General features: G+C 38.2%; 1 protein-coding gene across 6 annotated transcripts; it reads left to right on the top strand.

The window, feature by feature from the left end:
• Positions 1-109905: 109905 nt before the first annotated feature.
• Positions 109906-258834, top strand: LOC149208643 (coenzyme Q biosynthesis Coq4 family protein / ubiquinone biosynthesis Coq4 family protein). 6 transcript variants are annotated; one of them, XM_089396146.1, is made up of 5 exons: positions 109907-110597; positions 137369-137520; positions 186412-186732; positions 257787-258312; positions 258466-258834. In XM_089396146.1, exons 3-4 carry the CDS (start codon positions 186541-186543, stop codon positions 258303-258305), a joined length of 711 nt encoding a protein of 236 aa, XP_089252272.1. In that variant the 5' UTR covers positions 109907-110597; positions 137369-137520; positions 186412-186540; the 3' UTR covers positions 258306-258312; positions 258466-258834. The 6 variants fall into 6 exon arrangements, with proteins under 6 accessions (XP_089252268.1, XP_089252272.1, XP_089252269.1 ...); XM_089396143.1 differs by lacking the exon at positions 137369-137520 and adding an exon at positions 111344-111443; XM_089396144.1 differs by lacking the exons at positions 109907-110597; positions 137369-137520 and adding exons at positions 110716-111066; positions 111344-111443.
• The last annotated feature ends 29524 nt before the right edge of the window (positions 258835-288358 follow it).

Here is a 288358-nt window from a genome sequence, read left to right as displayed (position 1 = left end):
AGTTTTACCATATACTGGGTAAATTAAATAAGTTTGTTATTTTAGCAGAAAAGCTAAATTTGGAGGTTGATGAGTGATACTCCAAAGGAAAACTGAGAAGAACTTCCACCCGAACTTGAAGGAATAGTTTCTCATTTCGAACGATTATCTTTAACACCTGCAACCAGCCCACCAGAAATAATGTTGAAATATGGCTCATGCTTCTTCGAATCTGCAAAGATACACCTAAGCTAGTAGGTGGAAAAACTCAATCTAGAAAAATAAGACTTTTTGGAGGCCTCAATTTAGATTCACCTATGCTCTCCGGTATAAAATTCTAGTCGAAGAGACTCTTTCATGGATTGGAAACACATTGGTTACCCATGTTAAGTGATCCAGGAGGATCTCATCAGATTAGTTGCACAGGTTCATCGTCAGTGTTCAGTGTCGTTGTCAGCATTCAGTGTTGTGAGTTTTGACAGTGTTGTTTATGCTTCAGGTTGTTCAGTTGATATGGTTTTGTACCTAGCTGTCGACATGTGTTTGTTGTCAGTGATGCTAGGATTTGGTTGACGACATGTGTTTGTCGTTCACCTCACAGGATTTTGGTTGTCGACATGAGGTTGTCATCCACTTTTTAGGAGTTAGTGTCGACGTGGGTTTTGTCGTCCATTTACAAGGTTTGGTTGTTGTCACCATGTGGGTGAATGTCACTTTGTGACAAATGATTATAAACAGGTTTGATGAACTCTATGTATTAAAACCCTAAGTCTACATCTAATCCAAACCTAATCATAAACCCTAACCTAATCCTAAAACCTAAATCCATACACATTGACCTACCCTAAGCTCTAACCCTATCGAACCTCTTTACAATACAAAACCATGTATTAAAAATACATTTCCTAAGTCTAAAACCCATATAAAAAACTCTCAGCCATGTTAAAACAATATAAAACATTAGAAATACATTCCAACAATCCCTAACTGCTAGACTGACCACGCAGGGTTCTAAACCGCAGAGTGTACATGTGAGCGGAGACAGTGTTAACCGTCGCATCAAGTTCTAAATCGTCAGATGTAACGGCGTCGGAACCACGAGGGGTTAAGGTGCATGTGAGCAGGTAAGCGGGTAGAGTTTCAGTTAACCGCTGATTTGGGAAACCGCATAGGTTGTAACATATGAACGGGTCGGAGTTCAGTGCAGAGTTCACCGTAACCACAAACTAGAACCGCCAGAGCACAATCGAGCCTTAACCACACGGGAGTCAGTTGACATGTGAACAACAATGTTTAACCACCAGAGTATTGATCACCAGAATCGCCGAGGAAGATCGCGGAGGTGGCAGTTGGTGGTTAGACCGCTGCCTATTCACATGGGCGGTCAACCTCCTCCACCCGGTCAGTAAGCCACCAACGGCTATGGCTTTATCCAAAGTCTATTTATGGGTTTTATATTGTTTAATATGAAGCTGTTAATTTGAGGAACATGGCTAATGACCTTAAGTGTAATTTCATGGTTAGACCAAAACCTCAAACCCTTCAATTCAGTAAATTCATGCCATGTTTAGTCCAAAGGAGTTCACATGTACCTGCAAGCCTATAAGAGGTAGTTTTTGTTCATTGAACAGGGGGAGAGTGATTTTGGTTTTTGTATGCAGATTCTGGAGGTTATAGGCATTTTTTGTTTTCAGTGTAATAGGAGCATCCAGAGTCAGAATTGGGAACCGTGACAGGAATTAGAAAGCTGGTTCAGAGAGATTCCTTTTAATAGTGATCAAAAGTGCCTATGTGCACATTCAGTCTGGTCTATTCTTTGTGTAATCGAACTCCTTGGTTTCAATCCTAATAAAGCGGTCGCCCATCTTGAAAGCGGACCTGGAGACGTAGTCCATTAGGGACGAACTCCATGATCAACTTTGTTGTCTGGTATCGTTGTGTATTTGTTGTTTTCAATACTATTTTTCATCATAATTATGTTTAATCAGCTGTCGTAAAGTCTTTCTTCTCAAGTAGTTTCCTCGATTTCCGCACTTTCAGTTAACAATCAATTCAATAATAGCTAATCAATTCTACATCAGTTTTAACATATGATCATTTTAGATCATATAATTTGGTATCAGAGCAGGTTGTGTTTGTAGAATTTTCCATTGAATGTTAACCAGGTCAAAGTCGCAACGAGGAGAAGGAATCCTTGAGCAGATTGATCCAGAGATTAGAAAGCGACGATTCATTCATAAGTCGACCATGATAGGATCTGATGTAGGTGAAAACACTGAAACTAAGATGATTGATGAACAGTTTCAGCAAGCATTCTTTATTATGCAGCAGATGTTGGGAGAACTCTACGAAGACAAGAAGGCGAGAGATGCAGCTTCTTCTTCAAAGACATTGAAGAAGGACAAAGGTAAAGGCAAGGCTGATAAACCACCTTCACCTCCATCATCTCCATCATCTCCATCATCATCTTCTTCTTCTTCTTATTCCAATGCAGAATTTGAAACAGAAAAGAAACCTAAGAAAACATCTCTATTAAAACTTGATGTAAAATTTGAGTTACCTATTTATGATGGCGAAATGAATCCTGAAAAGATAGATAACTGCATTAAGCAGTTAGAAGTGTATTGTCATATTCAGAACATTTCTGATGATAAAATGAAAATTCAATTAGCTACACTTAGAATGGGGGGAACAGCTTTAATCTGGTGGGAAAGTAAAACTCAAATAGATGTAAAGCGAAAAGGAAAAGTCATCTCTTCATGGTCTAAGTTTCTAAAATCTCTTAGGAAACAATTCTATCCTTTAGGATACATGCAACAAATTGTTATTGGTTGGCAACATCTGAGGCAAGGTAAAGGGCAGAGTGTTCAGGAGTTCATAAAGAAAGCATTGGCGCTTGGTATTTCATTGGATACATGTGAAACTTTGTTAAAATACATCGGCAGTTTACATTCATATTTGCAGCATACTTTATTGATGTTTAATCCTGATGATTTTGATGAAGCATGTGTTCAAGCCATACATATTGAATCAGGTGGCAGACCATTCAAGTTTTCATCGCAGTCATCCAAAGAGTTGGAAATCAAAAATTCCAATGACATTAAAGGGAAGAACAATTCGAAGAGAAAGAAATCAACGATAGCTCAGAAGGAAAGACCTGGTTCTCATTGCCAGAGAATCGGTCATGGTGAATCGAAGTGTTGGAAACTTCATCCAAAACTTAAGCCCAAAAATTTCCTCAACGAGAAGGATGAAAAGAAGGCAATTGCAGCAGTCCAACAAGATCTAGGTTCAGATTCAAGTGATGAAAGGAGGATAATTGTTATGGTTACAACAGGTAAAACTTTTGACATTGGTTCAAGTTCGAAAACTATTGCATCTTCATCAAACATAAATCCTTCAAATGAGGATAAAAGAGTTGAATTGATTAACATAAGGATAACCCCTAAACATACAAAGATAGATACAATGTTTGACAGTGGATCACAGGCCAATTTAATCTTTGCATATTTAGTTAAGAATTTGGGTATGGAAACACGGAATCATCCAGGACCTTACCCATTAGGATGGATAAATAAATCAACTCAGATAAAAGTCACCAAACAATGTCGATTAAGATTTTCCATTACAACTAATTACATTGATGAAGTAGAATTAGATGTGATTCTAGTAGACATATGTGGAGTTGTCTTAGTAAGTCCTTATCTTTATGGTCATGATGCAATATTTTACAAGAGAGAACATAAATATCACCTTAAGAAAGATGGGGTTGAATTTATTATTAGGGCACATTAAAGTAAAAATCATTTGAATTTTGTTGCTAATCAGATGAAGCGATTAATAAGTTAAAATAAAAGATTTGTAATCATGTGTGTAAAGGAACAACTTAACAATGATGTTTGTTCAGGTTATGAGTGTCAGCTTAAAGATAGTTTGATCAAAGAGATAGAAACTATTCCAGTTCTATGTAAAACCAAACATATTACTCATAAGTAGGGAATACAACATGAATTACAATTTGTGCCTAAAGCTCCTCTTCCTAATGTCAAAATGAATCAATTCAGTCCAAGTTTGGAAATTAACAGTTACAGGGATACAAGTCAGTATTGGGGAAAGTCGGTGTTCAATTTCTCTTGTATTGTGTCACCATTTCATGTTTCAAACTGTTTGGAAACCTCTTTTCAAGAGGAGAGGAAACCTATTTGTTTTCATATCAAAGCCTTTTCTAAAGCAGTTTCAAAGTATCTAAGGGAAACTTATGCATCAGGGGAAAGTGCTAATCAATGGAAACATCATTTAATGAATAAGGAAAAATTGATTCAAACAAATTAATAGCTAATTCAATACTTTCAAAGACAAACTAAGTTGCAGCAATTTTCATCTTACATTTTGATGGGTTTATGGCAACAAGTTCACTTAGTAATGTTTGACAGTGGATCATAGGCCAATTTAATCTCTGAATATTTAGTTAAGAATTTGGGTGTGGAAACACAGAATCATCCAAGACCTTACCCATTAGGATGGCTAAATAAATCAACTCGGATAAAAGTCACCAAACAGTGTCGATTAAGATTTGCTATTACAACTAATTACATTGATGAAGTGGAATTAGATGTGGTTCCAGTAGACATATGTGGAGTTGTCTTAGGAATTCCTTATCTTTATGATCATGATGCAGTATTTTATAGGAGAGAACATAAATATCACCTTAAGAAAGATGGGGTTGAATTTATTTTTAGGGCACATCAAAGTAAAAATCATTTGAATATTGTTGCTAATGAGATGAAGCAATTAATAAGTTCAAATGAAATATTTGTAATCATGTGTGTAAAGGAACAACATAACAATGATGTTTGTTCAGGTTATGAGTGTCAGCTTAAAGATAGTTTGATCAAAGAGATAGAAACTATTCCAGTTCTATGTAAAACCAAACATCTTACTCATAAGCATGGAATACAACATGAATTACAGTTTGTGCCAAAAGCTCCTCTTCCTAATGTCAGAATGAATCAATTCAGTCCAAGTTTGGAAATTAACAGTTACATGGATACAGGTCAGTATTGGGGAAAGTCAGTGTTCAATTCTCTTGTATTGTGTCACCATTTCATGTTTTGAACAGTCTGGAAACCTCTTTTCAAGGGGAGAGGAAACCTATTTGTTTTCATATCAAAGCCTTTTCTAAAGCAGTGTCAAAGTATCTAAGGGAAACTTATGCATCAGGGGAAAGTGCTAATCAATGGAAAAAAAAAAATTAATGAATAAGGAAAAAGTGATTCAAACAAATCAATAGTTAATTCAATACTTTCAAAGACAAACTAAGTTGCAGCAATTTTCATCTTACAGTTTGATGGGTTTATGGCAGCAAGTTCACTTAGTAATCATGAAGCAGGAAAGTATGTCAACTCAAGTAGTTGGTTTGATGTCAAAAGAATCTTTGATTGTCTCTGTCATTCCAAAAAATAGATTGTTAATACATGTCAATGGTATTGAACAATATACTATAGAGACTGTTTTCAAAGATGATTATGAATCACTAACTCATGTTTCTTCATGGAAAGAAATCAATTTCCATGTTCATAACAGGTTGTTTGACCATCGTCGCAAGTTGTTCATACTGCAGATGGATGGAATAGGTCACCGACTCAAAAAGTGCCATGGTCAACATCATTAGGGTCATCACTTATAGGTGATTGATCGAATGTATTGGTACATCATCGGGTCAAGGTGGAAAGTGAGGGATTTCTACCCTCATCGACTATTTGTTTAGTCAAACTTTTATGGTCCAAAATATTTCAAGTGGAGAGGATTGATCCAAGAGCATCTCGTCAAATTAGTTGCACAGGTTCAATGTCAGTGTTCAGTGTCATTATCAACATTCAATGTCGTCAGTTTCGACAGTTTTGTTTATGCTTCAGGTTGTTCAATTGATATGGTTTTGTACCTGGCTGTCGACATGTGTTTGTTTTCAGTTCTGCCAGGATTTGGTCGATGACATGTGTTTATGATTTGCCTCGCAGGATTTTGGTTGTCGACATGAGGTTGTCATCCACTTTGTAGGATTTGGTGTCGATGTGGGTTTTGTCGTCCCTTTACAAGGTTTGGTTGTTGTCACCATGTGGGTGAATGTCACTTTGTGATAAATGATTGTAAATGGGTTTGATGAACTCTGTGTATTAAAACCCTAAGTCTACATCTAATCCAAACCTAATCCTAAATCCTAACCTAATCCTAAAACCTAAATCCATACACATTGACCTAAACCCTAAGCTCTAACCATATCTAACCTCTTTACAACACAAAACTATGTATTAAAAATACATTTCCTAAGTCTAAAACCCATATAACAAACTCTCGACCATGTTAAAACAATATAAAACATTGCAAATACATTCCAACAGTCCCTAATCGCCAGACTGACCGCACGAGGTTCTAAACTGAAGAGTGTACATGTGAACGAAGACATCGTTAACCGTCGCATCAAGTTCTAAACTATCAGATGTAACGGTGTCGGAATCGCGAGGGGTTAAGGTGCATGTGAACAGGTAAGCAAGTAGAGTTTCAGTTAACCGCCGGTTTGGGAAACTACATGGGTTATAACATGTGAATGAGGCCAGAGTTCACCGTAACCACAAATCGGAACCGCTAGAGCACCGTCGAGCCTTAACCGCGTGAGAGTTAATTGACATGTGAACAACAATGTTTAACCGCCATAGTATTGATCACCGGAATTGCCAGGGAAGACCGCGGAGGTGGTAGTTGGTGGTTAGACCGCCGCCTATTCACATGGGCAGTGAACCTCCTTCGCCCGGTCAGTAAGCCGCCAGCGGCTATGGCTTTATCCAAAGACTATTTGTGGGTTTTATATTGTTTAATATGCAGTTGTTAATTCGAGGACCATGGCTAATGACCCTAAGTGTCATTTCATGGTTATACTGAAACCTCAAACTCTTCAATTCAATAAATTCATGCCATGTTTAGTCCAAAGGAGTTCACATGTACCTACAGGCCTATAAGAGGTAGTTTTTGTTCATTGAACAGGGGGAGAGTGATTTTGGTTTTTGTATGCAGATTCTGGAGGTTATAAGCAGTTTTTGTTTTCAGTGTAATAGGAGCATCCAGAGTCGGAATTGGGAACCATGACAGGCGTTGGAAAGCTAGTTCAGAGAGATTACTTTTGACAGTGATTATAAGTGCCTACGTGCACATTCAATTTGGTATATTCTTTGTGTAATTGAACTCTTTGGTTTCAATCCTAATAAAGTGGTCGCCCATCTTGAAAGCGGACTCGAAGATGTAGTCCATCAGGGACGAACTCCATAATTAACTTTGTTGTGTGGTATCACTGTGTATTTTATGTTTTCATTACTGTTTTGCATCTTACTTATGTTTAATCAATTGTCGTAAAGTATTTCTTCTCAAGCAGTTTCTTCGATTTCCGCACTTTTAGTTAACAATCAATTCAATTATGGCTAATCAATTGTACATCAGTTTTAACATATGATCATTTCAGATCATTAAGGTATCCAAAGTCACTACAATATTGGAAACACATATTATGCTAGAATTTGTCTCTAAATGAATTTCTTATGATCCCTACTAGATTCGACATGTGTTAGCTTATGGGACTCTAAATGGGTCCAAACCTTGGACGATGATATATACCCTTCAAATTCCACAAGTGAAATGAAAAAAACCACCTATCTAGGCATTTACCACTAAAAAAATCTAAAGGTTTGACCAAAGTTGAAGAAAATAAGGATAGTGAATAGTTTGTCAAAGTTCTACGAAAAAGGAAAGCAAGCAACAAAAATTCAAAGGTGTCATCAAGAAGCATAATCGAAGATCAACAACTGTCAAATTTTGATAAAGAAATTAGATAAAGAGGATATGGCATTTAGGAACCAAGCGAGGGAAGAATCTATGAGATAGGTGTCAAACAAAAATCTAGTAAGACCACTCATGTAAAACCAAAAAAGAGGAAAATTAAGACTAGTCAAATAGAGGTAATATAATGGGATAATCCAATAGAGAAACTAGAAATGGAAATAGAGGGGGGAAAGGATTGAGACTCGGCCATATAAAATTTGGAGCCTTTAGAAGACACATAGATGCTTGAATTTGACACAATATCACTAATAGAATGATATGGAAGAAAAATCTAACCAACTTAATAGAAGCCAAGCTAAAAAGGTTCAAAAAGAAAACTTCAGAAAGAGAAATGAATCTACCCTTAACCTACCAAAACTAAGGGCAAGTGAAAACTATAGGAATCAAAGAAACCTCTCTAAAAAGCAACAATAGCGGGGGTTGTCTCCCCTCTGGGACACCCTCATTATGTCGAGTGCAACATACAATGCATGGGGATAGTTATGAAAATAATATAACACATACCCAAAATTCTCCCACTTATTGTTTTCTTTGCACGAGGGAGTTGCAAGAGTACATGATTAATAATCCAAGCCAATGATTCCCATGATTTCTCTACACCAAGATAACTTATTAATGCCCATATATTTTGTTAATGAATCTATAACATTCTTAAAGCTTCCACCTTCACCAGCAACACCTTATTTTCTTCAACCATATCTCTCACAAAGTGATATTGAACATCAATATGATTTGTCTTAGAATTTCCGGTTGGGTTCTTATCTAGGAATATCACACTCTACCTGTCATAATCTATCCTCACGTCTTGTTGTGCTGCCCAATACCTAAATTTAATATTTGCAAACATATTACTTCCTTGTTTGCATGATTGGTTGCTATGTATTTAACTTTTGTAGTTGACAATGCCATTATAGACTGTCTCTTACTTATACAATAGATTGCTTCCCCAAATAGTTTAAACACATACTCAATTGTAGATATTTTATGACCTAGATATCCAACCCATTATGCATCAAAAAACCATGTATGTTAAATAGTTTATTTGTTAGGGTCCAACCCTAACCCCTTTATTTATGTAATAATCCCAATGGGTCAAGTCAGAGTCATAGTTAGTTAAATAGTCAATAAATCCCACATTAATAATTGTAAGTGGTTGACCCGCATTAGAGAAAAAGGACCACAGATATTTGTAAATAGGCCATAGTTAATAAATAATGTGGTTAACGTGTGTTATGTAAGGGACCACTAGTAGTTAGGGTTTTGGATGTCATTTAGCTATAAATAGTCTTATTTAGTAAGGGAAATGTCATCGACTCTTATTGTAATTGAGCTCTGTTCTGTTGGAGGTTGCCCCCTCAAAAAGGCAAGTGAACATTGAATCTACTTTTGAATAATAAAATACCTTGCAGTTTTCTCATTTCACATGATAATTTTGTGTTTTGAGCTATATTTCTTCGTATGGGGAGGCATGCATGTAGGAACTACAAGAAGTGGTCACACTTGTTGGACTCCCTTGTAACCCCTGTGGGTACCCCTTTGAGTAGTAGTGCATTAGAGAGAACCGCACACAAATTACACTTCCACGTACCCTTGGGTATATCGGAAGCCCCGTAGGATCACCTGAAACCTAACCTTAGATAAGTCGTCGGTCGTCTTGCTGCTACAATACACTGAGAACAGCACTGGGGGAGATTACTCACACATATAATAGGGTAGTTGGGTAGTACGGCTAAGAGTACGATCGATCCTCCTTATTTAGCACCCTCAAAGATTAGGCTGAGTACTATTGTTGGAGCCCTACGTATATTGTGATCTGTAGCACCTCACACTCCTTTGTGCCCAAATTTCTCTCCACTATTTGTAGATCGCCCTCTACCTTATCTTCCAGATCAAATCTAGCAGTTGGGGTTCCGTCGACGTCGTAAAACTCAAATTCAGTAGTTGGGGTTTTCAAAGTGCATATCAGACTCTTTGTGCAATGATATTTTTGGCCACCATAGTCCAGATCATGTTGTTGCAACACATTCGGCAGTACCAAGAACTTGGGGTTTCTTTTACTACAGTTTAGGCCTGATTTTTGCAATACATTGGGCAGTATCAAGCTTTCTGTAATTCGGCCACTACAGTATTGATCAGTGGGGAGTAAAAATCCTTTCGGAGTAAAAAAAATAAAAATAAAAATAAAAGAATAGTTTGAGACTCTCCTAGGACACTTGCAAAAGGTTTAGCCCATAAGATTCAGGACAACGAACTGGTCACAGTGGTACCATTCACTTGTAAGCCCCCAATTTTTCGGTGGTCCCAAAATTTTTCCCGACGTGGCTTCAAGTGACCCACGCCATTAGACTCCCGAGCTTTCCCTCTTTCCAAGCAGACTACTCTTAAGTAAGCTCAAAAAATTTACCAGGGTTGGTGTATGCTAGGTACCAGATCTCAAGTTATGGTTGTGGAAAAGGTAGTCGAGAGGGTCAACCACCTTGAGAAAAAAATTGAGGCATTCGAGGAGAATATTAACAAACATATCTCACAACTAGCATCCCTTATAAAAACATCTCATAGGGAGGAGCCTAGTGTTGATGCACACATAGAAGGATAATCTATCCATCACATTCACTTACATGGAAATCACCACTCCTTCAACCACCGGACACCCAAGCTAGACATGTACAAATTTGATGGCTCTAACCCTGCAGTATGGATAGCACAAATGGAATAGTATTTCTCCCTTAATGATATCTATGAAGATGGAACTAAAATACATGTGGGAGTCCTTTACCTGGACCAAGAGAGATGGAAGTGGTGGCAGTGGCATCAGAAATGGTATCCATGGAGAGCAACTTGGAACATGTTCTCAAAAGCCATATGTCATCACTTTGACTAGGAATCTAATTTTTTGGGTCATCTCACTAAGCTCTGGAAAATAGGTATAATAAAGGACTACATTGTAGCCTTTGAACAATTTTCCATCAAAACTGACGGTCTAGGAGACAAATTCTACTTGGAATGTTTCATTAGTGGCCTAAAAGAAGTCATTCAAGCCCATGTCTGGATGCACCACCCAGCTACTTGGTTGGACGCATGCCGCAAGGCCTTAGATATGGAAATCGCATTATATGGCTATTCTAATCGTCCAAATTTCATCGCCAAGGCACGTCCCACCCAAACACTTAATGTTCAAAAGGTTTCATCGGTAGAAATGGTTGAAAGAAGGAAACAAGGACTATGCTACTACTGTGATGACAAGTACTCCCCTAGACATAAATGCAAGGAACCAAAATTATTTCAAATTGATGCTACTGATAATAGCTTAGCAGATGAAGCTCCATCCCTTGAGGTGCTCGAGGAAGAAGCGGGGAAACACAAATAGACAATGATCTCACAGCTACGCACGATGAGATGGTTATATCACTACATGCCTTGGTTGGCATTTCTTCGCCTTAGACTCTCAAAATCTGAGGCTTTATTAAACATCGGTCAGTAGTAGTATTGATTGATAATGGCAATGCTCATAAATTTATCCATAAGAAATTCGAATAAGTTGTTCATTTCTTTTTACGGGCAGTATTTAATTTCCAAGTCCTTATCATGAATGGGGGTACCATGAAATGTGAAGGCTGCTGTGAAATATTAAGCTTCAGATGGGAGACTACTACCTAAAAACCCACATGTTTGTCATTGAAATGGGTGGTTGTGACATTGTCCTGAGAGTTGAATGGATTTTCACACTAGGCCCTATCATAATGGATTTCTAGGAGTTATATATGAGCTTTAGGTAGAATGACAACATTCATACACTAAGGGGACTCCAGGTAGGTGCTCCTGCTATCATCAGCTCGCATCGAATGGAGAAGCCTTTAAAAAAGGGCCATCATCGAGTAGTCACCCAATTTAATGCCATCCATGCCATTGAATCTACTAATCCTCATATTCATCCTGAGATGCAACATGTATTAGATCACCACCAGTGGGTCTTTGACAAACCTAAAGAGCTTCCACCCTCTCGGAGTGAACATGATCATAGCATCCCTTTAGTCCCGGGTGCCCAGCCGCCTAATGCCTGCCCATATCAATATCCTTTTGCCCAAAAGAATGAAATTGAAAAAATCATCAAGGAACTCCTCAAAATCGATGTTATTTGTCCCAGCATCAACCCTTATACATCTCCAGTGGTCGTGGTTCTAAAGAAATATGGAGAATGGCACATGTGTCTGGACTTTTGGGCCCTTAACAAGCTCACTATCAAGGACAAGTTTCCTATTATGGTTGTTGATGATCTTCTTGATGAACTGCATGGTGCAAAATTATTTACCAAGCTAGACCTCCACTTGAGCTATCACTAAATACGCATGAAGGAAGTAGACATTCCCAAGACTGCCTTCCAAAATCATGAGGGCCATTATTAATTCATGGACATGCCATTTGATCTGTGTAATGTTCCATCTACTTTTCAAAGCCTCATGAACCACCTTCTGAAACCATATCTCCAAAAATTTGTCTTGGTCTTCTTTGATGACATTCTCATCTACAACATAACAAGGGACAAACATCTTCAGCATGTAGACCAAATATTGCAACTGCTTCGAGATCACAAATTATTTGTCAATTTTTCCAAGTCCTCTTTTGGCATGGAAGAAGTTGAGTATTTGGGACACATTGTAGGTCGTGAAGGAGTGAGGGTTGATCTAAAAAATATTCAAGAAATGCAAGATTGGCCCCAACCAAAAAACCTTGAAGAGTTTGAGGGGATTCTTGGGTCTCTCTGGCTACTATCGCAATTTTTCCACAATTATGGATGCACTGCTAGATCCCTCACTAATCTTCTCAAGAAAAATTCATTTCTTTGGAGTGATATAGCTCAGCAAGCCTTCTTGGCTCTCAAACATGTCATGTGCTCCACTCCCATATTGGCCCTACCCGACTTCACCAAATCTTTTGTGATTGAATGTGATGCTTCAGGTATAGGTATTGGCGTTGTATTAATGCAGGAAGGTAGACCATTGGATTTCACCAGTCAACAACTCAGTGGAAAACATCTAGGTCAATCTACTTATGAGAAAGAAATGATGGCCATCTTACATGCAATATACACCTGGCATCCATACTTGTTGGGGAAATGTTTCCAAATCCGCATTCGCCATCACAACCTAAAATATTTTCTAGAGCAATGTCTATCGTCGCCACAGCAAAATAAATGGTTTCCAAAATGTTGGGATATGATTATGAGATAATTTACAAGAAGGGGCATGACAATGTAGTGGTTGATGCTTTATCGCACCAATTTGAGGATGAGAGCACCCTTCTATCAATCTCTCTACCCATACCAGATTGGATTGAAGAGGCCTGTAAGGAATGGTTCTCCTGCCCCTCTCTTTCCCAACTCATTAATAACTTAATATAAGATAATAATTCCTTGGCAGACTACTCTTGGAAGGATGAGATTCTTCACTACAAGGATCAAGTAGTGATATCCCCGGCCTCCACCCTCAAAACCCACATCTTGGATGAGTTGCACTCATCTCCAATTGCAGGAAATTCAGACTTTTAGAAGACTTATGCTCGCGCACGTCATTCTTTCTTTTGGACTGGCATGAAAAATAAAATTCTTACTTTTGTAGTTGAATGTGATGTGTGCCAATGCAACAAATGGGAAACATTCAAGTTATCGGGAACCTTACAACCATTGTCACTCCCTGATTCTATCTGGATAGATGTTTCCATGGATTTCATCATTGGTCTCTCAAAGTCAGGCAACAAATCAATCATCATGGTGGTTGTTGACATACTTTCTAAATAGGTTCATTCTTGCACTCTACCATGCCCATTTACCCCCACTTTTGTGGCTCAATTTTTCTTGGACCACATCTTCAAACTGCATGGCATGCTGACTTCCGTTGTGTCTAATTGCGACCCCACTTTCACCAGAAAATTTTGGAAGGAACTTTTCAAGCTACAGGTCACGCAACTCCAACTAAGTACCACCTATCATCCCCAAAGCGATAGTCAAACAGAAGCAGTCAACAAATTTTTGGAGACTTATCTGAGATGCTTCACTTCAGACAAGCAACGTCAATGGGTACAGTGGCTACCTTTAGCTAAATGGTGGTATAATACTAACTATCATGAAGCCACCAAGATGACTCCATATGAGGCAGTGTATGGTCAACTCCCACCTTCACTTGTTTCTTATATCCCTGGATGTTCTAAAGTATAGGCAGTTGATCAAATCCTATATAAATTTGCTGCTATGATCACTCATCTCAAAGATAATCTACATCAAGCTCAGAACTGAATGAAGAAACACGATGATCAACATTGTTCCAAGTGCTCATTTCAAGAAGGGGATTAGGTATTCCTGCGACTCCAACCATATAAGAAAACATCTCTCAAAGAAAAGGGTTTCTAGAAACTAACACCAAAATTCTATGGGCCTTATCAGATACTTCAGTACATAGGAGAAATCGCCTACAAACTAGCCTTGCCACCTACTTCAAAAATTCATACAGTCTTCCATGTATCATGCCTCAAGAAAGTGGCGGTGAACAATTGCACAGTTCAAACAAGTCTACCCAAAATTGATGAGGAAGGCTCACTTTGGCACTAACCAAAACAGGCCCTCGATACTCATGAAAGACATCTCCATGGCCACACGATCAAGGAAATCCTCATCAAGTGGAAAGACACCTCTCCAAAAGATGCAACCTGGGAACCGACCAATATTCTTCAGTAGTTTCTGCAGCTTCATCCTTAAGGACAAGGCTGCTTTTGATGGGGGAGGGCATGTTAGGGTCCAACCCTAACCCCTTTATTTATGTAATAAGCCAATGGGCCGATTTAGAGTCATAGTTAGTTAGAGAGTCAATAAATCCCACATTAATAATTATAAGTGGTTGACCTGCATTAGCGAAAAGGGACCACAGTTAGTTGTAAACGGGCCATAGTTAATAAATAAAGTGGTTAACCCATGTTATGTAAGGGACCACTAGTAGTTAGGGTTTTGGATGTCATTTAGCTATAAATAGTCTTAGTTCGTAAGGGAAAGATCATCGAATCTTGTTGTAATTGAGCCCTGCTCTGTTGGAGGTTCCCCCTCGAAGAGGCAAGTGAACATTGAATTTTCTTCTGAATCATAAAATACCTTGCAATTTTTCCCATTTCACGTGATAATTATGTGTTTTGGGCTATATTTCTTCGTATTTTTGGTATTATGGATTTCTCGCAGGACAAGAGTATACCATTATCTAACCCTGATATTACTTGGTAGCATTATCCAAACTAGTAGTTCCATGAAAATACTTAAAACCCCCTTTATTATTGTCTAATGCTCCTTCCATGGTTTTGACATATACCTACTCAACACTCCCACTACATGTGCAATGTCTAGTCTTGTACATGCCATTGCATACATTAGACTTCCAATCGCACTAGCATATCGAACATGAGACATGTCCTCTTCCTCTTCCTCTTCCTATTTCATGGGACATTGTTCTATTCATAACTTTACGCCAATATGAATAGGTACCTTTACTAGTTAATATTCCTACATATTAAACCTCTGTAAAATTATCTCGACATGTTTCCTCTAATTTAACCAAAGTTTCTTGTTTTCATGATGTCTTTTAATTTCCATACCCAAAATGAAATTTGTAGCAACAATATCCTTCATGTCAAATTTAGGGACAACTAAGTTTTTACTTCCTAAATGATTCCCTCATCATTTCCAGTCAACAACTTATCATCCACATACAAGACTAAATAAATAGGATGATCACCAAGTAATTTAAAATATACACAATTGTCCAATTTGCTCCTTGTGAAGTTAAATCCCAATATGTAGGTATCAAAATTTTTATACCACATCCTTGGTGATTGCATTAACCCATACAGATACTTTTTCAACCTTCATATCAACTCTTTCTTTCCTTTAATAGGAAAAGCTTCTAGCTTCTTCATGTAGATTTCTTCTTCTAGATCCCCCTGTAGGAATGTTTTCTTCACATCCATCTATTGTACTTAAAAATTGAAGGCAATAGATAAAATAAGTATATCTCACCAACATGAGAAAAAAATATCACCAAAATCAATTCCCTCTTCCTAGGAATAACCTTTTGCTACTAATCAAGCATTGTATTTCTCCACTTTTCCTTCTATACTCAAATTCTTCTTAAATACCCATTTTCTACCAATGTGTTTTCTTCCAACCGGGGGTTTGGAAACTCCACTAGATCCCAAGCCTCATTCTTGTCTAGGGATTCCATTTCTTTATCCATGGCCTTTTTCCAGAGATTTCCATCCTTTGAATCCATTGCCTCCTTAACAGTTTTAAGATCATCATCAATAATAAACAAAGTAAAATTGGAATGAAAATCAAGTGGATTATAGCATTTTGGTTGCCTTCTTCCTCAAACCAATCTACTAAATACCAAAGTATGTGTTTCTTCTTCTATAGAATTTGATTCATCTTCCTTCAATCCAAACTCTACCTTTTCTTGTTCTTTCTCCCTTGGTAAGACTTCATGTTTGTCAAAATAATTTTATTTATCTAAATACTAGATCTCCATTATCCAAAACCTTCTTAGTTTATAGGTTCCAAAGGTTATAACCTTTCAAACCATCTTTATATCTAATACAGATACACTCTTTAATTTTTTTAACCATATTACTCATGGTCTCCTTTGCGACGTGTACATAAACATCACATACAAATACCATGAGATGTTTAAGACAGAGTTTCTTACCATTTAATACTTCATGTGGATTCTTGTCATTTAACACTAATTAGGGTGATTATATACTAAGTAACACTAAAACATAGTATCCACTTCCTCTACCCATAATTCTTGTCTTAACCCAACATCATTGAGCATGCTCCTTTCTTTCTCTATTACATTCATATTCATCCTTTCTGTAACTCCATTCTATTGAGGCGTGTCTAGATTAGTCTTATGCCTTGTTATATTGTGCTTCTTTTAGAATTCTTCGAATTCATTCCCACATAATTATCCATCGTTATCTATCCTCAACACCTTAAGCTTCTCTTCTTGATTTTCCAACAAAGCCCTAAACTCTTTGCATTTGTCAAAGACTTCAAATATCTTCTCAAGGAAATAAATCCATGTATTCCTCGAGAAGTCATTTATAAATGAGACATGGTACACAAAATTTTCTAGTGATGGAATTGACACAGATACAAACACATCATTATGCACAATCTATAATATTATCTCTGACCTTGTAGAACCAAAGGAGAATCTTACCTGATCCTTCTTCCCATTTAGAAAATTTTCATAGAAATCAAAATACATAGAGAAACTAGACATTCTTTCTACCATACCATTATTATTTAGTACTTGAAGACCCTTCTCTCCAATATGTACCAGTCTTTGATGCCACAACATATTCTTTTCTCCATAAATCGTAGAATTTTTCCCTTCTTCTACTCCACTCTCAAGAAAAATGGGATTGTTGGACCCATCACTAACAATGCTTCCTAACAACTTATACATAACATCAATCTGAACTCCCCTTAACAATGTCGTTTCTCCTTGAACCATCTTATCGGTCTCCTCTTCAAACATTATCTTTACAGTTGCATTGCTCATATTTCTTTCAAAAACCAAATTTCTAGTTAATATTGGGATGTGAAAAACACCAGGAAGTGTTCTATTCCTTCCACCCATGGACCTTTCCTCATCCTATGATTTTAGTTGTTGAGACATCCATTAAGAAAACATAACCACAATCATACCTTTCATACTAGTATAACCATTGTGAGGAGTTATATGAAAGGATGCACCTAAGTTGACCAACCATGCCTCATGATATACATGTGTACTTGAAGAGGCAAAATACACATCCCCTCCATCTGAGGAAGTTTTTTCTTTTGTAGAAGGAGCATCATTGGATCCTTTCCCTTTCTCAGTTTTACTATGAACCATTATCCCTCAATTCTTTTAATGGCTATATCACATTAAGCCATACATAACCCAAAAAGAGTATTCATAGTTGAAACTCCAATAAGTCCACAAATAAATTGAGTGTGTGTAATATGGAAAATGAAATAATGGATGGACAAAGCATAGACTAGTTGTCATATTTCTTTGTTTTTGAGTGAAATAATTATGAGGAAAAGGGGTCTACGTATAGCTCTCATGTGAAGGGTTTTTACTATTTAAGCTCCATGCAGACGTTTGTATATTCTTACTATGACTTCATGAAGACCCTATATGATAACTTGCTCGAAATTTTGGGGTATTTTGTTTTGAAGCTCATAAGGTTATTGGCTCGGATGTAATTCTTTAACAAAATTCCTTTGAAATAGAACATACAATGTGAGGGAAGTATGAGCAATATGAAAAATGGGAATATGAATGCCTTAAGAGTCACAAATGAGTTACCCAGTGCTAAGAAAATAATAACAACAATCATTTTAGCCTACATAATTTCCAGTTAATACTTCTACATACACAATAACAACATTCTCAGAAAATGGGTGAATACATAGAATCAGAAGCAAGTTGAGGCAAGTAACTTCAACTTCAAATAAGAAAAAAAACCCAAATGAATCATTGACAAAGAATTTCATATGGAGTAATTTAGGGTTTAAGAAACATGGGATTTTCGTAATTTTGGACATATAAGAGAAACATAAAGAATCCTACATAACTTAAGGTCAAGCTAAACCTTTTAACAATGAAATAGAGTTACAATAACACTTAACTACGCAAAGTAAAATCACTCATTGTTAGTTTGAGCTTCCTCTTGGCTACAGAGAAACTCCACAAACTTAACAACTTCCAACAATTTTTAAGTAATGGCCAAGGTATTAGAAACAACTATTCAATTTTAAAGAATGAGACAAAGCTACCAACTGAATGAGATAAAGCTACCAACATTTGAATGACCAAATGGAACACAATTTGAACATTAACAAACTTCTAGTTTAATGGATAAATTGGAGACCTACACCATTAAATGCACCACCAACTCCCATAAATTGCATGCCCCCCACATAAACTCTATGAACCCACCAAATTTATCATAATACATTATAGTTTCCAATTGTTCAATGCCATTATTTTGGGCATGTGTAGACCTAACATATAACCATATGAATTGCATATGATCACCTCTTACAACATCAATATTTTTTTCTTTTTTTTACTAGAGGTATTGACAACTGCATTGGGCTTGTACTCGCTTGGCATGGGGTCGATTCTGACCACTAGAAATATAACCTCTAGGTGAATTACACATGCCCCTACACATGGATCATGAGTAAATCAGACGGGATTTAAACCTTCAATCATTTATTTTACATAATACTCCATATCATGACTATCATCAATTAATTTCCCCACTCTGGGACCATACAACAACACTATTATTACATATATATGAGTCGTATATCAGGAACATTTTCCACTTTATTTCATGCCAAAATTTTCATTTATATTCCCAATTTTGTAAGTGGTGGAATATTTGAATTCACATAATATAACCATAAGCTTAAAATAATATGCATAACATTTCAAAATCTTTAATAATTTATGCTTGAAACCGTGTTATGAAGTTTTTATGCCAAATCTTTTGTATGCATGCTTATGCCATATACTTATATAAGACATCAAAATCATGTCAACTATTCATAGCAATTTTGAATAATGGGACCCCAACTACTTTAGCTTAAGAAAACATAGGGGTATCGGGTTTTGCAACAATTTGCAAGCTTTCAACAACAGATGAGTCATTTGTATGGATCGACGTGACCCATCAAAGTAGTCACTACTTGGAAAGTTGGAAGAAGAGCCAGAAAAGGTATTTCATAAAGGTTGGATAGATTTCACGTAGCTGAACAATTGGTGGAAGACAAAGGTAGGTTAAAGCATTGTGTGGTATAACGAGGTTTCTTGGAACATTTACTTATTTTAATACAAATTTAAAATTAAGATAGGAAGTCTCCCACACCTTTTAAGTTTAACCATTTATTGTTCTCTGAGGTGGATTTTGAAGCATTGGTTATTAGGGTTTAGAAATATTTTGATAACAATAATGAAACTTCAACCACGAAGTAATTCATAGATAACTTGAAAAGGGTAAAGAGGGTAGCAACTACTTGGCCTTAGATCTATACTCAAAACAACAAAAAAGTTATTAAATAAGAGGAAAATATTAAATTGCTTTTTGATAATAAGGGGATGGGATTTTCTAAATCAAAACAAAAAAATTCTATACTCTCAAAGAATTTGAAGGTAAAAAGAAGGCTCCACTTAATGGGGAAGAAGTAGAGTGGAGGCTTAAAAGTAGATTTATTTGGAAATTTATTAGGCAATTTGAAGGTGACATAAATGCTAAGTTTTTTCATAATTATGTTGGTAATAAGAGGAATGTACATGGGACATCAATAATTTAGATGGTTTTGAGGTTAAGCCTTTCTAAGACATGTTTCAAGTGGGAAAGAAGCACTTTCAAAATCTATTTAGAGAAATTGAGATAATCAACATAGGTGAAATTATAAAAGTCATTAAGTTATTTCCAAGGCTCATCAATGATAAAAAAAAAACTTTAGAGTTGGAAGTAAAGGTGACAAAGGAAGATATAAAACCAATGTTAAATTCATTCAAAAAGGCCAAAAAGCCCTAGGCTTCATAGATGGATAATAGAATCCATTCAAGATTTTTTGATTTGGTAGTGGATGATCTCTTAAGATTGGTTGAGGAGCCTAAGGTTTTATAGAAGGTCCAAGGGGATATCAACTCCACTTTTGTAGCTTTTATCACAAAGGGCCAATTTCCCTCTTCTTTTGATGATTACATGTCCCTATAATTTTGTAATATGCTTTGTAAATTAATTGTAAAAATCATTACAAAACAAACTTACATGAATAAAATCACGATTAATTTGTGAAGAACAATTCAATTTCCTTTTTAATAGACAAATTCATGGTGTCATGGAATCAACCCAATAGGGTTTACATTAAATCAAAACCAAAAAAGTATTTGTTGTTGTGATGAAATTGGGCCTTGCGAAAGAATTCGATAAAGTGAATGAGTTATACCTCAGATTATTATATCTTTAGTTCATAGAATAATTTATGGGATGTCTTCCATTAACATATTTTGTAGTGCTAATTAATGGCTCTCCCTCTCACTTCTTCAATTTAATTCATATAGAATACTTTAACAAGGATGTACTCTCTTTTTTCGAGAGAAAAAATTGAACTTTGTATTAAGGAAATAAAAAGTTATATAGTATATGCACTTAAGAATTCTGTAGGTTGTATGTTTATCATCTAAACATAGAGTGTTAAGCTGAGCTGGTAAGCAAAGACAAATACTTTCCCAACTCAAGGTGTGCAAAAATTGAGCAGTGATTTGAATTCACGGGCCTCCTCTTAGGAAAACAGCCCAAACAGGAAAAGGATCAACAACAATTCAACAAGGATGTACTTTATCACCTTTTATCATTTTAATTAGAAACTAAGGAAGGCAACTATTTGTATTATGTGATGATTCCGGAAAACAGTTATCTAAATATTTCTACTCACAAAACCCTCCATTCTAATATAAACTAAAGGATTAAGTATGTTGATAAAATAAGGATAAAAATTGATTCCATGGTTATTTGGCATTTTCTCAAGAAGGCTTGCCTAGCTTTCCTTAACATCAAGGTCACCAAGCACATGTATGATCTTAACATAATTTCTTATCAGACTTATCTCTTACACCTAGAACTTTTTGCAGTTTTAAATCAAGATTTATGGTGTAAATTCAAATCCATATCATTCCTTTCTTCTCACATCCCTTTTGAACAAATCAATTCCAAATAAAAATCCAAGTTCAAATTCTTATGCAATTTATCTTCTAATTACATTCCTTCCCATAAAAATCCTCTATGAAATCCTCCTAGCATTTCCTTCTTCCTACAACCCTACTCATTATCCTTCTTTTATCCATGGTAAATCCACTCCATCACTTGATATTATAAAAAGAAAACTCATATTGACCACTATCTTCATGCCAATTTCATCATTATCCAATTGGAAAACTATAAGTTCTCAATATGTTATTCACCAATGCCCTCTACATCTTCGATAATAACCATATTGACAATGAAAATTCCGATCTCAAAAAAACAATGAAAATGGCTACACCAACAAAAACATCTCTATTTCCCTTCATAGAGTAAAAAATCCCAAAGCCAACCACCCCCCCGTCAAACTAATATTTTCCATTCTTTTCTCCCTTTCATTAAAAGTATCGCTAATAAAATCTCTAAAATCCTCCATAATAATAACATTATAACCATCTTTGAATCTCGTAAAACTATCCAAAACTCATTTACCTTTGTTAAGGACAAAATCAACCCCTTCAACCACCAAGGTATCTATGAGATCCCCTATTCTTGTGGCATCTCCTACATTGGCCAAACCAACCACTCCTTTTAGACTAGGCTAAAAGAACATATTACCAATAGGAACCATAGACGAACCAAAAAATCGACCATTATTGAACACTCTTTTAATACTAAACACTCAATATGCTTTAACCAATTAATTTTTTTGGATAGATACCCCCATTACCCTACCCACCTTATTAGATAAATTGTATAAATTGAAAAACACCATAATAATATTAATAAGAAGATGGTTTCCAGTCTAGTCAAGCTTGGGCTCATTTAATCAGCCATTCATGTAACTTTCACCCTCAAAACTTTTTCCTTAGTCACATCCTTTTATCTCTTACTTTCCTTTTTCACTGTCTCCATGTTAAACCTATAGATGTCCCATGTTAACCCTAAAACCCCTTATTAAGCCCTAGATATTGAGTTATACATTTCTATTGTTATGTCAGCTAGAACCTTTCATTGTACCATTTCATTATAAATTGTACCCAGCTTTGTCTCATATTTATATATTAAGGAGACCTAGTATTATGATCATAAAATATTGTATTATACATTGTATTCATTGTAAAAGGAGGTTTCCCCCTCAAAGAAGACTATAATTATTTTCTTCTTATAACTTTTAAGGTGCATGGTTCATAAAAATTGGTATCCAATGCATATGAACCTAGGGTTCTGTTGCTTCAAGTAGGTCATCTTGACATTTTCGCTACAACCTTTTTCTTTTTATTTTTCTCTTGGGATATTTTAGATGGAAAAATTTTGAGCATGTTGAGGAGAGATCTCAAGGAACAACTAATTAAAATTTCAAATTTTGGTTCGTTGTACTTTATCAGATATACACTACGGAAGTTAAGGTTTGTGATTGGTCATGAAATCTATTTCAAATGAGTCATCTCAAGATTCTTGTTATGATTATTTTTCTTGGATGTTTCATGCCATGAAATTTGGAGAAAATTGAGAGAAAATTGCAAGGTATGTCTAGTAAAAATTTTAGATTATGATTCACTATAAGTTCATAGATATAATCTGTAGAATTTAGGGTTTTGTGAATGGTCCTAAAATTAGTTCCAAATGAGTGATTATGACATTTTCCCTATAACCTTTTTTTGGGAAACTCTAGAATGTGATATTTTTAGAGATATGAGGACAGATAACAAAGTACATTAGGTAAAAAAAAATTAGAATCAGATTTGAAGAATTGGACAAGTGGCATGCTATTTAAATTTCATCTTGGGAAAATGCCAAAAATCAACAAGTTTGGGAATTTTACCATAACTTTCACTTGGCACATCAATTTTTGCTTGACTTGTGGAATTGCAAAGAAGACATACCAAAGCATTATAGGCTAAGATTTCAAATTTAAAGGGCAAAATCTCATAAATATATTAGGAAAAAAAATAGTCATTCATATATTCCCTGAATCAATGTTTTAAAGGTACGTAACCTAGAAGTGACATAACTTTTGATCAAAATATCCTTTTTTTAGTTGGTGACTAAAAGTTGTGATAAAAAGGAGTACTATTATTATTTTCTATGAGGCCACCAAAGAAAACTATTTCATTGATTAAACCTCTCGAAGGTTCATCCATGATTCATGAAGAAATAGAAGATGTTAAGTATTGGGTATCCAAGTTGAAAGATCAGTTGTCACAGATACAAGGATATGTAAAGAATTTGGAACAAAATATGGGATATGAAATGGAAAAGTAGATGAAAGAAAACAAGGAAGAAATACAAAATACCAGAAAAATCCATGACTGAATATAAGGAAGAAATTAAAAAATACAAACCATGATATTATAGAATCTTCCTAAAAGGGATATGGAGATCCAGGGAAATCATGAAGGAGAAACATGGTGTTGAGACTCAATCACATATGGTGAGTATTTCATCACAATTGGGGAGCACAAATATTGAATCACATAACCATAACCATGAATTTTTAGTACAATATCCACATCATCACGACTTCATGTTAACACAAAGAACTAATACAATCTGAAGGTTGATATGGGAAGTTTGATGGTAACGATCCTTTAACATGATTATTCTAGATGGAGAAACACTTTGATCTACACCAAGTGGCATCCTTACAAATGGTAAATAATGCATTCATGATTTTTGAACAAGATGAGGACTTGATAGCACATTATGGGGATATTAAGAGAAATACATTCTTCGGTCAATGGGTAAATATTCAACAAAAAAATTCAGTTATAAAGCACATTCAACCATTCCAAAAGTTGAGTCTTGGAGTAAAGAAAATTTTAGAGTATAATTTCTTAGACTTATTTATGGGAACTTTAAAGGAAATCATTCAACATAAGATGTGTCTTTTTGAACTTAAATCCCTAAAGTATGCTTTCAAGCTTGCAAGGAAAGTTGAAAGTAAGAATATGGCTACTAGAAAATTGGTCACTAATAACTATAGATAAAATCATGCTCCCTCTCCTAAAACAAAAAGGTTGACACCTCAATAAAAGGATGAAATAATAGAAAAGGGACTATGTTTCAAATATGACAACAAATACAGTAAGAAGCATACATGAGATGAGAAGAAAATATTCTACATAGATTGTGAATATCAAGAAGATCAAGAAGTGGAATTATCATAAGATCTAGAGCTAGAAGAGACTACTCCAACAATATCTTGTCATGCATTGGCCAACATCAATACTCCACAAACCCTTAATATAGAAGGATATATCAAAAAGAAAAAGGTAATAATGTTGATTGATTCAGGTAGTACCCATAAATTCATAATTTACAAATCGGAAAAACTCCTTAATTGCTTTGTATATCCAAAACCAGAATATCAAGTAATGGTTTCAAATGGAGGTACCATAAATTGTTTAGGGAAGTGCCATAATATTAAGCTAAATATGGGGGAGTATTTATTAGATAATCCCATGATGGAAATCCAAATGGGTGGTGTTGATGTTGTATTAGGGTCATATGGTTACAATAATTGGGAACGATAGCCCTTGATTTTCAAGATCTTTTCATGATATTTTCCTCATAATGAAAGGAAATTGAGCTTAGAGGTATCCAAGGGAAACACTCTAAAGTGATCAGCCCTAATTGCATGACAATATTGCTAAAAAAGAGACACCATGGTGTAATTTCATAATGCGTTCATTAGATGTTCAAACATCTATATCCTCTACTCCACTGGATCTCCAAAAAATTATCAAAAATCATTCCAAGGTATTTGGATAGATTCCTAAGGGTCTTCCACCTACTCTAAATCAGGACCATGCTATTCATTTACAACCTAGAAGTGTACCACCTAACATTAGGCCTTATAGATATTCATATGTACATAAGGGTGAGATTAAGTGTATGGTCCAATAAATGTTAGAGGTTGGCATGATTCAACCTAGCTATAGTGCTTTCACTTCACCAATGGTGATGCTTATAGAAAAGGATGGTCCATGGCGTATGTGTCCATATTATAGGTAGCTCAACAAAATGACAATCAAAGATAAGTTTCCTATTTCTGTCATTGGTGAATTATTTGATGAATTATGTGGAGCAATTTAAATACTAAATTGGATTTTCATTCTCAGTATTATTTGTAATGAACCCCATTTAACATACCTAATTTTTTTTTAAATAATCAATATGCAAAAGACCTGTATCACTAAATTGAAATTCTAAACGTAAAGACTTTTCTTCTAATTCGTTGATTTGATTGCATATTAATAATATCAATCTTGCCTTCTATTTACATTCTCAAAATCAAGATTTTAAGGTGTAATCATTGCATATGTTTAATATATGTCCCTAAGGAACTCCTCTCCCATGTAAAGATGTTTTATATATAATCCTTGGCTTATCAAACTATTATTTCACTTGTGTAATTATGTACATACCTCTTACCTCTTATCCTATAGCAATAGTTATGGATTTTATATTTGATATTGTTCTCGATATGGAAAAACCTTAAAAGTTGGGTACATTTACATTTACTTAATATACCCTTGGTTCAAATATGGGATTTAAACTTATATTTACAAGGCCACCTCCTTTTTATCAATACATTTTATATTTATAACATACATTTCATACTTTAATTTAACTCTATTTTTTTTTAATATATTTAGCATACCTTTATACATAACTACATGTATATATCCCTTCCTTTACATTAAAATGTCTCTTGCGAGAGGTTATAATTATACCACTTGCACTATTTAATAGTATTCAGTCTAGTGCATATCCACACACACACGCACACACACACACACACACATATATATATATACTAACCACCATGAACACATATTATATAACAGTATTAATTCAATGTTTGATATTGTATGACACAAATTTTGATTACTTGTGCCATGTGGTATATTTATTTAGGAATTTTTGGATCATTCACAAACTTACGACACTTATGTTTACATACATTTCATACTTTAATTTAACTCTATTTTTTTATTTTTTTTTAATATATTTAGCATACCTTTACACATAAGTACATGTATATATCCCTTCCTTTACATTAAAATGTCTCTTGTGACATGTTATAATTATACCACTTGCACTATTTAATAGTATTCAGTGTAGTGCATATCCACACACACACATATATATCTATATATATATATATTAACCACCATGAACACATATTATATAACATTATTAATTCAATGTTTGATATTATATAACACAAGTTTTGATTACTTGTGCCATGTGGTATATTTCTTTAGGAATTTTTGGATCATTCACGAACTTACGACACTTATGTTTACCTACATGTGTTGTTGTATTATATCGATGTGGTGTTAATTTCAAACCCTAGGATCGACATACAATATTACCCCTTGACAGGTACATGGATTGCATTGATTATGGTTGAGTTATGGTTTAGATGGCTACCCCCTCATTCTCAAAACTTCATTCACTCATCACGGTGGTATTCAGACAGAAATATGCAAGCTCTGAGACCCATTTGGTTTCCATCCATTAACATTTGGTTTTGTTTTGCTTGTAATTGATTCCATGGATACAATACTTTGGCATAAGTGTTTTCAATTTTTGGTACTTGTAACCTAAATGCATTCCTTTGTGTTTAGGGTTTCTTATATATGTATAATTTCTTAGTGTATGCAATATTTTTCCGCTTGAAATTAGACAAGAATATCATTTCTTAGTTCTTATATATATTTCCTCTTACTAAACCAATTTAAGGGTTGAGCTTTCTTTTGGTTGCAAGGAGTAATTTGGCTTGAAAGGTTTTTATGTTATGGTATGAATCCTTTTGAGTCCTTTTATGTTGGGTTTCCTTCATAAACTATAGGATTGGGGATGGCCTTGCATTTATGGTTTCATCGGATTTAGCAGGTATTACATAAACCCCCATCTTACCTCTTTTCCCAATTGTAAATAGAGCTTGGCTATCGAGTCACAATTTCTGTTATCGAATTATATTTATATCTTCTGGTCATTTATGTTACGACATTTAGGGTTTTTTCCCCTACGTGACTCATATTGTTTATTTTATTTTTTCTGGAAAATCTCCTTTTGTTTTTTAATTTAGTTCTATATAAACTTTACTCATTATGTTTATAAGCTGACGTGTTCAATGTGAGATTATTTCCATGCACAGTTGGGTTCTCTAGGTTGAAACCCTGCCCCTGTACTAGTTATTGGTAAAATACAAAGGGGTTGTTTATAAACCTTGTTATTTATGATTAGTATAATTATTTTGACTAACACGATTGTAGTTTCTTTTTCCTTATTACTATCAATATTTGATTTCGATTCTACATTATTTCGGGTTTCTATCCTTTAGTATTTTATATTTCTTTTCTGAATGTTTGCATTCTTCTTTCGTAAAACCTCATAAGATAAAAGTTCTTATAGGATTTTAAAACTTGATAAGTCTTAGTTTATTTCCCAAGTTTTCGTCCTTCAATAGCAAAAGAGATAATAGTGTCATTTACTAAAACATAATTACCCTGTTGCAGAGGGTTTCAGGAAAGTGCAAGGGTTGAATATATATTCAGGTAATTACATTACAATTCCACTTCTTTTTCTTCTCCTTCATTTCATTTGGCATTTGTATTAATAAATATTGACATCGTTTATTTGTTTCCTGTGGTATATGTAGATAGTACTTAGACTGCAAATCTGTTGATTCTTTTCCTTCAATGTTTCTAAATTAAGATGCTTCAACAAATTACAGGACATTCAATTGCCTTTACCAGGTCATGTGTTCTTGTGCCCTTAGACTCATGTCTCCTTGCATATAGTTCCTAAGATTCGAGGCGAAACTACTAGGATTTTTGTCAACTGTTTTAGTTTATAAACTATTATTATTAATTTCCACTTCCATTCTGGAAGATTATGATTCATCGGGATTCTATGCCTGAATACGTATCTTAATTGTGGGTCTTCTCTACCCAGGACTATTGTCATCTATATGTATTACAGTCAATTTTATTTACCCATTCTGCTACTTGGGAAGTTTTCCTTTTTATTAATACAATACTAGAATTATTATTTTTCAATTGTATGACTACATAGTTTTCTTCATGTGCTCATATTCTCCTATATTTCAAAAATGAGTCATGGTTTCTCTTGCTCTCATTGTATAAACTAATTAACCCAATTGTATGACTATTTTATCGTTATCTACCAAACTTTGTTGTAGACATTTACTTTACTTAGTTATACTTGTTCCTTCAATATTTGAGATATTCCAGTCTCCTTTATTGTAGTTTTATTAAATTGTTTATCTTATGAGACCAAATTTTTCAGGTCTTTGTGACCTTATGTACAGTTCATGCAAAATTCCATAGTTATTGGTCTTTTCCAATAACCCTTATGCAATAAATTTTACTAGGTTTACATATTTGATACTACAATGTAATTCTCACTATTGTAACTACTATAATGATAACCCTGTACTTTTCAATGGCCTTTTCTTGTTAGTTTAGGTCTCTTCATCTTGAGAATAATCATATATTTCTTCCATTCAACATAGACAACTTTTCATAAGTCGTGTTTTAATTCTAGCCTCTAAATGCCTATGCTTCTTCTGTATTTTGATACTTCCTATTTATTGATACAAGAAGTCTAGAAATCTATGATAATAATTAGACATTCTACTTTTCTCGAAAATTTTACAGTAAGATAATTTCTTTCTTTCATTTTTTTATAAATATCATCTAACACAAAATAAATTTCCTTGGCTCCTTTTTCCACCTTTACATATTCTATTGTAGATTTACCAGTAAATCGTTTTCATGAATAAATCTTAAAACTATGCTTAATACTTCTTGAAATTTTCAATTCTTTGTTATTAAATTTAACATCATATTGTAAGTCTGAATTTGCACAGAGATTTAAATAAAGAATAATAGTTCATTTTTCCTAAAAACCCAAAGGTTTAATAACACATACTTGAAAATTTAAGTATGGAACTGATACAGTACTTCACCGGCTCCACCCAACCTTAGATACCTCTTTTCCTCAATGGTATCCCCCCGAGTACTTATGTCTGCAAGTTCCCAATTCTATTTACTTTTGTCCTTTCTTGCCTCTCACCATATTAGCTCTTGGTGACTCTCCTCCTTTAAGCAAGCTAAAAAAAGTGGATTTCCCTCTTACCAATTACTTGGTAGTTGGTAAATACCTCCATCTCACCCAACAAGTGGCAGGTAATTACTGGATTATTTATGAGCTCCACTTCTGCATTCTGAAAAACAACTTCATGTCTTTTAGGGAAATTAATGATCAATTACTTCAATGATCATTAATAATTTAATCATTTAGATTAAATTCCTAGGACTTAATGAGTGGTAATCAATATCAACAATTAATTTGTAAACATAACTCATTCAGCCATGTGTAACTTCAACATTTATTTCTAGATATTTATTTTATTAACAACATTATAAATACAAAATTTACATTCAACCTTTATTAGTTTTATCACATTGATAAACTACTTTCAATTAAACCTTTTAAAGTTAAGACACTATCACACTTAACCATATATGCAAAATTATAAAAAAAGCTTCAAGATAGGGGATACCACATTATCAAATCAAAATGAACAAGAAAATTCCCAAAAAAAACCTTTTGAACACATGAAGCACATTATGAGTTTTTAATTATGCCATTTGGACTTATTAATGCACCTTCAACATTTCAAAGCTTAATGAATTTTCAAACCCTTCATTATAAAATTTGTGTTAGTATTTTTTGATAACATTCTAATCTACAAAAAATCTTGGGAAGAGCATGTACAACATGTCGTTGGGGTCCTAACACTATTGGAAGAGAAACAACTATATCCAAAGCCTTCCAAGTGTGCCTTTAGGGTTCAATAAGTAGAATATTTGGGTCATATTGTATCCCATGAAGATGTCAAAGTGGACCTTAACAAAATCAAAGCTATGAGGGAATGGTGAATCCCTAAGACTCTAAAGAAACTAAAAGGATTCTTAGGATCGATAGGATATTATTGCAATTCTGTCAAGAATTATGGTTGAATAACAACACCTCTAATAAAATTATTGAAAAAGGAAGGCTTTCTTGAACTAAAGAAGTGACCAAAACTTTTGAAAAAATTAAAGAGTCTTTTTGAAGAAATTAAAGAGTCTATGTGTACAATTCACATACTAGCCACACATGTCTTCACAAAAACCTTTAATGTGGAGCCTGATGCCTCAAGCCATGGCATCAGTTCAATTTTGGTGTAATAAGGAAGGCCCCTTGGGCCTTTGAAAATAGTGAACTTAAAGGAAACAACTTACTTAGACCAATCTATGAAAAACAAATGTTAGCCATACTACATGCAATTAAGAAATGACATCCATACTTAATAGGAAGACACTTCAAAATAAAAATAGATCATGATAGTTTGAAGTACTTATTGCAACAAAGACTATATTGAGAAGAGCAAAAAAAATGGGCTACAAATATGTTAGGTTATGAGTTTGAAATTATCTATAAAAAGGGAAAACAAAATATTGTGGTAGATACACTTTCAAGGAAATAGGAAGACACAAAGGGTTTACCATGTGCTATTCCCATTCCATAATCTAACTAGGTGGAAGAAGAAAGGATAGAATGGAAGTAAGATGAGAAGGCATGAAATATCATTCAATAACTATAGGAGGACCTTGATGTAGTAGAAAAAAACATGTGGAAAAATGATTCATGGTGGTATTAAGATCACTTATACTTATGTATGAATTCTCAACTCAAACAGGAGATCCTTTTGGACTTACTTACTTGTCCTATAGGAATACATTTTGGATTCTCAAAAACATACCATAGGATCAACAAAGATTTTTTTGAGAAGGTAAAAATTTTGTCTCGGCGTTGGTGGGAGAGACAATCAAGACCTGGGGCTTCTATAACCATTATCCATACCAAGCCACTAACGGGAAGAAGTTTCAATGGATTTTATTATAGGTTTACCCAAATGTGAAGGAAATAATGTCATTATGGTAGTGGTAGATCAAATGGAAAAAATATGCCCACTTTTTCTCTCTTTCTCATCCTTTTAAAGTAAGTATAACAATAAAAGAATTCATGGAAATAGTCCAAAAGCTACATGGAATACCAAGGATTATTATAGTGATAGAGATCTAATTTTCACTAGAAAATTTGTATTTGAATTATTTTCTTTTTTGGGTACTCAATTGACTTAAGGTTCATCTTGCCATCATCAATCTGATGAGAAAATTGATATCATAAATAAATGTTTGGAAGGATATCTATGCTTCTTTACATGTGATAAACAAACATAATGGGTGATTTCCATTGGTAGAATGCTGCTACAACACATATTTCATACTTCATTAAAAATATCCCCATTTATGCCAATTTATGAATATCATCCTCCATCCATTACATCACCCTTTAAAGGGACTATAAAGGCTCAAGCAATGGAGAACCACATAGGACACTAGCAAGAGGTTCTCGAAATATTGAAGGACAACTTGGTTATACTACAAATAGGACGAAACAAGAAGTAGATCAACATTGTAGTGAAAGGGAATTGAAGTGTGGGATTGGGTAATTGGCATACTACAACCATATAAACAAATTTTCATCAACAAACAAAAGGAGTACAATAAATTAGCACTGAGGTATTATAGCCCCTATAAGGTGTTGTAGAGGATTGGAAGTATGGCTTACAAATTGAAGTTGCATCCATCTTAATGTATACATATAGTGTTCTGTGTTTCTTCCTTAAAGAAGGTAATTGGTGAGAGGATCCCAGATTAAACTACTTTTATCAAAGATTAATGAAGGGAAATCATAATAGAACACAAAACAATACTCGAAAAAAAATAAATAAATAAATAAAATAATAAATAAATAATAATAATAATAATAATAATAATAATAATAATTAAAAATAAAAATAAAAATAAAAATAAATAAATAAATAAAAATAAAAATAAAAATAAATAATAAATAAAAATAAAAAATAAAAAATAAAAATAAAAATTAAGAAACCAAGAAATCAAGTGATTATTGAGTACCTCTTCAAATGGAAGAACCTATTATTGGAAGAGGTGACACTGGAAGATGATTTATTCATGAAAAAATACCCGCAGTTAGTCAAGTGTTGAGGAAAAAACTTGTTTGAAGGGAAGGGGCATGTTAAGCCCTATATATGTCCCATGTCAATTCTAAAACCCCATATTAATCCCTAAATATTGATTTATTAAATTTCTATTGTTATATTGTTGTTTTGGTTAGAACCTTTCATTGTACCATTTCATTATACTTGTACCCTTTGTCTCCTATTTATATACCAAGGACGCCTAGTCTTAGGATCATCAAATATTGTAGTATACATTGTATTCATTGTAAAAGGAGGTTCCCCTTGAACTAAACTGTAATCATTGGCTTCTTATCATTTTTAAGGCACATGGTTCACAACACTCCTCATTCTCTTTATTGACCATCACCTCATTTCCCTCCTTGGTCTTTTATTCCTCTCCTTGACTTCTTCATTTCTCTTCCATTTTCTATTTACTTTTTGCTCATCCATTATTATCTTCCTATTTTTCCCATCCCTCCTCCCTCCTTATTCTTTTCTTTCCTTCCCCTTGTTATCTATTATCTTCATTTTTGTGTTCTTTATTCTATCTAACTTGTTTGCTTTCAACCTTCCATCATATATTTAACCTAGCTGATTTATTTTCTTTATTCCTTCCTCAATTATTATATTTATATTGTTGAATGACTTCATATACACGTCCCTGATGAGCCCCAAATTTGGTAACATTTTGGGCTCATTTGGCCTAATTATCCTTGTTCAATCCTTCATTTTTCATAACTTATGCATTATTTTTTAGTATGTTTATGTTATTTGTACGAATAAGGGTAGTCACTCTTCCTAGGTGGCTAACACGTGCTCATTTCAGGATTTTTTGACACATGTTGGAGCAAAACCGAGCAGACATGGGCTAGGAGGCAGCCAAGCTTGGGTTGAGGATTCGTAGGGTGGTTGTCTATGGCATTAAATAGCCTCCCTCGGGATCTTCACCCCCAACTCCGAGCTCCAAAGGCCACCAAAACCGGATCTAGAAGGCAGCCAAACAGATTTTTTGGAAGGAGTTGTTCACTCACAATTTGGGCAGCCAAGTCCCATGGATTTAGGAGGCCAGCTAGGGCCTCATGGTGTATAAATGTTAATGCCTCAGCCTTCGTGAGGGACTTTTGAAAAACTCTTGCATATTTTGCACTACAGTGTTGCTAGCTCTATTTTGTTCTCTTGTAGCCATTGTTGGCATAACTCTTGACTTATGATTATTTTTTTGATAATGAGAAGCAGTCAGATTTGATATCAGCTCTGAGTTTTTTATAGGAGCCATAGCTCTCGGGGTTGGGCCCAACTTGAGAGCCTAGGGCCTCCTTCTTTGTATTGTTATCTTCCCTTTATGCATTGTGATTTTCCTTTTATGCATTTGAAACGTGGTTTTGTTGAGCAAGATTTAGTTGTGTTGGTTAAATAGGTCACTGTTGAGGAATAGAATTGCTTCAGATGTGTAGAATAGATTGATAGGATAATAATTGATAAAGCTCCAGAAAAAGGGGTTGTCTGCACTCTCAGTTTCACCTCTCCCTTATTGGATCAGGGGCTGGAATTGCAGAAACAGTGCTGCCCAACAAAAACACTAGTTTGCTTGACCATGCAATCTTTGGTGTAATGTCTTCATTTGTAGAAGTTAGTCATGCGTTCAGACCTTTTGAGATGTTTCTTTGATTAAGTGATGTACATGGTTCTCTTTAAGAAATAAAGATGTTGTTCATTTGCTTCATTGATAGTTAGGATAGATTAGCTAAGATTTTGATTGTGTGCAGGACTTGGTTGATTTGGTTAAGTGTACACCGTGCAGGGCATCTCCATCACTCTCTCATCCACCTAAGCTTTGTCCAGGCCAGCTGCTCCATCTCCTAGTTAGGTTCCTTGTCTCACAACTACTCTGTTGCCCACGTAACCCTACCTTCTTACTCTTCCATTGTCTTAGCCTTCTTTAAGTCAAGTTAGCTTTCCACACCCTCTCATCACTTCATCCATCAGTCACTGGGTCATTTCAGACCCCTACCCTACCTCCCTATCCATTCATGCATCTTCTTTCACTCACCCATCCTCCAAAATCCAATTTTAGAACATCCTGTAGAAATCCCTGAAACATCCTGTAGAACCCCTGCAGACTTCCTGTAGAAGCTCACAAGTGAGGTTGTTGGATAGCCAAACTTTGTGAAACTCTTCGGAAGGGTGTTAGGGACTCCTTAGACCCTCTCTGAACCTTCCCAACCTTTTCCAATCATTTCTCTTCCTTGATCCACCCCTGCACAATAAAAAGCCAGTTAAAACACATGCATGATAATTCTGATAACTTATTTGAAAATACAAAAAGATGTTTCCTTCAGATAGAGGTAGCCTAGGCATGTGCATTTTACCTTCATAGAAGTAATGGCATCTCTTTTAATAGTTTGCATTCTCTCCTCTACATTAGTAGGACTAGCTGGTAGAATTAGGGTTTGCTAGGGTTTATGTCACTTTTTGGCTTTCAGTTTCTTTCTGCAAGTAGATCAGCTTCCTCTGAGTTAGCTTCCATCCATCAATTAAAAAGCTTCTTCTAAGAGCTCACAAAAGTTGGCTTAAGCCCCCTAGCGAACTTGTGCCAGCTGACCAAGTGACAGTTGCGGCAAGAGCTAGTACTTGTGCATACAGCACCGTCGCTTCCAAGTTTGTTACGAACTACCAAGTTTATAAAAGTAAAGAAGGGAGTCCCAGGAGTTGCAGCATTATTGCTGCAATACTGGAGCCCACCATTCCCTTTATATTCTTTAATCTCTTTCTTCCCTTAAACATGAGCATAAAAGTTGCTTGAAACATTGGAAATATAATCTTTTCTACACAATATTAAATCCAAGTACACACATGGATAACCACATAAACTACAAAAACCTAAACCAAACAATACTTATCCTTTATGGAGAGGATACTTTAATGAAAGTTTGCAAGTTTGAGTGACTAAGACTAAAGCACAAGAAATATATCATTGACCTTACATTCATGAAACAATGCATAGACAATTAAACTTACCTAGATTTATAGTCATTCTCCACAACTTCAAAGGACATAGATGCACTCATATTTTCAAGAAGGCCCACCTAGCTCTCTTCTAGCCCGAGATCACCAAATTCAAGTCTAATGTACTTTCTCTTGGCTTATTTATCTCTTCCACTGAGGACTTTTTGCAGTTTTGAATCAAGATTTGTGGTGTGAAATTGAATCTCAATCATCCCTTTCTTCTCACCTCTCTTTTGAACAAACCACATCGAAAAAGAAATTTTGATTGCCTACACAATTTATCTTTGAACCACATTCCTTCTCATAAAACTCCTTTATCAAATCCCCTTCGAATTTCTCTTTATTCATACAACCCTCTTTGTTGTCCTTCTTATAACCACAGGAAATCCACTCCATCACTTGATATTCTATAGAAAAAACTCATACTAACTACTACCTTCATGTCAATTTTCATCACCATCCAATCCCAAAACTAGGAGTCCTTGATGTATTATTTACATATGCCCTCAATATCTTCAATAATAACCCTCTTGACAATGAAAATTCCCATCCTAGGTAAACATTTTATGAAAATGGCTACACCAACCAACAAATATATATTTCCCTTCCTAGAGTAAAAAATCCAAAATCCAACCCCCTAGTTTCCAAAGTTTTTTTGCCTTTCATCAAATGTATTGTTGGTTAAATCTCCAAATTCTTTTATAAAAAGAACATCAAAACCATCTTTAAATATCCTAAAACTATCCAAAACTCATATACCTTTGTTAAGGACAAAATAAACCCCTCAACCACCAAGGGGTCTATGAGATCCCATGTTCCTGCAACACCTCTTACATTGGCCAAATTGTTCGCTATTGTCGAATTCTCTTTCAATAATAAACACATGTTATGCTTTAACCAATTAAAATTTTTGGCTGAAGAACTCAATACCCTACTCGCCTTATTAGAGAACCTAAAGAAATTAGAAAACACCTTAATCATATTAATAAAGAAGTTGGCTTCTAGCTTAATTAATATTGGGCTTTGTTAATCAACCTTTCTTGTCATTTTCACCCTTAATTTTTTTTCCTTTGCCACCTCCTTTTATCTCTTACTTTCATTTTTTCACCGTCTCCCCATTCTCTCTACTCACCCTTACCTCCTCCTCCCTCCCTGCCCTTATGTTTCGTTCCTTGACTTCTTTATTTATCTTCCCTTTCTTGTTTACTTTTTTCTCATCCCTTACTACCTTATTATTTCTCCCATTTTTATTTTTTTCTTTCCTTCCCCTTACTATCTATTCCCCTTCCCTTATTTATTCTTTCTTCTAGTTGACTTGCTTCCTTAATATCATTTCCCTGGCTAACTTGTTTTCTTTATTCCCTCCTCAAATCTAATATTTATATTGTTGCATCACTTCATCTATAGGTCATTTTATATTCCTTAATCCCTTTCTTGCTTTGAAGATCAGTAGAGAATCCACTCAAAACGTTAGAAATCTAATCTTTTCTATGTATTCTTAAATCCAAATACACACATGGGTTATGATATAATGATTTTTGGACAAGGTTCCTTAAGGGAGATTAGAAGAGAGATCATATATATCTATTGTAAGTTTAAAGGTATGGAGATTAATATGAGGAAGTCTATAATGTTGTTTAATGCATTGGTTGAAGAAGAAAAAGTCCAATGGAAAATTTTCTTTCAGTGAATCACCTAGATTTAGACAAGGAATAAAATATTTAGGATTTAATTTAAAGCCTAATGATTATGATATGAAGATTGGATTTGGTTTCACAATAAAATAAATGTCAAAATCTAAATTTGGTGTAATAAATGGCTATTAAAGGGAGGTATATTAGTTTTTCTCAAGGTTGTTTTAAAGAGAATCCCTTTGTATCAGTTGTTTATGCTCATATTCCTAAAGGCATACTTAAAAAAGTGCTTCATTTTTCTTTGTATAGAAAAAAGGAGAAGGAAGGAGCGCCTTTAGTAAAATTGATCTAGGTGATATTGGTGGCCACCTGTGTATTCCACTTGGACCCCCAACACTATTTCCTTTCAGTTTCCTAATTTCTAGCACAATTTACTATTTTTGGCAGTTTTTTGGGTCCTGAACTTCTAGAGGCATTTTGATGCCCTAAATGACGTTTTTTTCGAAAACGAGCAAACCTATGGCCTATAGTCAAAAATTTTTGTCATTGGATAGATTTTTCTAACGAGGTATCATACGCACCAAACAGATATCATATGCCAAAGTTACGACCCTAATAAGTTGATGTTGTAACTAACCCCAACGGGACCCACAAACTTTTGGAGCTTCATCTCTTAGGGTTAGATTTTTGTTTGTTTAGGGTTTTCCATTGTTTCTTAATGATAAAAGGCCCGTAAAATTCATTGTAACACAGTTCAAAAGGCATGCAGCTGACACATCTCTTCTCAGAGATAAGCTACCATCGCCCAAGTTAGCTTGTTTCTATTATGTATGTAAATAATTTCCAACAATTGTTATTTATTAATTGAAATAATGTTTAATTGTATCTTTGTGTTTTGGTTTGAATCTGTATTTCATTTCTTTCCTTCTTAAATTTGGATCAGTGTTATCACAACCATTTGCTCTTTCTCTATTTTTTTGTGCATGTCCCCGATAAGGTCGAGGTATAAGGAGTTGGGACTTGAACCGGTTAAACCCTTACAAGACCGACCTCGCCGACCTCGACGAACTCCCATGGTGGAAGAAAAGAAAGACAAGGCAATAGGAAATCCTTTCGAAATGATGCTCAAAGAACCCCTCGATCATCAAAGGAACGTCGAGATGATGGACAAATTTTCCTAGACCCTTCAACGAGTATCAACAGGCGAAGCATCTTCATCCAATGGTCACTTTGGAGGCACTGCCCCCTTTATGGTGAAAGTTAACTTTGAAATTACCATATTTGAAGGTAAAACAAATGCAGATGCCCTAGATAGATGGTTAAATTTGCTGGAAGGATATTTTTTGGTCCATAATTTTTCCGACAGGGAAAATATTACTTTTGCATTCCTCAAAGTTGCCCCCCATGTCAAGGAATAGTGGAAAACTTACTTTGAGCAGAGGGACGAGGATTAACCCTCACTATTTTTAGCCACACCCTCTTGGAATTCTTCCTGAGATGTTGTCAAGAAATAATATTACCTTGTCAGAAGCTATGAAGATAAGTACATAAAGTGGACCATACTATCGCAGGGAAGGGACCAAGATGTGTCGCATTTCATTAACATTTTCGATACTCTAAGCACGAAGTTGAGTATCAAGGAATCTAAGTGGCATATGATACTCAAGTACTATGGTTATTTGAATAAATACATCTAGGAAGAACTAGAGTTCTTGGACATCTCCTCACTTGACGCAACATACTGATATGTTGTGAGGATCGAGCATAAATTTAAACAGAAGAAAAGAGACTTTGTATCTATGAACCCGAAGAAGGAAAAACCACATAGCAAAGGAAAAAGTTAAGGTGGAGTGACCCAAGATTGACCATCGAAGCCACATGCATAGAATAACACCATGAAGATGAGTAAGGACACTAGAAAGTGGTGTGAGTTCCATAAGAGCCCCACCCATAACACAAATGAGTTTTGTCTTAAGCAGTTAGTGGCAACTAAGCTGAAAGCTTCAGAGTCATATGCATGTTTCGACTTTGAGCTAGAACTTGACAAGGGGAAGTAGATTATTGATGTAGAACCTAGTGTCATTATTGCCACCACCAAGGTCCAAAGATTGAGCTTGAAGATCCAGAGGAGGGGGAGTGTCTCTTCCACTCACAAATGTGGGTGAAGGGTTCTCCACTACAATTCATTGTTGACGGTGGGAGACAAAATAACTTCATCTTAGCAGAGGTCGTTAAGAAGTTGGGCCTACCAACCACACCACATCTGCAGCCATACACCATTGAGTGGCTTCACCAAGGATGAGAAATGTGTCTCATCCAGTAGTGTTGCCTTCCCTATAACATCAAGCCCTTCACAAACTAGGTATTGTGTGATGTTGCTCCTCTTGAAGTTTGGGATGTTTTATTAGGCCAGCCATACTTCTGGAAGCGTCATGTTATGTATGAGTCCAAACATAGCACTGTTATTATTACTTTGGGCATAAAACTATACAGGATATTGGAGGTAGCCCCATCTACTACCCTTTCTTTGATCTCTACTAAGAAATGTAGTAAGATCAAAACAGGGAAAATTATTTTCTTTCTTATTTTCTCTCAAAGTAAGGGGGAGATTGTGGCCACATCCATGGCCCCTAGAAAGGGTTCCCCCATGTAGCAGAAGTAAGTTGACAAGGTCGTGGAGGAGTATAGGGACATCTTCTCCTCACCCACAGGGGTGCCCTTTCACTGTCAGGTCAAGCATTTGATCAATCTGACTCCTAGGGTACCTCTACCCAATGGGCCAGTTTACTACCGCTCACATTTGGAAAATGAGAAATCAAGCAGCAGATCCAGGAGTTTCAACAAAAAGGGCACATCCGACCAAGTTCCTCACCTTGTGGTGGCCCAATTATACTTATACAAAAGAAGGATGTGACTTGGATACTCTGCATTGATTATCGGGTATTGAATAAGATCACTGTCAGGAACATATACATGATCCCACATATTGATGACCTTTTGGACCAACTCAAGGGTGCGAAGTACTTCAACAAGATTAATCTGAAGTCTGGCTATCACTAAGTTCCTATAGGACCCAAAAATGTATGGAAGACCGCCTTCAAATCCAAAGAGGGCCTATTTGAGTGGTTGATCATGTCCTTCGGGTTAGCAAATGCCCCTACAATTTTTATGAGGTTGATGGATGACATCTTATGACCTTTCACCAACCTGTTCATGGTTATATATTTGGACGACATCCTCTTCTTTAGCAAGAGCTAGGCACAACACTTGCAACATATTCAACAAGTCCTTCAAACACTGCGACAACACAAACTATGTGCCAATTTGGAGAAATGCTCCTTTGGCATGAACCAAGTCTAATGTTTGGGCTACATAATTGATAAGCAACGTTTCATCTGGATCTAGCTAAGATCCAAGTCATTCGGGATTGGATAGCCTCGATAACTCTCACATAGCTTCATAGATTTTGGGCCTTGTTAATTTCTATCGAAGGTTCATTGTTGGGATTCTCTCATATCACTTAGCCTTTGAGTCAAGTTACTAAGGGAGGAGAGAAATAAAAAAAAAAAAAAAAATGGTCTGAGGAACAACATAAGGCATTTATCAAGCTTAAACATTGCCTTTTCTCTGCAACAATACTCACATTTCCATACCTGCAATAGCCATTTGAAATTTAGACAAATGCCTTCTACTACATTATTGGTGCAGTTCTCACCAAGCAAGGGATCTAGTGGCCTATCATATGACACACTCCTTGATACTATTCGGAAATATACCACCTACAATAAGGAGATGTATTCCATCGTGCAGGCTTGCCGACAGTGGAAACATTACATTCTGGGGAAGGAAAAGATTATCCACACAGATCACCGACCTCTTCAATTTATACAGACACAAGGGAAGTAGCAAAACGATCACCATCAGAAATGGTCCACATACCTACAACAATTCCATTTGAATATTAAATACAAGAAGGGAAACACCAATAATGTTGCAAATTTCCTCGATTGGCCCCTAGTTATGGCACTAACCACTACTCTCAACTCTTGTGGGCACAAGACTTGTAGATACAGAAATGATCCAGAATTTTCCACCACCTACCAGATGATGATGGATGGCAAGAAAGTACCATAATTCCACCGCCAAGATGCATTATTATGCTATCTGGGGCACCTTTGTGTTCCTTCAAGCAAGTGTGCCAAACTAATTTGGGAGGCGCACTATAGTCGGGTTGTAGGACACTTTGGTTTGGAGAAAATTTTGGTCGTATTATAAAAGTATTTTTATTGGCTAAAACTCTGACAGGACGTGGGAAAATATATTAGATCCTACATTACCTGTTCCATCGCTAAGAGAACCATTAAGAAGCAAGGCCTATACACTCCTCTGTTTACTCCTAGCCAGCCTTGGGAATCCATCTCCATAGACTATATGTCTGGACTTCCTTCTACCAAGCATGGTAATGACTATGTATTTGTGGTTATTGATAGATTTTCTAAGATGGCTATATCGATGGCTTGTAAGAAAAGCATCACAACATAAGACACTACCAAACTCTTCTTTGAACGAGTGTGGGTAAATTTTGGGATTCCATAGACCATTATATCATATTGGGATAGCAGGTTCCTAAGCACATTCTGGTTGAGCCTCTGGTCGTTGTTGGACACTAAGCTCGCCAAGTTGATTGCATTCCATCCTCATACTGATGGCCAAACAAATGTTGGAAACAAGATGATAGTGCACATAATACATATGTACAACTCCAAGCATCCATGAACACGGGATGAGAGTCTTCCATATGCATAACACAACTATAACAAAGCTCTCCATAGCTCGACTGGCCACAACCCCTTTCAAGTGGGCATGGGATTTCAACCATTGTGTCTCATTGATGTTGCAATGCCTCTTGCAACTACACATCTAGAATATGCACATGTTCAGTCTGAAGCTGATAAAGCCACTAGGTTTATTGAATGCATCCAACACATCCACCAACAAGTTCATGATATCCTCAATAAAGCCAATGCCAAGTATAAATAACGTCATTATCAACATCGGGTTCCGCATAAGTTTCAAGTGGGCGACAAACTTTGGTTGTATTTGCATAAGGAACACCTTACGAGAGACCATAGAAAGCATCGACCACTTTGATATGAGCCTTACACCATCACCAAGGTTGTGGGTGATAATGATTTTGAGCTCAACATTCCCACATTCCTTGGCCTACACCCAATGTTCAATATGGGTCACCTTCAACCATACCTTCCACCATTATTGGACACTTTAGACATTATTGAGCAATTGACACCAACAGAGTTCAACCCAAATTGCATAGAATGGGCCACGTTGATCGAATCACAGACACACAAATTAAGAACACTCGCCAATAGATGATCCAACAATATCGAGTTGTCAAAGTCAGCTAGCTCCTGCACCAAGGCAAGTGGCTCACCAGGGACCAAGTTCAGCATAAGTTTCCCCTTCTCATGGAGGCACTCAATGCAATGGGGACCATTACTTCCTAAGGGGGGAGGACTGATCCGGGTCGATTTGGTGGCCACCCACCTATTCCACTTGGACCCCCAACACTATTTCCTTTTAGTTTCCTAATTTCTACCATTGTTTACTATTCTTGGCAGATTTTCGGGTCCTGGACTTCTGAATTCGTTTTGAGGCCCTAAATGACATTTTTTTGGAAAAGAGGCAAACTTCTAGCTTGTAGTCGAAAGTTGTTTTCCTCATATAGATCTTTCTAACGAGGTATCGGATGCACCAAATGAAGATCGTATGCCAAATCTATGACCTCGAGAAGTTGATGTTCTAACTAACCCTAACATGGCCCACAAACTTTTGACACTTCATCTCCTAAGGTTAGGATTTTGGATGTTTAGGGTTTTTCATTGTTTCTTGGCGATAAAAAGGTCTACAAGCCTCATTGTAGCACAATTCAGAAGGCATGTAGCTGACACATCTCTTCTTAGAGATAAGCTACCATCGCCTGGGCTAGTTTGTTTCTCTTATGTATGTAAACAGTGTTCAACATTTGTTATTTATTAATTGAAGTTTTGTTTCACTATATCTCTGTTTTTTGGTTTGAATTTTTATTTCATTTCCTTCCTTCATAGATTTGGATCAAAAATGTACATAGTGGCAAATTTAAAGGAAGCTAGAGGATTGGGTTCTAAGAATATGCACACTTTTAGTATGGCTATAACTGCTAAAAGTATGTGGAGGCTAGTCTAAAATGAAGGTCTATGGGGAAAGGTAATGATAAATAGGTATTTAAAAAGGATTTCCATAGAAGATTGTTTAGATAGGAAAGAAAAAACTCATGAGGAGGTTCTATAGTTTGGAGGGTTATGGTAAGGGATTTTCCACTAGTTGGAAAGTGGTCAGTCTAGGAAGATGGGACAAAGTGAGAATAGGGGAATATGCTTGAATTGGTTGCAAATGTAACTATAAATTGTTTGAACCCTTAATGAAATATCTTCATCTCATGGGGATTTATTTATTGTAGGATGTAACTTCTAATGATGGAAGGAATATTACTTCAGGGGCAAGGAGGACGAACCGCATACCACCGACGATGAATAACTCGACCTGTTGTTCGCTCTTAGTCGCTGGGAAGGGAAAGTTTTCTCTGTTTTCACTCATTGTCATCTTGTATGTGTTCGGACTCAGTCCAGATCTCAAAATCTAAGTGTCGGCTATCCATATGTTTTAGGTGTCAGTCTTATGCACTGTCCTGTGTCTTTATGCTAGTTTGTCATCGCTTCCAATTTTTGTACCTGTGTAATTTTGGACATGTTTAAACTTGGGCAAACTGTCAATCTCTCGACAGGAATCACAGGACTACGACCCTGTTGTAACACTGATGCTGTAATTTTTGACTTTTTTGTAATATAATAGAATAGTCTGATTCAGAAAAAAAAAAAAAAAAAAAAAAAATGATGGAAGGAATGTTTGGCCTTAGGAATGGAAACCAATAATGGATTTGAACTTATTGGAGGTGAAAGCTAAGGAATGAAAACATTTTGTGAGTGCTTTAAATTCTAGTGTGTCAAAGTTATTAGATTGAGAAGACTTAATAAAGTATTAAAAAAACTAGGGATCTATGGAATACACAACAAAACTAGGATATGAAACACAAGAGGAGGAAAGAATTTGGTGGTGGTAGATAATTTCAAAGCTAGAAAGTCCTTTAAAAGCTATTTTTTTATCTAGTTAGCTTTAGAGGACAACATTTTAACTTGGGATAACTATTAAAAGAGAAATATGTACGATCTTGGGAGATATATCCCATGCAAGAGAAATGAATAAATTATAGACCATTTGTTTATTTTTTGCATATTTACTAGAATAGCGTGGAATGGAATTCTTCATATCTAAAGTGAAAATGATAAATGGGATAAGAGGTCATTAATGGATTGTTTTAATTCTTGGATAGTAAACAAGTCCAAAAAAACATATAGGTCATTACCCTTCTATGCGATATAAAATATATGATTATCTAGAAATAAAACGGTCTTTGAAGACATTGAGTTGAGTCTAACAAAGGTTACTCACAAAATTAAGGGTGTTTGTGAAGGAAACTAGAAATCCACAAAACAAAAGCCTATGAAATTCTAAAGGAACATGTTAATGATAATGGAAAGGCTTGGAGTTTCTTTGGTGGAGATTGCAAAGGAGCTTTAGGATTGTGCAGGGTTAATGTTATTCTTTTTCTTGAGCAATCACATCATTTTACAACTAAAATTAGTTGTTGGGTGATGTACAAATAATTGAGCTAAGTTATATTCAATGTGGCTCCTTCTAGTGATAATAGTAGGAAAAGTTGTAAAGAAATTGATGTTAATTTTACCACTGTTATATGTTGTTACAACCACTTTAAAGCAATTCTTATCTTTAATTGGAAATATTTCAAAACAATTTAATCTTCCAATGATCAATAGCAATTGTATATATAACAGTAAATGCAATGAACAACAAGAGACAAATCAGAGAAGGCAGGTTTGGTCAAAGACCAGGGAAAACCCCCACGAGGGGGCAAACCCTTTCAAATCATTCTTCTTATTAGATTGTCATAAAATGTTCAGCAAAGAGAGAGCACAATGATCCAATTTTTGAATCATAAAAGAATCCAACAAACCAACCAAACAACATTCCAGAGATGGTCCCAACAACAATATTGATCAGAGTTACGTTCCAATCTTACGGTCAACTTTCAATAGAAACCATAGGTCCCATCCGCACGAAGCGAGAGATCATTTGTACAACTGAAGTGTTATGGTTGCATGGAAAGGCTTGCACACAAGCGGCTACAACCAAAATTTTCCTATATATAAACCCTATGTGCAAGTTTGGACCCTGCAATTTCACACCTGTATGAACCAATATCCATGAACCACTTCATACCTGTGTGAGCCAAATCAAAGAAGAGAGGAGAAGAATATGCTTGATGACGGTGTCTAAATGAGGGTTACTTGACTTGTATTTGTAGGCTTCCAAGGGTGTCCATTTTCTCTTTAGGTCCGACCTATCCTTTGGTGCACATGTGGGATTTCATATTAAAAATATATTTTTCCTTAACAAAATTAAATTCTTCTGAGGGCTAGGAGGGGTTTTTCTTGATGAGGAAGATTATCCAAAGGAGGGAATTTATCCTTGAGTTTCCAAATTAACACCCCCTCTTAGCTAGGGAGAAATTACCGATTGCAACATGTGACCCATCAAAAATATCATCTCTACTCATCTTTTCTCATATGTTGAAGACTCTTGAATCTAAAAGAACAGGAATTTGACATCGGAGGAGAGCTTAAGCTACCACCCTCAATTCATCGGGGATCCATTCCTACCACTTGGAATCATCATTATCGGGGAGTTCCAAATCAACCTAATGGGCAGGCCCACTCAACCCACTATCCAAGGAAAATATGTAAGATATAACTTACCATGAGGTAAGGATTGAAATTATCCTATTGTCTGTTGATCTTCCCATCAGGGCCCTGAAGAGTCAAGTGGTAGAACACTTGCATCTACAACCTTGGGAGGAGATACACACTTACCTTACAAGGTAATGATCAGACACAACCTAAGGCACTTGGCAGAGATACACACTTACTATGAGGTAAGGATCAAACATGCCCAAGTCATCATCTCAACCCATTGGCCAGACGAGGAGGATCAATCCAACAAGCCAAGCTTGTGGGTAGGATGCCAACTGGGGTATACTCTGTCACATCCAGAAGATAACAATAAGCAAGATGTTACTTACCATATGGTAAGGATCTCAACTATCATATTTCCAAACAATAGGTAGGATACTACTTACCATCAGGTAACGATCACAATCATCCTATTGTCTAGAGTTCCCTCAACCCTAGGAGCTCTTTGGCTCATTTCCTCAGCCTGGGAGCTCAAACAGGGGGGAAGAGCATAGCTAAGTGTCCTTAATCGGTAGGGACCCAGAAGGGTCACATCCATTAGTCCAAGTTGCTCTCTGAAGACCAAGAACTTCCTTTTCGCAAAAACCTTGGTGAGAATATCTGTAATATGATCATCAGTCAAAATATGATAGAGTCTCACGACTCTTCTTTGCATAATGTCATGTATGTAATGATATATGATCTCAACATGCTTGGACTTGTCATGAAATATTAGATTTCCTGCCAATAAGATCCCACTCATGTTGTCGCAATATATTACTACCATATCCAGGACCTGATCAAATATCTCTCCAAAGAGGTTCCTCAACCAAATTGCCTCACAATTACCATGCTAGCAGCAATATACTTTTCCTCTGTCGTACTCAAAGACACTACCTTTTGTTTCCTACTCGTCCAAGATATCATGGCAGATCCCGCGACAAAGCAACACCTAGATGTGCTCTTCATGTCAATAATGTTTCCAACCCAATCAACATCAATATATCCATGTAGTCGAACATCACATGTAGTATATCTCAGACCAAGAATAATCGTCCCATGAAAATATCTCAAAATGTGTTTGGCAACAACCCAGTGTGCATGAAGCAGCTCAATCATGAATTGAATCAATGTGTTCACAACAAAATATATTTTTGGTCATTTGTTCACAAGAAACATGAATGCTTTAATCAATTAACAATACTCCGAATGGTTGGCCAAGTTAGGTCTAGCACCATCTCTTCATAACTTCTTGAAATTCATTTCCATCGGGGTTGCCAAGGATTTGCATTCTATCATTCCAAATCTCTCCAATAACTTCACGACATGCTTTCCTTGAGAAAGGAAAATTTCTCTGGTTCTCTACCAAACTTCTAATCCCAAGAAGTCATGCATCATACCAAGATCCTTCATTTAAAACTTCGTGGCTAGCTCCCTCTTACACTTGATCATCAGAGGCTCACTATCTATCAAGAATATATCATCAACATATAAAACCAAAATCAAAGTCATACCTTGGACCATCTTGAAATAGAGGTTAGAGTTAGCACTGATTCTTGTGAATACAAGGTTCACCAGGCAACTATCAATGCAGGCATACCAAGCTCAGGGAGCTTGCTTCAAACCATATAATTCGTTCTTCAACATGCAAACATGAGTTTTCCTGTCCTTTACTTAAAATCCCAATGGTTGTTCAACATATACTTATTATTGTAGTATGCCATGAAGAAATGTCATCTTTACATCCATATGATGAAGGGTACATCCTTGATCAGTCGTAAGGGAAACAATCAATCTAATGATGGTGTAGTGGGAAATTGGCGCAAAGATATGATCATAATCTTCTCCCTCTTTATGGGAGAATCCTCTAGCCACGAACCTTGCCTTGTACTTTTCAATGCTTCCATTAAATCCATGTGTTGATCTTGTACCGTTATTTCGAAGTTACGATGGACTTTCCTTTCGATCTACATCATTCTTTATAATGGATTCATACTCTTCATCCATAGCATTCTTCCAAACTGTTCTTTCACTTCTTCTTCAAATGTGGAGGGCTCAATCTGGATCATAATGCTCATAGATACAACATATCCTTCATATCGACATGACTTCTTGCTTTCTCTAAAGGTTCTCTTAGCAAGAACAAATTTCTCAACATCCTATAAAGTATCACGAACCCATAACGATATTTTCTTTGCAGGAGGATCACTTGGAGGAGGGCCCAAGGGGTCCATAGGCTATAAGGGATCAGCAACAATGTCCCTCTCAAATTCTGACACAGAAAAACCTTCTTATATGTCCATATCATCATATTTTTTTGGGAGGAGGTGGAGGAAGGTCTCTAGCTTTACCAAGGGGCAGAAATATATATTTTAAATGCTTTAGAATTTTCACAATGCCCAACAAATGTACCTTGTTTTTTGTGGCTTCCAGCTTGTTCCTCTTCTTTTTCGACACATGAAATTATACGGGGCAACCAAATATCCTGAGATAACCAACATCAGGCTTCGTACCTGTGAACATTTATTCAAGAGTCTTGTTGTCCAAGGCTTGATGAGGAACCCTATTTTATACATAAATTGTTGTATTTTTTGCTTGTTCCAAAAGGAACTTTGGTAACTTCTGATCATGCAACATAGCTCTCACAACCTCCATAATAGATCTGTTCTTTATTTCAGCCACTCTGTTTTGCTTAGTATTGTAGGGTACAATAGTCTCCTTCTTAATACCTTCCTTCTTACAGAAGTCAATGAACGCATTTTAAATGTATTCATCACCATTGTTGGACCTAAAGATCTTGATTTTCTTCCCTATTTAATTCTCTATCAGTGCCTTGAAGTCCTTGAACATATCAAAGTCCTAGTCCTTATGTTTCAAATAGTATATACATGTCTTCCTAGAGAAGTAATCAATGAATATGATACAATAGAGATGCCCACCAAGAGAATGCATTGGCATAGGTCCACAAAGTTCAAAATGAATGAGTTGAAGAATATAATCCATCTTATTCTTGTTATAGGGGAATGGATCCTGTTGTAGCTCGTTTTACTTTTATATGTACTTAGGAGAGATGTATAAATATGTATCAATTAAAAAAACAAAAAAAAAACATATAAAAATAATAAAAGAAAAAGAAAGCAAGACAAGCATTTTATGTTATGATTGATTAAGTTGCTTGAATCAAGTATTGAGCAAGTATTAAGGTAAACAAGTGGGACCCAAAGTCAATGTCACCACGTCGAAGTTTAAAGGTCAGCCAAATTTATAGGCATGATGAAATAGAGTGGGGCCCACGGGATGGAGCAAACTCGATGGAACTACATGCCCGATGATTAGCTCACCTTGTCCCCCCTTATGACTTTTCAATGCACAATTAGATCAACATATCTACGGCTGAGGATGGTTGCGGGGGGACTCTGTCGAGTTTCTCCTATACTGGAGTCTACCCCCTTATGACATCAGCAGGAGAGTGCGTTTTGTCGACAAAAGAGCGGGTATTTGTCCGTTAAAATTTTTTGGTTGCACTACCATCATTTTCCCTCTACCACCTCATCCTCCACGTCAGCCATAATTTCATCCATCATGTCGCAAGCTCATTTTTTTTTATTCTTCAAAATTACCATTAATGCTATTTACCTACCCTTTACTTTGTTTTCCATAAAATCCCATTTTCTCCACATTTCCCTCACTGTTATTTATGTTCATGCTGTAAAATTGGATTGTACCAGTTGCAAAATCAGTTGTCATCCCCAGCCACTGTTGCAACATCTACACAAAGTCTCAGCATTTAAATTTTGGGAAAATGACAAAGAAATCTACTATCACATGTTCTACCTTCCATATTCCTTTTATGGACACTGAAATAAATATTTTTGACCCAGTTTGTTCCATGAATTATATAGAAATTTATCATCAAATTTTACTGAACCAAGCTGAGTCACCCATATATGTCGTTGTTATTAGGTTTGGTGTCCTATCTGCCATGATTCCTCAGACTTACATCTTCCCTAAGTTCATAAATTGGCTCGTCTCTGCCCTTTCCCCTCAGAAATGTTTTGTTATGAATAAATTAGGGAAAAATGTTTTTCAAGTCTCAACCTTGTTAATTCAGCAAGCTTTATGCTTCCCAGCTGCAAATTCTTATACTTCATTCTCGGAAGAAACTCTGATTGCAACTTTCCAAGACCTATATACTCCTAATTATGCTTAACTCGGTTTCTTTAGTGCCTAGTGGAAAAAATTTGCCTATGGAGCCTTCTCATTTTCCTCTAGATACTTTTGTTGAAGAAGTTAGACTCATGCTATAGATTTTGGCCAAAATCTTAGGAAAAGAGGATATAAAAACTGTTGATAAATTTGTTTTAGGAATGTTCAGTTTGATGATGAACCCAGAAACAATCTTTGACATACCTGCCTTCTGGAAAAAAATGGTAAATTCTCAATTAACAGATCTTCCCCTCACTGGTTGCTTTAGATTTCCATCTCTTGTTACATATCTCTTTTTGTACACTCATGTGGAAAGATTCATGCATTTAGGGTTGAATATCATGGACCCTCATAAAAACAAGTAGTTAGTGGTATTTTGGACTTATGTGATAAGAAACACTAGAAATGGCCAAGGATTAATGTATTTTGCTTCTTCTTTCCTATAAATAATTTATTCAATTTTGAACAGTTCTCCTCCACCTTATTTTTTACCAATGGCCTAGAATTTACTTCAGCTCAATAAATATATTAAAGTTGGTGATTGGTTTCAATTTGAGGATTATTCAGAGATCAGATTATATGGAGCAGAAGTTTCCCCTTTCAGACTTCCAGTTTTTGTACCTATGAGGTTGTTTGCATTGAAATTCATCAGACAGAGCTTGAATGTAGATCAAATACACTTTGTGCCAAAAAAAAAGGGGTATTTGTTTAAATTGCCAAAGATGGTGGGACCTTTCATTGTATACAATAGACAAGCTGCAAGAGAAGTACAGAAATTACTTGAGGAGATGGATTTACAGTTGGGTGAAAAATGGGCATATGACCCACATCACATTATTTCAAACAGGAGGGTAGAAAATGCTTATGCTCCCTTTATTCATGAAGCCAGACCAGAAATGGAGAAACTTGCCAATGGAGGCCAATCTAACTTATCAGGAGCTATGGAAATTGAGACTCCCCATCAGAGTGAGAAGAATTTGAAAAGAAGCAGTGAGGATATCATTTACTTAGAAGAGGAAGGAGACAGAAGCTCAAAGAATACTAACTTGTCTGAAGGTGGCAGATCATCATCATTTCAGCTGCAGTTAGGAGAGGTTGTTTGTAAACCTTCTTCTCATATTCCAGAAGAAACTAACCAGATTTTAGTGTCCATGATTAAACATATGTACCCACAAATTGAGGAAAGAAACAGGAAGGTCAGAGAAAATATGGAGTCTCAGGTGGAGGCATAGTTTGTTTCATATTATCAAACTAGACTGTTTTTAGCTATGGATCTGGAGAGAAATCAGCTTAAACTAGCTTTCGCTCACCCTTCTACTCTAAGTGTATCTTCTTCTTCTAGTTTCAAGATTGTTAACTTGCCAATGGATGCTAGGGAAATTCCTCTACCTGACAAAATCAATCTGCATGGGAAAACTGGGGAATTAATTTACAGTTATTTGAAGAAAACCTCCATGGCTGCCAGTAGAGCAAAAACTTTGTTGGAAAAGGCTAATTCAAGAGCCTTAGTCACTCAGAATGAAGAGTTGAAGAAGATGATCATTAAAATTGGAGTCAATCCAGAAGACAGAAGTGTTATTCAGAATTTGTGCAGGGAGCAAAAATAGAGGTTCAAGTATTGAGGAAAAAATTGAAGATGCATGCAATAGAACACACAATGGCACCAGAAGTGGCACGGGTAGAAAAGGAGAAATAATATTTGACTGAAGATCTCATCAAAATAAATGATGATATTACAAAGTTGAAAGAAATAAGTATTATTCTGAAATAGAATATTGACTCTCATGTTTGTACTATTGTAATACTAGCTTATTCGGAAGACCCAGCCGATAAGCTTACCATAATCATGACTGAAATGAAGATTTCTGATAATGAGATGAAAAAGGTGCAGAGAGACTATGAAACTGCATTTAAAATCATAAAATCTAATGAAAGGGAAATAGCCATGTCTAAGGAGACTGCACACAAATACATAGATGATTTTCAAGCTGCCTCTAAGGGAATCAAAGAATTGAAAGAGAAGGTGAAAGGAAACATTTCCCTTATTCAGGCTAGGGAAATTCTATGGAATGACATCATTCATACTATTAAAGATATATGGGAATCATTGTCCATAGTGGAAGAAGAAAAGATCATCATTAGGGACCTAGAAAATCTGATTGTTGCAAATAAACAAAAGTTACAGCAAAGAGCTCAGTTCGCAAAGAAAATGATAGATTTCCTTAATTCATGATCTTCTCAGCAGTTAAGGGAATTAGAATTCAAAGACAGAACTATATATTAGAGATAAACAAAATGATTATGAAGAACCTCTACAAGAAAACAATAGAGACAAAGTTAACAGAGGTCAAAGAAGCTGTAATGAAATTCAACATTAATTTTGATAAGAGAACAAGAGAAGGTTTGCCTTCATGCTGGGACCAGCAAGGTAATTTATTACCCTAGGAAACTTATGAGACTTTGCTGGTGGAGGCAAAAAGCAAAATTGGATCAACTCATGAAAGGCCAACAGTGTTGAAAGGATCAACTATTGTCAACTATTTGTAGAGGGATTTTTAAATGTTATGGTTGATGAGAACTCTCTTTGTGGACTAGCCAACATACAGTAGAATTAAAAATTTCAGGATGGCACACTCAAAGTTTGACAAAAGTCCCAGTCCTAATACAACCATATGGATAAAGTGCAAGGAATGGATGTCACCATCAGCAACTACTACAAAAGCAGGACCTTCATCCGCAACTCAATCTCAAATCACCAAATAAAACAGCGCCACCTGTCATTCATTTTTGGATCATATATTAATATTTTACTTTTCATGATGTAAAGTTTGAAATAACTATTATTTTAAAGCAGTTTAGGAAGTTATGTATTTTTTGGTAGTTGACAATTTTTTTGAAATTTTGTATAAATCTTATTTAGAAAGAGAAATGAGGGTTCCAAGTTCTAGAACTTAGAAGAAAAAACACTTGTATCTTTTTATCTTCACATGGAATTGAATAAAGAAGTTTAAAGTGATTCCAGACACTTGTTGAGTACAAATGTTTTTCCCTATTGTTTCATTTCATGTTTTCTTCATAGTAAAGAGAAATGAAGCTGCTGGTCTTTAATATTACAGTTCTCTGAACCAGTTTTCGGTGATTTAAAGTTAAAAATTCCTTAATGATGAGCTCCTCTTTCCTATACTCCATATTCTGCTAAATACATTTTTCTTCTAAGGTTGAAAACATAGATTCTGCATTAAGCAACATGTGTTGGAAACTTTCCACTATCATTCTATCTTTTCTTTCATTAAAATTGTAATCAACATCAGAAGGCCTCTTTGAAAAAATTGTTTCTTTCCATTGAAGATTAACAAGTGTTGGGCAAAACACTGAAGGGGGGGTGGGGGGGTGAATCAATATTTTCAATTCCATAAATTTTTCTTTTCATATTCATATTTCCATTCATGACTTTAGTGAAAGCAACGCGCGTGTGTACGTGACTGTTCTTAAGACAACTAGCGTACATCCAGTAAAATAATGATTCAATTAATTCATCATATGTTTGTCTTCATCCAGTGCATCAGTACTTTATTAAACATTAGATAAATAGTAACCATGTGTTGTAATAACAAAATAAACCATCACACATAAGCAACACACAAGAACACCAAGATTTAAGGTGGAAACCTAATGTGGGAGAAAACCACCTATTTTTGTCGTCTCTGTCTTCTTTTTAATATAAATAAGAAGTTTTTTATACTCTTGTATTGGTGCAGATGCATACCAGTACATAGGCACCCACTTGTAGAAGGCTACCACCTTCACTCGTTCTCCAGCTTCTATTGGAAGGGAGCTACAACACCCTGGTTCTTGTACTGGCATAAAATTGCACCAGTACGCAGGCACCAACCTGTAGAAGGCTACAACCTTCACTCATTCTCTGGCTGCTACTAGAAGGGAGCTCCAACCCCATAATCTAATCACCAACTACTACTGGCAGGAAGCTTCGACTTCCTCACTGAAGGATCCAACCCTCAACATCCTCCATGGACCATGTTTCATCAAATTTTTAGATTAGATCCACCTGCTTCAACACATCATAACTTGTAGGCCACGTTTCATCAAATTTTCATACTGGATCCACCTGCTTCAACACATCATAACTAGTAGGCCATGTTTCATCAAATTTTCAGACTAGACCCATCAGTAACATTGAAGCTCAAAATCAATCACCACAGCAATACAACCATCAAACATCACTACATCAACCAATCACTCAAACCCATCAACTCTGAAGCAAAACACAATCAATCAATCTGAACAGTCAGATCATTGTCATGAGAACACAGATCTGAACCCAGAACACTGCATCAACAACTAGAACCAATTGCAACCTCAAAATCCATATGTCAGAATGTATATGCTACTTCAATGAGGACAACCTATGTGTATACGCTACTTTCTGCAACTCAACCTATGTATACCTCTAAAGATACTGAATCATAAAACTTCTGAACCAAAACCAAAGACATTCTGAAGATCTACTGTCATATTACAGAGTTCTAAATAGATAGCAGCAAAGATCACCCTTCTTAGTCAACCAATAAGTCAGCCAAACTCAATCTCCTTATACAATCAGTTTAACTTCAAATCTAATGAAGACATCATTGACAAACAACAATAAAAAAGAAGCACTGATCAGATAGACCAGTCATTTATGAACAACAAGCCCTTCCTCTGCATACACTTCTTGGAAGTGTTGAATCCATGTGTATACGCGCCTTCACCGAGGCGAACCTATGTATAGATCTACAAATAATGAGTTATAACTTCGCATCTTCTCAAGACTTCAAATATATCAAGATCATAGCATTTAAAGGATAAAAAATGCGCTAGCACTCAGATCTAGCCTATCTATTATCAAATCATACAATGATAAGTCATTTCAGTCTCATGATCCTGATCCAACATTGTATCCAAGGGTGCACAAGATGTTTCAGATCTATATCATAACCATAGCCCTTACAACACAAAATATACTTCAGATATAAGTATTCATGAAAAACCCTTTTTGCTTGCCTTTAGCCCTTTGATCTTCTCCTCCTTATATACTTAGAGCCTTTATCAATACCATGAACCAAAACAACACTTAGAATCTATGATGGTATTCTTAGACGTGATCAAGTAACCGTTATTCTGCACAATATTGTGGGCTAATACATGGTATGGACCCTGGTATTCTTTAACCTTAATTTTCCATCCCATATGCACTTTTCCTTCTATGAAACTACATGCATACATATATGCACCTTTTATTTTGTGTACCCATGTGTATACGCGACTTGGACTAGGTTAAACAACGTATACAACTTAAAACATTCTCTTTCCTCAATTTCTTGATTCTAATCTGTAATCCTTTGTCCCATCATCCTATTCTTCTGTGCCATTACTCTGTTACCTCTAAATTGACCTGTTACAATGTGAGTTTCCATCATACATCACTTTATCATTTCTGAACTGACCTGTGGATACATTTGGTTATCATATATGTGAGTTTCCATCAAGGACAACACATGTACCATAATGCTAACAATCTCCCCCTTTGGACTTGATGGAAACCATATTGGTGTTGATCACTTAAAGTTGTAGAACTTGTTAGATATATCAAACAACACCAAGATAGCCTCCACCTTTGACATCAAGGGCAAAGTGCAGACCAAGATATTCTCCCCCGTAGTACGTGTTGAGATGCATTATATTGTCCATGCTCCCCCTAAGCACATGCAGACTCTGCAGAAATATTTTTCAAAAGAATAACATGACTCTATAAATCAACTATGTGAGTACGACCTTCCTATCACCAATGACTCAGACATACATCAATCACCTAACAAAGTGGGGATACATATTTGACTCAACTACCCAACCAAGTGGGATTACATATTTGACATGATCTCAAAAGTCCATACATGACTGAATATGACAATTATTACATCATAGTCTTTACATGACCTTTAAATCAAATTATATACATGACATTTATAAAAATGACCAAAGACCTAAACAAGATCATGATAGTTATCAGCAACTATCATACACCATATATAATATGCATCTGTCAACAACATCAAGAATAACAACATGTATATGTCCATCATCAATTCGTAAGATAAGACAATGTAACTTTAATATCATCAACCTGTGACTAAGTATGTTGCATATAGATATCAATTCATCCTCTTGACCTTATCAAGATCAAATTACTCCCTTTCCTTAGTAGAAAAAGCCTTATGTTTATCAAAACCATAACCTTCCATGAATCAATTAAGCATATGCCATATCTCCAAGCAGTGATACAAAACCATTCACATCATATCATATATATGTGAAAACACCATAGTCATCATTCATGACCATAACATCATCATCATAGCAAGAAATGCATGATATTTTCACAACAACCCTCAATATATCAACCATGTATCATCACTAGGGATTTTTCCAACATCCCACATCTGATAAGCATCAACCATGATAATCAACATATGTGAGAATCAAGCCTAGTAAGAGGTCATCATTATGTGACTAAGTAAGTCATGTCTCCAAATAGCCATGTCTTCATGAAACCTACAATAACACCATTCTCTTGGCCAATTTTCTTCATACAAGAGGATCTTTTATACCAACATCATTTACCAATGTGCAATTTAAATAATCATCCATGTGATCCTTATATGTAATGTATCCATCATAGAGATAGAAATATGTATCTAGCTTCTCATCAATGTGAAAAGCAAACCATGAGCTCACAGTCATTGGTCAAACTTTCTTGATAGCATCGAGAGCAACAATACTCAAACAATATACCATGTGAGAGCCAAGAACTATAGGAACCCTCATCCATAACTGCACCATATGAAATTCATGCATCTTTGAAGGCATTCTGATAGCAACATAAAAGAAATGAGTGACACTTATCATCATCAAATAATGAAGTTGTGTACTTAAGCTTTGTTATTCTCCTTGAACCTATGAAGATCACCATGTAAGCAACATAACATATGTACTATATGCATCATAAAATGATTCATCTGAATCATCCATAAATCTGATTAGAAGCATCAAAACAACTATGTGGCTCAAGCAATATAAGTATCATATGAGATTTCATCATAGGCAACCCGTGCCTGTAACATAGTATGATGCATCATTTAAACATTTCAGCAACATAAGCATCATCACCATTAATAAGCATCATTATGTACCAAGGACTTCTAAAGAAAACATAATGCCAACAATGCATTATTAAAAGCATAGCATACGCTCCCCCTAAACCTTATCAGACCCTTTTCTGAGTCTGTCCCATTGCTTCTTCATCAAACCAACATATATGTGACTGTGCAGTTTCTAACTCACGTATATACGCGACTAGACTTCATAAGATCCACATATGGAAGGTGGAGTACTAAACTTTCACACTTTCAGCTCCCCCTGAGTTTTTTATGACTGTACCTAATCCTAGAACATCAGTTCCAAGAATGCCATTACTATGATGGTTCTTCATCGGAGATTCCATTTTACTCTTGTCTCCAATCATGTGATGAGAACATCCACTATCATCTTTGTCTTCGAATGAGCAAAGAGCAAGACCACACCTTATTTGATCTTCCTTTTCTTGTTTCTTGGTATATTCATTTTTTTTTTTTTTTTTTCAGATTTTCTGATATAAATGTTCTTATTTGGTTACTTACCATATTGTCTACGGCGATCCATAGACTTGTTCCTGCATTATTTTTCTATATGCCCATACTTGTTACAATCATAACATCTTATATATTTCATATTCCTTCTATAGCAATAAATGGCTTTGTGCCCAAACATATTGCAAGAAAAACAATATCCCTTAAAGTACTTGGAAGCTGATGATCTTTCTGTGAGATGGTTATTAGCTTGAAACATTCTTCTTCTGCACCTGCCTGCAACATGTCCAAAATTATGACATATAGAACATTCAACGTTATTGATCTGAGGAAACAATCGATTAAAACTTTTATAGTTAGTAGATGATTTTATTTGAAGACTTTATTTCCTTGGTTGTTGATGGGGTTGACTTCTTGTCTCCTTGTTGAGCATTTCATATTTTTCATTACAATTCCTTGCCTCAGTTTGTGAGCTAGATTCACCTTTAACAGTTTCATGAAAACCAAGACCAAATTTTATGGTGGGGGGGACCTTTGACTACTAAGAATATTATCCAAAAATCTTATTACTATCTTGAAATCGTAAAAGTTTATCCTTTTCTTTTAAGTTACATTTTAGGATATTTACCTCAACCTGATATTGCTCTTCCTTTTCCAGATACTGCTTCTTCATGATTTCTTCAAATTTTCTCCCTTCTTCCACTTGTTGTCTTAATTTGAGAATCTCATTTTCTTGTTCAAATATCTTCATTCTGCTTATTTGAATTTTCAAGATCTTCTTTTAGAGAGATGACCTCGGCTTCAAGACCTTCACAGTAACTGGTTCTTTCTATAAGTTCCTTGGTTTTTGTGTCATTTTCATTCACTTGATTTCTTAATGATGTCATTTCATCCTGCAGTCTTTGACATTGATCTTCCTTTTCTTTGTATTTCTTTTGTATTTTATTTCCTTCCTCCATCTGAGTTTTTAACCTGGTAACCTCTTCTTTGTAGGTAAAATCCCTTTTGTCAAATAGATCTTGTTGATCTCTAATTTTATCTGTGTGCCTTTTAACTTCTGCCTTTATTAGATTTCTTTCACTTTCACCCATAAAAGCAAGTTCATTTGTTTCACTGTCACATCCATTATCTTCAATATTGCATGAACAGAGAAATGTATCACTAGAGGACCAAAAATTAGTACCTGATAATTCTTTTGCTTATTCATCTTCATTCTGAGGTGATTCTAAATTGAAATAATTGCTTCCACCTAATAGCCAATCGTCTCTCCTGTTGTCACTGTTCCTTTTATATGTATTCTTCTTTTGAGGTGATTTCTTCTTTTGCTTCTTTCCCATTGTTACAACGGATCTCCTTCAAGTGATCAAGCTTCTGCTAAAGGACCCGCTCTGATTTCAATTGTTGGGAAAAATACTGAGAGGCGAGGGGGGTGAATCAGTATTTTCAAATCAATAATTTTTATTTTCATATTCATATTTCTATACGTGACTTTAGTGAAAGGAACACGCGTGTATACACGATTGTTCTTAAGACAACTAGTGTACATCCAGTAAACTTATGATTCAGTTAATTCATCATATGTTTGTCTTTAGCCAGTGCATCCGTACTTTATTAAACATTAGATAAACAGTAACAATGTGTTGCAATAACAAAATAAACCATCACAGATAAGCAACACACAAGAACACCAAGATTTAAGGTAGAAACCCAATGCCGGAGAAAACCACCTGTTGCTGTCATCTTTGTCTTCTTTTTAATATAATGAAAAAGTTGTTTACAATCTTGTACTGGCGCAAACTCATACTAGTACGCAAGCACCCACCTATAGAAGGCTACAACCTTCACTCATTCTCCAACTTCTACTAGAAGGGAGCTACAACCCCGTGATTCTTGTATTGGTGTAAACTTGTACCAGTATGTAGGCACAAACCTGCAAAAGGCTACAACCTTCACTTGTTCTCCAGCTGCTACTGGAAGGGAGCTCCAACCCCCTGATCTAATCACCAGCTACTATTGGCAAGAAGCTTCGACTTCCTCACTAAAGGCTCCAACCCTCAGAATCCTCCATGGACCACGTTTCATCAAATTTTCAAACTAGATCCACCTGCTTCAACACATCATAACTTATAGGCCATGTTTCATCAAATTTTCAAATTGGTCCCATCAGTAACATTGAAGCTCAAAATCAATCACCACTGTAATACAACCATCAAACACAACTGCATTAAACAATCACTCAAACCCATCAACTCTGAAGCAAAACATAATTAATCAATCTAAACAGTCATATCACTTTCACCAGAACACAGAGCTGAACCTAGAACACTGCATCAACAACTAGAACCAACTGCAACCTCAAAAATCATATGTCAAAATGTATACGCTACTTCAATGAGGACAACCTGCATGTATACGCTACTTTCTGTAACTCAACCTACATATACCTCTAAAGATACTGAATCATAAAACTTTTTAACCAAAACCAAATACATTCTGAAGATCTATTGTCATATTACAGAGTTCTAAACAGATATCAGCAAAGATCACCCTTCTTACTCAATCAATCAGTTAGCCAGACTCAATCTCCTTATATAATCAATTTAACTTCATATCTAATGAATACATCGTTGACAAACAACAATAAAACAACAACATTGATAAGATAGATCAGTCATTTTTTAACAACAAGCCCTTCCTATGCATACGCTACTTGGAAGTGTCAAAACCACGTGTATACGCGCCTTCACCGAGGCGAACCTGCGTATAGATTTGCAAATAATGACTTATAACTTCTCAGCTTTTCAAGACTTCAGATATATCCAGATCATAGTATTTAAAGGATAAAACATGCATTAGCGCTAAGATCTAGCCTATCCATTATCATATCATACAATGATAAGTCATTTCAGGTCTCATGATCCTGATCCAACATTGTATCCAAGGGCGTACAAGATGTTTGAGATCTATATCATAACCATAGCCCTTACAACACAAAATATACTTCAGATAGAAGTATTCATGAAAAACCCTTTTTGCTTGCCTTTAGCCCTTTGATCTTCTCCTCCTTATATACTTAGAGCCTTTGTCAATACCATGAACCAAAACAACACTTAGAACCTATGGTATTCTTAGACGGGATCAAGTAACTGTTATTCCGCTCAATATTGTGGGATAATACCATGGTATGGACCCTTGGTATTCTTTAATCTTAATTTTCCATCCCATACATGCTTTTCCTTCTGTGAAACTGCGTGCATACGTATATGCGCCTTTTAGTCTGTGTACCTGTGTGTATACGTGACTTGGACTATGTTAAAAAACGTTTACAACTTAAAACATTATCTTTCCTCAATTTCTTGATTATGATCTGTAATCCTTTGTCCCATCATCCTATTCTTTTGTGCCATTACTCTGTTACCTCTGAACTGACCTGTTATAATGTGAGTTGTCATCATACATCACTTTATAATTTCTAAACTCACCTATGGATACATATGGTTATCATATATGTGAGTTTCCATCAAGGACAACACATGTACCATAATGCCAATAAGAAGCATTGTCTTTAAGCAGTATTCTTTGGGGTTTGAACAATGGGACAACCAATTTATCTTTTTATTGTTTTGAACAAATGTCTTAGGCACTAACTTCTCCTTAGTTGGAGGTTGTCTTCCAAGGTACAACAATTCCCTTGTCTTCTTTACACGGGCTCATCCCGGACATACTCCATCATGACTTGCTTGAACATCAAGCATCCAAGAGACTAGTTTCTTCAACTTCGGTAGGGCTTCATAATGTAGGCATGTCAACATGCGGTACCATAGCTCACTCTGGTGATTGGTGTCATGGACCGTTGCCGATAGAGGTTTCCCATTAACTCTATAGAGTCCTTCAACTCTAGATCCCAATGTTAATGCATACCTCATATGAGCTTCCCCAGGCCATGTGAGGACTTTACCTTTTATGAAAGCTACTCTCATCCCATTGTCTTCTAAGGTAGAAATGGACACTAGGTTCTTATTTAGTTTTGAAACATACATCACATCATGAAAAAGAATGGATTCACTGAAGTACAAATCAAATTCAACTGAACCAAAACCTTTCACTTGATATGTATAATTATCCCCAAGAATGATCTTCAAACCTATCTCCCTCTCATCTAGATTGGTCAGGACTTCCTTGTATCTAGAGAACTGTCTAGAAACCCCACTATCTACCAATCAACTATCGTATGAATCCAGAGGAGAAGAACTATAAAGAGTGGAAATAAGAATATATTCAGAATGACTAGTAACTGCATTATTTTAATGCATGGAATTTCTTGCTCTCTTTTGAGGATGATAGCTTCCTTCTCGATCAGTAGGTGTATCTCTTCTTCTTCTATCATCTCGCCTTCTTTTATCATCCCCTCTTCTTCTATCATCGCTTATTCTTCTATCATTATACTTGTTATTATTGTAGACTCGGTTCGATCTAAGACTGTCCCTCTTTCTCGAACAATCCTGGGCATAGTGACCATACTTGTGGTAATTGTAGCATTAAATTTGATATCTACCCTTTCTCAACCTTCTCTTAGATTCTTTGGATTTGGAGAAGACTTTATTTGATTGGATGGTCTCCCTTTACCTTTCTTTTTCTTATCTTGAGTAATAAATGTGAAGTGCTCTCCTTCTTCATGCTTTTGAATTTTCCCTCCATCAATCATCATGATATCTTCTTGAGTGCACTTACCAACGAGCTCACCAAATGACGTGAACACATTAGTGTTTCTTATAGTAGTAATGAAGGTTTCCCAAACATGAGGAACACCTCGAAGAGCGACCTATACCAACTCCCTATCAGATACCTTCTCACCTGTAGCTTGCAATTGATCCCTTGAACAAGATACCCTCATGATATAGGATTGCATAGATTCTCCCTTGTTCATCTTTATTTCTTTGAGTTGATCCTTCAAAGAGAGGATGTGGTTTAACTTGTTGACTTCATACATCCCAACCATCTTGTCGTACATATCCTTAGATTCCTTCAAAGTACCAACATAGGAAAGCAAATGATCTTGTAAACCATCAATAATAATCTTCTTATATTTGAGATCACCTTTCTTGTACCTAGACTTGACAGCAACATAAGCATTAGCTGGAGGCTTAAGTACCTTTTCTCGTACATATTCCAAAACATCATTCTCCTCCAATATGACTTCCAACTTGATTTTCCAAGTAGAAAAGTTAGATGAATCAACAAGATTTTCATTTCCTTGAAGCAGGAGGTAAACATCTTCACCAAACCCTAATAGGCTTCCTCAACTTCTTCCAAGAATGATTGCTCTTTATTCTTGTCTCTTTGGGCTTGTCTTCACCTTAGCTTTGATACCATGTTAATTTTACCATTGTTTTATGTTGTTACAATCACTTTAGCCCAATTCATATATTTAATTAGGAATCTTAAAAAATAATTTAATCTTCTAATGATCAATAGAAATTGTAGATAGAATAGTAAATGCAATGAACAATAAGAGACATCAGGTTTGGTCCAATATTGGGGAAAAACCCCACAAGGCGTAAAACCCTTTCAATTTTTTTTGCTTATTAGATTGTCATAAAATGTTCAACAAAGAGAGAGCACAATGATCCAATTCTTCAATCACAAAACAATCCAACAAACCAACCAAACAATATTCCATAAATCATCCCAACAACAATATTGATCAGAGTTACATTCCAATCATGTGGTTAACTGCATTCAACTTTCAACATAAACCCTAAGTCCCAGTCGCATGGAGCGAGAGATCATGCATGCAACTGAAGTGTTTCAGCCACACAGAGAGGCTTATATGCGAGTGGCTACAACTGAAATTTTCCTGTATCAACCCTACGACTATAGAACAAAAACCCTAAACCACACATGCGAGTTCGAACCCTGCAATTTCGGACCTGTACGAACCAATTTTCGTGAACCACTTCAGACTTGTAGGAGCAAAATCAAAGAAGAGAGAAGAAGAAGATGCTTGGTGATGATGTCCAAATGAGGGTCATTTGACTTGTATTTATAGGCTTCCAAGGGTGTCTAATATCTCTTAGGGCCGACTTATCCTTTTGTGCACATATGGGCTTCCAAATTAAAAATATATTTTTCCTTAACCAAATTAAATTCTTCCAAGGACTAGGAGGGGTTTTTCTTGATGAGGAAGATTGTCTATAGGAAGGAATTTGTCCCTGAGCTTCCAAATTCATAATTTCAGTTCCTTGTAGATTTCAAGTTTAATGGACTAAGTAAACAATACGTGCAAAATAAGTAATATGACACTAGAGCCACACATGATCCAAGTTCTTTAGGTAAAGAGAAGCTTTGCAGAACTATCAGTTTCTTATGTCTATAGAGAGTTCAATGTAATCACTTATTAGTTATCTAAAAAATCTCTTTTATTGCAAGAGGGGTGCCTTTCTAAGAAAGAGTTTAGAGGAGGAACTTAATTCCTTCTTCCTAAAGACCTTTGTACAAATGTAGGGGTTTATAAAGTCCTTGTTTTTAATTTCTCTTGTTGTGTTTTTTTGTTGTATTTGATGGCACATTTGGACTAAAAGAAGGATGGGAAAGTTTTTATTTTTGAAGGTTGTTGTTAAGAAGCATAAGAAGACTATAATGAGTAGTGATAATATAGAAACATAAACAATCATAGAGCAATATTAACACTATTTATTTTTGTTAAGAATAGCAACAAGAAATTCCAATTTAATTTGTCCTTTAATTAAATTGTGAATTAAAATCAAATTTTATTCTCATAGCAACTTGTAATAGTTAAGATACCATGAGGCACATAAGACTCAATAAAAAATTTCAAAGCCATTACAAAAAAGCTCATTATGGGGAGCGGGAAGACCTAGACGGAGATAGGGTTTCGAACCAGCGGATCCTGACTATAGGCAGGCAGCGTGCAGGGCCAAGACAGCAACAGGGAGGGAGGTACGAGTGATAAATAGCTGGCATAGGAAGGCTCGTACATGTCAGAGCTGGGAAGATAGGTGGAAGCAGCCATACAGAAACACTAATGCTTTGGGAATCATGCCAACAAGACTTTGGTTTAAGCAGAGAATGGCAAACAACATAACGTTTTACAGATTTAATCTTCCCTGCGTTATCGCTTCCTTTCCTCAGCACGTGCTCGTGGTCGTAGCACAGAGTGTCGTTTCTCTCGTTAAACTGTTAAAAGTAAATAGAAGGGTGGAAGATGGTCAAACAGAGTGAAGTTGTTGATTTGGATCTCGAACCTGGGGACATTTTGTCGGTCTGGGGTCTAGAGGTAATGGACCAAAATATAGAGAGGTATATTTGTCTAACTGGACAGACAAAAAGGAAGAAAGGCAGCTTGGGAGCGGGTTGGAATCGGATCAAATCCCTAGGACTCCTGGAGGAAAGCTTAGGGTTGTCGTATCTGGAGAACTAGGAGGGGAAACAGCTCCAAGGGAGGTAGTCATTTTCAGAGCACGGTGCGGTGGAAAATGAGGGTTTTCAAGTAAGTAACGATCCTTCTCTTTCACTGCAACAATTTTACTCAGGGGGTTTTGATGACATAGTTATAAGTTGCGGATTTAAGGGTCAGGAAGGGCTGCGCTCCTACTTGGAGGAAGGCTTAGGGCCAGAAAAAGACACGAGAGGGTCATGCCTAAACAACACCCACGCATGCAGAAGTCTGCAAAATAGGGGAAGCAGGGATGTCACTCGGCATAACCCACATGTTGGGGCAGGCATTGCTAGCCTGCTAGAGCAAGGAGAGGATCCGTTAGGAGGCTGGAAGATGGTCGAATCAATGAATGAGGAGGTTGGGAAGAAAGTGGGAGTCAAGCGGACAGAGGTCAGGAAGGAAGCTTTACCGGAAGCGGAAGGGCAATTGGGTGGCAAGGAAATCTTCCCAGGAGTTGAGGAGACGAACCAAGCGGGTGAAAGGTCCTTTAAAGGACTCATAATATACATGAAGGAGGAGCGTTCTGGAACACTCCTGGTAGCAGCAGTCAATATGGAAGAAAACGCACAGAACAGGGAGGGAGGGGTTCGACAGTGGCAGACGAGGTAAAAAAGGAAAAAGCACAAAATAATTAAGACGACATATATTATAGCAAAATTGTTCCTAGGAATGGATGTCCAAATCAACGAGGCCATGGAGGTCTCAGAATTAACCTTGGTAGGCCGGGCAAGAGGGAATAAATACTCGGCCAACTACATTCAAGATTGGACTGCAAAAAAGTGGCAGGAAGCGTCGGATTCAACCTTTGTGGTCACAACGCTGGCGAAGGGATGGTTCATGATCAAATTTGGGAAAAGATAATCGGTGGACTAGGTCATGGAGAGAAACTGGAGCTTCGGGAGATATCCGATATATTTTAAAATGTGGAACCCCATGTTTGATGCACAGCGAGAAAAAGTGGATGAATCACTTGTGTGGGTTCATATGCCTAGACTCTCGTCATTCCTCTAGGTCGACTCAGTTTTTGGGGCTATTGGCAACCACTTGGGAAAATTTATGGAAGCTAATATGTCATTTTTGCAAACGAGAGAACAAGGGATGGTCTGTATATTGGTAAGTTTAAATCCCCGAGAAGGTTTAGCAGAAGAAATAAACCTGCAATATAAGGAATTCAATTATACACAAATGTTGGATTATGAACATTTGCCTTTTAGATGTCACAGGTGTCATAAATATGGACACCTGGCAAAAGAATGTCTGTTGGGTTTCAGGCGAAGAAAGCGGGAGAGGAAGGAAGGGGGAGGGAAAGCAGCAGAGGAGGAGAGCAAGGGTGAAAATATGAATCCGGGACTAGGGGATGATCAAATGGAAGTTGACAAGCCTCAAGAGGATAATGCGGAGAATATGGAAGTGTACGAAGAAGATCATCCTATCGTTCCACAATTTCAATGGGAAAAGGAGACTAAACCAGCACCAACAACAATGGATGATAGGAGCCTCACTCTTCCAATAAAGGGTTCGGTTCCATATCATATCCTCCCTCATATTTCTCCTATTCATTCTTTGATTATTTCTGCATCAGAGCCTAGTCCCTCCAGGCCAAAGAACCATGTTATACCCCTCTCAAATTTCGCTTATGAGAAATTGGATAGTATTATTACATCAATCCCTGATTTACATCTAAATCGAAGGCCTGGGAAGGGTGAGGAAGCCATGAACAAAGAAGATACCCAAGTAGTAAACCCCCACTACAATCTCAGGCCCCATGAGAAAAAACCCCCTCCTTGGGAGGTCATGGGTGGTCTCGGAATGCAGACTATCCAAGAAGGAGATCGGAAGGTTAGAGGGAGGAAATCAAATTTGTCAAAGGCTCAATTGAGAGCCAAATTAGACATTGTGAATGGGAAGAAACTGTCCATCTCTGGGGTGCTTAGAGCAGTGCAAAACCCCCCCGTGGTTTCCCAATGATTATGTTGTCCCTGAACTGTAGGGGTTTAGCCAGTGGTCCTAAAAAACTGGCTCTAAAGGAGGTGATCCACAACTACAATCCGGACATACTACTTTTACAAGAAACGTTGGGAGCTAGAATAGAGGTAATAAAAGCTATGTCAAAATTAATGCCTGGATGGCACATCTAGGCTTTGGATGCCAAAGGCCGATCAGGGGGGTTGGCTTTGTGTGTAAAGGAAGGGAGACTAAAAGTTCTGAACACTTGGGGGCTGGACCAGGTGATCGAAATAGAAGTATATTCCTTGGAGCTTTGCACAAACCTGTTGATCCTCAATATATATGGATTGTGCCAAGATAGAGTCCCTTTTTGGAATAACCTTTGTTCCAAGTCCCTTATGGATAACCTGAATCTGGTGATCGGGGGTGACCTAAATTTTTCTCTAGGAATTTCTAAAACCTGGGGCCCTTCTGCCCATGTGGACCCACTCTCTAATTTCTTCTCTAATATTATTAGAGAGAAAAATATTTTAGACATTAATTTATTGAAACCTAGACCAACCTGGAGGAATAGGAGAATAGGGGAAGACCGGGTGGCCAAGAGACTGGATAGGTTTCTTTTGAGAGAGGAGGTAGCGATAAAGATTCCAATGTTTCGACAATGGGTAGGAGAGGGAGGTGATTGAGGTCACTTACCTGTATTTCTTGAATTGAAAGGGCCTCACAGGAAGCCGACAACACCTTTCAAATTCAATCCAGCTTGGCTTTTGGAGGATTCTTATAACACCCTTTTTAAAAAAACTTGGAGACCTGTGGATCCAAGCGAGAATGGAGAGAAAGCCTTATTTTTTTATGGAAAACTTAAAACGTCTTAAGAAGGCTATGATTGAATGAGATAGAGACAAGAAATTAAAAGAAGAAGAAAACCTAAAACAGATTGGGATGGAACTCGATAAGCTCGAATGTCCAGAAGCTGATGGATATGAAACAGTAGAAAAAAGAGATAGGATCAAGATGTTGGAAACCCAATGGAGGAAAATCCTCTTAGTAAGAGAAGAATAGTGGCAATTGAAATATAGGGCTATCTAGCTAAGGGTCGGGGAATAAAACACAAATTTCTTCCAAAATTATGCTAAAGGAAGGAAAAACTAAAATACCATTTGGTCCCTAAAATTAGAGGATGGAAGACAGGCCAACTCTTTTGAGGAACTGTCTTCAATGGGAAGAAGCCACTTCAAAAATATTTTTAAAGCATCTTCGGAAGTGTCGTTAGCTGAGGTGGTCTAGACAGCTCAGGCTTTCCCTCGATATGTGGATGAAGAGGACTCTGAAGAGCTCATGGGGGAAGTCTCAAGAGGGGAGGTCGAAGGAATCATAAAATCAATGCCAAAGGACAAGAGCCCAAGTCTGGACGGTTGGACAGTGGAGTTGTTCCAACACTTCTTTGAGACAATAGGAAGTGAATTAACTGAAGTGGTTGAAGAATCCAGGAGGAAAGGAGCAATTTTTGAACCCTTCAATGCCACTTTTATAGCCCTCATCCCCAAGAAGGAGTACCCATCCTCTTTTGAGGATTTTAGACCGATATATTTGTGCAACTACATATACAAAATAATAGAAAAAGTGATAGTTGTTATATTGAAACTGATTCTCTCAAGGCATATTTCAAAAGAACAATTTGGATTCCTAGATGGAACACAGATTCATGAAGCGATTGGTGTGGCTCAGGAAACCATCCATAGCATAAAAATAAAAATAAAAAGCAAAGGTGCAGTAGTGAAAATTGACCTCTCCAAAGCCTATGATAGAATCAGTTGGATGTACCTCCAAATGCTCCTAACTCACCTGGGGTTTCAAGTGGGCTTCATAAACTGGGTTATGGGGTGCTTGAACAATGTTAGTTTTGCAGTTTTAATCAACGGGGCGACATCCTCTTTTTTCCAAAGTCAAAGAGGGCTGAGACAAGGTTGTCCTTTATCCCCCCTCCTCTTTCTCCTAGCAAGAGAAGGTCTAAGTCAGTTGTTACTGGAAGCAAGAAGAAAAGGAGACATTCAGGGAGTAGAAGTGGCAATCAATCTTTATATAACTCACTTACTGTTTGTGGATGACATTCTTCTTTTCAGCAATGGGAGAAGGAGTGAAACAAAGACCATAAAAAATATATTGGAACTCTTCCTCAAGGCGATGGGCATGCTTATCAATAAGGAAAAATCCTCATTAATCCTGGAAGGATTTAGTAGAATGGAATCCAGGAATATAGTAGAAGATCTGCCATTCGAAGATCAGAAGATGGAAGATAGTTTCAAATACCTGGGATTCTTTTTAAAGCCACACTCATACAGGAAACAGGACTAGTTCTGGCTAGTGGCAAAAATAGAATCCAGGATCAATCATTGGAGTTTCAAATGGTTGTCCAGAGCAGGAAGACTGGTACTCATAAAATCAGTACTAATGGCCATCCCAGTATACTGGGCGGTGCTTACATGGGTTTCGAAAGGAATTATGGAAAGGATTAGATGAGTATGCAACCAATTCCTATGGGCTGGCTCGAAGGAGGATTCAGTGCTGCCCTGGGTGGCCTGGGATAAGGTGGCAAGACCTAAGGAATGGGGAGGATGGGGAATAAAAGACTTATCAACTTTTGGACCATCTCTAGCTGTAAAATTGGGATGGAGACTAATAAAGATGGAAAACTTGTGGACCATAGTGGTCAAGAGAAAATACATCAATCCCATTCCTTTGGACAAATGGATCAGGAGGCCAAACAAGAAGAATGGGAATGCATCAGTGGTGTGGAAAGCTACGATAGATGCCTTTAATATCATAGAACAAGGCCTCTCCTAGCAGATTGGAAATGGAGAACAAGTCAGGATAGGGAAGGATCCCTCGGTGTGATGCAATGAAGGATATTCATTATCCTCGGGCCTTATAAATCATTTAGATTCAAGAGGCATACATCATATAAGCCAGATCGAAAAAAATGGACATTCCATGATATGGGGCCAAGCATGTCTATCTAGGACAGACCTAAACCTCGACCAACAATGGAGGGAGTGGTAAAACTTCACCAAGGAACTGACTGGGTCAAATGTCAGGCTTAGAGATAGACAAGAACACCTAGTCTAGGCACATGCCCCCTCGGGTACCTATTCTCCAAAATATGGCTACAAATTCCTTATGTCAAGAAAGGGATGGAGGAACCCGGAATGGTGGATGAATCACATCTAGAAGTTGAAATGTCCAACAAAAGCAAGAATGTTATTATGGTGTATACTAAGAAATAAATTGCCAACCTGGGACATTTTACAGAGGATATACAAATCGGGACTTAGCATGTGTGCTTTATGTAAAAATGATATAGAATCGATTCCCCACATTTTCCTAAAATGCCCATTCGTAAAGGAGGTTTGGATGGAATCAGGGAGGTTGATACAGAACAGGATGACCTAGGAAGGGGAAACTCTATCAGAAGTATGGAATCAATGGTGGAAGGACTCTCCGAAAGGAAATATGTGAAATCTCCCTCTAATCATATCCTAGGGTATCTAGATGGCTCATAACAATAATATTTTCAAAGACCAGACTACCTCAGCAGGCCACATTGTTGTAGAATGCGCTGCTATTTATGCAAGCATCCCTGAGCCAACCCGAGATATAAACCCAAGAATAGTAAGAGAGGAACAGATTAGAGAAGGAACTCCTTGGGCCTATTTTGATGGGGCCTCAAACCAAAATAATAAATGTGGGGCAGGTTTGTTGATACACCTCAACGATCACAGAAGCCTTAAAGTCTCGGTAGGGTTGGGGAATGGCTCCAACAATTATGTAGAACTTCTTGCATTAAAATTACTACTTTGTTGGCTCACCCACCTGGGCATTCATTCGGTTCAGATTTTCGGGGATTCGATGAATATTATCAAATGGTTCAATGGCGAGAGCAGATGCCAGAATCATATTCTATCTCCTTTGTTAGAAGAAGCTAAATATTTAAAACATTTTTTTAATGATATCAAAATATGTCATATTTACAGGGAACACAATAGTGCAACAGATCAGCTTTCTAAAGCGGGTCTACAACAGGATCTGGACAGTTGGAGGATAGAGGAAACCGAGCTCGATGAGATTTGTGTGTCGGATCAGCCTCCATTTTGAGACTATAGACTAGCAGTAGTCTCACGGCTTCGGCCTATGATGTTTTTATTTACTGTTATTATGTTTTAGTTTTTATTCTCAGCAACTCAAACTTAATTTTATGCTAAAAATGGTCTTTGAAAACAACTAATGTTTTGGGTGATTATATACTTGTTTAACTGAAAGCTAATCATATTCTTGTTTGGGTTGTTTTCCTCTATGAGGAGGCCCGGGAATTGGTTCAGAGCTTCCTTATTGTATACAGACTCTTTCACACATTAGCTCTTGTTGATTTTTTGAAATTTTTTGAGATACCAAAAGCTTATCACTATTCTGTTTGGGTTGTTTTCCTCAATGAGGAGGCCCGGGATAATGGTTTCAACACTTTTGATTTGCAAAATGAGATGGTAGAGTAAGAGGACACTCAAACTTACCGTTTCAGAACAACTCTATGCTTTTTGTTAAAAGCCATACAGTTTACTGAATGCTTAAATGCATATACCTTGTCACTTTTTTTTGCCTTAATAAGAAGTTCGATTTTTTCTTTGGGAAAAAAACTTGTAATAGTTAATTAAGCTAAATGACTTAATTGACTTATGAAATTCAAGTTAGAATTCTATCTAGAGTCACGTAAAGTGATCCCTAAATTTTAGGGGCCTAGGTTGGGTTCTTTGGAGTTGTAATTAGATAACTTAGTCTAACTGAGTTATAGTCAGTTAAACTAGTTCTAATTGTTGGAGGAACTAGTAGAGGTCTAGTAGTGGAGTAATGCACCAGTGCATCACCAATACCACACCAATTAACTAAGGATTCACTCATAAATTACTCATGCATATTAGTTCAGAGGAAGACCCAGTTGAGATTACAGTTCAGGGACAATGTACTATCACTTGTATAATTTTCCAAGTTGTATAGATGGTGCATGCAATTAGTTGAGGACCTAAGTTTGGATTGCGTAGTTATGGAGGAAGGATTTCCAATTAAATATGGGTTGATTCTCTCAGGAATTGCGCAAGGAAGTAGAGGCTTGGCAGACAGTAGAATTGGCGAAGTGTTGGCTTGGGCTAGCTTGTGAGGCAGAGAGTTAGATCATACTTGTGCAGGGATTGTTCTAGTGTGAAAAAGCATTGTATTTTCTTCTCAGATCTTCTGGTTAATGCAATATATATAGTTGGGGTTTTGAGCAGTTTCTTTCCCCATATAAATATTGTGTTATGTGCGATCGATATTCTTCCTCTTTCTAATTATTGTTTTCATCGATCATTATTGGTTTCCGCTGTAAAGAGTAGAGTAGATTATTGTCTTATGTTTTAGCATATCACATCAGCTGTTGAATCTAAAAAAAATCTAAATGGTATCGAAGTTGAAGACAACATAGAAGAGGAGATTTCAAGTTTTTGGGCAGGTGAAAATCGAATTTGTAGTTCATACTTCAGATCAACAATATGTCTTTCTACGGGTTGCGACTTGAGTATGCCTTGGAAGGCAACTCGAATTACATAGCATGGAAGGATAGGATGGAAGCAGTGTTGGAAGACAATGGCCTCAAGGAATTCATTGATCAAGATATTCCTAAGTCTCCAGCATTGAATGCTCAAGAGATGGCTGAATGGAGAAAGTGTGTGGCAAAGGTGAGGCTGATTATCCTTAAGGGAGTTCGATATCACATTGTCTCGAGTCTCCACAGTAAAGAAATTCCATAACCAATGTGCAAGGCATCAACAGACCTATTTTAGAATAGCAGTGACCATAGGAAGTTGACACTGAAGGACAAACTCAAAAAGATCAAGATGGAGAAGGGCAACTCTATTCTGAAATACTTGACCAAGTTCACTCATTGTCGTGATGAGCTTGGAAGTGTTGGGATTACTGTTGCCGAGGATGATATGGTGAGCCTAACTCTTCTAAGACTTCCCAAGAGTTGGCACAATTATCAAGACTCTATCAATGGGAGGGAGAAGCTACCAGATTGGGAACGGTTGTGGTCAGATTTGGTGCAGGAAGAGATTCAAAGGAACACCAGAGACAAATCCTCATCAAACACTGATGATGAGGAAAATTGTGCCTTAGCGGGTAAGGCAAAGAAAGGGAAAGGGAAGGCGTCCCATTCCAAATCGGATTCTTGTCATGGAGGAAAGAAGAAGGACATGTCGAAATTCAAGTACTTTCATTGTCACGAGATGAGACATTTTGCTACAAATTGTACATTCAATAAGTCCAAGAAGAAGCCCTCAGGAGGAGCGGCAGGTGAGGCTCTCCCCTCACAATTCAAACTAGACTTTATCCTCATCGCGCATATGGTTTAATCGACAAAGGGTAGTGTATGGTACCTAGACAGTGGAGATCTTTCCACATGACTAGTAACAAGGACCTCTTTAGTAACTTGGAGGAGAAGGATCTCCAGATGCATATCAAAATGGGTGATGAAGAGAGGTATAGTGCTATCAGGCTTGATACAGTTACCTTTCAGAGGGAGCTGGGTGCTCCCCTCTCTTTGTGAGATGTTATGTATGTTCCTGTTTTGAAGAAGAACTTTGTATCTGTTGCCGTGTTGGAGGATAGAGGCTATGATGTGATCTTTAGTAAGGGAAAGGCGTTCCTTCGTCACATAGCCATGGGAGAGGTAAAGAGGATAGGGATTCAGGTGAAAAATATCTACAAGTTGGAGGTAGAAGATTGTGATGCCTTTAGCACGAAAGCGGAGAAGGTGTAGAGCCGAGACATCGGTGAGTTGTGGCATAGGCAGTTGAGTCACTTGCATCATGGCGCTTTGAAAATCATGCAACAAATTTCTACCAGTATTCCCAAAGGTACAATAGAGAAAGTTGACACATGTAAAGGGTGTACTTTGGGAAAATTCACCAAATCTTCCTTTCACGAAAAATACAGTCGAGCACAGGCGATCCTCGATTGAGTCCACTTAGATGTGTGTGGACCGTTCTTAACAGCATCCATGATAGCATTCATGTAGAAGAAAGATCAGACTTCATGCATTCATGCAAAAGAAAGATCAGACTTTTGCAAAGTTTTTTGAATTTAAATCATTGGTCGAGAAAGATACTGGAAAGAAGGTTAAAGCTCTCAGGAGTGATAACAGTGGAGAGTATGTGTCAAATGAGTTTAAAAACTTATGTGCGGCAAAAGGAATTCAACAAGAGTTGACAACACCTCATAACCCACAATAGAATGGGGTGGTTGAAAGGAAGAATAGAAGCATTGTAGGGGAAGCACATGCGATGTTGCATGATCAAGGCCTACCACTACACTTGTTGGCTGAGGCATGCAACAAAACTATTTATTTGCAGAACATAAGTCCTCATCAAATTCTTGGGATGATTACACCAGAGGAGGCTTTCTCAGGGAAGAGACTAGATGTGGGTCACTTTAGGATTTTTGGATCATCGGTATATTTCCATGTGACCAAAGATGCACAGAAGAATCTTGAGACGAAAATAGAGTTGGGGATATTTGTGGGGTGCATTGATACACCTCAAAACTATTGGGTGTACCTACTGACCAGTAGGATGACTGTGGTTCGCAGGGATGTAAAAATTTGATGAAGAGAAGGCCATGAGATGCTCCCTTGAGAGGGAGCTTTAGCTACATGCGGTTGAGGAGCTTTTAGCACCTAAGGAGGAACCTCATATTGATGTGGAGTAATTACATGCAAAGGATCCGGGATTAGATACATCCACTTAGGCAGAGTCTTCCAGAGATGGGAGAAAGCGCAACAAAGAGGCTAGCAAGTTATTGCAAGATGTGAGAGAGAATGTGGGAGCACCCACACCACAGCGCACACAGAGGAGGTCACCTAAGAGGTACACTTGATACATGGCTCTTATGAGCAAATGTGTTAAGACAAAGCCATCTTCTTTAAAGGAGGTAGTGCAACAACCAGTTTGGGTTGATGCCATGGTTGAGGAGTATGACTCCATTGTCAAGAACAGTGTTTGGGATGTGGTCCCAAGACCAACGGACAAGTTAGTGGTGAGTCCCTGATGGCTATAAAAGGTAAAGAAAGCAACGGATGGTAGTGTGGATAAACATAAGGCCAATTTCGTGGCCCGAGGATTTTCTCAGGTGGAGGGGATTGATTACGATGAGAGATTTTCTCCTGTTGCAAGGTACTCATCAATGAAATCCATTTTGGCATTATCAGTGCAAATGGGTTGGAAGATACATCATATGTATGTAAAGACAACCTTCCTTAATGACATGGTTGAGGAAGAGGTGTATATTGAGCAGCCTAAAGGTTTTGAGACCTTTGACTGAGAGTCGCATGTGTGCTGACTCAAACGAGCGTTGTATGGGCTAAAGCAAGCACCTCATGCTTGGTACACCAGGATCAATAGCTACTTCATCGGGTTGGGATTCACCAAAAGTGAAGTTGATGCGAACCTTTACCATATTGTGGTTGAAGGTAATTTGTTAATTATTGTTTTATATGTCAACGATTTGACTCTGACAGGTGATGATAAGTTGATCAATTCTTTCAAAGAGGATCTTGCAAGAGAGTTCGAAATGAAGGACTTGGGGCTCATGCACTACTTTCTAGGCATGGAAGTATGGAAAGGTGATGGGGAACTTTTTGTCTCTCAGGGCAAGTATGCCAATGAGATACTGAAAAGGTTCCACATGGAGAGCAGTAAACCCATGGAGACTCCTCTAGCAGGTAACTAGAGGAAGGAGGATGCTACTTCGGGTGAAGTAGTGGAAGCTACCATTTATAGGCAGCTTGTGGGTTCACTCATGTATTTGGTGAACACATGACCGGACATGTGCTATGCAGTTAACCAGCTTAGTCAAGCGATGGTTAGGCCGACCAAGTTGTATTGGAAGGCGACCAAGCATGTGTTGAGATGCCTGAGAGGCACTACTCAGTATGGATTGTGGTACAAACAGACAGAGGGAGTGAAGCTTCAAGGCTTCACCGATCCAGATTGGGCAGGGAGTCCATCCGACATGAAGGGAACATCAGGAGGGATCTTCAGTATTGGGTCAGAAGAATAGGAAACAGAGATCAGTTGCACTCAGTTCAACAGAGGCAGAGTACATGGTTGTTAGTCAAGTATCTTGTGAGGCCATATGGATGAGGAAGATTCTAGTTGGTTTGTTTGGTCAGCAGATGGATCCAAATGTGATTTATTGTGACAACCAAAGTTGTATCAAACTCTCTAAAAATTTAGTTTTTTATGATCGGTCCAAGCATATTGATATCTCATATCATCATCTTCGAGATTGTGTGCAGAGGCAGATTACGTTGTTGGACTACATTCCCACAAAGGAGCAGGATGCTGACATTTTGGCAAAAGCATTGTCAAGATGTAAATTCGAGTTTCGCAGAGACAAGATAGGGGTAGATGATAATCCATTTCTTGTTGAGATGGAGTGTTAAAAATAGCAACAAGAAATTCCAATTTAATTTGTCCTTGAATTAAATTTGTGAATTAAAATTGATTTCTATTCTCAGAGCAACTTGTAAAAGTTAATTAAGTTAAATTGACTTAATTGACTTAGGAAATTCGGGTTGGAAGTCTATCTAGATTCATGTAAAGTGATCCCTAAATTTTAGGGGATTGGGTTGAATTCTTTGGATTTGTATTTTCAGTGAAGAATTTTTCCTCTCCGCTCTTGAATGATGGACTGACATCAAGTGTGTTCTGTGAATTATCAACAATGGATGCATCTGTAGCTAGATTTACACAAGGAAAATTAGAGATAGCATAGTCACCAAAAATGTCAGGAAAAAGCGAAGGAGGTGCGAACAAAAGGAGATCATCCTTTGCACTTTCCAGTCATACACATCATGAATGACAGCGCAGGTTGGTTGTGCAACACCAAATCCATCAATGACTTGATCCTCGTTCCCAATAGGTGTAGATTATGAAAGGGAAGAACAAAAGACAGTACAATCCGGAGGATCAACAGAACGCGAAGATGGAGGCTAAGGTAAAAAATGCATGTGACAACCCATGGGCTTCCCAACCAATTCTGCATAGAAATTGAGAGTAGTGATGATGGGAGGATGTGACAGTTGAACAGACGTGTGTGCATGCCCTCCCACATCACTCTGCAGTGGTGGAAATGTCTGATGAGGGGAAGGCGGATAGTCACTTGTGACAACAACTGTTTTGCTTGTGATTGCACAACTCCATCGCCGAAGTATGTTGAGCGGGGTTTGAACTTCAACTTCATTTTGGGATAGAATGATTTGTAAAGGAAATATTCAAATCTGTCCCAAAGATATTGGAACTTCATCTGGTTTTTCGGAGTTTAGAATTGAAGTACATGGAAGCACTGCCAAAAATCCATAGGCGATTCATGTGGAGTCTTTTGTTGTTTTAAAAGTTTTTGGTCAAGAGGTTTAGGATCAAAATGATGGAAAGTAGATTCAATTAGATCACATAATTGCTTAAATGAGTGTACGCAATTGTGAGGTAGGTTGCAACACTATCGTTCTAGGGATTCGCGAAGTGTGTGTGAGAGCAGCGCGTTGACATCGACTTCATCGAACTCCTCTACATCCTCCATGAATGCAAAGAAGTCGTGTAAGTGCTCAAGCCAGGCCACCTCGCCTTCACCATTGTACATGAATTCTAACAAGAGATCATAAAACCCCTTCGTGATGTTAAAGGGTCGTGTGTTAGACAAACATTGCAGATGGTGGACTCTAACGATATCCATGACAGATGAGCAATGATTCAAAACAGGATGTGATGACTCAGCTTGTCATCTAGCCCTCCTTCTAGCACCAAAAATGGTGATAGTGCTAGACCCGCCAACATGTTCGGGGATCTCCTCGATAAGAAGTCCCAACTAGACTTCAAACCCTTTGGTGTAGGAGTCACAGCAATGAGTAGTACGGTATCGCCTTGACCGCGGTTGCACGTAGAGGTAAGTAAGATGTCCTTGTTGGTAGCAAGGGTGTGACCTTGTAGCAAGTCAAGGAAGGTGCATGAAATGATCTAACACACGGAGGGGGAAGTTAGTGCACCCCTTAGAAACCTGTGATAGCACACAACTTGAAAGGGAACACACAAGTAGAAAGACATCACGAGATGGAAAGCAAGATAACCGACAATCCAAAGTGATGGATTATATCAACAAAGTATTTCAATAAGATTCATACAAACACATATGGAATAGTCCATACATACATGCGTAAATAATAGCTACATATATCATTAAAGTAACCAGGATAACTGAACTACAATAAGAACATATGCATGAAAAGTGTTGGCTCTATTATATTAAGAAAGTGAAAGATCCAATCATCATACAACCAAAACTTCCACTATGTTGGGTGTGGAGCCTAATTATCTTCTTTATTTAGAGGTATCGCGACATTGGACCCCAGTTTGTAATGTAGCGGCAACGCCGCCCATAAAATGTACGCTACAAGGGGGGTCTTAAAATTGCCTTGTAAAATGTTTTAATTTCGTAGTCAATCTGGGTCGTTCATTAGGCGGAGATATGTTGGTAGAAGTTATGTTTAATTTATTGTTTTTTCCCCTAGAAGGCAACCCCTCACTATATATGAGGGAATTGCATTGCGTCTATGTAGATATGTATTATGAGTGAGAAAGAGAGAGGAGATTGTGTGAGAGAGAAGAGGGAATTACAACAGATCTACTGTAGCTTGTATCTCTTCAATTTGTTGGATAATATAAAAGGAAGGACTGGCTGTTTCTCTGTGGACGTAGCCCAAATTGGGTGAACCACGTATATCTGTGTCTCTCTTGTTTTATGTGTTTTTTGTGTTTATATTTCTACAATATATTTTATGTGTTTCATTACTCTGTCATATATATTTTTCTAACACACTAGCCCCGATAGCGGAACATTACAGTCATTGTCGCCTGCTCCTACAAAGAGATGTACTAGCTCTACACTGTGGAGAAGCCCAGGCTCGTTACAATACACTCCAAGATTTCTCTAAGTTACACCTATAGGAAGCTTGGCTCCCAAAAGCATGTACAATGAGTTATGAGGTTCTATAAATAGAAAAGGGTAAGGTCACCCTTGACATTCCCCTTTGTGGCTTTTCACCTACCCTCATGACTCTTCAACTACTACATGATTGTTACATTCTATTATCAACACTTGGTCTTTCACTGTTGCAACATGTTTACATTACAATCTGCAGATGTACCCATGTGAGACAAAAATAGGCCTGAGTAAGACATGCAATACATCACTAAGACTCAAACAGTTGTGGGAAGACCAACTCTTAAACATCCTCGCGATGATCGATGGTGGCGAACTGATGCCAAGCTTGGTATTCTATTATGGTGTCTACATGCTCTATGGTGACATCCTTTTGAAAGAGAACTCTTTTCTCTGATGCATCCGGGCACACTGAATTGGCATCTCTGTCCAACTCGTTTGATAACATGTGCATCATAGTCTTAAGCGCAGCTAGACCAACAACATATTGATGCGTAGTGTCTGCTTTGATTTCCAAGTCTGCATTGGTGGCTACGCGCATCAACTAATCAAAGTACATGTCCAGCTCCAGTCAGACTTGGTTCTTTGACTTTTCCTCTATGAGTGTGCTAATGGATGGGATTGCATGGGTGCGCATAATGACATCCATGCTTCTAAGCACTCGTTCATGTAAAGCCTGCAAACTGGTGATGAACTGCGGGTGTTCCTCATAGTTCCGGATCTGATTCCATATGTGTGCCTTCAACTCTACCACCTTTGGATTCATCGTCTTAGGCAAGTGCAATGGCACTCCTTTATATCTCATTTTCCATGTTTGCATGTGATCGACAGCAGTGTGTAGATCTAACAAGATGTGTGCTCTCCTAGCATAATGTTGTTGCCAACCGTTGAGATGGAAAACTAACTTATGCACGGTGATGAATCTAGAATACAACTTCTGCATGACTATCTTGAGAGACGAAACTTCATCTATTATCGCTCTCCTCAAATTTGCTTTGACAGATGCTGCCACTTGCTCTCCTCCCTGCTTGGGCGCTTGTAACTCCTTATCCATGCACTCGTTCTCGGCTATCAAGAATCGAACACTCAAGCTCATGGTTTCGGCATATACTTTGGTAGAATCGGCCAACACAGCTAGATGTCTACGCACATCGGATATGATCACTCGTTCTTCAAACTACGCAGGAGATACATGGACATCCAGAGTAGGCACTCTGAGCAATTACACAAGTCTGTGTTGTGACTCATCAAAAGATATGTTGTGCATCTCTGCTTCCAGATTGTCTTCAAGGATTTATGTGTCTCCTTGATCACTTGGGACTTGCTCTGCTTCCGGATCTGGTGAAGCTGGTGGGGTGACCTCTTGGTTATGAGGCATGAGGTCAATATCCTGATCTGACTCTCGTTGAACCATATTTGTGTCCTTCTGCTCTAGTATATGTTCAATCTCTTGAGCAAGGTCCTACTCCTGCGACTACTTACCCTGTCTGCTTTGTGCCAGCTGCTCGGATAAGTCTATAACCTGTATGGGCAAAGTTTCATCAATTTGTGCATGTTGCGCCTCCTGCTGTATTTGTTCCTGCTACAATTCCTTCTCTCTTCTGCACAGCTCTAGTTCTTCCCTGAGTTGCTGCTTCAACTCCTGCAACTCCTTTTTTGTTTCCTCCATCCTTTATTTCTCCCTCTGCCTCTCGACAATCGTCCTGTCATGTTGTCGCCTCTTAGCCTCAATTTCAAAGTTGCTTTCAACACAAGTGGATCTGCTTTGAACTTGCAGCTTTGCTCTACCTCTGCACTGTCAACAACCTTTCTCTTGCCTTTGTCATGCGCAGGTCTGCTACCCTCTGTTGTTGTTGATGATGCTTCTCTCTGACATGCTACTTCCTTCTGCTTTGCTAACCACTCTATAACTATGTTGATCGGTTCATTGAGCCTTGAGAAGTGATAACAGTATCTCCATGGGTCTTCCTCAGGCCAATGACATGCCTCGTGGATCCAAGGATGTTTCACTCTCGCACAATGGTCCTTCACTAAGCAATGTGGGTCATACGGATTGAAACTTCTGGTGCCGAAGGTGAATCTCTTGAATTCCTCCATCTCGGCCTCAACATGCTTGAGATTCCGGATCTCATACAACCCGATCCGCAAAGGAAGAGTGGGCCAAGGTGCCTTCTTGTTCCTGTGCAGTATTGCTAACAACCATGTCAAGATGTGATATGACGCTTCTTGCATGACGAGCTTATCCATGGAAAATTTCAATAAAACATGCGGAGCCTTCTCCGCGTTGTACATCCGTATGAAGCTGCCAAGGGGTGAGGCATACCAATCTGGTATGTCGATCAATGCCTCCATCATTGCCTACGACATGCAAGGTGGATCCTGCTCGAATAACATTCTATACATTGAGGTAACGAAGTGGTCTGATAATTGTATAATAACTCCACGGAAGTTTCATTCAGAGAACAAGCTGTAATAAGTTTGCACAAAGGTTTTCAAAGGTGTCTATGCCCAACCCAAGCCTAGAAACTGTTGATGGTTGACTAGTGAGGCAGGTTGCGGCACCATAGTTCTGGGGATTTGCAAAGTGTGTGTGAAAGCAACATGTTGACCTCGAATTCATCGAACTCCTCTACATCCTCCACGAATGCAAGGAAGTCGTGTAAGTTCTCAGGCCAGGCCACCTTGCCTTCACCATCATACGTGAATTCCGACAAGAGATCATAAAACTCCTTCGTGATGTTAAAGAGTTGTGTGTTAGACAAACATCATGGAGGGTGGACTCTAATGATATCCATGATAGAAGTGCAAAGCTTCAAAACAGGATGTGAGGAATCCCTCCTTCTAGCACCAAAAATGTTGACGGTGCTGGACCCACCAACATGTCAGGGGATCTCCCCAGTAAGAAGTCCCAACTAGACCTCAGACCGTTTGGTGTAGGAGTCCCAACAGTGGGTAGTACAGTATCGCCTTGACCGCAGTTGCGCGCAGAGGTAAGTAATATGACCTTGTTGGTAGCAAGCATGTGACCTTGCAGCAAGTCAAGGAAGGTGCATGGAAGGCTCTAACACACGGAGGGGGGAGTGAGTGCGCCCCTTAGAAACCTATGATAGTACATAGCTTGAAAGGGAACACACGAGCAGAAAGACATCACGAGATGGAAAGCGGGATAGCCAACGATCCAAAGTGATGGATTATATCAACAACACATTTCAATAGGATTCATACAAACACATATGGAATAATCCATACATACGTGCGTAAATAACAAATATATATATCATTAAAGTAACCAGGATAACTGAACTACAATAACAACATATGCATGAAATGTGTTGCCTCTGTTATATTAAGAAAGTGAAAGATCCAATCATACATACAACCAAGACTTCCACTAGCCCTGAAAGCGGAACATTACAGTCACTGTTGCTTCCTCCTCCAAAGAGATGTACTAGCTTTGCACTGTGGAGAATCCAAGTCTCGTTACAATACACTGCAAGCTTTCTCTAAGTTATAACTATAGGAAGCTTAGCTCCCAAAAGCCTTTACAATGAGTTATGAGGTTTTATAAATAACAAAGGGTGGGGTGACCCTTGACATTCCCCTTTGTGACTCTTCACCTACCCTCATGACTCTTCAACTACTACATGACTGTTACATTCTACTATTGAAACATGGTCTTTCACTGTTACAACATGTTTACATTGCAATATGCACATGTACCCATGTGAGACAAAAATAGGCTTGAGTAAGCCATGAAAGACATCACTAATACTTAGACAGTTGTGGGAAGACCAACTCTTCAACATCCTCGCGATGATTGAAGATGGCGAAATGATGCCAAGCTTGGTAGTTTGTTATTGTGTCCACATGCTCTATGGTGACATCCTTCAAAAAGCAAACTCTTGCCTTCGTTTCATCCAGGTACACTGATTTGGCACCTCTATCCAACTCGCCTGATAACATGTGCATCATAGTCTTGAGCGCAGTCGAACCATCAACATAATGATGATAGTGTCTGTGTTGATCTCCAAGTCTGCATTGGTGGTTATGTGCATCAATTGATCAAAGTACATGTCCAGCTCCATTCAGACTTTGTTCTTTGACTTCACCTTAGTGAGTGTGCCAATGGATGGGATCGCATGCATGCGCACAATGACATCCATGCTTTTGAACACATGTGCATGTGAAGCGTACAAACTGGTGATGAACTGCGCGAGTTCCTCATAGTTCTAGATCTAACTCTAGGTGCGTGCCTTCAACTCTATCGCCTTTGGAGTCATCATCTTACGCAAGTGAAATGGGGCTCCTTTGTATCTCATTGTCCATGTTTTCATGTGATCGACAATAGTGTGCATATCTGACAAGATGCGTGCTCTCCTAGCACAGCGTTAATGCCAACCGTTGAGATGGAAAATTGACTTATGCATGGTGAGGAATATGGAATACAACTTCTGCATGACTGTCTCAAGAGATGATACTTCATCTTGTATCGCTCTCCTCAAATCTGCTATGGCAGATGCTGTCACCTGCTCTCCTCCCTACTTAGCTGCTTGTAACTCCTTAGCCATGCGCTTGTTCTCGACTATCAAGAATCGAAAACTCGAGCTAGTGGCTTCAACATATGCTTTGGTAGGATCTACCAATGCATTTGGATGTCTATGCACATTGGATACGATCACTCATTCTTCAAACTGCGTAGGAAATACATGGACATTCGAAGTAGGCACTCTGTGTGATTACACAACTCTGTGTTGTAACTTATCGAAAGATATGTTTTGCATCTTCGCTTTTGGATTGTCTTCAAGGATTTCTGTGTCTCGTTGATCACTTGGGACTTGCTCTGCTTCTGGATCTGGTGAAGTCAGTGGGGTGACCTCTTGGTTATGAGGCATTAGGTCAATATCTTGATCTGACTCTGGCTAAACCATATTCGTGTCCATCTACTCTAACATCTCTTAAATCTCTTAATAAAGGTCCTGTGATTGCGACTGCTTACCCTGTATGCTTTGTGCCAGCTACTCGGATGATTCTATAACCTCTATGGACGTAGTTTCATCAATCTATGCATGTTGCGCCTCCTATTTTATCTGTTCCTGCTGCACTTCCTTCTCTCTTCTGCGTAGCTCCTATTCTTCCCTGAGTTGCTGCTTCAACTCCTGCAACTCCTTTTATGTTTCCTCCATCCTTTGTTTCTCCCTCTGCCTCTATGCGATCCTCTTGTTGCGTTGTTGCCTCTTAGCCTTAATCTCCAAGCTTCTTTCAACACAAGTGGATCTGATTTGAACTTGCAGCTTTGCTCTGCCTCTGCGTTGTCAACAACGTTTCACTTGCCTTTGTCACGCACAGGTCTGTTACCCCCTGCTGCTGTTGATGATGTTGCTCTCTGAGATTCTTCTTCCTTATGCTTTTCTAACCACTCTACAACTATGTTGATCAGTTCATTGAGCCTTGAGAAGTGATAGCAGTATCTCCATGGGTCTTCCTCAGGCCAATGACATGCCCCGTGGATCTAAGGATGTTGCACTCTCGCATAGTGGTCCTTCACTAAGAAATGCGGGTCATACGGATTGAAACTTCTGGTGTCAAAGGTGAATCTCTTGAATTCCTCCATCTCGGCCTCAGCATGCTTGAGATTTTGGATCTCATACAACCCGATCTGCAAAGGAAGAGCGGTCCAAGGTGCCTTCTTCTTCATGTGTTGTCTTGATCACAACCCTGTCGAGATGTGATATGACACTTCTTGCATGATGAGCTTATCCATGGAAAACTTCCGTAAAACATGTGAAGTCTTCTCCACATTGTACATTCGTATGAAGGTCCCAAGAGGGGAGGCATACCAATCTACTATGTCGATCAATGCCTCCATCGTTGCCTGTGACATGCAAGGTGGATCCTGCTCGAAGTTCATCTTGTACACTGGGGTGACGAAGTGGTCTAATAACTGTATGATAACTCCACGAAAGCTGCATTCTGAGAACAACTTGCAATATTGATCGGTTCATTGAGCCTTGAGAAGTGATAGAAGTATCTCCATGGGTCTTCCTCAGGCCAATGACATGCCTCATGGATCCAAGGATGTTGCACTCTCGCATAGTGGTCCTTCACTAAGAAATGTGGGTCATACGGATTGAAACTTCTGGTGTCGAAGGTGAATCTCTTGAATTCCTCCATCTCGGCCTCAACATGCTTGAGATTTTGGATCTCATACAACCTGATCTGCAAAGGAAGAGCGGGCCAAGGTGCCTTCTTCTTCCTGTGCAGTCTTGCTGACAACCCTGTCGAGATGTGATATGGCACTTCTTGCATGATGAGCTTATCCATGGAAAACTTCCATAAAACATGTGGAGTCTTCTCCACGTTGTACATTTGTATGAAGGTCCCAAGGGGTAAGGCATACCAATCTGCTATGTCAATCAATGCCTCCATCATTGCCTGCCACATGCAAGGTGGATCCTGCTCGAAGATCATCCTGTACACTGGGGTGACAAAGTGGTCTGATAACTGTATGATAACTCCATGGAAGCTGCATTCTAAGAACAACTTGCAATAAGTGTGCACAGAGGTTTCCGAAGGTCTCCATGGCCAACCCAAGCCTGGGAACTACTAACGGGCACAGACTGCATCCAGTATGTAAGCAGACATGTATTTCTTCGCTTGCTCACCCTTGGGCAGATGTCGGGCTTCTGTTACCTATTCAACCTGAGCGCCAATATGTCGGACCAGTTGCAAGGTCTTCCTTCGCTGGCCTGTTGATCCAACACGATCACCCAACTCTGCGAGAAGTTTTTCGTGCTCTCTTGGTCATATAAGTGGCATGCAAAGATGGCTAAGAGCTGATATGCCTTCTGCAATATCTTCGTCTTGTAAACATGGCTAGGTGTTGTCCTGAACTTGGCTGGCTCTTTCATCTAGCTCTTCAAGATATCTCTTGAGTTTGCATTGATGTTGGGTCGGCTGAAGGGTGTATCCATCGTGATCACCAACTATGGCAAGTGATACATCTCCTGAAAGTCCTTTGCCCTGAAGGTAGCAAGTTGTGTTCCACTAACACTACTCAACACCATTGTCTCTGGATCAGTATGTGAGACAATCCAGTGGATCATGTCTGCGCATAGAAATGCGAGATACCTGCATGCAATCTGGTACAAGCTAGACTTGTGTATGTTGACATAGACCCTGCAGTCTTCCAAATTTTCCTTAAATATGCCTGCGAATGTATCATTAATATCATGCCATTTCATCTTGATATCATTGTTTATGAACAACTTGGTGTCTTCATAGATAGGCAAACTCATAAACACTTGCTTAACTGCATCTCCAGTTGTGTTCTCAACAGTGTCCTATGACCCTGCTCTCTTGGAGGCCATTGTACCTGTACTGCTAAGAGACGGGTGAACACCTATGATACCTGGAGATAGAGCAACACTCATGACAAGCAATCTGTCAGTTGAAAACCATAACAACTAGAGGACTGACATGCAACATACCCAGGTGACTGACTGGGAAGATTGCACAATTTTCACTGGGAGGCTAGGAGACTGAGTGCCAAAACTGTGAAAAGCACAATCTGGATTATCAGCAGGCTGATTGACTGTTGAAACTGCAAAATTCACTGTCTAGCCTGCATTTGCACAATTTATGGGGCCAACAAGGCATTGCCTCTCATAATTGCGTAGAGCAAGCTTGGAGGCCAATGCTGGGCCAACTTTGTACAATTTCTAGGGAAAAGGTTGAGCATTCTCTCAGAAATGTGCATTGCCATCAGAGCAAGGCAAGGTCCGAGCCAAGGCAGCCCAGACCCGCCGACAGGAAATTGAAAACATGAAAATTCTGAATGCATGGAAAATCTGAGTGCAAACAAGAGTGAATGATCATGCATGCAAACAATGAGTGTAGGATTCCAAAAACAGAAAGACAAGCATGTGTGTGAAGCAAGTTGCCGCAACGACGACTGTTAGTGCAGAAACAGTGTCATGCATGCGACAACAATGAGATGAAATGAAAAACGTAAAACAACACTTCTACAAGCTAACATGCATTAAAACGACAACAAGCGTTCAACAAGACCAAGCAAATAGCACTCACACAAACCAAAATATAAAAAACGACAGAAAAGCAGCAAAAGACATGAAAAGCGGACTTACTCGGAAAAAGTTTAGCTAAATGTGTCGACTACTCCTAGATGCGATGTGGGATGTCAAAGCTCCAAGATCATGGTGAGGAATGAGCTTTGAATCATCAAATAAATAAGTTTTGATAAGATCAAGGCTTATGACGCGCATGCCACAAATCTAGGAAAAAGTGACACTTGGCGAGAGGTTTCTAAAACGACCTTTGCATGTAACCTCCAGCTGCTAAAAATGGATCCCTAAAATAAAGGGATGCTTTTTTCTTTTTTGCCTTTGCTTTTTTGGGAAAAGCAGCCCATGCATGCAAATCAAGATTGCTTAGTCCTGGAGGGAACTGGTCAACCTAGGAGCACATGCAACAGCCTGCAAGCTTGGGAATGACATTTGCGTAGTTTATGGGTTGAGCAAGTCTGGTTGTCCCTCATGCATTGCACAATTTCTGGGCTGAAGCCCTGGCTGTCAATCAGAATTATGCAATTTTTTAGATGAAGCCCAATGTTGGGTTGCATTATGCAGTTTCTAGAGGGAAGGCTTCCTAGATATTTTGCGCATTTCTGGAGAGCAGCAGGCAGCCCATATGGATTGCGCAATTTCTAGAGGGAAGGTTGGTTCCCCTCCAGAATTGTGCAATTTTCCAGGTGAACATGACAACCAAAAACTGAGCAAGTTTTGGAATGTCAGCCTGCGGGTGGGAGGCAAACAAGTTAACAAGCACAGGCTGGTAAGCCACTTAAACTCAACTGAAGCATTTGTACTTGGATAGTGCAATACATGCTGCTAAGGATGGTTGGTAGGGAGGCTCCAAAACGACGCTAAGGAAAAATTTTGGAGGGTGGTTGTAGCCGCTACAACATGCTACAATCCTACACTACATGTCCTCTCAGTGAACAGTTACCGACTCATTGTTCCAGGGCACACTTCCAATGTGCATCTGATTCCATATGGCAATGCTAATGACCAAAACAAATCCATCCCCGACCTTCCCTTCTCTGCTACATAGTCCCTCGGGCAATCCGGTCACCCCCTTTCGTGCAATCACTCACCTTCCAAGTTCCCCGACATCCCCTATCCCGGGCGATCCATCCCTTGGCAAGGCTTCCTTGCATCGGAAGGTCAAACAACCAAGGCATATACCTACCTCAAACCATCATATCGGTCATAGCATGCTCATGGAAATCAATGGACACTATTGGGTACTAGTGTCCCACAATGGCCCTGCTCATAAAGTACTTTACCATCATACTACTGCATGTTCCAATTCCTTTCATTGTTGCTGCTAATTATTATAGTCAATTTTAACCACCCAACCGGGCATTTTTGTGCTTCCTGTACCAAGCAAATAACTTCCATTAGATTTAAAATAAATTGAAATAAATTCACATTATAACTCATTCGTAGCTCGTTAATAAGGTACACTTGAAATTCTATTCGCTTACTGTCACAACAAGTCAATCTAGCATCTTTGACCAAATCATCATGTATAAACATATCGCGTCAGGTTAGCTCAAAACACAACCATCATAGACCAAAATCATAAATCACATGTAACCATCATAAACCTGAATCATAGATCACATGTAATCATCATAGACCATAATCATAATTCACATGCATAATAAAACTGAAATAAAACACTGATACTTATCCTTTAATCAATCCTTAGCTTCTACCTTTGTCCTTATTTTGTACACACTCGGATCGGTTGCCACACTCGACAAACACCCAGTGCGTTCTCCTCAACCATATGTGCATACACATAGTGTGCATCACACACATACAACCACGCACGACATACAACGCCATGCAATACATGCACCTATACCTAACATACAACGCATACACTTACACCCAGTGTACAACACAACACAATACATACACCTACATCCGATGTACACCACAACACAATACATACACCTACACCCAATGTACAACATAATACAATACATACACCCACACCCGATGTACAACACAATACATTTACGTACACATAGTATGACACAACGAATACAAATGTCATGATACCATGACTACACCATGCACATACATAATACCGCATGTACACAATACAACATGTACACCATGCACATAATACCGCATGTACACCAGTATCGCATGTACAACATGTACATAGTACCACCTGTACACAACACCACATGCATAATGTATACACAACATCACATGTACATGACACCACCTGTACAACGTGTACACAACGCTAGACGTACACAGCACCACATGCATGACATGTACATGACACCACATGTACACAGTACCATATGCATGACATGTACACAACACCACCTGCACACAACACCATATGTACAACATGTACACAACACCACATGCTCACAACACCACTTGTACAATCATGCACACAACACCATATGTACATAGCACCACATGTACAACATGCACACAACACCACATGTACATAGCACTGCATATCCAACATGTACATAACATCATATGTACACATTACTGCATATCCAACATGCGCACAACACCATATGCACACAACGCTGCATATCCAACATGTACATAGCACCATCTATGCCCAACACTGCATATGCAATATTCACACAACACTATCTGTACCACCCTGTACATAACATTACATAACAACATGTACACACACTATATATACACAACACCACATGTGCACAACATCACAAATGCAACATGTACAACATATACAATATATGCACAACAGTAGTACCACACATCCAAAACCACACTGTCTCTACCAAGCAACCTTGCTTCTAGTGTCTCTCCGCCATCCATGCTTATCCTAGCATGTTGCACATCACGCTCAGAGATCCGTCAGGCTACTCTTCCCACTTGGTTCCTCATGAACCAGGATTCTCTTCATGTCATTCACTTGCATAAGCAATCATTCCTCCACAAGAACGATCCTTGATGACCCTGTCAGATAGTGACATAGATACATAGATACATACATATATATAACATTAGCACAAAACAATCATGATCTCGTTAGAAAACGACATACCTACATACATACATGTATACATATATACATCGACACAATCATGATCACAACATAATTACCAGATATCATAAGGTCAAGGTTAAGAGAACTTCCTTTATCCATGCAACGCATGTACAACATCGAGAACAACAATTCCCAATGTAGCTAAGGCATCTGACGCCTCAAATCTATTTACTTTACCTTTCCTAATTACTTTTCTCGTGATTGTCCCGCCATCATCCATTTACACCAATGGACCCAACCAATCCAACTAGTTGTTATACGCTTACCTTTAGTTGTCCTTATACACATGCACTAAGATTCATCCAGGCCTTACATCACCTGCTAGGTTTCATTCATCTCTACCTGGGCTCCACTAACTTTCCTCTCTCCCAACCAATTCCCCAGAACCCAAACATAAAAGGCAAGACATGAAACAAACAAGAAGAAAACTATGGAAAACCAACAACAATACGACAACACGACCAAAGTGGCATGGTCATGCACAATACGCAAACAAAACCTCAATCAAGCACAAAAAATCACCAATTGACCAAAAGCACAAGACTAACAATAAACACCATAACTCAATCCCCATGGTTCCCAGTTCTTCCAAGGGAAAGCTCAACCTGAGCCTTCTTCAAGATTCCATGGCAATTTCTTTTCCATGCAATACCTTACATCATATTGTCATCAATACATAACTGTCAGTGCTTAAATAAACATAACAATACACTAGTTATCTTACCTTGATGTGCCAAGCACGTTGCTTGCAACTAAACACATCCACACCATCTCTCAAGGGACTCCAATTCCCTTGACAGATCCACCTGTAACTAGAGACTAGCTAATATACCTATCAAATACAAGTTCATGAATCTAGCACATATCCACATAATGTCAGACAAGATTAAGGTTAAGAATACTTCCTGTATGCAAAGCACTCATTCGTTTGGAATTAGGGTTTCCAAACATAGCCAAAAGAATTCTTGCCTAATTCCTTTCTTTTACCTTTTCCTTGTTGCAATTGAGTGTTATTATGCACTATCACATCACCCAACTGTTAGTTATATAAACACATCAACTATTACCTTGTCATGATAATACCAAGCATGTTTCCTACACTATTTGCACATGTCAAACACATGTTCCAAATATCAAGACAATCATATCTATCAATTTGAAATCAACCTTTACCAAGGCTAGCAATCATGTCATAATTCATAGTCAACTCATAGTCATTAGACATAATATTACAATTGTCACCTATTACACTCAAGTACATGTTAGCTACCTCAACACATATGTGTTAGTACAATCATATTAAAACAAGATCGTTCATTCAGGCAATCCTACAGACACATACTCATATCATGCAAGTAATCAAACATTTAGACAACATATAGGCGACATAATAAACACCAACATTCAAACACCAATTAAACAACATAATCAAACATTCAAGCACAAAGTAGATGACATAAGCAAGCTCATACCATAATGTATCTTAGGGGAGGTTATCTTGTCTGCACAATCAATCTAGTTAGCACGATGTAACCTCACAACACATTAGCTCAACCATAAATAAGGTCATGATATCCATAACAGTGACTAGATAACATGTTCACATCATAAACTCATAAACAATTTTCATTCATACATAATAATCATATCTGCACAATCAATCTAGACACATACTCATATCATGCAAGTAATCAAACATTCAGACAACATATAGGCAACATAATAGACACCAACATTCAAACACCAATTAAATGACATAATCAAACATTCAAGCACAAAGTAGATGACATAAGCAAGATCATACCTTAATGTATCTCAGGGGAGGTTATCTTGTCTGCACAATCAATCTAGTTAGCACGATGTAACTTCACAACACATTAGCTCAACCATAAATAAGGTCATGATATCCATAACAGTAACTAGCTAACATGTTCACATCATAAACTCATAAACAATTTTCATTCATACATAATAATCACATTTGCACAGTCAATCTAGATTAGTATGACATAATATCACAACATATTAACTCATACTTGAATGTCATAACCCTAACCATTTGCATAGACCAATCCAAATTAGTATGATACATATAACATCAAGATCTTAATGTAATAACCCTAATCATCAAGTTACTAGCATATAACAACAACAAGTTATATATCATGCTCATCAACAACATATAACCTAATCATCAAGCTAACTATCATATAACAACAAGAAGTTAACATATAACATAGTCATCAACAACATATAACATAATCATCAAGTTGTCTAACATAAAACAACAAGAGCACTGCATACAACTACAGATTACTACAACTCGTGACTATCTAACACATGTGCATATGACTACACTAATAAACTAGCATCTATCATGTAGACATGTACATAAGCCAAATGTATATAACCCTAACGCATATAACAATCCATTAACTAACATACCTGCATGCCCAACATCTAAACTTGTATGACAACATGCTCTTGCCTTGAGGTCTAATGTTGCAACTTCAGTTTAATGATCTGGATCTCTTGCTCTATCTCAGTTAACGCATCAACATCATAACAACTAACAACATCATGATGACCTAATTACATACAATGACCTTAGAATGCATGTTTGACCTACCATACATGCATAACAAATGCATATACAACCATACACTCATGACGACACATCCCACAACAATGCCCTCAACCTTCACACGACGACATCACTACAACCTTGATCAACAACATGTAAATGCAACACACACATGGACTATAAGAATAAGGAACACATATGCAACCGACATGAATGCATGACCAACACACCGCCCATCCAGTCTGAGGGGTGAACCATGCTCTGACATCAATGTGTGGTATCAAATATGACCCAAAGAGAGCACAATCCGCTCTAATACAACTATGTAGTATCAAATATGACCCAAAGAGAGCACAACCTGCTTTGATACCACTCAGTAACACCCTCCTCCCATATCTACCCAAGTAACTAGCCAACCGGGGTAACACATGTGACAAGAGGCTACTATGATATGATTCAACCTCCTAGGTGTCCTTAAGGAAGTGGAATCAACGAAAACACATCAAACACACCTTCTACATCAACAAAAACACTCCAAGTTTCCATCCCAACCACATAGGTATCATGCCCCTAGGTCCCACTGCATTTTTAAGCTATTAAATCTCTGGACGTTCCCATGCTATGGGCATGCCAGCATCCAGAGATCTCTAGATGCTCCCACAAGCCTACATGCCTGTGTCTAGGGACTATTTCTAACATACTTGTGCCAGAGTCTGTGGGATTTAAGGCACTTTTCAAACCCAGAATTCCGGCCACTGCCTAAAACTTGTTGTAACCTATGGAATCCATTAAACACATGATGACAAGACTAATAAACCAAAAACTAACTCTAGGGCTAGGCCTGACCACCCCCAATCGAGATTGACATTCTATCAAACACTTGGCATCAATTCAATCTACAGTTCTAGGGTACAGGAAAGAGCATGAATGACTGAAAACTCTTATGAGACATGACAAGAAGGATCCATCTCCTTGTCTCTCAGGCTTTACCACAATCCAATCCTGGATCATTGGGCCCTAAACCAAGACACCTCCCTCAGGCTTTACCGTGTATCCCGCCAAAACCGGTCAAGGGATTCCTAGGCCTATGGGAATGAACCTTGAGACCACCTCGGCCCCAGATTTTGAAATCCATCCAGCAATTCCAAAGCTCAAAACAAAGATCAACATCCCAACAAACCATGGCATCCAGAAAAAGGCAAGGCTAGGTTGAAAACCAATTTCATAACCCGACAAAACCATGCCACCGACAACAAGAGAACCATACACCAACAAGCAAATCCATGCATGTCAAAACCAACAAGGAAATCACACATGCAATATGTTACCTGCCAGTATTCCTGATGAAGCTGCTTGATCTTGCTCTTCCTTGCTTGATCCTTGCTTTCCTTGCTTTCCTTTGCTTCCTTTTCCTTCCTTGCTCCAAAGCTAGAGTACTCCAAGAAAATTCTAAGTGCCCAAGAGTGAGTGAGAGAGAGAGAATAATGAGAGAGCTTCAAAACTGAACTAACCAAGCTTACACTGACCAAGCCTGCCAACTGATCCTGAGAAGCCTTTTTATTGATTAGGCCTCCATTTTCTTCATTTTCCATTATTTTCCTTCATTTTCCTCCTCACTTGCAACCTGTGTCCTTTCACCTCCCTTTTCTCCTATTTTCCTTTATTTTCATAAATAAGTGTGCTAAAAATGCCTTTTTGCCTTGTAATGTCCTTGTCTTTGCCAATTTCCTTAGTCATAATAAACCGAATGAACACCCACACCAAAATTTCCTGCACAACATTCAACTTGGAATACGTGTCCCTTACCAGTGGTCTTATTTTGCCTTTATTAACTTTTATTACATGGATTTTGCACCAGGGCTGTTACAATTTTCTCATGTAATGTAGCCTATTTAAAGGCATAAAATTCTAATGAATTTCCTATACATAGAATAACCAATTGTCAATTGTTGTGCAGATTTGAATATTTTTGTGTGAGAGCTATATATAGACATAGAAGAGTAGCTCTTAGGTGTACATACTCCTGCCCGAGATTGGACCACAAGACTTGTGGGGACCAAACCTCCCCACCTAACTGTTGGACCACAACAATGGGACTAAACATGAGAGTCTCTTATAAACAAAGTTTTTAAAAAACTTGGGAAAACTTTGATAAAACATTTTTCATTATAATTTCTTAATTTAAAAATAAAATAAAAAGAAGAGTTATTTTCTTTTTATCTCGTTTCAATGGTTTTGATTCATATATCTAGTCTTATCTCTGAAAAATTAGGCTTTATTTTTGTATGTATTATAGAATTTTTAATTTTTAATTTTTTTAGGGAATCCCTTTCAATGATTTTGATTTATGTATCTATATTCCTCAAGTATAAAAATGTAGGCTTTACTTTTGTATAATTATTGTTGTCCTACATCATGAGAGTGTTTTATAGGCACAATCGTCAATTTATTGTGTTGAATTTGAGATTTGAATCCTTTTGTGTGAGAGCTATATATAGACATAAAAGATTCACGAAGTGATTCAAGGATTAGGACATTGAGTTGTTAATCTCACAGGTGGTTATTATTGGAAAAAGGTAAGCCTCCCCTTTCAAAACACCGAATCAGGGTTTATTTTTGTATCTAAGTGTCCTATAGGCAAAGTTTTTAAAATAAATTAGGGAAAAAATGATAATTTTTTTTGTTATAATTTCTTAATTTAAAAAAAAGGAGTTATTTTCTCTTTATTTTTATTTTTCTTTTTAAATTATATTTTAAATCTTTTACTAATGGTTTGTGTAAATAAAAGAAAATTGTGTAAATCTTTTATTGTTGTCCTTTCGCATGAGAGTGTTTTTATGAAAGTTTATTAACTCTTCCTTTAAAGCTTATTTGAATGGTCCTTATGTCTGAAAAGTTAGGCTTTATTTTTGTATCTATTATAGACAGAGTTAAAAAATAATAATTAAGTAATCCATTTTAATGATTTTGATTAATGTATTTATAGTCCTTATGTTTGAAAATTTATGCTTTATTTTTTATATAGTTATTTATTATGTAAACCAACATAGATCCATCTTAACTCCCGATCTATCAAGCGCGAGAGGGATCAAATAGTTTGAGGTGCAAACCTTTCCTCAAGTTCAATATTTAAACCTCTTTTTTGAGTGCAAAACTTGAGGAAATGTTTGCACCTCTTAAAAACGATCTATGCAGGTAAATATACATTTATAAATTGATCGTGATCTTACTATCCTTTTTTTGCTGAAGCAAGAGTTGGACCATCTTTTTAATTATAACATAATAACTAGTTACATAAAGTACAACCTCACCGGGGAGAAGTAGGCCACACAGTTATCAAGCCACACATATCTTTGGGAACCGAGCCAACGACCCACAATCCGGGCCAAGGGCCCACTAACCATTACATCGTGACCTCCAACATTCAAACTGTCACCAAGACTGTGTGATCTGCCTCCATAGATCGAACGGTCGAGGATCTATATCGGACAGCAAACAAGCACACCCTATAATCAAAGAATCGAACCCGATATCGATATAGATACCGCACTAAAAAGATTTTGGGTCCACCTGGGAGGCTAACCCTCGGGCAAGTAATCCACCCGAAATCCACCGATCTCACCCTCGCTGCGAAACTAGCACGTTAATTAACAACGCACCTGGACCCGAAGATTAATAAAGCCCCCGCTTAAGCTAATTTCGGGTCCGAATGGCATGGTAACCGTCGTGCTACTTGTCTAGCGAAATTCCTAGGATTGCTTCAAATCTGCCAATCTGCCAGCAAGTTAACCAATCCCCTGGTAAAGCTAATTCAAAGGCGCTCTTTAGTGGATTTCATTTTCATAGAAAGACTTGTCTTATAATATAACTCCCGCCCGAGAACTTTGGGTTTGTGGAGTTCTGGGTGCATATCCCCTCCCAAAGACCGGCAACCCTGTCCGCATATAACCATGCACTGCTTATCCATATAGATCAAAATTCCTCTGTTTCCATTAGACTGCATCCTGCTAGTTTCCCCTGCTCTGATAGAACTCCCTATCCTCCTTTGCCTATCTGAGACACTCTTCCCTCAATCTACCTTGGGGAGTCTCTATCCAGTCAAATATTTTATTGCTTTTAGCACAGAGTACGCCTTCATTAGCTAATATATCTGCTAATTTGTTGGTTGTTCGACCCACATGAGTAAAACTAAGGGTTCACATGATCTGCAATTGGGCTTGAATCCATTGATAAACTTGTAGAAGCCGCCAATGTCTCGAGACTTTATCTGGAGCTAAGCCATAGCAAATTTTCTTGACCGAATTAATAATCAATTCGGAATTAGCTTCAATTATGGTATTATGAAGATTTGAGTCCCTCAAGATTTCTAGGCATTGCTCAAGGGCCATGAGCTCTGCCATATTGTTGGTGGCCTTCCCCAAATGACTATGAAAGATGGTTTTTATGCAACCCTTTTCATCTCTTATTACTCCTCCATACCCAGCCATACCCGGGTTTCCTTTTGAGGCCCCATCTATATTGCATTTCATAAAACCCTGAGGGGGAGGTTGCTAGAAATCCTTATCAGTTATTATATGACTTACATTCATGTTTTTTCCCTGTGGGACAAGCCCCTGAAGACCCAAATGTAGTAGTATCTGCACATCCATATCTTTTGGTTGGTCCTCAGGGGGGTTTTTAATGAGGGTCCCTACCGTCTCCTTGAGTTGTCTTAAAATCTGAGCCATGATATTTTGGGGAGAATCCTTCCTGTTCATGAATATTATGTTGTTGCATTCTTTCCAGACATTCCAGATTATAAAGCCTAGAACTAGAGCCCAGGCTTTGTTGATTATTTCATTATCAAAGAAATTTTTCCTCCACTTCTTCAAAGTACTAGTAATGTTGCCCATGTCCCTGTCTATTTGTCTGAATATTGCAGCAACCTAGTTCCACAAGGTGGAAGTGAATGGGCATAAGTTGAGTAGGTGATCCATAGTTTCTTCTTGTAATTCACATAGTTGGCATCTAGAAGGACCGATACCCCTCTTTTCCGAAGGTTATCCCAAGTCAGATTTTTTTTTTGCTACACTAACCACATGAACAATTTGATTTTCATCCAGCTTTGGTTCTGCCATAGGTCCTTCCATACCCAATCGGGGTTTGGAAAGTCAAGACCAAGGGCTATGCGCTTGGCCTCTTTGAGGTTAAAGTTTCCTTCATTGTTTTGCCCCATCTCAGCTGGTCTGAATCTATTGATGTCAGAATCTTTCTCTGTTCCAAGATGGTTGTTAAAGCTTCTGTCTGTGCCTTCAACGGGGAGTCATCACTGTGTATCGGGTTCTTCCATATTCTCCATTTTCCCTTGCTTCTTTCCTGATCCCAAAAGTCACTTACCCTAAGTAACCCTTTGTTGTCAGTATCATTCTTGAGATTGGCGAATTCTTCTCTTGACAGTTTAGGTTCCTGTTGCTAATTATCTTCCCAAAACCAAGCAAGGTTTCCATCTCTTATTTCCCAGAAACTATGTTTCTGAACAATGTCCCTATTCTCCCACACTTTGTTCCAAATGTGGGAGCCTTTGATGAACCTATACATTCTAATGTGATCCCTTTCTTGCCAATTGTCTGCATATTTCTGTTTCCAAATTTTGGCCCAAGGTGAAGCCGAATCTTTTAGCCATCTCCACCATAGTTTTGCCCCCCAAACTCTGTTAAGTATGTCAGGGTCATCAAGACCCAATCCTCCATGTGTCTTAGGTTTACAGATCTTTTCCCAGGCTACCAAAGCCCATTTTTTTTCTCTTCTCCTTTGCCCCAAAGAAAATCTCTTTGGATATTTCTGCATTGTTGCATAACCCCTTTAGGAGCTGGAAGGGCTGAAAACATAAAGATGGGAATTGTTTGTAGGACAAATTTTGTGAGCACTAGTCGTCCTGCTAAATTCAAAGACCTGTGTGTCCATTTTCAGATTTTGTCCTGGAGCTTATTGGTCACAGGCTCCCAAACTGCCTTGCTCAGAGGTTTGTCTGTTAGAGGTACTCCCAAATATTTGGAGGGCAACATATCTCTTTGAAAGCCGAGAATTCTAGAAATATTTCTCTGAATGGCAATGTTAGTATTAAAAAAGAAAATCTTTGATTTGGTAAGGCTTACCTCTATACCCGCAGCCATTGCAAAATTGTTTAGGATTTGTTTGTAGGCTAGAGCTTCCTTGACCGTGGGTGTACCCTGTAGCATGGTGTCGTCCACAAATTGTTGATGGGTCAAAGCATCTCCATTCCTGGTGAGTTTGAGACCCTGGATTTGGCCTTCAGCTTTGGCAAATTTGATAGCATTTCCAAGCCCTTCCATCATGAGAATAAAGAGGAAGGGTGAGAGAGGATCTCCTTGTCTGAGACCTCTCGAAGGTTTAAAGGTTGTGGATGGTGAACCATTTAACAGGATAGAAAAACTGGAGGTAGTTACAAGGGCCATTACCCATCTTATCCAGTTATGGTCAAAGCCATAAGCTTTTAGAACTTCCCTGATGTAAGCCCAACTTAGCTTATCATAAGCCTTTTCTAGGTCAAGTTGTATAATCATTCCTGCCTGCTTATTGCTCTTAAGTGAGTGAACCACCTCGTGAGCTTGGATGATATTGTTGAGAATTTGCCTGCCTTCCACATATCCAGTTTGCTCCTCAGACACGAGAGTTGGAAGAAGGGGCTTAAGCCTGTTGGCAATTATTTTGGAAATAATTTTGTAGACCACATTGCATAATGCTATTGGTCTAAATCTGTTTGGCGTCATAGCATTATCCTACTTTGGAATCAAGGATATGAAAGAGGTATTGAGTGCCTTCAAAACAATTTTGTTTTTCCTTGAGTCCTCCACCACATCAATGATATTGTGCTTGACTATTCCCCAACATGCTTTAAAGAAGTCAACATTGAAACCATCCAGACCTGGCACTTTTCCTTTCTGCATCTCTTTGATGACTCCGCTGACCTCCTCTTCATCCACTAGTTTGTTTAAATTATAATTGTCTTCTCTTGTCACAAGCTTAGGAATGTGTTTTGTAAATTCATTGATGAATTGTGATCTATCTAAGAGAGGTTCCTCCGCTATGCCTTGGAAATGTTGAACCAGAGCAGCTTCTATATCTTTGTGGGTATTGAATTGATTTCCTTGAGAATCTTTGATTTTTGAAATCCTGTTGTGAGACCTGTGATCCATGGTGGATTTGTGAAAAAACCGTGTATTCCTTTCTCCTTCTTTTAACCATTGTACCCTTGATTTCTGTTTCCAGAATATCTCCTCTTGCTTGCATAATCCTTCCCATTCCTGTTGATGATGATCAGCTAGTTCCTTTCTCTCCTTGTTGAAGCCATCTGTAATGAGGATCTGGTTAATTTCGTGTAGCTTCCTTTCAACTACTTTTTTGGCTTCAAAAATGTTTCCAAACTCATTCTTATTCCAATCTTTAAGCCTGAGTTTGATGTGTTTCAATCTTTTATGCAGGAGGAACATTTTGGTTCCCTAAACTTGTATATCCTCTGTCAACCATTTTTCAATATTGCTGATAAAGTTAGGATGGTTAAGCCAAATGGTTTCAAACCTGAAAGGTTTGTTTGTTGGAAATAATACTGAGAGGGGGGGGGGGGTGAATCAGTATTATCACATTAATAAAACTTTTTCATTTCCATATTCAGATTCATATATGCTACTTCCACAACTTCTTATGATTCAGTTAGTTGATCCTTAATGAGTGCATTAGAACATTATCAACCATATTAACAGTAAACTGGTGCAATAAATAGAACAGATCATCACACATAAGTCACAAACATGAACACCATGATATAAGGTGGAAACCCAATGTGGGAGAAAACCACCTGCTGCAAGTCTCTATCTTCTTTCAATTAGAAACTCCTTTTACAATGATTTTGTACTGGTGCAGTCCTTTACCAGTACGCAGGCTGCAACCTGCAGAGAGCTACAACTCTCTCTCGTTTTCCAGTCTCTCCTGGAAGGGAGCTACAACCCCCTTACTTCTTTCAAGGACCACTTTTCATAAATTTTCAAACTGGATCCAAGAAGATCAAATGATCATAAAGTATAAATGATTCTTCAGAAATACCCAAACCTCAGATCAATACATGTTTTCTTTATACAACAGATCACCCACGCGCCAACCCATGCACTAGCTATAAATAAATATCTGATCTGGTCACCTTTTAATCAGAGGTTGTATATGCCTGAATTGTACCATAATGCAGAGGTCATACATGTTATAGAGCACCCAGAGGCTAGACACAAGACAAACCCAATATCCGGATCCAGAGACCTTTAGCGAATCAACAGAAGACGCTACATCAGAGTTAAGGAATGACTGCTACTTCCCTGCGGTTGGCTGCTCTCAACTGAACTGCAATACCCCCGAAGCGATGCGGATCTGCCGTCCTGCGCGCATTCTTCTTGAATTCGGTTCAGTAGATTGCTCCTTGACAGATCATAAGAATGCCGATCTATTCTCCCTTAAGATCTTCAATTCATTCTCAATACTTGCCACCGGATCCCCTTTTTCTTTATATAGCCATGCTTTTGATAATACCATGAATCGAAACCAGAGGATCCGAAACCTGAGGCGCAACTGTTTTGACCAATTCTCTTAAGAGAAGGCTTAAGCGGGAAAACTATGATAGCGGTCCAAAACCACAAAAGGCAGGCTTTTAACTTAATGCATCCAAACTAATAATATATTGGGTCCAATCCTTATTGCTATCGGCGCCTGCCCATCTCATGTCCGATCCGATGGATCGGATGCGACATGCCCCATTAACCAGCCTTTATTTATATATCGGGTCCGCTCCTCATCGCTAACAATACATGCCCGGCATCCGATCCGATGGATCGGATGCGATATGCCCCATTAACCAGCCTTTATTAATATATCGGGTCCGCTCTCATCGCTAACAATACATGCCCGACGTTAGATCGATGGATCGGATGCGATATGCCCCATTAACCAGCCTTTATTAATATATCGGGTCCGCTCCTTTCATCGCTATCGGCGATTTGAAGTGGGAGGCTTATGGGCGAACACCGCGGATGCGATTTAATATGAAATGCTTTTAATTCCTTCATCGGGTCCGACCCCTCTTATCGCAATCGGAGGATTTCACCAAAGACACATAGCCGGATGCGATATTATTATGAGCCATGTTTGATGCCACCATCGGGTCCGCTCGCAATCGGAGGATTGGGGTGGGTGACCCTTTATGTATTCCGATATACTGCGGACGCGATATTTTTATAAACCATGATTAATGCCTTCATCGGGTCCGCTCCCAATCGGAGGTTTCAACAAAGTCACTTAGCCGGACCCCCGACGCGCATGGATGCGATATTAATATAAACCAAAGTTAATGCCACCATCGGATCCATTGCGATATGCTTCTGGGTCACACAGCCGAAACACCATTGCGCCGATATGCCGAAACATATATATATATATATATATATATATATATATATATATATATATATATATATATATATATATATATAAAATTGATATGCGATATGCCGAAACTTCGATGCCGCAATTATATTATTCATGTAACCGCCGAAAGGGGATATAATGCATATATATGGGTTTTAGTAAGCCCGATAGCTCCCGATAGTGATAATGAATACATATATGGGTTTTAAGCACCCAAACACCTCCGATAACATTAATACATGCGTATATGGCCTTTCTTCTCTAATACATGAGTATATGGCCTTTCTTCTCTCCTCTTGGCTCTTCTTGTCCCCATCATGGTGTATATAAGAGAAATGACCGTCTAAGAGAGGGTTGCCATCAAGTTCAACATATGTTCATAATGCCATAATGCCAACATTGTTTCTTGGAGTTCCTATAGAGGACGCTTCAAGTTGAACAGGCCAGTGATCCGAGCCACCAAAAGGGAGTATCGTGGCTGACAAGTCAGGGCCTGTAAGGATGAGGTCCTCCGAGATAATAAATTTGTCCAATTTTGAGGCCACTTGAGACTCTCCTCCCCTTTTATTATTCCAGGTGAAGATACCATTACTTGTCTCTGTATCTACTAGCCTCATGTTGTTTATGAACTCCTGAAATGCTATGGAATCTCTACCTAGTGCTCTGGTTCCACCTTTTTTTTTCGATAGAGACCTGATCATGTTAAAGTCCCCTCCCAGAATCCATGGGATACTCGAATGCCTGTTTCTTAATTCCTCCAGTGAGGTAAGAAGCCTGAGTTTGTCTTCAGGCTTTTGTGGACCATAAACATTTGTGATCAAATAAACTTCCTTGTCCCCTAAAGGTTGGATGACCACTGAAAGATAGTTCCTGGATGCTTCAACATCTAGGATTCCTAACTTTTGAGGGTTCCAAAGTGTGAGAATTCCTCCTGCTGTTTTATCTGCTTTAACTTCTAGATATTCATATTTAATCAGCCATTTGCTGTGTATTTCTCTTATTTTTTCTATTGAACATTTTGTTTCCTGGATAAATATCATATCTAGTTTTTCTACTTTCATTCTATTGCTGAGATTTCTTTGTTTCCTTTTGCTTCCTAGACCCCTAATATTCCATGTTGTAAGCTTCATTAAGAAAGATTTGTAAAGGAGTAACTAGTTAGGTCTTTCATCTTACCTGAGTTGATCATGAGTTTTTCAATTAGCGCCTCATTTTGCTTTTTTTCTTTCTCTTTTCCTTCCTGGGTAATTGGGAGCTTGTCCCCCTGTTGCCTCCATAGTTTTAACCCCTCCATTATCCTGACTATCATAGTTTCTTTTGATCCCTGCACCCTTCGCCTGCGTTCTCCAGAGGAAAAGTTGTTGTACTCTGTTAAATTCATCTTGAGGTAGCGAATCCACTCCTTTGGTTGTTCCTTCCTCCAGGAACTTTTCTAGATCGAGATGCTCCCTTTCCAGAATGTCCTGCAGTTCATGATCCTCCGTACCTACTTCGCTTGGGGTCATCTCTTGGTCCCTATCAAGTTCCATAGTGCTTGGTTGATCCTCCCTTTGCTGGTTTTTATCAGGTCTGTCCTCCATGTTCTCATCCTTTTCCTTCTCAACAAGATTGTCCTTCATTACTTGATTCGTTCTCTCATCCCCCTCTTCTTCTTCTAATATCTTGAACCTATTATGACTAGGTTGTTTTTCCTCATAGCTTTTTTTTGGGTTTTTTCTCCCTCCTTTTCCTCTACCCCCCACCTTGGTAAAGCTTTCAGTCTCTTTACCTGAGGTTGTTTTGATACTGCTCTCCATTTTAGTTAAAGGGCAGTCTCTGAAGAGGTGCCCGTGTTCATGGCATTTGCGACATCTGAAGGGTACATGCTCATAGTCCACCGCCTGTACCCATTCTTCATCATAAACTTCTAGAATTATTTCATTCGGCAAAGCCCCAGAAAGGTCCATTTCCATGCATATTCTGGCAAAGGAGGTATATTTTCCTTGTAGAGTGGCTTTTGATATTTTCAAAAAATGCCCTAGTTTATTACCTATGGCTTTTAATGATTCTGACAACCAGTAATCTAGAGGTAGGGAATATAGTCTTACCCATACTGGCACCGAAGTAAATGTTTCTCGCTCCGGAACAAAGTTCATTACCCATGGCCTCATATAGAAGTAAGGTCCTCCTTCAAACACCCTGTCTCTATCCACTAGGTTCTTAAACACAACTGTGAAGAAACCCTTGGATCCAAGGTGTAGATTTATTTCACCCTTAGGTTCTTTATCCATGCGTGTAGTGCTTTCTCCATTGGCCAAAACCCCATGAACTTGCATATCACTGCATAAGTCGCCATGTGCTCCCTGTGCGCCTGTAGCGCTGGATCACTTAACACCACTTGTGGTGTGATGGATGCCTTAGGTTTACATGGTCTAGTCCTACTGCTGGGGTCAGTCTTCTGACTGTCTGCTCCTATACGCTTCTCTCTTCTAACTTCCTCCTGCGTTTCTGCCTGCCTTTGTGCTCTGGTGTGTTCCTGCTTTCCTTCGTCTGTACCCTCGTTTTCCACTTCCATGGGCTTCTTGAAGCGGTTTGATACAACATGACTGTAGGAGGGAGTAGAGCTCCCCGCTTCTTGTCCCTCCATGGTGCCCAACTCTGTAATCTTGCTGCAAACCCTAGTTTCGCCCGTTTTCAGAGCGCTCATTCTAAAAAATCCTCCTTAAACTCAATTTCGTGCATCAATCGTGATCTTATTATCATTTAAACACATAAAATGCAATAAAATGATAATGACATGGTCAATTTAGTAATGATTATGGTTGACCATTAACCAGGTTGTTTTGGTTGACTATGATCATGGTTCATCATGGTCAACTATAAAACATCATAATCATACACTATAATTTATTATTAACATAATTATAACCATAGACATCACAATCATTGCATCTATCTAGCTCAATATTAGAGATATGCTGTAATATCATGTCTTGTCATGTTATGTAAACATTTTGACTAGGTCAAATTACATAAAAACAAAAATAAAATAAAATAAAATTAGTAATTAAAATAAAATTGAGGTAAAATAGTCATATATGACCAACCTATATCCATCAGAACTCTGAATCTACCAAGAGGGATCAAATCTCTCTGAGGTACAAACCTCTTTTAAAGTGAAACAATATTTGATCCCTCTAAACCTTTGATAGATTTAGAATTAGTAATAATGACATTTTTTATTAAAATATGTGAAGTGTCCTACTATACTCACTATCCACCAATATAACACATAATAAAATGTATGTAGTGTATATTGATAAATATATGTCCATTTTTAATTCACAATTATTAAAACAATAAAAAACATTTTTATTAATTGAATTTAATTCCATAAATACAAGAAAATGTTATTATACTCCATGTCCACATTACATTTTGGAACTTTAATTATGATGACACTTATGTATGAACAATTTCATTATATAACACATTTATGTGAGTGTAATTTTAACTAACTCTGCCAAGCAATGAAGATACATATATATGAATTAATTAAGTTATGTACGTAGTTGTGACTTTCTAGAAAATAAACTTAGAAACGGGTCTCCATCCAGTAGTAAAGATAGTAATTATTTTCAACCAAACAAAATAAGTTATATATATGAGTGATTTTTAATGATTATATATATATATATATATATATATATAGAGGGGGGTTATAATAGCTTTTATGGCTAGCCTACCTGGTCGAATCCCCCTCCCAAGTTTTTGGCCCTCTGTCATGAGGCACATGTTTAATTCTCCTTAGGTCCATGAAGTTTAGGCGTGTGGCCCCTTTGGGTGGGCTCGCTTACGGGTGTTGTTAGGAAAATCAAGGGGGGTGTTAGAGCATGTACAACTTTCTATATATATTTTTCTTTCTTTCCTTTCTTTTAGGTACTAGAAGAATCAATAGACTTGCTACTTGTCATCAAGAAAGTCTGGGGTCAAGTTGGAGGGGTTGCCTCTATATTCTTGAGCTTAACGTAACGATCCACAAGCATGCTAGGCGGGTTAACCAAGTTTTGAATTTGAGCGAGGCCTAATATTGGTTAACAAACGCTTTTCGTTGTGGGACATCCATCATTTAACCTAGTTTGGCAGGCACACCTCTGTAAACTTTAGTAGTCAAATCATTGCATAAAGGAGAGTCCTTTATCCCACAACCAAGACTATATTATAAATAAAATCAAGTTAATACATAAAAATAAGACTCTTGTTTCAAATCTCACAAGGGGCATCTTTGGCCTGTTGTAATAAGGCTCAAGGAGTAGGCTTCCCCCATCCCCATCCGTTCTTGCTAAGTAAGAAATTAGTGATATATGTGATTGAAAGACTCTTAGATATACTCTTGGTATTATAATAGTAGTCACTAAGTTTGATCTTGAACTTTGTGTAAATTACTCCAACCAGTTATAAATTTACTACTATTTAAAAATAATAAAAAAATAAAAACTACCATCAACCAATTTTATATTAAAGTTAATTATATAACCTTGAGTCATCTTTCCATGATCATAAATATAAACCAAACCGTAACGGCAAAGTAACGAATGGTCAACATCTTAGCGGGAGTGGGGTGAAAGAAGGCTATAAAAGAGACCATGAAAGCCCCGACCACGGATGGAATGAACGCCATTGAAACACCGTTTGCCTCAGTTAGGAGTGGGAGCTGCTTCCGCCTTATAATTTAAACGAGGTTTGTGGAAAGTTTATTTTAAAACAAGGGGGTTGCAGGGCAACAAGTCCTTGCCTTGGATGGGCAGATCAATCGCCTAGCCTAAGTATAGATTTATAGCAAGAGAGCGTTTGTGTCAAAAATCGATGATTATACATGAAAGAAAAGAAATTGTACATAGATGCCTAAGTATAAATGCATTACTGATAGAACAGTTTAAAGCTCCACCATACTCCAACTTTTACAGACTTGAAAATGCAATTGTGACAGCAGTGGACATGAAGTTCGAAGCCTTGCAGCAACTGTACATAGATGTCTGAGCTTCCAATGCATTACTGATAGAACAACTTAAATCTCCATCGCACTTCAGGGTTTACAAAGCTGACAGTGTAGTTGCGACAACAGAGGACATGATGTTCGAACTCTAGCTTTTACAAACTTGAAAATGCAGCTGTGATAATAGAGGACAAGAAGTTCAAAGCCTTGAAAATACAGTTATGATAACAGAGGACATGAAGTTCGAAGCCTCGCCCGAGGAAAGAAAGAAGTATTGGATGCAAATTTCAGTAAACAAAACTTCTCGAGTGGAGAAATTCTTAAGAAATGGATCTATAAGTTGAGTAATACAAAAATATCGATATTGAACTCAACATCATTAACCCTAAGCATAAGATACAAAATCGATCAGTGTAGTTATTTGCTACATAAATCATGCCATTATTGTTTCCACCTTGAAGTATTGAAATTACCCACTTAGAGGGGTGATCAACTGAGGAAGGAATGGGCGAGGTAGTAGTAGGGAAGTGGGGGACTGGAAGAGACACATAATGGGATGGATCAACTGAAGTGGGTGTTGGACGTGGAACATATTCTTTTCTAGATCAATCAAATCAATTGGTGAAACTAGTGGTGTGGAAACGACTGCCTTTGCTTCTTATTCTTAAACAACAGGTGGTGCACTTGACTCCTGAAAAATTTGATTGGCCTCATTGTCTATAATTTCAATAATATGAGGTCCCTTCTTAGAGACTCCCTTTGCGGCTACATCATCATTATCAAATGCAACCATAACTTCCTTTAGACTAGGAAAGGTTGTGAAAGTAGGTAAAGCATCCAATAATAATGTAGATTGCTCTTTAGTATTTGTGTCCAATTGGCCCTTATTCTACACAAGCAAGGTAGGACCATATGCACTCGCAATCCGTGGGCCTTATGTGGTAGCAATGTAAGGCTTTAAAGATTGCAGGGGAGCACCATGATTCAAAACGTCAAGGCTGGACCAACTGATGCTTCTTGCTCATTCCCTTCAAAAATTTGACAAGTGAAGTGAACTTTTGTGGTAAATGTGGCCTAATTGGGAATCGGGTTTGTCACGAACACAATGATAGAGATCTTTGCCTCAGTTCTGAGAAGTGCTACATCGCCTAATTACTCTTCTTCAAATTTCGATTGATCATAATCCGAATTGGTATCAACCTCCATGTTGCCTTTCCACTTTGTGACAACTCCATAGCCATATGCAACTTGTTTACCAGTCTGTTGAGATTTCAAAGCCTAATTGACCCTAGGAAATAAATAGACTGGACCTATCTCTGCTTGCTTCTACTACAGGCTAGGCCATGATGACTTAGAGTAAATCAAGTCTAAACATGAAAAAAATAACTTAAAGAGAGAAATAACTTCATTTCATTACCCAAGGCAAATATATGGAATAATAAAACACCTTTCTCTCCACTTGGGGTTTAGACAAAACTGGGGTTCTTCGAGTTGTGAAGTAAAGTAATTAGAAAATAAAGCATAAATGTGTGTGTCTTCCCATTACCCACCCCTAGGGTACAAATCCTTTTGTACATACCTTTACTAAAAGATAAAGAAGTGATGACCATCTTTGGTGGCCAATTCCTCCAAATGAACTATAAAATCCTTTTATTTGCTATCGTAACTTGTAAAATGAATCCATCCAATTCGTGAGTAGTCATTTCGCTCATTCATCTACACATAGAGAGGAAACATATCATAGCAAATGAAATAGTGGACTGAAAATTTATTTAGAGAGCACGAGGTAGACACGTCTCATGCATTGTGTTAAGTAAAGAATAAAAATAAATAAATAAAATGATAATTAATAATAAATAAAATAAAAAATAGAAGTTAAATGAAATAAAAAATAAAGTAAACTGCCAAGTGGGGCTTGCATGCAGCCACTCTCCACACGAAATTATTATGTTTTGAATAATCGTTTAGAATTTCCGCTCGTTAATTGACTCTTAAATCTGTTGTTGTTGGGTTTGGATTTCCTGTCCTCTTAGGAAATGCGTATATGTTTGCCTTTTGTTCCGTATTCGCCTGTAATCACTGGTCTTGGGAAACCATAATGGGAACTTGGATCTAATCGATACTGTTCAGCCGGAAAGGAAGGTCAAACTAGAGCAGTGAGACGCAGAGAAAAAATACCAGTTGGTTCTGGACGCAAGGGACATCTAGAAGAAACGAGACTGGATTTGGAAGAGAGGTGTGAAAATATCCCAGAACGCATGATGAACAGCTAGCTTGAATTTGCATAATATTTCGACGAGCACTTTGGTTAAAGGTTCAAGGTCACATGTTTTCCCCGCTTGCAGATCACTGCATTAACGTCACAGGCTTTTATGGGCATGTTGACCAGTTAAGTGTAGTCAAGGTTGGACTTGAACCTGAATATGTGAATTTGTATCAGACGATGATATAGAAGGTGGTGGCGAAGGAGGACTACAGAATGCTATCGCACTGTCACTAACTAGCTATCTCAATGTCACTAACTAGCTATGATGATGAAAACCCAGGCAAAGAACCCAAGCAATCGACATTAGGAGGTTGAGGTGTCTTACATACATTGCAGGACGCAAAGGAGCAAGTTGGTGTGCCAGAGGCTTCTTTTTGGGTAAGCCATCCTCCTAATCAATTTCTCAGTTACATTGCACTGGTGTCTTCCATCATTGATGTAGCGACTTCCAATTAGGAGGAGGTCGAAAGGTAGCAGGTATGGCAAGATGCCATGGTGTAGGAGTACAAATCCATCATGAAGCTAAACAAATAGAAGATGGGCGAGCTAAATTAACCTGCCTGCCTATATGCTCTCTGCCCTGCCCAAAGCAAAGCGAAATGGTACGAATAAAAGCGATCAAAGCCGAAGAAACAATGGCCTAACCTGGTGGTGATGGTTTGAAGCTTACCCCTACCCTACCTAAAGCCCCTAAAAAAATATCCTTAAAGCCCGTCACCCATCCCTAAAGCCAAGTGCCTTATCTGCCCCGCCTTACTTGCATCTCTCTGGATTCGACAATTACATAGGCCTGATTGATTCGGTTCTCCAATTTATTGAACCTGCCTTCCGGTTGAGGAACTAAAAGGTAAATGTCCTTAAATGTCCTCTGCTAGTGCATTTTTCCTGTGGTTAAACGTGTACAACTAGGGCGTGGGTGGGTAGGCATCACTGGGATCTACTGCTAACAAAAAAATAGAATATAATAATTGCCATTAGACTCTACATCTAATTGATTTAGATACGGATCTGCTTGTTTGAATTAAGATATTAATATATGAATTAATATTTGGACGATAGGGAAAAAAACTTAGAATGTTGCATAGGGGATACAAAGGGGCTGATATTGCATCTATTTGCTCCAGTCTACTCTAAAAGCCACAAGAATCTTGATATGACGAGGAAGCAGAAATGAGGAGGAAGAAGAAGGGCTAATGCAAGCTTGGCATTACGTCTGTGCAGAAGGTAGGTGCCTTAACTGGTAATTTTCAGCTATTAATGTAAATAACAAAATTGTTAGGGATTTAAGATCCTTAGCTTTAGTGTTTAAAAAAATTGGTACTAGAATTTGTCCGCTGTGAAAATAATATTTAAAATATATGAATTTATCAGAGTAAGAGACTAACCTGTTCAGAGTGCAGATAACTTTAAAATATATGAATTTATCAGAGTAAGAGACTGACTTGTTCGGAGTGCAGGTAAGAGGCAGAGGATACAAAGGTAGAGGTTGATAGAGCAGTAGGAGTGACCACTAGAATAATAGAAGCAAACTGGATAGCTGCAAAGATTGACAGTACATCTAGAAATGGTGCCAATCCTTAAACATTATCTGCTGCTCACAAGAATCGCATCTGCCAATCCATCAACATTATCCGCTGCTCACAAGAATCGCATCTAATGAGAAGAAAACTGATCAAGAGAAAGAAACTAAATAAGAGAAAAAAAAAAAGAATCAATCATTTACAGTCCCACATCTACACCTCTTACTTGGTCATCAGATTTATATGTCCAAGAATTGATGAAGGCCACGACAAGGCTGGAGATTTTGGAAGCTAGAGAACAGGAAAGGGACCACAAAATTTTAGAGATCACAGTTGCAAACCGATGTCTAATGGAAAGTAATAGAATTTTAAAAGAACAGGTAACAATGTTACTAGAGGCTCTAGAGACAGGAAAACAAGAATGGCAAAGCATGACGATAGCGTGGCAAAGCATGAAATGATTAATAACAACAAATAAGGATGTGATAATTTCTAAACAAACTCAGGTAGATACACAGGTATCTCAACAAACAGACATTTCCAAAGAGAAGACAAAAATGAACAGTGGAAAGATGGTCCAAAAGAAATCAAAGCTAGAGTTGAAGACACTAATGGTTACATAAGGACAAAGAAAGAAGAAGATGCAAGTGCTCGTAGAGCATAGGAAATAGAACACAAAGAAAGACAGGACAAGAAAACAAACTTTATTATCAGAGGAATAAGAGATTATGGGAAGAATGAAAGTGCTCTCAATTTGACAAACGACTTTTTGAAGGAGAAACTACATTGGAAAGGGCAAATTTTCCAAGCAAGAAGGGTTGGGAAGATATGTGAAGAGAGGCCTCAATCCATAAAAGTCACCATGGCAAGTGTACAAGACAAGTGGCAACTTTTGGGCAAAAAGAAACTCTTGAAAGGCTCACATTTCTTCCTCGATGAAGATTTAACCAAAAACAACAAGAGGAGAGAAGGGATGAAGTGGAGAAAATTAGAACAACAAGAAATGAAGGGAAAAGGGCATTGTTGTACGATGGGAAAACCGTTATTGCAGTGTTTGGGCCTCTAGGCAAATCAGGGCGGCAAGCTGGCAGTAAAGAAAAAACAAAGAATTCAATAATAGAGACGAAAACAACAAGAGCAACATGGATGAAAAAGGGTGAAGACTCAAATTTGAGTCTTATGTGCCAAACTGCGTAGCAGTCAAATTATACCTAGGTCTACCTAAGTTTAGTTTGTTGGAATTGTAGAGGTTACCTTGGAGGAGGGGACCTGGGTTAGGGCCTATTGCTGAAGGTAGAGACATAATTTGTCTCACAGAAACTCATAAGCATGATGGTTGCAAAACTCCTGTGTTTGACGGTTATTTGAAGTTGGGAGTTTGGAACAAGGTAGCAGAAAATGGCAAGGGGTATGGGGGAATACTAGTTTTAGTGAAAGATGTAATATCCCTTCCCTTAATAATACATAATAAATAATAATATAATAATATAATAATAAATAATAAATAACAAAAATAATAAATAATACGAATAAATAATAATAATTTAAATAATAAATAATAAATAATAAATCACTTAATAATAAATAATAAAAATAATAAATCATAAATAATAAATGAATTTAAAAATAGTAATAACTATACTAAAACTCTAAATCAGAATAAATAGAAATAAAACAAGAAAACTATCAAAAAGAAGGAAATAAAACAAGAAAGCTAAAAAATCAAAAGAAAAGTAAAGAAATAAAACAAGAAAGCTAAAAATCAAAAGAAAGTTGCATGTAGACACATGGAGTGTGTGCATGTGGTTCCCCTTCCAATGTTGTTCTATTTAATAGATGGTGAGGAAGATGAGAGGCATTCTTGCATTCCATCTTTCCGAGATTCTATCTTTCATTCTCTTGGGAGAATGGTGTTTTAAGACATAGGAGTCACTGGGAGTAGTACGTTGATTGAGGGCTCGGGGGTGGCCAGTTGTAGCGAATTATTGCACAATTGAGCCTATGGTTGGGTGGAGAGTCGTCCCCAAAACCTTGTTGCAGATAGCAGACTTCAACCGAAATCACAGATAAGTGCTCTAATCATAGTTTTGAAATTGAAGTTAATTAGTTGAATTGCATGTTGAATATAAATTACTTGATTAATTACATGTTTATTTTGGGTTGTTACAAAAGAAAAAGAAGGCCGTCACATTCAGTTAATTAAAAAAGATGCAAATAAACAATATTTATGGTTGAAAATATCAGAGAATGAGAATCACATAAGAATTGCAGCATGCTATTTTGCCCCTCAAGTCTCAAAAACTTACAAAAATAAGGGGCTTGACAGCAAGGGTCCGTATGCAACTTTAAAACAAGATATTGCCGTGTATTCTCAGCAAGGAGAAGTTCTTTTAGTGGGAGATTTCAATGCTAGAACAACAAATAAGCAAGCTAGCATTCTTTGTTGCAAAGAGGATAACAATCCTATTTGGCTGACTGAAGAGGAGAATCCCCAATGGGTGAGGTGTTTAGAAGATGACAAAGTTAGCAATCATTTTGGAGAGGAGTTGCTTACACTGTGTGGGGCTTTCAACTTACTTATTTGCAATGGTCTAGATAGATGGAAAAACTCTGGGAACTTCACTTGCAACACATACAATGGGGCAAGTGTCGTCAACTATGTGATGTGTTCACAAAGCTTAATAAAAAGATAGACGGAGTTAGTATTGGAGAGCATATTTGGGACTTAAAATCAGACCATAACCCAATTTATATAAGGTTATCATGGTTAGAGAGAGGCAACATAGGAGGAAAACCCAATGCTCTCGACAATGACTATCAAGGGGCAAAATTCTTCTAACACAAGAAAATTGTAATATCTTCAAGACAATGTTAGAGAGATTAATTTGGAATGAGAAAACTGGTTTCAAAAGCTTCAACAGTTATGAGTTAACAAATATAAATCAAAGTGCACTTGAGAAGTGCAAAAGAGCAAAAAATAGGAAATCAAAATCAAATTGTTTTCCTGTAAATGCTTGGTTTGATGAGGAATGCAAAATGGCAAGGAGAACTTTGAAAAAGGCAAGAAAGGAGAAGATGAATGTAAAGTTATATAAGCAGATACTAAAAAGGAAAAATGATGAGTTCATGCAAACAAGGAGAGAAGAGTTAATATATTTAAGCAAGAATAATCCAAAGCTTTTCTGGCAGGAATTGCAACCAAGGAAGAAGCAAATTGAAAATAATATTACAGCCAACCAATGGTTTGAATATGCAAGCCAACTCTATGAGAAATAATATGAGGCAGAGTCCCCCCTAAGATCACCACAAATTCAAAGCTCTTCACATTACAGGAGGTGGAGAATGGAATTAAGAAGTTGAAAACAGGAAAGGCAAAGGACTTGGTTGAACTTCAAGCAGAGTATCTAAAATGGGGAATGAACGCTCTTGCACCGCACATCATGGAAATATTCAACAAGGATTCCCAAGAGACTGGACAACTAGCCTAGCAATACCCCTTTTTAAAAGTGGAGACATTAATAATCCATCCAACTATAGAACAATTATGATCAATCCTTTGTTTGCAAAGCTTTTCGGCAGCATGGTAGAAGACAAAATTAGTAAGTGGGCATAAGTAAAAGAAAAGAGGGCAAGAGGACAAGCAGGTTTTAGGCCGAAACATTCTACAGTGGATCATGGCATCATGTTGAGACACATTGTTGAAAAGGTTTGGGAGGACAAAGAAGAAGTATTTTGCTGCTTTGTTGACTTCAAAAAAGCATTTGACACAGTCCCTAGGGATAAGTTGTGGCGTAGAATGGAAAAACTTGAAATTCCTGTGCATTATAGAGTTGTTGTCCATAAACTTTATGAAGAAGTGAAAGTCAAAATTAGAACCTCAGTAGGTATTTCAGAAAGCTTTAGAAGTGACATTGGAGTCAAGCAAGGTTGCCCTCTATCCCCTACTCTTTTTGGTCTATATATTGATAAATTGGAAGAGTGGCTAAATATGCAAGGTGGAGATGGTGTTCGGTTGGGGGAGTTTGTGATAAAGCTTCTTTTATATGTTGATGATATTGTATTGATTTCTAAATCGGCCCATGGATTGCAAATGCACTTATATGCCCTTGAGCATTTTTGTAGAGCAGTGGGGATGCAAGTCAATACTAGCAAGACCAAAATAATGATTTTTTCTAATAAAAGGAAGTAGAGCCAACATACTTTCTTCTTTGAAGACAACATTCTTGAAGAAGTAAATGAGTACAAGTACCTTGGGATTGATTTCAACAACAAACTCAATTGGGAGGACTGCAGAAAGAAGAGAATTTTAGGAGGGTGGAAAGCATTATATGCTCTTCAAAACAGATGTAGAGAGGCAGAGTTATGGGATTGGAAAACGATTAAAGTGCTTTTTGGACTCCTAGTTTGTCCAGTGATGCTATATGGGTGTGAATTGTGGGCTAGCAGCACTCCCGTCTCAAAATGGAAACAAATTGAGAAAATCCAAAAACGTTTGATCATGAGCAAGTTCAAAATAAAAAGTTTAGTACCTTATGAGATAATGTTGAGTGAAACAGGAGCAACTCCCATTGAAGCAATTGCTATGGTGCGGCTCATAAGATATCTAAAAAGAATTGAGCAAATGAGAGTAGGTAGATGGCCTAATGTTATCTTCAATGAAGGCATGAGTGAAAGAAAGAAAACATGGATGAAACAAAACTACACATGGATGCAAAAATGGAATATCTACCTCAATGCTTGTCCCACAAATAGCAAGGAGCTAAAGGATTTGGTTATGAAGAAGTTTCGTAAAAAGGTATGGGGAAAAGAGCTGGGTAGTAAGAAGAAATATTACATTGAGGAATTCTGTTGGAATTTCTAAGTCTATCTGTTAGAAATCTTTCATGTACTTTTTGATTTATTTCTTCTTACTTGTTCTGTTAATTAACAAGTTATTTACCATGTAAATACTGAAAATAAATACAAGTACATGCTCAACACATACAGATCATCAAATGAAGGAAAAACAAGCACACAAGTGACACTGTTGTTTTTCGACTAATGTCCCCGGAAAAACCTAATGCGGGAAAACCGGTGCTGCTATCTGAGGGTTTTATTATTAAGCAGTTTTAGAATACAATTTGGGTGCCAGAAATGGCTCACCCGATAGAGAATGCCCTCGGCAGTAGTACCTCTCAGTCGGAGACAAATATTCGAGCTAAAAACCCCGGATGAATGATACCACAACTCTCAGCTCCAATCTGCTCCATGAAATCTCCCAGCGTCAGCCTCTAGGGTTTGCGTCAACCTCTTTGGCCCATCGTCAGCCTATGGAGGCTCTGCGTCTCCCACACTAGCTCTCTTTGGCACTGCGCAACTCCTGGCTGCCTTTGCGTGGCCTCTAGCTGGCTCTGCGTCAACCCTCTCCCGATTTCTGTGCTGATGCTCCTGGTACCCTTTCTACCTCTCTGCTTCTGTATTCCTTACCCCTCAACTGCAACTCTGATCACTCCTTCGATTTCCTCAGCAAGCCCTGCCCCAGAAAATCAAATTCTTGATCAATTCGATGTGTTCTCCAAGTGACCTTCAAGCCTCCTCATATACTTTTCTCGTTGACAATTCAACGACTGAGATTAAGTCTCTAATCAACGACTAAGATTAGATCTGGCTTGATCCATGACTTTTGGACCTTTCTAACTCAATTTTATATTAATTCACAATAATATTTTATTTTCCCTAGATTTAGACATAGGGAATCCATTAAAAAATATTAATTATTTTAATATCTCCCAAATTGGTTATATTCTGCCCAAACCATTTCTGGGTATTGGAGATCTCATGTGCTTTAGTCTCTCCATCAATTTTCGTGGCTAGAGCACATCCGATGCTACCCCAAATCAATACTCCCTCTTAGTAAGGACTGTGTTGTAGTAATACTCCTCACTGAGCATCACCGTGATCATCTGGCATTTGTTCCTATGCTGATGCTATGCTTGTTACCCAACATCTTCTGCACTGCTGCATCATGTACTGCTACCCATGGCCCTGCCACTGCCACTGTTGCATCCGTACGACAACTCCCTCTGCATCCATGCTGCTGCCCATGGCCTTGCCACTGCCACTGCTGCATCTGCACTGCAACCCCTCTCATCATGCTGCATCGTGCTGCTCATAGCACTACCACTGCTAATTGCTGCACTGCAACTCAGTTACTGAGAAGTAAGTAACTGATCTCCGAACTCTGACATCTCCGTCGGGCTAAAACACTCCCGACGCTGAAGCTCCCTCTGTCGCTGACAAGTGCTCCCTCTCTGACCTCTGCGCTGTTGCCACAACTCTATGCATCTCGCACTGCTGCCTCTCGTTGTCCTGGGACTCCTGCACTGTAGCTCCCTCTGTTGCTTCATCCGCATCTGTCTCTTCCTACATCCGGCAGTCCTGCTACTCCTCTTCGGGGCTCCCGTAGCAAGGTATAATCCAAGAGGTTGGGTACCTCGAGGATCTCGCCCCTCATCGCCTGTAGTCTGTCTGACTACAACTCGATGTCTCCCCACTTCCTCTCAAGTGGCGCATGAGCACTCATGGGACAGTCATCATTTGTCTCCACTTCTTTCTTCGCCCTTGCTGGCGCTGCCTTGGTCTCAGAAGCCTCTCCCTTGCTCTTCTTCTTCAGACGCTGGCTCGCATAATGACCCAATTCCCCATAGTGGAAGCATTTGATCTTGGAGAGGTCCTTCTTCCGTTTCCCCTGCTTTCCCTCAGATGCTAGGTCAACATCCTCCTCTTCCTCCTCCTTGATTCTGACCCCGTTGCCGTTGCTTCCCGCCTTGGTTAGCCTTTTGATCTCTTCTTGACAAAGAGCTGCCCATAGTTCCTCTCAATCTGGAAGGGTCGACCTGCCCAGTATGCTCTTGACAAATACCTCCCAATCCTCTGAGACTGCGTTTAATGTGGTCCTCACCAACATCTCCTCATCCGGCGTGGCCCCTATAGAAGTCAGCTGATCCCGGATCTCCTTCAATCGATCGAGGAAGGTGTCGATCTGTTCTCCCTTCTGCATTTGGTATGACTGCAACTGATTTTCTAGTATCATCTTCCTTTGCACGGAAGTATGCTGATACAATTTCGTCAGGGCCTCCCACATCGCATTTGCCGTGTCCTTTTCAACAATATGTGGTACTACATGGTCCTTGACCCCATCAAGTATGATGCTCTTGGCCCTCGCCATTGCCTTGTAGTTTTCGTTCTTAACTGGGTCAACTGGGATTACTATCGTTTTCAAGGCGAAGTGCTTGAGACAATTCCTATCTAGAACAAACAAGATCTTGGCCTTCCAGACTACGAATTTTGAGGCTCTGTCCAGTCTGTCCTGATCTCTTACCCCGTTCACTGCCATTTCGCTGCTTCTCTTTCGACTCTTCCGAGTCTCTCTACTTCTCTCCTGGAAGTTCTCGATGTGATTCCCTCTAAGCCTCGATTTCCCTCCTGGAAACCCCTCTGCCAATGTCGAGATGCCCCCACTTCGATCGTTAGTGTAGTTGCACCACTGATCCAGATTTCTTGGCTAGAAATCCTCGGCAACAACTCCCTCTTCCTTGGTCTTGCCCTGTTAGGTACTGTTCTAACCACAATACCCCACCAGCTTCACTCTGCAACTTACCCACAGCCTCCTATGCCCCAACAAACTGAAGGTTAGAGCCTCTAGGCTCTGCGCAATCCCGACACCAGCAAAATCCGCACCTCCTGGTCATGGGCGTCAATCCTTCCTGACTGAGAAAGATGACTGGGCAAAGCGTAGGTCGGGTCTGCTCCTCTCTGCCACTGCACTGATCCTCTTCTCGGCTCGAACTTGATGATGCAGGCACTGCGTAACCCCTTGCTGCTTTTCCGATAGGAACAACTTCTGTCACTTGGGACAATTGTTTCTGCTGCTGCTACTGCTCTGCTTGGCTAATGCCCTCAGTTACTCTGTGATCTGCAACCACCCTTTGATACCATGTTGGAATTTCTAAGTCTATCTGTTAGAAATCCTTCATGTACTCTGATTTATTTCTTCCTACTTGTTCTGTTAATTAACAAGTTATTTACCATGTAAATACTGAAAATAAATACAAGTACATGCTCAACACATACAGATCATCAACTGAAGGAAAAACAAGCACACAAGTGACACCATTGTTTTTGGATTAATGTCCTCGGAAAAACCCAACGCAGGAAAACTTGTGCAGCTAACTGAGGGTTTTATTATTAAGCAATTTCAGAATACAATCTGGGTGCCAGAAATGGCTCACCCAACAGAGAATGCCCTCGGTAGTAGTACCTCTTAGTCGGAGATAGATATTCTCACTAAAAACCTCGAATGAATGATCCCACACCTCTCAGCTCCAATCTGCCCCACGAAATCTCCCAACATCAGCCTCTAGGGTCTGCGTCAACCTCTCTGGACCAACGTCAGCCCAACTAGCCTAGTGTCAGCCTCTGGAGGCTATGCGTCAGCCTTTGGAGCCTCTGCGTCTCCCACGCTGGCTCTCTCTGGCACTGCGCAACTCCTAGCTGCCTCTACGTGGCCTCTGGCTGCCTCTGCGTGGCCTCTAGCTGGCTCTGCGTCAACCCTCTCCCAGCTTCTGTGCTGATGGTCCCGGTACCCTCTCTACCTCTTTTCTTCTGTATTCCTTGCCCCTCAGCTGCAACTCTGATCACTCCTTCGATTTCCTCAGCAAGCCCTGCCCCAGAAAATCGAATTCTTGATCAACTCGGTTTGTTCTCCAAGTGACCCTCAAGCCTCCTCTTATACTTTTCTCGTTGACAATTCAACGACCGAGATTAAGTCTCTAATCAACTGCTAAGATTAGATCTGGCTTGATCCATGACTTTTGGACCATTCTAACTCAATTTTATATTAATTCACATTAATATTTTATTTTCCCTAAGTCTAGACTTAGGGAATCCATTACAAAATATTAATTATCTTAATATCTCCCAAATTGGTTAGATTCTGCCCAAACCATTTCCGGGTATTGGAGATCTCATGTGCTTTAGCCTCTCCACCAATTTTCATGGCTAGAGCACATTCGATGCTACCCCAAATCAACAAATTCAACCCTACGTGTGATCTACAACAAAAATAGTTCATTGGAGCTAGCATTTCGTGGAGGGAAAAGATTCCTATTGCTCAATTAAGGACCAACTCACATCAACTTCGATGTGAAACGGGATGGTGGAAAAGGCCTAAAGAAGCTTGGGAAGACCGGTGTGTACATTTTGCATGTCTGGGGCTGTGGAATCAGAAAAACATTTCATTTTGGAATGTGATGCATTCAAAGAAAGTTATGAGAACATGTTAGCATCAGTTTCTTGGCATTGTCTTTTTAGCGAGGGGATTGTTGGAAGGTTGGGCCAGCTCATCATCAATTTGAATCGGAAAATGATTGAATTGCAAAAAGTGAAAAACAAGGAACTAATGGTCTCATAGACTATTTTTAGTCTCGTGGACCTTAAAATATCATATCATAATAAAAGCAAATAGAACAACTAGGTGAAAGTCATGATTATAATGAAAGCCTCCAACGTTTTATGCATCATGAAACATTCAATCCACTACTTCAAAATCTGTCTACAAAGCAAATAAAAAAGGAACAAATATAACCAAAAGCAGAATTGATAGGTGATGCATGTATTAAGATACCAGGCACCTTCCTCTGTGCGCGATGTGTGTCTCCTTACAAGCCAACTTGGGTGTACAGGTGAGCGTTGTTTGAAGCCATGGTGAGCATTGTTTGAAGCCTACCTGGGTGTACAGGTGAGCATTGTTTAAGGTAAACAAATTCCGATAGAGTTAGTATAGAAGTAGGAAAAATTTCTTATTTTTTCTCTCAAGATAATTTACCCAAAATACCCAAAATCCAAAGTTGAAGCCAAAGCTGTCAAAACCCTTTAATTAGAGTAGAAGAAGCTGTCAAGATATTACCCAAAACGCAAGTTGAAGCCAAAATTGTCAAAACCCTTTAATTAGAGCAGAAGAAGTTATTGTTGCTAAACTATCATTCCTGCAGTTTTGAGACATGCAATATAAAGCAAAACATGAATCGTTAATTCAATCAAGCACTATTACCTTAAATCGAGTATTAATGAAAACTAGAATTCGAACCTCATTTCGAGTATGAATTCCATCCATCAGTAAACCCGGAAAGATAGTATAATAAGGAATGAAAGCAAGCAAGCTCTAACTTCTCGCTATTGAATTCGAGTTGTCATTATCAAGGCAGCTCTGAATTCAGAGTTTTATTCTCCACTATGCATTAGATGAATGAGAAAGTACTAAGTTTGCAATTCAGAGGAGGCAGAAATAACAGAGCAGTTCTGAGACATGCAATATAAAGCAAAACATGAATCGTTAATTCAATCAAGCAATATTACCTTAAATCAAGTATTAATGAAAGCTAGAATTCGAACCTTATTTCGAGTATGAATTCCATCCATCAGTAAACCCGGAAAGATAGTATAATAAGGAATGAAAACAAGCAAGCTCTAAATTCTCGCTATTGAATTCAAGTTGTCTGCAGGCTCTTAAGTGGTGGCCACCAGAAAACATTGCATTGAAGCAATTGTGACTCTTCCAGCCAAAAGAGTGAATAAACAGAAATATTGTCTAGCAAACATTGAAGCAATTGCCACTGTTCCAGCCAAAAGAGTGAATAAACAGAAATATTGAGTAGGTTGCCAGATCAGGTTCTCATGCAAACAATAGTTGTCAATTGTCAAGCCTGCCAGATTGGGTTCTCATGCAAACAACAACTGTCAAGCCTGCCAGATTGGGTTCTCATGCAAACCGCAATTTTGACACGGTAGACATGGTCGGTCTCTAGACACATCAAAAATAAAAATAAATGTTTAAAGTAAAAAATACAATGTCTCAATCTTATTGAAATTCTAGAGATACATGTTACTTGTTTCTAGAGATAGAGATACATGTTACTCTAGACATTTAATGTCTATAAATTAATGTTAACATTAAACCAGCGTTAATCCATATGAACATTTATATGATGTCTTCACTTATTAGTCTAAGTTTTAAAACGAAGAATGGTCCATTTAAATTGCTTTGGCCTCGATATGAGGCCAAATAAGACGATGATTCCCTTGATTGGTTAAAAGGAAAGATTTGATTTCGCTGATTGGCTAGAAGGAAAAAGCATTTCATTAATATAAACAAACTTTGGTTAAAAGGAAAAAAATCATTGGTTTCAGTGTCAGACTAAAACATATTCGGAAAACCGATTGCTATAGTCCTTGCCAGGCCCTTTGGGCAGGGACTAATAAGGTAATTTGTTGTTTTCTCAGAGGTGAACCCCTTTAAAATGGAAGAGATATTCACATTGCAATTATATCCCTCCATAAAATCATCTGTTAATGTTCTCACAGGTCTTTCCATTTCTAAGTTTTTAATATTGCATGGACCGTATGCATCCCCATATTCACATTGCAATTATATCCCTCCATAAAATCATTTGTTAATGTTCTCAGTCTCACAGGTCTTTCCATTTCTAAGTTTTTAATATTGCATGGACCGTATGCATCCCCATATTCACATTGCAATTATATCCCTCCATAAAATCATCTGTTAATGTTCTCACAGGTCTTTGCATTTCTAAGTTTTTAATATTGCATGGACCACATGCATCCCCAACTGTGTATTTTGTCTTACCTTGGCAAAGTATCTTCCGGGTAATTGAGTTCTACGCTGCCTTATAGTGCAGTCAGTTACCAAATACATTAAGATGAACATAATCTTTCGCTCATTCTTTACAATATGCATGGACATTATGCTTATTCTTTGCCCTCTGCATCTCAGAAGCACAATTTCACCTTTATTTTTGTTTTCTCTTTTCTTAATCAGAACCAATCAGCCCAACACGGTACCACTGCCGCATGTATTTGATGAAAAACCTAAATTAAATAAACTGACCAGTCCAGGCGTTTTTGTTTTTCCCGTCCCTGTTGGCCCAATTTTGTGGACAAACTGCAACAAGGAAGCTAGTACATGTCTCTGTTTTGGTAATTGAAATTTGAGAGAGAAGTTTGTTTCGTTAATTGAGGGATAGCTGTAGCTATCTCTTGGGTATTTTGTAATTCTTGTAATGTTCTGGTGAAATTAATTGTATAATAATTGTCTTAGGGACGAAAAGGAAAATCCCAAAATTTCCAATTTTGACAGTTTTGGGCAGCCAGGTAAAGAAACCCAAAACTGGGGTTTGAAGTTAAATTTATTCAATCATTGATTGAAGGAGGTGAAACTCCTCTAGGAAGAGGAAATCTATAAATATGAAAGAGATGATCTATGTATTTTTCAATGTTCCACCAAGACTCCGGTGCGGGGAGACGCATAGGGGGACGTGTGGGAGTACCCTCAAATTTTAGCGAAATTTCAGGGGTGCGGGGAGTCGTCGAGGTGTATATATATATATATATATATATAATTCAAGTTCATATTCATTGTTCACTGTTCAATAATGAAAGCATAAAAATATTAAATAGACAATTGAAATTTGAATCATTGATCCATACTCATCATTCATTTTGATACATACATCATTCATATGACATACTCAAGTGACAAGTCTCATTATTGAATTAATTATTATTCATACATACCATGAGATTCGAAAAACAAAAATAAAAATCAATAATAAAATATTCAAATACATTGATCGATATCATTCATCATTCAATGGTTCATCATTCTACAATCTACATTGATTTAAAAACTAAATTCATCATCCATCATTCTAGAATCTAAATTGAAAGCAAAACATACTAGTATATTTTCAAAGTTTGAACACTAAATCTATATAACTCAAAGTTTCAAAGTTCAAACTCAAAAATAGTTAAGAGTGAAATGGAAATGACTTTGGGTTGAAATGAAATGAGCTTTTAACTTTAAGGTTTAGGCTTTTAAGTTTTAGTTATTTAGTTTTAATTTTAATTTTTTTTTAGACTTTTAAGTTTTAGTTATTTAGTTTAAAAAAAATAAAATTTAATGGTTTTGAGTTTTGAATTTTTGATTTTGAATTTTGAATTTTTAAGTCTTATTAGACAAATTTAAAGGGGGACGCACATGCGCACCCTTTTTGGGGAGTCTAGACTCCCATACTGAAGGGGGACGCCCAGAAGCACCCTTTTTGGGGAGTCTTGGGGAGTCTAGACTCCCACACTGGGGAAACGCACCCCCTTGCGTCTCCCCAAGACTCCCCAAAAAGGGTGCGTGGGGAAACGCACCCCCAAGAGACTCCCCGTCTCGGGTGCGTGGGGTGCGAGGGGTGCGCGCACCCGACCCTGGGGGACGCGTCCCCGTGGAACACTGGTATTTTTCTTGAGACTCAGACTCTAAGGTTTTTAAGACCCCATTTTTCTTTTCAATTTCGGTGGTGAAAGATTCAAACCTAGTTGAGACATTTTCTATCATCTTTCATTCTGTTTTGGCACTGGAGAATGAAGAGCAGAGAAGTTCTTGTGATTTGGGTTTATGTTTGGGCACAGGGAAACTTGGAAAGACATCGAAGTCTTCTGTTTATTTTATTTCCTGGGATGAAGTTTATTTCGTTAATTGAGGGATAGCTGTCTCTTGGGTATTTTGTAATTCTTGTAATGTTCCGGGGAAATTAATTGTCTAATAATTGTCTAAGGGAAGAAAAGGAAAATCCCAAAATTTCCATTTGTAATTCTTGTAATATTCCGGGTAATTAATTGTCTAATAATTGTCTAAGGGACGAAAAGGAAAGTCCCAAAATTTCCAATTCTGGCAGTTTTGGGCAGTCATAAAATAAACTTAAAAGTGGGGTTTGAAGTGAAATTTGATTGAATGAGGAGAGACTCCTCTAGTAAGAGGAAATCTATAAATATGAGAGGGATGAATTTATTTTGATCAAATTTATTTGTGTTTTTTCTTGAGGCTATGGGGGTTTTAACTTTTAAGATCCCATTTTCCTTGTCAATTTCGTGGTGAAAGATTCCACCCTAGTTGAGTCATTTTCTATCATCTCTCATTATGTTTTGGCATTGGAGAATCATCTGAAGAGCAGTGAAGTTCTTGTGATTTGGATTCGTGTTTGGGCACAGAGAAACTTGGAAAGACAACAAAGTCTTCTTTTTATCTTTTTTTTGAATTGGGTACAGGAGCAACTTGAAGGACAATGAAATTTTCTTTTTGATTTTTTTTTTTGGGCACAGGGATTCGATCTGTTGGAAGTAGTGTAGTTTCTCCTCTTGTTTTGGCCACATGAAAACATCTAATCAAGGCAACGACTCTCTGTGACAACCTGATTCCAAGGTTTGTGAAGTCTGAAATTGGGTGACTCCTTTGCAAGGGCATCCTGAAGCTGAGGTTGTGTTTCTATGGGAGCTAACTAAGAATTGATTTTATGAAGGAAAGGGTCTAGGTTCCATATGGTGGAAGCGGAGCAAATTATTTTAAAAAAACTCTTGTTGTGAAGTTGAGATTCCCGCTAAGGACAAAAGGGGACCCCGACGTTTGGCTTGAAGCAACAAAATTCTTGACCAAAGGCTGCTGGGAAACGTGTGGGTTCTAAACAAGAAAAGACCCTAACCCTGCCATGAGTTGACAAGATAAAAGATTAGTAGCAAGCTAGGACGCTGAGTTCATATCGTTGACTATTTTTTGATTGCTGTTGTAGAAGAAGAAGAAATTATTTTAACGTCCAGAGGCTAAAATAGCCTATGGGATAGATTGCTTCTCCATCTGAGTCTTGTATTCAACCCTTTTCTTGTGAAACCTCACAATAAATGCTCCTAGCTTCTCGACAAACCCCTCGCTGAATAAATTATCCCAAGAGTTACCTGCCAAAATATCTGCATAACTTTCCCTGCTGTCTTTGAAGGCCTCACATTCTAAAATGAAATGCTTTTATGTTTCCACTTTTCTGGTAGAGCAAAAAATACACTCTTTCTTCCCACACTTTTTTTGGCCTTTTCCAGCACCTCGTTTCATCACGAAGTTGATGAGAATTAGTCCTTAGCTGAGCGATAAGAATTCTGGCTCTCCAAGAAATATTGGCCCCTATGTACGCTTTTTGTTGATGATTATGAGTGGGATTAAACTCTTCAATCTAGTACTTTTTCTTTCTCCCTAGCTTCTTATCCCAAGTACGCTTGTGGAACTTATCCATAACAAAAGCTTTTATCTCTTTACTGTTTGTGGGACACATGTTCAAGCAAATACCCCATTCACTAAACCATTTGATATTTTGCCACATCCAAGTCTTCTTTCTTTTGCACAATATGTCATTAAGACAACCTTAGGCCATCTACCCTCTTCCATTTGCTCATTGTTTTTTAAATACCTTATGGCTCGCACCATAACAATTGCTTCAATAGAAGTAAGTCATGTTTCACTTAATAAGATAGCATAAGGAACTACACTTTTAATTTTGAATTTGTTTGTGATCAAGCGCTTTTGAATTTTCTCATTTTGTTTCCACTGCATGTCAAATGTATTGCTGGCCCACAATTCACAGCCATAAAGAATCACCGGAATCACTAAAAGCCCAAAAAGAGTTTGAGTGGTTTTCCAGTCCCATAACTTTGCCTCTCTGCGCCTATTTTGAAAAGCATAAAATGCTTTCCAACCTCCCAAAGTTCTTTTCTTTCTACTACCGTCTCAGCTTAGATTTCTGTTGAAGTCAATTCCGAGGTATTTGTAATCCGCAACTTCTTCCAAAATGCTGCCTTCAAAGTAGAACTTATGCTGGTTATGTTTTCTTTTGTTAGAGAAAACCACTACTTTCATTTTGCTAATATTGACTTGCATCCCCACCCTTCTACAAAAATGCTCAAGGGAAAGTAAGTGCTCTTGCAAACCAAGAGCAAATTTAGCAATCAAAATAAGGTCATCTGCATACAAAAGAAGCCTTATAACAAACTTCCCCAAATGGATACTGGCACCCCTTGTGAATTTAGCCACTCTTTGAGCTTGTCGACATACAAACCAAAAAGGGTAGGAGACAATGGGCAACCTTGCTTGACCTCGATGTCACTTCTAAAACATTCGTAAATGCCTGCTGAAGTTTTAATTTTGACTTTCACCTCTTCATACAACCTATGCACAACTGCTCTCAAATGCCTAGGAAGCCCAAGTTCCTCCATTCTGTGCCAAAGCTTATCCCTAGGAACCGTGTCAAAGGCTTTTTTGAAATCAACAAAGCAACAAAAGACTTCTTCCTTTTTCTCTCAAACTTTTTCAATGACGTGCCATAAAGTTATACCATGATCAACTGTGGAATGTTTAGGTCTAAAACCTGCTTGCCCTTTAGCATGTTTATCTCTTTCTTTCGCCCACTTCCTGATTTATTTTCTAGCACGCTTCCAAATAACTTTGCAAACAAGGGGTTTATCATTATGGTCCTATACTTGGAGGGATTAGTGACGTCACCACTCTTGAAAAGAGGTATTGCCAGACTAGTTCTCCAATTTGTGGGGAACCCCTGTTGTATGATGTTGTTGAAAATTTTTGTAATGTGAGGTGCAAGAATTTTGAAGGCTCACTTTAGATACTATGCTTGGAGTTCAACTAAGTCTTTTGCTTTTCCAACACCCGACTTCTTGATACCCATCTCTACCTCTTGCACTGTGAAGAGTTTAGTATCAATGTTGACCAAGGGAGGGGGGTCAACCTTGGGATCCTGCTCATAAATTTGTCTTGCATAGTCGAACCATTTAGAAGTTGTAATACTATTTTCAATTTGTATCTTTCTTGGTTGGAGCTCCTTCGAAAATAATTTGGGATTATTTTTCCCAAGGAAGATTAGTTCTTCCCTCCTTGAAATCATGAAATCAACCCTTTTCTTTCTTAATATTTGCTTGTAAGCTTTAAGGTTTATGTTATCCTTGTTTGACTCTTTCCACATTCTCCTTGCCTTTTTGCATTCCTAGTCAAACCAAGCATTAACCGGAAAGCAATTTGTTTCAAACTTCTTAATTTTTGCTCTTTTGCACAAATGTGTTAATTTGTGACTATGAAGGCCGTGAATTGGAATTTTCTCCTTCTTAAAGAGTCTCTCGAGCATTATTTTTAAGGTATTACAATTTTATGGAATCAAAAGAATTTTTCCCTTTGGGAGATTTTGTTGAACGCACTGAGCTTTTGACTCTAACTTCTTCTTTCTAGTCCAAGAGTAACTTAAATAAATTGGCTTGTGGTCTGATTTTAAGTCCAAAGCCGATCTCAAATCATAACTTTTTCCATTTTCTCACATAAACAATGCGAGCAAATTACATAATCTACTACAGTTGCTCCATTGTAAGTAGTGCAAGTGAAATAGCAGACTTTGCCCATCTAGTGAAACCATTACAAATGACTAAATCGAAAGCCCCACATAGAGTAAGCAATTGTTCACCAAAGAGATCGCAACCGTTGTCCTCTGAAATTCTTTCTCACTGATGATTACTCTCTTTTGTAAGCCAGATAGGGTCGCAGTCTTTTTTACAACAAATAATGCTAGCATGCTCACTTGCAGTCCTAACATTGAAATCACCCACTATAAGGACTTCACCTAGCTGAGAATATGTTGCAATATCTGCTTTTAAGGCTGCAAAGGGATCCTTGTGGTCAAGCCCTCTACTTTTGTAAGTTTTTGAAACTTGCAGCGCAAAATAGCATGCTGCGATTCTGATGTGATCTCCATTTTATGATATTTTAACCAAATGAATTGTTTATTTGAGTCTTCTTTTTCTAGTTGAATGAAACGACCTTCTTTTCCCCTCACTAATACCATGATAGCCCCATGTCCTTTGCCATTCCCTGCTGCCTTGTTCCACACTGCCATCTTCTAGTACCCTTCAAACAAAGGTGCCATGCTCATGTGTTTCTATGAGGCAAATTATTTCTCTATCTTCCACAATAGGCCCTAACCCAGGTCCTTGTCTCCATGGGTAACCTCTGCAGTTCCAACAAACTAATCTTAAGGAAACCTGGGTATGACTTGATTGCTATTTGTTTTGACATGCAAGACTCACAATTGAGTCTTTGTCCCTGCTTGCCCATACTGACCTTGCTACCTGATTTCCTGCTAAAGAGTTTGTTGCCATCTTGCTGCTTTGTTTTGGAAGGAGGTCCAAAACGCGCTATCACAACTTTACCTTTATAAATCCATGCTCTCTTGCCCTCGTCCCTTGCTGCCCTAACCTTTGACATTTCCTCCCTCCTTTCCTCTTGTTGTCTTATAGTTAAATCTTCTTCTAGAAAAAAGTGAGAACCCCTTAAGCGCTGCTTCTTGCTTAGAATGATATATTTATCACGCAAGCTAGGCATGATGACTTTTATGGGTTTGGCTCTCTCACTGTTAATCTTACCCACCCTCCATGCTTGGCATATTTGTCCTTGCCAAAACAACTTGTCTTTTAAAAAGTCCCTTGCAAGGTCAAGAGTACATTCATTTTTCCCAGTCTTTTACCCTTTTAATAATTATGTTTACTACTATATCTTATCTTTCCTTGCTTTCTCTATCTTGCATGTTGCCAACTCGAATGTTTGTTTCTCCTTCCTTGTTAGCAGAATTGCTAATAACTTGAGCCCAAGTTTTGGAAACTTTTGTGGAAGCTCCTTTTCTTTCTTCTCTTGCTTTCTCTTCATGGTTGTCTATTTGGGCAACCACTTTCCCTTTATCTTGGGATGGTTTCGCATTCACCACCTCTGTACTTTCCACTACATATTTCTTCATGTTTTGCACATCCGTTTTCATGCGTTGCCATTCTGTCTTTCTATCAGAAAAGCTTCCTGTAGCAATGCCACTTGCTCCTTCAAAACTTTATTACTTTCTGCTAAAGCCTGATTTTCAGTTGTTATTACATGAATTTTATGATCTCTTTCCTGCTCTTTAGCTTCTAAAACCTCCAAACTCTTTTTTGCACTTAACAATTCTTTCACATAAAGATCTGATGACTAGGTGAGAGGTGTGGATGTGGAACTATACAGAATCATCAATGAATTTTCCTCTGCGCCTGTTGTTGCCACATGCTTGCAAAGAGGACTTATTTGAATATTGCTTATTGCGAAGGGCCCGAGTACTTTCCCTTCCACACGTTTTTTCTTTGTCTGCTGCCATTTTAGACGGGCTAGTCTTCGTTTTAAAATGCCCCGATACTGTTTGGCATTGACCCAAACCCACTTCTCTGCTTTGGCTAATGAGACAATTTTCACTTGTCCTAGATCAGTTGTTTCCACAAGTCTTGAAATTTCTTGTCTGGTTGTCATGTTTGAATGCATTTCTGATGACTGTCCTCTCATCAAATGTCTCCGAAAATGTTGAAAAATGTGTCCAAAAAAACCTCAAAATGTAAGTAAACTACAACAACTGTATATGTTAAGTTCCAACTCCTTCAATTCTGTAGTGTCGAACTCCTAATTCCTCCACCCAGTTTCAAATAGTGCCACTGCAAATGTATCATTTTGGTGGCTGAAATAGAAGGGCGCTCGCAGTTTAGCTCATGGCCAACCGCACCGGCGAAGACGTATGTGGAAATAGAAAGCTCATTTAATTCAGAACTTCAAACCTAGAGCCGCTATCGAATCTTGTCCCCATCGCACCTTGCCCTTCAGGATTTGCCCTTGCGTAGTATTGCTGCATCCTTTCACCGAAAAACATTGGTTAATAAGGTCTCTGGTTTAGTTTGTAACAAACTGCTAGATCTGTGCATTAGTTTTGATCTGACATGGATATAGAAAAGTGAAGCATGCGTTCCCGTCCGCTTCTTTCCCCACTCTCTCAGGTGGGTAAAGTACTAGATCTGATCCCTCCTCACTCAGATACATGGAGTCTCTCTCAGATTCTTGCGAAGCAGTGAAATGCAAACAGTGAAATGGGATATTATGGTGCATGACCTAGAATTCTCCATTGAACTCCAGACTTGGGAACTTTATTTAGAAATTCTATGCCGGACTGGATTAAATTATTTGACAGTAAATGTAATTAGTCTATATTTACTTGGCGGGTCTTTGGTATACTGTTTAATTGTTATGGTGATATATATATATATATCTTTCTTTTTTAAATTATCTGATTGTATATGTTTGGGTCGGAATGTATTGTTTGTTAAATTTTATGAATTGTGGATTGGATGTTTGGTATTAAAGCTATTACCTTGTGAAGTGTTTAGAGGAAATTGCTGAATAATACCTAACTATGAGAAAACCTAGGGCAAATTACCCTAGCACTCTACATATTTGTAAAGGCTCATATATATATTTTTATGATCGTGCATAGTAACAACAACAACCTTTTTCAACCAGCAGGAATACAGTGAAAATGCTGATGATGCTTGTGTGCAGTCAATTGTCAAACATAGGAAAATGAACATAATCTTTAGTTGAGTTTCCGCAATAGGACATCAGTAAACTCACACACAACATATATCCAGAAACTTATATCAATATGTCTATGGGTTGTGGAAATATACATTCACAAATGCACATTATGTTTAGCTTTACCCACAGCATCATAGAAGCACAATTCCAGGATTGTTTAGTTTTGTATTTTTATAATTAGAACCAGTCATTCCAACACTCCACCACTTCAACTTGTATTCTTTTTCCAAGGAAAACCTCTTGGGAAGTTCCTTGGCACTTCCTTGCATTTTGTGGATGGTGCCTAGTGCAAACCTGTCAACATTCACTATTTTGCCTAACCCTGCAGGGACATTGAGTGAGGCATGAAACAGAGGTAGCCGACTTGGGCTAATTGACCCTGAAGGCTGAGACTCTCTGCATGAAGTTCAAAGCACTTAACCGCTTGAGCTAATCTGCAAGGCTCCATTGGCATATGTATCCATTAAAAACCTAAGTAGATAAAATGACCAGGAAAGTATGCTCTTCCCCCCCCCTTGTTGATTGGGGGTAGCATCGGATGTGCTCTAGCCACGAAATTTGGTGGAGAGGTTGGGGCACATGAGATCTCCAATACCCAGAAAGGGTTTGGGCAGATTCTAAACAGTTAAGGAGATATTAAAATAATTAATATTTTTAATGGAGTCCCTAAGTCTAAACTTAGGGAAATTTAAATATTAATGTGAATTAATATGAAACTATGTTAGAATGGTCCAAAAGACATGGATCAAGCCAGATCTAATCTTAGGCGCTGATTAGGGACTTAATCTCGGCCGTTGATATGTCGACGAGAAAAGTATAAGAGGGGGCTTGAGGGTCACTTGGAGAGGACACCAGAGTGATCAATCATTCTATTATCTAGAGCGGGGTTTGCCAAGAGAGATAGAATCAGTGATTGGAGTTGCAGCTGAGGGGCATTGAGTACAGAGAGACAGAGAGGCAGAGATAGTGCTGGGAGAGCAGCGCAGTAGCCGAGAGAGTGACGCAGTAGCAGCCAGAGCTCACGCAGGGCCACGCAGAGGCAGCCGGGAGCTGCGCAGAGCTTCAGAGAGGCTAGCGTTGTTGACGCAGAGGGCCAGAAAGCTGACGCAGGGCCTCCTAAGGCTGACGCAGACCCATTCAGGGTGACGCAAGGCCAGTGCTGGGCAGAGAGGGGCTGACGCAATCCAGAAAGGCAGACGCTGGGGTTTCTGGGGCAGATTGGAGTTGAGGAGATGCCGGAAGGTGTTTTCGGGGTTTTAGCCAGGACATTTGTCTCAAACTGAGAGGTATTACTGCCAAGGAAATTCTTTGTTGGGTAGGCCGGATTTGGCACCCAGATTGTACTCTGATATTGCTTAATAAGAAAACCCTCAGATAGCTGCACCGGTTTTCCCACATTGGGTTTTTCCGGGGACATTGGTCCAAAAATAACGGTGTCATTTGGTGTGATTGTTTCTGTTTCCTTCAGTTGTTGATCTGTAATATGTTGAGCATGCACTAGTGTTTATTTCCAGTATCTACATTGTAAATAACTTGTTAAGTAACAGAACAAGTAGGTAGGAATAAATTAGATAAAGTGCATGGAGGGTTTCTAATTGGTAGACTTAGAAACTTCAACATGGTATTAGAGCGTGATTGTAGATCACAGGAGAACTGAGGACATCAGCCGAGCGGAGCAATAGCAGCAGAAAACAGTTGTCCCGAGGTGACAGACGCTGTTTCTAGTAGAGCAGCAACAAGGGAAGGGTGACGCAGTGCCTGCGTCATCAAGGGTGAGCCAGGAAGAGGCAGCGCAGAGGCTAAGGAAGGCAAAGGGAGCCTCACGCAGAAGCTAGGAGGGCTGACGCAGTTGGTTGAGGAGGTCGGGTTGCTGGTGCCGGGATTGCGCAGAGCCTAGGAGCTCTCACCTTCAGGTTGCTGGGGTTTAGAAGGCTGTGGGAACATTGCAGAGTGGAGCTGGTGAGGTACTGTAGTTAGAACAGTACCTGACAGGGCAAGGCCAAGAGGAGGGAGTTGCTACCGAGGGTTTCTAGCGAGAAACCCGAATTAGTGGTGCGGTTGCACAGACGATCAGAGTAGGGGGCATCTTGACATCGGTAGAAGGATTTCCAGGAGGGAAATCGAGACTCAAAGGGAGTCAGATCGAGAACTTCCAAGAGGGAAGTAGAAGAGCATCATGGCACTACACAGAGTAAGAGACCAGGACCGACTGGATGGAGTGTCGAACTTCGCAATGTGGAAGGCCAAAATCTTATACGTACTTGATAGAAATCGTGTCAAGAACTTCGCCTTGAAGGTTATAGCTATCCCAGTCGACCCGAATGATTACGTCAAGTACGAGGAGGCAATGGCGAGGGCCAAGAGCATCATCCTTGACGGGGTCAAGGACCATGTAGTACCACACATTGCCGAGAAGGAAACGACATATGAGATGTGGGAGGCACCCAAGAAATTGTACCAGCATACTTCTGTGCAGAGAAGAATGTTACTAGAGAATCAATTGAGGTCGTATTAGATGAAGAAGGGAGAACCGATTGACACCTTCCTCGGAGGACTGAATGAGATCCGAGATCAGTTCACTGCTATAGAAGCCACGCCAGATGAGGAGTTGATGGTGAGGAAAGCCCTGAATGCTGTCTCAGAAGACTGGGAGGTATTTGTCCAAAGTATACTGGGCAGAGGGACACTTCCACCTTGGGATGAGATGTGGGTGGCTCTTCGCTAGAAAGAGATTAGACGACAGTCAAAGACGGGTAGTAGTAGCAAGGGGATCAAAGTCAAGCAGGAGGAGGAAGATGTTGCCCTAGCATCTGAGGGAAAGCAGGAAAAGCGGAAGAAGAAGGATCTCTCCAAGATCAAGTGCTTCCACTGTGGCGAGCTGGGTCATTATGCGACCCAGTGTCCAAGGAAGAAGAGTTAGGGAGAGTCTTTCGAGACTAAGACAGTGCTAGCAAGGGCAGAGAAGGAAGTGTTGACAGACGATGACTATGCCATGAGTGCACACGCGCCACTTGAGTAGAAGTGGGGAGACATCCAGCTGTAGTCAGGTGGACTACAGGCGATGGGGGGTAGGATCCTCGATGTACCCGGCCTCTTGGATTAGACCTTGCTACGGGACCCCCGAAGAGGAGTAGCAGGACTGGCTGAGTCGGGTAGAGACGGATGCAGATGAAGCGACATAGAGAGCTACAGTGCTGGAGTCTTAAGATAACGCGAGGCTAGCACGCTGCAACAATGCGAGAGGCACGGGAGTGTTGCACTAGTGCAGGATGGCACAGAGAGGTGTGCAACGGTGCGAGATGCAGGGAGTTGTTGCAGCAGCGCAGAGGTCAGAGAGGGAGCACTTGTCAGCAGCAGAGGGAGCTTCAGCATCAGGAGGGTCTCTAGCCCAACAGAGAGGTCAGAGTTGGGAGATCAGTTACTTACTTCTCAGTAACTGAGTTGCAGTGCAGCAGTGGGCAGCACGATGCAACATGATGAGAGGAGGTGCAGTGCGGATGCAGTGCTGGGAGAAAGGACCAGCAGCAGCACGGATGCAGAGGGAGCTGTCGTATAGATGCAGCAGTGGCAGTGGCAAAACCATGGGCAACAATATAGGATACAACAGTGTAGAGGATGGTGGGTAGCAGGCCTAGCATCAACACAAGGACCGATGCTGGATGATCAGAGTAATACTCAGTGAGGAGTATTGTTAGAGCACAGTCCTCGCTAAGAGGGAGTGTCGATTTGGGGTAGCATCGGATGTGCTCTAGACACGAAATTTGGTGGAGAGGTTGGCGCACATGAGATCTCCAATACCCAGAAAGGGTTTGGGCAGATTCTAAACAATTAAGGAGATATTAAAATAATTAATATTTTTAATGGAGTCCCTAAGTCTAAACTTAGGGAAATTAAAATATTAATGTGAATTAATATGAAACTGTGTTAGAATGGTCCAAAAGACATGGATCAAGCCAGATCTAATCTTAGCCGTTGATTAGGGACTTAATCTCCACAGTTGATATGTCAACGAGAAAAGTATAAGAGGGGGCTTGAGGGTCACTTGGAGAGGACACCAGAGTGATCAATCGTTCTATTCTCTAGAGCGGGGTTTGCTAAGGGAGATAGAATCAGTGATCGGAGTTGTCGGGAGTGCAGCGCAGTAGCGGGAGAGTGACGCAGTAGCAACCAGAGCTCATGCAGGGCCACGTAGAGGCAGCTGGGAGCTGCGCAGAACTTCAGGGAGGCCAGCGTTGCGGACGCAGAGCTTCAGAGAAGCCAGCGTTGCTGACGCAGAGGGCTAGAAAGCTGACGCAGGGCCTCCTAAGGCTGATACAAACCCATTTAGGGTGACGCAGGGCCAACGTTGGGCAGAGAGGGGCTGACGCAGTCCAGAAAGGCAGACGCTGGGGTTTCTGGGGCAGATTGGAGCTGAGGAGCTGCCGGAAGGTGTTTCCGGGGTTTCAGCTAGGACATTTGTCTCAAACTGAGAGGTATTACTACCAAGGAAATTCTCTGTTGGGTAGGCCGGATTTGGCACCCAGATTGTACTCTGATATTGCTTAATAAGAAAACCCTCAGATAGCTGCACCGGTTTTCCCACATTGGGTTTTTCCGAGGACATTGGTCCAAAAATAACGGTGTCATTTGGTGTGATTGTTTCTGTTTCCTTCAGTTGTTGATCTGTAATATGTTGAGCATGCACTAGTGTTTATTTTCAGTATTTACATTGTAAATAACTTGTTAAGTAACAGAACAAGTAGGTAGGAATAAATCAGATAAAGTGCATGGAGGGTTTCTAACTGGTAGACTTAGAAACTTCAACACCCCTCTCTCTCTATATATATATATACATATATATATCCACGAAACAAAGCATCCTACCCTTGAGTCTGGACTCCGTAGGAAAGGGTAAGATATTCTTTAGGACATGTGTATATATATATATATATAAATTCATTTATGTGGGCAAACTGTGGCAGAGACAAGCTACACTACATGGTTCTGTCTTGTTAATTAAGAGAGAAGTCTGGTTTGTTCACTGTATTGATTTTTGTATGCTTCTGCACAGTGCATAGTAACAACTCCAAGGTTTTTCACCCCTCACAGCTACAGCGAAATGTTAATAATGTTTCAACCTTTTCACTAGGTTGGAACTTATTACGTAGGGCTCTGTCTTTTAATTGTAAAATTGACTTTAGCCATGTGCTTATGAGAGTTACTAATTTCAACAATTTAGTTTGTAGTACCTGTTTGAAAGAAGACCAACAATTTTTTTTTACATGGAAAACTTGCAGGGAAACCTCTGAGTACTGCCCCACTTTTTTTGGATGGTACTTGATGTATGCCTGTTGGTGCTGATTATGGTGCCTGGCCTGGTAGTGGCATCGAGAGAAACATACAGCAGAGGCAGCTAGCTCAAAGGGATTGGCCTTGAGACCTCTTGCATGTATGTCAATGCACTCAACCATTTGAGCTAGCTTACTGAGCTAATGAAGACCAACATAGATTGTTTTGTTGAACATGATCTATGCATGGATGCTGATTAATATAGTTAAATATAAATGTGGGAGTGGGACAACAGAATCAGATTTGGGCAGAGTACACCTTTAACTTCAGTACCTTCTTTCCAAATTGAGATTGTTATCAATTTCTTGTAATATCCCCAAATAGAGATACTAGAAAAATAACACTATTTCCCTAACAAGGGCATGGCAGAATCTGAAATTTTATTTGCATATAAAAATCAGAAATTAGAAATATGAAGACTACTTGCTGAAATAAACACAAATCTGAAACTATCCTCTGAATTTTATCTCCAAATCAACCTCCAAGTCTGATGAATGATTGCAGCCTAGAAAAGATGATGTGCTAGGTTCTCACAAACTGAAGCTCTTCCACCAAAACACACCCTTCTAACTAGGGGGAGCCCATATGTCTCAACTCTCTTCAAAACCAATGATACTCAAGGTTGTCAGACCTTAAGCCCAAAATTGCAGCAACATAGAATAGAAAACTCACAACATACAACTCACAGCTACCAAAGTGACCTTCTCCTTTTATCAACTATGGAAGTCGAATTATCCATGCAAGATTTTGTCTTCAACCCATGCACATTAGTGAGACTCAAGCTGATGTGCAGGTGTGCCTTGTCAACTTGAGGACAACCCAAAGTAAAGTGTTCAAGCATTGGAGTTAAGAGAAGGTTTCAAGGAGATGCACATTGTTAACTCACTAGTCTTCTTGGAGTTCTCTTCCATGCATTTCGGTTAACTGATGGTGAACTAGGATGAGATGGCCATGCACAGGGCTAAAGGCATACGCTTGAGGTCAATTGAAGTAGAAGTGGAGAGAAGAAACATGCGCTTAGTGTAGTGGAGATACTTTAGATCTAACTCATGTCAAACTGTTGTGAAGAGGGAGAGAAAAAGGCATGCACCTAGTTAACTGAAGTACACTCTTAGTTATCTCCCTCTGCATGCAGATGCTGTAGTTAACTTCAAGAAAAGTGCCAACTGGTTCCTAAATCAGTGCATGCGTCCAAATGGTCTTTAGTTCACTCATGCATGCACTTCAAATAACTCCAAGTCATGCTCAATCTTATCTAGGTGCACTAATCCACATGCATGTGCCCAAATCCAATTGGCTCTATGTCCTTTTCCTCTTGGGTAAGCCAATGAAAAGAAAACTGATTTGCTATTAGTTTTCATGGTTGAGTTGGAGACATTACAATCCTTCCCACCCAAAGAATGCTTGTCCTCAAGTATTTGTAGATCAAGATGTTTAAGAATCTCCTCCCCTTCCCATGTTGCTTCCTCCAAGGGCATGTTTTTCCATTTGATGAGATATTTGAAGATTAATTTATTCCTCAATTGTTGCTCCCTTGCCTGCAATATGATCTCTGGAATAAGTATCAATTTACATTCTTCATCCATGGGAGGTAATTCCATTGAAGGAGTCACATGCTGCCCAAGAGCCTTTTTGAGGCATGATACATGAAATACATTGTGAATATTTCTTCTAGAAGGCAGCACCACTTCTATGCTCCACCAATTCTCCTAATCACCTTGAAAGGCCCGTAAAATTGGGGTTCAAGCTTTTCTGCTCCATCGATATTCAATGAAGATTGTCTATAAGGTCGAAGATGCAAAAATACCATGTCTACCACCTCAAAAGATCTCTTGATTCAATGACGATCAACATATTTCTTCTGCTGTTCCTGTGTAATCTAAATATTCTTCTTGAGTGTCTTGAGGATATCTTGGTTCTCTTTAGCCCACTCAAGAGCTTTTGGAGCTCTAGAATTAGAAAAGACCAAATCCACAAATGTAGAAGCTTCATAACCATACAAGGCTTTGAAAGGAGTCATGCCAATGCTCATGTGATATGTATTGTTGTAACAAAATTCTGCCAAATGTTCCTCAAGTAGCCCTCAAGTCATTTATTAGCAATTTCAATTTGACCATTTGTTTGAGGATGATAAATAGTGCTATGACCATGCTTTGTTCCTACCAACTTCATTAATTCTTGCCAAAAAGTGCTAATGAATATGCGATTTCTGTCACTTACAATCCTCTTAGGCACACCATGAAGTTTGAATACATGTTCAAAAAATAGACCAACAACTTGTGGAGGTTTAGATTCAAAAGGCATTAGCATGAAATGAACATATTTAGTAAGTCTATCCACTACAACAAAATACAGTGCTTACCATTTACCTTAGGCAACCTCCCGATAAACTCCATTGATATTTGTTCCCACTTTTGGTTGGGAATAGGAAGTAGTTGTAGCAGCCCTATAGGGAAGGAAACTTCCACCTTGTTTCTTTGGCATTCTATACATTCCCTCACATGATTGAGAACATCATCCTTCGTACCTTCCCATGAGAACCTTTCACAAATAGACCTGTATGTCTTCAAATAACCAGGGTGACCAACAAGTTGATTGTTATGAACAACAATTAGAAGTTTGTGCTTAAACTTACTTTCGGGCATGTTACCCACCATTTTGTGGGTGATATCCCTAGTTTTTTTTTTTTTTCCAAGATGGTCCTCAGTCGGCAGCCAGCAACCCCTTGCAGCCACCAACTAGCTCATTGTGCCATTTCTCCGCCACCTGCGCCAACCATGTGGTCCCTCGCCCATCTGCCATGATCATATGTTTGAAAGTGGGTCTCTTGAACCCAAAGGTATGCCTTGTCATTTGGTAATTGAGTATTGTAGTTTGCTTATCATGGACACTTCTGGGCATGGATTAATGGGGGGGATTTGGCGGAAAGAATGGGCTAGGTTTGTGCTCTTGTCCCTTAGACCCCTTTTGGATATTAACCTTGGATTCTAGTTCTGTGGGATCTTTTTTACTGACCATTTGGCTTTAGGGATGATATTCCATGGGAAACTCTGATTTTGGTTGTGCGATCCCGCTCCCTTATCCGCATATATTACCCCCTTTCCACTCATTATCACCCCATTCATCATTTCTCCCACCTGGGTCCACATTCCTTCACTGGGTCCACATAGGGTTAGCTCACCGCTTCCCATTACCCCAACTTTGGGTCAGGTCTGGAATGATGCCCTAGAGGTTGATGCAGCTAAAAAGAAAGATAAAAGCATATTTGGCCACATTTAATAGAAAAATGTACCACAAAATGAAAAACATGGCCGAGACAAACACATTTAGCATGTGGGCAAATGCCAATACATGAGCTCTACCACATCATCATGGCCATCACGCTGGTTCCTATAGGTTCCATGAGCCTCCTTCATCATATAGGAACCCATGATTGCCCCAATCCCTGGTGGGCAATGAACCACCCTACCATAAAAGGGGGTATTCACTCTATATCTTATGCATCATGCTCTTACCCCTTGAGCCTCGAGTAGTTAATCAAAGAAAATCATGAAAAGACAAAAGGCATATAAAGAAGGGTGGAAAAATCAAGGTCGGGGTACCTCATGTACCACGATTGCTCCCTCCTATACATTATAAACCCAAGTGTGGGCTTCCCTTTTATTAGCTATCCTTGTACCCCAGCATGTGGCCCAAGGCTGCCTCTTCTCGTCCCCTACTTCATTCACCTATCTGTCACATGCCACCACCGTTTGAAGGATGTACTTGAGCATATTATCCTCTTTAGAAGTAGAAACCACCTAATAAAATACTTGGTTAACTCCATTTAGAGTTTAGGAGACATTGGCACATCCTGAAGCCGATTATGGAAGGGCAGGCCATTTTGAAGTCCCACCTATGGTCCATGGTTGGTAAGCTCATTTACTCGATTTCTTTAATGACTTGTTGTATTGGAAGGCTAGGGGACGCATTGGATCTTATGTAGGATTGTAGATGGTCTTCATCTTGGGTTTGGTCTCCCTATACATGGTTCTAATCTTCCAGAGGGCTACTTTGGTGCATGTAGGGTGTGTGTTGAGAGCCATGGGCCTCCACAGCAGTAGACAATACTCTATGGATCCTCGAGTATGTTCAAATATTGTTCGAGATTCACCTATTAGACGAGGAAGATGCACTTGGTTCACCTTTGCTCAACCGACCCCACAGATGTACCATAGACTTGGCAGTTGAACCAGAACTTGTAGGATGATGTGGCATCACCTACTCCATTATCAGAGCCCTTGCAAGTGATCCACAACCATCTTCGACTCATTTGGAGATCGATGAGGCTATTATTGTGCCCCCACACCCACTGGGAGCACCACAGGTTTATTGTTTGGAGAACATGGGGCCAACTTAATGACGGACTTTGGTCTGAGCCGGTCAAATTAAGTCGTATCACCTTTTTCCTTGAGACTTGACATCATATCATATGCATGGTAGAGTAGGATGCATTTCATGATGATTTTTTGCATTAGAATTAACGTCATATGATATTTCTCATGGTAGATAGATGCATATTTGCATATTTTATTTTCTGTTGATTTTATGGCCTAACATTTAGCATGTGCGATCATGAGACACCGTGAAAGCATGCTGCCCTGTGTTTCTCATCTATTATATGTGTAGGTGATAGGTCTACGGTAACCAAGAGATTGCTGAAGTTCCTGTGTCCTCCTGTTCGAGTAACTTCTTCCACTTCTTCGAGAGATCACGTCTCAATTGGAGCCAGATGTTATCCACCATTTTGTGGGTGATATTCTTAGGAGATTTTCTTTTCCAAGATGGTCTTCAATCGACAACCAACAACTCCTTGCAACCACTAACTAGCTCATTGTGCCATTTCTTCGCCACCTGAGCCAGCCATGTGGTCCCTCGCCCATCTGCCATGATCGTATGTTTGAAAGTGGGCCTCCCGAACCCATAGGTATGCCTTTTAGTTTGGTAATTGAGTATTGTAATTTGCTTATCATGGACACATTTGGGCATGTATTAACGAGGGGATTTGGTGGAAAGAATGGGCTAGGTCTGTGCTCTTGTCCCTTGACCCCTTTTGGATATTAACTTTGGATTCTAGTCGCGTGGGATCTCTTTTATTGACCATTTGGCTTTAGGGACAATATTTCATGGGAAACCCTGATTTTGGTTACGTGGTCCCGCTCCCTTATCCGCATATATTACCCCCTTTCCACACATTATTACCACATTCATCATTTCCCGCACTTGGGTCGACATTCCTCCATTGGGTCCACATAGGGTTAGTTCACACCTTTCCCTTGCCCCCATCTTGGGTCAGGCCTGGAATGATGCCCCAGAGGTTGATGTAGTTAAAAAGAAAGATGAAAGCATATTTGGCCACATTCAATAGGAAAATGTACCACAAAATGAAAAACATGGCCGAGACAAACACATTTAACACGTGGGCAAAAGCCAATACATGAGCTCTACCACATCATCATGGCCATCACGCTTGTTCCTACAGGTTATATGAGCCTCCTTCATCATATAACAACCCATGATTACCCCAACCCTGGTGGGCAATGAACCACCCTACCATAAAAGGGGATATTCGCTGCTATATCTTATGCATCATGCTTTTACCCCTTGAGCCTCGAGCAGTTAATCAAAGAAAATCATAAAAGACAAAAGACATATAAAGAAGGGTGGAAAAATCAAGGTCTGGGCACCTCATGTACCACGATTGCTCCCTCCTATACATTATAAACTCAAGTATGGGCTTCCCTTTTATTAGCTACCTTTGTAAGTTTGTACCCCAACATTTGGCCCAGGGCTGCCCCTTCTCATCCCCTACTTCATTCACCTATTTGTCACATGCCACCACCTTTTGAAGGATGTACCTTGAACATATTATCCCCTTTAGAAGTAGAAACCACCTAATAGGATACTTGGTTAACCCCATTTAGAGTTTAGGAGACATTGGCACATCCCGAAGCCCATTATGGAAGGGCAAGTCATTGTGAAGTCCCCACCTGTGGTCCATGGTTGGTAAGCTCATTTACTCGATTTCTCTAATGACTTGTTGTATTGGAAGGCTAGGGGATGCATTGGATCTTATGTAGGATTGTAGATGGTCTCCGTCTTGGGTTTGGTCGCCTTATACGGGGTCCTAATCCTCCAGAGGGCTACTTTGGCACATGTAGGGTGTGTGTTGAGAGGCATGAGCCTCCACAGTAGTAGACAATATTCCATGGATCCCTGAGGATGTTCAGAGATTGCTCAAGATTCACCTATTGAACGAGGAAGATGCACCTGGTTCACCTTTGCCAAGCCGGCCCCACAGATGTACCATACACTTGGCAGTTGACCCAGGACTTGTAGGATGATGTGGCATCACCTACACCATCATTAGAGCTCTTGCAGATGATCCACAACCATCTTCGACTCATTTGGAGACCCATGAGGCTATTATTGTGCCCCCACACCCACTGGGAGCACCACAGGTTTATTGTTTGGAGAACAAGGGGCCAACCCCTTGTCTATCACTTTTGAGGGTCCCATTCTTCATTATGGCACCTATGGGCCTCATCAGGCCTCCTGGAGGGCCCTACGACATGTATTATTCATCATCTGACCTCTTAAGAGGTTTATTCTTTCATTTGTGAGCTAGTTTGGTAGGCTTGTCACCAAAAGTTAGATTATTAGCACATTATTTTATTTTTGGGGCTTAATGTAGGCCAAGGAGACTGATTCAAACTCCTCAATAGTGTATAAATACAAGGAAGATGAATTGATTTGCTCATCATCACTTTGGATTGGATTTCTTCTCTCTCTTGAGAATTTCACACTTTTTCTTGGAGGATGAATTAGAGCTTTATGGATGAATTTTGATGTTTGGATTTGGTTTATCTTATCTTGGAGCTTCTCTATTGTCAAATTGTGGATGGTTGGATATGTTCTATTACATGTAAGTACATGCTTTTAATGCTATTATTGTTTTACTTTGTCATATATATTGGATTGGGATTTTCACTATTTTTAGGGATAATTATTGCATGCATTCACTGCTTAAATTGTGGAATATTATCTCTATATAGCATCTCTCAATGTATGGGCCATGTAATTTGAATGAAATTTCCTAGGGATAATTCTATTAATGAATTCATCTTGATAAGTCATCACCTTTTGCAAGTTGAAGTATAAAAGTTGTAAGGTTGCTTCCCTTTGCCCTAAAAGGCTAGCGAGGTAGTCTTAAGGCCTCCTTGACCAAGAAACAAGGTCCTCATTCATATTTATCATAAAATCCATTCTCCCAAGACTAAGACACTAATCTACCAAGAGGTGGTGACCCAAAATCAATTATTTTTCACCTTTTCCTAGGTCTAGCCAAGTTGGGTCACTTAGGGCATCATTTTCCTGAAATAGCCCTCCAAAAAGTTCGATCTCCTAGCCTCCCCTGGTTGGTGTCTCCTTAAGGCCTCCTCTAATTTTGAAGCCATTCTGATGATGGAGTTGTGATAAAAGCCAAACCCTAGCTCTGAGATCAAACTTTGCCCTAGTGTCCCCAAGGCTAGTGCCTCATAGGATCAAGTCTACACCTTTAAGTGAAAATTCTTTGTTTGATCCTTTCCCCCTCCTTGTCTGGGTTAAGAATATCATTGGTTGCTAAATCCTTGCCTCTTGACCTAGGCTGGGTCCACCTGGTCCGTTGTGGTCCCGCTCCTTTAAAAGACAATTCTTCAAGAACCACTTGGGATACCAATTTCAATAAGGATTTTAGGGATTGGGAAACTCATTCACAAGTCATATCCCATAAACCTAGCCCTCAAATCCCCACACCCTTCTCCTAGAAGATTTTGTACCTTGCTTAGGAAGCAAGCAAGCTTCATTCTTGAACCTCTTCTGGAAAGGGATTATTTGGGTCACTTTATATCCACTTATTGATTTATCCTTCATTTGTGACTCTATATATATCGGGGCTCCTCCTTGGTGAAAGTTCGTAAATAGTAGGGAGCCTTACTTGAGGTGACAGTGGGCTAAGCCCTTGGTCTAGCATTTTCCCCTTTAGGTCCCCTGCAAGTTTGAGCGGTAACATTTTGGCGCCATTTCCAGGGAGGAAGCAGGTCTACCTCCCCAGTGAATCATTGAGGAATTGATTCATTGACGACATCTATAAAGCATTCCTCTGGCGACTCCACTCATTGGTCGAACCCCTAGTTTACTTGAAGGCGACAACATTCCTCCTTTAACTAGCGCTGTTGCCAAAAGGGGAGAGTAAACTCTATCATCTGTTGGAACCGCTCTTCTCCTTGAATTTGAAAAGGTCAGTGATACATCTCCCAAAATGCCATCTAGTTCTAACACTAACCCCAAACAAGATCAACCCAAGATGACCAAGAGTGAAAGGCACTTGGTTAGTGTCTTTGCCCCTTTGAAATTGAGTGATGGTCCCAAACCATTACCTGAAAAGTATAACCAATGGTTGCCCAAGTTCAAAGGGGATGCTACTTGGACTGCCCATGGTTTTATTGAAGAATTCTATTGCAAATGTACCCTAGAATGATCTTTGATGAAGATAGAATCATGATGCTTTTTGCCTTATCACTTGAGGGACAAGCAAGAGATTGGTACCTTAGCCTTCCCCCTGCATACATACAAGACTCCGATGAATTTGAAGACCTATTCATGAAAAGGTGGTCATGCAATACCCAACGGACCTTCAATATTGAATTTTTTTACCAAATAACCAAGGGAGGGGAAGATGTGCGAGAATTCATTCAAAAATTTGATAGGGTAGTCAAAGGTATACTTGATCATTTGAAGCCATCCGAAGCCAATATTCTTGATATGTTCATAAAAGCGGTGGGTGGCCACTTCACCTTTGTGTTAAGGGATAAGAAACCTTCCACTCTGGCTGAAGCTAAAGAGATAGCAATGGAAGTTGAGGAAAACATACGAATCTTGAAGGTTGATATCAATGACCACCCCAAAGCTAGAAATGAGGCCAAGGAGAAGCCCAAAGATCAACATGAGGAAACTCTCCTTGCCATCCTCAAGAGGATGGAAAAGTTCACTGAAGAAGCCAATGTGCGTGACATGGTTATCATGAACAAAATCACCGCCTTGGAAAGGGCCCAAAAACCTAGTTATATCCCGAAAGGAAAGCCTTTTCTCAAAAAACAAAGTGAAGAAGATAGGCCAAGCTCTTCTCAATTCCCAAACACTTTGGCTCCAACTAATGCTGTTGAGCCAAACTCTTCATCTAAGGATGAGGAAAGTGAAGGGGAAGAGAGTGAGGATGAACAAACTGATGAGCAGGCCAACCTTTTGGAATCTGACATCTTCAACATTTTGCTAGGGAGGTTGTGTACACGTCCTCCCATTAGTGAGGTCACCCTTAGAGAGGAAAAGGAAGAATCCGTTCTTAACTTTGATAGCAAGGGGAGATTCAAAGGGGTCCAATATTCACGAAAAGAAAAAGGCAAAGACCCCTCAACTCCTAAGGAACCATCTAAAGAAGATCCATCACCTAAGCAAACCCCTTCCAAAGAATCTATCCCTGAAATTCCTCCCAAGAAGGATCCCCCAATGAAAGCCGATCCGAAAAAGGATCCTCCAAGGAAAGAATACTTCAAGAAGAAGGAAAAGGGAAAAGAAGTTAAACTTGACATCGACATAGTGGTTTCTGTAGGAAGAATTACTATACTCGTTCCTTTGACGAAGATTGATAAGCTTCCTAAGCAACAACAACAAATTAAGAAGTCCCTAGGAATTCAGGAAGAAGAACTACTTGAAGAATTGCAAAACATTCATATTCCTAATCGAAACCCTGGGCATGAACCTTTCTTGCTTACTTTGGCTATCAATGACCTCTTCTTACACAATTGTATGTTAGACTCGAGGGCTTCTGCAAATATCATGCCTTTAATGGTTATGAAGCAATTGGGTCTCAACATCACTAGACCATACAAGGAGGTGTGTGGTTTTAATTCCAAACCTGTGGAAGTGGAAGGTATCATCAAGGACCTTAAGGTTTCTTTAGCTAGGAATCCCGATATATCCCTCCTCATGGATGTTATTGTCATTGATATTCCTGATGTGTGGGGGATGCTATTATCTAGGAAATGGGGGGCTACCATTGGGGTCATGTTCAAATGGACTTATCGTATGCCACCATTCTGCAATCCAATGACACCCCTTTTATCCTTTAAAGGGAACCTACCTACTTACCTCATGTGATCAAGCCTGGACCTTACTATGAAACATGTGAAATCGAGAAGCCTTCTCCTATTCTCTCGACTCAAGAAGTTCGTATCCTCAAGCGGCCAATCTCTAAAATGAGTAAAAAGTGGAAGCCTAAGAAATATAAGGCTGGGGATTTAGTCTTGGTTGATAAAGATCTATTAAATTTGGCAACTAGGGCCAAACTCCACCTTGGACAACTTATATGATGCAATTGATATTTTTATTGGATTCCTCTTTCCAAGAGGTGTAGGCCTGATCTAAAGGTCATTTCATTCTGACATGTATAAATGGAATTATGAATTTATTTCTTCTATGGACAAATTGTCAAGGTCGGCCAACAATCTAATGTAGGCTCAGAAGCCCAAAAGACATGTCTTTTCGTCTTCAACGTTGCATATAAATAGAAGGTGCATCTGATCATTCATCTCACACATATTTCTCTCTCCTCATCTGATTGGGTCGTGCAAACTTCAGGCTGCCTTCTTCTCTTCCACACGTGCGAAGTTTGACTTTGATTTTCTGTTTCCAGTGTTGACCAAAGTTGCAGGGAGTTTGATCAGCGTTCACTGGGAAACGTTGACCTTGTTTGACTGCGATTTTTGTTTGGGCAGGCCGCATTTCTGGGCACAGAAATCGAGGCAGTCTGCGCTGTTTGACCAACATTGATCGCAAGTTTGACTCTGCGTTGATCGAGTTTGACTGATATTTTGAGGACTATTTTGGGCTGCTGTTGGAGGCCGATTTCACTGAGTTTGACCGAGCTGATTTGGAGGTATAATTCTACTGATTTGACCAATGTTGACTTTCTGGTTAGGGCATCCTATTGACTGCAGTTTGACTGGACAGATTTGGCTGTGATTGGGCAAGTGAATTTTGTATATTGTACTCTCTCTCTGCTGAACTTTTGAAGAATAATAAGAAGAATTGATCAAAGTGTTTCCCCACATTGGGGTTTATCCTTGGCATCTGCCAAATATTGTGTCTCTTGTCTTTGCTTGTCTTCTGCTTTTTATTTATGTTCTATCTGCATGTACTGTCATGTTAACTGATTGCTAATCTGGAAATTGATATTGGGCTAATAAGAAAAATTGAAGTAAATTGCTCTTAAGCATAGAACATACCATTGTTATCTAAAATTAACAAGATCTCATACCTGTCAGGATTCATGGAAAGGTTGGGGGGGATTATTATTACATTGCCAAACTTAATGATAGACTTTGGTCTGAGCCGGTCAAATTAAGTCGTATCACCTCTTTCCTTGAGACTTGACATTATATCATATGCATGGTAGAGTAGGATGCATTGCATGATGATTTTTGCATTAGAATCAACTTCATATGATATTTTTTATGGTAGATAGATGCATATTTGCATATTTTATTTTCTGTTGGTTTTATGGCCTAACAGTTAGCATGTGCAATCATGAGACGCTGTGAAAGCATGCTGTCCCGTGTTTCTCATCTGTTATATGTGCAGGTGACAGGTCTACATTAACCAAGAGATTGCTGGAGTTCTCGTGACCTCCTGTTCGAGTAACTTCGTCCACTTCTTCGAGAGGTCACGTCCCAGTTGGAGCCAGATGTTACCCACGATTTTGTGGGTGACATCCCTAGGAGATTTTTTTCTTTCCAAGATGGTCCTCAACTGATAGCCAACAGCTCCTTGCAACCACCAACTAGCTCATTGTGCCATTTCTCCGCCACCTGAACTAGCCATGTGGTCCCTCGTCCATCTGTCGTGATCGTATGTTTGAAAGTGGGCCTTCCGAACCCAAAGGTATGCCTTTTCATTTGGTAATTGAGTATTGTAGTTTGCTTATCATGGACACTTCTGGGCATATATTAACAGGGAGATTTAACAGAAAGAATGGGCTAGGTCTGTGCTCTTGTCCCCTAGACCCCTTTTGGATATTAACCTTGGATTCTAGTCGTGTGGGATCTCTTTTATTGACCATTTGGCTTTAGGGACGGTATTTCATGGGAAACCCTGATTTTGGTTATGTGGTCCCGCTCCCTTATCCGCATATATTACCCCATTTCCACTCATTATTACCCCATTCATCATTTCCTGCACTTGGGTCAACATTCCTCCACTGGGTCCACATAGGGTTAGCTCACCCCTTCCCCTTGCCCCCACCTTGGGTCAGGCTTAGAATGATGCCCGAGAGGTTGATGTAGCTAAAAAGAAATATAAAAGCATATTTGACCACATTCAATAGGAAAATGTACCACAAAATGCAAAAGATGGCCGAGACAAACACTTTTAGCACGTGGGCAAAAGCCAATACATGAGCTCTAACACATCATCATGGCCATCACGTTGGTTCCTACAGGTTCTATGAGCCTCCTTCATCATATAGGAACCCATGATTGCCCCAACCCTTAGTGGGCAATGAACTGCCCTACCATAAAAGGGTGTATTCACTGCTATATCTTATGCATCATGATCTTACCCCTTGAGCCCCGAGCAGTTAATCAAAGAAAATCATAAAAAGGCAAAAGACATGTAAAGAAGGGTGGAAAAATCAAGGCCAAGGCACATCATGTACCACGATTTCTCCCTCCTATACATTACAAACCTAAGTGTGGGATTCCCTCTTATTAGCTACCCTTGCACCCCAGCATGTGACCCAGGGCTGCCCCTTCTCATCCCCTAATGCATTCACCATATCTGTCACATGCCACCACCTTTTGAAGGATGTACCTTGAATGATATCCCCTTTAGAAGTGGAAACCACCTAATAGGGTACTTGGTTAATAACTTAATCCCATTTGGAGTTTAGGAGACATTGGCACATCGCGAAGCCCATTATGGAAGGGCAGGCCATTATGAAGTCCCCACCTATGGTCCATGGTTGGTAAGCTCATTTATTCGATTTCTCTAATGACTTGTTGTATTGGAAGGCTAGTGGACGCATTGGATCTTATGTAGGATTGCAGATGGTCTTCATCTTGGGTTTGGTCACCTTATACGGGTCCCTAATCCTCCAGAGAGCTACTGTGGCACATGTAGGGTGTGCGTTGAGAGCCATGGGCCTCCACAGCGGTAGACATTATTCCATAGATCCCCGAGGATGTTCAAAGATTGCTCGAGATTCACCTATTGGACGAGGAAGATGCACCTGGTTCACCTTTGCCCAACCAGCCCCATGGATGTACCGTAAACTTGGCAGTTGACCCAGGACTTATAGGATGATGTGGGTATCACCTACACCATCATTAGAGCTCTTGCAAATGATCCACAACCATCTTCGACTCATTTGGAGATCCATGAGGCTATTATTGTGCCCCCACATCCACTGGGAGCACCACAGGTTTCTTGTTTGGAGAACAAGGGGCCAACCCCCTGTCCATCACTTTTGAGGGTCCTATTCTTCATTATGGCACCTATGGACCTCATCCGGCCTCTTGGAGGGCCCTACGACATGTATTATTCATCATCTAACCTCTTAAGAGGTTTATTCTTTCATTTGTGAGCTAGTTTGGTGGGTTTGTCACCAAAAGTTAGATTATTAGCACATTATTTTGTTTTTGGGGCTTAATGTAGGCCAAGGAGACTAATTCAAACTCCTCATTAGTGTATAAATACAAGGGAGATGAGTTATTTTGCTCATCATGACTTTGGATTGGATCTCTTCTCTCTCTTGAGAATTTCACACTTCTTCTTGGAGGATGAATTGGAGCTTTATGGATGAATTTTGATGTTTGGATTTGGTTTATCTTATCTTGGAGCTTCTTTATTGTCAAATTGTGGATGGTTGTATATGTTCTGTTACATGTAAGTATGTGCTTTTAATGCTATTCTCGTTTTACTTTGTCATATACATTAGATTGGGATTTTCACTATTTTCAAGGCTAATTGCTACACATTTACTGCTTAAATTGTGGAATTGTCTCTATATAGCATCTCTCAATGTATGGGCTATGTAAATTTGAATGGAATTTCCTAGGGATAATTCTATTAATGAATTCATCTTGATAAGCCATCACCTTTTGCAAGTCGAAGTATAAAAGATGTAAGGTTGCTTCCCTTTGCCCTAGAAGGCTAGCGAGGTAGTCTTAAGGCCTCCTTGACCAAGAAACAAGGTCCTCATTCATATTTATTATAGACTTCATTCTCCCAAGACTAAGATGCTGATCTACCAAGAGGCGGTCACCCAAAATCAATTCTTTTTCATCTTTTCCTAGGTCTAGCCAAGTTGGGTCACCTAGGGCATCATTTTCCCGAAAAAATAGCTCTCCAAAAAGTTCAATCTGCTAGTCTCTCCCTTGCTGGTGTTTCCTCAAGGCCTCCTCCAGTTTTGAAGCCATTCTGACGGTGGATTTGTGAGAAAAGCCAAGCCATAGCTCTGAGATTAAACTTTGCCCTATTATCCCCAAGGCTAGTGCCTCATAGGATCAAGTCTACACCTTTAAGTGAAAATTCTTTCTTTGATTCTTTCCCCCTCCTTGTATGGTTAAGAGCATCATTGGTTGTTAAATCCTTGCATCTTGACCTAGGCTTGGCCCACCTGGTCCTGTGTGGTCTCGCTCCTTTGACAAGACAATACTTCAAGAACCACCTGGGATACCAATTTCAATAAGGATTTTAGGGATTGGGAAACTCATTCACAAGTCGTATCCCATAAACCTAGCCCTCAAATTCCCACACCCTTCTCTTACAAGATTTTGTACCTTAAGAAGCAAGCAAGCTTCATTTTTGAACCTCTTCGGGAAAGGGATTATTTGGGTCACTTTATATCCACTTATTGATTTATCCTTCATTTTTGACTCCATATATACTGGGTCTCCTCCCATCGGTGAAAATCTGTAAATAGTAGGGAGCCTTAGTCAGGTGACAGTGGGCTAAGTCTCCATTTGTTGCCCTTGGTCTAGCATTTGCCCCTTTAAGGATCCCCTTTAGGCCCCCTACTAGTTTGAGCGGTAACAGGGCACTAGGTAGATTCGATTCTTGTAATTGATGATGTCATTCATCACGTTATATCTTCCATCATCAATTTTACTATCTAAAATATCACAAGTATGCTGATTTTTTGCATATTCTGCTAGTATATGATTCTTTCAAGAGATTGAAATTTTTGAAATTTCTAGTTACTGCATCAACAAGAACATTATTCTTCCCCTTGACAAATTCAATTTCAAAGTCATACCCTTGTAGCTTACTTACCCAACGTTGTTGTCTCTAATTTAATCCTTTTTGCTCCATGAAATACTTGAGGCTGTTATGATCACTCCTCATAGTAAACTTGTTGCTTCGAAGATATTGATGAAACTTTTCAAGTGCATGCATGATGGCCAACATCTCCTTATCATATGTGGAGAATCTCCTTTCAACTTCATTCAATTTTCGGCTTTCATAAGCAATGGGATGCTTGTCTTGCATCAAAACAACCCTAATACCAATACCTGATGCATCACACTCAAGCACAAAAGGTTTAGAGAAATCCGGTAAAGCCAAAACAGGACAAGTACTCATTACCTTCTTAAGATGATCCATAATTCCTTGAGTCTCATCCATCCAAACAAAAGCATCCTTCTTGGTCAAATCTGTCAGAGGAGCGGTTAATGAAGAAAATCCCTTCACAAACAGTCTATAGTATGTGCACAGACCAATGAAGGCCCACAATTGTGACACATTCTTTAGTGGTGGCCAGTCAAGTATAACTTGAATCTTCTTTTGATGTACCTCCACACAACCTCCCTTAATGACATATCCCAAATATAATAGCTCAGTCATAACAAAATCACACTTAGACGCTTTTGCAAAAAGGGACTTGGCTACTAATCTTCATCAAGGTGTCGAAGATGCTCTTCCTCCAGCTTACTACATACTAAGATGTCATCAAAGAAAACCAACACAAATTTTCACAATTGCTTGTTGAACACATGGTTCATGCAAGACCGAAAAATAGTTGGAGAATTTGATAAGCCAAATGGCATCACCAAATACTCAAAATTATCCAAAGTGGTACCTGAAATCTATTTTGTGCACATCCCGCTCTCAAACTCGAATCTGACGGTATCTTGAACAAAGATCTATTTTGGAGAAATAGACTACTCCATGTAGCTAATCCATCAACTCATCAATATGCGGAATACGATACTTGTTCTTGGTGGTCTTCTTATTTATTGCACGATAATCAATGCACATCCTCATAGTGCCATCCGCCTTCTTCGCTAGAACAACAAAGGAAGCAAACTGACTAGAGCTAATCCATATGTCTTGCACCCAATAACTCCCAAATAGTTGTAATGTTCTCTTCAAATTAAGGATTAATGAGAGACGAATTAGCTTATCCGACCCTGTAGGCTATAGTTTTGATAAAGGGGTAAAAACCCAATTTGGGGCAAAAGAACCCAAAACTAGGCTTGCATCCACAATTCCCCACATCTTGAAGCCCATGAGGAAATTTATAAATAAGAGAGGAGCTGAGATCAAATCATCATCAATGGTGGATCAATTTATTTGTTTTCTTGACCCCTTTCTCCTTGTCAATTTCGGTGGTGAAAGATTCCACCCTAGTTGACTCATCTCTATCTATCCTTTCTCATTCCATTCTAGCACAAGAATACCATCGAGAAGGTAGCAAAATTTCTGTTTGTGTTTGATCTTCTTGTTCTAGCACAGGGACACCATCTGGAAGGCAACAAAGTCTCTATTTGCTCTTAATTCTCTTGTTTTGGCCACAAGAAGCCCTTCATTTGAAAGTGACAAAATCTGTGGAGAATCTGTAGTAGCTCGACTTACACCTTGGGCAACACAAAGGACTATGTGGACAATTTATGATTAGATTATGGTTCTGTGAAGCCAGGTAGATTGAATGAGGCTGGATGTCACTTCTAAGTTGAGTCATCAACTAGTCGGAAGGGTTAGGAGCTGAAGAAACCCCCTCGCATCCTATGGAAGGGACTCAACACTCTGTGTAAGGACGAAACCCCAAGGGACTTCGTGAGACATTGTTTTCTATGGCTTGTAAGGGAGTCGAGGTTAATCGAAGGTCCTTATTAAGGACAAAAGTTGAGTGAATATTTTAAGAGCTCTTGTTATATGTGGAGACAGGGTTTAGAACCCTTGTTGAAGGTTGAAATAGGGAACGCCACATCCATTCCTTCGACCCCTAGATTCAATCACATTCTAGTGTGTTTGTAATAGAGAAAAAGGGGACATGAATGCGAGGGTCTTGAATTATAACAAACTCAAACTTTACAGTGAGTTGGATAGAATAGGATGACTCAAATATGAGGCAAGCTAGGGCATTTAGATTTGTAGTGTCAAGCTGCTTTTGATCACTATTGTATTTGTATTGTTGGTTTCATTAGATTCTGTGTGGATTACATTGATTGCCTTCTCCTGTTGAACATCGGACTTGAGAACGAATTGAAAATTTATACTAGACTGGTTGAATTATATTGACAGTGAACTCAATTAATACTGTAGTTTTTTGGCTGAACCGTAATATTATGCTATATTGTTCACTGTGGATACTAAGGATATATTTTGTACTGGAGTTGTTTATCTTGTGAATTGGAAAGAAAATTGTTAAATAAAACCTGGTTGTGCAAGAAATCCTGGGGCAAAATTACTCTGGTTCCTTACAATAGTCCTCTCAATCTCATCCTTGAATTGTTTAGGATGATGGTAGGGATCCATAACATCTGGCTTGTTGTCCACAAGCTCAATAACATGCTCAAAACCATGATCTGGAAAACACCACACTATGCTTGTTCAACAAGCCTTGTATGTCGACATGATATTCACGGTGTCTTGTATCGATATACATTTCTAAAATGAAACATTGCGTTGCCCACTCTGACTCTAAATGTTGAAAAACTCTCTCCATCCTCTTAGTTGAAATGACGCTAGGAGCATATGGAGTTAAGCCTCGTAATACCACCCTCCTACCATCTGCTGTGAAATTTAATTGCATAGTCTTAAAGTTCATAACAATTGGGCTTTTAGAATGCAACCAATGAACACCCAACACAACATTAGCATCCTCAATGTCAACCACATAAAAGTCATTAGGAAGGTTGTGATTAACCAAAGTTATACTCAAATGTGGAACACGATGAGCACAACCTAACATCGGGCCACTTGCTGTCTAGACCTGAAAACCATCATGCTCCTCAACTTGTAGACCTCGCTTCTTCACATAGGACGAGTTAATGAAATTGTGGGTAGCCCCACTATCAATCAACATGAATGCTTGCTGTTCTTGCATAACACCCTTTACTCTGAGGGCGTTATAATGAGGAATGGTAGTGAGGGTTGCAAATGCACCATCTATTTGTTCCAAATCATCTGAGTGCTCATCTGTACCTGTCTCTCCATCCATCTACTCATGTTGCTCATCAAGAACCTGTGTCTCTTTTGACTCATCATCACTAGGCTCCTTAAAGACCTCAATCCAATGGGCCTTGCCTCCACTTCTACACTTATGTCCAGGTGTCCAAGGTTCACGATAGTCAAAGCAAAGCCTTTTTCGTCTCAACTCATCCCTTGAATCACGAGGCACACCACCAATTGGCCTAGACATCTTACTCGTAGGTCTATAATACTCTGGCTTCTTGCCCTTCCTCTGTGGCCAACTTTGTGACAAGGATCTATGCAGAAACTTGCTAGGAAACCTAGCCTGTGGTGTGGATAACTACATATCCTTGTGCTTAATAACATCCTGGAAGGTTAGCAGATCAAAAGCTTTGACCCAACCCCCAAGAGGTTCTGACAAACCCTCTATGAACCAAGAAATCAATCTCTTCTCAGTCACATCAAAAACCATGACTGACAACCATTGAAACTCTGAAATATATGCATCAAGTGTCCCAACCTATCTCAACTGAGCCAACTCTCTAGAGTGTGCCTCTGAATCCTTGTGGTCAAACCGCTCTATCAATGTAGTGTAGAAATGATCATAAGAGACAATTACACCATGTCCTTGTGTTACTAAACCATGATACCACCATTCATGTGCAACTCTTCAAGGTGAAGGGTAGCAAACTTGATGGCCTCTATTGCCATCATTTGATTTAGGGCAAGATAAGTTTCCAATCAATTGTGATACCACCATTCATGTGCAAGTATTTCAAGGTGAAGGGTAGCAAACTTGATGGCTTCAATTTCCATCATCTGATTTAGGGCAAGATAAGTTTCCAATTTCTGAATCCAAGCCCTAGCTGTACACTTGACGATCCATCAAAACTTGTTAAGGATAGACGTCTCAAGTTCCAACTTCCTCTACAGCCCATAATTCTGCTTCCCTTGGATCCATTGCTTTTGCTCTGGCTTTGTGCACTTTGTCACCTCCAAGAGTCCTTAAAAGAGATGGCTGATTGAAATTTGCACCCAAAGCTTGATACTTAGCTAATATTTCAGCATCCTCATTATGTAGGCTCATCCTCTTGTATAAAGGTAGGCATTAAAGGTCTATATTGTGTTGAATTTGAAGGTTTGCTGGAAGAATGTTCAATGTTTTCTTCAACCTTGCTACTTTGTATTCCCTCTGTATGCACCATATTTCTTCCATTTGTTGTGTTTTGAGCCATCTAAAGCGAATAAAGGTTGTTCATTTGCAACTGTCTTAACATTTTTGTGAACATTTGTTTTGCCTCTTCCTCACTTGATGGTGATGGTTGATCATTTCCAACCATTATTTCTTCTCGTTTTTTCAGGTTATGAACACCCTCTTCATGCATGTGTTAACTCTGATACCACTGTAATATCCCCAAATAGAGATACTAGAAAATAACAATATTCCCAAAACGAGGGTACAACAAAATTTGAAATTTTATTTGCATATAAAAATCAGAGATTAGAAATATGAAGATTACTTGCTGGAATAAAAACAAATTTGAAGCTGTCCTCTGAATTTGATCTCCAAGCCTGATGAATGATTGTAGCCCAATAAAGATGATGTGTTAGGGTCTCACAAAGTGAATATCTTCCACCGAAACACACCCTTATGACTAGGGGGGAGCCCATATGTCTCTCCGAAACTAGGGATACTCAAGGTTGTCAAACCTTAAGTGAAAAATTGCAGCAACATAGAATAGAAAACTCACAACATACATCTCACAACTACCAAAGCAACCTTCTCCGTTTATCAACTATGGAAGTCGAATTATCCATGCAAGATTTTGTCTTCAACCCATGCACATTAGTGAGATTGAAGCTGATGTGTAGGTGTGCCTTGTTGACTTGAGGATGTCCTTAAGTGTTCAAGTGCTGGAGTTAAGAGAACATTTCAAGGAGATGTGCATTGTGAACTCAATGGTCGTCTTGGAGTTCTCTCCCATGCATTTCGGTTAACTGATGGTGAACTATGATGAGATGGCCATGCACAAGGCTAAGGGAGTACACTTGAGTTGAATTGATGTAGAAGTGGAGAGAAGAAGCATGCGCTTAGTCTAGTGGAGATACTCTTGATCTAACTCATGTCAAATTGCTGTGAAGTGGGAGAGAAAAGGCATGCACCTAGTTAATTGGAGTTTGGACTACACTCAGTTATCTCCCCTTGCATGCATGCATTGTAGTTAAATCCAAGAAAAGTGCCAATTCATTCCTAAATCAATGCATGCATCCCAATGTTCTTTAGTTCATGTTTACCACAAAATCTAGTAGGGCCCTAGGAGGGGAACCTAAGGGACAACTACTAGACCAAGTGATAACAATGGGACAAAGACCCACTGTCACCTTAGTCGATGTCCCATGCTCTTTACAGACTTTCACCGATGGGAGGAGTCATGGAAAGGAGAAGTCACTACTAATGGATATAGCAATGACTATGTATGTGTGAAAATTTCTAAATATAAATTCTATTACTGCATCAACTGATTTATTTTACCTACTTATATCTCAATAAGTTATTTATGAAATCCCTTAAGTAAATATTAAAATAAATTCTACTGCAGATATCACACCATTATACAGAAACAAATATATGCACAAGAATCAGACACATCAACACAATTATTTTTGGACAATTGTCCCTGAAAAAACCCAATGCGCGAAAGCTGGTGCAACAGAGGAGGGTTTTTATTAATCTTCAGCAACAATCATTTTTACAGAAAATTTTTGCATAGACACTGGGAGAGAACACCTGAGACTTCTCTCTGAGACTTCTTGACAACTTGGAGGACTTCCTTTCCCTGCTGCGTCATTCTGCGTGGCTCTGCGCTGCTCTGTCATTCTCTGCGTCATCCACTGCGTTTCCCTCCGCATTGTCTCTTAGAGACCCTGCATCACCTCTTCTGATCTCCCTGACTGCTGCTAATCACTCCGTCCTCCTCCACCCTGTAACTCTCCCTCTGAAATCGATTTCACTCTCTCTAAAAATTGATTTTCCTTGGGATACTGAGTATCTGCTGGTGTATCTCCAAATGACCCTCAAGTCTTCTCTTATACTTTTCTTGTTGATGAATCAACAGTCGAGATTAAGTCCGTAATCAACGGCTAAGATTAAAATAGACTTGATCCTCGTCTCCTAGAAGCTTCTCATCCTTATCTTTATTAATACCCTTTAATATTTTTATTTTCCTAAGTTTAGACTTAGGAACCCATTAAAAATATTAATTATTTTAATAACTCCTCATCTGGATGGAATTTCCCAAAACGATTTCCAAGTCTTGGAGATCTCATGTGCCTTAGCCTCTCCACCAATTTTCATGGCTAAAGCACATCCGATGCTACCCCAAATAAACAGTATGGAGTGATTTCTCAAGGCCCATTCAAGGAGAGACTCAATTAAAACTTGATGAAGTAAAGGCTCTCCAAGAAAGACCTAAGGCGGAGATCAAGATCTAGGGTTTGAAACTTGCAATGAGGCTAGGTATGCCTAGAGTCAAGGTCCCAAATGTGATATAGGACTTCTCTAGAAGCCTTTGTAATGTGATTTGTCACTGGAAATAGGATTTTCACTTCACTTGAGAGACCTAGAAAGAGCATACGCAAGACCTAGGGTTTTATGAATAATCGCAGGAGGAGGTCCTCCAATGTGCTCACTAGGTCAAGGTAGGAGAGGGGAGAGGAACCTGAATGATTTATTCAATCAAATACTAAGTTTGTATGACCTTTAGAAGACTACCTTATCCAAGGAAAACTAAGCTTCCCTTGTGAGATCCTTTAGAGGAGACACTAGTGCAAGTTTCTATCCAAGCAGATTTGAAAAACTCCTCTAAAGAATTTCACAGGGTGCCCTAGGTCGTTGTCTAGGAAAAGGGGCTGAAAATTTTGGAGAGAAGAAAAGAGACGGAAGGAAAGGTTGATCACCAATTTTGCTTGGACCAGTGCCTAATCCTTGGGCTATGGAGTCTATGATGATTACAGATTTAACAAATTCGTCTTCAAGGAGGCTAAAAAGAAATGCCCTAGCAACCACTTTTCAACAATTACCTACTCAATATCTATGGCTTTTCATGGAAGAATAACAAAATCCCATCCACTAGGAACATTCATCTATTGGCATGCAATGAGTAATGTGCAATTTACAACCAAAAGTCCTTTTACAATGATATACAATAAATCGGGGCACAAGAGAATTAACTAGTTGCAATAATTCCACACATTGGATGTTATCGAAGAGAAAATTTTCAACAAAATGTACTTACAAGATGACAAGAGATACATCCAACCATAGAAAAGAAGTAGCTCCAAGAGAGATCGAAAATTTAGCTTCCAAAGATATTGAAATGCATCAAAGAATCTCCAAGTAGCATCTAAGAGAAAAGTGTGAAATTCTTATACATGAGAGAATCCAAGTGATGATGATGATGCTCTCTCACAATGGGAGAGAGTTCTATTTACATGATTCCACCCTAATTCAAATTAGCCTAATTAGCCTCAACAATTATAAAACAATATGCAAATAAGAAATCTTGGTGACAAACCCACCAAGTAGATAATAAAGTGATGAAGAAGCCATCCATAAGTGAGCCGAAATGATGAAATCGTGATGTAGAAGGGTTGTTGGAGGGTCTCGTTGAGTCCTCAAGGTGCCATGATGTGAGAGAGGGCTCTGTGAATGATGGACAAGGGGGTGGACCCTTAATCTCTATGTAAACCATCACGTGGTGCTCCAAAGTGGCTCTGGGGCACAAGCACTAGTCTCAAGGGTCTCTTGATGCAAAATAAGTCTGCAGACTGCTCCAAGTGAGGGCACTGACGATGGATCTTTCCCTCCCATGTTTCAAGGGCGAGATAAACTTCCTCTGGGCCCTAGATCAACTGCCACACCCTGTGTACACTGCTAAGCTAGCTGGGGGCAATGCCGGTCCAAGTGCATCATCTCACGAATAGTGTGCGGAAACGAACAAGCTGCTGAAGGTGCTCATGAGCTGAAATAATGCTCTAAATGAACCAAGTTTGTGACAAAGCCATGGGACTCCATCATGTGATAGAGCGTTATTTCATCTCATGGGCACCCTCATCACCTTTAGCAGCTTGTTCGTTGCCTCACACTATTCATGAGATGATGTACTTCGACCAACATTGCCCCCAACCAACTTTGCAGTGTACACATGGTGTGGCCGCTGATCCAGGGCCCAGAGGAGGTTTGTCTCACCCTTGAGACATGGGAGGGAAAGCACCATCATCAATGCCCTCACTTGGAGCAATCTACATGCTTATTTTGCATCAGGATACCTATGAGACCTGTACTTGTGCCCCAAAGCCACTTTGGAGCACCACATGATGATTTACATAGATATTAAGGGGCCACCCCCTGTCCATCATTCATGGAGCCCTCTCTCACGTCATGGTACTTGGAGGACTCAACGAGGCCCTCCAATGGCCCTTCTACATCATGATTTCATGATTTCGTCTCAATTATGAATGGCCTCTTCATTACTTTATTAACCACTTGGTGGGCTTGTCACCAAGATTTGTTATTTGCACATTATTTTATAATTGTTGGGGCTAATTAGGCTAATTCGAATTAGGATGGACTCATATATCATATAAATAGAACTCTTTCCCATTGTGAGAGAACATCATCATCATCACTTGGACTTCTCTTGTAAAAGGAATTTCGAACTTAGTATTTAGTCGCATAAATCTCAGGAGACCCTTTCTTCTGTCTTACCTTGACCTAGTGCATACTTTGGAGGAAATTCCTCCCATGAATATCCTACAACCCTAGGTCTAGCGTAAGCCCTAATTAGGTCTCTCAAGGATAGCAAGAGCTTGTTTGAAGTGATAAATCGTCTTGCAAAGCTTCTTGAGAGGTCTTATCTCATCTTGGAGGTCTTGTTCCTAGGCATATCTATTCTCGTTGCAAGAATCTCAAACCCTAGGTCTTGACTTCCGTCCTAGGTCTTTCTTGGAGAGCTTTTCTTTCATCAAGCCTTAATTGAACATCTCCTTGAATGGGCTTAGTGGAATCACTTCACATAGACCATTGGTCCTTCCTTTTTCAAGCGATTCCTACCCTACTGGGACTCCTCCCATCAGTGAAAGTCCATAGAGAACAGGGGACACTGATTGAGGTGACATTGTGTCTTTGTCCCATTTTTGTTACTTGGTCTAGTTGTCCTATAGGTTCCCCTCCTAAGGGCATTGCTAGATTGTGTGGTAACAGTTCACTCATTCATGCACTCCAAATAACTCCCAATCATGCTCAATCCAATCTATCTTCACTAATCCACATGCATGTTCCCAAATCCAATGTGGCTCTGCATCCTTTTCCTCTTGGGTAAGCCAAGGAAAGGACAGCTGATTTGCTGTTAGTTTTCGTGGTTTGAGTTGAGGAAATTATAATTCTTTGCCCACTCATTCATGCACTCCAAATAACTCCCAATCATGCTCAATCCAATCTATCTTCACTAATCCACATGCATGTTCCCAAATCCAATGTGGCTCTGCATCCTTTTCCTCTTGGGTAAGCCAAGGAAAGGACAGCTGATTTGCTGTTAGTTTTCGTGGTTTGAGTTGAGGAAATTATAATTCTTTGCCCACGGTGTTTTTTTATTTTTATTTATTTATTTATTTTTTTAATTTTTTTTTTATCTAGTTAAGACTAACCTAAATACCCATGGGGGATTTGAACTGGTGACTTATCGCAAGGAGTGCCTTAACATCGCACCCATTCACCGTCAACCCAAAGCCCCGTGGGCTCTTTGCCCACAGTGTTGAAAATGGTGTAATCCTCACATTTTGCTATGGCCAACTCACATTGTGTTATTAATGCATTTGGTTAGGCTTCAATGCAATACAATATTTTATTATAATACTAGGTTTTGTTTAAAGTTGACCCAGTCAACTTGTTATGTGGGCCCACAACTCCTATTGGGGAGGGCATGCTATGACTTGAGTTGTTTATAAATACAAATTCAGGAGTCATTTGTGCTATCATCTTGTGATGTTCTTGATCATTCTTTAGCCCACGGGCATCATCTCTCTTATAAACTGTTTTATGCCTAAGGGTGCCTGTATCTTTGGCATTCTGTACTGTTCATAGGATAATTTCTTTCTTGTGTTTGGTGATTCTCTTTCTAGAGCACTTTTGATCAGCTCTAGTGCAGTTGTTTTGGTGTTATCTTCACTGTTATTGCAGATTTCTCTCTCCAACATACTTTTGCTAGGGTATCTTTTCTCTCTGAAGACTGGACTGATTTAGTGCTGTTATTTTCTCCATTTATTGCACATTCTATGGTTTTCTGGCGGTTCCATTTGATCCTTCTCTCTCTTTTCTCGGCACACTGCCTTACCCTTTCACAACTAGTTTTTTCACTTATTTTTTTGACAGTGATGCCAATTTGCAGCAGAAGATTGTGCCTAACTTATGGAGTATTACTGTTAGGGCTGTTTCATGGTGATTGTATTTGTTGGAGATGGGTGCCTCACTTAGGGTTGTTTTTAGCATGTTTTACATGCTTCCCTGGAGATCTTCTACATATGTCTGAGTGCCTAACATTAAGGATTACATGTTCATGTACTTTTCAATCATTTCTGCTTGAAGGATTACATGTTCATGTACTTTTCAACCATTTTTGCTTGAGTCGATCTGTGGCTATGGGCTGTTAGTTTTGCTGTTTTTCTTGTTATTGCAGAATCAGGGTTTCATGCAATCCATTTTAATTTTTTTACTTATTTTCAGTGTTGATTTTAAGCTATGGTTTGGTAGCATCACTGTTTTTATGTGACTGTAGAATCAGGTTTTTGGACCATTGCCTTCTTTACAGCAGATTCAATTTTTTTTGCATGGTGGCATCCCCTAAGGGCTGTGGAACTAGGGTTTTGGATCAGTTCTTCCTAGGGTTTTAACCCTCCTTCAAGGGATCACTATGGCAGTTAATTTGAGGCTATTTCCCGGGCGGCATCACCAAGTTTTGTGACAGTACCAGAGTTCTTAATCTCCTCTCTTTATAATGGATCCAGAGATTTTTGGCTAGAGGCATTAACTTAAGGGTTGCAGGCTTATGGTATTTTGAATCATCTCCTCTTTTTTTGGTTTCCTTGAGTTTTAACCCTCCTTAACGCCTCATTTCACTAATTGATCTAGAAATTTTTGGCTAGTTGCATCACTTCATCAATTGAAAGAACGTTCATCCATGCAAAACATATCTTTCCCAAGACAATTTGCTCAATTTGAAATATCCAGAGTCAAATTTTTACAAGGAAAAATTGCGGAAATTTCAGATTGCCCAAAACTCCATGAGAAAATGAGAGAAGCTGCATCTCTATTTATAGAGGAGGTGCTCAACTTCCCTCACAAGAAAATAATACTTTCCTAAGCCAAAAGCCCCTTAATTAGCCCGAGGGTCAAAAGGCCCCCTCTACAAATTAATTAGTCTAAATAATACAAAATGGGGGCTTCGAAAGCCACATATATGAAATCTATTGGAATAAGCCCTCAAAAGGTGGCCTTTAAAGGGGTGCTGGTGTGGTAGGGGCCCTTTGGAGAATCTTTTGGAGCAGAATTGAAGCAATTTGGATGACATCTTGAGCTAGTGTCGTGGTAAAGTTTTTGAAGTATATTGGTGTTGGTGAAAATTGTCATTGATGTCAATATGAGCATTGATGTAAATAATAATGGCATGGATGATTGTTGAAGGTCACACTTGGAGCCCTAATGAAGAAGCCCTAGATGCCCATATGATCTAATGAACAAATTGCCAAATAAATCCTTCAAACAGAGTATTATGGAAAATATACATGTTGAAAGAAAATGAAAATGGTCAACATTAAAAGCCATATTTTGAAGAAAAGTCTACACCAGTTTGTGAAGGAGGTCATAACCTTTCTAGTGAATACCTATACTCCTCATAACTCCTTATTGTTGCAGAAATATGAATTTTTCTTGAAGAGATATTATTGTTTCAAGTCTGTTTGAGCCTACACATGTCGGCTCTCCAGCCCAACTGACATGTCTTTTTGTTGAGGCAATCAACTATAAATATAAATCTGAGCCCATTCGTTTTATATCATCCAGTTTGGTGAAAATCACAGAGATACAAGACAGAAAGGAAGTGGAGTTCACATCTCGTGAACTGAGGAGGCTGAGGAGGACTTAAAAGCTTAAATGTGTGGGTTAAATCTGTGATTGGAATATCTTGAAGACCTTGGACCTGAAGAAGACCTGTGACACACTGAACTCAAATTGTTGACCAGTTTTGGAGACTCAAAAGAGACCCGGACCTGTGTGAAGAAGCCCGGACCAGTGAGCATGAACTATTGTAAATTCTGTGGGTGAATTATTCTTATATCCTCCATACCTCAGACCTGTTGGGTGCCTAGATTATAGCCTTCTTACCTCGGACCTAACCACAGATACCTCAGATCAGTTTCAGGGTTAGGATTTATTGAGATTGCAGAGATTACAAGTCAGTCGAATGAGTTTTTGGAGGCTCGGAGTAGGGTTATATAGGCTCAGACCACACCACAGTAACTTGGACTTGTTTACTAGGAAACTTGGAGCTACAATGGGTGTCTACCTGAGTAAGTGGAGGCTCGGACAATCAACAGTAAGGCTTGAAGCCTTGTCTCATAAACTCGGACCTGTGGGTCAGTGATAGCATTGGAGGTTCAGAATTGGAGAGACTTCATTTGATGGAGGGCCCAGACCAGTGAACAATCACAACAATCAAAACTCAGATGTTTGAACAAGTAATTTTGGAGGTATGAACAATTTGAAGATTTGAACAAGGTTGAAGCTTTGAACAGTGAAGTAATTGAAGCTCTGGAGAGTGAGGTAATTGGAGCCTTGGGTAGTGAAGTAATTAAAGCTCTGGACAGTGAAGAAATTGGACCCTTGGGCAGTGAAGTAATTGAAGCTCTAGACAGTGAAGAAATTGGAGCCTTGGATAGTGAAGTATTTGAGCTCTTGGACAATGGACAAGGTGGAAGTCTGATGTAACCTTATGGAGCAATTGTTCAACTATTAAAGTAAGTCATTCATACATTCTATTTTTTAAAAGTTGAAGGGTTGGAGCCTCTTAAATACAAGGTTGGAGCCTTGAGGAAAATAGGGTTGGAGCCCCAGAGGTTGGAGTCTCAAAATGCCCAAGTGGGAGCTTGGCAACAGGTTGGAGCTTGGTGAATTGAAGGGTTGGTGCCCTCAACATTATTGTACTCAAAATATTGTAAAAAGAGGATTGGCGTCCTCATTTGTTCCTAATAAAATTCGTATTATTTATTTTTTGATTGTAATTGTGAAGAATCCTAACTGGCATTAATTATAACAATTGAAAGAAATACTAATTCACTCCTCCTCTCAGTGTTTCAACAATTGGTGTCAGAGCCAGCTTCTTCATAATTGTGAAAATTCTTGAATCTAACACATCAAAAACACCCCTACTACAATTACTGGTTTACAATCTTCTTCTTGTTTTTTACATTAACAAGTTATTTAATTGTATAAACATCGAAGGAAACACTATTACAGCCTTCACAAATATACAGATCATGCACTGAAATAAACTGAGAAAATAACACAAGAGACACCATTATTTTTGGATAATCATCGCCGGAAAAACCCAATTCGGGAAAATCGGTGCAGCATATAGAGGGTTTGTATTGTTAAGCAAATTTCGTGAATACAACTAGGGTGCCAGAAATGGCTCACCCAACAGAGAATATCCTTGGCAGTAGTACCTCTATCTGGAGAGAGATATTTCGGCAAATCAGCTACCGGATGATCAAACCCCACAGTGACTCCAGTTGTTCCCTATGCTGGACAACGAAAGCTGCTCCAAGCATTGCTTTGGAATTGCGTCACTCCTTCAGGAGTTGCATCACCCTCTCTCGGCTCAGAGTTTGCTGATCTGCTCCTAATATGCCCCACAGAATCTCCCCAGCGCTGCCTCTGAGGCCTAGCGTCAGCCTCTACGACATCTGTGTCACCTTCGTCAGCCCTCTGCGTCAGCTCTACAACCTCTGCATCAGCCCTTCTAGGGCCTGCGTTGTCTCTCCTGGCACTGCGTTGCCTCTCTGCTATGTATTCTTCAGCCTCAGATGAAAATCCCTTGCTGAACTGCCCCTTGCTGCAACTCTGATCACTAACTCGATTTCCTCAGCAAACCCTGCCCCAGAAAATCGAATTATTGATCTCTCTTGGTGTATCTCCAACTGACCCTCAAGCCTCCTCTTATACTTTTCCTGTTGACGATTCAATGGCCGAGATTAAGTCCCTAATCAACGACTAAGATTAGAACTGGCTTGATCCTCGTCACTTAGAACTTTCTCACCCATTTTATATTAATACACATTAATATTTTTATTTTCCTAAGTTTAGACTTAGGGACCCATTAAAAATATTAATTATTTTAATATCTCTTCATCCGAGTGGAATTTCTCCAAATGATTTCTGGGTCTTGGAGATCTCATGTGCCTTAGCCTCTCCACCAATTTTCAAGGCTAGAGCACATCCGATGCTACCCAAAAGCAACAATAATTAGCCTAACAGCTGGAAGGTGTTGAAGAAAGTGTAACTATATTCTATCTTCATAATGACATGATCTTTGTAAATGATGAAATAAAAGAAATAAAATTATTTTTGTATGCCTTGCTACATGGGTTTCATGAGCAAGAGGTTTATTTGTTAGTGGCTCCCATTGAGAGCCTTAGGATTTATTATTGAGTCAAAGAGTCAATGTCATGTATGAAGAGCTCTTCTTGAGCATATGTAAAATATATATGAGTCAACCTAGTGTCTAGAAAAGCCCTCCAAAAAGACAAGCACAATCCTCTTGATATTGGCCTGCAAAATGAATTAAAATACACTCATGTCGGCTCACTTGAAATGACACATCTCCTCATGAACACAAGTCGGCTAATTTATGGAGGACGAATTACTATAAATACCCAGCTAGGGTCTGCGCAAAAGTAGACAACAAAACTCAGATTTCCTGTAATTTTCGGATGAGAAGCTCAAATTTTTGGATGGGTACAGGAAGTTCAGACTTTCAGATGGACAACATCTCTGTGTCTCGGCCTCCTCACTGTTTTGATGATCACTGACTCAAATGCAGTCACAGTCTAGGCATCGTTGTGAGGAGAAGGATCTCTGTAATACACTCACGGATTACTCTCTAGACAGTCACAGTCTAGGCATCGTTGTAATAAGAAGGATCTCGGTTATCCAACAGTGACACTGTATCGGCATGTATTATGGACAATGGTATTTATGATCTCAATCATGATCTTAATGAAGACATAGTTTCAAGATGAAGATCTTAGTGCAACTCTCATATGTATATATACATATCTTGTTGTTATAGTGAAGGGGCAACAAGTGTCATGTAAAGGAGCAACAATGATCTTAATGAAAGTGCAACAGTGTTGCAGCAGTAATGATCTCAGTGATGGCCTCAGTGATGCAAGCAATAATGATCTCGGTGGTGCAGTAGTGATGGCCTCAGTGTTGTAGCAATGATGATGATCTCAACGGTGACAAAGAAGAGGATTGCTGCCCTAGCCTTGGAGTGGCCTAATAGTTCAAGGGTCATGGTCTTGGTATTCATCAATTGGAATCTCTATAAGAAGAATTTTGTGCGGGTTTTCCTCTCAAAGAATGAGAGGTTTTTGCCTTGGTAGAAAGCCAACATCTTGTGTTCCTGTCTCTTTTGTTTTGGTAGCTATTTGATGAACTAAGAAGACACACTCTAATAATAACAAGTGAAGATTGTGCTAAGAAGAAAAAGTTAAAATACCTCACAAATAGTTATCATGCCTAGAAGAATCAATTATCACATTAACCTACATTGCCCTAGATTCTTCAACAAAAGGATTATGAATCACAATGACCAGTAAGGATTCAAGAAAAATCCCTCAATTTGATGGAACAAATTTTTCCTTTTGGAAACGTAGGATGACATTTTATTTAATGTCTCTTGGACTAGAAGTATGGCAATCAATTCAAGATGGGTATAAAGTTCCATCTTCTCCACCAACAGATCAGGATGGAAGAAAAATTTATATAGCAAATGCGAAAGTACTAAATTCCATAACAAGTGGAATTTCTGATTCAGAATTTACAATAGTTATGAAGTGTGAATCTGCCAAGGAAATGTGGGACAAGCTTATTGCTATCTATGATGGAGACTCGAAGGTCAAGAAGGCAAATCTCCAAACTCATATAAGACAATTTGAGAGTCTTAAAATGAATGACGAAGAAGACATTGTAGCCTTTTTCTTCCGAGTGGATGAAGTTGTCAACTCACTCTAGGGTCTAGGTGAAACCGTTGAAGAAAACATAGTTGTCCAAAAAGTTTTGAGATCACTTCCAGAATGATTTGATTCCAAAGTCAGTGCCATAGAAGAAATGAAGGACTTGGATGACCTAAAAATGGACGAACTTCATGGGATTCTCATTGCATATGAAATGAGAAAAGGAATCCCAAACTCTAAGGAAGCAACATTTAAGGCTTCAAAAACATTGATGAAAGGAAAAAATTGTAGCAGTGATGATTCGCTACTGAAATAGAGCTAGCACAATTCATGAAGAAACTAAGGAAAGGGTCCAAACTCAAAGGTAAGTATCTTCTCATTTGTTTTAAGTGTGGTAGAATAGGATATTATGCTACAAAGTGTCCTCATAAACATGATAGCGATGATGAAGATGAATATAAAAAGAGGATGTTCAAGAAGAAAGGGTCAAATAAGAAGAATTTCTTCTCCAAACAAGATGACTTCGATGAAGAAGAATTCTTGATTACAAAGAAAAAATCAACTAAAAATACCTTTCTACTCAAAAGGGATAATGATGAATCTGATGAAGAAGATGACTATGTTGGAAGCAGTGAAGTATTGTTCATGGCATTTACAAATGATGATGATTCCGAAAAAGAAGATGAAGGAAATGTAGATGAATTACTAATGAGTGCTATTGAAGAAAATGAGAAATTAAGGAAGAAGGTCATTTCTCTCAAAATAGAAAAGGAAGAAGCAAAAAGGAAGGAAGAACTTTTGAACAACAAGGTAAAAGAAAGAGAAGAAATATGCGAGAAACGTGAAGGTGAAATTATTGTTGATTTGGGGTAGCATCGGATGTGCTCTAGGCCTCAAATTTTGCAGGGAGGCTTGGGCACATGCATTCCAAAGAACCCAGAAACCGTTTTGGGAAATTCCACTTAGAGACGATTTTATTAAAGTAATTAAAATTTATAATAGAGTTCCTAAGTCTAAACCTAGGAAAATTAGAATATTAATGGGTATTAATTTAATTGTGGGTGTAACTTCTAGAAAAAGACAGAGATCAAGTCAAAATGATTTGAGCCTTTGATTAGGAGTTAATCTAGGTCGTTGGTTGTCCAACAGGAAGATATAAGAAGGGGCTTGAGAGTCATTTGGAAAACACACTAAGAGAGATCAAGAAATCAATTTTCTGAAGTGAGAAGTTCTCAGGAGGAAAATTCGATTGAGGAGATTTCTTGCAGTTGAGGGGCAAGGATAGCATCCGGAGAGAGAGTGATTTTCTCAGCCGGAGAATCATCAACAGAGAGAGGCAGAGAGTAATCCAATAGTGGCAGCGCTGAGCCAGAGGGGCTGATGCAGAGCCATGTAGAGGCAGCGCAGAAGCCAGTGAGGAGTCTGAAATTTGCAGAGGGAATTTGAGTTTCAGAAGCTGGGAGTCGGGGTGTGAGATCGGGAGGTAGAAATCGAATCTCCTAGGCAACAAATTGACCAGCCAGAGGATTGATGTTGTCGCCAGAGAGCTTGATGTTGGGCTGACGCAGACTGCGCAGAGGTAGCCAGAAAAGCCAAGGGAAATCAGTCTGGGGCTGGATCAACCAGGATTTCCAGTGATAGTGTGAGGTAACCTCACAATTCTTTCTGTTAGTATTTCTATCTGTAACTGAATAACCTTGTGACGTATTTAGAATTTGCTACTGCGTAATAATAATAAACCCTCAGAACTGCTGCACCGGTTTTCCTGCATTGGGTTTTTTCGGGGACTTTTGTCCAAAATAATGGTGTCCTATGTGTTTGTATTTCCTTGCTCAGTTTCTATGTTTCAGAATCATATTTAATTTGGTGTAGTTTGCTTCAATATTTCAAGAAGAAATCTGAAATAAGTTTGTAATGTAATTTACAATCTAGGTGTAGTAGATTCAGGTGGTTGCGATAGGATTCCTGAGATTGTTAGATCTAGGAATTTTCACAATTGTCTCTCTAAAGAAAGAGTTGAATCAGGTTAATAAGAGCTGGCAAAGCTCTCAAACTCTTGATAACATCCTTAATACCCTAAGACCACAACATGATAAGATTGGAATTGGTTTCAAAGGTGAATCATCAAGTTCAAAGAAGAATGCCAATAAAGAAATCCAAAGAAGCTATGCTGAAATCCTTTGCAATCATCCAAAAGAGGAGAAGCTGTTCCACCAAGAACAATGATACACTTACAACAACCCAAGGAATGAAGGAAAGCTATCTCCAAGAAAGAATGTTATATCAAGTCAAGGCTATTATAACAGGTATCAAACTATCTTTCTTGGTGGTTGTTTCTATTGTAAAAATTTTGGTCATCAAGCTAAGCATTGCAAGGCTTATAAGGATAATAGCTCAAGGAGATATAGGGCCAATTATCAAAGCAAGCCGCTTAGCTCAAAAGAACAAGGTCAAATCAAGACCTATAATTCATTTGATCCTTTGGCTAAGTATGACCTAGCATGTTCAAAATGCAATGATTTTGGCCATGATGCACAAAATTGTCCATTTATATAAAAAAGGGAAGAGTTGAAGAAGGAGGAACCCACTACAGATAAATGTGGCCTAGCTTTATGTGCACAAAGTGATGAAAATCAATGGTTTGTGGATAGTGGATGTTCAAGACACATGATAGGTGACCAAAAGAAGTTTATCTCATTAAACAAAAAGGATGGAAATGTATCCTTTGGAAGTGGATTTGCTAAAATTGTTGGAAAAGGGACGGTTGCTCTTGTTAATGGAAAGGGAAAAGCACAAAACGCACTGCTGGTAGAAGGACTCAAACACAATCTTCTAAGTGTTAGCCAGATTTGTGACCAAGGACATAATGTTATCTTCAGTACTAAAGATTGTGAGATAAGAAAATCCTCTTCAGGAGAACTTGTGGGAAAAGGAGTAAGAACACCAGATAACATATACATTTTGAGTAAAATTCAAGAAGAAAAATGCTATATGAGTCAAACAGATGAAAGCTGGTTATGGCACAAGCGATTGGGACATCTAAACTTTGACAACTTGGTTAATATCAACAAAACAAGTGCAGTGAGGGACATTCCAAAAATTGTAAATCCGGAACAGGTTGTGTGTGGCCCATGTCAACATGGAAAGCAAACTAGAACTTGCTTCAAGACTAAGGAATTCTCAACATCAAAACCTTTGGAGATCATACATGCAGATTTATGTGGACCAACCAAAACTCCAGCACTACAAGGTGAAAGGTACTTTGCTCTATTTGTAGATGACTATACTAGAATGATGTGGGTATTCTTTATAAAGTTTAAATCCAAAGCTTTTGAATGTTTTAAGAATTTCAAAGCTCTCGTGGAAAATGAAAAAGAATAAATGATCAAGTGTCTTAGGACATATAGAGGAGGAGAATTTACTTAAAAGGAATTCAATGATTTCTGTAAAATACATGGAATCAAAAGAAAACTTTTCGTAGCTAGAACTCCTAAACAAAATGAAGTAGTGGAAAGAAGAAACAGAACTGTGCAAGAAATGGCGAGAACAATGTTACTAGTAGCTGATTTGCAAGCCAAGTTTTGGAGAGAAGCAGTGGGGTAGCAGTGTATACCTTGAATAGAGCCCAACTAAGACCAAATAATGACAAAACTCCGTATGAATTATGGAAAGGAAGACCTGCTTCAGTAAAATATTTTAGAATTTTTGGAAGTAAATGCTTTATGAAGATCAATGATGACTCACTAGGCAAGTTTGATTCTCGTGTTGATGAAGGAATATTTCTTGGATATTCTACAAGGAGCAAAGCATACAAATGCTACAATAATCGACTACGAAAGATAGTAGAAAGCATTGATGTGAAGATCGACGAGGCGCTTCCAGAAAAGGAAATTGAAGTCCGTGAAGAAGATTCTATTCTTGAAGAATCTGAAGAAGATACAACAAAGGAAGAAAAGGATCAAGAAAGTCAAAAGGAACCATCTCAAACTCCTCCAAAAGTGAAATTTGGTCAAAAGCACCATCCAGAAGAATAAATTATTGGGAATGCAGATGATGGAATACAAACTCGAAGAAAGATGACAAATACACCAAGAAAAGATGATGTTGCCTTACTATCCATGGTAGAACCAGAAAACTTTGCTCAAGCTAGTAAGGACCCTCATTGGGTGAATGCTATGGAAGAAGAAATGTTTCAAATCGAAAAGAATGAAACATGGGAACTTGTACCTCATCCAAAAGATAAAAATATTATTGGAACCAAGTGGTATCAAAGCATAGGTCATGAGTTGGGGGGGAGATTGTTGGACACTGGATACTCTCAAATTGAAGGAATTGACTTTGAAGAAACCTTTGCCTCGGTAGCTCGATTGGAAGCTATAAGGATGTTTTTGGCATTTGCTTGTTCAAAAGGGTTCAAAGTTTATCAAATGGATGTGAAATTAGCATTTCTAAATGGTGATCTAAAGGAAGAAGTTTACATGGAGCAACCGGAAGGATTTGATCTAGCAAAAGGAAAAGATTTCATGTGTAAATTAAAAAAGGCGTTATATGGATTGAAACAAGCTCCTAGAGCTTGGTACGCAAGATTGGATCATTATCTACAACAACAAGGTTTCAAAAAGGGGGTGGCAAGAAGTAATCTCTACATGAAGATAGACAAGGATAAATTGCTAATCACCCTTGTATATGTTGATGATCTGATTTTTGCCAGCAACAATGATGAGATGAGTCATGAATTTTCTCAAAACATGTCTAAGGAATTTGAGATGTTTATGATTGGCGAATTATCTTACTTTCTTGGACTACAAGTAATTCAAACTAAAGCAGGTATGTTCATATCCCAAACAAAATATCTTAAAGACATGCTTAAAAGATATGGGATGGAAGAATGTGTTGTTATGAGCACACCGATGACTACAGATTGCAAATTAAGCAAAGATGATGAATCCCCTTCGGTAGACGCAACTCTTTATAGATCAATAATTGGAGCTCTTCTATACTTAATTGCTTCACGACCCGATATTATGCAAGCAGTAGGAATGGTGGCAAGATTTCAATAAGCTCCTAAGGAATCCCATTTGATGGCTGTTAAAAGAATTCTCAAGTATTTGAAAGGTACTCCTAATTTTGGCTTATGGTATCCCAAAAGCACAACTCTTACTTTGATAGCTTACACCGATGTTGATTGGGCTAGAAGCATAGATGATCGAAAAAGTACTAGCGGAAATGCATTCTTCATGGGAGATTGTCTTGTATCTTGGCTTAGCAAAAAACAAACATCTATATCTCTCTCCACAACTGAAGCCGAATACATAGCTGCTGCAGATTGTTGTACTCAAATATTGTGGATGAAGGAAGCTCTGAAAGATGTCAACATAGAAACTAATCAACCAATCACTATCTATTGTGACAACACCAGTGCCATCAATCTTTCAAAGAATCCGGTAATGCACTCGAAGACAAAACATATTCCAATCAAATACCATTTTCTCCGAGAACAAGTTGCAGAATAGAATGTCAGATTGGAATACGTTAATACAAAGGAACAAATTGCAGATATTTTCACAAAACCCCTACCACGAGAAGCATTTGAATATCTTCGCCAAAAGATGGGGGTCATTGCTCTTGCATCACATTAAGACAACACATTGACAGGGGTAGGAGCACCATGATAGGGGGAGCAGCATGACAAGAAGCAACTTGATAGGGGGAGTACTTGGACACCCTATTTGCCATTGATGTCAAGGGGGGAGAAAATGTTGGAAGAAGAGAGAATATTGCCATCAATGACAAAGGGGGAGATTGTTGGTCAAAATTGTCATTGATGTCAATATGAGCATTGATGAAAATAATAATGGCATGGATGATTGTTGAAGGTCACATTTTGAGCCCTAATGAAGAAGCCCTAGATGCCGCTATGATTTAATGAACAAATTGCCAAATAATTCCTTCAACAAAGTTATTATGGAAAATAAACATATGTTGAAACAAATTGAAAATGGTCAACTTTAAAAGTCGTATTTTGAAGAAAAGTCTACACCAGTTTGTAAAGGAGGTCATAACCTTTCTAGTGAATACCTATACTCATAACTCCTTATTGTTGCAGAAATATGATTTTTTCTTGAAGATAAATCATTGTTTTAAGTCTGTTTGATCCTACACATGTCGGCCCTCCAGCCTTGTTTGAGCCTACACATGTCGGCTCTCCAGTCCAACCAACATGTCTTTTCGTTGAGGCAATCAATTATAAATATAAGTCTGAGCCCATTTGTTTATATCATCCAATTCGGTGAAAATAACAGAGATACAAGATAGAAAGGAAGTGGAGTTCACATCTTGTGAACTGAGGAGACCAAGGACTTAAAAGCTTAAATGTGTGGGTTAAATCTGTGATTAGAATATCTTTAAGACCTCGGACTTGAAGAAGACCCGTGACACACTGAACTCAGATTGTTGACCAGTTTTGGAGACTCAAAAGAGACCTGGACCTGTGTGAAGAAGCTCAGACCAGTTAGCACGGACTGTTGTAAATTCTGTGGGTGAATTGTTCTTATATCGTCCATACCTCGGGCTTGTTGGGTGCCTAGATTATAACCTCCTTACCTCGGACCTAACCACAGATACCTCAAGTCAATTTCAGAGTTCAGATTTATTGAGATTGCAGAGATTACAGTTTATTCGAATGAGTTTTTGGAGGCTCGGACCAGGGTTATAGAGGCTCAGACCACACCATGGTAACTTGCACCTGTTTGCTAAGAAACTTAGAGCTACAATGGGTGTCTGCCTGAGTAAGTGGAGGCTCGAACAGTCGATAGTAAGGCTTGAAGCCTTGTCTCATAAACTCAGATCTGTGGGTCAGTGATAGCATTGAAGGTTTAGAATTGGAGAAACTTCTTTTGATGGAGGGCCTAGACCAGTGAACAATCACAACCATCAAAACTTAGACGTTTGAACAAGTAATTTTGGAGGTCTAAACAATTTGAAGATTTGAACAAGGTTGAAGCTTTGAACAGTGAAGTAACTGAAGCTCTGGATAGTGAGGTAATTGGAGCCTTGGGCAGTGAAGTAATTAAAGCTCTGGACAATGAAGAAATTGGAGCCTTAGGCAGTGAAGTAATTGAAGCTATGGACAATGAAGAAATTGGAGTCTTGGACAGTGAAGTATTTGAGCTCTTGGACGATGGACAAGGTGGAAGTCTGATGTAACTTTATGGAGCAGTTGTTCAACTATTAAAGTAATTCATTCATACATTCTATTTGTTAAAAGTTGAAGGGTTGGAGCCTCTTAAATACAAGTTTGGAGCCTTGAGGAAGATAGGGTTGGAGCCTCAAAAACCCCAAGTTGGAGTATGGAAACAGGTTGGAGCCTGGTGAATTGAAGGGTTGGTGCCCTCAATGTTATTGTACTCAAACTATTGTAAAAAGAGGATTGGTGTTCTCATTTGTTCCTAATAAAATTCGTATTATTTATTTTTCTGATTGTAATTGTGAAGAATCTTAACTGGCATTAATTATAACAATTGAAAGAAAGACTGATTCACCCCCCTCTTAGTATTTCAACAATTGGAAGTGGTTGTTTAGGTTGTAGCCTACGGGGATTGGCATCCTCCTTGAGACCAGGTTGGTGCCTGGATTTATATTGGAGAATTGGTGTCTTCATTCAAGCTTGGAGCCTTGAAGAAGTTAGAGATTTTATTGAATACGTTGGAGCCTGGATTTTTGTAAAAGGGGATTGGAGCCTGTCTGTTTTTGGATATTGTGGTAGCATTGGACATGTGTTCTAGTTTCTAAGGTGTTAGAGAGGCTGCGGAACACGATGTTGATTTGGGGTAGCACCGGATGTGCTCTAGCCATGAAAATTGGTGGAGAGGCTAAAGCACATGAGATCTCCAAGACCCAGAAATGGTTTGGGGAAATTCCACCTGGTTAGAGAGATATTAAAATAATTAATATTTTTAATGGGTTCCTAAGTCTAAACTTAGGAAAATAAAAATATTAATGGGTATTAATATAAAACTAGGTGAGAATGTTCTAAAAGACATGGATCAAGCCAAATCTAATCTTAGCCGTTGATTAGAGATTTAATCTCGGCCATTGAAGACTCAACAAAAAAAATATAAGAGGAGGCTTGAGGGTCAGTTGGAGATACACCAAGATTGATCAGTCAGTTCGATTTTCTGGAGTGGGGTTTGCTGAGAAAATTCGAATAAGTGATCAGAGTTGCAGCGAGGGTAGTGAGTGCATAGCAGAGAGGCAGAGATAGTGTTAAAGGACCAATGCAGAGACTGAGGAGGCTACGCAGAGCCAACAAGAGCCACGTAGAGGGCCAGAGTGACTGCGCAGAGGCTAGCAGGGCCTGCGTAGGTGATGCAGAAGGCCAGAGAGCCAGCGCAGAGCAACAGAAGGCAGACGCAGGGGGTTTCAGAGTGACGCAGAGGCCAGGAGGGTTGACATAGAGCCTCAGAGAAGCATTGGAGAGATTTTCGTGGAGCAGACTTGCTGAATATTTTCTTCCGAAGAGAGGTATTACTGCTAGATACATATCTCTGTTGGGTGAGCCAATTTGGCACCCTAGTTGTACTCAAGAAAGTTTCTTAATAATAAAACCCTCAGAACTGCTGCACCGGTTTTCCCAAGTTGGGTTTTTCTGGGGACGATTGTCCAAAAATAACGGTGTCCCTTGTGTGTTTGTCTGTTATTTTCAGTTGTTGATTTGTAGATGGTTGAGACTGCATTTGTGTTTATTTTCAGTGTTTATATGGTTAAATAACTTATTGAGTAATAAACAAGTAGAAGAAATAAACCAGTTAATGCAGGAAGAATTTCTAATGTGTACTTAATAGAGCGTTGTAGATCACAGGAGAGCTGAAGGCACCAACTAAATCAAAGAATTTGCAACAGAAACAACTATCCCGAGAGACAGATCTGTTCCTAAGCAGAAAGCAACAGAGGAGGAGTGACGTAGAGGGCCTGCGTCATCATTTCGAGCCACAAAGAGGGCCAGCGCAGAGGCAGAGGAAGGTCAGAAGAAGCTCACGAGGAGCCACGTCATCCTACTCAATCAGGTAGGCTTGACGCAGTTGGCCAGAGGAGCGATTTAGCCTTGTCGAGATTGCGCAGAGCTAAGAGGCTTAGTTTTTTCAGCTGCTGGGGCATGGGAAGCTGTGGGCAGATTGTGGATTGGTTGCTGTCAAAACAGAACAATACCTAATGGGACAAAACCAAGGTAGAGGGAGCCGCTGCCTTGAGGGATTTCTAGCTAAGAAATCCAGATCCGAGTTTTGCAGTTGCAAAGAGGATAGGAGAGTAGTTTGACAGTTGGCAGGAGGATTTCCAGGAGGAAAGTCGAGACTTAGAGGGAGTCCAATAGAAGAGCGGAGATGGCAATGAATGGACTGAGGGATCAGGACAGGTTGGACGGGGTGTCCAACTTTGTCATCTAGAAGGCTAGGATCCTGTCTGTTCTGGATAGACATCGCATCAAGGGTTTTGCCTTGAGAACTGTGGCTATCCTAGTTGACCGAACTGATAATGAAAGGTATGAGGATGTAATGGCGAAGGAAAAGTGCATAATGCTTGATGGGGTCAAGGATCATGTGATATTGCAATATTGCCGAGAAGAACATGACAAAGGAGATGTGGGATACCTTGACGACATTGTATCAGGGCACTTCCGTTCAGAGGAAGACACTGTTGGAGAATCAACTGCGAACGTATCAGATGTAGAAGGGGGAGCAGATAGATCTATACCTTAGTAGGTTGCAAGAGATTTGGGACCAACTTACTTCCATAGGGGCCACACCAGATCAGAAGTTCATGGTGAGGATCACCCTAAATGCAGTCTCGGAGGATTGGGAGACATTTGTTTAAAGCATTTTGGGCAGAGCTGATCTTCCAGGATGCGAAGAGATGTGGGCAGCTCTTCGCTAAGAAGAGATCAGATGGTTGACCAAGGCGGGAAGTAGCAGCAAAGGAGGTCGAATCATGAAAGAGGAGGAGGAGAATGCGGCTCTGGCATCTGCGGGACAATAGGGGAAGAGGAAGAAGAAGGACATCTCCAAGGTGAAGTGCTTCCATTGTGGGGAGCTGGGTCATTATACAACCTAGTGTCTCAGGAAGAAGAATAAGGGAGAGGCTTCTGACTCCAAGGCAACTCCGGCTAAGGTGGAGAAAGAAGTCGAGACGGATGACGACTGTGCCATGAGTGCTCATCCACCTCTAGAGAAGAGGTGGGATGACATCGAGTTACAGAAGATGAGGGACAGGATCCTTGAGGTACCCAAACTCTTGGATCATATCTGTCTACGGGAGCCTTGAGAGACAGTAGCAGGATGATGGATGTCGGTAGAAGCAAGATGCAGAGGGAGCGACAAGGCAGTGCTAGAGTGCAGTGGTCTCTGGCAGCGCAGTGAGGGTTGTAGCAGTGTTATAAGCACAAAGGTGGTTGCAATAGTGCAGAAAGGCACAAAGATGGTTGCAGCAAGGCGAGAGGCACAAAGATGTTGCAGCAGGGCAGAGGCAACAAAGGGAGCATAGGATAGCAGTAGAGGTAGCTTCAGCTTCAGGAGGGATTCTAGCTTGACAAGGATGTCAGTAGTTGGGTAGATCAGTTACTTACATCTCAATAACTGAGTTGTAGTGCAACAGTAGCAGTGGTAGTGCTATGGGAAGCACGATGCAACATGATGAGAGAGAACTGCAGTGCAGATGCAGTGTTGGGAGGAAGGACCAACAGCAACACGAATGCAGAGGGAGCTGCTGTACAAATGTAGCAGTGGCAGTGGCAGAGCCATGGGCAGCAGTACAGGAGGCAGCAGTGCAGAGGATGTTGGGCAGCAAGCCAAGCATCAACACAGGTACTGGTACCGGATGATCAGGGTGATGTTCAATGGTGGAGCATTACTAGAGCACATTCCTCGCTAAGAGGGAGTGTTGATTTGTGGTAGCATCGGATGTGCTCTAGCCATGAAAATTGGTGGAGAGGCTAAAGCACATGAGATATCCAAGACCTAGAAATGGTTTGGGGAAATGCCACCTGGTTAGAGAGATATTAAAATAATTAATATTTTTAATGGGTTCCTAAGTTTAAACTTAGGAAAATAAAAATATTAATGGGTATTAATATAAAACTAGGTGAGAATGTTTTAAAAGACATGGATCAAGCCAAATCTAATCTTAGCCGTTGATTAGAGATTTAATCTTGGCCGTTGAAGACTCAATAAAAAAAGTATAAGAGGAGGCTTGAGGTTCAGTTGGAGATACACCAAGATCGATCAGTCAATTCGATTTTCTGGATCAGGGTTTGCTGAGAAAATTCGAATAAGTGATCAGAGTTGTAGCAAGGGTAGTGAGTGCATAGCAGAGAGGCAGAGATAGTGTCGAAGGACCAGTGCAGAGACTGAGGAGGGTACATAGAGCCAACAGGAGCCACGCAGAGGGCCAGAGTGACTGCGCAGAAGCTAGCAAGGCCTGCATAGGTGACACAGAAGGCCAGAGAGCCAGCGCAGAGCAACAGAAGGCTAACGCAGAGGGTTTCAGAGTGACGCAGAGGCCAGGAGGGTTGACACAGAGCCTCATAGAAGCGTTGGAGAGATTTTCGTGGAGTAGACTTGCTAAATATTTGCTTCCGAAGAGAGGTATTACTGCGAGATAGATATCTCCATTGGGTGAGCCAATTTGGCACCCTAGTTGTACTCAAGAAAGCTACTTAATAATAAAACCCCTAGAACTGTTGCACCGGTTTTCCCAAGTTGGGTTTTTCAGGGGACGATTGTCCAAAAATAATGGTGTCCCTTGTGTGTTTGTCTGCTATTTTCAATTGTTGATCTGTAGATGGTTGAGGCTGCATTTGTGATTATTTTCAATATTTATATGGTTAAATAACTTATTGAGTAATAAACAAGTAGAAGAAATAAACCAGTTAATGCAGGAAGAATTTTTAACGTGTTAGACTTAGAAATTTCAACACACGAGATCTCCAAAACCCAGAAAATGTTTTTGGAGAAAACGCCTAGAGACCACTCAATTAAATTAATTGATCAATAATTAAAAAGTTCCTAAGTCTAACTTAGGAAAATTGTTTAATTAATGGGTATTAATTGAGGAAAATAATTAAAAAGTTCCTAAGTCTAACTTAGGAAATTTGTTTAATTAATGGGTATTAATTAAGGAAATTGACTTATGCTCTTGAGACTCCCAAAAAAGTGTATTGATGGAGTCAACTTGATTTTAGCCATCGATCACGATTAGATCTTGGCCCTTGATGCTCCAGCGAGAGATTATAAGAGCAAGTCGATGGGATGGAGATAGACATCGTTTACAGTTGTGGAGAAAATTATCTTGGCAGATCAAGCTACCTAGTTCACAGCTTCAGTGAGGGTGCAGTTTGAGCCAAAGGGAGAGCATTAGAGAGAGGGAGTAGCAGAAAATTAATGGAGGATTCTGGAGAATTTTCCAGTGTTTCTACAGTGTCAGATTGAAAGGAGATAGGAGGCTGAATTATCTGCAGAAATGGCTGTAGAAGCCAGTGCCAATTGCCAGAAACCCCAGTGCGAGTTGTCAGAAGAGCCACAAGTTGGTAGCTAGAGGCCGAATCTATTTCTGTTAGGCAATGCGAGTGGTTTTTAGGGACAAAGGGAGGCAGGACGGCTCACTTGGATCCAATTTCCAGGGAGTGCGATTTTCCTAGGGCCAACAATATGAATTCCAAGCTGTGGTGCAAGTAGCCAGTGTGCGGTTTGAGCAGGCCATAAGGGGCTAAATAGATTTGTAGAGGAGATCCTTGATCTCCAGGTTACTTTGGCCAGATATTTGTTGGAGGATTGCTAGTTGGGCATCCAAATTATTGTACTCTTAAATTTGCTGCATAATAATAAAATAATCCCTCATTTGCTGCACTAGGCCAGTGTCCCCTTTGGGGTTTTTCCGGGGACTTTTCAGTCCAAAATAATTGTGTCAATATTTATGTGTGTGCATCTATTTCTTAGTTCCTAATTTTACTTTCACAGCGTATTTTATTTGTGAACAATGAATCAGTGAATTAATTGATATGTGCCGTAAACAAATAAACTGTTAATCAGCTAGGAAAATAATATCCATTTGGTGCATTCATGGAAATTTCAGAGTCCTCATGATCTTCATTAATAAAATTATTTTCTTGTTCTACTTCTTGTGTTCTAGTTTAACTTGTGATAATATCTTAACTGACATAATATAAAATTGTAAGAAATATTGATTCACCCCTCTTAGTATTTCCAACATCCCCACACAACTCACCTTCTTTCATAAGCATCCAAATCTGACATCCATCAGCCCCTAGGCTCCTTCAGATGTGGGTGTACAGGCCCACCAATGGCCAAAACATCATTCAAGATGGGCCATCTTGATGTTCAAACAATCCCTCTTCCAACTGGGCATTCTTTATAGTGCAATGGTGGAGTCCCAAAGTGGACTGCCCAGCTTCAAAAGGACCCTTGAAAATGCCTAACTTCTTCCACAAGTTTTCAAATATGTCACCAAAGCCCTCTAAGCATCCTCCATAAAATTAGCAAAGAAATCCTTAAGTGGTCACATGAGTTCTAACAATAAGTCACCCCATTAGTTGGGGGGCTTTGACCAGCCCATATCAGTGTTCAATGTGTAACCCTTGACCTACAGAGAAATCCATGAAATGTGTCAATATAAATCCTCCCTCATCCCTTTTTAATTCTGATGAGTCAATATTAAGATCATGAAGGGGTACTACCTCTCACACATCATACAAATATGTACATATATAAGTCAGCTCTGTCCCTTTTTTCTTTTTAATGAAACATTTAAACATCCTTTAACATGACAGGCTCCAATATTTAATACAGGTCAGCCCCAGTTAATGAGGACACATATGGAGCTCACAGATTTCATCAAATTTTGTACTACTCTATCTCAACATCTACTATCTAGGCAGGGATTTCAAGGATTTGTTATCTGTATCTCCAACACCATGCTCTAATGGGCTCCTACAAACCTTGAATTTTTGGTTTGAACTATCTTCAAATAGTATCCTCAGGGCCACAAAGTTACCCAACAAGTTTGTGGCTAACAAGACTCGTGGTTTGCAATTTTTTTTTCAATAAATTTCATGAGTGGCCAATGAACCTCACTCAGTGTTGAAATTTAGTACCGGAGGACAGGTGGTTCCCTAAGGCTTTGATCTTTGGCCTAGGGAAAAGTGTCCAAAAGAATTTAATTTTTCTCCTAAAGTGACTTCATAATTTTTATAAAGTCAAATCTAATTTAAAAGTGACTTTAAGTGATAAAGTTACTAAACTCTAATTTTAAAGTGACTTTAATAAAGTCAATGTAAAATTAGAAAGGAAAAGTGACTTTGGACATAAATGACTAAGTGGGTCTTTATTAAAGTGGGGTGAATTAAAAAATAGAAAGTGAGATTTAAATGAGCATTTAATCTCAGCCCTAGATCTCAATCTATTTCAGCCATTGGATTTAGGGATTTCCCAAAAGTCACTTAGGGTTAGATTAAAGGAGGGAAAGGAGGAAAAGGTCATTCAATTTCTTTCATGAGCAGATTGAGAGAAGGAGAGCAAGAGAGCAAGGGAGATTTCTGGACAGTGAGGAGGAGGCAGCAACTTGGCACACATTCCAAGGCAGCGTTTCAGCAAGTCCGTACAGCTGAGTTAGCACACAGTGAAAGGCAGATTTTGGGCACGATTTTCTAGAAAGGCCGTACAACAGTTTTGGTTCAGATTCCAAGGAGGCCGTACAGCAAGTTAGCACAGAAATCGAGGAGCAGAAAATCTGAAGTTTGTTGGCACATTTTTCAAGGGAGGCCGTACAGCAAGTGGCTGTACCTTGGCATGCTTTTCTAGGCAGAAATCCGTACAGCTGTACTGCTGTTTTTCTGCACAGAAATCGAGGAAAACCGTACAGCAGCATTTATGGCAGCTTGCACGCTTTTCTAGGCAATCCGTACAGCAGCATTTAAGGCTGAAATTTGGGCACAAAAATCAAGGAGGCCGTATAGCATTTATTGCTGTTCTGTTTTGCTGTTTGCAAGTTTTTTCCAGTTGGCTGTGAGGCACGGAAAACGAGATAAGTTGTAAAAGTTTGGTTGCTGATTTTTTGCTGAATATTTCTCTCACTGTAAAAAGCATTTTCCAGAAATAAGAAGGAACTTTCGAACTGGTTTTCCCCAAGAGTTGTAGGGGGTTTTTCCAGGGTCATCTTGACCAAAAATCACTGTGTTTAAATGTGTTGAATGGCTGTTTGTATGTGATGATATTTATTTATGCATTTTCAACATTCTGTAATATTTTCAGAATTTGTGTTTTCAGCAAAATTTATTTTCCAGTTGTTGAATGTATGGATATGGGAAAGGGCATTTAACTATTTTGGAGAAATAAGGTGAAACTGAAAACCGGGGTGGGAAATGAGAAATTTCTACACTCAGAATTTTGCATTTGAACGGTAATAGCTTTTGTAAGGCTACTTGAGTTCACAGGAGGCTGCTGCTGCTGCGGATGATTAAGTTTCTAGCTTGTTCTCGACATATTATTTTAGATTGATCTGAAGTTTTTATTGACTCCATTGAAATTATGTTAATAGTTGCTTTCCCTTTAATGCTTTCTTATTTTGTCTCAAGATTATGTGTGTCATGCTCCAAATGCTGCTTATGTATTGTTTTCTCAAATTGATGGCTTCCAATTTCCAATGGCATATCATATACAAATGAATGTCTACAGGTCTTTTTGGTTATCTCTTTTTGGACTGAAGTAGAGATGTTAACTGTAGACAATTGTGTGAGAAAAATATATAAATCCTACTAGAGGTTAGGATGGTTTGCTTTTGCAATGAATATCAGATTCATACCCTTTGTATCGAATGAACATATAGTCACATAGTAGCACCCAAGCAATCAAATTGTGCTCTTGACATTCTAGATTGTGCAACATTGCCACTGTTTTCTGAAATTTGCTTCGCCATTTTATTTGTTAAACAATATAGTACAAAACATAATACCAAAAAAAGGGTAACAAAAGGTAAATCAAGTCTGAATCCCATTGTGTAGTCTAGTCTCTTTGAGGATGAGGATTCTGATGATTCTACCTAGTCACTCATTAGCGCTACTACTATCATACTATGCTTATTTTTGGACTGTAGAGGCCATTTAGAGCATCTTTGTTTATGTATTTTGGTTTAGAGACATATTACACTCAGTGCTATATTGGTTATATGCACTCTTGCTATGTAAATGAGAAACTTTACGTATTTCTGTATAAATGGTTTCGATTCATATGGATGCACATGAATATCTATGCTTTTTTCTTTTTCAAAATTTGAATATTTTATGTAATTTTTTGATCTCTTTTTTTTTTTAATTATCTGGTTTGGTCTTGTTCACATTTTTGGGGTCAACCAATTAGATGATCAGTCTGGTTCTGATAATGTTGACTGTAAGATTCATTTTACAATTCCTGAGTATGTAGATTGCAAAATTCAGTGTGCAACTAGCAATCGTCTTATCCTCTAGCGGTCATGTACAATTTAGTTATATATGCACAAATTTGGGACCACATTTGACTTGTTTAGATTGACATTCATCTAGAGAACAATGAGTTATATTTTTCGAATGCTATAGAACTTTTTTCCAAACTAGTTTATAGAACTTCCCTTTCAATGGACAGCATGTCATCGATAGTCTCATAGTCTCATGGTTTAGTGTCTGCTTGTCAAAATTTGTTAGGATTCTTTTAGGTCATTATCCCTGCAAAGTCCTCTTATCCAGTAGATAACGGGTTTAAACTTTAAGTTCATAGTCAAGTGTCACTTTAGATTGGTGACTGTTTCTGAAGTCCTATTGCCCAGTTATCTTTTTAATTTTGTTTTATGTGAGTGTTTGTCATGCATGGTGTTCTTGTGAAATCTGTGCATGTGCTTCTGAGATTTGAGCAGATTTACCCGTATTTATCTATAGCAACCGGACACATATGTGCAGCGTTGGCATGTTTATGGTACTTTCTGTTACTTTATATATCATGCATTTGAGTTTATTGCCATATACAGCTTTAGTCATATGACAGTAAAACCACCATAAAAAGTAATATGCATTAGTAAATTCCCACCTGACAGAGTGCTCAATGTTGTCTCAAAGCAGGTCTTGGATGTGTGCAAACAACAGCTATGCAGTGATGGTATCTTGAGATTGGTATTATCTGGGTCAAATACTGGAGAAGGGTTGAGGGGCTTTTGGATCACATACTTTTTGGAGGAAGAAAAGAGTATTATGCATATCTTTGAAGGACAGGCTCGGGTGCCTTTAAAGGGATGGCAGCAGGCAGCAGTGGCTGTTGGATCTGCTCTAGGAGCCTTGATGAACCCAGCGAGAGCAGATCTGATTGCTGCTCTTGGTGAGACAACTGGCAAACTAGCATTTCAGAATCTTCTTGATAGGATGAAAAGAAGTCATGAGGGAAGAGTAAGTTGTTTCTGTGTTCTTGAGATGCATGCCTTGTTCATGCCTTACTTTTGTTTGATAGGTTGAAGTTGCTTGATTAAGACAATTATCTGTGATCCTTTTCCTAGGAGCTAATCATTTAGACTGTGGGGACTGGTAAAGTGCTAGACTTCTTTAGATTAGAGGGTTCAGTTTTCATATTTTTTAGCTCAGATAAATTTTCTTTGGCTGAGCTTTGAGATGCCTGTTTTGTTTATGCCTTTTTTTTTAAATTGAAAATATTTCATATATTTGATTGTCAAAAATTACAAATGTTGAATTTCCTTGAAATTCTGCAACTACTTAGATGATTTCTGAAAACTGAACTAGTTAACTTATCACCAAGATACAGAATTCCTGAACAATAGAAGCAGCAGAATTAAACACAGAGATAAAGACACAATTACACGAGAGACACACAAATTTTCTAGGGAACCCAATTGGGAAAACCCTCTGCTTGCTGTAAATTTTATTGAAAGAGTTTGACCATATGAATCTCTTACAAGGAAAAACTGTTTCACTCAAGAACACACTTGTTCTCACTGCTTGGACTAAGCTTGAAACTCCCTGCAATCCTCTCAACCTAGCTCCTACTTCCTTGCTGAATCCAACCCGTATTTCCTAATGCTGGAAATATCCTATTTCCTAGTGCAATAGTGGCTCCTGTTATTTAGGAATTCCTCCTAAATCCTAACACTGGTCTGCAAGGAAGTCTCCCTCTCAATGCTCTGCGTATTGGCTGCTCTAGGAGTATGCTCTCACACACACAACCTGTGCATACAAGAATGAATTACAAAGGTGCCTTCGTCCTCCTTTTAAGCTTTTCGACTCATTTATAACTGGTAAGTTTAAATTTAGAACTCGGACTTGTCACTCATTTGTTAACTGAGTCAAACTAACTCTTCTAACTCGTCCTGCCTCAATTAGAAACTGAAGCTCACTAACTCATCCACTTCCAAACTTGAACTTGCACTTGTGATTGACTTAACTGCCTCTCCAACTTTGTGCATGAGTCAAACTATCACCATGAATTCGTCCCATTTCTTAGGAACTCGTGCATGCTAAAGGAAGACTATTTGTGGTCTTTCTTGACTAAGGCACAAGTCAAGAAGAAGACCTTCTTCGCTACACTTTTCAACAATAAATCTACATCAAGAGTGTTACGTCTAGGTCCCAAAGAGTGGTCATAGATGGTTCCTCCTTCGACATAAGCAAACAAAGCTAGCACGTTGGCTTTGGCTCCTTCTTGAAGAACTTCGAGATTCTATATCTTTCCTAAAAATGGTAGTGTCCAGCCAAGGCTGCTTGGAAGCGGGAGCGGGGAGCGACAATTTTTAGAAGCTTCTAGGTTGGGAGCAATTTTGGGAGCGTTTTTTATATAATATATATTTTTATCTATTTTGATGCTTATATGTCAACAAAAACATGCAAAATGATGAACTAGTTATAAAAAACATAAAAACATGGATTAAACCATATAACATCAATCATCTAGTAGTTATAATTTTCATCAACCACAGGTCCACAAGTTACAACATCTCGATTCTCATCATGTTGGGTGTGGAGCTTGATTATCTTCCTGATTTAGAGGTCTTGTTTTAGGTGCGTTTGGATCCCAGTCCCTGATGGGGGGGCGGGGTGTGGGGGGGCTTCTACCCCCACCACTAAATTGCCTTGTCCCCCCACTACTGAATTGCCTTGTAAAATATTGTAATTTTGTAGTCAATCTGGACCATTCATTAGACAGAAAATCTGGCGTTAGAAGTTATGTTAATTCAGGGTTTTTTGCCCTACAAGGCAACGCTTGGTTTGTATGAGGGAATTGTATTGCGTCTGGGTATTATTCTTTATCTATTCCTATCTTTTGCTAGCACTTGATCACACAAGTTTTGATTCATACAGTCTTGTAATATAATCTTGCAGAGATGCTTTGTTATACAAATATATGAACTAGTGTAGGTTGTTTTATGATGGGAGCATGTAAAATTTGTTTTTCCAACCCTTTTCCTTCTTATTAGCATTGTTGCAGACTTTTACAAGGGTGTTGAACAGTAGAGCGGATTTTTTTTTTTTTTTTTTTTTTTTTAGCAGATTTCTAAATGTAAGGCTCCATCCTCCAAATTATCCTCCTCCAGGTTGTTGTCCCAAGTAATATATTCTCTATCAAATTGAGCCTGCTCACAATAGTGTGCCAACAACCTCAAGTTGTAGTGTACATAAACCAAGCTTTCTGCCTGGATTTCATTGAGGCAGTTTTTTTTGACATTGCGGATGAAGCTGTAGGTAATCCAACACTTCTCTGCAGACGAAGTATTAACCACCTGTGAAAGCACTAGGGAGAGAGCGATTTTTTTTGGTGGGAGCACGCTCCCGAAAATTGCTCCCAAACGAGAGCGATTCAGGAGCGGTTGTAAAGTTGGGGGGGGGGGAAGGCTCCCTTGCAGCCCTGTGTCCAGCTATGAATTATTTTGTGGTAGCTGGGATGCAGCTATTTGATTAGTATGTTTGACTTACACTATTTGGGGTTTGATTTATATATTAATCTTTTTCTTGGAGCTAATTATTTAGACTGCAGGCATAGAGTGCTAAATTTCTTTACATTAGAGATTTCAACTTTCACATTTTACTTTTGCTTTAGCTAAGCATGACTTCATTTTTGTTACATCTTTAAGATTTCCTATCTTGTACTAAATCAGCATCATTTATTTTACTTTCTGAAACATTAGTTCAGTTATGTGCATCCTAGTCATTAGAAATCAAATTAGTGATTTTTGGGTGTGAACTTTTCAGAATTTACTTTTCAGCTTAAGTACTGAAAAATATAGAAGCAAAGTGAGCAACCCGATTTTTCCCTTATTTATTCTCCGGCTGAATAAATGTGCTCTTCATTTTTGATTGGCTAGTCAACCCATCAAACAAGACTCCCATATCATAATAAAGATGAAAATTATAACTTAAATAGTTGTTACTGAATTTAAAATTTAAACCTTCTGTCGGGCTCTGGTCCAGTGGTACGGTGTAATATGTGATGTAAGGATGACTCAAGTTCCACTCCTAGCAGGCTGACTCCTATAGAATTAATACATCCAAGATTGGGTGAGATCTCCCTGGTCACCTTGATGACCCATAGATGCAGCGATTTAAAATGTAAAGTGGCTCAGTTTGTGCCCAAATGTTATTGGCAAAATGGTAAAATTAAATTTAAACCCACTTTTTCAGTCAACTTAGTCTACCTGCCTAACCTGATCCTATTGTCATGTAAAGCTCACTATCTACTCTCTTTATTTCTTTTGTAGTTTTCCCACAGATGCTTTAGCATTCCCAATGTTCACTCATCGTTGTAGTTCCTATAGTCTCATTGGCCAATTATGGCCACTAATGGACATCAAGATTTAAATTAAACTGTATTAAATTAAAATTTCCCCCCACCTACATGCTAACATAAAAGATAAGAGAGAAGGAAGAGGAAATTGAAAAATATTCGGCGTTTAGAGCATTATGTGAATGCATATGTTTATCAAAAGTCACTGTGTTTTTTTGTAAACGATCTAATAATATGTTTAAAATGCACAGTAGGGAATACAAGTGGTCCAGGTTGCTGGCTGTCCTTGAAGGGTGACAAGTCTAGAGCAATAAAAAAATATTAATATATGTTTGATATTTTGTTATTCCCGCGCTGGGGCATACTTAATATTTCAAACTAGAAATTAAAGACTGAGTCTTGACTCAAACCCAAACCACAGAGGGTCTGATCTGGAAAATTGACCATAACCATAAGAAAGTTGAAGCAGGAACACATTTTGTTTTTAAAAATGTCTTGTATGTACAGAAAGATATTTACAAACAGCAATACAAAAAGTGGAAGCACATATACAATGGAACTTATATCCTCTTCTATAAGACTATTAAGGCTGAAATAAAATCTCAATAAGCTATTGAATCTAACCAGGTAGCATCCTTGATAGTTAAAGCACCCTTAGCTAACCATTGATGGTATATCTCATAATGTTACATAACACAAAAAATGGAGATAGAATTACCTTCATGCTAAAAACTAAACTTACACCTAAACATCCAAAGATTAAAGAGGGTAGAGACCCACAAGCTCTGCTAGATCCCAATGAAGGCTGAGTGAACCAGATAGTTGCATTCACCAAACATTGCTGCATGCCCGTCAATCCTTCCCTGGAGTAATACTGAATATTAATCCTGGATATTCTTCCGACAGTGCTTGCAAACTGGTGCTCACAAAATATATGCTTCACCATCTCGACACATTGGCAAACATGATAAAGCCCATCAGAGAGGCCACTCCTCACCAAACGGGCCATAGAAAGTAGCCCTTGGTAGATGACAAGCCATGCAAAGACCCTTAGCTTATATGAGAGCCAAAGATACCAAACATTGTGCAACTCACACACACACCTATCTCTTGAGTCCACTGACACCCATCTTGCATTGAGAACAGGAGCTAGACTGTGACATTGATGCAATAAGGAGTAGAGCCTCCGAGAATTAGACTGCTGTAATGGCTGCCCAAAACTCCATGCTTAATCCCTCCAAAATGGACCTAGCATTGCAATATTCATTTAAATATGTCTGCCCTACCAACTGCATCACCAGTGGTTTGTCGGGGTGAAGCAGACCATACTCCTGAGCCTGGATACACCAGTCCTTCCAGTAACAAGCAACTAGATTACACAATTCTCCCCAAGAGAAAAGAACTGCCTTTCTCAATATGTGGGCCTGGAAATGAGGCAACTCTACAAGACAAGTCTCCTGCTATCATCAAATCCAAATAGAGCACTTTGCTAGACCACAATGTACCTTGTTGCTCTCCATATCCCACTTAAACAACCCTGTGACAATGTGATTGAGGAGGATACTTGAAACAAATAAGGAAAATAACTAATCTTACACAAATGATAAGTTCCCCACACTCAGCCTACATGTTGTGAAATCATCATCCTTTGTCAAAATATAACCTACCAAGGTGTGAACTCCTCTAAGCATTGAACCACCCACTTGGCTGTTCGGATACCACCTCGAGTGGCAATGTTGATCAACACAAGTCCCTCCCATCCTTGGGCATAGTACACAATTACACAACCCAGAGCACCAACAGAAAGCTCCTGCTCCCCACCATTATTTGACCACATATAAGATTACAAAATCTATTTCAAATGCCTGTCAGTTTGTCAGATAATGGGAGATCCTTATGCTACCACATGTGAAGATTACTCTCACATAACCACATGCGAAAGTCTCACTCCAAAATGAACACTTAGATACCACATAACCATCCCAGGTCAGCTGTAGTTCTAGGCTGGTGGTATCCACTTCCAGTGAGGGGAAGAATCCAAGTCGACCAACCAAAAATCTAACTTGTGGTCACTGCTACAACCCCAAAAGGTACACAAAAGAGATCCAAACAAGCATGAGCCCTGTTATTGCAAAATTGTTAATTTTAGGTATGTTCTATGCTGAGAGCAATTTACTTCAATTTTTCATTTTAGCTCAATGACAATATTCAGATTAGCAATCACATCAGCATGATAGTAAAGTGCAGATAGAACATAAACATAAACATCAGAAGACAAGCCAAGACAAGAGGACACAAGATGTGGCACCAGCCAGGGACAAACCCCAATGTGGGGAAACCCTTGATCAATTCTTCTTATATTCTTCAATAGTTCAGCAGAGAGAGATAGTACAAATACATTTGAAGTCAACACTTTGACTTGCCAAAATGAGAGATCAGACATCAGAGATCTTCACCATGAAGATGACACAATGCAGCAGATGATAAGCCTAGAGCAGCTCAACCAATTACCCAGAATACTGAAGCTTTCCTTCTATAAAGCTCTTCCTCCTTTGCTGCTTCACTGATCATGTCAAGGCTGCTGATCTGGCACCTTTCATATGCAGCAAGGACTGATGCATTTCATGGCAGACCTGGACACTAGATAGAGCACAAACGCTGTGAGCTACAGCACTCTAAACAAACCCCACAGTCCACCTATTGACTGCAGCTTGCCTTTACACATTTGCTCCAACTGTCTGCTGCCTGAGGGGTTGCTATCCTTCTTAACGCAGTACTTTAATTGCTTCCAACTGCTGGCTATGGCCTGTGGCCTAGCCCAGCAGTGGGCTGAGACTTAGGTCTCCTCAATCAGCCCTTAAGCAATCAGATTTAGGCTTCTCCTTACAGCAGATACTTCTGTCCAGCAAACTGAGTTCAAGAATAGCTTGATCATGCCCAAAACAGTCCACACTGTCACCTACAGCAATGTGACTTTAACGCTGATGAAATACTTCCTTTTGCTGCGGCATAAGACCACTCTTCTTGCTACGTCTTAGGTCTTTGTATGCTGCTGATTAGGGCCTGTTCTGTTCTATTGCTGCTAATAGAGCTGCGTATAAGGCCTTTTTCATGATGGCAAATAGGAGCTAGATGAGGGCTGCCAATTAGGTCTCCTTAACAGCGTCTTGAGGCCTCTCTTTGTTGACTGCAATGATAGGGCCTTCTTCTAGCTATGGAACAGAACCTCACTAGCTGTGGATAGGTCACTTCTGGACAGCGTTTAAGCTTCCTTAACAGCGGCTAGGTGACCTTGTTCTTGTGCGGATAAGTGCTGCTCCTTACAGTGGATAAGAGTCAGATATGACAGCGTTAAAGACTCCTTGTTTGGACTGTCGATGAGGGCTCTACAATAGCTGTCGATTAGGGCACTTAGGGCTGCGTATCTTCAGCTGAGAATAGACCTCCTTCACTGCGGTTAGGGCTAGATAAAAGCCTCTTGAGACAGCGGTTTAAGGCTTCCCCTTTACTGTGTATAAGTGTCCCTTCTTGCTGCGTATAAACCCTCATTGACTGTGGCCTAGGGCACCCTTAAATGCTGCGGCTAGGGCACCCTTAAATACTGCAGATAGAAGCCTCCTCTAGCTGCAAAAAGAACCCTCCTTGACTGCGGCTTTGGACAGCATATGAATCTTCCTTAGACTGTGTATAGAAGGCCTCTCTTTGCTGCATAGATAAACCGTCCCTGACTGTGTAGAGGTGTCTCCACCTAGGACTGTGTATAGCCTTCTCTTTTGACAGCGTCTAGGGCTAGGGCATCTCCTCTAGGGCAGCGTATCCTCTTTAGATCTCTCCTACCACCAAAACCCAAACAAGTGGAGAGAGATCACAAGAGATGAGTGACCAAATGACTTGAAGGCCACCTCTTTTTATGGTGCAACGTTGAGGTTGAGTGGGGGTAATTTGGTTACTGGCCGACCTTGATGAATTGTCACATAACAGAAATAAATTCATATCTCCATGAATACATGTCGGAATCGGATGATTTTTAGATCAATCCTACACCTTTCGACGAGAGGAATCCAAGAAAAATATAAGCTGCCATGAATAAGAAGACCCATATGGAGTTTGGCCCTAGTTGCCAATTTTAACACTCCCTCTCAACTAGGGAGAACTCCATCTGCAAATCCATTTGCCAGACTATACTAACTCTGCCATCAATGTCCTGCACTGCTCTGCTTTGCTGAACTATGAAGAAGAAGAAGTGATCGAGAATGTATCATACCATTCTCTATTGACCTTAAGTCAATCCCTAGATAAAAGAGAGTGTCTCATACCACCACTCTAACTGACCCGAAATCAGTTCCAATAAAGAGAGTGTGTCATACTACTCTGACTCATCCAAAATCAGTTCCAAATAAAGAGAGTGTCTCATACCACTCTTACTACCCCGAAGTCAGTTCCAATTGATCCCAGATCAATATCATCCTAGCATAGTGAGTACAGTACTACACGATGCGTCCAACAGTAGTATTATGGTCCCTATACTCATTTTCCTACTCATTGGCCAGATGAGAGGTACTTCCCATGAGTCCGAGACTGCATGGGTAGGATGTCTCAGCAGGAGAAGGGTGAACCACTCATCCTGCCTACATGTCGCCGTGGGGTATCCTAGGGGAAGGCTGAACCACTCACCCTGTACACAACAAATCACTAGGGGAAGGCTGAACCACTCAACCTATGACTATGTCTCAACAGGAGAAGGATGAACCACTCATTCTGCCTACATAGCAAACCATTGAGGGAACGCTGAACCACTCACCCTATGGTTGCTCATCGCTCTAAGAAGTACCCCCAAGCCCCCTGGAGCTCCCAGAGCTCAATGTCCATATCATACATGACCCTCAGGAGAGGGTCTCTCCATGACTCCTAGTCATTCTCGGAAAGTCAAGAATTTGACCTTTCCCAGGGGCTTCATCTGAATATCGACGACTTGCACATTAGTCTCAGAGTGATGGAGCCTTCTTGCTCCCCGTTGTACCATATCCCAGATAAAATGGTACCTGATGTCTATATGCTTGGAGCGATCATAGAACATGGGATTCATCAACAATTGAATTCCCTTCTGGTTATCATAGAAGATCACAATGGTATCCAACACGTGTCCAAACAACTCACAGAAGAGCTTCCACAACCAGACAACTTCACAGAAGGCCAAACTCACAGCTATGTATCCAGCCTCATCGGTGATCAAAGCAACCGACTTCTGCTTTCTGGTCATCCAGGATATCGAAGCAGAACCCAAAGAGAAATAGCACCTAGAAGTGCTCTTGCGATCCTCCACACTGCTTGCCTAATCAATCATCAGAATAATCATGCAACCTCACAGCTCCAACAGTGTATCACAGTCCATGAGTGATTGTGCCCCGAAGATATCTCAGAAGATTCTTGGCACCAATCCTATGCGAGTGATGAGACTCAACCATATGTTGGCTCAACATGCTAACTGCAAAGCATATATCCGGACGGAAGTTCACCAAGAACATCAATGCTATTATGAGTTTATGAAACTCAGAGGCATTTCCCAAATCAGGTCCGGCAGCACTACCGCATAACTTCTTAAAGTTAAGCTTCATCTGGGTAGTCATGGGCTTGCAGTTCACCATTCCAAATTCGGAATCCAACTCCCTCTTACTTTTGCAAATGAGAGGGTCTGTACCTGTCGAAAGAGGTCATCCATATAAAACATCAGTATGAGAGGTCTAACATCCACAACCTTAAGTCAAAGGTTTGGATCGGCTTCACTCCTAGTGAGTCTTAGCTTCATCAAATAACTATCAATCCTCTCATACCAAGCCCGCGGTGCTTGTTTCAAATTATAGAGAGCTTTCTTCAACCTGCATACTTGAGATTCCTGATCATGAACCTCAAACCCCTCGGGTTGATCCACATCTATGGTCTTGTTATTACATGAGGGAAATGGTGCCCTTGTAAGTTTTCCTTCGGTATATCTCGGACATGTACCTTCATGCTCTTCTTTGAATTCATGCATCCCTGTCACTATCTTTCTTACATTGGGTAGGGCCTTACATTGATGATGGGCAAACCTCCGGTGCCATAGAAGAGATGCGTCACACGACATGGTCCCCAATGGACTTCCTGCAACTTGATACAAATTACTAACCCTGAACCCAAGAGTAAAAGCATCTTTAAAATTCCTTTTCCAAACACGTACCTTTCCATCAATGAATGCCACCTTGTAACCTTTGACTTCCATTGCCGAAATGGACACCAGGTTCCTTTTGAGATAATAACTTCTTGTAAATGAATTGTGTTACCCTCATTCAATTGAAGGGTAACATTCCCTACACCCTTTCCGGGATAGATGGCATCGTCTCCAAGAATAATATCCATGATTGTCTCCTTCTCTATCAAATTAGAGAGAGCTTCCTTGTATCCGATGAACTGCCTTGAAGCACTACTATAAAAAAGCTAGTTTCCCAAAGAGTCTGGAGGAGAGGTAATGGAGAGGGACGATATAAGATAATACTCCTTCATACCTGGAGTTCCTTACTTTCTTGAAGAGTTGGCCATTTCCTTGATGACCTGCATTCCTTTTTCCTTTGCCATTGTACCTGTCATTCCTTCGATCATTGAAGATGCCCTTGGAATGATTGTTATCATCATCAAGTGATGTGTCCCTTCTATTCGGACACTCCCTTGCATAATGGCCAAACTTATTGCAAGCAAGGCATCTGCCTTTCCTTCCACCCTTAGTGTACTTGTTCTTTGTAGCAGCTAGTGCATTTGATGGAGGCTCAGGGATTTTACCCTTCACGTAATCCAACACTTCTTGCTCTTCCAATGTCAGATTCAGAGACATCTTCCATCCATGATAGACTTTCTACGAAGCTTGACTTCGGCCGGGAAGAGAGATGAGGAACCCATTGAGCCTTTGACCTTGTCCAACTATCTTCGGTGATTGCTCTTTCACTCTTGCTTGGGCTTTGTCTTCACCTCAACTCTGAAACCATGTTAATTTTAGGTATGTTCTATGTTGAGAGCAATTTACTTCAATTTTTCATTTCAGCTCAATGATAATTTTCAGATTAGCAATCACATCAACATGATAGTAAATTGTAGATAGAACATAAACATAAACATCAGAAGACAAGCCAAGACAAGAGGACACAAGATGTGGCACCAGCCAGGGACAAACCCCAATGTGGGGAAACCCTTGATCAATTCTTCTTATAATCTTCAATAGTTCAGCAGAGAGAGATAATACAAATAATTTGAAGTCAACACTTTGACTTGCCAAAATGAGAGATTAGACATCAGAGATCTTCACCATGAAGATGACATAATGCAGCAGACGATAAGCCTAGAGCAACTCAACCAATTACCCAGAATACTGAAGCTTTCCTTCTATAAAGCTCTTCCTCCTTTGCTGCTTCACTGATCATGTCAAGGTTGCTGATCTGGCACCTTTCATATGCAACAAGGACTGATGCATTTCATGTCAGACCTGGACACTAGATAGAGCACAAACGCTGTGAGCTACAACACTCTAAACAAACCCCACAATCCACCTATTGACTGCAGCTTGCCTTTACACATTTGCTCCAACTGTCTGCTGCCTGAGGGGTTGCAATCCTTCTTAACGCAGTACTTTAATTGCTTCCAATTGTTGGCTATGGCCTGTGGCCTAGCCCAGTAGTGGGCTGAGTCGTAGGTCTCCTTAATCAACCCTTAAGCAATCAGATTTAGGCTTCTCCTTACCGCGGATACTTCTATTGATCCAAACGGATCTTAGAACACTCTCTAAGTTTTCATGAACTCTTTAAAAATCATGCCAAAGATTCAAAGTCTTATAAAGATAAAGCTATCGGAGGGAATCCTCAGACAGTTGCAATGGTGATCAACGTGGATCAACAAGGGCCGTCGATCTAGTGCGTAGAGCGGCGGACCATGGTAACACGCGTTGACACCAACCAACAAATGCAGGGTCAAATTTAAGCAACGGAGGTAGTTTCCGATATGCGATTAGCGACAAGTCGCTAATTGCATATCACAGGGCAAACCTCTCAGTGAAGAGAAGCCTCGAGCACCCGGACCCGAAATAATTATAAAACGCGGAAAATATTGTTTCGGTTCCATTGGAGCGGGATTCCACAAAACCGACAGGATATCAGACGGGCTTCGAGCGGTAAGCGATTTCAACCGAGTTCTGCCTAATGCCATACAACGATTACCACACGTCCCGGGGAAGAGAGAGAGAACCTCTCACATTGGGCGGGTAGACATCATGCTACTTAGCCGCCCAATATGAACGACAACCGTAGGATATGGGGCCCCCAGATCAATGGCGGATACACATTCCGATGGATGATTGGATTTGACAAGACTATAAAGCAGGATCACATAGGACTTGAAGTCCGATATGGACGATGCGTTGGCAGAAGGTCGTGTTTCGGGGGCATTCTTGGAGTTAACGGAAAAAACAGCCGTTTCGAATATGTCCAATAGAACTGACACTCATCCGTTATGAATAGGTGGCCACCTCCGTGTGAAGCGTTATACAGTGACTGATTACGCAGGACAAAGGGATTCAAACGGACAGAGGCAGGGGAACCAGAAAGCCGGGAAGCGGAAACGAACAGTCAGGGAGCAGACTGGCTTTAAAGCCACAAACTGACAGAGAGGGGGTAGTAAGCAAGAGACAGAGTTAAGCCAGAGACAGAGAGAGTCAGAGAGTCTGTGTACTCCAGAGAAAGCTTGAGAGGTTCAAGCGAACTCCTCTGCACCCCTGTCATGTGTGGAGTCTCAGATTGGGCTCATATTATTGTAACCAACAGAGATCGAGAGTCAGTGAGGAGAGTCTGTGTACTCAAAAGAGACTTGGGGGATCCAAGTACAGTCTTATTGATTTGTATCTGTTGTGTGAGACTCAAATTGAGCTCACTGTTGTAAAAACTCTGCTATGAAGACATAATAGAGAGGCCACCATTGAACGCTGGACCAGGAGACGTAGCCTAGGAGTATTGGGGAAACTGCTTATTAAACTGGTTGTGTTTATATGTGTTGCCTATTATGTTTTCTTTTACTGCTTCATTGCCTGTGTATTTCGCAATCTTATCGATCCATTGCATAAAATAACATGGGCACATCCATGCACATGAGTCTGTAATACCTTATTAATTGTCTTAGATCAAATATCAGATCAAGTGGTATCAGAGCTTTAGGTTGCTAAGGTTAGACAAACTTGTGCTGGACTGTTTGTGAATGATAACTAGATCAAAGCTTAAACTAGGAGGAGGAGAATTGGCTGAATTTAACCCAGAAATTGGTAGAGTCTATACTAGGAGGAAAATGTCAGAAGAGATTCCCTTGGAATCAGACCCTCAGTTCATGGACAGTTTCTTGACTATGAGAGCCATGGTAGAGGAAATGTATAGAGAATTTAAGAAAGGTCGAAGTGAAGATTCTTCAACTTCCCAGCATAACAAAGGAGCAGAAGAATCTCTCCTCAATGACCATTCTAAAGGCAAAGGGAAAGAAGAAAAGCTTCCCACACCTCCTAATAGCCCTGAAAATAAAAAGAAAACATCTTTGATTAAATTAGATGTTAAATTTGATTTGCCAATATATGATGGAGAGTTGAATGCAGAGAAGCTGGATAATTGGATTAGATAGATTGATGTGTATTGCAGGGTGCAGAGCATTGATTCAGACAGAAGTAAGATTCAGCTGGCTAGCCTACGCCTTGGAGGAACTGCCTTAGTATGGTGGGAAGGCAGAACACAAGCTGACATGAAGAAGCATGGTAAAATCCTTTCTGTCTGGAGTGAATTTGTTTCTGCAATTAAAAAACAATTCTATCCACTAGCTTATATGCAGCAAGCTATGATGAGTTGGCAAACTCTTTGCCAATTGAAAGGGCAAAGTGTACAAAGTTACACCCAAGAATTTAGAAAAAGAGCTTTGATTCTAGGCATTTCTTTAGACTCACCTGAAACTTTGCTGAAGTATATAGGTGGTCTACATAGTTATTTGAGACATACCATTCTCATGTTTAACCCTACTAGCATAGATGAGGTATCTGTTCAAGCTACCCATCTAGAGGCTAGGGGCAAGAATGTGAACCCAGAGATTGGGGGATCATCAAAACCCACTGCAAACAAGAACAAGGAAAAGAGAAAGCAGAAATGGAAAGAGAGGAAGGCAAATGCAGTACAGAAGACCAAACCTTCGTGCACTCACTACAAGAAGGATGGGCATGATGATGAACACTGCTGGATTTTGCATCCAGAGCTGAAACCCAATAAGTTCGGTGGCAAAAAGAAGAATATTGTTGCAGCTATTCAGAAGGATTTGGGGTCAGACTCAGGGGATGAAACAACAATCACGGCCACAGGTATAAAAGGTAAAAATTCTGAAGCATCTACTAGTAATTCTGCACAATCTACTGATAATGAAGAAAATGAGAGGAAAAGACATGAGCTTTTTCATATTAGAGTTATTTCCAAACATCAAAAGATTGATACTTTGTTTGATAGTGGCTCACAAGTAAATTTAATTTTCGAAGCAATTGTAAAGAAATTGGGATTACTAACCACACCTCACAAGAAGCCACATCCCTTGGGTTGGTTATGTGATCAAACAAAGCTACAAGTGACTAGACAATGTAAACTTAGGTTTGCCATTGGGTCATCATTTGTAGATGAGGTTGATTAAGATGTAATCCCCTTGGATATATGTGGAATTGTTTTGGGAAGTCCTTACTTGTATGATAGAAAATCATTTTTCTATAGAGCTGCAAATAAGTATCAACTTGTTAAAGATGGAATTGAATATATTGTAAGAGCTCATAAACTCAAGAATAATTATACTCTCATAAACTCAGGGCAGATGAAAAGAATTGTAAATTCATGCAAACAATTTTTACTGATGGTTGTAAAGGAAAAGAAACCTAATAAAACCAATGTATTTGAAGGTTGTGATGCTAAACAACAAGTTGATCTAGAAAAAGTTGCTTCAAAATATGATATGCTATTTCAAGAACCTAAAGGTTTAGAAAAAGTTATTTTAGAATATGATATGCTATTTCAAGAACCTAAAGGTTTGCCACCCAAAAAGGAAATAGTACATGATATTAATTTGCAACAAGATGCTCCATTGCCTAACATCGGAATGTACAGGTTATCTGCTTTAGAGAATGTAGAAATCAAGAAGCAGGTACAGGAGCTGCTCGAGAAAGGGTTCATAAGACCTAGCACATCACCATGTGGGTCTCCAATTGTCTTGGTGAGAAAGAAAGATGGCTCATGGATAATGTGCATTGATTACTGAGCACTGAATAAGATAACAATCAAAAACCGTTATCCCCTTCCTCACATAGATGATCTATTAGATCAGTTGAAAGAAGCTGTTTACTTTTCCAAGTTGGACTTGCATAGTGGCTACCATCAGGTCAGAGTCGCAGAGCAAGATGCATGGAAGACTGCTTTCAAAACAAAGCAGGGACTGTATGAGTGGTTAGTTATGCCTTTTGGCTTAACTAATGCTCCTGCTACTTTCATGAGAGTAATGAATGATGTACTCAGGCCTTTTATTGATGATTTTGTCATTGTATATTTATATGACATTCTTGTATTTAGTAAAACATGGGAAGAACATTTGAAGCATGTAAAGCAGACTCTAGATGTTTTGAAAAGAGAAAATCTTTATGTTAAGCTATCAAAATGTGAATTTGGCAAAACATCTTTGAATTATTTGGGTCATATTGTAGGAGATGGTGAATTGAAGATAGATCCCTCTAAGGTTGTAGTCATTGTAAATTGGCCTAAACCCAAATTTGCTACAGAATTTAGAAGCTTCCTAGGAGCGACACAGTATTGGAGAAAGTTTATTGCTAACTTTTCCTTGATTGCAGCTCTCTTACATGCTTTAACAAGATTGAACAAGGTGTTTTAGTGGGGAGGCAAACAACAGAAAGCCTTCGACACATTAAAAGAAAAGATTAGTACAACACCAGTACTATCATTGCCCAATCTTCAAAGACCATTTGAGATTGAAACTGATGCCAGTGACTATGCCATGGGAGCAGTGTTGATGCAGCACGGTAAACCCATATGTTATCATTCTGAGACATTTAATTCTGCAGTAGTTAATTATCCTACATATGATAAAAAATTGTATGCATTAGTACAGAGTGTGAAAAAGTAGAAACATTATCTAATGGGAAAAGAGACCGTTATACATACTGACCATCAACCACTTCAATATTTACACTCACAAAATAAGTTGCAACAATCAAGACACTATAGGTGGATGGGTTTTCTACAACAGTTTCATCTTGTCATGAGATATAAAAAGGGCATACACAATAAAGTTGCAAATATGTTGTCCAGACCAATCATAAACACATCTACTATACTTGAGCATAACTCAGTAATGCATGAAAGCTACATTGAACAATATGCTCAAGATATAGACTTTAAAGATGTATATGCAGCTTTAAGTAATGGCAAAAAGGTTGAAGAATTGGATTACTATATTAAGGACCGACTCTTGTATCATTTGGGAAAACTATGCATCCCACAAACGGAGAGAATTAACATAATTAGGGAGGCACATACTTCCCTGATATCAGGTCATTTTGGTGTAAGTAAAACAGTTGCACAACTGCAAAGATTTTGTTATTGGCAAAAAATGAATGAAACTGTTTCTAGATATGTAAGAGGGTGTACCATGTGTGCTAAAAGCAAGCCCAACAATAGAAAACTAGGCTTGTACACTCCACTACCAGTTCCTTCTCATCCTTGGGAAAGTGTTTCTATGGACTTTGTTGGGGGACTTCCTAAGTCTAGAAAAGGTCATGACTGTTTATATGTTATTGTGGATAGGTTCAGCAAAATGTATATTTTAAGACCCTGTAACAAACAGATTACAGCTGAACAAACATCAAAGTTGTTTTTTCAGCATGTATGGGTTCATTTTGGATTACCCACTTCCATTGTATCTGATCAAGATTCCCAATTTGTTGGGAAATTTTGGTCGAGTCTGTGGGAATTAATGGACACCAGACTGAAGAAGAGCACAACTTTTCATCCGCAAGCGGACGACCAAATAGAGGTAGTCAATAGGACAATGATCTAGTTGCTCAGGGGCTATTGCAGCAAGCATCCCAAGCTTTGGGATGAACATTTGTGTTATGTGTAACATGCGTACAACCATGCTAGACATTCTTCTACACAGAGATCTCCTTTTGAGACTTGTTTTGGTTTCATACCAAGGTCTCCCTTGGATTTTGTCTCTGGTAAAGACATAGCAGTTGCTGAACACACTGATGTGAACAAAGCAACCCGATTCATTGAACAGATCCAAGAAATACACCAGGCAGTGCAGGAATAGCTGGAAAAGAGCCAAGCCAAGTACAAGGCAAGGCATGATAAGCATCAGACTAAGCATAGTTTCCAAGTTGGTGATCAAGTGTGGCTGTATATCAACAAAGACAGAATGCAAGGTGAAGGTAAGAAGCTGAAGCCCATAAGGTATGGACCTTTCAAGATACTTGAGAAAATCGGTGAGAATGCTTTTCGCCTTGATTTTCCAGCTTACATGCACATCTATTCAGTATTTAATGCAGAAAGCTTGAGACTGTTTGAACCTTCATTGATTGAAGATCCCGAAGAGTAGAGCCAGTTGCCTTTTATTGATGATATGTTGCTTGAATATCTCAATGAATTGCAGGAAGATATAGTTCTGGACAAGAAGGTGAGGACTATGCGCAGAGGGGATGTTGAGTACCTCTGAATTGGACTCAAAGGTTCAAAACCAAGCAGTGCAAGATGGATAGAAATTGGGCAAGCAAGGAATCTGTATCCTCACTTGATTGATGCTTAAAAACCAACTTTTGGTGGTCCAAAAGCTTTTTCAGTGGAAGGCGTGGTCCAAACGGATCTTAGAACACTCTCTAAGTTTTCATGAACTCTTTAAAAATCATGCCAAAGATTCAGAGTCTTATAAAGATCAAGCTATCAGAGGGAATCCTCAAACAATTGCAATGGTGATCAACGCGGATCAATGAGGGCCGTCGATCTAGCGCGTAGAGCGACAGACCATGGTAACACGCGCTGACACCAACCAACAAATGCAGGGTCAAATTTAAGCAACGGAGGTAGTTTCCGATATGCGATTAGTGACAAGTTGCTAATCGCATATCGCAGGGCAAACCTCTTAGTGAAGAGAAGCCCCGAGCACCCGGACCTGAAATAATTATAAAACGCGGAAAATATTGTTTTGGTTCCGTCGGAGCGGGATTCCACAAAACCGGCAGGATATCGGACGGGCTTCGAGCGGTAAGCGGTTTCAACCGAGTTCCGCCTGATGCCATACAACGATTGCCACGCGTCCCAGGGAAGAGAGAGAGAACCTCTCACATCGAACGGGTAGACATCATGCTACTTAGCCGCCCGATATGAACGACAACCGTAGGATCTGGGGCCCCCAGATCAACGGCGGATACCCGTTCCGATGGATGACCGTATTTGACAAGACTATAAAGCAGGATCACAGAGGACTTGAAGTCCGATATGGACGATGCGTTGGCAGAAGGTCGTGTTTCGCGGGCATTCTTGGAGTTAACGGAAAAAACGGCCGTTTCAAATATGTCCAAGAGAACTGACACTCATCAGTTATGAAATAGGTGGCCACCTCCGTGTGAAGCGTTATACAGTGACTGATTACGCAGGACAGAGGGATTCAAACGAACAGAGGCAGGGGAACCAGAAAGCTGGGAAGCGGAAACAAACAGTCAGGGAGCAGACTGGCTTTAAAGCCACAAATTGACAGAGAGGGGGCAGTAAGCAAGAGACAGAGTTAAACTAGAGACAGAGAGAGTCAGAGAGTCTGTGTACTCCAGAGAAAGCTTGAGAGGTTCAAGCGAACTCCTCTGCACACCTGTCATGTATTGAGTCTCAGATTGGGCTCATATTATTGTAACCAACAGAGATCGAGAGTCAGTGAGGAGAATCTGTGTACTCAAAAGAGACTTGGGGGATCCAAGTACAGTGTTACTGATTTGTATCTGTTGTGTGAGACTCAAATTGAGCTCACTGTTGTAAAACCTCTGCTATGAAGACATAATTGAGAGGCCACCACTAAAGGCTGGACTAGGAGACGTAGCCCAGGAGTATTGGGTGAACTCCTTATTACTCTGGTTGTGTTTATATGTGTTGCCTATTATGTTTTCTTTTACTGCTTCATTTCCTGTGTATTTCACAATCTTATCGATCCGTTGCATAAAATAACATGGGCACATCCATGCACATGAGTCTGTAATACCTTATTAATTGTCTTAGATCAAATATCAGATCATCTATCCAACAAATTGAGTTCAAGAATGACTTGATCATGCCCAAAACAGTCCATGCTGTCACCTACATCAATGTGACTTTACTGCTAATGAAATACTTCCTTTTGCTGTGACATAAGACCACTCTTCTAGCTACGTCTTAGGTCTTTGTATGCTGCTGATTAGGGCTTGTTCTATTGTGGCTAATAGAGCTGCGTATAAGGCCTTTTTCATGATGGGAAATAGGAGCTAGATGAGGGCTGCCAATTAGGTCTCCTTAACAGCGTCTTGAGGCCCCTCTTTGTTGACTGCAATGATAGGACCTTCTTCTAGCTAGGGAACAGAACGTCACTAGCTGTGGATAGGTCACTTCTGGACATTGTTTAAACTTCTTTGACAGCGGTTAGGTGACCTTGCTCTTATGCGGATAAGTGTTGCTCCTTACAGTGGATAAGGGCCAGATATGACAACGTTAAAGACTCCTTGTTTGGACTATGGATGAGGGCTCTACAATGGTTGCGGATCAGGCCTGTGGTTAGGGCACTTAGGGCGCCTGTGGTTAGGGCACTTTAAATACTGTGGCCTAGGGCACCCTCATTGATTGCGGCCTAGGGCACCCTTAAATGCTGTGGCTAGGGCACCCTTAAATACTGCGGATAGAAGCCTCCTCTAGTTGCATAAAGAACCCTCCTTGACTGCGGCTTTGGACAACAGATGAATCTTCCTTAGACCGTGTATAGAAGGCGTCTCTTTGCTGCATAGATAAACTGTCCTTGACTGTGTAGAGGTGTCTCCACCTAGGGTTGTGTATAACCTTCTCTTTTGACAATGTCTAGGGCTAGGGCATCTCCTCTAGGGCAGTGTATCCTCTTTAGATCTCTCCTACCACCAAAACCCAAAAAAGTGGAGAGAGATCACAAGAGATGAATGACCAAATGACTTGAAGGCCACCTCTATTTATGGTGCAACGTTGAGGTTGAGTGGGGGTAATTTGGTTACTGGCCGACCTTGACGAATTGTCACATAAAACAAATAAATTCATATCTCCATGAAAGCATGTCGGAATCGGATGATCTTTAGATCAATCCTACACCTCTCGACGAGAGGAATCCAAGAAGCTGCCATGAATAAGAAGACCCACATGGAGTTTGGCCCTAGTTGCCAATGTTAACAAAAATCTAGTAAGCATAGTGCAAAGCCCCACTAGGCAACCTAGGTCTTGTTGCAAAAAGATATTTTAGCCACCACTGTCACTCAGTGGCTTCTCTCCAACTATTTAACGGTGAAATTAATCCCAATAGGGAGGCTTGCCTATTGAAAATCACCAAAAAGGTATTCAATTAAAGAAGGATCAATGGTGATGCAAGGTCTAATGAGGAAAGGGACCGACAAAGCCTTCAAAGGCTGAGATAAAAGTTGTCTAAAGTTCAAGCACACTTCCTGAAGACCTTTACAATTTAGAAGAGAGTTGTCATAAGTTAGGGTTTGTAAGATATGTAAATTTAGGGCACAAGATGGGATATAACAGCTTTAAAGAATAGCCTATAAGGGATAGGGACAACCAAGGATCAATAGGCTATGAGGGAGGCAAGCTAGGGTTATGTAAACAATAGTTTTAAATGGTTGAAAATGCACATGACAGGAATAAATACCGAGACATCAGCCCTAATTTTTATGTTAAAGTATGCAATTAATGCTAGATTTTGCCTTTTATTATTTATTAAATTAATGTAGCCCCTTCTAATAGGGCAATAACATATGGATATAAAATTGCAATAAAATGCAGATTTTAAGCTAATCCTAACCCGGGCTACCTTAAATTAAAGAAGAAATAGAAATTTATAATGATCAACACCTACTAGACTAGTGCCTTTATCTAGTTGGGCAATGGAGTCGATGGGGGCAAGGTCAATGATAAAGGGCCTTGGATGTTGAGGGTGGAAGAATGAATTTTCTTACTTAGAAACGCTAGCAACTTCTTTAGATGGGAGATTTTAAAATCAAAGGATGCATGAACCAAGTTCCTTTGATGGATTTTTGCACGATAAATTTTACATACCATACAAAATCAAGATTTTCAGAAAATATATTGCACTTTTTAATATGGCACACATAGAAACCCTAATTTAAGAAATATAGCATTCAAAACAGAAAATGACATTAAACTTACACAATTCGTACTTCGAACAAGAATTACTTTAGTCGATCCCAAAAGTCTCTCCATGCAAAAAACTCCCTCCTAAGGCAATTCACTAAACAAATGATCACATTGCATCCAAGAGCAAAGACGACAACTTGTGTGCACTCCTTTAGAGAAGAAGAAGTGATTGAATGATGATGATAAATAATGAAAAGTGACTTCGCTCTATTTATATGAGGGTAACCAAGTCACTTTCCCATAATTTTACAACAAAATCCCTAAAAGGTTTGCTTGAAGCATTCAACTAGGTCAAAGGTCACAAGCCAACCTTGAGGTATCTCTAAAACATAATAATAATGTCAAAATCCCCCACACGTGGGAATGAAAACTCGGACTATGACATCATCCTCCAAGAGTGGCCACTCTTCATCAAGCAAGTGATAAAATGGCCCATGAGTACTCATCAAGCCAAGAAATCATCAAAGTGCATGGCTACGTCTCCAAATGGTGCATCCTCCACCATGATGTTATCCTCAAGGGGCCATATGTCACCCTTTTGGGGCATGTCAGGATGACATGGCATCATCTGGATCAGGAGTTGGCATCAAGGAATGGTGTGCTTACACTCCCAAATCATCTTAGTTATCTCCATCCTTGTTTGGACTTTGGAACAAGGCAATGTCCATCAAATAGGGTCAAGGCTAGCCTTGGGGCATCCTGGGTCCATTTGGGCACATCATTAAGTAAGCCAATGCCTTGGCTCTCTAACTTAATGTTTCAACATTAGGAGGTACATCGAGAGGTATGAAACCATGTGGAACCTACTCAATGCCAGACACTCATCTTTGGAGGGGCAACAATGGGGCTACAAGGTCACATATGCTCTCTGAATGGGGCAAACGTCTTCTTGAGTGTGCTAGAAAGGATTCAAGCCGTCCCTCAAGGGATCTCTGCTATATATATGATACCACCTAAAACAAACCTCTCAAGATCAAGTGAGATCAACATCATTAGGGACAAAAACCATTAAAGCACTGTAGTGCCATATCTAATGCTAGGGGCACATGAATACTTCACACAAGGCTTACGTTCAAGTGTCTTACTAGCTCAATATTTGTAAACAAGTTACCTCACTTATAGTAGTGATTAATAGGTCAACAACCCTATTAGGTATTTTTGTTAAATTTAGGTAACATGTTCTTTGCTTAGGATAGTTACGTTAATGTTCCATCTTAGCCCATTCATCGGACTACTTAATTCCATTTGTAATCACATGAGTCATTATTACATTAACAGTGACTAATGAAAGAATATAACTGATAGATGCAAAAGACAAGCCAAGACAAGAGAACACAAAGATATGGCTCAAGCCAGGGAAAAACCCCATGATGGGGAAAACCCTTGAACAATTCTTCTTATTATTCTAATCAAATGTTCAACAAAGAGAGAGTGAGAGAGAGAGAGTACAATAAGGAGTCAAGATCGACTTGCCAATACCACTATCCAAATACTAAGGAGATAGCCCAGTCAAGTTTGCACTTCAGTCTTTTGCCCTAACCAGAGATCAATGATGGTCAAAGTAGCTGCAAAATTGACTTCAAAAGGAACCCGATCTTGGATCAGTAAATGCGGCCTTCTGAGCTGAAGATAAAACACCCAAAACAATTTGAATCTAGGCAAAATTACAGTTCTGGTTAGGGCACATATCAACCCTAACTTACAGTAGCAAACCCATGAGAACATCCTCAAAATACTTCGCTCTTTCTTGCTATAGGTGCGGTCCTAGCTAGGCTAACATTTAGACTTCATATCCTTCATTTAACATATGTTCAATCCCTGTAATCTTCATAGAGGAACTACGGCCTGCAAGAGAAATAGATGCAACCTAGAATAGCCCTTAAACACATATTACTTCAGCCCAGACTTCCTCTAAACAACCTCGGCCTCCTGCCTGAGGAACTCGGCTCATGAAGAAGACTAAACAGATCACAAACTTGCCCTTGATACCTTCGCTAGAGATCTTCCTCTTTTGTGGCCCAATTAAGAGAGAATAAAGATAAATGGATGTGTCTAATGAGAATGGAGGACACCTATATATTTAGCAATTTGTCCTTATGGAGGTGAAGCCGACCTTGACATTTTGGAGGCAATTTTGAACTTCAAAATTTCAATTTGACCGCCTTAATAAGGTCACGACTTGTAGAATTTATTTTAGGTAAATAGATATTCTCCCTTATCCAAATTTGATGATCCTAAGGTCAATTTTGGACCTCTCGAAAAGAGGAATTCAATGCCACAATAATCTTCCTCAAAGGAGCATACCAAAGTGGAATTTGGCCCTAGTTGCCAATTTTAACAATTTTCAACCCCCAAGGGTAGTGACATGTCCTAGGTAGACCCATCAATCCATAGGTGTACGTGACAATGTGGTCATGGAGTGGGGAAGACTTCAAGGAAGATGCCACAACCATGAGACCAGATGATGAAGGTTCAACATCCTGAATATAATGATGTAAGGAGAGAGTAATCATGGAGATGTGTATTACCTCTTTCCTTGGTTTGCTTTTTCCACCCTTATGGTGCACCTTTTACTTAAATGATTTATCTTCCTTTCATGCGTAGCTTATGAAACAAAGCTTGGTTTGTTCTTTTCCAATACCCCTTAAAGATGTAGTAATTTCTTGCTCATTGGAGTTGGGACATTCTGTTGAAATTGTAGCTATGGTCGGTATTCATAAAATTATTTATTGTCATTGGAATGTTCTTCATATTTTTGTCTTGGTCAAAAATGTATTTTTGAAAGAAGAAAAATATTATTTTGTTTGTAATTACAATTGGCTCCACATGTGCTAAGTCGGCTTGCCTGGAAACTCACTCATTTAGATCAGATCAACCCTTCTAGATGGTCAAGTCAGTTTGCCTAGAAAGGCAACCATTTGGATCTCATGATAGCTATATAAAGAGCTCCATTCGTCCTCCTTGAAATGTAATTCGATTACACACGTCTGTCCTATGTTCTCGTATGCGAAGGGCTACAAAGAAGAGTTCAAGGGCAGATTTGATCTAGTCTGAGGCTATTGTTGATGATTCAAAGTCCATGCTCTGTACTACTGTTGGAGGATCCGAAGTTTGAAATCCTGAGGCACTGTGGTTTGATCCTTGTCCGAGTTTTCTATTGTTTGAGATCTGCTACTGGGCTGAGACCTAGTAGGCTACATCGGGCCACTTCTTGTGGTTCGAGAAGATCTGTTTTGGTTCGAATTTGTTGGCAGTTGAAGGGTGTATCTAGATTGAGATTCAAAGGTGAAATTTGAGCCTAACACTCTGTGGTTCGAAGTCACACACTTGTCTGAGTTCAAATCTACTATTGAATTAAGGTTAGAGAAATACCCTAGCCAAGATTTGAGAAATCCATGTTCTGACTTTTCTTTGAGATTTGTGGCATATATATATATATATATATATATATATTGTTCCAAGTTTTGATCTATTTCTCTGAGATTTGAGGCATATATATTGGTTTGAGGTTTGATATGTTTCAGGCTTGTGATTAGGCCAAGATATGAGGTCACTTTAGATCTGTCTCTAGTTCTAGATCCGAGTCACTTCAAGACTGTGATTTGGTCCAAGTTTCGTGCATACTCAGATTTGTATCCTATCCGAAGGTCGAGCCTCAGAAGGAAGGGATCCAAGCTTTCTTTTGTGGTATGGTGAGAGGATTAGCCTCTCGTTTGTGATCTTGTTGGAAGACTTTGTAAAGAGGTGCTTAACACTTGTGGAAGCCATCTTGTGGTCAGTATTGTCTATGTCTTGATGCCTTGTTGAAGGATCTCTCTAAGGAAAAGATTGGTTGGGTTTTCCCCCTTATGGGGATTTGCCCTAGTCTCTGACCTAATCATTGGTGTCTTTTGTTATTGCGCACTGTGAATTCTGCTACTAGTTGAATTTTTGAAGTGTGATTATTTGATGAAGTAGAATTAATTGAAAAGAAGACCTAATATATTGACAAATAATTATCAATATTAAGAAATATTGCTACTTGGTTTTTCAACATGGTATTAGAGCCATGGTGAAGTAAGGAAAGTGATGATCACAAGCCTGCTGATTCTCTCCCATCTTGGAGAAAGATTCAGACCCCCCATGGAGTTATTAAGATGGTACGTGCTGTTGTCGCCTAATTTATACACGTGAATGCGCCAATGCTCAGGGTAAGGGCTGTCACTCTGATCTCGACCCTCTCTGTTTAAGTTGTCTCCCTATAGTAGGCTAAGGGGGGTAGTCCCTATGGATGGAATGATGAATTCGAGAGACACAACTAAATGGCCTAGCAACTTGGTCAAAGATAATCGACAAGTTTAATTATTTAGCACAATTTGATTAAATTTAAAGACTTTTAAGTGTGAGACCAACACCTTGCAATATAAATTAAAATCCAAGTCACCGGATGAACAGTTGCTGCTAGGATGAAAACTATCCTATATGAGATGCGACACCTAAAACTAAGTGAAATGTAGATTCTTGGTTAATTTTAGTTAGAATGCCTATTCTAGATGAATCCTTCCTCTTAACTGTTTTGAAGTTAGTCTCGAATGTAGGTTGTAGAGAGAAGTCCACAGGAAGGAGGCTAATGCCTTATTAACGATACCTCCTGTGGAGTTCTAACTGTGAAAATTTCTGAATCTACACATCAGAAACCCTACTGCAATCACTGGCTTATCATATCCTACTTGTTCTTTACATTCAACAAGTTATTTAATTATTTAAACAACAACGAAAACACTATTGCAGACTACACATACATACAGATCATGAACTGAAATAAAATGAGACAAATACACAAGGTATTAAAGGGCTGCCACTAGCAGATTCAAGCCTTTAGAGGGTCGTGACTACCAAAAAATAAGCCCCAAAGGGGTTGCGGCTTGCCGAAGAGAGGGCAAGAAGACTTGTGGCTAGGCCTTAAGGGCTGTTGCTAGGGTAAAAGGAGCCCACAAGGGTTGCGGCCTAGGAAAAAGGGCTTACAAAGCTTGTGGCTAGGCCAATATGTCACGACACCCCTGCAACAACATGTTTACCTAAAAAAAAACACCTCCAAAGGCAGGCGACTACTGATTTTTGTAGCATCAGATGTGTTCTAGCCATGAAACTTTGTGGAGAGGCTAGAATACATGTATTCTCCAAAACCCAGAAATCGTTGATGGAAATTCCATCTAGAGACTACTTAATTAAACTAATTAATCTTTTTTTAATGGTGCCTAAGTCTAAACTTAGGAAAACTGATTAATTAAAGGGTATTAATTAAGTCATGGTGAGAATCTTCTAGAAGAAGACATGGATCAAGTTCTAGTTAATCTTAGCCATCGATTATGTTTTAATCTTGGCTATTGATGTCTCAATGAGAGATTATAAGAAGAAATTCGATGGGGGTTGGAGAACACACTTGAGAGACAAGGAATTTGATTTTGCTGGGAAATCGAACTCCAAATTAGCAACTGTCAGTTGTCGAAGGTGATTCAGTGAAGTCAAAGCAATGAGAGAGGGGCAGGGATAGTAAGGGGAAGTTTCTCCAGTCCAATGAGTGCATAGCAGAGAGGCAGTAAGTGCCACAAAGAGGCAGCGCAGAGCTTCAAAGGGAGTTCCGTATTTTGCAGAGGATAAGTTGCAATTCAGTGCCAGAAGCGGGAGTGGGAGTCCGGAGGCCAGGAGGATCGATTTTCCAGATAGCAGTTGATCAATTAGCGAGAAAGATGCTGGTCTGAGTTGTGGGACGCAAATATGTGTAGGCTGATGTAGAGGCAGCAAGGGGCAGCTCATCTTGAGCCAAGGTTAGTGTTGAATCACCGGTGGGAGTGAGATTTTTCTCACTAGATCCGCTGTCAGTTATTTCTCTGTATGGAAAGCTAGATTTGAGCTTCCATAGATTTGTACTCATATTTACTACTGCATAATAAATAAAACCCTCAGCTGCTGCACCGGTTTTCCCAAGTTGGGTTTTTCCGGGGACATTGGTCCAAAAAAAATAAAAAATGATATCTAATATAATGCACTGCGTAAACCCCCTATACTTAAATAACAATGTTATTTATTTGTGTGTTATTCTATTCTTCCAACATTATTTTTCTTCCGCAATACTGTATGTGTGAAGGCTGCAGTGTATTAGTTTCGATATTTGCCGTAGAACACAGTAAATAATTTGTTCAATTTATTTAACAAATAGAAGAAACTTAATCAGTTGCTGCAGTAGGATTCAGGGTTTTCGAATTTTCACAGCAACTTCCTTCTTCAGCTAGACGCTGAGAAAATGTGACTTGGGAAGGCTAGATCTTACCCTCTAGGGCCTAGACTAGCTTCCTTTTCTTGAATGAATAACCCATAAATTAATTTCTTCTTCAAACCCTTGAGCTATCACCTGCACAAATGAAAAATAGAGAAGACCCAAGAACCCAATATATACAAAAATTGAAATAAAACCCCAAAACTTCAATACTATTCAAAATACAAAAATTAGTATTTAAAATATAAGGGTTAGTGGAAAAATAATTTACAAATATTTACAAAATAAAATTTGCTCTCATTAGCATATTAAACTTTATGGCACAAATAAAATAATTTTAGAATAGCGAGAGAATATTTTTGAAATTTTTGCAAAGCCCTCCTGCATAAGATTTTCGTTAGATCAAGACTTGGAGCCAAACAAGGGTGTGATCCCTTTACAGTCTGTGAACTTGGAGGCCAAGGGCTGGAGCAACCTGTAGAAGAGGGGTTTGATTCATACAATAGATCTATAAGCCTGGAGATACTTGCCAGACTTCGCTAGATCTAGAGTATTTACTCTCACCCAACACCTAAGGCAAGATACTTGTACCAATAGATGTTCCTACTACCGACAATTGAAATAATAATCAACAATATAATCAAAGCATATCAATAAAACATCCAGCACATACCACAAATCAGCAAATGAGAGACACCTTGAATTGAACCCCAAAGACTTTTTATTAAGTGCAAAGAAATTCCAACAGAGCCTTGCTCAGTACATTAGATAATCATTACATCATCCCAAGATGAAATGAGGAGCTTGATAGCTTCATTATATAAAAAATGATATCAGCTAGTTGGCTTGATCCTCGTCAATATAATCTCATCCATCTATCTTCTTTTGAAAATAACTTTATCTCCACCGTTGATTTTTTTATTTTTATTTTTTGAGGAAAAAATTCAAATTTTCTCTTAAAACTCCTTTTTTAGCAATATAAATAATAATATTTTGGACTAAAATCCTCAAAAAATTCACTTTGACTTATCCACCAAGGTCCAAGGGGTCAAATTTTCTTAAAAAATCCATTTTTCCCTTGGTGGAGGACCTCCAAAATTTAATTCTTTTTGACCCACGAATTTTTTATGATTTTCCACTTGGAGAGAATTTAATCTCTCAAACTAATTTTTGACTCAAAACTTAAAAGTAATTAATTTTTTGGCTAATTATTTTCTTTTTATTTTTTTTTCCAGAAAAATTAATTAAAAGACTCAAGAGGGGATCAATTATTTCTTCCACCCTTAAATATTTTAGCCATGGTGTCTAACTATGAGTAACTATGCACTAAAATATTGTTTACATCAAATTATTACAATATCAACCCTTAGAAGGGGAAATACACATTTAGACATAGACCCTCAAGACATCACCCAATCCTGCGACACAATATAATCTAGTATGAAAAATACAGAATCGATAAACACTAGGACTCACCTAAGACCTTGTCAACGAATTCCACCCTATCTTTGGGGTATATCTGGGAGAAAAACTCTGCCGATTATGTGTGTTTACAAACACACATAATTCGAGGAGGTTAAAAAACTCCTTAAGATGAAATCCTTTGACAAAAATCATAAGCTTACCTAGGTGTTGTTACATGGCTTCATAGTCATACTAGAATCATTTACAATAATTTTGTAGAATTTGGGTTTACAAAGATGAAATTGATGCTGAGTGATGATAATGATCTTCAAAAAAATTTGTCCACTGCCTTGTACCCTACTTCTTGGACTACTGACACAAGTGTGGTTAACACGCGCCTCTGTAATAAAGCAAAGCCTAAACCAATATCCAGATTATGGCAAAGGTGTTTTGGGCCTTCCATTTTGTGGTATGATTGCAATACTGTTCTTATCTAAGCTATAACGAGTTCTAAGATATGTAATATATCAAATGTTTGAGGCCTAGTTACTATCTCTGAAGGAGACATCCAAGCTATGGTTGAACTAGCAACTTGGCTTCAAGATTGAAGGAATCCTCTTTGTTCCTTCAAGCAAAGTCTATAGTCTTCTATGAAGTGATCCAAGTTCTTCTCTACATGTAAATCATTAAAGAAACCCGAGTTATGTTCTGTTCTGTTCTAGGTCAAGAAGGAAATGATCTAAGCCTCAAGTTTGTGGTATCCTGTGAAGAGGAACCAAAGCTTGTTCTCATTTGTGGATGGTCTATGAAAGAAGTCCGAGTCTTGTAGCATTTAAAGGAGAAGGGACTGAAGTATAGAAGAGATCCGAGACTTGTCCTCCATTAAATTTAAGCCACCTCAAGCCTGTAACTAGGCCGAGGTATGAGGCTAGGAATATGAGCTTGACCGAAGTCTGAGATACATCAGGGCTGTACCTTATTGACATGAAAGCGTTAATGACTGAGTTATGTAGTCTATGATTGACATCTACAAATCGAATCAAAGCTTCAATAGCCAATGTGAAGCCCTTTAAACCATGTCAATTCCTCCTCTCTGTGAATCCAAGCCTACAGTAAGAAATCTCATTAGAAGAAAAGCCCTAGTCTGAGGCTTAAAAGAAAAAGTCTGAGTTCGCTATGTAAAATAATACTGAGTCTATCGTCTGATGTCAAGTTTGAGCATAGTTTTGTGCTCAAGACAAAAGTCTTTAGTATCAATCAAACTCTAAGTAGTACGAAACCTTAGATCTAAAGGTAATCAAGTTAATGAATCAAAGATTAAGTAAGGAGGTTCAAGTTCGTATGAATTCAGAATTGCACCTCTATGATCAAATCTATAATGATGGTCTAGGCATAACATGAAGCTATGTAAGTCTGAGAAAGAGGACGAGCTTCAGACATGATAGTTGGTCTTTATGTTAACCCCATTTTATACATAAAGGAATAAGGATCTTCAGTGCAGTGAAGTCGACCCGATTGATCCAGTATATATATTTTTTCTTTCATTGAGAAGAAAAGGAGATTTCCGATCAAATTCTATTGCAGAAAGTATTTGGAATGTGTTGAATCGATCGCAAGTTAGGTATCTCTTGCTCCATCTCTCTTTGAGCTTCAACAATGGATAAATCAGTTATATGTTTTCAAGTGTATCTGTTCATTGTGACTTTGAACCCTGCATTAAAGGAAGACTCGTGCTCGATAAGAAAGGTGTAACTGTTAGCCTGTCTACAATGGAAGAGTCAGACCCTGCTGAAGGGTGGTGAAGTCATTCTTTGAAACAAGGATATTGTTCTTGGATATCATAAATTGACTGATGGGTTCTAACATTTGCTGGCATGAGGTTTGAAAACCCTAGCAAGACAATATTCCTTGTTTGAAGTACTTGGCATGATATTGTTGAACAAAACTACTGTTACAATATCATTAGGGTATCTCGATGAGTCTACCAAGGCCTTCTTGAACTTGATTGATATCCTATGGTTTTTGTACCTAGGGTTTGGGAGCAAGTCTTGGACCGTCCCTAGGGTTGTGAGTGTTTAGGGTTTGTAAACCCCAACAAGGGTTTGAGTAAAAAATACCTAGCTTTTGTGGACAAAACGCTAGGGTTGATGAGATAATGCATGGGTGTATGTCTAAGGTTTGTAAACCCTAGACTAAAACTTGAAGGTTATTAAAATCTATGGTTTCAACTTAAAACCCTAGCTGATCATTTGTTGAAGAAAGTCTAGGGCTTGTGGACTAAGCCCTAGGATGGATTGCTCCCACTGAAAGAAGAAAACTCTAGCTCCCTGATGATGATGAGGATGCAAGCAGACCAAGATCAAGAGGGAGTTGATATACTCTCAAGAGATAAGTATTTTCCTGATTATTTCTATTATTGTTTTATTTTTAGTCTCTTATCTTGGTTTATCTTGCTTGGTTGTATTTGTTCTTCCTTGGCCTCCTAGTGAGGATTGCAGGTACATAATGAAGACTGCCAAGGATGTGGCAATCGATGGAAGAACAAGGTGACAAGAAGACTTGTGATTGATGAGCATTAAACTCAGAGGGAGCAAACATGATCAACCTGGTTGAAATATTGTTTTTAATCTATAGAAGTCTGTTGTGACTTCCAAGATGGGTAGAAGTCTTGTAGAACGATGCTGATCCGAATTTGCTGAAGATGAACCTGCTCTGTATATTTCTGACTAAAGCCGAGAACCTCTATACCTAGTGTAAGAGGGAGTTGATTGAAGAATCTTGGTCCTACCCAAGATTGAGAGTATGAAGCTCGATGAACTTCTTGTTGAGATCTGGCATTATGGACTGAGTCCATGGACATCTGCATGATGTAGAATTTGAAGAAGCTTTGCTGCTAAAGCTTACTGATTGGCTCGTTGAATTATTTAATGCATGAATTTGCACTTTTGGGTGCTATATGAGCTTGAATGACATGGGTGTTTTATTGCATAGCTGATTTATGAAGCAATTGGGCTTCGAAAGTTGTTTTCTCACTTGTACTATCTATTATACATGTCTATTGATGAGCAGATTGCTAATTATTGTCTAAAATATGTTGTAGGTAATAGACTGTAGGGATTCTTGGACTCTGATTGGGCCGAAATTACTGATTATGGAAAGAGTACAACCAGTGGATGTTTCTGTTTGGGCTTTGCTATGGTTTCTTGGATGAGTAGAATTTTTTTTTATGTGGCACTAAGTTCTGTTGCAGTAGAATACATGGCAACATGTGTAGTGACTCAAGAAGCATAATGATATTTTGTGACAATCAAAGCTGTCAGAGAATCTAGTGTTCCATGGCAAGTCAAAGCATATTGGTATCAAATATCACTATATTCGTGACATAGAGCAAAAGGGAGCAGTGAAGCTCCAATATATCTCCACTAATGAGCAAGCAATTGATATTCTAACGAAGCCTCTCCCCAAAGGAAAGTTCGTGTATTTTTGAGATAAGTTGGGACTTGTAGAGAATGCTTCTTTGGTTGAGAGGGAGCAGTGATTTACCTAGATCATGCTATTCTTCTTGTGTCACTTGACCAGTATAGGGGCATTATCCCTGTGTCAATGTGACTAGTATAGGAAGAATGATTTAATAGATTAGGTAGCATCTTGGACAATCACTCTCTGTGTCTTGTACCTTGACCAATATAGGGAGAATGGTACAGTAAGCATCTTCCTGTATCTTGTACTTTGACTAGCATGGGGATATTATCCCTATGTCAAGCACATTGACCAATATAGGAAGATGGACATTTTCTTGTGTCTTGTACTGACACCAGTATAGGGTTGTTGTCCCTGTGTTTAGTACAATGACCAATATAGGAAAATGGGTTTAGAGGCTACCTGGTTGGATAGGAGTCTCCCAACATCTAGCTCATATCACATCTTAGAGAGAGATTATTGATGGAAATTTTGCATGGATTTGACTAATCTCACTTTTGTGGACTATGTATGGATATGATTGGTACTGTGATTATGGATTTGATTAATGTCTCTATAGTGGACTATGTATGGATGATTCGTACCATGATTGTGAGACACTGGTTGATAGTTGTCTGTTGGAGAGATCATGCATCAATAATACCCCGTTGATTTGGTACAAGTTGGTTGACGCTGGTAATGATGCTGATCTAATCTTGATCTTTCCTTAAAGAACCTTTCAACTTGTTTGACATCTTGACTGTGATTATGAATACCTCCCTAACTAAGAGGGAGTGTTGAAATTGTAGCTATGGTCGGTCTTCATAAAATTATTTATTGTCATTAGCATGTTTTTCATATTTTTGTTTCGGTCAAAAATGCATTTTTGTAAAGAAGAAAAATATTATTTTATTTCTAATTATAAGTGGCTCCACATGTGCTAAGTCAGTTTACCTATAAACTCACTCATTTGAGTCAGAGCAACCCTTCTAGACGGTCAAGCCGGTTTACCTAGAAAGGCACCCATTCAGATCTCATGATGGCTATATAAAGAGCTCCATTCATCCTCCTTGAAATATAATTCGATTACACACTATTGTCTAATGTTCTCCTATGCAAAGGGCTACAAAGAAGAGTTCAAGGGTAGATCTGATCTTGTCCGAGTTGATGGCCGAGTTTTGTGGCTATTATTGATGATTCAAAGTCTGAGCTTTGTGCTACTTTTCGAGGATCTGAAGTCTGAAATCCTAAGGCACTATGGTATGATCCTTGTCCGAGATTCTTATTACCCACCACTAGTGGGTGACTCCATAGGAGAATTTTTTCTCTTAGATTTGTCTGGAGCCAGTAGCCAGTAGCCCCCACAACCACCAATGTAGCCAATATTGTGCCAGTTGATCTCTGCTCCCTGAGCCAATCATATGTCTCCTCACCCATCTGTCAAGAGCATATGTTTGAAGGTGGGCCATCCAATCCTAAAGGTATGTCTTTCATTTTTCAATTGGGTGCTTATGCTTGTTTTTCTTGGGCACACTTGGTATGGATTATTTGGTGACTTGGAAGAAGGAAGGGTATCGACTGTAGTCCTGTTCCCTCACCTTAAATGGGGGGTTAATCCTCAACCCTAGTCTCGTGGGGTCTTTCCTACTGGTTTATAGCTATAGGATGGGCACTACTTGGGAAACCCTGATATAGGTAGAGCGATATTGTTTTCTTGTTCAACATTTTTCACTCCACTCCGCACATTACATACCCTATTTCATCATCTTCCCTCTTTGGGTCCATAAGGCTCTGGTACTCCCCCTCTCTTTGTCCACATGTTTGGGTCGGGTTTGGAATGATTCCCAGAGGTTGATGCAGCTAAAAAAAGGATAAAAGCATATCGTGACCACATACAAAAGGAAATAATACCACAAAATGCAAAAGATGGCGGGGACAATAAAATTTAGCACATGAGCAAAAGCCAAACATGAGCTCTACCCCTTAACCTCATGGTCATCAACCTAGTTCCTAGGCCCCCCTATGAGTGCCCCCTGCATCATTAAGGAGCCCATGTATGTCCCAACCCTTGGTGTGCAATGAACTGCCCCACCTTAAGTGGGTAATCACTGTTATATCATACACAACATCCTCTCATTCCTTGGAGCCCCGAGCAGTAAAATAAAAGAAAAATCAATAAATGGCAAAACGAAAATGAAGAAATGTAGAAAAACAAAGGCTGGGGTAACTCATGTACCATGATTGCTCCCTCCTGCGTTCATTAACCCAAACATGTGTTCATCTCTCATCATTACTACCCTTGAGCCCATTGTGAAAATTTCAAACTAGAAATTCTATAATCTATTGTAGTAACTAATTTATTTCTCCTACTTGTTTTCCACAATAAGTTATTTACAAAACCCTTCAGTAAACATCAAAGTAAATTCTACTGCAGTGTCACATAATAGCATAGAGAAAAGAGCAGTGAAATACAAGCACAAGAATCAATCACATCAACACAGTTATTTTTGGACAATAGTCCTCGGAAAAGCCCAATGCGGGAAAACCAGTGAAGCAGATGAGGGTTTATTTATTATTCTTCAGCAACAATCTCTTTACAAGGAATGATTTTGTAGAACATAGAGAAACTTTTGAGAAAACATCTGAGATAATTTTCCTCCTTCCCTTGGAGAAATTCTGACACCCTAGAGACCCTCTAGCCTTCACTGTGTCACTTCTGCGTCATCTCTGCGTGAGTACTGCGTCCCTAGCTGTGCTCTCTCAGAGCTATCCCTTTGCGCTGTCTCTCTGATGCACTGCGTCACCTCCTCCTCAGTCTCTGACTGATGCTGATGCCCTCCTCTTCCTTCACCCTGCAACTCTCCCTCTGAAATCGAACTCTTACTTCTTGAGCATTGATTTCCCTCAGGTTACTGAGTATTTGCACGGTGTGTCTCCAAATGACTCTCAAGTTTTCCTTTATACTTTTCATGTTGAGATATCAACGACTGTGATCTAATCTCTAATCAACGGCTACGATTAAATTAACTTGATCCTTGTCTCTTAGAAGCTTCTCACCCATATTTTCATTAATACCCATTAATATTTTAATTTTCTTAAGTTTAGAATTTGGAACCCCATTAAAAATATTAATTATTTTAATAAAATACAATCTGGGTGGAATTTCACCAAATGATTTCTGGGTCTTAGAGATCTCATGTGTTCTAGCCCCTCCACAAAATTTCGAAGCTAGAGCACATCTGATGCTACCCAAAAATCAACACTCCCTCTTAGCCAGGAATGTGCTTTAGCAACCCAACAAAAGTATCACACTGATCCACGACATTGGTCCTCTGCGTTGCTGATGCTTGGCCTGCTGCCCTTCATCCACTGCACTGTTGCAATCTGTACTGTTGCCCATGACACTACCACTGTCACTGCTGCATCTGTACTGAACTCCCTCTCAATATGCTGCATCATGCTGCCCATAGCACTGCCATTGCTAACTGCTGCAATGCAACTCTCTACACTATCCACTTCTGATACTGAAATGGATTCTCAATCATCTCCATCTTCTCCTTGAAATAAACAAACTTTGTTCTTCCTAGAGCCATGGTGAGAATGTCTGCCACTTGTTCTCTTGTTAGAGTGTATTGTATCTGTATAGCCCCTCGCTGGACACAGTCTCTGATAAAGTGACACCTGATGTCAATGTGCTTCGACCGATCATGAAAAATTGGATTCTCAGAGAGCTTGATGCAACTCTGATTATCACACAAAATATTGGTTCCTTCCATCCTTCACTTGAGAGATTCACAAGCAACTTCCTAAGCCATATGGCTTCACACGATGTTGTGCTAGCTGCCATATATTCAACTTCAGCTGAGATCAGAGTTGCGGATTTCTGTTTCCTACTACACCAGGAGGTCATTTCTGATCCAATGTTGAAACAGTACCCAATGGTACTTTTCTGATCTATTGAACTTCCAGCCCAATCTGTGTCAGTGAACCCACTCAGCCTGATGTCGTTGCCTTGGGTGTACATTAATCCATGCTCGACTGTTCCTCGTACATATCTGAGAACATGCTTGGCTGCTGCCCAGTGCACCCTCTTTGGTTCCACCATGAACTGACTGAGGGTGTTGACAGCGTAACAAATGTCTGGCCTAGTATTGACTAGATACATTAGGGACCCTATGAGCTGCCTATACAAGGTGGGATCGACTTCTTTATCTTCAGACGCATCAATCTTCTTCCAATTGGTAATCATTGGAGTAGCCATAGGTCTATAATCCTGCATTCTGAACCTTTTCAAAATTTCTGTAGCATATCTTCCTTGTCCAAGGAAAATTCCACCCTTTTGCTGCCAAACTTCCAACCCCAGAAAATAATGCATCTGTCCCAAATCCTTCATGTCAAATTCTGTAGCTAGGTTTTCCTTGCAATCTTTGATGAGCCTGGATGAACCTGTTAGAAAAAGATCATCCACATATAACACCAGAATTAGAGGCTCATTCTCTACAATCAAATAGTAGAGGTTGGGATCTGCGTCACTCTTGATGAATCCCATCTTCTACAAGTAACCATCAATTCGACTGTACCATGCTCTAGGCGCTTGTTTAAGCCCATACAAGGCTTTCTTCAAACTGCACACGTGAGATTTCTTCTCATGTGTCTCAAAACCCTCTGGTTGTTCAATGTATACTTCTTCTATCACCCTGTTCAAGAACGCAGTCTTGACGTTCATCTGGTGAATCTCCCACTCCATTTGTGTTGCAAGGGATATAACGGATCTAATATAAGTATACCTGACTACTGGGGCGAAGATTTCTTCGTAGTCTATTCCTTCCTTCTGAGCATACCCCTTAGCCACGAACATGGCTTTGTATTTTTCCACAGTGCTATTTGCAACATATTTAACCTTGTAGATCCATCTCAAACCTACAACTGACCTGTCCTGAGGTCTAGGTACCACTTCCTAGACATCATTGACCATTATGGAACTGTATTCCTCCACCATAGCATCTTACCCATAGTTGATGCTCAACAACTTCCTGAAAACTAGACGGTTCTCCAACCCGAGCCACCAAGGCTTGGTACCTATCTAGTTGTCTACGCTCCCTTTTCTCATAAATAGGAGCTCCAACAAAATCCTCTGCATCCCGTAGTATCTGTCGAAGTTCCCAGCTCGTTCTTCCACTGGTAGTGGGTAGATCTATTTGCTCCTCCTCCCGAGACTCCACCTGCTGTGATACCTCTGGATTCTTGTCTTTTGGAGAAATATTGGTGCTGGTTTCTGTTGGTCGAAGTGATTGGACCAATGGATCATCCTTTGATTGCTCTTCGGATTTCCTAAAAGCTTTGTCCTCCATGAACCTTACATCCTGTCGTACTACGATCTTCCTATTTCCCAGAAGGTAGATTCTATATCCCACAAGATATCCTTTTTCTGCAGTTTGATCCAACTTCTTCCTCTTTTCTTCGGGTATATGGCAGTATGCCAAACTCCCAAATATTCTGAAATGACTCACCTCAGGCTTCTTGTCGGTGAAGACACTCTCTGGAGTAATCTTACCTAATGCCCTGTGAGGAGTCCTGTTCTGGACATATACTACTGTGCTGCATGCTTCTGCCCATAGAAATTTGGGCATATCCTGATCATACAACATTGCCCTTGCTGCTTCAACAATAGTCCTGTTCTTCCTCTCTGCTACTCCATTCTGCTCCGGATTATATGGAGCTGTCCATTCTCTTCTGATGCCTTCCCTTGTGCAGAAATTAGTGAAGTCCTTATCAATGTACTCTCCACCATTGTCTGAGCGCAACACTTTTATCCTCTTCCCTGTCATATTCTCAACCAGAGCCTTAAACTCTTTGAATCGATCAAAAACCTCATCCTTGGTTTTTAGAAAGTAGATCCAAGTCTTCCTGGAATGGTCATCAATGAAGGTGACAAAGTATTCGACACCACTAAGAGATTTTGTGGACATGGGTCCGTAGATATCTGAGTGTATCAATCCCAGAACACTCTTAGCCCTATTGTTACTTCTGGAATAAGCCGCTTTGGCGTACTTGCCTAGTGTGCACCCTCTGCATACATCGTCTCATTTGGTACTTAATTCTGGAACTCCTGTGACGGTCCTTTTGAGAATTCTTAGAGCCCCATGGTGTAAGTGCCCCATCCTCCTATGCCATAGTTCATTCAAATATTTTTCTCCACTGCTGCCTATTAGTGCCATTGGAGATTTTAGCTGTAACTTATACAGTCTATTACTTCTGACTCCAATTTGGGCCTTCTTCTTCCAACTCGGATGTTTGACATATACTTTCTTCCCAATGAAGAAAACATCATAGCCCTTGTTTTGTAACTGAGATACAAAGAGTAAGTTCATCCCCAATCCAGGCACATGTAGCACATTGGTAGCTCAAAGCTAATAGCAGATCCCCTGCTTCTGTTTTAAAAAACTATAGGACCTCTTCCTATGGGGGTACATTTTGACTTATTTCCCATGGTGATTTGGAAGTTCATCTATTCTTCTTCATAGCTTGAGAAACATTCTCTTATTCTTGTCATGTGTGCAAAAGCTCCACTATCAATACACCAAACCTTCGAGGAAGCAAAACTTGCCAAGCAAGCGACTTCTTCTTCCACTCTGGAAGCTAACATAGAATAGTCGTGATCCATATTATTTGTGCTTTCCTCTTTCTTGGGAGAACTACGTGAATCCTTTTGAGTTGCTGCTCCAACATCATGCTCCCGACTCATTGCAGATTCTCTAATCTTGTTGCCCGATCTCAGCTCTGATACCATGTGAAAATTTCAAACTAGAAATTCTACTGCAGTAATTGATTTATTTCTCCTACTTATTTTCCACAATAAGTTATTTACAACATCCTTCAGTAAACATCAAAGTAAATTCTACTGCAATGTCACATAATAGCATAGAGAAAAGAACAGTGAAATACAAGCACAAGAATCAATCACATCAACACAGTTATTTTTGGACAATAGTCCTCGGAAAAACACAATGTGGGAAAATCAGTGTAGCAGATGAGGGTTTATTTATTATTCTTCAGCAACAATCTCTTTACAAGGAATGATTTTGTAGAACATAGAGAAACTTATGAGAAAACACCTGAGATAATTTTCCTCCTTCCCTTGGAGAAATTCTGACACCCCAGAGACCCTCCAGCCTTCACTGCGTCACTTCTGTGTCATCTCTGCTTGAGGACTGTGTCCCTAGTTGCGCTGTCTCTCAGAGCTATCCCTCTGCGTTGTCTCTCTGATGCACTGCGTCACCTCCTCCTCAGTCTCTGACTGATGCTGATGCCCTCCTCTTCCTTCACCCTGCAACTCTCCCTCTGAAATTGAACTCTTACTTCTTGAGAATCGATTTCCCTCGGGTTACTGAGTATTTGCCTGGTGTGTCTCCAAATGACTCTCAAGTCTTCCTTTATACTTTTCTTGTTGAGATATCAACAGCTGTGATCTAATCTCTAATCAACGGCTAAGATTAAATTAGACTTGATCCTCGTCTCTTAGAAGCTTCTCACCCATATTTTCATTAATACCCATTAATATTTTAATTTCCCTAAGTTTAGACTTAGGAACCCCATTAAAAATATTAATTATTTTAATAAAATACAATCGGGTGGAATTTCACCAAACGATTTTTGGGTCTTGGAGATCTCATGTGTTCTAGCACCCTCCACAAAATTTCGAAGCTAGAGCACATTCAATGCTACCCAAATATCAACACCCATGGCATTTGGTCTTAAGACCCTTGTGTCCTAATCCACCTCATCATTATCCACGACACCTACCACTTGAAGGATGTACCTTAGACATGTCCCTCCTTTTAGGGGTTGGGAACACCTAATAGGGTTTATTAACCAATCCTACCTAGGGAGGTAACACCATTACATGTTCAAACTTCAAAGCCCCAAATTTGGAAGGGAAACCCACTATGAAGTCTCATTTGTGCCCTTGACTAAAAAGGTTGATTCACTTATATGCACTAATGAATTATTGTACCTAAAGGTGAGGAGACGCATTGGATCTTATACAGGATTGGCAGGTGGTTTCATCATGGTCTGGGCAACTTAACTGGGGCTCAAGCCCACCAGAGGATCATATTAACAATTTTAGGGGATGCGTTGAGAGCCATGGGACTACGTCATGTGATATAGAATTGTCTCATCTCATGGGCGCCCTCAACGCCTTTAACAACTTGTTCATTTCCCCACATTATATGCGAGATGATGCACTTGGACCATCAATGCCTCCAACCAGCTTAGTAGTATATACAGGGTTTGGCAGCTAATTCGAGGTCCAGTGGAGTTTTTTCTCATCCTTGAGACATGGGACGACAAGCATCATTTTTCGTGTCCTCATTTGGAGTAGTCTACATGCTTATTTTCCATCAGGAGAACCATGAGACCATTACTTATGCCCCAGAGCCACTTTGGAGCACCACATGATCATTTGCATAGAGATTAAGGGGCCAACCCCTTGACCATCATTCATGGAGCCCTCTCCTTCATTATGGCACCTTGAGGACTCATTTCGGCCTTCCAACGACCCTTCTACACCACAATTTCATCATTTTGGCTCACTTATGGATGGCTTCTTCATCACTTTATGAGCTACTTGGTAGGCTTGTCACCAAGGACATGTTATTTGCACATTATTTTATTATTGTTGGGGCTATTAGGTTAATTTGAATTAGATTAGAGGATCATATAAATAAAGGTGACTCTCATTTGTGAGAGCCTCATCATCAACACTTGGAACTTCTCTCTTAGAAGAATTTCACACTTTTTCTTGGAGGCTACTTGGAGATTCTATTGATGCATTTTGATATCTTTGGAGGCTGAAATTTCGATCTTTCTTGGAGCTACTTGTTTGTCTATGGTTGGATATATCTCTTGTCATCTTGTAAGTGATATTTTGTTGAAGATTTTCATTGGAATAATGTCTAATGTGTGGAATTATTGCAATTAACTAGATCTTGTGTGCCCTAATTTATTGAATTATCATTGTGAAGGATTGTTTAATTGCAAATTGCACATGTTACTCATTGCATGACATTAGATGAATGTTCCTAGTGGATGGGATTTGGTTCTTGTTCCATGAAAAGTCATAGATTTTGAGTAGGTAATTGTTGAAAAGTGGTTGCTAGGGCATCACTTTTTTGCCTCCTTGAAGATGATTTTGGCTTATCTTTAATCATCATAGACTCCATAGCCCAAGGATTAGGCACTGATCTGAGTAAACTTGATGATCACCCAATTCTTCCTGTTCTTTTTCTCTCTCCAAAACATTTTGGCCCCTTTTCCTAGACGACCAACAAGGGCTTCCTGTGAAATCTTATAGAGGGGTGATCTTTCAAATCCGTTTGGATAGTTATTCACGCTGGTGTCTCCTCTACAAGGTCTCCAAGTTTGTTTGAATACTCATGATCAGATCTCCAAAAACTTGATGCCATAGCCATGTCTTTGAATTGAAACCAAGTTGTTTATTCCCTTTGAAAATGTGGTCTTCTTAGGGGTTGCAAAACTTCGCATTCGTTGGAATAAAGCATTCAAGACCTCGTTCCTTCCCTCACTTTGACCTAGTGTGTACATTGGTGGATGAGCTCCTCCTGCGATTATCCATAAACCCTAGGTCTTGTGAGGGATTCTTTCTAGGTGTCTCTCAAGTATAGCAAAATCCTAATTTCAAGAAATAAACCATCTTGATTAGCTTCTTGAGTGGTCCTATATCATCCTTGAATCTTGACTCTAGGTGTACCTAGCCTCATTGTCTTATCTGAAGCCCTAGGTCTTTTTTGGAGAGCCTTCCTTGCACCAAGCCTTTAATTGAGCCTCTCCTTGAATGGGCTTAGTGGAATCACTTCATGAAAATCATCGGTTCTTCTCTTTTGAGTGATTTCCTTCATACCGAGACTCCATTCAAGGAGCTCCTCCAACGATTATCCATAAACCCTCGGTCTTGTGAGGGATTCTTTCTGGGTCTCTCTCAAGTATAGCAAGATCCTAATTTCAAGAAATAAACAATCTTGACTAGCTTTATGAGGGGTCCTATATCATCCTAGTATCTTGAATCTAGGCGTACCTAGCCTCATTGTCTTATTTGAAGCCCTAGGTCTTGATTTGAAGCAATTACACAAAGCAAATGAAGGTCTAGAAGGTCAATTAATTAACTTCCCATTCATCTCCATTCATCCCTATATTCACTAATTTCCCATTCCTACTTTCTTACATTCAAATTCATTCATTTTCCATAAAAACCCCTTTTCCTAAGGTCAAAATCCTTTTTGACTAGGAAAAGTAAAAATCCCATGTAAAATCCCTTTTTACATGAAAAACCCACAAAAAGTCATTTAGCCTAAGTATTCATATATATATATATATATGTGAAAAGCCAATAACACATAAAAAACATCATAACTTAGCGCATTTTCCCTTTCCGCTCATATTCCACATTAATACTAACTTAATGTATTAAAACCCCTAAATTCCCTTTTCCTGTATATTATTAACTCCTTTAATAAAATATCCTGAAAACCCTTAATTTTATAATAAAACTATATATATGATATCGCATTGCAATATTGTCCTATTGCAAGCCTGTCATATGCATGCTCTTTTCCCCGATTGCGATATGCGATCAACAAAGGGCTCGAACCCGACCAAATATATATTATAGTTCACCGCCATATCGCATCCACCTCTATCGCAAGTCCCGCTAATAAGCATTCCCCTCTGCCATTGTGAAATGTGATGCGCGATAAGTCCGGACCCGACGCAGTATATATCATAAACTATCACCATTTCGCATCCACTCTCATCGCAAGTTCCGTCTGATGTATACATCCTCCACCTTTGCGATATCCGATGGACCCGGACCCGATGCCATTATTCACCCAAGTTTATTTTATTTCAAGTCCGCAATTATGTGTTTTACAAAGGTTTTCTTTGTAAAATTGTTTTTATGATTTTAAACAAAGAATTAACTTAAGCCTCCATTTAACCATTAAACTCCATTAAACTCTGTTTTAAACCATAATACAACCATTTCTGCCATTTTTAATCATTCGTACCCTCCGTACTCCTCCTTCACTCCACCATTGTCCGATCTAAGGTGTTCAGATCCAACGACACTCGGCAAATTTCGGGTTGACTCTTTGTACGAGCATTACCCACCTAAAAAGTGGTATTCCACCGTCCTCCCTTGCTACGTGTCAAGCTTTGATCGTTTCGGGTGACCTCTCCCCAAAACCACCCGTGCCTTATAAGCGGTGCGATGAAAACCGCCTTCCGCAAAATGACAAAATGGTTACTGTTCACTATCGTGCCATATTTCAAAGGAAAACTGTTTTTCCCGTTTAAACGCCAAATGACCATTTTGCTCTGTTTTTGCCTGTTTTACACAGCGAACCCTCCATAAGCCTCTGTGACCAAAAAACCATCATTTTACCTTCAGATATGCCCCAGACTCCTTCCAATAGCCTTTAAAGCTCAATAAAGCCATTCATGACCATCTCTGTCACCTTGTTTTTCTTAAATGATTTCTGTGTTTTGCAGGTGAAGACTACTGTTCCAGGTTTACAAAGAAAAAGCCTGTGTACAGTTGGAGGACAAATATGAAGACCATATCAAATCGCTTCACCCTGTAACATAAAATCCAAAGCGATTTACTGTTGAAAAACACAGTAAAAATCTGAAATCCACAGTAAGGATAAAAGGATCACAATAAAGGTTACTCAGTAGGGTGAAAGCATATTAAACAGAGTTTAAAGAGTATCAGGTAAAGATTAAATGAAGGAATTGGCCAGAGTAAAAGATACAAACAATCTATCAGCATAAAGGGCAAAATATCAGACAAACAAAGCCAGCACAACCTGAATAAAAGGGGACAGCAAGAAGCAGTTCAATAGCTGCCCCTATCTTCTTGCATGAAGATCTTTTCCTTTCCTAGAATAAATCTTAATCAGTTTTAGGATATTTCTTAAGTTTATTATTGTATAAATAACTCTCTTCTCGAGATGTTATGGGTTCGAAGTTCATGGTTTATTTGCTCACTGCTTGTTAAAGTCGTGACTGTTCATTCCATTTTGAACCTGGTTGCACCTTTGGAGGAAGCCTTTTCTAGACATTTGATGTACTCAGTTTTTCTGGAACCTTAATACAAAGTAGAGGATTCTGAATTTGGTTTCACACAGTTTGTGTTATCCTGTAAGTTTTTCCAGTTTTCAATCATCATGTTTTTCTTCATATGCTTATGACTTATAGAGATATCTAGGTAGGAACAATTAGAGTTTCAATTGATTCCTATAAGCTCCTGAAGTGATCATCTATTAAGAGATTGGATTAATGCAACTGTCTGTGTAGCTAATCCCCTCTAATCAATAAATCATCAGCATCTTTTGTAAGCTTAAGTATACTGCCTTGAATCTTTTGAATGTAGTTCAGAAGGTTTTCAAACTTATGATTGTTCTGTTTTACAGTATGGAAACTGTGATAATCATATTATTTTCTGTTTTCTTCTCACCACTATTTTGATCTATATCACTGTGTAAAGCTTTATAGCAGCCCTTTGCTGAGATATTAATATTATCCAAAGGACTAAGTATTTCAATTCTACATCTATCTTCATCCATTGGTCTTCCAAAAACTAAAACCCAAAAACCCCAAAACAATTATTTTAGATGCTTTGGCATTGGTAGCTGACCTACTACTATCTCAGAGGAACAACATTAGATTGGCGCCGTTGTCGAGGATTCGAATTTCATTAAAGTTTCCCTTGGGACAACGATATTCATTCATTCTTTTCCTTTAAAGGTGATTAAAGGTTTAGAAAGGTTAAAATCATTCACCTTGGCGACTCCACACTCCCAAGCTGGCACCTTATAAACATCCCAGATCTTGTTCAGAAGCTGACATAGTTAAACCTCTGTCAGATCCTGAAAGGCTTCTGAGAAAAGCCAGTTCTAAAAGGGGACACCACTAATCATCTTCTTCTTCCTCTTTAGTCCTACGGTCTGAAGAAGTAGAATCATTTGATCCCTATAGTAATATCCCATATAATCTTGATTACTTCCATTTATCACCTAGGGTTGCTGAACTTCTAAATAGAGGAGTTGATTTTAAGTCAGCCTATCTTATTCATTCATGTTGACACCTAATCCGAAACGGATGAGGTGAAGCTGGACAGTCATCTAGAAGATGAACTGATCCGTTTTGTATATGTATAAATAACAATTGCCTAAATGAATAAAACACCAGTTCTGTCTTGCGCTCATTAATTGCTGGAGTTACCCTGGCCTGACATGGTATCAGAGCCCAGGTCCCAGTCCCTAAAATACCTGTAACTCCTCTGCCAGGTTTCTGCTGCCTCATGAAACCTCTGTCCTGAGCGCCTCTGGAGACTGCGCCCTCTGTCCTGAGCGCCTCTGGAGACTGCGCCCTCTGTCCTGAGCGCCTCTGAGACTGTGCCCTCAGATCATGAGTAATTGATGTGCGTTTTTTGGTGAGGAGTCGTTTTTTTTGGTATTGAACGCATAGAAGCGTTTTCCTTGGCATGCTTGACGATTTTTGTCACAATTTCTCTGGAATTGATCACGTCCTTTGAGAACCTCAACGTTTTTACTGTTAACGCTTTGCTTAGACTCGGTTTTTGAGCATTGATAGGGAAGACTTGAGCGTTGAGTTGAGTTGGTTCATATTAGAGCTCTCTTTCTTCATCCTGAAAACATTTCCGCTCCTGATTTATATCGCTTCTCTTCCCTCTGCAATTCAAATTGATATCGATTCTCTTCTCTCTGCTATTCAAATTGAATAACATCACCTTCTGCTCCATTCTCATGTTATAAGGAATTTTACCGACCAATTGTTGATTTGTATGATTTAATGGATGCGAAAAGATCATTCGTCGATAGAGCCCAATTGAGGCGAAGGCCATGTATGTCTACCAGACAATCTACCCGGCGGTGCTAGTATGCAGGTGTGTGTCGCTGCATTTAAAAAGAGCCAGGTTCACTGGTTTTCTGAATTCAAATGGACAAGGCTTTATGTAAGTGGTGACTGTGGTGACTGCGTTTTTTAATAGAATGGTGACTGCCTTTTTATAAAAAGAATGATGACTGTGGTATTCGCTGCGTTTTGTTTGTAAAGACTGTGGTAAGAATGGTATTCGCTGCGTTTTGTTTGTAAAGACTGTGGTAAGAATGGTATTCGCTGCGTTTTGTTTGTAAAGACTGCTCCTATTGTTGCACGCAACAAGCACCCGTAACCAAGGATTCACACCCATTGAATGCACAACGGTTTGAGAACCCGTGGGCGCCAGATATACTCTATAACTGTTTATCCCTTTTGGCATATATAATGATATGATCTTCTCCACTGGAAATTGCGAGGTTCATTGTATTGATAAACTGTGCCGTGCCATAGAATTATGCCGAGGTTCTGTTGTATTGAAACCGCACCATAGAATTATATATTAAGACTGATGCCCAGGTTATATTAACTGTATTGAAGACCGATGCTGAGGTTTATATAAACTGTATTGAAAAACTGAGATTCTAAAGGTAGATATATAGAATACTGCAATGAGCCGAGAACAGTAAAATGTATAGAATTACTCAGTAGCATGTGACAGTCTTTGGCTATAAAGGAACGAGTGTCTTAAGATTGATATTTTTTTGAATCTGTGGCATAAGATTTTTTTTCCAGCAGAAGTATTGCTGTGGCATAAGATTTTTTTTCCAGCAGAAGTCTTGCTGTGGCATAAGAATTTTTTTTTTCCAGCAGAAGTCTTTTATCAACAGAAGTTTCTTTTAGCAGAGATATTTTTTTACAGAATGCATTCAATCATTTCTATGGTTGGAATAGTTCTCACTGGCAAGGAGAACTATTCTGAATGGTCTCGGATGGTAAAACACACCCTCATCTACAATGAGCTGTGGAAAGGAGTGTGTGTCGGAGAAGAAGACAAAGACCCTGTGCAGCCCACATCAGACAAAGAACTCGCCATTTGGGAAAACAAGAACAGCAAAGCCTTTGCATTGATCGCAGCATCTGTAAATGAGGAAGTAAGTCGTCATATTTCATCCTATTCCACTGCCTTTGAAGCTTTACAAAAGCTGAAAGAACTCTATGATACACATTCTGCACTTGAAGTTGTTCAGCTCATGATTAAACTCTTCACTCTTGAACTGAAAAATAATGATCCTCTTACTCTTGCATCTGAAATAAAGTCTATAGTGCATGATATTAAATCCACTAAGGTTGAGCTGGATATCTCTCTTATTGCCTTTCTCAAAGCACTCTATCCTACCTACTCTAACTATCTTGAGTCTTTACAAGCAAATGGAAATCTTAAAGATATAACCTTTGACACTCTTGTGAAAAAGTTTGCTGAAAGAGAGAAAGCCTTTGGAAAGAAAACAGTCCCTGAATCTTCTGAAGAGACTGTTTGCCTTGCTCATAAAGAAAAGCATCCTGCTCAAGATTCTACAAGAGGAAGAGGTGGACGAAGAGGAAGAGGAAGATACTTCAGAGGCAGGGGGGGCAGACATCCTCAAGCAGAAAAGGCAGATCTGCATTGCATTCGCTGCAAACGAAATGGATCACATGATGCTTCTACATGCAAGCTACCATGGGACAAAGTTGAGCAGAGAAGAAATCAGCAGAAAGGTAAAACTGATGACACAGACAAAGGTAAAGCACCTGAATCCGCTCACTATATTGAGGCACAATGTAACATTGGAGTAAATGAAGATTTGTTTAATGCTTCACTTGCTTCTTCGAAAAATAACTGGTTGCTTGATTCAGGAGCAACCTGTCATATGACTCATAGGAAAGATTTCTTTGAAGATTTCACTGACAATGTTGATGGAGCAGTATACTTTGCAGATCAGTCAAAAATCAAGCCATCAGGGCTTGGCACAATCAGGCTTAAACTGCCTGGTCTTCCAGACTTTCTTCTGGATCATGTTCTATATCTCCCACAGCTGAAGAGAAACTTGCTGTCCCTTGTCCACATCCGCCAGCAAGGTCACTCCATTCACATGTTTGATGGCAAGCTTGAGGTAAGAAAGGCATCTGACCACTCACTTGTCATGAGGGGTATAGAAGAAGAAAGACTTCTTAAACTGCAAGGAACCTCTGCTCATGCACAACATTTCTCATATATTTCTCATCATGAAGAAGGTGCACTTCCATCAAGTTTATTATGGCATGCTAGATTTGGACATTTAAACTATGATAGTCTCCGCTTGTTGAAGAAAAATGGTGTTGCTGGTTTGCCTACAATTCCTAGAAAACATAAACAATGTGATGCTTGAATTCTAGGAAAGCATAGCAAACAGTCTTTTCATGATTCACATTCAAGAGCACATAGGAAGCTTGAACTTATTCATTCAGATTTATGTGGTCCAATGCCTGTTCCTTCTGCAAATGGAAATAAATATATCATGACATTTATTGATGATTACACCAGAATGTGTTGGGTTTATTTTTTGAAGAACAAATCTGATGCTTTTCAAACATTCAAGAATTTTCATAAATGGATTGAAAATGATGCACAATCTCATATTGGGTCTATTCGCACTGATAATGGAAAAGAATATACATCAAATGAATTTGAACACTATCTTCGCCAACATGGGATTAAACATCAAACAACTGTGCCTTATAATCCTCAACAGAATGGTGTAGCTGAAAGAATGAACAGAACAATTTTGAATATGGTACGATCCATGCTTTTCTTCAAAAATGTAAAGACAATGTTTTGGGCTGATGTTGTTCTATGTGCTGCATATATAAAGAATAGATGTCCATCTAGTGCTATAAGTGTTGGACACCTAATCCTAAGTGGGTTAGTGTGGAAGTCGAATGGACAAAAGGAGTCCAAGAGACCTTGGGATCTGAAACCCAAGAGTCAGATATTGTACTATAAATGTAAATCAATTGTTAATAAAAATTGCATTGCATGATTTATCCTTCATATCTTTTGTGCTGTCCATGTGTGTTTAACATGGTATCGGAGCCGCTTGTTTTTCTGTGGCCTCTCTGTGCATGTCAGTTTTGTATTTCTGCAAATAGAATTGTCATTATTGTGTGCATGCCTATTTCATGCTGCAAACAGTCTCGCTGACACGCACCTGCACTCATCTGCCCTTTGCGTGATAATCAGAGTCTGCCCTCTGCGTGATAATGGGTAACGCTTGGTATTCCCATCGAATACCTGCTCCTACTCTGTTGTCAGCGGTCCATTAGCGTTCCTTCTCTCTGATTTCTGTCGCTCAGATACACCAAAATTCTCCTTGCTACCCTAACGTATCTGACAGCTCTGCCTGATTCTCTCTGTGTCAAATCAATACCCATTTTTGCATTGAGCGCACTTCAAAGCTGTAGCAGAAGAATCAGACGGACGTTCTTGTAGATCAGTGCACATTCTGGAAGCTTGATAGTTTACATATTAGTTGTTTTGTGCTGATAAGTGGGTGCATTAAACGTGTTATTAAATTTTCTTGGAGTATTTTGGACTTGTGATTTCGTTGAAGAAAAGATGAAATTCCCGTGAATATACTGGCAACCTTTATTATTCAATTAACTTCAGTAGCAGACTGAGCATGGCCATAAAGCTTTCCTTTTTCTAATCACAGAATCCTGATCAATATCTGGTAACACTTTCTGGCAGCTTCGTTGCAAAGCGTATTTCAGTGCTATTGTTGATGGCAGAGGCTCTGTTTTTTTATCGAGTCTTTGTTGCCATATATATGTAGATAATGGGAATAGATTAGCACTTGAAATCTATTATGGCCACGTAATGGAGGGATTCTCCTATCCATCTGCTACGTTTTAATTAGCTCACAATGAGATCCGTTGGCCCCTCCTGGTGAATGCTCAATGCAATAGAGTCTGAATTAAAAAGGGCAACTTCATACGATTGGTTTCCTTGACAAAACTATGAAGTGGTGCTGACCCACATGGATTTCAAGCTTGATTTGTGTCAGCTTTGTAGCTGTGAAAAGTAAGTATTGGCAAAATGGATTAATCCCTATTCCGTGCATCAATAATCTCTGTACTTTTCCGTAGCTGCAAAATCCGAAAGAATTGGGTGAAGGAACGAAACCACTGAGTAAGTTCATGGAGGATTACTTTGGCTACGGCGTGATTTCTTTGGTGCTGTAGCTGGAGCCTTGCTCGGATTCTATGCTTTCTTTGCATTTGACATCGAGGCATTGAACTTCCAACACAGGTGAAAGGCATGGCAGAGGAGCTGCAAAATTCAGAGTTCTGCGAAGCGGCCATCTGAGTTTTTCCGTTTGTTTCTTTGATATTGAAATCCTTGTAATATTAATCCTTACGTAGGCTAACGTTTTGCTATAGGATGTGGATGCCTCTTCCAGCCTTCTCTTCTCGCTTTGGTAAGTGGGCATATCTATAAGCGAACTAATCCTCCTTGGCACCGGCGAATTCCAAAACCGATATGATTCAAGGGTTCTCTAAGAGGAGCTCCAAGGAAATTGTATATTGGGTGGCATATAATTCCAGCCCACATAAGTAGTTGGTCCTCCATATTCTGGTATAGCCTAAGAAATTTTTTACCTTGGAAATGGGCACGCTAAACCAGAGTAGGTAGTCTTTGTGACTTATTACAGTTTAAATTTCTTCTGCATCTCTTTGTGATTTGATTGAGTCTGCTGGCTGGTATATTCGTTGGGCTCTGTGGAGAATCATCCTCCTAAACTACACTGACAGCTCCATTGTGGAGTAAGATTCGGTTAGCTTATATGTTACCAAGGACTCTTCTTTACTCTCCAACGCTCTCTACAATTGCCCCGCTTTTCATAATTGAGAAAGACAAGGTCTGTGGCTTATGACCTTCTAATGTAATTTAGACTTTGAAAAGTTGGGAAAACTGTTGTGACCAAAACGGAGTAGATCATCGAATCTATGCCCGATCTCAGTTTCTTGAATAATTCTGAGGTCTGTATTTCCTTATCAACAATTGTATTTGGCTGCACTCCTCAAGCATATGGGCCTCTGAAGTGTTTTCAGGATCATTTCCAACTTCTTTTGTAGTTTCATCAACTGTTTCCGACTTTTCAGCATACACGGCTGCATGTTCAGATTTAGTTTCAACTGAAGTGACTACAGTTTCAATATTTTGATTTTGTAACTTGGAGGGACAAGATATATCAGTGCTTGCAGTTTCAGCAATTTGATTTTGATTTTCATATCGTACCTTTGACAGGAAAGACAATAATTGCGAAAATGCCATGAAGATGAAAATAATTTGTTCACATATATCTTTGATATTTCTTGTGAATTTGGATTGAGATAGCCTTGAAGATAAATTATTCTGCCTAATGGAGTATTAAAGTATATAGAAGTTATCATCTTATTCCAAAAGTTGCATGATTTTACCATTCAGCCAAAACTTGGTGCAAATCGAAAGAGGAGCCACTTCTAATATCTTTAAAAAAAAAAAGGGTTAAAATAAGTGTATTTAACAGAGTTTGATTTGTTGATAAAATGGGAAGACTTTATGGAGTATTAGAGTTATTGAACACACTAATACATTCTAGTGCCGAAAACATAGTCAACATCAACAAAGACACTCTCTGTGACATTCAGAGCTGCCTGCGTAATGCACAGGAAAAGATAGATTTTTTGCAGCTTGAATCACAGCTACAACAAGAAGAACTAAAAGGAAGGAGTCATTCTGAACCTGTTTATGTTCAGAACAATGAAGCAGACTCCCATAAACAGCAAGTCAATATTGTTCAAGTTCATTCAAATCCAGTGCTCAATAAAGCAGCAATTGTACATGCAGATGCAGAAACTCAGTGTGCACTTCCCAAGCCCATCATCAGACCTTGGGAACAGCTTGTCCACAACAAGCACAGAACTGGTCTTGGATATGACAAGGACTTGTCCTTTCATATTCCAGACTATGCCAAGCCCATTCAGTTTCAGAGTGCTGGATTTATTCATGACAGTTTACCTACTCTTCATGACAGTTCAGCTTCAGCTGTTCCAGACTCTGCCCCTCTTCCACAACAACAGCAGCAACAACAACAACAACAACAGATTGTGAAATGCCAACACTGTGACCGAGTTGGCCATTTGAAAGATCACTGTTTTGATCTTCATCCATGTAAGCACTGTCATAAAACCACTCATTCTTCAAACAGATGCTTCAAAAACAAATGTCCTGCAAGAACAAAGATTCATCTTGGATGGATCGCTTCTTGGCAATGGGCATCAACAGCCAAGAAGATATTCCAAACACATATCAGAACTTGTTCCAGAGTATTGAATAGTCTTGCAGTTGAGTTTTCTCCATCTTCTCACCTTGTATATGACGGGGGGGGGAAATGATGGTCATCTACAAGCTTCAAAGCCACATCAAGCGAGCCTGAGCCACAACCTGCCACACCAGTTTCAAAATTGTAGCCAGAGACAAAGATGCCCCTGAACATGCCTTCAGTTGGCAATCTGGGACACTTCCTCTAGCATAAGACTCCAGCTTCTTGCCAGTTTTGGAAGAGTTCCAGGAATTACAGAGTTGTTGGTCATCCTTAAACCATCACAGATTAAGAACACTTCCTCTAGCAGAAGACTCCAGCTTCTTGCCAGTTTTGGAAGAGTTCCAGGAATTGCATTAAGCATTCCAGAGTTGTTGGTCATCCTTAAACCATCACAGATTGAGAACACTTCCTCTAGCAGAAGACACCAGCTTCTTGCCAGTTTTGGAAGAGTTCAGGAATTGCATTAAGCATTCCAGAGTTGTTGGTCATCCTTAAACCATCACAGGTTGAGACTTCCCTTTTCAGGTTGAAGTTTTACCTTTTATGCGGGGTGAGACCTCCCTTTCATCGTTGAAGGTTTCCCTCTTTAAAACAATAGGATCACTTCCTCTAGCATAAAACTTCAGTTTCTTGCCAGTTTTGGAAGAGTTCCGGGAACTGCACTAAGCGTTCCAGTGTTGGTGGTCATCCTTAAACCACCGCCCTTTTTACCAACATTTCATAGAGCACATTCAGCCTAGTGCTGCCATGCATTTTTTGCACATTTTGTATTACAGCTCTCTTCTTGGACTCATACATAACCCTTCGGATTAAGGGGGGGAATGTTGGACACCTAATCCTAAGTGGGTTAGTGTGGAAGTCGAATGGACAAAAGGAGTCCAAGAGACCTTGGGATCTGAAACCCAAGAGTCAGATATTGTACTATAAATGTAAATCAATTGTTAATAAAAATTGCATTGCATGATTTATCCTTCATATCTTTTGTGCTGTCCATGTGTGTTTAACAATAAGAAACAAGACTCCTTATGAATTGTGGTATGGACATGTTCCTTCGGTAAAACATCTCAGGATATTTGGTTCCACCTGTTATGCTTTAATACCAAAGGTACATAGAAACAAACTTGGTGCTAGAAGTCGTAAGTGTATCTTCCTGGGGTATTCAAACACATCTAAAGCATACCGCCTCTATGATGAAGTAAATAAAAAGTTTGTTTTATCTAGAGATGTCATTTTTCTTGAATCATCCAAATCTGACAGTGTTGTTGAGCGGCAACTTGATCGCTTGGATAGATTCACAAAACCGAAATCATTCCAAGAGTTTGATAATCAGATTCCACATCTTGAAGGGGGGATTCCTATACTAGATCAACATGTGGAATCTTCTTCTGAAGAACAATCTCCCCTGCATGACACTCCAACAACAGATGATGCTTTAAGTGATGTAATTGATAGAATTGGGAGACTCAATCTTGATTCAGACCCAACTCAATCAACAGAACAGCCTGGACCATCTCAGAAAGGTCCCCCAAAGTGGCTCACAAAGACACTTGAAAGTGTTCATCCTGATGAAATTGGAAAAACAGGAACCAGAAATACAAACCGACAAGATGGAGGTGATGTAGATAACTCTAATTCACCTGTTGATATGGATATTACTTATGATTGTGAATTGAACTTGTCTACAGATTTTGAACCAACTTCCTTCAAAGAAGCTGCTTCTCATGATGAATGGAAAGAAGCAATGCAGAAGGAGTATGATGCCCTCATAAAGAATGGCACTTGGAAGCTGGTTGATCCTCCATTTGGAACCAAACCAATTGGCTGCAAGTGGGTCTACAAGAACAAGTACAAAGCTAATGGCTCACTTGACAAGCACAAAGCTAGGCTTGTGGCAAAAGGTTTTGCACAGAAGGAAGGGGTCGATTATGAGGAAACTTTTGCTCCCATAGCAAAATGGGCCACCATCCGGACACTCTTTGCACTAGCTGCTCAGAACGGTTGGAAAGTCCATCAAATGGATGTAAAAACTGCATTCTTGAATGGAGATCTAAAAGAGAATGTTTTTATGTCCCAGCCTGAAGGATTTGCTGTGAAAGGACATGAAAATAAAGTATGCAAACTTGTGAAGTCCTTGTATGGCCTCAAACAAGCACCACGAGCCTGGTATGAAAAACTAACTGAGCATCTTCTGAAACTCAACTTCAAACATTTTGATCTTGATGATGCAACTTTATTTGTCAAGAAAGTTGGCAAAACAGTTGTATATCTTGTGGTATATGTAGATGATCTTTTAATGACAGGGAACAATGAAAGCTATATTGCATCCATAAAGAAAGAATTAGGAAATTTTTTTAAAATGATTGATTTGGGCTATGTTCATTACTATCTTGGCATTGAAGTAACCCAACATCCAAAGTCCATATTTCTTTCTCAAAAGAAATACATTGGAGATTTGTTAAACAGGTTTGGCATGACAGAGTGCAATCCCCTTTCTACTCCAATGGAACAAAACTTGAAGCTCACATCTATTGAAGGAAAGGAATTTGAGGATGCAACAAAGTATAGACAGCTTGTAGGAAGTCTCATCTACCTCACTACTACCAGACTAGACATTTCATTTGCTGTTGGAATCCTCTCCAGGTTTATGCAAAAGCCTTGTGAGGGACATTGGTCTGCTGCAAAAAGAATTCTAAGGTACTTGAAGGGAACTCAAGACCTTGGAATCAAGTATACACAGGTGGACGACTTCAACTTGATTGGATACTCTGATTCAGACTTCGATGGAGATAAAGAAACTGGGGTATCTACTTCAGGATATGCTATGAGTCTTGCATCAGGAGCTGTCTCTTGGAGATCACGCAAACAATCAGTACCAGCAGATTCCACAACAGAAGCAGAATACGTGGCAGCAGCTGAAGCAACGAAAGAAATTGTGTGGCTCAGGAAAATTATTGAAGATTTGCAGGTAAAACAAATACAATCAACTCCACTCATGATTGATAACACCTCTGCAATAAAGTTGGCCAAGAACCCAAAGTTCCATGATTGTACTAAGCACATCAATACTAAATATCATCTGATCCGACATCATGTTGAGGCCAAAACAATCCATCTCCGTCATTGTTCCACAAACAAGCAAATTGCAGACATCTTCACCAAAGCGCTTGGAAGAGAAAAGCTTGAAAGATTCAGAACGATGCTTGGACTCACCAACATCCCTTCAGATTAAGGGGGGGAATGTTGACACCTAATCCGAAACGGATGAGGTGAAGCTGGACAGTCATCTAGAAGATGAACTGATCCGTTTTGTATATGTATAAATAACAATTGTCTAAATGAATAAAACACCAGTTCTGTCTTGCGCTCATTAATTGCTGGAGTTACCCTGGCCTGACAATTCATTAGAATCTCATCCAATACCTACACTACTACTAGGATCACCTAAAACTGAATCTGAGTTGGGTGTTGATCTATTGGAATATAAAACCACAGATTTCATATCCCCTACCACCTATCCATTTCCTTCCATCTTTGACCGACCTGAAGCTTCTTCTTCTAAACAATCTGAGGAAACCTTTTCTATATACACCAATCCTCTCTTTGAAACAAAAGAAGGTATTCCTTTACAGGTCCCAAAGCTAGTTCTTAAGACTCCTTTGAAGTCTTTCAGGAGATCTCCTCCTCCTTCACCTCCAACTAGTTTATCTACCCCTCAAACACCATCTCCTTCCTCTATTTCTTCTTCATCCTCTACATCCACACAAACGCCTCATACTCCACTTGGACAACCTCATACACCTAAAGCATCTCATATACCTCAAGCACCTCATACACCACCTGCTATCATGGCTTTCCGACCTATTGTACAGGCTAGATATGCTGCCTTAGTCTTACCTAATAACCTTGATGCATTCCCAGTTGGATACCTAAAATACCTTCCCAAGTACAATGGAGAAACTGGTCCCTCGGCTGAGGACCGTCTTCAAGCTTTCCTTGAATTTGCAGACAACATGAATATTGAACAAGAAAATGTTTATATGAGATTGTTTGTACAATCACTTGAAGGAAATGTGAAGATTTGGTTTAGACAGTTACCAGCAACTACCATTAGAAATTGGGAAGAGCTTACAAACATATTTAAAAATCAATGGGGTGTGAAAAAAGATCCTCTTTACTTCCTCACAGAATTTGAAGAGCTTAAAAGGAACTTTGGTGAACCAGTATCAGATTTTATCAAAAGATTCAATAAACTCTATCACAAAATGCCTGCTGATTGTAAGCCCCCTGTAGCAGCAGCTAAGTCTAGATTTTCTAAAGCTTTTGATGATGACTTTGCTGTTATGCTACGAGAGAGAACTTCAAGAACTCTTGAATATATGCAAACAAATGCTATAGAAGTAGAAGCAAATAGGGCAACCTCCACTTCTTTAAAACTTAAGGAAGAAAAGGCCAAAAGAAAACTCAAAACTGTTCAGGAAGCCTCTAGTTCCTCTAAGACTAAGTCAGAAGATTCAAAAATAGATGAAATAACATCTCTTCTTAGAAACCTATCCAATAGGATTTCAAAGATTGAGACCCAACCTAGGACAATACAACAAACAGTTACTAGACCCCAAAATCAAAATCAAGGTCAGTATAAAAGAAATCCACCACTACAAATTCTTCAGAGACCTAGCAATGATCAACAGGTTCCTACTCCTCTATTGATAGATGACCAACAACCTGATGATAATACTATGACAATTACTGAAGATATTAATAGTATGGATTCTTCTTCCAATCAAACAACCATCATTCCTCTCTCACAATAGAATCAGGTTCAAGAAGATCAGGAATCTTCACAAGTCTCTAAATATCATGCTTTCTCTGAATTTTTAATTGCAAAATTAAATAAGAGGTATGATCTTAGACCTAGGCCTGGTCCTGGGAGACCTCCAAAGGAAACTCCAACAATTGAACCACGTACCAAAACTGCTGAAGCTCAAACAACTCTTATTCAGCCCTTAGATCAGTCAATTGATACTACCCAAGCTGGTAAAAACATTTTGACTACATTTAATGTTGAAAAGGAATTAGAGAGGGTTAAGATCCCAATTCCACTATCAGAACTTTCTAAAAACCCTGGTTACAAAAGTCAAGTCACAAAATGGATACAAAATACCTCGGTTGACGCTGAAGGTGATGTCATAAGTTTGCAAGATCAAAAACCAGTAGTAGTTTTTGGACCTAGTTCAGACATGATAGATGAGATAGTGCCTCCTTTCTATGTAACCCTTAAACAAATTATTCCATGTTGTACAATTGTATGCTTGATTCAGGAGCATCTATGCTGAAATCTATCATGGACCATTTGAAACTCGACATAACTAGATCCTACCATGACCTGTACACCTTTGATTCTAAAAAGGTGCCCTGTTTGGGATTTATCAAGGATCTAGTGGTTACCCTTGCCCAAATTCCAGTTAAAAGCATAGTACTTGATATTGTTGTCACAGATATCCCTCCCAAGTTTGGAATGCTCCTTTCTAGGTCTTGCTGTGCCAAATTAGGGGGAACTCTACAGATGGATATGTCATATGCTACTATCCCTGTTTATGGAGGAGAGCAATTAAGACTATAGAGAGGTGAGATTTATACATATTGTTTGTAACACTGACCAACCAAGGAACCATCCAATTTATGCAATAGATCAAGACTTTGGTTGTTTTCAACTCACTTCAAACCAACATAAAACTCAAGTCAAAATTGAAGAGGTAGTTGAAAGTCCTGAACCAAACCAAACTGATATTTGGAAACTGTTCTTTGATGGCTCTTGCACGAAAGATGGGGCATGAGCTGGAGTAGTTTTAATTTCACTTGAAAAAGAAAATATAACCCAATCATGTAAATTAAATTTTGAAGTTACCAATAATGTTGCTGAATATGAAGCCTTCCTTTTAGGATTGCAATTAGCCAAAAGCTTAAAGGTTCAAAACTTAAGTGTTTTTACTAATTCAGAGCTTATTGTTAAGCAAGTAAGAAATGCTTGCCAGACCAAGCACCCAAGACTTAGGTCCTACCGAAATGAAGTATGGGATTCAGTTGAAAACTTCTTTGATGCTTTTAATTTGACTCATATTCCCAGATATCAGAATATTCATGCAGATGCCTTAGCTGTCTCTGCCAGTTCTTTTAAAATCCCTGATCATACTGATGTACTCTATCAGATACAAGTCAAATATAGGCCATCTATCCCAGATAATCTGAAACATTGGCAAATATTTGAAGATGATGAACATTTGAAATCATTTCCACAGGTAATAGATGATTTTTCACTTCTTCAAATTGATGAAGATAGAACTGAAATAAATGAAAATGCAAATGGAAATGATACTTCAAATTTTAAAACCCAAATTGCTAATCATGACATTATACAATTATCCAACAATTTTATTCCAAAAGGACTCGTTCCTTTAGAAAAATTGTTTGATCAAAATGATGTCCTCCAAAACGCTCAGTCCATTTCTTCAGAAGATGACATAGAAGAGATTAACATTGGAACTAATCAAGATATCAAAAACATCAAATTATGTGCATCTCTAGACCCTGAGATCAAAACTCAATATTTTAAGTTACTGCAAAATTATAAGAATGTTTTTGCTTGGACTTATGCTGATTTAAAGACCTATGATACTTCATTAATACAACATAAGGTTCCTTTGAAGCCAGAAGCAAAACCTTATCAATAAAAAATTAGAAGGATAAATCCAGCTCTTCTACCAGCCGTAGAAAGGGAGATTAAGAAAATGCTAGATGCTCAGATCATCCTCCTTCTTAGATATTCTAATTGGGTTGCTAACCTAGTTCTTGTTAGAAAGAAAAATGGAGAAATAAGACTATGTGGATTTTAGAAATTTGAACAAGGCATCATTAAAAAATAATTATCCTTTGCCCAAAATAGATTAGTTACTTCAAATGGTTTTAGGAGCACAAAGACTTTCTATGCTTGATGGTTTTTCAGGTTACAATCAAGTGAATGTGGATATAGCAGACCAAGACAAGACAACCTTTACTACACTCTGGGGTACATTCATGTATGCTAGGATGCCATTTGGCTTAACCAACGCTGGAGCAACGTTTCAGAGAGCTATGGACATAGCTTTCATGGGTCAGGTAAATAAATTTGTAGTTATTTATCTTGATGACATAACTGTTTTTTCTAAATCTGATCAGAAACATCTAAAGCACTTGATGAAGGTTTTTGACAGGTGTAGAAAATTTGGAATATCATTGAACCCAAAGAAGTCCTTGTTTGTTGTCAAAGAAGGAAAACTGCTGGGCCATATAATTTCAAAGGAGGGAGTAGTAATTGATCCCAAACGAGTATCTGCTATTGAATCATTGACCTTGCCTAGAAACAAGAAGGAGATTCAAGCTTTTCTAGGCAAGATTAATTTTTTAAGGAGGTTTATTCCAAATTATGTAGAGATTGTAAAAGATATAATTGACATGCTCTTAAAGGACCATGAAGTCAAATGGACTCCCACTTCTAGGCATGCATTTGAACAAATTAAAAAGGCTATCTCTGAAGCTCCCACCTTAGCCAGCCCTGATTATACTAAGCCATTTAGTATTTTCTCTTTTGCCTCTGAAACAACCCTTGCTGCCGTTCTATTACAGAAGAATGAAGATTCCCATGACCAACCCATAGCCTTTTTCAGCAAGGTTATGAGAGATGCTGAGCTTAAGTATGACATCATTGAGAAGCAAGCCTATGCCCTCATTCAAGCCCTGAAGTCATTCAGGATGTATGTCTTACATTCACCTATTACTGCTTATGTTCCTAATAGTGCTGTGAAAATTATCCTAACCCAACCAGACACTGATGGGAAAAGAGGTAGATGGATCACTCAAATTCTGGAGTTTGATCTAACTATCAAGACTACCAAGCTAGTAAAAGGTCAAGGATTAGCCAAGCTTCTAGCTGAATCCAACTGCAAAGTACTTGGAATCAATTCTGTTTTAGAAATACAAGGGAAGAATCCACAAGAACCTTCCCTTCACCCTCAAGGGAAGAATACACAAGAACCTTCTCTCCTTGCAGAAGGGGAGAATCCACAAGAACCTTCACCTTCACCGCAGATCACTCCTATACACATTGATGAAAAATTCTCGTTGTCAAACTGGTATCAAGATATTGTAAATTTTTTGATCCATTTTGAGTGTCCAGCATCATTCTCCAAAACCTAGTGTAAAACCCGTAAGTTGAAATAAGTCAAGTACTGCATTATAAATGCAAATTTATACTAGAAATATCCATTGAACATTTTGTTATTATGTTTAACAGAATCAGAAACTGAAGGAATCATTGATCAATTTCATACAGGATTTTGTGGGGGACATTATGCTTGGAGAGCAACAACATACAAGATTCTGAGGGGAGGATTTTATTGGCCTACATTGTTCTTACAAGTAGGGGCAAAGGTCAGAGGTTGTGTTCCTTGTCAAATGTTTGCTGGTAAACAAAAATTAGCAGCTCTTCCACTTGTTCCATCAATAGTTTCAACACCTTTTTCTCAATGGGGATTAGATTTTATTGGAGAGATTCACCCCACTTCAAGTAATCAACATAGATGGATCCTCACTGCAACAGACTACTTTACTAAATGGGTGGAAGCAATTCTAGTCAGAAATGCTACTGATGCAGTAGTAATTAAGTTTATTGGGGAGAATATCTTATTTAGATTTGGTTGCCCAACTCATATTGTCACTGATAATGCAACATCCTTTTTTAGTGTTATATTGATTGACTTTTGCCAAAAATATCAGAGTCTGTTACATCATTCAACTCCATACTACCCTCAAGGTAATGGCCTTGTAGAATCATCCAACAAAAGCCTGGTAAAGGTAATAAAAAAGACTCTAGCTGATCATAAGAAGAGCTGGGATTCACATTTGATTTATGCAGTATGGGCAAATAGAATTACTCCAAAGAGATCAACTGGCAAATCTCCATTTCAATTAGTCTATGGGAAAGATTCAATCTTTCCTACTAATTTGGCTTTCCCTATTTTAAAATTCCTGCAGGATTCAACATATGAACCTGATGATTTTTCAAGAAGAATAAATCAGATTATTGAACTTAATGAAAACAGAGATGAAGTTCAATACAAATTGATGAAATATCAGAATAAGATGAAGACCCTATTTGACAGAAGAGCCAGGGAAAGGGACTTTAAGGAAGGTGATTTAGTTCTAAGATGGGATGCCAGGAGAGAAGAGAAAGGAAAGCATGGCAAATTTGACAATCTATGGTTTGGACCTTTAGCAATTGCTGAAGTGAAGGGTAACAACACTTTTGTGCTGCAGAATCTTGAGGGGCTATATTCCACTTATCCTGTAAATGGAAGGTTTCTTAAACACTACATTCAGTACTAAAGAAGTTGAAGTAGCATTCCTTGTAAATACTCCAGTTTTCTTTACTTTTCAAAATATCAGTGTGATTTTCTTACAGCAAGGACTCCATAGCCCGAGGAGAAGGCACATGGATCTGCAGGTTCTTTGCATTCTACAGGAGAAAGAAGTCCCCAATTGGAGCCAATGTTGTAGCATTTTTTGGTTTTGATAAGATAGAATATTGAAAAATGATAAGTTAGGATATGGACATAACATTAGTAAATAAAATGTTAGTTAATGAAAATATCTTGATGATGATGTCCATATCAAAGAAAATGTTAGGTTAGATGCTAAAAAATCAAATCAAAAAGAAAATGTTAAGTTAGAAAGAAAAGAAAACAAATAAACTCTGAAAGTGAGCAAGTCTAAATGCCACTACTTTGTTTCTGCAAAAGAATGGTTGTGTGCAGCTTGTGTTAAATGCCACAACCCATGACAGTCAAATAGTTTAATCTTGATTGCTTCATGCTTTAAATTTGATGTTATAGTTAGAGAATAAAGATCTGGCCAAACTGTTTAATCTTGGCAGATCAGTGGTTAGGTAGAGAATAATGAGGTGCTCATCAGTTTATTCTAAGCCCTTGGAGGTTATAAGGGTAGATTTAGATAGTTTGCTTTTGTAAAATAAAAGAAAGGAAAAGGGTTTGCTAGCTTAAATGCACCCATTAAGTGAAGAAAAAATGATAAGATAAACAAAGGGTAAGTAGAGACAGGTTGCAGAAGTTTGATTATTCATTGGACAAAGGGTACATTTATCATGTTTCATCATATGTTTCTATGACCATGAAGCAATTACACAAAGCAAATGAAGGTCTATAAGGTCAATTAATTAACTTCCCATTCATCTCCATTCATCCCTATATTCACTAATTTCCCATTCCTACCTTCTTACATTCAAATTCATTCATTTTCCATAAAAACCCCTTTTCCTAAGGTCAAAACCCTTTTTGACTAGGAAAAGTAAAAATCCCATGTAAAATCCCTTTTTACATGAAAAACCCACAAAAAGTCATTTAGCCTAAGTATTCATATATATATGTGAAAAGCCAATAACACATAAAAAACATCATAACTTAGCGCGTTTTCCCTTTCCGCTCATATTCCACATTAATACTAACTTAATGTATTAAAACCCCTAAATTCCCTTTTCCTGTATATTATTAACTCCTTTAATAAAATATCCTGAAAACCCTTAGTTTTATAATAAAACTATATATATGATATCGCATCGCAATATTGTCTTATCGCAAGCCTGTCATATGCATGCTCTTTTCCCTGATTGCGATATGCGATCAACAAAGGGCTCGGACCTGACCAAATATATATTATAGTTCACCGCCATATCGCATCCACCTTTACCGCAAGTCCTGCTAATAAGCATTCCCCTCCGCCATTGCAAAATCCGATGCGCGATAAGTCCGGGCTCGACGCAATATATATCATAAACTATCGCCATTTCGCATCCGCTCTCATCGCAAGTCCCGTCCGATGTATACATCCTCCGCCTTTGCAATATCCGATATCCGATGGACCCGAACCCGATGTGATTATCCGCCCAAGTTTATATTATTTCAAGTCTGACATTATGTGTTTTACAAAGGTTTTCTTTGTAAAATCGTTTTCACGATTTAAAACAAAGAATTAACTTAAGCCTCCATTTAACCATTAAACTTCGTTAAACTCAGTTTTAAGCCATAATACAGCCATTTCCGCCATTTTTAATCATTCTTACCCTCCGTACTCCTTCTTTGCTCCACCACTGTCCGATCTAAGGTGTTCAGATCCAATAACCCTCGGCAAATTTAGGGTTGACTCTCTGTACGGGCATTACCCACCCGAAAAGTGGTATTCCACCGTCCTCCCTTGCTACGTGTCAAGCTCTGATCGTTTTGGGTGACCTCTCCCCAAAACCACCCGTGCCTTATAAACGGTGTGATGAAAATCGCCTTCCGCAAAACGACAAAATGGTTACTGTTCACTATCGCGCCATATTTCAAAGGAAAACTGTTTCTCCCGTTTAAACGCCAAATGTCCATTTTGTTCTGTTTTTGTCTGTTTTACACAGCGAACCCTCCATAAGCCTATGCGACCAAAAAACCATCATTTTACCTTCAGATATGCCCCAGACTCCTTCCAATAGCCTTTAAAGCTCAATAAAGCCATTCATGACCATCTTTGTCACCTTGTTTTTCTTAAATGATTTTTGTGTTTTGCAGGTGAAGACTACTGTTCTAGGTTTACAAAGAAAAAGCCTATGTATAGTTGGAGGACAAATATGAAGACCATATCAAATTGCTTCACCCTATGACATAAAATCAAGCGATTTACTGTTGAAAAACACAGTAAAAATCTGAAATCCATAGTAAGGATAAAAGGATCACAGTAAAGGTTACTCAGTAGGGTGAAAGCATATTAAATAGAGTTTAAAGAGTATTAGGTAAAGATTAAATGAAGGAATCGGCCAGAGTAAAAGATACAAACAATTTATCAGCATAAAGGGCAAAATATCAGACAAACAAAGCCAACACAACCTGAATAAAAGGGGACAACAAGAAGCAGTTCAATAGCTGCCCCTATCTTCTTGCATGAAGATCTTTTCCTTTCCTAGAATAAATCTTAATCAGTTTTAGGATATTTCTTAAGTTTATTATTGTATAAATAACTCTCTTCTCGAGATGTTATGGGTTCGAAGTTCATGGTTTATTTGCTCACTGCTTATTAAAGTCGTGACTGTTCATTCCATTTTGAACCTGGTTGCACTTTGGAGGAAGCCTTTTCTAGACATTTGATGTACTCAGTTTTTCTCGAACCTTAATACAAGGTAGAGGATTCTGAATTTGGTTTCACACAGTTTGTGTTATCCTTTAAGTTTTTCCAGTTTTCAGTCATCATGTTTTTATTCATATGCTTGTGACTTATAGAGATATCTAGGTAGGAACAATTAGAGTTTCAATTGATTCCTATAAGCTTCTGAAGTGATCATCTATTAAGAGATTGGATTAATGCAATTATCTGTGTAGCTAATCCCCTCTAATCAATAAATCATCGGCATCTTTTGTAAGCTTAAGTATACTGCCTTGAATCTTTTGAACGTAGTTCAAAAGGTTTTCAAACTTATGATTGTTCTGTTTTACAGTATGGAAACTGTGATAATCATATTATTTTTTGTTTTCTTCTCACTACTATTTTGATCTATATCACTGTGTAAAGCTTTATAGCAGGCCCTTTGCTGAGATATTAATATTATCCAAAGGACTAAGTATTTCAATTCTACATCTATCTTCATCCATTGGTCTTCCAAAAACTAAAACCCAAAAACCCCAAAACAATTATTTTAGATGCTCTGGCATTGGTAGCTGACCTACTACTATCTCAGAGGAACAATAGTGTGGAAACAAGGATGCAATCAAGAGTGGTTACCATGGAAACATGCCTTTACCATTAAACGAAAGCATATGATTGCTAAAATGGTTGAAGTACCTATTGATAGATGCCCTACCTTCCTTCAAGAAGAATGCTATATGGGTGAGAGCATTGACCATAGCAATAGGTGTAGAGCTCTGACATATAGATATCTGAAGACCATCATAGGGTTGCTAATTGGCTGGTTGTCAAATGAGGAGACAAATTTTCTCCTATAGGTTACCCACTTTTGGTGGGTAACAAGCCCCATCAACTGAGCTCTACTCAACACCCACAAAATGAAGGTAGTCATCAATCAAATGTTCATTGAAAATCTTGAACCCATCAAGAAGCAAAATATCTTCGCTTTACATTGTGAATATAGGCAACCATGTGAAAATTTCACTACTGAAATTCTATTACAACAATTGGATTTTAATTCTTCTAAATGTAAATTAATTATTCAGTTTATTGCTTTGGCAACAACGAATTAATCACACTGCAATCTTCACAGATAAAAAATACCGCAGAAGATAAATTGGAAATTGAGAAATGCTAGCACACATTAAATATGACACCGTTATTTTTGGACCAAAGTCCCCGGAAAAACCCAATGTGGGAAAACCAATGCAGCAGTTGAGGGTTTATTTTATTATGCAACAGTGAAAATCTGAGTACAATCTTTGGAAGCTCAGTTGGCTATCCAATCAACAAGACCTGACATAAAATATTTGGAGAAAAAGTTCTCTCCCTCCACAAGCAAACCCCACCATATGAAAATTGGTTGTCCAACCTCTATGTAGGCCCTTGCGGCTTCTGATCGATCCACATGACTGTGCTGGGAAAACCTGCGTGATCCTCACGGCTGTGCTGGGAAATCCTGCGCGATCCTTGCGGCTGTGCTGGGAAATCCTGCGCGATCCTTGCGGCTGTAATGGGAAATCCTGCGCGATCCTTGCGGCTGTAATGGGAAAACCTGCGAGATCGTAATTGTGACCCATCAGGAAATTCTACGCGACCCTTGCGGCTAATATGGATTAGCTGCATCTTGGAATACTCCAGTCACTTGCTTGTGCCTCTTCCAGATCTGGAAATCCTCCTCCAAATCACTGTATTTGCCCCTCTGACACTTTGCTACTCAATTTCTGACTTTATCACTCCGGCTGAATCAACTGCACCGGACAATCAATCTGTCTAGATCACTGAGTATCCACAGTTGGTTTCGCACTCTCAAATGCTTCTCACCTTCAAGTGTTCTCCAAAAGTCTATTCTCCATCTACCCATCGACTTCTTATAATCTCCAGTTGAGACTTCAATGACCATGGTTAAAACTTAATCAATGGTTGAGATTATCTTCTAAGTTGATCCGTGTGAGTTTCTAGATAATTCACACCTTTCTCAATTAATTTCTATTAATCAACCCCTTTTTCTATGTTAGTGTTAGGAAATTTTAATTTTGGTCAATTAATTTAATTGAGTCATTTCTAGGTGGAATTTCCAAAAATGATTTCTGGGTTTTGGAGAACTCATGTATTTTAAGTTTTAACCCCTCCACGAAGTCTCGAGACTAGAGCACCATTCGATGCTACAAAAACTAACAGACCACAAGCTCTCGCGACACAACCTATGGGAGATGGTCCATAATATGATGCTATATAATCAGTGCTCCCTCTCTCTCAGAGATCGGTGTAAGTTGTTCTCTGAAATAGGCACACTTCATCTAGGAAAATGACTTTGTCAATACATCAACAACTAGGTCATTGGTAGGAACATATTCGAGCTTCACCACTGCTCTCTGGACAATATTCTAGATGTAGTGATATTTGATTTCAATATACTTTGATCTATCATAGAACACTAGGTTTTGAGATAACTTCACACTTGATTATCACATTATCTAATAGTCGGCTCCAACATTTGATCAAATAAATCAGAGAACAATTTTTGAAACCATATAGCCTCATAATAGGCAACATTAGCAGCAATGTATTAAGCTTCAACTGTACACAGAGCAATAGAGGTCTATTTCCTGCTAGACCAAAAAACCATAGCGGAGCCCAGACTAAAACAATATCCAGAGGTGCTCTTTCTATCACTAGAGCTACCAACCCAATCAACATCAGAGAAACCATATAGTTGCCAATCCTCATTAGAAGCATATCAGACCATACTCAATGGTACTTGTTATGAACAAAGTTCGTATACACAGTAGAATACTTAGAAGATCTGGTATATGTAAATATCCACTATAGGACGAATATGTTATATAAGAATTGTACAAAAGATATGAGATGATGATGTTATGTCTGCTTATATACCTAGGCAGGTGTCTCTTCATGGAAGGTCATGTCCCATTAGACATGCCTCTTCAGTACTAATTACTAATTAATGTTCACTAATTAATCATTACTATATTTACATTATTTTTATATAAATTATATTCATAGCATTGCCTTCCTCTTCAAAAAGCTTTGTCCTCAAAGCTTATTTGCTGACAAGACGTGTCATCTATTCTTTGTCTTGCATCTTTCGAAATTCTTTGAGTTGTCATCTTCGTTGATACAAGGTGATAAGATCCTTGGAGTGATAAATAAAATTGCCAAACTGAGAAGGGATCTGACCATCCTAAGTTAATCTTCTGTGGAATCTTGCGGTGACTGCAAACTTGTGATGAATTGTTATCATGTGAGTGGAGTGTACAAACTTCAGTATTCTTTGGGACATAAATTTGTTGTTTATGTTCTGAGTGACACTGATATGCAGGTTGAATGAGAAGTTTGTTCTTGTTATTTAGATGTCGATAAGGAGTTCTTGTTTGATTTTCCCTTATCTTGAGTGTGGTAGCTTTATGATTTTTCTTTAGGTATTGACGTTGTTGAGTTGGCCACTGAATCATCACTTGGAATTTCCATCGTTTGAACCGCAACCTTTGAGTGCGTCCTCACTTCAGTTGGATTTGGATTTGTCTGAACTGTGAGATTAATAGGATTTGTTTTTGTTCCCCTTTTTTTGACTTGGACTATTACCTCTAAAGACTTCGATACTTCTTTCATGAGTAGTTCTTCTAACTTGTTTTTTAACGATTCTTATCATCTTTAAGTTTCTTAATTTGAATGAGTAGATTTTGATTATGGTTTTTGAGACGTAAGAGTTCCTCATTTTCTTAGTCAACTTTATTTTGGCATTCATGCTTTTCATCTTTTAAAGACTTGATTTGTTCTAATAATTTTTGATTAAGGTTCTTTAAGCGTAAAATTTCCTCCTTTTTCGGATAGACTTTCTTTGAGCTTCTTGTCGGAACTTTCCTTTTCTTGTTCTAACTTGTGCTTCTTAGTTTCACACTTTCTGACTTGTGCTAGTAGTTTCTGGAAATGATATTTTAAATGAGATTTTTCTTCGTTTTTATTGGATATGACCTCTTCAAGTTTTCTTTGCTTCTTTGATATTGTGTTTTGATTCTTTTGAGGCATCAATTTCGTAACATCTTTAAAGTCTTCTGATAAGGGCATTATTGATTCTGATTTTAGTGTCACGTCTCAGAATGAGATCATCTTTCCCTTATAAGAAAACATCATTTTTTTTCTCTATGTTTGACATGAACGTACCCAATTCTTTAAACCAAAGTTGACCAAGAATTATGTCTACCTCTCTGTCATACATAGTTACAACACAAAATTGAGATATGTACTCATAATGATCTACTGTCACTTGTAAATGATTAATTTCATATTATTCACCAAAAATATCTCTTTTTCGCCCACATTGGCATTTGAAATTAATAAGTGATTCGCCAGATTAATATCTATGTAATTTTCGTCATTGCTTATACTGATAACCATATTAATCTTTTTCCCTTGGATATTCCCTTTTAATGTAAGTAATTCGTGACGAGTAGTTAAAGTACCCTTATAGGAAAATCGACCATCCTTAATTTCTAGATTAGACAACGTTCTTTTTTTGTCACTGATTGACTCCACTTTGTTTTGTCGAGATGAACTTAGGGTTTTAAAAGTAACCCTTTTTAAAAACTTTTAATTTATTCTTTTTCTTTTAATAATATGTTTTTTTTCCTTTTAGTGATATAATACTATTTTTTTATAGCTTTTATAAATGTAATAAATTATAATACCTTCCTTTTGTAACTTTGTACTTTGGAATTTCTTTGTAATTTGTTTTTATAACTTGAATAGTCTTCCCTTTTTTCTTTTAATTTTTTGTATGATATTCAAAGCACGATTATGACCTTTGATACCTTTGATATTCAATATGTGTTTAGCTGCAACCCAACGTACACGGCGAGGCTCAACCAAGAATTGGCTCAATGTATTCACTGCATAACAAATATCACAGCTGGTGTTCACAAGATAATTCAACGAGCCAATCAACTTGTGATACATAGTAGAATCAAACAACTCAGAGTCATTGTCCCAAATCTTCTTCAAATTCGTCATCATAGGAGTGTCTATGGACTCACAGTCCAACATGCCAAATTTCTGAAGAATAATAACAATGTACTTGCCTTGGCCTACAAAGATTCCATCAGGGTTTTGCCAAATTTCCAATCCCAAATAGTAATGCATGAGGCCAAGATCCTTCATCTCAAATTCAGAAATCAACTCCCTCTTACACTGAACAATCAATACTTTGGCTCCTGTCAGAAACAAATCGTCTACATACAATAAGAATATCAGGGGTTCACCATCAACAACTCTGCCTTTCAACAAAAAACTCTTATTAATCCTTTGTTTCACTTTGTATCTGCAAGACAACTCTTTATAGGATGAATTTTCTGTTGGGCGTAATGTTTTTATCTTTCTGGGAGGGGATTTTATTTTTTTGGATAGGTAAATAGGGAAAATACTACCCGCATTAAGCTGGGTTTAGCAAACTGTCAAACTCATTACTTTTTGCCTCAGAAGCCATGCCTAGGGGGCATCTAAGATGTCAACGTCTCAGGACTGGCGACTGGTCTTGTCTGATTACCCTGCATTGTTGCAGGGCTGTATTAACATGGGGGAGCATGCCCAGCATGGTTTGAACACTGGTCATCATCACACTAGGTGCTCTGCCTTACCACTAGACGATGGCCAACTGGACTCCTGAGAGGGGAAATTCAACTCTGCTTTTGTGTAATTAACTTCTAAAGTTGCCATTATCAGTAAGCCAATTTTGGTCTAAGCTTGGAAAGGAATCTTGCTATTTTTTACATATTCTTAATATATGATCATTTCGATACAACCACATTATACATGACTAGTTAAAATTAACAGGATTTCATCTGTGTATGTGTAATTATTCTTGCAAGCTAATTGTTCCAATTGCAGTTGTGAAAGACCCATCTTCAATGGGTGAATGTTATGAATAAAATATATATAAAATAATATTGTATTGTTTTTCCCATATATCTTTTCAACCATGATTGCTGCATAATATAATATCTGCCAAACCTGAAGTATCCCATCCCGTCTTTCCTGCATGAATTGAGTGATAGTGGCATGTCGACTTTGGATTTGTGCTGATTGATTTGAGGTTATTTGTTCTTCTCCTTGAGTTGTGGGAATGAACAGCCAACAAAATTTTCACATTGAAGGTGATCTTATCAACTTCGAGATGTGATGAAAAAACACTTCCAGTCTGTGTACGAAGGCAGATGCTAACTGAAGTAGAGTACATAATTCCAACTAGAAGAGACCAACTTTATAGGTTTATTTCTTTTCAATCTTAGAAGTTAGAACCAATCGAGGTTTCTTTTCATTTTTCAAGGCACTATAAAAATTAATGGTCAACTTAGCTGCAGACATGGCATGACCAATTTCTTTTTCTGTTGAACGCACATTCCCCTTCTTTATACTGAATCTGTCAAGGTAATTGATGATTAGATATTTCCTGGTGAACAATTGATGCTATGGTATGGACATCTTGGGACTTTATTTACTCTGGTTGGATTTTCTTGCAGTTAATTCTTCAGGAGCGGCCACGAGTGATATCTTCTGCTGTTGGTCATGCATGGGATCTACCAGAAAATACATTTGGTGCAGCTTATGCCAAATTTATGGGTTCGAGGAACTTCTCGCCTGATGATCGCCCTCCTGTTCGTTTTATGGATACAGAAGAGCTTGCATATGTTGCGACTCGAGCCAGGGAGATTCATGACTTTTGGCATGTATTGTTTAATCTCCCAACAAACATGATAGGGGAATCAGCTCTTAAAGTTGTGGAATTTCAGCAGTTGTATTTGCCAATGTGCCTTCTTTCCACGATTGGTGGTTCAGTAAGAATGAAAGCCAAACAACGGGAAAACTTTTTTAAGTACTATTTTCCATGGGCTATCAGAGCTGGGATGAGCTGCACAGATATTATGTCGATATATTATGAAAAACATTTTGACGAGGATTTAGAACTCGTGCGAAAGAGATGGGGAATATTACCTGCTCCTGACTTAAAGAATTTAAGACCACCTTCGAAGTCACAGTAAATCAGTGGTTTTTACTATCACAAAAAACTGTAATTGCTAAGGCTACAGTGATTCTCTTGGTAGTCTAGGTTAACTTACTATGATTTGTTTTGGTAGGATATGATAATCAATTTAATTTCTTTTCTTATGATTCAAGTTTCTGCGCTTGGTTGTTGTGCAGATAGATTTTCTGGGCTCAGGACTGACTGCAACTTTAATAATTATCATATTGTTGGTGTTTCGGACTCTGCTAGAATAGTCCATCAGGACAAAGGATGGAAACCCTTGTTTTCTTAGTACTAAGAAACCGGCCTGTGACAATAGCTACCACCTTATGATATATACAATCCTACCACTGTTTCATTCATTTTATGATATATACAATCCTACCAGTGTCTTATTCATTTTATAATTTATACTAGTGAAGAGTGTAGATTAGGCTTTTAAATTTCATATTTATACTTGAAATTTGAGGGATGTACTACTGTTCCGAATTTATGTCAAAGGAAAATCCTTATTTTGAGGATTTCCAAAGAAAATTATTATTAAAGACCTGCGTAGGGTTTTTTTTATATATATATATATAAAATTTCAAAATATTGTCGGCTTTCCAATTGAGAAAATCATTATAAAAACTACGTAGGGTTTGATCTATTTATATATATTTTTTTAATTTCAAATTTGATCGATCTATATATATATATTTTTAATTTCAAAACAGTGTCTTGCCATGTTATTTTTCGTATCTTCGTATCGAGGAAAATCATAATTTTGCTGGCCTGTGACAGTGATATTTGAAGTTCATATTTCTCAAACATGATTATTAGCTATTTATTTACAGTTCATATTTCTCAAACATGATTATTAGCTATTTATTTACAAAAAATAACAAAGTAATCAACAAGAAAACATGACCTCACTTTTTTATATTGGTTTTTAGAATATTAATGTATATTTTTTCTAATCACATATGTATTTTAAAATTGTTTTATTGAATGTTTAAAGGGGTTGGATTTAATGGTGGAAAGCAAGTTTTTCACCATTGAGCAAGGTTCAATTCTAATGAGGGTTTAGCTTGGAGCCATGGGGACACTTGAGGTAGTGGTTGAACATGTGGTTACACCCAAAGAGATCCATATCAAATGGTCTAGTGACCCGTGCACACATATTAGTGGACCAAAGCTTACCCCCATGTTCTCCTTTATAAATCTTTGAAGAGATGGATCCAATGGTGGGAAGTGAGGAGTTTTTGACCATTAGGCAAGGTTCAATTCCCATGAGAGCTTCCTTGGAGCCATGTGGGCACCTTGAGGTAGTGGAATATTAGTGGATCAAAGCTTACCCCCATGTTCTCCTTTATAAATCTCTAAAGAGTTTGATCCAATGGTGGGAAGTGAGGAGTTTTTGACCATTAGGCAAGGTTCAATTCCCATGAGAGCTTCCTTGGAGCCATGTGGGCACCTTGAGGTAGTGGTTGAACGTGTGGTTGCACCCATATTGACCATATTAAATGGTTTCATGAACCGTGCACAAATAAGTGCATCAAAGTCCACCCCCATGTCCTCTTTTTTGTAGTCAAAAGATCTTAGCTCGAGTGGTTTGGTGAACAATTCATTTCCTTAGTTGTATGGGTTCAAGTCTCCATAGACGTTGCAACTAACTTGTTTGTGGCATATATGAAATAGTTGTGCTAATATTTATTGATTCTTAAAAAATTCTCATCTAGTTAAAAAAAATTGTTAAAAATTGTTATATTGAATGATTTTATATAATTTGAATGTTCATTTTTTATATGATGTTATGTCAAAACATAATGTTAAATGCGGTATGGTCAAAATAATAATCTATAAAATAGTTGAAAATTGAGAGTTTAATAATAATGTATTGGTAATGGTATTTATCAAAATTAAAAATTGATATCTTTTTAATTAATTTAAAAAAAATTAAGATTAATGTGGTTACTATTATGTGTTTGTTATCTTCTGATCACTGTTCACATTCCAAATTCACAATTGTTCCGACCTTAGCTCAATTGGCATGCGGTGTGATATGAACGCCCCATGATACAATGTGAGATGATATGAACGGTATAGAACCAGTTGTGTGGGTCTGCGGCTATTATTTGTGCGACCTGTTCCGGAGGTATTCTCGACTGTTCAACGAAGCAGTAACAACCTGATATATGGTATATGGTTGAGTGCGGAAGGGTTTCTGCATTCCCATTTGCGTTGAATGCTGTATATTAAATGGTATATATTGATTGGCAATGGTGATCCCAAACATATGAATGGAGTGATATGAATGTTGTATATTAAATGGTATATATTGATGGCATATGGTTGGACAACGCAATTTTTTTTAGTATGTCTTTAAAACGACTTTAACGCTATCCCATATTTTAAACACTGTCCAACACTTTAACGCTGCCATATTTTTATTGCTGGCTTCAAAGTCTAGAGAATTAAAGGGATTTATGGTGATTTTTTTAGTCTTTTTAGTGAACTTTGAAATTGTAATACCGTTGCTGCTCCAACTTTGTAGAGCTCGCAGTTAATGTCGTTGCCGCTCCAACTTTGTAGATCTCGCGGTGAATGATTGATTATTTTTAAACAACCAAAATTATTTCTCACATAAATTTTTTTGAGTACAATTTCACTGTATATCAGCAGAGGTTTTTTTTTTTATCAGCAGAAGTATTTTTTTACAGAATGCATTCAATCATCTCTATGGTAGGAATAGTTCTCACTGGTAAGGAGAACTATCCTGAATGGTTCCGGATGATAAAACACACCCTCATCTTCAATGAGTTGTGGAAAGGAGTGTGTGTCGGAGAAGGAGACAATGACCCAGTGCAACCTACATCAGACAAAGAGCTCGTTATTTGGGAAAACAAGAATAACAAAGTCTATGCATTAATCGCAACATCTGTAAATGAAGAGGTGAGTCGCCATATTTCATCATATTCAACCGCCTTTGAAGCTTTACAAAAGTTGAAAGAACTCTATGACTCACATTCTGCACTTGAAGTTGTTCAGCTCATGATTAAACTCTTCACTCTTGAACTGAAAAATAATGATCCTCTTGCTCTTGCATCTGAAGTAAAATCTATAATGCATGATATCAAATCCACTATGGTTGAGCTGGATATCCCTCTTATTTCTTTTCTCAAGGCACTCTATCCTACTTACTCCAATTATCTTGAATCTTTACAAGCAAATGGAAATCTTAAAGATATAACCTTTGAATCTCTTGTGAAAAAGTTTGCTGAAAGAGAGAAAGCCTTTGGAAAGAAGACAACCCCTGAATATTCTGAAGAGACTGTGTGCCTTGCTCATAAAGAAAAGCATCCTGCTTAAGATTCTACAAGAGGAAGAGGTGGACGAAGAGGAAGAGGAAGATACTTCAGAGGCAGGGGGCAGACATTCTCAAGGAGAAAAGGCAGATCTACACTGCATTCGCTGCAAGAGAAATGGATCACATGATGCCTCTACATGTAAGCTACCATGGGACAAAATTGAGCAGAAAAGAAACCAACATAAAGGTAAAACTGATGATACAGATAAAGGTAAAGCACTTGAATCTGCTCACTATATTGAGGCACAATGTAACATTGGAGTAAATGAAGATTTGTTTAATGCTTCACTTGCTTCTTCGGAAAATGATTGGTTGCTTGATTCAGGAGCAACTTGTCATATGACTCATAGAAAAGATTTTTTTGAAGATTTTTTTGAAGATTTCACTGATAATGTTGATGGAGCAGTATACTTTGTAGATCAGTAAAAAATCAAGTCATCAGGGCTTGGCACAATCAGGCTTAAACTGTCTGGTCTTCCAGACTTTCTTCTGGATCATGTTCTATATCTCCCACAGCTCCAGAGAAACTTTCTGTCCTTGGTCCACATCCGCCAGTGAGGTCACTCCATTCATATGTTTGATGGCAAGCTTGAGGTAAGAAAAGCTTCTGACCACTCACTTGTCATGAGGGGAATAGAAGAAGAAAGGCTTCTCAAACTGCAAGGAACCTCTGCTTATGCACAACATTTCTCATATATTTCTCATCATGAAGAAGGTACACTTCCATCAAGTTTATTATGGCATGCTAGATTTGGACATTTAAACTATGACAGTCTCCACTTATTGAAGAAAAATGGTGTTGCTGGTTTGCCTACAATTCCTAGGAAACATAAGCAATGTGATGCTTGCATTCTAGGAAAACATAGCAAACAATCTTTTCATGATTCACATTCAAGAGCACATAGGAAGCTTGAACTCATTCGTTTAGATTTATGTGGTCCAATGCTTGTTCCTTCTGCAAATGGAAATAAATTTATCATGACATTTATTGATGATTACACCAGAATGTGTTGGGTTTATTTATTGAAAAACAAATCTGATGCTTTTCAAACATTCAAGAATTTTCATAAATGGATTGAAAATGATGCACAATCTCATATTGGGTCTATTCGCACTGATAATGGAAAAGAATATACATCAAATGAATTTGAAAACTATCTTTGCTACCATGGGATCAAACATCAAACAACTGTGCCTTATAATCTCCAACAGAATGGTGTAGTTGAAAGAATGAATAGAACAATCTTGAATATGGTACGATCCATGCTTTTCTTCAAAAATGTAAAGATAACGTTTTGGGCTGATGCTGTTCTATGTGCTGCATATATAAAGAATAGATGTCCATCTAATGCTATAAGAAACAAGACTCCTTATGAATTGTGGTATGGACATGTTCCTTCGGTAAAACATCTCAGGATCTTTGGTTTCACCTGTTATGCTTTGATACCAAAGGTTCATATAAACAAACTTGGTGCTAGAAGTCGTAAGTGTATCTTCCTGGGGTATTCAAACACCTCCAAAGCATACCGCCTCTATGATGAAGTAAATAAAAAGTTTGTTGTATCTAGAGATGTAATTTTTCTTGAATCATCCAAATCTGAGAATGTTGTTGAGCGGCAACTTGATCGCTTGGGTAGATTCGCTAAAACAAAATCATTTCAAGAATTTGATAATCAGCTTCCACACCTTGAAGGGGGGATTCCTATTCTAGATCAACATGTGGAATCTTCTTCTGAAGAATACTCTCCCCCGGATGAAACTCCAACAACGGATGATGCTTTAAGTGATGTAATTGATAGAATTGGAAGACTCAATCTTGATTCAGTCCCAACTCAATCAACAGAGCAGCCTGGACCATCTCAGAAAGGTCCCCCAAAGTGGCTGACAAAGACACTTGAAAGTGTTCATCCTGATGAAATTGGAAAAACAGGAACCATAAATTCAAACTGACAAAATGGAGGTGATGTAGATGACTCTAATTCACCTGTTGATATGGATGTTTCTTATGATTGTGAATTGAACTTGTCTACGGATTTTGAACCACTTCCTTCAAAGAAGCTGCTTCTCATGATGAATGGAAAGAAGCGATGCAAAAGGAATATGATGCCCTCATAAAGAACGACATTTGGAAGCTAGTTGATCCTCCATTTGGAACCAAACCAATTGGCTGCAAGTGGGTCTATAAGAACAAGTACAAAGCTGATGGCTCACTTGACAAGCACAAAGCTAAGCTTGTGGCAAAAGGTTTTGCACAGAAGGAAGGGGTCGATTATGAGGAAACTTTTGCTCCCACAGCAAAATGGGCCACCATCCGGACACTCTTTGCACTAGCAGCTTAGAACGGTTGGAAAGTCCATCAAATGGATGTAAAAGCTACCTTCTTGAATGGAGATCTAAAAGAGAATGTTTTTATGTCCCAGCCTGAAGGATTTGCTGTGAAAGGACATAAACATAAAGTATGCAAACTTGTGAAGTCCTTGTATGGCCTCAAACAAGCACCGCATGCCTGGTATGAAAAACTAACTGAGCATCTTCTGAAACTCAACTTCAATCATTTTGATCTTGATGATGCAACTTTATTTGTCAAGAAAGTTGGCAAAACAGTTGTATATCTTGTGGTATATGTAGATGATCTTTTAATGACAGGGAACAATGAAAGCTACATTGCATCCATAAAAAAAGAATTGGGGAAAAGTTTTGAAATGACTGATTTGGGCTATGTTCATTACTATTTTGGCATTGAAGTAACCCAACATCCAAAATCCATATTTCTTTCTCAAAAGAAATACATTGGAGATTTGTTAAACAGATTTGGCATGACAGAGTGCAATCCTCTTTCTACTCCAATGGAACAAAACTTAAAGCTCAAATCTATTGAAGGAAAGGAATTTGAGGATACAACAAAGTATAGACATCTTGTAGGAAGTCTCATCTACCTCACTACTAACAGACCAGATATTTCATTTTCTGTTGGAATCCTCTCCAGGTTTATGCAAAAGCCTTGTGAGGGACATTGGTCTGTTGCAAAAAGAGTTCTAAGGTACTTGAAGGGAACTCAAGACCTTGGAATCAAGTATACACAGGTGGACGACTTCATCTTGATTTGATACTTTGATTCAGACTTCGATGGAGACAAAGAAACTGGGGTATCTACTTTAGGATATGCTATGAGTCTTGGATTAGGAGCTGTCTCTTGGAGATCACGCAAACAACAGTTCCAGCAGATTCCACAACAGAAGCAGAATACGTGGCAGCAGCTGAAGCAACGAAAGAAATTGTGTGGCTCAGGAAAATTCTTGAAGATTTGCAGGTAAAACAAGTACAATCAACTCCACTCATGATTGACAACACCTCTGCAATAAACTTGGCCAAGAACCCAAAGTTCCATGATCGTACAAAGCACATCAATACTAAATATCATATGATCCGACATCATGTTGAGGCCAAAACAATCCATCTCCGTCATTGTTCCACAAATGAGCAAATTGCAAACATCTTCACCAAAGCGCTTGGAAGAGAAAAGCTTCAAAGGTTCAGAATGATGCTTAGACTCACCAACATCCCTTCAGATTAAGGGGGGAGTGTTGACATCTAATCCTCTGTGATTGGTTGAATTTGGAATGTGAACAGCCATCAGAAGATGAACTGAGCAGTCACATCCTTTATATATAACAATAGCTACCTAATGAAATAAATCGAATCAATTTTCTGCCAAACTGGAGTTACTCCTGGCCTGACTTATAATATGAAGTATGGGATATGGTCTCAAGGGTTAGCTTGATTAGTAAATATTTTTGTACTAAGTCCATAGATGTCTTGAGCAAAAAACCTTATTGGACCTTTTGGGGTTACTAGCAGTCTATTCGTTAGTGGTCAATCCATCTTCCATCTGAAAATATTGAAGATGAGGGGAGAAATTTGTGAGGGTTACCACGATATCAAGACTCACATTCTTCAGTTAAATGTGCGAGGCCAAGGTAAGATTATTTCCTTTGGAAAAATAAAAAACATATATATATATATATATATATATATCTCTCTCTCTCTCTCTCTCTCTATATATATATATATATATAGAGAGAGAGAGAGAGAGAGAGAGAGGGGGGGGGGGGGGGCGGCGGCGAGGTAATCAAACTAAAAAGTTGTTTAATAATGTTGTAGTGGACTTTGTTTGCATGAATTCATTCATGTGTATATATAGATAATCAAACTAAAAAGGTGTTTAATAATGTTGTAGTGGACCTTGTTTACATGAATTCATTCATTCATACTAATTGATACATGAATTTATTATATTCACACTCGTTAACATATTGGCTAGTTTTTTGAGTTTCCAATTTCTTACAAGTTTTTCTTTTTCAAAGTCATGTTTAGATGGTGTCTTATCAGTGCCACACCATTTTTTTGAATCTCCATTGATTTATTGATGTGTTGTTAGTGATCTTAACCTTGTTTAAGTTTAGTAGTCGACATGTTCTTTTGCATACGCTAGTGTCAAGCATGTTGAGAATTCAATAGGGCAATGAATATGTTAATTCTCTTCAACTTAATAATTGTTTGTGTTACCATTTTACTTATTAACTTTGTTATTATTATAATGTGAGAAACATCAAACAACTACCAAAACAATAAAACAATAAGAACAATGACACAATGTATAGGCTGAAAGCTAGGGCCAAAACCCCTCCTCTTGTGGGGAAAGCTCTTATATCTCCTCTTATAGATCATTCAATTGGCGAATACCAAGACCTTATGACTCAGACCAATACCCTCCAAGATCATGACCAACCACTTGAGATAATGTGAAAACCTTGTACTAGCTCTATTACAAAAAGTTTTATGATGATGAAAGTTTAAATGTTTGTTTGTTTTTGTATTGTATTGTGTTTATTTGTTTGTTGTATTATGGATGTTTAATTGACACTAAAAATATCACAATACACCTAAAAAAAATGTAATTCACTAACAATATGACGTAGCCTAGCCACACTCGCCCACAACTCCACTTGTTCTCGGCTTTACAACAGTTGCCAGACTTTACAACGTGTTAGATTTTTTCAGCCATCACATGCAAAGGTGGTCAGTGAACGTCAGGTTGGCAACTGTGAGCAATTAATGCCGCATTCAATTCTTACCTACACAACTCGGGCCTGGTTCCTCCATTGGTTCTTTGGCCAAAACACTTTGGCTTCCTGGTCATTTGAGATTGTTCTATTCGCCTGTGAAGTTGCTGCGAGAGTTTGTTGTGTGGTTTTTGCTCTAGCGAGTACAGAAATCCCTGGTTCTTCTCCGGGTATGACTGTGGGTGAGTACCGGTCTCCCAATCCTGGTTATGAGTTTTTCAGTGGTTTTCTTGGTGGCTTGAAACCGTTTTGGTTCTGGCGGTGTGCTCGCTCGGCTCCTTTTCACACGGTAAGATTTCTTAGTTTCATTTTGTTGTTATGCTCTGGTCTGGTTGTAGAACTTGGTGTCTCGTCTGTTAGCTACTCCTTGCTATTGTTCTATTGCCTTTGCTTTCGTATGGTCGCCTCTGCTACTATTATTGGTATCTCTGGTCACTGTTTTATGCGCAAAATGGTTTAACTTCCGTCGTCCTTGGATTCAAGCAACAAATTAGTAGGTTCTCGCGGCTCTAAAACAGGTATTGACTCCTTCCCTGATTCAATTCGGCCTTCTCATGGTATTGATGCTAACCAAAAACGCTCCTTCTGTCTCAACTTTGTCGATTCGGTCACGACTCTACTCCTCGAACCCTGGGACCGGCTTGCTCAGGTAACATATATGAAACCCTCCTGTTTCTGTGGTTTCTTTGGCTTCAGTTCTTTGCTGTGTACTGTATTAACGGTGCTCTGTTGTGTGTGCAGGTCAATGGCTTGACCTGGGTATACGGGTTCCTCCGGGAGTCGGTCTTCCAATGGTAGCGAACCTCTACCGGTAGACTCTAACACTTCAATCCGTCAATGCACTGTTAGATCTTTGGGTTTTCTGTAGATTTTGTTTTGCTGTATTTGCTTGTCGTATATAGTCGTTATCCCTTGCAGAGATGAGGCTTCTGCCTGGTTGTAATTTCCTGTTCTGGTTAGTCGTTCGTTTGACTGATTATTTGGGTTTATGTTCCCAAACCCTAGGCCAGGGTTTGTCCACTCTAGACGCAACACTTGTTTTTGTTTATCAGTGAATGTAATGTATCTATGTATCGGTCAATAGCAATGAGAACATGGTTTTGTGATATCTGTTTGATTTATAAAAATTATGAGGACTCGTTCGAAAATACCTTAACTGTGGTTTGCTTCTCCGACACTCTATTGCCAATTCTGTTTGCTCTCGGTCCTTTTGCTGTAACTCCCTATCCAGACTATGCTTCAACTCGTTGGTCCTTTGCTCTGTGGCTGTACATTTAAATGAGTTTGCTGTAGTTTGTTTATTCGACGAGAACACAAAAACAATATGACCTTACCGTGGTCTTTCACTGTTTGTCAACACTATTCATTATAATTCGATAAATAAAAAGAAAATATAATATTACAGTAGATAGGCAATGAATACAGATGGACAGTTTTTGGAAATAAGATCTGTCTCTGTTTCTTTATTTCTCTGTTATGAAATTGCAGAACCTTTCTCTTGTCTTACATTGCTGCTTTTATACCTTTTGGTTACAATTAATTTGAAACTGCAATTGTTTGTCAGTTGAACAGAAACAACTGGTTGGGTAACTACAGTTTCGATTGTCATTACAAGATCTGCTTTTAGATAATTTTGTCTTTTCTTTCCTAAATTGACAGATCAATTCCTAAACTGATGTTTATTACTATTGAACCATAACAACCCTAACCGACATTTAACTTTGACATTTTTAACTTTGACCTCATAACAACTAAGAGTAAAATAAACTAAAATCCTATCTCATGACCTCATAAACTAATTAAAAAAACAATCCAGATACTCAACAACCTTCCAACCTGGCAGAGACTTCACCCGGTCATGGTGAGCTAGATGCTTCTGCATCACAATATCACAATATATTTCAAAAATACATATGACATTGAAAATACTATAATCATAAATTATTTAAAAGCCTCATAAAACATTATACGTTTTAAAAAACACATCCCAAATATTCCTTCCTATGTAAAAGATAAAATGAAAGTGCTTAAAATAAATATATAGTTTATTACAAAATGTTTTATGATAATTAAAGTTTAAATGTTTTTTGTTTTGTTTTTGTGTTGTATTATGTGTTTATTTGTTCATTGTATTACGGAAGTATAAATACGTGTATCTATAATGTGTTTTTTGTATTATGTATTTTTTTGTTTTATTATTAAATAGAATGTTTTTATGATCTAATGCAAGTGGAACCAACTATATTGAAGCTCGTTAGCATGCTCTAAAAAATAGCAGAAATTATCTAGATTTGGGAATAAGAAGACTAATCCAAGTAGCTCAATGATTACTATGACCTTCAAAAGCTTTTCCAAGGATGAAATGATACTTGTGATCCTGCAAAATAACTTACATCAACAATTTAACCCAATCTTACAAAAAGAAATCATTAATACTAAATGCAGAAATGGAAAGAAATAAGAACAAGAGGTGCATGTGAATAAGAAGTGAAAAGAAGAAAATAAAATGATAAAAAAGGGCTCTGAGGCTCCTCGGATGGTCACGCCCAAGGAATCTCAGAGACCTATGGAGGAGAACAAGATTTAGACGCTAAACATCACACCAATCTTCATTATTTTTATCAATACAATTACATCAATGTAAGAAAATACAATGGAGCTACAGAAATACAAGTTCTCTCCACAAGAACACTAATCAAAATCTATCCCTAGAGACAAATTCTACTTGGTACTTATACAAAATGATTAGGAATCATTCCCCATGAAAAGATGAAGTTTTCCCCACCAAAATCTCATGATTAGTGGATCACATACTAGAATGAGTTGAATGTTGTATTTTAATTTTTATTGGTGTTCAATTTAACACAATATTTTTTTTTTCTTGGAAGCACTATTAATCAATATATATATTTCAATATTTTATGATAAAAAATTTAATGTTTGTGTTTGTTGTATAATATGTTTGTTCATTGTTTTTTTTTTTGTGTAATAATTTTAAACAACCATAACATTATAGGAAAATGTTACTTTTTAAATGAACTTAATTTTATATTTTAATTTATATTTTGGTATAATTTTTTTTCTTGCAAGCACTATCAATCAATATATATATTTCAATATTTTATGATAAAAAATTTAATGTTTGTGTGTGTTGTATAATATGTTTGTTCATTTTTTTTTGTTTGTGTAATAATTTTAAATAACCATAATATTATAGAAAAATGTTACTTTTTAACTAAACTTAATTTTATATTTTGATTTATATTTTGATACAATTTCTCAAATTTAATATTTTTAGAGATTTTATTAATCAATATTTATTTGAGAAATATAAATAACCATATAAAAATATAATAATATATTTGAAAGAGATATAAATATCATATAAAAATATGATATATTTGAAAGAGATAAATAATCATGACAATATCTTATGAGCATGCAGGATAATATACCCAAGATTTACACAAATGAATTTAATGTTGCATTAGTTCAATTCAATGCTATATTTTATAATATAATTGCAAATATTTTTATTTTTATTTTGTATTTTTAATTTTAAATGTATTATTGTATTTATATGTGTAATAATTGTATACATACACCAGTAAAATTATAAGCTAAAAATTGAATGATGTTAAATGTCATATTTTACTTTGAATTCAATGATGTTAAATGTCATATTTTACTTTGAATTCAATTTAATAAAATAATTTTTAGGAGAAGTATTACTTAGTATATTTTTAAAATGATTTGAATCTTATATTTAATTGATGTCGAAATTCAATTTTATAATATAAATGTTTTTTATTAAATCTTATCAATTAATATATATTCTTATGATATATTTCTAAATATTAAACTTTCAAATTAATTTTGTACTATATGTTTTTTAATTATATTTTTATTTGTTTGTTAATTATATTTTTATTTGTTTGTTAATTATATTTTTATTTGTTTGTTTTGTGTAATATTTTTTTTACAATTCATAATATAAGTTGGATGTTGGATTTTTAATTTAATATTTTTATTTTTATTTTTTTAATCATTAAATAAAATATATTTAGAAAATACAAATTGTATTTTTATGTCTTTTTGGTGTAATATTTTTTTACATACATAACATAAGTTGGGGGTTGGATTTTTAATTTAATATATATTTTTTTAAATTATTAAATAAAATATATTTAAAAAACTACAAATTATATTTTTATATGTTTATCTTGTGTAATAATTTTTACATACATAATATAAGTTGCATGTTGGATTTTTAATTTAATATTTTTAAATTTTTAAATAAAATATATTTAAAAAACTACAAAGTTGTATTTCAATTTATATTTTGGTTTTTATATATATATAAAGATTAATCAAGATTTATATTTTGGTTTATATATATATAAAGATTAATCAATATACATTTCAATATTTTATGATACATGTTGTTAATTTTATGATATAAGTTGTGTATTAATAAAGTTAATTTTTTTGGAAAATGTAATTACAAAAAATAAGTTAAATGTTATATTTCATTTATATTGATATCCAACACATATAAAATATATAAAGTTGAATGTTAAATAGAAATAGTCATAAAAAATCATTTGATAACTATCATGTCATAATAAAAATTTATCAATATTATTAATCAATATTTATTTTAAAATTATATCTCAAATAATAAAATATGTTATTATTTTATCAATATTTTTATTTATATAAATAACAAATTGTATATTATAAAAGTATATTTTTATTGTTTTGAGGATTAATGTGAACCACAATAAATGGTTATAAACTTCTACCAAATTTTAATGATGTGATTAATTGGAAAGAAATATCATTATCAATATAAATCTCAAAAGTATAAGATATAGCAATATATTTTTCAATTGTGTTTTCAAACCAATATCTTTAATTTATCCTCAATATCCTTAATTAAAAAAATAATACTAAATATAAATAGCATTATATTTCAATTTAAAACCTTTATAGATTTCAAGAAATAGTTTATATTAAATTAATTTAAGGTAATAGAATTTTGATGAGTTATATTATTTAACCTATATTTGTAAATGCATTTTATGATGGGTTTATATTTATGTGTATAATGCAAATTGTTAATGCATTTTTATAAAGTAATTGAGTTTCAATTATTTATATTATTTGAACTATATTATTTTTAATTTTTATATATATATATATTATTAAAAATGTTAATTTAATAAAGTTATTTTTTTGGTTGCAAAATTTAGTTTAAAAAAGTTAAGTTAAATGTTACATTTCCCTTATATTGATATCCAATTTAACACATATAAATATATAAATTTGAATGTTATAAAATAGAAATAGTGATAGAACATCATTTGATAAGTATCATATCATAATATAATTTTTATTAATATTATTAATCAATATATGTTTTAAAATTATATTCTAAATAATCAAATATGTTATTATTTTATCAACATTATTGTGTATATGAATAATAAAATGTATATTATGAATTATTGGAGACTTTTAAAGTTAATCATATTCACGAATAACATTGTGTAATATGTGTGATATTATAAAAATATATATTATAAAAATATACTTTTTCATTTTAAATATTTATAATTACCTTTTCCAAACAGTATCCTCAATATACTTAATTTAAAAAGGAAAAAATATTTTTAAAAAAAATTAACACTAAATATAAATAACACTAAATATTTCAAGTTAAAATCTTTATAGATTTCAAGAAATAATTTATCATAAACTGATTTAAGGTAACATAATTTCAATTATTTATATTATTTGAACTATATTTGTATGTGCATGTGTTTATATTTATTTGTATAATGCAAATCGTTAGATCCATTTTAATAGTGTTTAAATTTAAATTTAAATTCATTCATATTCATTTAATTTAACATATTATTTAATTTTTTTAATGATGTTACTAAAAATTAATATATCAAATTTTTATTAAATTTTTTAATAACAAAAAATATTGTAAAACTAAATTATTATATTATTTGATTTTTTTTACTTTTATTTTAATTTAATTATAGATATTATTTCATTATAAGAATAATGTTATTTTTTGTCTTAAAAAAAATAGGTATGTTACTCAAATTGGACCTCTTAAAGGTTTCATAGAAAATCAATTAAGAGTACCTTTCTTGGATCCTCTAAACCTTCTTATTCGATGAAGATTGGATTAACTCGATGAACAACTTATTGTCATCATTTTTTTTCTTGATTTTAGTAAACTACTCCCCCACTATCCCTATTAGATCTTCTATAAGCATTAGGTAAGGAAACCTTCTCTCGCCTTTCCACTTCATATTAGCCGTAGAAGGGCTAGGAAGAACTCTCAAGGTAATTTCAATCCAAAACAAAATCAAAGGTCGCCCTTGCTTGGTTCATAACTTCCTTTAACCCACCAACAATATTTTGATGATACTATGGGTATGGGAACTTCTACCATCCAAGAGGAAAGGAACTACAAGAACATTATAGATGGATTCACTCATTTTTAGGTATGTACATCAACAAAATGGAATCTCAATCTTTCTATTTCAATACTTTGTCCTCTGTTCATAGACACACATAAAAAAACATTGGTTTTTAGATCAACCAACTCCCCTTTAAAATTATGGAGGTCCATTCGTTGATAGTTTTCTCAAATGGAGATTATGGGAGGAACCAAGCTAGCTAGTTGGTTTTTTTAATCCCTCAACATAGTTGGATGCTTAGTACTGTTAAAAGAGGTCATTGAAGCCCTACCCATCTACCTATGCTTAACTCTCATGGAACAGACCTTGACATTATAGGAAATATGTCATCTTTAGTGCTCTTTTCTTTGAGGAGGAACCAAATTGGAAAAAAATGGTCACTTATCACATGGGACAAAAATTGTGTGCTAGAATTGAAAGGAGGTTTGGTCTCACTGGATCCCCACACTATGGTAACAATTTTAGGAGCCAAAACTTGGTGGAGATGTCTCTAAGGAGGCTCTGATCTATATAAATTAATTTGGAATTGAAAATATGCCCTGCACACTCCCCCTGAACTTTTATATGATTCTCGCTTGCCCCTCTAGATCATCCATATGGACCTTGGCTAGAAAAGGAATGCATCTAATCTAGAAACATTGTATCTCGAAAGTAAAGGGTGGAAGATGTGCTCTATTCTACGAGAACTCATGGAAAAAGCTCCCTAAACATGATGGGTAGGGATTGAAGGACCTCTTTTAAGAGTAATAAGCATCGAACTATGTTGAGGGATTGAAAATTCCAACTTGCTAGCGTCGTTTGTCCCACATACTCCATTTGAGAGAACTATCGACCAATAGAGCTCCTACATATTTATAGGGGAGTTGGCTAATTTTAAAGCCAAGGATTTTTATGCGTGTCTCAAAGAAAGGGACAAAGTATTGAAAAACAAAACTTGAGATTCCATTTTGTTGATTTCCATACATGAATATAAGTTAATCCATCTAAAGTGTGCATGAAGTGCCTTGCATCTAGGATGGTAGGAGTGCCCATATCCATAGTATCATCAGCGAATTTTTGGTGGGTTAAAGGGAGGTCTAAAACAACCTTTGATTTTTTTTTTTCCATTGCAGTTGCCTTGAGTGTTCTTCCAATCCCTTCCAGTACTAATATGAAGAGGATAGGTGAGAGCAAATCTCCTTTCCTAATGCCTCTAGAAAATCTAAATGGGATAGTGAAGGAGTCATTGACTGGGATCGAGAAAAAATATTACAATAAAAGGTTGCTCATCCAGTTAATCCAATCTTGATCGATTTCATGCATGTAACACCCCTCGGGATGTAAATAATAGTCATTTACTTTTTATTTTGAAAGACTTGGTAATCTGGATTTGGTAAAAGTTAGTGAAAGGGCTTGGGTTATAACACTAGTACAAAATTGCTAATTAATTACAAAAAGAATGACTAAAATCTGCATATAAATGACCATTTTTTAGTCGGTGACCAGCAGTAACTAATTTACAGTATCTTATAACGCGATCACCTTTTAGTTATTTTTAGCTTAGTCATTAATCGATTGTCTCAATTTTGTCATCTTGTAGTTTATTTAGTCATAAATTTGATCATTGATTTAGTCATTGATTGACTTGTTAATAGTCACAATTCATGACCAAATATACAACCAAAATATATTACTATATGATCACCCAAAAGAACAAACTAATAATCAAAGAAATATGGCTAAAATGTTGCTCGTGTTATAAGATACTATAAATTAGCTACTAATAGTCATACATATGCAAATTTTAGTCATTGTTTGAAACCAATTAATAATGAAAGAAATATGACTAAATTTTGGTCATGTTATAAGATAGTGTAAATTAGCTACTAATAGTCATATATATGCAAAATTTAGTTGCCATTTGTAATCACAAATTTATCATTTTCAATAGTCATTTATATTTTTTTGGTAGTTTCATATTCATTATATAAATTACTAATATATTAGTTTATATTCGTTTCATTTACTTTCATTAGTAATGATTATAAACAACTAATTTAGTCATATATTCATTTTATTTGTGTTTGTCATTAATCAATATAAACTATTAATTTAGTAGTTTTAGATTGATTTTATGTATTCATTATTAATCAACATAAATGAATTAGTATGATTTTGTGGCTAAACTAAGAAAAAAATAGTACAATCTACATTTTCATCTAATATAAAAACGCAAAGTTACATATGTTAATTAAAATACTAAACAATATCAAATGCAACTATAAATAATTTCAACCACATAAATTATATTATATAAAATGTCAAGTATTACGATATGAATTTCCAGCGCAATATTGGTTGGACTACAATTTACACATGAAATGTTGTTTCATCACTTCAAATCGTTATCATTGTGTTTCCAAAGCATTGCACGTGAATTCACCAACTATGAATACTTGACCATCAGTCTCTATGTGTGTGCCTTATGTGGATACTGACTCTAAAGGTATCACTAGGTCAGTTCTCTTCTCTTGCTATTTTTTCATTTGTCGCTCTAGTGTTATTGTTCTCCTCTTTCTTCAATCCTTGCTTCTTACCATCAATATTGAATTCCTTTTCTAAAAACAAAAGAAGATAAAATGTAGAGTGTAAGACATGAAATACGGCGAACACTAGAATATAAACTAAATTAGACTATAAAGGATTTATACAACATATATCTCAATCTCAGTAATTTTAAAGACATATTTCCCCATAAAAGAAAGAAATTCGAACAAATTTTCTTCAGTTGGGCGATAGTGGCTAGATGACCTATATAAATAAAGCAAATAAAACATCACCATAGAAAAGAACACCTTAGTAACTTAGTATTCAACCTTTAGGGACAACTTAAGGCACAATGATGTCAACTAAGTTACATGCTAAAAATCTAAAGTTGTAGATAACTTGTGAAAATAAATAATCTGAGGTGTGATGTCTAATCCTTGTTTTTTTATTCACAACAACATTTAATTCTCTAATGCATGAAATTCGTCAAGTATATAAACAACATGTGCTCAAACAACAACATGAAAGTAAAATTTTCTAATAGCCATGAAAATATTTTAACACAAGGAATCTAAAAGGACTTCAATCAATATTGTGTAATACTAATTTCATCTTCAAGTTTTGGTTGTTGTTTAAATGGACGTGATACCAACTATTTTCAATTTCATAGTTAAAAGACAAAGCAAAATAAAAATAAATGTTCAAAATACAATCAAACAATAAAGAGAGGATATGATGGAATGGACATTACAATTAAAAAAAAAAATACGTGTCCATTGATGTCTTGTCTGGAATTCCTAAAACATGTGCTTTCCCAAAATAACCAATGAGGTGAAAGAATTACAACATTAAAAACCAAAGAAATCCCTACTAGACAAATTTCCAAACTCGATGTCTTAGGTGCCTAAATGATCTCCAACAACAAATTAATCATATCCAAGTCATGCTCTCAATTGTCTCCCTATCCTTTTCCAAATCACATTTCATGTAACCTGCCTACACTGGAGTCAAGTAACAATCAAACGAAGGCATTTACATTTGTTTTTATCTTTTATATCTATAAACTTTGAATCCGAAAATTTTTTAACACTAAAAAATACTAATACTAATATTATATTCAAGTTTTCGTTGTTGTTTAAATGGATACGATACTAAGTATTTTCAATTTTATAGTTAAAAGGTAGAACAAAATCAAAGAAAAATCTCAAAATACAATCAAACAATAAGGAGAGGCTTTCATGGAATGGACATTGCAATTATAAAAAAAAAAGTTACGTCTCCACAAGTGTTTGGCATTCCAAAAATTTCTTTCCCAAAATAACCACGAGGTGAAAGGATCACAAAATTAAAAAACATAGGAATCCATGAGGAATCCTTCCTAGAAAATTTCCAAAATCGATGGATTAGGTGCCTGAAGGATCTCCAACAACAAATGAATCATATCCAAGACATTCTATGCATTGTATCCCCATCCTTTCCAAATCCCATTTTGTGTAATTTTCTCACACCATAGTCCAGTAACATTCAAACGAAAGATTTTATATTTTTGTAGAAAAAAAATGGATATTTGTCAAGCATGCTAACTGCATGGTACAGATACTCATAAATATTTTTAGAAAATAATATCCAAATATATATATATATATATATATATATATATATATATATATATATATATATATATATTTGTCAAGTAGGCTAACTTCATGATACATAAATTCTTTCCACAAATGTATGCATAAACATGGATCTTACTCATAAACATTTGCAGAAAATTATCAACCAGAAAACAAGTATGGATTTAGAGTCCTAGTTTTGTGAATGTTTTACATAATTATTTCATATTCTTTTTCTCCTTCTTTATTTGAGGTTGAAGTCCCTTCATCTGGTGAGCTTATAATAAGAGTACATCTACCACCATAACCCTTACACGAAGTTGGTGCATGAATGCTTCGAGTCCTGCAAGTTTCTACCGATGCAAAACAACGAAGGCCACACCCATGGAACAGAAAATTATAGAATTGATTGTTAACCCAACCATTGTGAGTGTCAAAAGGAATTTTATTGCTTGGAGCATTTGGAGGGCCTAGAAGGTGGCCTAGAGGGTTGAACTGGAAGTGTCAAGGCTTTGAAGTTGGTTTATTTTAAATATTCACTCTTTATGGTGGCCTCATCTTACTTTATGAAATAAAAGTCAAGACAACATGGTTCTTGGTCCTTTCATTTTCCAAAAGATGCATTAACAATATCAAAGACACTTTTTATGCTCAGACATGGGAATGCGTCTCTTTCCCTAAGTAGAAAAAAAGTTCAAGGTAGCTAATATTCATAGACATGTCATCAAGCAGGTCAAGGTGATCATCTCCAACTTACTCTTTATGAAATTAGGCTTGTAATCCTCTACACCCTAGTGGATGGAGTTGAATTGGAACAAGGTTGAGGCCTTTAACAAATACATGCTAGTGAATAACACTCACTAGGTTATGCCAACGAATAAAATGGGATAAAAAGTTTATCCTAGAGATTATCCACTTGGGTGTGTAATACTCTATACCCATTTCCTAATAGGTTTCTCTCTTAGGGTACAAAGTGACCTAGGCCATTAACTTACCTAGAGCTCAATAGATTATTAGAGCTAGAATTATATTGCTTGTGTGTAAGAAAATAAATAATTCTTGTTGAGAGTTTAAAAAGGGTCAACATGCTCAATGTTTTACTTGGGCAAACAAAGAAATTACTTATGCTTGTCTTTAATATTTATATGCAAACTATTTTTCAAATGCAAAAGTTAGTGGGATGTGCAACATATATGCAATTGTAAGAATATTTAGGGGGTCTCTTTGTATTATGAGTAGGAAACATTCTATTGGCTCTCATACTTCATTTGCTTTCTCTAGGGAATCACAAAGTTCTAGTATAAGGCCAAGGCATGAAGCTAGTTGTGTTGATCGCTCAAGGTGAGTGTTACCATACCTAAACGATGTAGCCCTCCACCAATGCTGCAGATTGATAAGTTGCTAACACTTTCCCTTGTTATTTAAAATAACAAGGAGCCAACCAAAGATGTTTATTAAGTTAATGATGGTTGAATTGAGATTATCACAAATTTTTAGGAAACTAATTATGGTTGGGGGCCATTCCTAATAACAGAGAAAATACCCCTTTAATTGCAAGTTTCATCATGATAGTTAGTGAATTGTTTAGAAATGTGTGAACACTGCTTTTGTGCCTTTATGGAAAGAGTTTTAGTTTTTATTATTTTGTTTATGTCAAGTGTCGTTTAATAAATGTTTCTTCTAAAATGTATGCCCATGTGTCAATTTTGATAGGATTTATGTTTTTGGGTAGTTTTTTTATAGATACTAGGGAATTTGACACCCCTTTTTTCAATTGTTGAGGTTGCTCAATTGCATACCACTTTGTGTGACATTTCTAATATGTAATATATTCTATTGATAGTTAAAGGAGGAATTTTATAGAGAAGAAGAATTACAAAAAAAATGTTCGGCATTACAACTAGGATTCATCATGTTAAATCGTTTTTCTAGAGAACATCCATCACATTAGAACTATAGAAATCGGTAGGCAACAAATTATGGTAGGACATGATATCATGATCCTCATGGTGCTTGAGCATTGAAATTTATGCATACTAACTACCCATTACTAACAATATTCATGATGTTAAGCACAAAATATGTAGTATTATGCCAAATTATTTCACAAATTACTAAATGGCATAGATTATTTCCTATCATGTGGACTTTTAGTTCGATCTTATTCGATGCCTTATCATTTATATATATTTTTATTTCCTGTGGATTCCTTCAAGTTTAGAAAGTTGTTTTTATAACAAACATGTCCATTTTTTGTGTACAAGTACTTCACCTTGTTGACCACTATCTTAGAACATTCTTTCATAAACAAGTTTTACAATTTTGAAAAATAGTGTAATGTTCCCACTTGGAAAAGTCACCCAAGTTATCATTGTGTTCTTGAGTTTTAAGGAGTTTTGCAGTGAATAATTTTGTCAAACATATTAATGATATACTGTTGTTAGTGCAAGATTGTTTTCATTGTTCAATTGCATTACGTAGTGGTGATTGAAACCAGAAATCATGATAATCAGTGTATCATGTATTGAACTCATAAATAACATATAACCATGGGCATAAATCAATACAAGGTAAGCTTCTAATTCATATGCATCATATTGTAAACCCATATGTTGTTACAGAGTTCCAAATTTAAGCTAATTCATGCTCAGCTACAGGAAGGATCAACCCCGCGTATCATCAATTAATTCCTTAAGAAATGTCCAGACCTGTGGGTAAAATATAACCTTTATTGAAGGCATAGATGGCCCTCTATACAATTCTCATCGACTGGTAAGAAGACCTCGCTGCATGCTCCCTTAATGGCTCGATGGATGACCCCAGTGAACAAAAACATGGGAAATAAAACACCCAACATAAGACACTAGCTATCTAAAAACTAAAGTGATTCTTTGTAGTGATCCTCCCTATGTTTAAGAAGCACATGCAATGCCAACAATTCTTTAGCTATTGATTTAGTGATTTAAGCAACATTTAATAGTGAATACCACTCTACTCTGCATCTTATTGAGGGGAGTATGCATAAGCATATCTAGAGATTAGATCAAACATCATAAATAAAACCTATTCACACAACAATTAGGCCACAACATAGGATAAACAATAGATCCTTATGTTTCTCAGTAATTTCCTTACAAAGGGTGAGCTATGCATGCTCAGAAATCCCATGCATTGTTACTTAGTAAAAAATTTTTGTAGATGGTCATGGCTCAAAGACACCTTCCCTCATTGTGGATAGGCAGGATGCTCTTTTTGAGCTCTCATGATCTCTGTTCTTCAAGATTCCCTAGTTATCTTTGCATCTCCTTGTGGATTTCCTTCTTCACTAATGTCTTAAGTTTTCATGAGATGCCTTGGAAGGCCAACCATCATAATGGTTCATTTCAAATTCCAAGTAAATTTGGACATTTTAAAACTTTGCACCAAAAATAAAATTAAAAATAAAAAACAATTGCATGCTTATTAAAAATGTACAAAGAGACATGGGGAGGATCCAATTCGGATCACTTCAGAGGAGAATGTTTGTTTCTAGTGGTTTAGGCACAATGGAAGACTACATAGACTTTGGACACTTTGATTCTTTGAATTGCACAATACATTTTATAGCTAATGACCTCCTTTTTGTAAACTGATTGGTTCAAGGATAATATATTATACAAACTCGTGTTGCAGTATCGCACCCTACAGGTTGAGTCTTATAAACTTTGATATTTATTTTTACGAAAAGAAGAGATTCCATTGTGGAACTATAAGGTACATAACACTAGAGGCCATACTTCATTCCAAAATGGTGACAATATGCATCAAAGCTATGGTTTTCTCTTAATTCTTTTATTTAGGGTCATTCCCCTAAATTTAGTATTATATTTTGAATAGTATATTTTTTCACATACTGATTCACAAGGTAGGGTGTAACACATGTAGATTTTATAGTAAGTCAAAAAAACAGAAAGAAAGAAATTATATTATTTTCCACAAATGACCAAAACAAATCCATGGGATTTGAAAGTACAACCACACTGGCAATGTGATAGTGTTGTAGGCATCTCCTGATCTAAAAAAGAATAAAGGATAAAAAAATATATATATATGGACCTGTATATTAAAAAGTGATATCAGATCTTGTTTGTATGTGGAGATATGTTACAACCTTCTATTTGAATTTATGCATTTATTTTAATGCTAAAAACCTAATGAGTAATTTTTTACTTTAAATTAAGCATGTGTCAATGAGTAGATATTACAACAAATTTTCTAAAAAATCATTCAAGACTATCATCTTAGGTCATGGGACTCTTGTACTCAATTTTAGGTACCAAAATGATAAGATCTTGTCACAGTTGATTTTACAGCCTTGGAAATAACCCTATATAAAAAAAAATTAGTAAAAACAACAATATTGGTATTAGAAAAGAAGTATTGTATACTGTATGGATAAAATAAGGGATCACTTATTCTACATGAAAGAATACAAGTGAATTTATAATAGAGGGCCTATGGAGAATAGGCTGCCTATATACACACATAAGTCAACTTTTACATGTATATTCATGAGTCAGCCTACATGTACATTAATATGTTGGGATGCATATAATTCGTATAGGCTGCCTTTCTACATGTTAGGTCAACTCTGAAGATAGTGCACAAAAGCTAGTATTTATACCATTATACACTGCCACATTTTCGATGACTCTCAACACATTCTAATAAGGAAAACCAATGTTGTATATTAGTAATGCAGACAAATACCAAGATGAATTTCTCCTCCTAAAGAAACCGCCCTCCTTATCCTACTAAACTTACTTGGTATAGAATTACACTGGATCAATTTATTTGCAAACACTCAAACTGAGACACAAAAGAAAACACCTCTATTACAAAGGTTTTATACAACAATTTCTTCTTAATCCAGATCTTTCTATGGTCACTACTAACGAGTTTTCCAGGTTCATGACGATCAATATTCACAACTTAGCTCCTCTCCCTAGAGACATCTACATTGTAGTTTTCCCCTACATCTTCTCATTTAACCATTCTCAGTAATTCAGTTGGGGATCCTTCCTACGATTTGAATGTAGGCATCATTCAATGTTCAATCATGGGCATGAGCATCCTCTTGGGTGATTTCAAAGCTCGGACTAGAGCCCACCACATTTCCCTCCATGATCAGTCTAAGAACATGCTTTGTATTAAAGAGATAGACCCAAATATAATATCTCTAAGGATTGATCACATTGAATCTAGATATTTTCTTGATTATATCTATTCCTTTCATGTTATCCACTAAAAGTGATCAAATATTACACTATTTGAGCTCATCCATTCAAACTTTCACTCTAGTTATCCTTTGCATTACAATTGTGGTATTGTTAACCCTCTAGTTCGCCTTGTCGGATCATACAAAGTGTTGTTGATTATAATAGTGTTGGTTTCTAGTGGAAGGGAGAGTGTTGAAGGAACCAAAGATGTGTTTTCTATAGCTTCCATATACCAATTTCGGTATCCTATCTTGCAATATGTTTTCTCTTCTATGGGACCCAAGGGGGTGGCTTTTTGAGCTATAACAACAGTACATCAAGAATATTATTTCTGACATGTTAAAGAACAAAATGGATTTATCACTAAGGTGAGAAAAATGAATCCCTTTGCATCTTTATGACTAAATTTGTTTAACCATTTGTTATTGCAAGGTTGAAACTTGAAAATTATGTTTATAGAAGTTACCATAATATTACAATAACATCTTAGATAAGCATAATAGAGCACATATTTATGTCTACAACATGAGAAACCTACAATGAATTTTGGAATATAGAAAGATATGCTTAATTAATTATGTTTCCTACTAAGAGGGATTGAATAGTCCATTATTCATTTCTTGGATATGTCTCTTGCCCTGAAGTTTCTTTTTGAAGGACCAATTATATTACATTTAGAGAGGTGTCTAATTACATATAGAGAATTGAATTTGAATGAATATTTTACGTGGCAAATACCCTCTTTGATATGTATGCCAAATATGGAGATTTAGATAATCCAAGGGAATTATTTAACTAAATTCTTAGGATAGTGATGGTTCTCTATGATCAATTTATGCATCGTTTTGATAGTTGCAACAAAAGTATGATAATTTTAGTAGAAATATTCTCACATGCATATGAGATATTGTTGGGAGCTTGACAATAATGAGAGGGGGAGGGGTTGAATCAGTATTGTCCTAGACGGATCGAATTTTACACTTTTTGCCTTTCTTTCTCGTTAAATATATTTCAATGATTAACAAAAAATTATAACAGAAGATAACACATTCATGTATATCATATGTGTAATAAACATAAATAAACAATGAGAAAAGTAACACATCAATCATCAAACATAAGAGGACACCAAATGTTAACTGTAAACCCTTCCATGAGAAAAACCACCGTATTGTTTATCTTTATCTTCTTCTTTATTAAAAATATTATTTTACATTAATCACTCACCATCACTAGTGTGCAAGCCCTAACTCGCAATGCACACGAGCAACCACTCACTCTAGGCCACTACTTGATAAAAACCATCACTTCCACAATTATGGAGGCCCCAACTAAAAATGTAGTTTCCTTTATTTTTCTTTAAAATTTCATAATCCTTATTTTATTATTATAACTACTTTTTTTCTTATTTTCCTTAGGAGGCCCATTTTAGACCTCAAATTTTCCCTAATGTTTTGATCTTTGGAGACAATTCTCTTATAGATATTTTTGAGTGATCAAATTGAATCTAGATAATTTATTGACTATGTTTGGTCCTTCCATACTTATCCATTCAAAGTGATCAACTTTGACCCTATTTGATCTTATCCATTCAAACTTTTACTTTTTTTCTCCTTTGTAGTGTAATTGTAGCATTGTTTTCCCTCCATTTTTCCCTTCGAGGCCATGCATAGTGTTTCTATTTATAGTAGTGTTGGTTTCTAGTGGAAGGGGAGTGTTGAAGGAACCAAATATATCTCTTTTGGAGCTTCCGTAAACCAACTTATGTGTCTTTTCTTGCAATATGTTGTTCTCTTCTAGGGCACCCAAGGGGGTGACATTATAAGCTATAATAGCAGTATGTCATGAACATTATTTCTGACATGCTAAAGAAAAAAAATGCACTTATCAATTTCAATGATAAATAACGTGATAAAAATGCATCCTTTTGCATTTTTATTACCAAATTTGTTATTGCAAGGTTAAAACTTGAAACATATGTCTAAAGAAGTTACTAGAATATTACAATAACATCTTAGGTAAATTATAATAGAGGACATAATTATGTCTGCAACATTGGAAACCTACAATGAATTTTGGAATCTAGAAAGAGATCCTTGATGAATTATATTTCTTCCTAGCATGTCTTAAATAGTCCATGGTCCTCTTCGTGAATATGTCTCTTGCGTTGAAGTTTTGTTTTGAAGGACCAATTATATTACATTAAGAGAGGTGTCTAATTATATAAAGAGAATTGAATTGGAATCAAACGTTTTTGTAGTAAATACCCTCATTGATATGTATGTGAAATATGGAAATTTAGACAATGCAACGAAATTTTTTGATTGAATGCTTAGGAGAGAGATGATTTTATATGATCACTTTGCACATTGTTTCCATAGTTACAACAAAATTTTGTTAATTGTAGTAGAAATATTCTGACATGCAGTTGAGATATTTGGTAGCTAAGAACAACATTTGAACATCTTAGTGGTAAGAGGTAAGTTGATCATAGGTGACATGTTCAATAATATGCATGCCTATAATTATAGTAGAGTAGACAAAAAGTGGTAATGCATGGACATATGTTAATGGGCAAGATGACAATAGAATTTTGGATTTTAATATATATATATATATATATATATATATATATATATATATATATATATATATATATATATATATATATATATATATATATATATATATATCTATATATATATATATATATATATATATATATATATATATATATATATCTATATATATATATATATATATATATCTATATCTATATATATATATATATATATAGTGGAAAACTTAATTTTTGCAATTCATCAGTGGTTTGTGATAGAAATATGGTGCCTAAACCTATTGCTAATAAACTAGAAATTCAATTAATTATTTTTGAAAACATGGTTTATTGAATTGAGAAGAGTGGATTGGGTATGTTTGCTAATAATGTTGGTCAACAAGCTTGTTATGGATCTTGAGGATGAGGAGGAACCATAGGATTTTGATTTCATAATTAGTGAAAATGAAATAATAATATTTATTTCCATGATGGATGAGATGATTTGACAAGTATAAGATATGATAGATGCACATGAAGTTAAAAGGGTCGATGCCGTCATATGAAACTTAAGATAAAGTTATGGAATTTGATATTGAAAATTTGCATTTTTTCATGAAATGGGAAAGGTGATTCAATTTGATATCTATTCTGAAAATTTAAGGACAATCATGATTAGTTTCATTCTATGAGAGAAATGCGTATGAGGAGGTATGGTGGCCATCACCTTAAATTATGTACTTGCATTTTTTAAACGTTTTAGTGGGATTTCTAATATCATTGCTTGATTTTTTACAACACCTTTGAGAATTTGTCTAGTTAGTTATTGGGCAGAGAGGTTCTCTCCAGCCCACTATCGAAGAGATGCTGTAATGTACTATCCTTAATATCCTATTATATTATGCTATCTAAAAATTTTGACTTGGTTAAAGTAATAAAAATAAAAATAAAAATAAAATGAAATAAAACAATAAAATTAACAATTAAAAAAATTTAAGCTAAAATATTTAATTTACCATTGGTAATTTTTGGGTTAGAGGTTTTAACAAGCCAAGGTTTTTCTAATGGGATTCTTTTCTAATGTGATTTTTCTAAAGGCATAAAATTCCAATTAAATTTCTTTTTATTTTCTCAAAGTGGTCGCATTCCAATTATCTAAACATGGTGGCAGACTTTTGAGATATTAATATTTTGGAGCTGCTTTAAATTGATGTCATGTCAATAATATTCTTCTCTAAGGTCCGTTGATGACTATATGTGCTCCTAGGAATATTCGACATTCATTTTTAGAATGGAGGTGTAACACCCCTCCCTTGTGTGCTAAATTATTGTAAACCTAATCTGAGTTAAATCTAGGTGTGATATCTTTCCTTGTGTGCTAAATGATTGTAAACCTAAGCTAAGGAAAGGTAGGTGTGATACCCTCCTTTGTGGGTTAAACTATTTAAAATATAAACTGAGGAAAGCTAAGTGATATGTAATATGAAAAGAAAATATGTTATTAAATAAATTAATAAAATAAATCATTTGGAGGGTGGGGCACCAAGAGAGAGGAGATTCTTGCCAAATCCCATTGCGGAATGGGATAGTGATTAATATTTCATGATAAATCTTCTAGATGTGATTCTAGATAAGCTTGGATGGATAGGAGATCCATCAGATCGATGGGAGATAAAGATCCATCAGACATAAAAGCTTTGCATGAGATAAAGGCAAGCTTTTATGAGGAAAAGCCTCATGGGAGATAAAGACGAGCTTTTCCAAAAAAGACCTGGGAAAATGGAAAAATCCATAAAAGCAGGATGCCGCTAATGGAAATTAAATCATGAAAGGGGGTATTAAATACCCAGTGCATCAATAAATTGAGGATAGTTGATCCTTGGCAAGAACATCGGCTCGGGGGAATCAAAGGTGATTCATGGTGTAATGTACCCCGGTAACCTCACATGTAAAAGTAGGGAGTTAGATTTTTTTTATACAAATTACCCACAAGTAATTATCCAATTCAAAACTCCACAATTCCTCATTAACTATTAGATATAGTGTACACTAGTACATCAAGTAAATTACAACAAAGGCAGTAAGTTGCATAACCATTAACCACCACTGTGGCAAAGTAATAACATAAACTGTCTCATGAATCCTTACATCCATTTTATGATTTTCCTTAACCATATTAAATAATCACGTACTAGGACATTATGATTATCACATCAAATAAAGAAACATCAGCATCAAGGATTCAACATCATCCAACTGACACAAAAGGCAATCACACCATTGAACACCGATATACCCTGGAAACCCCGTAGGGTGAAAACCAACAAATGTTTAATCTTATTATTAAACGCTTGTGAGGGTTATCACCCCTCACTCAATGGCTTATAAGGGATTCCATCCCTTAACCATTGTTATAAAATCATTACAATGAATTATCATTAAATTGTCACATAACCAGCTAAAAGCTAATACATTTTCCATGAAACCCTTTTCTTACATACCACCACATGTAGCATTCCTTGTGGCATGAATGTTCTAGCAATGGACGATCTTGTAACTCGAACTCATCTGCATGGACCATTAATCCTTTTCCTGCCACAATGTTAAACATTGTTTTTCTTTGGCACTAACCGCCATCGTTTCCTATCCATGTTATCATCAACAAGCTTTGGCAACAATATTAGATACCATATTAATCAATCAATAGTCAACCTATAAAAGAGATCTTTAAACATCTACTCATATGCATGAGCAAGCATGACATACTATTTAACTAGTACATATATTCAAGTAAACATTGTTTTACCTTCGCAATGTTTATTCACACTAATGAATAATTCTCTTTAAGAGATCTAACTCATTAGTTCTACTAACATGTATAACACAATCGTTATATCTTCACACATGTAATAAACTGTTGGTTCTCTGCTTAAGCACATACATAGTTATTTCTCGAGATCTCAACATAGTTTCTCTATTATACAAAGAACATAACTCTTATATCACAATGACTATTCTTACCATATTAGCCCCTCTTTGATATAAGCAACACATATTTCCTTCACTAGAATACTACCATCATTTCATGTAACAAATCACATACTTCTTTCTTAAAGGAAGTCTTTATAACCCCATTT

Source organism: Pinus tabuliformis, chromosome 1_2 (assembly GCF_031772625.1).
Source record: "Pinus tabuliformis cultivar Carrire ecotype Pingquan chromosome 1_2, CPIR1, whole genome shotgun sequence".
NCBI lineage: Eukaryota > Viridiplantae > Streptophyta > Pinopsida > Pinales > Pinaceae > Pinus > Pinus tabuliformis.
The sequence above is the reverse complement of the archived record's forward strand: the minus strand, read 5'-3'. Positions and strand labels throughout refer to the sequence as shown.

Excerpts from the sequence above, each read along its gene's own strand:
- LOC149208643 (XM_089396142.1), top strand. The coding sequence starts at position 186,541 with ATGCATATCTTTGAAGGACAGGCTCGGGTGCCTTTAAAGGGATGGCAG. Across the intron at positions 186,733-257,786 it reads AAAGAAGTCATGAGGGAAGA|TTAATTCTTCAGGAGCGGCC; the intron begins GTAAGTTGTTTC and ends ATTTTCTTGCAG.